We start from the raw sequence: 288,358 nt of genomic DNA on the forward strand, positions 1-288,358 counted from the left end.
CATTTACATTTAGTCCTTTATCCACTTTTGTCCAAAGCGACCTACAAATGAGGTCAATAGAATATTCTTTTATATATTCTATTGCCTTACACCAACCCTACACCTAAACCTACCCCTTATAGAAAACTTTATGCATTTTTACAAAAAAAAAAAAACCTTGTTGATTTTTATACCAGTTATACAAATGAGAATGTCCCCAAAGATAAGTTTTTTGGAGGTTTTGTCAGGTTTAGCTCTCTTTTGGGTTCAAATTGTCTCCAAAATATGTTTAAGTAGGCACACACACACACACACAGGAAAAAAGGAAAAACATGTAGATAGAATAGAATAAACAGAAAGCTACAGTTTTTTTTCTTTTCTTTTCTTTCTTTTTTTGTATATATAAAAGAAGATAAATAGATAAAGTAGAACTAAAATAGAATAGAAAGTGCTAGAATTAGAGGGTCAAATAAAGTTGGAACAGATATTTTTTAGTCGTTTTTTGAAGATGGCTAAAGGCTCATTCCACTAGGAGGGAACAGTTAATGAAAATGTGTGTGAAAGTGATTTTGTGCTTTTTTGAGATGGCACAATAATGCGTTGTTCACTTGCAGAATGCAAGTTTCTAGAGGGCACATAACTCTGAAGTAATGAATTTTGGTAAAAGGGTGCAGAGCCAGTGGTGGTTTTGTAGGCAAACATTAATGCCTTGCATTTTATGTGAGCAGCAACTGGTAGCCAGTGCAAACTGATGAACAGAGGTGGGAAGTGCATTATTTTCGGCTCATTAAAGATTAATCTTGCAGTGACATTTTGTATTAATTGTAGAGGTTTGATAGAAGTGCCTGGAAGACCTGACAAGAGAGCATTGCAACAGTCCAGCCTGGATAGAACAAGAGCTTAAACAAGGGGTTGCGTTGCATGTTCTGAAAGAAAGGGCCTGATCTCCTTCATATTGTATAAAGCAAATCTGCAGGACCGGGCAGTTTTATCAATTTGGTCTGAGAAATTCAGCCTATCATCAATCACAACTCCAAGGTTTCTAGCTGTTTTTGAAGGAGTTATGGTTGAGGAGCCTAAATGGATGGTGGAATTTTGATAAAGTGATGGGTTTGTTGAAATCACAAGCAGTTCTGTCTTAGCTAGGTTGAGCTGAAGGTGATGGTCCATCATCCAACAAGAAATGTCTGTTAGATATGCTGAGAAGTGAGCAGTTATTGTCAGATCATCAGGATGGAATGAGAGGTAGAGTTGAGTGTCATCAGCACAGCAGTGATACGAAAAGCCATGTTTCTGAATGACAGAACTTAGTGATTCCATGTAGACAGAGAAGAGAAGTAGTCCAAGACCTGAGCCCTGAGGCACCTCAGTAGCAAGATGTTGTAAATTGGACTCCTCACCTCTCCAAGATACCTTGAAGGACCTATCTGGGAGGTAAGACTTAAACCACTGGTGTGTCGTTCCTGAGATGCAATTTTCCAATATGGTTGAGAGGAGAATCTGGTGGCTCACCATATCAAAAGCAGCAAACGGATCCAGCAAGATAAGTATAGAAGATTTGGAAGGCACTCTTGCCAGTCTTAGGGCTTCAACAACTGAGTACAAGGGAGTCTCGGTCAAATGTCCACTTCTGAAGCCAGATTGGTAACTATCCAGGAGGTTGTTCAGTGTGAGAAAGGCAGAGGCTTGGTTGAACAACTTGTGTAAAAGTGTTTTTGCAATTAAAGGTATAAGGGAAACCGGTCTGTAGTTCTCTAAAAGAGTTGAGGTAAGAATGGTTTTCTTATGAATTGGGGTTACATGAACCTGTTTAAATGTTGAAGGAAAAACACAAGTGTGAAGGCATGTGTTAACGATGTGAGAGAGTGCAGGTACAACGGCATGGTACTAATGCTAGTCTTGTCAATATTCTGACAGCACACATACATATCCTAGACATGCATTTAATGTTTTCATCTGAGTGAATTTTGAATGTTTACTCAACCACAGTATGCCACTAAATCACTACCTGTCAGATGTTACAACAACATTCAGCTGTTAATGATGAGTCTTATGGAATAGGGTCACCTTAATGGTCAACAGCGGACATACTTTGTGTTTAAAAACAGTGAATCAAGGTTGCGATAAATTTATTTTTGTTATAAAACACATTGACTTAGGCTGTATTTGGTGGTCTTCTTGCCTAACCAGACATCTGTATTGATTAAAAACCGGCACATCCACCTCAGCCCCTCTGGGAGCATTTTACACGGTCATCCAATCAGAAACCCCCGGCCCATTACCACTGTAATGTAATTTGTCTGAGTGTGGTGTGAGAGAAATGTCCAGCTAGGGATAATGGCCACGTGAGAAGACAAACTGCAGCGCTGGGCTGTTTAAGCTCCATCGGTTACCTTGTTATGCAGCGAGTCTGAGTGTTCATTGATGGCAGGGTTTAAATTGCATCCCTAGATTAACCCCAACTTAGTGGAATGAATGTGTGGCCATTTTTCCCCTTGGGCTGACAGAGTAATGACAGGGTAACGTATACCACAGGGATATTTCTCAATGAGTCGAGCAGAACCACCATCTTTAACCAGTAAATTTTATTTATATATAACAACAGTACAAAGTGAATCCTTGGCTTGCAAAATAGGTGTGCTTCATATTTACAATAGGTACACAGTAATATAATATAACAAAACAAAAGCAATTAAAAAAACAAGACCAACTTTTTTTCTTTTTAAATATTTTAACTCTCTTACAATTTTCACAACACTTAAAAAACAACAAGAACAGACAACCATAAGTGTTATTATTATCATCATCATCAAGGTCATTATTATTTCTATGTACTATGTTACAGAACTCCAGTGTCTACAAAGAGAGATTCGTTTATAATTTTGCGTGATTGAAAATGGAAGGATATTCACCTCTTAGGTGATTAAACCAACTACAAAAGTCTTTCTTGCTCTCGTTTTTTGTTTCCTACGATCAGTAATATGAAGAGAATATGAACATTTCACTTGTTTGTAGCATGCTATTCCATCACAGAGCAAAACATGAGCTAAAAACAATAAAAAGTGCACAAAATTGATTCCAACACTGTCGATTCGTGCCAAATATATAAAATTTGCAGCAGTTGTGACTGCCACAGATGACTGCTGATATTTCAGAAAGCTGCCCAGTGCTGTCAAATTTTATTCTGCTCTGCAGAATAGCGCAATAAAAATTATAATTAACTTTTCTCTTTTTTTTTCTTTTTTCGAGGGATCAAATGTCTTCTAATAAACATTAATAAGCGTTGAGCTACTGAAATCTCTCTCAACAAAGTGCAATTTCCTGTGCCACATTATTTCAAACAAAACGTTAGGACCAGAATACATTTTGTTCTCTGCATTTTTTTTCAGAAACAAGAGAGTAGTCTCTCCCTGACTAATGTGGCAGCAAACAAGGTTCACATTAAAACTGAGCCGCATCCTAGGAAATCCTCAAGTGCTGTGGGGTCAACGGAAGGTCTCTTGCCCTTATAGAGCTGGGATGAGCTCTGCTGAATGGAAATCGGGGAAGACTGGATTACCAAAAGAAGCTTTTCATGTACCCTAATATCACTAACATGCAACATGGCTTGTAAATTCACATATGTTGACTATACAGTAAGCGTTTGTTAGAGGAATGTGTGGTTGTTCAGGAAGAGTAGAATTACTATAGGTCATCCTATAATAGTTCATCCCCAAAAAATCTTGTCATATTTTAATGACTTACTTTCTTCCAGTGAACACAAGAAGAGAACATCTAAACATACTTAAATCAATAAGTAGCCTAATTTATTTGACAAACAAAATTATCTAAGATAAGAAGTCTTGTTTTCTGAGAAATATATTTAAACTTGAGTTTTTGCCTAAAATAAAATAAAATATCTGCCAATGAGGTAAAATGAATAAAGGTTTTTATTTATTTATTTATTTTATAAAGCATGCTTTGATATTTATAGTGGACAAATATACTGAACAAGATCTTTTTTGTAGCCATTATTCCATTATAAAGCTTTCAACTTTCGAAAAGGACACAAAAGTGCCATAAGAAGTTCATACAAATAACAAAGCAGTGCAATAATTTTGTGTGAGAAACTGACATTATTTTCCTTAAACTTTTCCTTTTTTTTCATGTAATAGCTCTGAATAATTTTTTGGGATTCAGGGCTGCATTTCCTAAAAGCATCGTAAGCCTAAGTTGATCGTAGCTCTGTTGGTTTCATTGGGCCTCATTCCAACGCCGGAAAGAGTGCAGATCCGTGTGCACAAATTAACTTACGACAGAGTTCACGTGTGATTCATGAAACATCCATATACCACCAATCTCATTGTACGAATGATTGCATGTTGATAAATGTGGCAGCAGAAAACAATCCTCATTTGAATATCACACCCCTAAAAACATCCCGGTTTAGAAGCCTTTCCTCTAGAGTTTATGACACAGAGTAAACAAAACCCGGCCAAAAAGAGGAAGTAATCTCAAGAAAGAGACATTGATCTTACTCCAAAAACACCCATTAACCTTGTAAATGCAAACAATTAAGCTATATAAAAGTATATATTAAACTATAAAATAAAAATAATATAAAGATACAAAGAAAATAAATAAAATGCTTTAAAAGTGTCACAAAAATGAGCGTAGCCTTTATTTGTTGCAGTGTTTTTTTTCTCTCCAATTGTTAATCTGTTCATTATATTATAGCCTATTATATATTTTTCATTTGATAAAATTTATAGATTTAATTTTAGTTTTCTCCTTTCACAGAAGCACTGCAGGTGCTCGATGCGACGATTGAATCCTCATGTTTACACTGCTATTCACGCATATAAAGCTAAAAACATTTCAATCTTACTGTTTAACAAACGACTAATGAGCTTCGGTTGTCGGTCAGGAAAATAAAAAATGCTGTCATTCTACAATTCTCCATCATATTTACTATGCTGCGCACAAGTTAAGGTAACTCAAAAACTTTGCGTACAGATGTGAGATTTTGTCGTAGCCAACGCTCACGTCCATACTGATAAATTCCAAGTTTTGCGTTGAAATGAACGTACACCCAATTTTCTGTGGTATGTTCGTTTCGTAAATGAGGCCCAATGGGTCTATGATGTACATAAGCATACAATGCTTTTGGGAAATGCAGATCTTTTGAAAGAACTTACTGGATTAGTTCCCCAAACCAGTCTAAACTATTTATTCACAAATTTTGGTTTATAACTTTCCCACATCTATTGAATGATTTTAGAAGATAAACTTCTGTATAGCTGTATAGCACATATGGACTACTTCATGATGCTCTTTTCCATCCTTTGTGACAAATGAAAGTATCATTTGCTTTTCATAGCAATTGTATGTGAAAGATCGTCCAAAATATAGTTCCAAATGTCTCCTTTTGTGTTTCATGAAAGAAAGGAAGTCGAACAAGGTTTGAATGAGGACGAGTAAACACTGACAGAATTTTCTGGGTGATCTATTCCTTTAACAGATTCATTCATTGTCTTTCATGCAGCTCTTCATTTGTAATCTCTTGCACTGGAACCTATTTTTGATGTTTTTTTTTTTTTTAATCTCCTGATCACACTGTGCACAAACTAGTTGAGATCAAAGGCGAGCTTCAAAGCAGCAGGAGGAATCTGAAGCTAAAGGGGTCCGTCTCTCTCTCCATCTCATTCTTATGCTTCTCAAATACTCCAGCAGACACCACCCAGCACCCGTCTGGGCGAGGGCATGCCTCTTCCACCCTTCTCCATCATCACATTGGCTCTCTTTATCTGATTAGTCTCAAACACCGCTAACAAAGACGAAGAAAAATGACACGTTGCTGATTAAATGAACTAGAAACAACAGATTCAATGTTCTAAGGCCACAGGGGGAAAAACAACAAGCGCCATTTGAGCTTTTTCAGTCCGTTTCTTCACATCCGATACTGCATTTTTACCATATAAACTGAGCTGAGGAGAAGTTAAGAAGAACCTAAGATGACCTTGTCTATTTTGGTTTGGATGATCTTCAAAAACAGCTCTACCTGCCATCATGCATAATAAATGAAAACTATGTTGTCTTTTGTTCATGCGTTCTGTTGACATACTTCATGTCAGGCGGAGGAATAAAAGAGATTGGAAAGAACCCACTCAAGCAATCAAGATCCCAGACACCTAAAGTATTTTACAAATACTTTATATTTACCAATACCATTCCAAGCTCATGGTCTTCTCGTACCTGAATTTGCAAGTGAACCTTCTAAACCAGAGATTTTCTATTTTTTTTTTTTTACAGTATACAGGGTCCGTTCCCTTAATAAAGCATCAACCGACAAGTGGGTAAATAAGTGATCTTTTGGCACTTTATCCCGACGGGTGTGTACAGCAAGGAAGTGACATGGTATATTACATCATCGGCATTGCTCTGAGTCCTCCAGAACTAACGTGACCTCTTGGCACTTAAACATAGGAGTAAATGGGAAAGGAGACTATTTTTTTCTTTATATGAGGTACTGTATAATGCATGCAGACTACACACACATTGGACCATACATAATAATTAATACTCTCTGGTAAGATGATTTCAAGCGAGTCCATTTGTTTGAAAGGGAAGGTGGGGTTTCTCCATGTGTCATTTGAGCTGAAAGTGCTACTCGTCGCCACTTGCGTATTTGAATCTAAGCAGCGCTATTATGGAGAGGGATTTTCAGTTCTTTAGGACGTCGTGCTGAGGAGATCAGCTCAACTGACTCCTGTTTTAGAAAAGCAACAAAAATGCGAAGACAAAATAGAGTAATGTTTGTACATTCACATACGCTTACATTTAGAAACCAGGACATATGCACATAGAGAGACCATAGGGCGGAGTTCATCCAGTTTGATACTGGCTTCTGGTCAATCCAAGAGAATTAGGTACATGCTGGTCGAACTTTGGCCCCCTTTTTGTTGGCGTGTCATTATTTCCCAAACAATGTCGATGCCTTGTGGTCTCTCAGGCCAGTTGGAATCGAAAGTCTAAGTTTGTACTAGCATGTCGACATGCACACATGTGTTGGTAGCAGCCGCTGCTTTCCGAGGAAAGAAAGAGACTTAAACTTTTGCCACACCAACAATGAGGAATTATACTAGTTGACTCAATGAAACAAACTCAAAAAGCACTCATGTATAAAAATAAAATTTGGAAGTAAAAGCCATCAACTGGACGGTAATGGCGAGGCAGTAGATGTCCGTTTCCTTCAGTCAAATCCTCATGAAATGGTTTTAGCAAGCACATTTTTGAGGAAGTATCGATGTCTTGCATTCATCACGTAAATCAATGCAAGGCACATTGAACCAGAAGAACTAAAGGAAGAAAAAAACAACAATCCAGGTAAACAAAAAAGTTCCAGGAAGCTGCTCGTCCAAAATGAAAGACAACTGAAAACAGAACTCCATAGTTTCCACTCCAAAGCCTTGTGACTTGCTTTCATCAAATAGTTGTCCAATGGTCTTAAAGGTGACTTCTTCACAAAAGTGTAGAAAAAAAGCACAAGTACTGTTGGTGTCAAGTCTCTAGCCAGTGTTTCTCTCTTTTGTGTGAAGAGGCTTTGGATGATGGTTTGACTAATTGAAGGTCTTTCGTCCTTCGTTCCAGCTTTGTGTTTCTTTCAGCTCTCCAGTGACATGGCGGCAATGAGTTGTTCCACTTTGTAGGCCAATCGTTGTTTTTTCGCTGTTTCGTCCTGTTCCAGTGCAGCGGTGATCTAGGAAAAGGACACAGGAAGGCATTAATCACTGTAGAATTGGGTTCAATGTGAACAAAGGTGATGTTTCAACTAAAACATAAAACTGTTTCAGGCAACCATTAAACACCAGACACGTTCTTCAGACGGCATACTCCACATCTAATTATCACCTACCAGTTACTGCTCACTGTGACAGGAGACTTGGACTAATTTTCAGTCTCTGAGAGAAAAACTGCCAGAGACTTCATTTCATGAATATTTCATTAAAAAGGAAAGTATAACTTGAGTCTGACCCAAACTGCAGAGTGCCATCTCTCATTTCCATCTCTGTGTGTTTTTCTGAAAACAGAGCAGTCAAATATGTCGAGTCATATTGAGAGGGGGGCGGGCAGACGGGATCGACCCCTCTCTGTGCTCATGTCATAATCTCTGACTGCGGTGTCAGAGGACCATGGCAGGAAGTGGCATTGTGGCTTCTGTCTGCCATTCATTTGCACATCAAACAGTGAAAAACAGTGAAACTAGATCAATACTGGGATGTCTAGTGAGCCAAGATGATAGCTTTCAAAATTTAAAATGGTGGACATGAGAGCACTGGAGGGTCGTCTATGTGGAAATCTCCTCTTGTAACTGCAAAAGAATGACTGATTGTAAACGAAGACAATCTGGTTCACTGCTCTAAAGCTCACAGCGATCCAATACTTCCAGCTTTATAAATACTATGTTGCTCGACTGACATGTTTATCCGAACTATACAAGCACTTTAAAGGAGTTACTGAAAAGTCTGTGCTTCTGTTAAAATCCAAACATCTCCTTCTATGGAACACAGAAGGAAACATTTTGAAGAATTTTCACTCTGCATTTGATATCATACATCAAATTATAAAGAAAGTGACTACAGGAACTGTCAACTGGTCAAATGCCATGCAAGTCGTACTTTTTTGTAATATAAATAAAATGATCAAAAATTATATTTAGTAATGTGTAGTCAAGCTCATTTGGATGCCATCTATGCATATTCACAGCAAAATAACAATAATAATCCAAATTAACTGTTTAATGTCTCCCCTACTGAGGAAACCCAGTGAATCTTAACTATTTCCACCACTGCATGTTCTTGTGTGTATCATAACGAATGTTTTACTCTGCAACCTGAGGATCTTCAATACATGCTTTATCACCCCAGACAAAATCTAAACCAAGTTTGGCTTAGCCTGGCGAACTGTTATCCCACAGATAATAAGGAATCACATTAGTGTCACTTCACCATCAAACTGAGATGCATTCATGCATAAAAGTCAAATTTGAAAGCCATCAACTGGATTGAGATGCACTAGATGTCTTTTTCATCTTCTACTAGCATCCCAGTATTCCCAGTACGCTTGCCATCAGAGCCAAGTTGGGCCCACATCTGCTGGGTTCGTCTCCGCGGCTGTAGCTATGGGGCAGGTCAACACTCCTCCAGCCGCTGCGAGCATGTGTTCCAGGTTCACAGCGTGAGCATGTACTCGACGAGGAGCGCGTGCACTGAATTTTTCATGCATTTCAGCACAGCTGCAGGAGCACTCTCCACATCATTGTTTCTGATTCAGTCGCCTTCATTTTAAGAAGAGCGCATATTCTCTCTCTCTCGCTCTCCTTCTCTCATCAGGTTAAGTGCTCCAGAGCGCTGACAGAGGTAATTATTTTCAGTTGTCCTATTCGCATTGTATAATGAATCTGAATTACTGCATGCAGGTACAGAATGTCCCACCGCACACATTTGGCTGGGTGAACAAAAGAATGTTCTCCTCTTAGCATTGCGCTTGCTTATTCTTTTTTGGGAAAATAAACACAAGCAGGTGGCTTGATGGTCTACACTAGTGCTTCCAAACATTGTTTGCCTCCCACACGGCTCAATTCACTGATGCAAAGATGCAAAGAGCTGTGTCAGAGGAAACTTCAAATATAAAAGAACTTGAATTGCAGTTTAGTAATGATATTTACATTAATGTCTACAAGACATACTATACAACTCAAATCAACATTCAAAACTTGAATTGCGGATTAATAATAAATACAGAAATACAAATTAAATATGGAATAAAATACATTAATATCTACATGAAAGATGATACATTTTGTATTTTTACATTTACATACATTCTGTCCACATATTTTTGTATATATAGTATATTTACTATTATAAGTATATTACAAGTATATATAAATACACACACACACACACACATACACACACACACACACACACACACACTAACCTTTTAACTAATATTTATATTTCCTTTTCATTTATTTAGATAAATAGCTGTACATTCACACCAAATTTTGCACTATTATTGTGTCATCCACAGAAATTATATTAACTTACATTATAATCATTTTATATGATGTAATATTATATAATATTTAGTGTGTGTGTGTATGGACTTTAATATTTATTTAAATAATTATCTGTATATAAGCAACATAATATACAATCAGCCGCTGCGTCATCCACACAAATTGCCTAACCCAAACTCCTTAAAAAAAGGCAAAAATTAAAATGTTGACACCTCTAAAATTGGTTTTAAATTATTCAATGTAAATTTACTGATTTAATCTACATAGAAATTTTCCCAAGTACCCTCTGGAATCTGAAGTACCCCTGGTATAAACATACTCCTGCATTGGTAATCACTGCTCTATTTGTAGAAAGACAGACCCTGTGTACAAAAGAATGAAAAGGACACGCAAAAAAGAGAGATTGAGAGTATACGGGAATGTGAGGACAAGAGAAAACAGACCAGCAACCAACGAAAGGATATTTACATGAGAGCGAGAGGAGAGGTTGCAGCCGGAGCTGTGTCTCCGGGCTCTTGGCACTGTCCTAAATGCTGTGTAAAGTAAAGGTCAGACTAATGGGTCCCCTGAGTGGAGCTGCCATTACGGTTGGAACATCTCCATCGTGGGCCCTACTCTAACGCTCTTTGTGTCAGAGTGGCTGTCAGTGATCTAGCTGTGTGTAATCTTCCTCATCAGAAGCCCATTCATTCTCGCTCTCTGTCTGTCCCCACACTAAGCATAAGTGTGTGTGTGACTCTAAAACTTGCTGCTGCTGGCTTTAGACACTGGAGAAAGATGACATCATTCTGTGAAACTCTATTTCATGAGTACCTCTTGTTTCAAACGGCTAGTTATTTCACAAATATGGCTGTATTGATTTTGGACAAAGTGTTTATGATTGAGTAATTACACCAGTAAATATATATATATATATATAAGTACAGCCATCAACTTTTGGCTACTAAATCGTGGTTTAATAACCAATCACCAGTCAGCTAGACTTCAGTAAAATATTAAAGTACTCTAGATACAAGAAACATTTTCTGGCTTTGACGTAACGTTCCAGTGTATTTTTATTGTGACACTCTAAGCCTAGAACCATCAATCCATAAACACAGTTTTTTGTGGCTATATTCAGGCATTTTAGTTAGTGAAGCCAGTCGATTTCAGTACAGAGCAGATAAACTGAGCCAAGAAGTCGGTCTGCATTGATATAATGCAAGAAATCAATAAGGATGTTTAGAAAATGAGGGCTGACGGTTTGTTTTGATATTTCGCCTCACCTCTTCGCTGTACTTGCTAATGTAGGAGTAAATCTCGTTGAGGGCACTGAGCATGTTAAACTCATTGGAGTGCAGTCGTGCCTGTTCAGCCAAATACGCGTTCATGTCCTGATCGGAGATGGCTGGAAGCCTGCTGATGTCGGCATAGTACCTGTGGAGACCACCAGGGGGCAACAGTCAATACTACAAAATACTACAAAAATAAGAGAGAGAAAAAAAGACAGTTAAATTGTTTACCTTTCTACCCAGTTCTTGTAGTTGGGGATATCTTTAGCATAAAGCAACTTATTTGAGGGCGAGTCTTTGCCCAATCTGTGTTCAGATGTGGAGCACGAGTCCATGAAGGTTTGAGCAACCACAGACAGACACGCATCAGTGATGCTGCTTTTATGGATGTCAAAAACAAACTGGGGATTCTTGATCACATTCACCCAGAAACGCAGAGGAAGGCTGCGGAGGATAGACAGGCACACACATAGAAAGAGAAAAGTTACATTGGTTTGAATTGCAGATACCGGATAAAAACAACAGTCATTTTTTTGTCCTGTGGTTGGGTATAGTGTGTCCTCTCACCAGTTGCTTTTCCAGGTGTGGCGGACGTCAGTGTCATGAATGCTGTGCTTGTCCGCTTGTTCATCCAGGAAGTCAAACATGTATTTAATAGCTAATGGAAGCGCGCTGCCCCTGTGCACCGTACTGAAAAGAGTCTCGAACAGGTCATCCACGAATTTCTGCAGTGTACCCTAATTAAAAGAAAGACTGATTGTTAAACACTTTTCTAGAATTTCATTTGTTTTGTACTTGATGTCCACCCATAAAGTCAGTCAAGGTTTTTTGTACAGTTGTAATTTAGTACTCCATGACAATTTTCATTGTGAACATTAGAGTATGTCAGTCAAGTATATCAGACTCTTCAAAATATTAGTGACAAGTTTTCTAATTCGTTTTTTTTAAATCAAATATAAATTCATGTCCCAGTCACATTTTCTTAGTTAAATAAACATTACTTACACTATAAGTAAATGTAAAATTCTATTTAATATTTTTTACGTTAACAATGTAACAAATATTCTATTTGTAAACCCAAGTATGAAATTGAATGTTAGTGTTTTTAAGCATTCTACATTTATTACAAAACAATAAATCAAGGCAGTAAACATTTTATAAACAATATATTTTATTTGGGAACTTATGTTCAGCTATTCTTTTTAATAGGTAACTTTTAACTTTTTTTTTTTCAGATCATCAGTCTTCAAAGCTTGGTAAATACTGGTAACTGACAGAGATTAAAAATTTCTCCAAGCTGATCATTAAAACTCCCACAGATCCTGTTTTCATGCCATTTGCCATGTCTTATTTTGATGCAGCAAAGTGGTTATACAGTATCTCACTCTTTGGGTTGTTTACTTGCTTTTTTAAATTAGTCTTCCCATTAACACTGTTACACTGTTCATTCAGACAGATTTGTGAACACGCACGAACACAAGAGGTGGGATTGATCTCGTGAATCAATCACAACCAGACATATCCAATCATATCACAATGGAGACATTGTCTCCTCTTATGTGACGTCTCCCATTCATTCTCAAAAACCCTCCACCAAACTCACTGCAAGCTTTTGGGGAACTGTTAAAACTTTACAAATTTACCTGCTGGTGTCACTGTTGGACAATATTTATTTAGAAAAATTAGCGATTTATACACTTTTATGTGATTCATAGCGATTTATACACAAGTTATATTTTGTAATTTTGCAGATGTTTTATTTTTCCACTACGAATTTCTTTCTGATCCAATATTTTTGAAGAGGCACCACCTCAGAGGAAATGCTCCTGCACCACACCCATAATTTGTAAATTGATTTTGTTGACAAAAAATGGCAAGTCAAAATTAAAAAAATGTATTTGTGTTTGAAATTAACCGTTAAAAGCAGATGTGTTACCTTAGTGGCCAGCAGGCGAGTGAGGTAGATCTCAGACACCATCTTGCTGCCGCGGTCACCCTCCTTCTGGTCTCCGTGCTCATGGTTCTTCACCAGGTGCCATACTTTGACTCCACTCTCTAGATCCGGGGTGATCATAGGAGCACGGGAGCGCAGGCTGTCCGGACTGCCAGTGTACCGGAATGATGAGTCTGTGGGAACAGAGAGAGGGAGAAAAAGAAAGAGGATTATGATCTTCTCCATTCTTCCACGTTGCCATTCTTTGGGATGAACAGAAAGAGCGTGGCCCTCTCACATTTCATTTACTCTGTCTAACCATCTCGTTCCTCCTCTCTCTCTCTCTCCCTCTCTGTAGAGGATTCATCTCTGTATTGTTCAAGACCGAGCAAGATGAGTCAACGCTCTCTGGCCTCTTCTTCAAAGGCTTCATAATTGGCTCATCCTGATTCATTGTGCAGCAGACATGCTTTAAATGTCTGCATCGCAGGACCTAATCAATGCATCTAAAGATTTCTAATGAGTTAAGCTCCCTGCTCATCCATCTCATCTCCTTGTCCCCTCCATCTTTGTGTGTGAAGTAATCAGTCTCTTGCTCACTTCTCCAATTAGATGTGTGGCTTTTTTCACAGTGGTTGAGTGCTCTCTTGGGAGGTCGGATTGGCTTCTCACAATGGTGCGATATATTCTTTCACGTCCTTTCAAAGTCTCTCTCTCAGTTTCTGTCCTCATCACCTGGCTTCAAAGGGCATGTGAAAAGCCAAAGCAAGGCAAATATCCCTGGCTATTTCAAGGCAGAAGTGGAATTTTGAGCAGATCAGCTTCACAAGGGAGAGCCCCAAGAGAAATGGTGTTGTAAGCAGAGTGGGGTAAAGGAAGAAGTGGATTGCAGTTTCAATCCACCTTAAGCTACTGCCAACTTACAGTGCTTCTGGCCATTGCCACAGTATTGGCATTGAGGCATTACTGCTAGGATGTATATGTGTGTATACACTACAGAAAACTTGACTAACTTAACAAGACTAACTTGCCTTTACCATCACTTTTGTGGTGTTTTTCCTGCATTGTCAAATATAAAAAGTCACGAAATTTTCTGTTGCTTTTTCTTTGCTGGCATAAAATTTTTAAAAATAGTAGGGTTTATATATATATATATATATATATATATATATATATATATATATATATATATATATATATATATATATATATATATATGCAGTAAAAACCAATTATGGGATAAATGCTTGATCACATACAAATATAATCTTTCAATGTGAGTTTACAATGTTGCTCACTTCAGCCAGTCAAAGGTGTGTGAGCAGTGTGTTATTTTGGGCCGGGGGTGCTGGCATGCTAAATTGAGCCGAGCTGCTAAGTGTTGAGCATTAAATTGATATGAATCAATCAGCGGGTGCCTGTGCACAGCTGTGCCCGCTGTGCCATGGTGTGATTGATGGGCATCAGGGCTCTGCCAGATGAGATAGCTGCTTTTTTTACACCACAACCAAGAGCAGGTTGTAAAAACAGCCAAAAACAGCGTTGTTGTGCCATCTCATTCCTATTGAATGAGTTTCCTAAAATATACAATAAGCCTATTGCAATAAAATAGATCAAAGTGCCAAGCGTGACCCTAAAAACTCTTTACTACCAAATTTGGTTGGGGTTGGTTGGGGGGATACAAAAAGATTAAGGTTTGCTGGTTAACTAGAGCATGGCTGAGAAATAAAGATAGCTTTATAGAGTATTTCTCAGGTTGCTTGTTGCGTCTTTGGCCGTTTGAAGTGTTCCCTGAACTTTAAATGTCATTATGTTTACAAATGATAAGAGACGATAATTAAACTCTTTCATTATACCGCATATACGTGAGACACATCCTTGAGCTTTGATTAACAGAATCATGTAATACGTAGATATGGGCAGCTTTTCACGTGGATCTAGTGTATTGAAGCCAGGTGAGATGTTTCTGTGTGTCGTTTGGCAGGGTTGCTAGGTGACAACGCACAAGGGGATCCATTTCATCGCTGGCCCTGGAATTTGGCTGTGTGTCATTCGAGTTATTTTGCCCGTGTGAAGTATCATCGGTGGTGCATAATTAGCAATCAGAGAGTGGCCTGCAGCTCGGTGTGATGGAAAATGAGAACGGGCCAGATGGGGAGCCCTGTGGCACTCCCTCAAAGCAACGCTATGGGGAAGGAGCTAATGTGTCCATTACGGGTGGCATCCAAACTCAGCAGAGAAATCAGCATAACTGTGCTTCACACTAACTGCTAACATCTCTCTCTCTTCCTCTTATCCTTCCTGACATGGTCTCACACTTCTGCTCTCATTCTCTGGTGCTTAGAAGGCTCCCTTGAGGAATCATATGGCCTGCAAAGCCAAACTGAGGCACGTGGCTTGTGCGCACAGTTATAATTTAAAGCCAGTCTTCAGCTGTGTATTTACCTCAAAGACCTTTGTATTGTAGAACAATAAACAAACTTCTAACTTCTAATTAGCTATACAGACAATGCCACCATCATTATCATCTGACAAATATACTCACCATATCTACTGATAGAAGTTCGAGAGATGCTAGTTGTGGGTGGAATGTTGTAGGAGGACGTCTGCTTGGGCACCAAAGCAACCACACAGCGATCTGATACCTGCACAGGAAAAACAAAGTTTAAGTCAAGCTTCTATCTTTTCCCTGTAATCCTTATTTCACAGTTTTTGGTTTCACAGCCTCTTATTATCAAGAAACGTTCAAGATATTGGAGCACAACTAATGCTGTTTTATTACGCTTTTGAGGAGTTGTTATTACTTCAGAATTAAATCTATTTTTTGCAGAACAGATTCTCAGTACATATCTATTGCTTCTCAAAAAGGCTGTGAAATGGTTCTGTTTCTCCCCAGTGCTGAAATAAAGCAACGTTAAAGTGCTTCAAAAAGACCTGTTCTAGTTATAAATGTATAAGGGGTGTTCACGCTGTGTTCTCGGATCAAATGCGCATTAAAGCCTCTTCTTGGGTAAAAGCAGAGTTTCGTCTCTCATGTTTCACACAGAAGAAAGATTGTGATTAGACAAGAAACCCACATTTACATATGACAGCACATAAGATCTCCTTCACGGGGATGCACGTCACTCTACAGCACTCAAAGATGACTGATGGAGTAAAAGAGAGAGAGGAAGGCTCATTGAAATGTAATGGCATCATTCACTGCCTGTTGTGCCTTGTACACTCCAGAAAGGTGAGTACTGAGCTTAAAGACTACAAAATAAAGCTGTAAACTGCAATATGAATGGCCCAAGAAGAAGAGAAAGGAAAAAGGAAATTAAATACACATGCAACACCAAGATTTGGACATCATGAATGCAATTTTGCAGTAGCTCAAACTGACAAATGGGGCTGAGCTTGCATATTTTTATACCCCTGTTGCTAAGCAACTACTTATAATCCATCCCATAAATAAAATTATTAAATTAGAGGGGGGAAAAGTGTTGCAAAATGTTGCTACTTTTCACAATAGAGAAAATATGCTAAAAATAATAGTAATTTTTTAATAATAAATAATAATAATAAAAAAAAAGAATAACCTGAAGATGAGCTTTTTAATAATATGAAATAGCATAAATAAATAAATAAATAATCCAAACTATAATCAACAATAGCTGCAGCTGGATTCATGTACACAGATTGAAAAAGAGTAGCTAACACATAGAATGGAGGGTAATGGTAAAAATACAAACACAAAAGCAGGTCAACAGGAAGAGTTCGACAGGCGAGGGAATGTAGTGATTGAGTCATTTAGAGATGAGAAAGCAGAAACGGATGAGGAAAGACGAGGTTATGGAGTCCAGGACTTTTACACATTGGGGTGAAACTCTCCATTTTTCTCTGTCTGCTCTGTGAGTGCGCGCACTCCATCTGATCTTCTGTATTAATCTGAACTGTCAAGGGCTGCAGAGGAAATGAGGTCCACCCTCACAAACACAACTGACGAACCTCAATTCAGCACAAGAAAGCAACTTCAACTTTGAAACCAAGCTGGCAAAATCCTAGCCGATTCTCATACTATCTGATTTTGAGGTGCCTATCTTGGTCTTTGTGTTTAGCTGTAATACAGAGGATATAATAAATGTGTATCAGAGATTCAATAATTATTACTCTCAATATTGCAGCAATTACTCTTCCGAATCCTTCAGAAATGACTGTGATATGCTGATTTGCTGCTCAAGAAACAGTTCTTAATTATTAATAAAAACTTCAAGTTTGATTCATTCACCAACAGCTACTGAAAATAGGTCAACATCCTCATTTATAAGCCAAAGGTCTCTCAGATACTAGCGAACTAGGTCAGGTGCCACAGTCTTAAGATCTCCTGTCAACATAAAACATCACATTTCAAGTCCATTTCATTTCAGAAAACCTCTCTGTCCACTATAATGGAGACGATAAGCACCTCCTGAGCTCCTGTGAAGGCTGAGGGTAGTTAGGAGACTTCACTCACCTCCCTACACTCTCACGGCTGATGATGGTGTTACTTTAGCCCCTGTACACCCCCATAAGCTCGAACCCTATTAGTGCAGGTTTCTCGTCAGCCGACCCTCACTGCAGAGTGGCCTAATAGCCTGACTGGAGAGACACTTGAAAGAGTCCAGAACTGTGGACGAATCACCTCAGAGAGGCGGCCGAGTGGGATGACACTCACAAACGTCTTTTTTTTATAGCTCACTTTCTCCCTCCGTGGGTTGTGGAACTGGTATGGCTGGTAAGCATCAAATATTAGTCACTGGAGAACATTATTTTGGGCAATGGGGTTTGTGACTTATATTTTTGGCTCTACACCACCTACAGTAGCCTACCGTGTTGCCACATGCACAATCTAGTGGGTCTCTGTGGTGAAGGAGTCAGCCGTATGGAGCCAAAATGATGAAGGGGAGATGCATTCGCCCTTGAGGGATAATCCTCAGCCAGGCAGGCGGGCCGCCAGTGGGTGTGAGAATGATAAGGGGTGAGCTTTCCTCATAATAACGTTTGCATCAAGCAGACAGCTGACCCCTTTTCCCATGTATCTCTTATCCCCCTGCCTGCGCTCTATCTGATGACGATCCGCAAGCTAACGCGCCTTTAACTCAGACGCCGCATCCAGGCGGTGGGGAAGGATGAGGTGATGTGTCCGCCATTCTGTCTCTTCTTTGAAATACGGCAGGCTCGGTCACGCTAGCAAAAAGAGCATGAAACGCCTTTGTCATATGATAAACACAGCAGAATGAGGGGCGTTTAACAGCTGAAATGGATGAAAGCATCATAATACAGATGGCAAATGTGTTGAGATGTAAAATGTAAGAGGCCTATAAAGTGAAATCCAAGGGAATTTCTATGTATATATATAATGCACGTCTGCATTGTATGTCTAGTATAAGTGATGAGCAGTTGACAAACAGGCTTGTATGTCAGACTGTAAGTCCTTGAGCTTTGTCAGCACTGAAAAAGACAGCTTAACCCCTGACAGTGATCTATGCCAAGCATCTTACACAATGATATACAACAAGAGATGTTTATCTATTTTCTTTTGGAGCCAACAAAGCTTACTTACACTTACGAACATCAAGGGCTTGTGCTAAACGCACACACACTATCTGTTTCTGTGAAAGACTCAGTTACTAGATTTTTGTAATTATTAATGATAAATAAATTTAGATCCAAAACAAATTCATTCAGAAACAAAAAAAGAGACTGACGTTATGAGTTATTATGAGTCTGTGAATTACTCACTCAACTGAGTTCTAGTGACAGTAAAGACATTTATAATATTATGGAAGGTTTCTGTTTCAAATAAATGCTCTTCTTTTGAAGTATTCATCAAAGAAACCCGAAAAAAAACAATTTATTATGAATAATAAATATCTTCAATAAATATTTATTGATCAATGTTTCAAAATATTTGTTTCAAATATATACTGTTCTTTTGAACTTTGTATTTCATCAAAAACAAAAGTGTCATGTTTTCCACAAAAATATTAAGTGGCACAGCTGTTTTCCACATTAATAATATCACCAAATCAGCATAACAGAATGATTTCTAAAAGATCATGTGGCACTGAAGACTGGAGTAATGGCTGATGAAAATGTTGCTTTGAAATCACAGAATAAATGGCATTTGTAAATCTAATTTGAAATGATCATATTTCACAATATTACTGTATTTTTGATCAAATAAATTGCTGCCTAACATTCAAAAGAAAAAACAAATCTTGCCAACCCTTTCAACCCTTTTTTTTCTATGTTTTTCTGTGTAACTGTGTAAGACTAGTCAGTCTCAAGGAACTTGCACCAGTCTAAACAGGACTGCTGGTGTATCCAACCTTGTCTGTTTTGATCATTTTAGAAAGGTGTTGGGCACTTGTCAGCTGGTCAGGTTTCGGTAGACCGGCTGAACTCCACCTTAAACCAGTTCAGACTGCCAATCTAGTTTAGGTTTAGGTAACTAGTGGTTTGGAAATACATTGTTTTGCACACTCCTAGTTAAAAGTACTGTGCTATACAACTTCTGCTGCAACATTCTCTGTGAGGGATAATAACGCACACATTAACAGAGACCTGTTTATTTGCATTGTTAATGCCAGTGTCTCTCATGCTGCTCCGACTATTTAAATTGGAAATTTGAAGAGTACGGTGGCCCCTCAGGGACACGCTGCCAGTCCTCTGTAATGTCACTCAGCCTACGCAAGGTCAAGAGGCTCACTGATTTCAAGTTAGACTGGATGAGTGAGAAAGAGAAGAAAGAGAGCGAGCGAGTGGGAGAAGCAGCAGAGCTTAGAGAAAGATGTTTAAGCTAGCATTCAGACTGATGAAAACTTTTTTACACTAGTGCTCTAATCAGCCTTGTGCAATCAGCGAAGAACATGGTGACCACAGGTTTATGAAGCCACAGCACGAAATGTTAGAGATACACAGCTGCTGATTATACTGTCTGCTCTCTTAAAAATGCCCTTACTCTATTGAGGAACTTGACGAATGGCAGAGATTAGCATATTCGTAGTATTTCAGGAGAGGTGAGGGTGCTTGGTGGAGAGCTCAGGAGTCATGCATTTTAATGCAGTGTTCTCTACAGCTCCTTGCCTTCTGTTTTCTCTTTTCTTTCCCTAAACTCTCTATTTCAACAGTCTCTGTGGAGACAGCAAGAGTTAATATAGCAAATAGTGAGTATAGAGCTCCCTAGCAAGCTAGATCATGATTTACTTTGAATATGTCACACACTACTGCACCATATGAAAACAACGTACAAAGGCTGCGCTCTGATATACAGTATTGATGTTACATAAAACATAACGTGATGAGATTTTGCCCTCAGCCAAAACTATTTGCTCTGGAAAATTAGATAAAAACTCTTAAAACTACATTCAGTGACACAAAAACAGTATTATTTTTAAAACTATAGTGGATTTGGGTGTCCGCCCAAATTACAAGCGTAGTTCTGTTATCCCTAGAATATCATACTCTGAGGAAAAGAACTGAAAGAACTGTTGTATAAATATATAGGGAAAATGATAAAAGAATATAATTATATAATAAAAACATAATTTAACATATAATATGGAATATACCCAATGTATATTTATCTGTTTTATATTAAATATAATATATTATACATATACATTAATATTATATAATAATATAATATATTTTTCTATAAGAATAAAAAAAAAAAATTAGGAAAAAAGGAAGGAAAAAAGTAAAAGTGAAATAAATAAAAATTAAGGCTAAATTACAGTTATCACAGTTCCATTGTAGTAACTAAGTATTGTCTTTTGTAGGAATGTTTACCATGGTAAATTTTTGTAAAGGTAGTTCTCAACGCTATGACAAGACAATGATATTTCTTTATTCCTGTATGATTTCTTTTCATGTCTGCCTCTCCCTCAGATCACACTTATGACAGCACATATGATGAGCTCTTTCAGGAATAATTGTGAGAATATGTGTGCGCATGTCTTGTGGCATCTCCTCTGGACACAAAAAGAAGCAAAATGTGCACTCTCCCTCTCTCTCTCTCTCTCTCTCTCTCTCTCTCTCTCTCAATAAGTGCTGTTATCAGGTAGCTGCTCTGACGTGTGCTGTCTGAAGTGAAGACAAAGTAAAGGCTGTAATTAATCCACTGAAGGTAAAGGACAAATTCTCTCTCTCTCTCTCTCATACACACAAGCACTTTTCCAGCAACACACTTAAAATGTTCACTGGCCGAGCTCAATAATTGTCCTCTATTATATTGTCCTGTGCAGTGTGATCTGCTGTCTGTCTCCCTGGAGCCAAACACTCACAGCGAGACATTTTGGAGCACTGTGTCAGATAAAGGGCATTTTTTTGTTTGTTAAGCCTAATTATTGTTTCATGGCTGAGGAGTTAAATGGATATACAGGGGATTTCTTTTTGTAGCATGTTGTCCTTGTGGTTGTGTTTTTTAATGTCTTTAAGATGCTACAATATACAGTTTTGTAGCATAATGATTTTTTCATTCCATTTTAAGCTTTAAGGATATTTCTATATGTTCACTAGGAAGAAATCCTGATTAAGAGCATGAAGTTTTGCAGTTTTTTGCACTGGGGAGAGAGCTTTGCATTGAGAATAGATGAATATGTATGCAAAGTACAATAGATTATTTTTTTCTATCATTTGAGCAAAGACAATCCATGATACATCCCCTTTAATGTCTACCCACTTAGACAGAAGAGGGCACCATGAGATTATGTATGAGCGTGTGTGTCCTCTTTTATACCTGGTAGTGCATGAGTGTGTTGAGCCTCTTCCAATCATTTTCAATCTTAGTGGTGATGTCTTCATCCTGCAGGACTACTCGGGCCATTCGTCCCTGACGCCACTCTGAAAAATCAAACATTTGCCATTAAAACAGACACAGTGAACCTCCTCCAGCTCAAAGCAGGTTGATTTGATCCAAAGCTCTGAATGTGTCTTTTCACATGGGTTAGAAATGTGTGTGTATGCGCGGTAGGGTATAATTAAATGCTAAAGAGAGAGCTGATAGGATATAGACAGGCTCAGAGTGAGAGTGATCATTGATTTTCTCCTCTATTGAATGGGGTTTATTAGTTTACGTGGTTGCCAAATGCACAGATGATGCCTGCAGAAATCTACCCCCAACACACACACATAGACACACACAAAAGCAATGGCAGTTCTGCAGCTACAGAGACAGAACATCATCATGGAGGAGATTGCTCTGGCCAAGGTGCTGGAAGGATGATTTGCACCGCTGACAGGGGGCTTTTGTGTGGCGTGTGTGTGTGAGATGGGCGTTTGTGTGCCAGAAATGAAATGTGGAGTCAGTCTGTCAGCACCGTCTGTCAGCTTTTACCTGGGTCACACACTCACACAACACACCTTCTTGTGTGTGCGCAAAAAGTGTACATATCTATCACTGTTTATGCATTACAGACAATGTGGAATCAAATCAGAATAAGTTTACATTTCTTAAAAAAAAAAAAAAGTGAGGTCATTATACAGCATATTGAAATTCTGTGATTCTTCAGGTTACATGTCATGGCAGTGTCATGGCAGTAGTTTGACTAGTGACTTTTTTGTTATTAGTGTGTCATTGAATCATTCATTCAAACTTTTTGTTCAAAAACCTCAGATTCATTCAGAAATTAAACAAGTGAATCATTTATCCAACTGATTCTTTTAAAGCACTGAGTTAATAAGCAACAAAACATGATTGTCTTTAAGTATCTCAGTCACTTAATTAATTTGAAATCATTGTTCAATTATTTAAGAAATTCAACAATTGTTTTGTGTGAATAATTGAATCATTCAAGTTTGAACTGATTTGTTCAAAAGGATTATAATGCGATAAAGAATATATCACATCACTTATCTTTGTGAATGAGTCAAGTAAATAATTCACTAAAATGATCTTAACGAAAAATTTGTAATTCAGGAATGAAACAAACGACTCTATTGACTGAGTTACTGAATCATTCAGTAAACCAATTCCTTCAAAGCGTTGAACAAAAAGAGTCATTAAATCATTCACTCATACTATTCAATCAGAAACACTGATTGATTCAGGAATGATACGATATGAGGTGGCTCTTTATGAGTGAGTAACTGAATCATATAGTCAACTGGTTCCTTCAAACAAGTGCAGAAATTCTCTGAAAGAATCTGTTCAAAAACACTGATTCATTCACTAAATGATTCACTCAAATGATTCTTTCTGCTGCACCTTCATATTTTGAGTGAAGAAAATTGACCAAGTAACTAAATATTGTTTCTAAAATTTTAGTTACTTATTTTTAACTTAAAATTTGAAAGCAATATCACACTCGTGTGCACGTATTGAACTCACCCAGGTCCATGTCCACAGCTTTGGGTCTCTGTGAATACGGCATGTTCTTATAGACGGCATCCAGAATCTTCTCTTTGACCTGCGTGATGGTGTCGCAGTTCAGAACCTTGACTGGGATCTCCGGGCTGTTCTCGTTCTCTGGGTTGACGCAGTTTAAGATCTGGAAGGAAAAAAAGAGAATAAGGATGATGAGATGTTGGGCTGTGGTCGGTGAAGCCATAGGTGTGGAGAGTGGCTCTAGAAAAGCCCATTTCCTGGCTCGAGAAATCTAATTTCACACCCTCTGCAGGACCCCAATCTCAGCCTTAGCAGGGTATGAGAGACTAATGAACACTACCCTCCCTTGACAAGACTGTCTGATTTCAAACACACACACACAATAACAGCACTGAAATTCGTGAGAGTTTATTAGATACTATGTTTATTAGTGTGGCTATGAGAGTGTGTGATGCTGACCAGCGTCTTGTAGTCAATCTGTTGTCGGATGAGTTTGTCCTCGCTGAGGGAGTATCGGGCTTCTCCAGTGATGGCGTCTATTGGGCCTTTTTCCATCTGCTGTTTTATAGCACAGTACAGCATGAAGAGCGGCTCACCTGCACACTCCTGTAGACACAGACACCAACACACATTATTATTATTACTTTATCACTTATTATACTTTATTAATAGTAAAAGAAATGAATACTTCTATTCATTAAGGATGCATTGGATTGAATTGTAAAGACATTTGCAGTGCAACAGGATTTCTAATTTAATTTTATGAATCAATCAAGATCATGTGGCAACAACGTACATAACAGACTACCATTGTAAATGTTTATTATTGCATAATGTGTACGGTTAGCATGCAGTATGAATTGTATACTGCACATTCATGTTTACTTAGACCATTTTTGACCTACATAAAAAGGCCAAAAGCTTTCGCAAAAACAAATTTGTTTTAAACATTCCCAGGTTACTAACAGGTGTTTCTGCCGAGCTTCTCACTGACTTGATTCGCCCCATTCAGGGCAAGATATCAAATCTATTTTAGTTCGAGACAGTTAGCAGCAGCAGCGAGTAAACATAATAATCTCGAGCAAAGCTGAATGCTAAAACTCTAAAGTCCAACCATAAAGTCTAAATACGTGAATGTCTTTGATATTTCTCCTACGGCTGTTTGCAGAGACTCCAATTATTTGAATGAGCTCCTGCAAATATACAAATTGCAGATGATCATGAGATGACTTGCACTTCCAGTCTAATTGGGCGGCTCTGTTCCAGAAAAATCTGCAGAGACTTCATGCTGAGCGTCAAAAGCCTGTCTAGATGAGACTGGTACTATTAAAGCAAGCCAAAGAAGCAAGTTACCTTCAAGAACTTATGAAGCAGGAAAGCAAACCAGTTGGTTAGCATCTTCTCAGCAACAGACTCTGTCCTGAAACACACAAGTACACAAACATCAACAGATGACAACACTTATCGTCAAGAACACCAGCATATTTCCTTTTTATGTATAATGACGGCTGGGTTTTGATGGAGGGGGGAAAACAGAAAGTGTGAAAAACTCGAGTTGCCTTCCCTGTCAGTCACTCCAGACTCTCTTTGTGCATTTTATTTGTCTTTTGACCACCCCCGTCTCTTTCTTTCTTTGCTTTGAGGGAAGAGACAGATACACAGACACAAACCCACAAATGACAAACACACGACTCAAACCGGGATCTCTAGAGCTCTGGTCAATAATTTGGGAAGACAAAAAAAGAAAGAGCCAAAAGGTTTGTTGAAGACATAGCAGGTAGAAAACCGAAGAGAGAGAGAGGGGGAAAGATAAGGCAGACGGAGGAAGAGAGAACAAACAGTACCCCGACGGGAGTGGTTAACGAGCATGAAAAATACATGAAAGGGTTATTCCCTCGTTCTGACGGCTGAGCGCGCCTGTGGAATACCAATACCTCTCTTTCCCGGCAAAACATTTCTCCTTTCACCCCTGAAAAGACTTTTTCCTTCTCACTCTGTTTGTGGCAGTGAGTATTATGTTCACTTACGGACATTACAAATACACATGAGCATCACAGGACGATGTAATATCAGCTGCGTAATTGTCGTAGCGATGTTTGCGACGTTATGCACTCGCACACACTCTACTCGGCCGCCATGGGGACGGTGAGGCAGCACACCGGCAATTTACTCAACAGCGGTGAGAGAAAATGACTCTCTTAATGCATGTGGAAATAACTATGATTACACCGCTGAGACAGCCCGCAAACACAGAGTGTGCAGAGAGTGTGTGTGTGTGTGTCATTGAGTGTGTCCGCATGTGCGTATTGTGCTTGAGGGGGTCACGCTTCAGGGCCACATGTGAGAATGAGCGCTGATCGGCGAGACGAGATGAGGTGCGTTAATAGAGGTCAGGTCTGGATGGGGATAAACCCGTAATCGCTGCATATTCATATGACCAAGGTGAGATGACAGACCGGTTTTGAAACAAATCTCTCATGCTCAACTAGCTGCATTTATTTATTTAAAATTTTTTTTTGAACATAACTAGTTTCTATTCTAATATATTTTAAATGCCATTTATTCCTGTGACTGACAAACTTCTGCTGAAAAATCTACCTAAACCTAGTTTAAAGATATGTTCTTATGTCAAAAACAGACACATTGTCTTAAAAAGCCACAAAACCATGCAAAACAAAGATATGCTGCACAGGACAGCAGGAGCTAAAACATACAGTATCTACATAAAATAATCAACAACTTAAAAACAGTGAAGATAAAATTCAAGAAGGCATCCTTCCCCCTATATAGTTGGCTAGAACAGTTCAGTCACTGAGGCGAACTACCTGTGGGTGAAGACATGGTCTTTATAATTAGAATACCCATTTGGCATATTTCACTGGCATAACATACAGATTTGGGGATAGACAGAAGCTATGATAGAAAACAGTCATGATGGCCACTGAGTGGATGGGTTGCTTTAAAAAAAAACAAGTTATTAGCGCATTGAGGGGTTTCAGGTTTGTATATTCAGGAGTTAAGAGTCCATTAACATAAAGATGATGTGATTTGCATTATACTGCATTTGTTTTTTTGAGGTGTTCACCCATCTGGGTTAATGCATTAACCGATGACAAATGCTAATTTTACTGAAAGAACAACCATGGCTGTCGAATAACGAGGCTGTCAAATTATGCTTATTTAATAATGGTGCATTTTAGTGAATAAATCAATGGCAGTCTCGCACAGAGATGAAATAAGAGAGAGGCGAGAGGAGGGGAAATAGAAGGAGTGATGCAAGATGGAGTGAAATGAAGGAAAGTCATCATGCTTGTGACAAGAACGTCAGTTATTCTGTGGTTCTTCTTAAGGACAGTGTGTGTTTGCGTGTGGGCTATACAAAACATTGTCATGTTTATATATTCTCTTTTAAGCCTGTCAACTTTCCTTTGTATCCTACCTGTTTTATTCTGGGCCTGTGAGCTGAGGGACTTTGGATGCAGGAGCGAGAGGAACCAGTGTGTATTTGTGCACTGATGCGCGGATTCACGTGTGACACTCATTCAGTGAGTGTGTGTGTGAGTCTGAGTGAATTATGAGCTCTGACATACACATACACTACACTGACAGTGCGTTTGATGCTGGTTGCATCAGGTCTTGCCAGAGTGTTTCCTGTCTCTTTCCTGTCTCAGCCAATCAGTGATCTACTGTATGATGGACGATAACGGGCAAAAAAACCCCCTACAAACAGAGGCTGAATTAACAGTTACTGAACTAAATGTACTTCCTTTCAAAATGCAGTATCCATGTGAACCTAGTTTATTAGAAGCATCCGGTTCAGTGCCTCTCATAAACTAGTTTCACAAATGGTTGGAAATGAAGTGAAATTGGTTGGGAATTTTCAAATGCACTCGGGAATTGGGCACTCTCTTCTGGCGCAGCGACACATTTCATATTGCAGAGGCTAAGAGTCAATATCTGGCTTCAAAGTATAATTCAGACCCACAGAACTCAATCTTCATCTTCATCTTCAATCTTCATTGCTGATTTGATGCTTAAAAAAAAACTATGTCGCTACTGAATCACTATTTTCTTTCACCAGGAAGCTCAAACATATTGCCTGTTCATCCCCTGGTGAGAGAGTGAATGAACAGAAAGTTAATAGTAGCTAGGCTATTTAACCACCTAAATGAGTTTTTGCATCCTCTACAACTTCATCACACAAGGTTTAATTCTGCCTCCGTTTGATCAGAAAGAGTGTGCTTTTCCTTCTTCCTTCAGCATTTTTCTGTCTTTTTGCTTGCTTTTCTTTTTTAACAGAGTTTCAATAATGAACACAAGGGTTTTATTAGCTATCAGCGTAATTATGAGTCGTGCATGTGTGTGTGTGTGTTTGTCTTAAGGCGGGGAAAGGAATGCTTCACTGAAGGGGTAACACACAACACAATGTGGCTCACTAATAGTCCATTCTGAGGCTCTGTGTGCCGGCAAATCTCATTAGGTGAAAACATGTATACAAACACAAACAGCAGCAAGAGAGAGCCTGAGGCCATGGAGGCGTGCCATTTTTAGCCACAGTCCTCCAGAGATATTAACACGAGGGAGCGGAAGACAAATAAGCAAACTCACAAGTCCCATGGAGAAATTATTTGCTGTTGTGGCCTAGTGGCTACTAGCGCTGACAAATTGAGTCGTGGTGCTCATGTGGATGACAAAAAAGCTTGAGAAAAAGCCAAAAAAGAACTCAGCACAAATATTACCTGGACAACAAAAATAGCAACTTTAGACAAAAAATAAGAATACGATGCACTAAACCACAACAAAACACAAACAAAAACCATGCACTACACATGCAGAGCTGTGGCAGGCGATGCTGGTTCGAAAGCATCCCTTTTCTTTCTCCCATGTATTAGTCTGTCTTTTCTCTAACGTCTCTGTCAATAAAGAATGGCAAAAATCCACTGAAAGCTTTTTATGCATTGCGCGACTGCTATTTGATTCATTGTGGCTTTCCCACTGAAGTGATGAATCAGTCTGCACTGAAAACTAACATTCCCCTGCCGATCCACATGGAACCAGAAGCCCACAAGTCTGAGTCTTGTGTCTCCATATATTCCATAATTAAATAAAGATTAAAACATAATAAGACAAGCAAATATTAATGACAACTAAGCTTTAGGCGATTTGAAATGAAACGTACAGTCACTCTGATGACCACAGAGACCAGACAGGCCCTTGTTATTTTTCACAGTCGGTTATCATTAAATGCAAGTGGGTCACTTTATGAAAATAAATTAGTCTCTCTGTTGATATTGTCTGATTCTTAAAAGATGTCTCATTTGCAAGCAACTGCCCTACAGGCATCTTTGACATTCATTATTTTTCTTAACACACATGAACGTCCTTTGGTCCTACTTCAAAAACATGAAGAAGGATCGCACGCTATCAAAGTAGCTCACTCGGTTATGATTGTCAGCTCAAAGTGTGACGATGATTTTATGCTGCAATACTTGGGCTTCTTTACATGTTATTAAATTTGCAAAAGGCAGTTGGAGATGTGGCCAAGTGGCTGAATATTGAGTCTTGGTTCTCGAAAGCATGGTGTTTGGGAAAAAAATGCACTATGCATGATTTACTGTATTATATCACAAAGAAAAAAAAAAAAACTAAATGTTGCTTTTTACTTCAGAACAAGAATATAATCATTTACAATGTAAAAAATGATTGTGTTGTACATGATGTTAAACATTTGTCCATTGCAACAGAAGACATTTTTGTCAGCCATGTTAAATTAATGCTGTCATCAATCCAAAAACCCCTCAATGACACAGTAAGAGTACAGTGGAATTTGAGATAAGGGTCAAAGGGAAACATTCATGGTGTTTTGGATGTAAAATCTCACCCTGAATGCCTAAATATGGCTTTTAAAGATCAATTTGAGCCATAATTCTTCACTTATAATCATAATTCATCTGTAGAACAGGAAATAAGACCGGATTGATCCAGAAACACCAATGAATGCATCGCTCACTGATGTGGGACAAGCTCCAGATGTATTCCATTATCCGAGAAATGTTAAGATGAGGAGCAGATACAGAAAGAGGTCACAAGAAGGGCAGGGTTTGTTCACACAGATCAATTGAAATCAAAATGCTTGAGACGGAGAGAAAACGAGAGCGAGAGACACAGTATGCCTTTTATTAAAGGAACAGAGAAGAAAATTAGTGAGATGGAGCCCAATCGATGTGGAGGGAGTGGACACCAGCAGTAGTTGCAGAAACGACGGTGTTCGTTTAACCGTGACACCGACAGGAAACCATGTGGCCGAATGCGATAGTGAAAGAGGAAGGATACGATAAATGGAAACACAACAGATTCGTTGGGTTTCTAATACAGCCTTCTAGTTCTCCAGATGCTTCCTGGAAAAGTAAAGACACGGATCTGCAAACAAGACCAAAAGGAGCATGTCGAATCGATAATCTCCTAAATTCCCCCATAGAAAAAAAAGAAAAGAAAAAGTGTCATCTAAAACCACGGGCCCCTGATCCCCATGGCCCAGCCTGCCAGCACGGGGGGATTAGCGTTTTGTGTTCCTAATGACAGCAGATAATGAGAGAGACGCGGCGTCTGTCACATTAAATAACAGCGTAATCCACATTTCCCCTGCATCTATTTACTGTGACTACTAATGAGCTACGTAACGAAACACCAAAATCATTCAATAAGATCGAGAGAGAGAGAGCAAACAAGGAACGGGTGTGGTGTTTGTTTGGCCTGTCTGCTTTAAATATTCAAAGTGTAATGTATAGCTGATATAGCGCCACGGTCGGCAGGAACAGATCACCTCTAGCTAAAGACTGTGCTTAGCCTTTGGGCAACTCTTTGTTTAATCATTATTAGTCTAAATCTTCTGAAAGACTCATCCCATCCAGCACATCATCTGTTTGAACTATTACCCTCAGGTCGGCGGTACAGGCGGACAATAAAAGCCAAAAAATAAATAAATTAAAAAAAAAAAAACCCCGGCACATATCCCAGGACAGTTGCAATACTAAATGAACACTGAATGTAATGTCTCTTTTGTGTAATATTCCATCTGGTTTCAATCTGAACTCTGCAATTATTCACAGTAGTGTATTCAAAAACTGCTGCAACTTTGATGAATATGTAAATATTGGTGCTTAATTTTTATTCTTTTACACACACACGCACACGGATATATACTTTCAAAAAGTAATTAATTACTATTACCAATTAAATCATCAATATTGTATTTAAATTACTTTACTAATTACTCTTACTTAACTTACTTTGAGAAAAGTTAAGCCATACATTTCAGTTGGGCAAGATGTTCAGGAAAAGCCCAACTAGTAAAATCCGTACAGGTTTATGTAAAAATAACAAATTCCACATAGCACGACTTCTTTCAAAAACTATGAAAATTATACTAATTATATATCTATATATATATCTATATATATATATATCTATATATATATATACATATATACACACACACACATATTGGTCTTCTATTTATTTGTTTATTTTAGTAATTAGTTTTAAACCTTAGTTTTTGACTGAAATAGGATTGCACATACTGTACTGTAATTACATTGTACTTTTTGTATAATGACAATAAAGATTCAGATTCTAGTCAGATACTGTCCTTGCTTCGGACAGACTTACAAATACAAACCTATACAAATTTGGAGGGAAAGCATAAAGGACAGCCAAGAGCGAGAGAGAGGAAAAAACAAGTGGATTTGAGCTGCTCATGAATCTTTTATGAGAACCTAGTGCACAAATGATAAGTGACACTGACAATGGGGCCGTACTGAGGGACTGCAGAGTTATGGATCATGAATCAATATAGCTATTATGCCCGGCTAAGATAACGCAACAAAACTTTGAGTTCAGTTAGTGACGTATTCGTTCAAAGTAAATGGAGAAATTAAATGAAAGTGAATAGCAAACCTCCTGAGAAGCAGTTTGGGATGGTTCTTGCTCTCCAGGTTCTTGTCGATGAGGTCGGACAGCAGGTGTTTGAGCACATCCGTGGCATATTCCAGTCGACCCTGGAGAGCCGTCATTATTAGCGACGCCACATTGCCACGGTCACGCATGGAGAAGGAGCGCTGCATTTCTAGCGTACGGATGAATGTCAACAAAAACACCTTGTTGTTTATCAGCTGGGCAAACAGCTTCAGAGCTTTTTCAACGCACAGCTGCCCATTACCAGAGACCTGGAACACACAACAACAACTTTGCTGTTAAATACCAAAAAAAATGAATAAGCCAACTGCAACTGTCTAATATAAATAATGCATCATTTGAATACAAACTAGAGAACATGCAACAAGAAAAATGTCCTAACCAGGTTAAATATTTTTATGGTCATTTGCTCAAGCTGGGTAGGCTCACTGGTCTAAAATCCTGTTCCATATAATGGTATATTAAATATCCAGTATGATTGCATATGATTGACAAAAAATGTGTTGTTAGGACAACTTGTTAGAGATAAGGGTTCATGAAATAATCCTCTCAACATAGACTGCAGCCCACCTCCAGCTCTCTGAGCACAGGATGGTCCTCGATGCCGGGGAATAACACTCTCATGGCATATGTGCGGTAATCCAGATAGGGAATTCCGGCCCGGTCCAGATCACTCGTCAACTCATTAATGTCTGTCTGCAGTTCTGCAAAAGCTAAAAACAAAAAAGGGAGGAGAAAAAAGGAGAGGAACAATTTCAATACACAGTTCAATGTCCAGGTCACGTTTTGCCACAAAATCAAGAAGAAAAACAATTTAACAAACGATACAAATAACCATCTTATTTGACATAGAGAAAAAATTGGCACATTCTTATCAAATTTGAAATCTGTAAATGCAAAGTGCATCATGGTAGTATTTATTGTTGTACTAGTACATGCTGATGATATATTTTCATGAAGTCATGAAGCACATTCAAATATATGTAAAAAATATATATATTAATTAAAATAACTATCATATGAAAATCACAATTAATATAATAACAATAACATTAATATTACCAAGTAATATTTAACTCAAAGATCAACAAGAATTATGTAGTAACAAGAATTTAGAAAGGAAAATATATTATTTCTTATTTTAAATTATTTCAAATATATAATACTATGAACTGGAACAGAAACTTTTACTTGAAATATGTGGGGTTTTTAAGTTCACATTAAAGGTCCAAACACAACAAAAGCTGAACCGCTGAACTGCTAATCAGCATCTCTGAAGACTTAGTTTTGTCCAGTTTGAGGTTTATATGAAGTTCCTGAAGGGTGTTGGAGGCAGACGAAGAGAGCAAACCAAAATAACCTCTCAGCCTCTCTCTATTTATGGGTTTCTCACTCACACAAACACACACAGAGAGTAAATTGCAGGCTGCTGAAGTGCTTGTCCCCTGTTGCTGGAGACTGGAGGTGGGATGTCTTTAATTGGGTCCATTCTGACAGAGCCTGGGGCAGCACTCTTCCCTTAGGGAGTTATCTATCTCTCTTTCCCGCTCTCCTCACGTTTCCTTATTTCTCTTTTCTGGAACGTTCCTTCTGCCTTCACTCTATCGTCTCCTCTCACCTGGCCTCCTCTTCATCTCGGCCCAGCGTCTCTCTCTCTGTTCCTTTTCTCTCATCTTAAACTCTCTCTCTCACAAGCGTTCATGGAGTGCAGGACTCGATCTGCCCCTTTAATACTTCTGCATCTTAAATTCCTTGCGGCTCCCGAATCAGTCAACACAGAGCTCATCCTCTCAGACCAGCTAACCGTAGGTCAGAGACAGTCTCTCTACAGCATTGTCTGTAAGAAACGGTTTTATCTCTCAGCCATCCATAAATCCATCCTGTGATGTTTTGCAATACCCAAACACAATCATTTTCTCTAACTAAAAGAGTTGAATGCACTGTCATGTTGTGTGCTTGTAACGAAACATGAGATTATTTTCTCTCAAACGAACACAAATAATCAATAACACTACATAGTGAAAGGGTGATGTCCGTGTCTTTCCCACCTTCTTTGCACTCCAGCGCGACCCTGGACTCCAGGTTGTCCATTTGCATCTGGAGTCGTTTGAGTGTGAGGTCGTTCTCGCGGGATTTACGCTTGTAGGCAATAAGCACAAGGATGACGATGATGAGAAGGAGGCCGCCGCCGGCAGCGATGCTGACAATGGCAGGAAGAGTCAGGAGGCTGTCAGAGAGAATGTTTACTGAGCCAGGGGACACATGCAGACCACCGACCTGCACCTGAGAGAACAAACCCACACACACACACATATATATATACACACATGAGAATCAATCCAGAATAAATGCACACACATAAAGATGCACACACAGAGATACGGAGTGTAAAAATATACCTTACTCTCTGAATCAACAAAAATCTTAGAAAAACACATACACAAACAGCGTGCTGAGTTTTGGGCAGCACTAATGGTAATTGCTTTTCTGTTTCTAGGGAACCTGGTGACAGCAACAAGACTGTGGCATTGCTGAAGGTCTGGTCTGCGTCTCAACAAGCGGTACAACAATAGTAAATAATGAGTGTTTAAACAGAACATTTAACGCCCTCCTCAACAGCACAGGTCTCAGATCTAGTAAACAAGCACTAAAGGGATTTTCAAGAATGTAAAAAACAACACATGAGGTATTGTTCTCAGAAATCCGACTCATTTTTTAAATCAGATTATTAGACTATTTTGTTTTACAACAACAGCAGAAAGGAAAAAAAAAAGCTATGATCTACATTCAAATGTTTAGGGATGGTTTTTGACAAAAGTCAAGAAGGCTGATTTTATTGAATAAAATACAGTAGAAATGGCAATACTGTCAAATATCATTACAATTTACAATAGCTTTTTTGTACTATTTTAAAATATACTTTATTCCTGTGATGGCAAAGCTGAATTTTCAGACTTCTTGGTCACAGGGTCCTTCAGAAAACATTCTAATATATGATTTGCTGCTCAAGAACAATTTCTTCTAATGATCAGTGTTAAAAACAGTTGTGCTTCTTAATATTTTTGTTAAAACTGATGCATTTTGGGATTCTTTGATGAATGTTTAAAAGAACAGCATTTATTTGAAATAGCAATCTTCTGTAACATTCTAAATGTCTTTACTGTCTCTTTTGATCAATCGAATCTTGCCGAGTCCTTGCTGAATAATAATAATAATAATAATAATAAAAAACACTGATAGTTCACATGCAGTTCATACTGAGACATGTTTCTGAAATCAGATTTTGACAGTGGTTTAGGTCTGGGTTGAAAAATATTTAACAGATAACCTAGACAGATTTGACGTGGATGTGATACATTTGACATACACATATTTCTGCATACGTCTTACCATGATTTTGTACTGGCCGGTGAGGTTTGGTGGTTCGCACAGCAGTTGAGATTCAGATACTGTGACTGAACAGGGAGTCTCTCCTATCAGAACAGTGTAATTAAGCTTCACTCCTCCAGCGGCCGAAGGAACCAGATTTTTACCCTAATACACACACAGCAAACATGAATGATGTTTAGATACGTTTGAAAAGCTTACACTACTAAATATCTCTGTATACATATCAGATCTTTCAGGATACATTGCATATACTTGTTTAGTAACAGTCTGATTTGCAGCTCTAAGGTCAAAGGGTCAAGCGTGAGGATAAACATACCTTTAAAATGATAGGCGAGCCAGGTTTCTGTTCCAGTATGCCATTGGTGCTGAGAGGCTCAAAGTAAGGATTGGGATAGTACATGAAGTTAGTGTTGTTGTACACTAGAAGAGCTTGCACATTATTGAAGATGAAGCCAAACTCGTCTGCGTGCTTGACTGAATCCAAACCCGGCCTGTACTCGGCTGTCAGCGAGGGGGCCAAACAGCTCATAGTCGTGATGTTCAGAACCTTGCACACCTGGAAATGACAAAGCGACGGAGAGAAATATGCTTCATTTTCATCAGCATTTTTCGAGAGTAATTGTTATTCATTGTTTCATCTCACTTCAGTTCTTTCCCATTAAGATCCCTTTGATACCATCTGTTTTCAAGTGTTTTATTGAACTGAAAAGACTGCGTGATGTATTTCCTTTTGTTAGACAACAACGGAGCTGGAGAACAAAGGAAAGAGTGCCTTTTAAACTCAAAAATCGGGAATAAACATTAACATTACACTCTTCTTATTGACTCAGCGTATCACACATTATTATGAGACTTTGTTCTTCAAGATAGAAATGAGCTGCAGAAACAGCAAAACCTGTCAGGAACATGCCTGGGTCGTCTTATTTTGGGTAAAACAAATAAAAAAATAAAAAAAATATTGCAAAGCAAGGTTATTAATATACACTGAAAATGTTACTTGATATAAAATAAACATTAAAAACATGACCATGAAATAAAATATAAAAATCACAAATTAATTTTATTTCAACTAGTTGCCAAGGCATCATTTCTCTTTTTAGTTTAATTTAACTAAGTGCTAAAATAACTAAAACTGAAATAAAATATATAGTTTTATATGAAACAAAAACACATAAAAAGAGAGAAAAAAACTAATATATATATATATATATATATATATATATATATATATATATATATATATATATATATATATATATATATATATATATATACACACACATAAACTAATTCTAAATAGAAACAAAAATATAATAGTTTATCAATGATACTAAAATAACACTTAAATAAAAAACAAATTTAAGAAATACTGTACTACAATAATGAGAATCTAATGAGAAGCATGAAAATATTAACACAACGGAAAAAATAGAGGTTTCATTTTTTGTAATATACATATAAACGAAAGACCAAATATGGTCTAGAGTTTGACTGGAACCTGCAACACAAGCAGCAAAGCTCAATGTATCCCCGAATCCAATGTGATTACATTGTTAAGCTAAAATGATGCAAACTGCAGCCCTCTCATGCCTCAAGTGTGCAACAACTGTGATCTGTACCGCATAAACATCAGCAGTCACACTTGATGGATGCACTCAAGTCTACGTGCACGGGCACCGAACCGTTCCCTCGGAGTAGCAGAGGGCAGCACTGACGCTCAAACAACAAAATTGATTGCTGTGAAACTCTGACTGTGCCGGGAGGTTTTCATCTCATTTCTTTCTTCTCCCCGACGCTCAGGGGAGAAACTTAATTAGAGCTAAATATCTTCAAAGCACGGCAGGACCGGCGAGCACCACACCTCCTCCTCGCAGCCAGAGCCGCAATCGATACTAACTCATTTTGACCACACAAACTTGATTTGCGCAAGATTGAGGGTGCATCTCATTCCATAGCTTTTGGTTCCTCATTCCTTTGCTCTTCCTCTTCACTCGGCCCTTGAGGAGTGTATAATAAGTGATATTTGTCAATTCTGAAATTGAGATGGTTTTCTTGTCAGTGATTAACTGGTATTGGCTTATACTTGCTTTCTAAATCGGTGCAATAACACGTAAACACTACGGGGTTTATTACGAAAAAAATGCTTTTGTCCTCGAGGCCAGATTCCTGGAACGAACTGAGATCTTAAAAGAACAATAACGGACAAATGCAAGCAAAACACAGCCTCTGTAAGGATTTCGGTAACATTTTGTACCTCTGAAAGATTATTTTACATTAAATATTCATTAAAAACTCGAACTAGGGATTGAACCTGCAACCTTGTGGTTATACCAGTTGTGAACATCCCCAAATAGCACAAAATATCAAGCATCTATAGAAGAACTAACCTACTACATTTTTCTAAGAAAGTCAAACATAAAAAAGTTGCTTCTAAAATTACAACTCTCAGGCAGCTGACTGAACAGCATGTAGATTTGAACAACATTTGACATCGCAACCGTGGATCTCTTCTGTAGTTACTTTACATTACACATAGTGTTTCCATGATAACAGAAGCTCTCTTGTAGCTCAGAGGGGCTGAATCTGGTTAAAAATGAATGCGATTCAATAACTCTAAAGTCACACTGTCATCAAAACCTGTAATCCCATTACAGACTCCACAGACAGCACCCCATGTGATGTAACTGAGAGGGTGCGGAGGAAATACAGATCTAGTCAAATTGTGGAAAAATTGATTCTTAGAGGAGTTTCAATCAGTCACTGAATACAGAAAAATGACAAGATACTTCCGATATAAACATTAAAATGTGCATTTTATATCTGTGCATTTATTTTAATGGATTACTTTAAAGCATTTTTTATTTATCAACATTGTTATTGTTACATTGGATCTTTTTCAGAGTGTAATAGGTTTTAAAATTAATATTTGGAAGTTTTTGGTCAGTAACATTTTTTCATCTTTAAAAAATTAATAATTTAATTCAGTAGGGGGGCAGGAAAATATTTCTATTTCAAATAAATGTTGTTGAACTTTTATTAATCAAAGGATTATGAAACAAAAAGTATCAAAGTTTCCACAAAAATATTAAGCTGTTTTTCAACTTTGATTATTATAAACATTATAAAAAAAGTTTCTTAAGCACAGCGTTAATCGGCATGTTAGAATTATTTCTAAAGGATCATGTGACTCTAAATACTGAAGTAATGATGAAAATTCAGCTTTGCGTCACAGGAATAAATCACATTTTATAATATATAAAAAAAGTTCATTTAAGTAGCAATATTATTTCTCAACATTTACGTTTTTTTGCTGTATTTCTGATTAGAACAATTGAGCATTGATATATAAATGATGTAGGATTAAGTGATTGAAGGTTGCAGGTTTGAGCCCCACAAGCGCTGATCCATGAACTATCACCCCTGTGGGCAAGACACTTAAACCAGACTACTTCAGGGATATTGTTGCTGTAGTAAGTGTACTGTTAGTCAACCTTTGTGCTATTAAATTAAAAAGCCATTCTTAACACCAGCTTAGCAGGACAATATAAGGGTCTAATGTGATTGAACTGTATGTGTGTTTCTCTGTCCTTTCGTGGCAGTGCCATGTCAAGAGACAGATGCTGTGGCCACAACCAACCTGGCACGGCCTGGAAGAGCCTAGCGCTGCCTCTGCATGCCATCTGTTTCAAACTGGCTGGATGCACGCACTGGCTGTTGTCACATTTTGTCTTGCTGTACCAGTTTGTTTCCTCACTTCCGCCCACATCAAGCTATCAGTTTTCCAACAGTGGGGAAAAAATTTAGCTTTCCACATGGTTGGATTTAATTAGCAGGTTTTAATTGTATTTTAAATAACACCTGCTGTATGCAGAAGGAAATCCAGATACTGAGTGGGTCAAAACCAAATGTTTTTTCTTTTTTTTTTTTTTGCTGTACTTCAGGGCCTGCACCAGACTAATAATATCTGAGTTCCTCTCCTGTCCTTCCATGGCCAGGCTGCAGTAGCTGCAGGTATTTGGCTGTGGAAATAATTGGGATCCTTTTCTGTCTATCTGAAATAATTGGATTCAGGTTCTTCCATGGACTGACACATGACTCAGCACAAAGCAAAGTCTACCCACCTAAACTAATGAATCCAAGCATCTCTCTTCTGCTCTAGGACAAAGAGTTGCATAGAGCTGGTGCTCCCAGGCTAGAATCTGTCTCAAGTTACTCAATGAAAATTTTACTAATGTCTCAAAGGGATAGTTCAGCCAAAAATGAAAACTCTGTTATCAGTTACACATCCTATTTATCTTGTTATCGGTTACAGTCATTTGTTCCAAACCTGTATGACTTTCTTTACCTTTGTGGAACGCAAAAGAAGATATGTTGAATGTTTCAACTGTTTTTTTTTTGTTTTTTTTTCAAAAAAACAAAAGACAGGTTTTAAATGGTTGCTAAAAATAGGACTATGGCTCTGTAGTCAATGCTGTTAGGGTTAGGGTTTTGAGTTGCTGAAACAGGGTTGCCAGGCTTTCACAACAAAATGGAAAATGCTAACTTTAGCCTGATAGCACTAAAAAGTGAATGTCCCACCCTCTCTGCAATCGCCGTCCAAAGCCACGGCCCCTGAACGCACACACACAAACACACATCAGTTGACCAAAGACAGCATTTCTACAATACATGCATGTCACGTCACACACATCATCTGGCAGGAACGAAAGTCACAACATTGTGTGTAATGCTGAGACTGAGCATTTTGATTGGACGAACATTTCTTGGTCCTACACCTTCAACAGAATACATAAATACAGATAAATACATTTAGACCACTTTATGATTGCTATCGGGAGGTGAAGAGAATGTTTCTGAAGACAACCACCTATTGCACCTTTAATTAATATTACAAATTAAAAATTTGTCACTCACAGAAACCTTGCACACTGAGTCAGATGTGTTTTAATTAATCAGTTGTGAAAAAGTCTTCAGGATGATTTTATTGTCTCTAGAAATATCAAGTCCATCCAATCCTTTGCTAGTGATACTGGAGCCACTTAATAAAAAGAAATTTCTTGAACTAAGTGTGCATGGATTTTTACAGTGTGCAAATACCTTTAGACTAAATAACTGCAAACTGACATAGGAGATGGTAACGACGGAGCAGAGCTGCCCACCAGCTCTGAATTATGCCCTTCGTTTTTCAAGTACATGCGCATTTAACCATACAATGGCAAAAAATTAGACGGCTGGAAATAAGGGTGAATGTAGAACAACTATAAGCATCTGCATGACTGTAGAAAAATGCCTTTGGCTCTGTTAAATGCTAAGATGCTTTTATCATCCATAGTTCATGTTCTTCATGTTGTTTTTTTTGCAAGCGCACTCTTATCCGAGGTATCTGGGGAGGTCTTTGACACTGATTGGTGGGAGCGTCTGATCGCTTCGTTTTAGAAGGAAAAAACTGAAGTGCCTTTTTGATCGGGCTCAGATAGCGGCGCGCAATGCTTTAGAAATCCATCTCCAGACTTCATTACCGAATCTCTCCGCCGGTGCACGTGTCAAGCGTTTTTTTTCTTCTTCTTCTCCTCCTCGAGAGAAGACAAAGGTAGAAAAACTAATCTTTTAGCTATAATCAGGAAAATGATTAATGTCTCAATTGCGGGTTGGTGACAGGTACAGCAGGATGCACAAAGGCAATTGTCTGCTGGTCGTTCGGCTTCTGAGAACCCCGCCAGGTAACGGGAGGGGAGGAGAGGAGGAAGAGAAGCAATTTGGGGAGGAGGCAAATGACAGTTTGAAGGCTGCCTTGACAGGTGCTCGGCTCTGATTGCCAGACTCTGCGGCTGTTTTGTTCCCCATCTCCCTCCCCAAAAATACAGAGGAAAACGGGGGATGAAAAAATAAATATGTTATAAAAATGCAGGGAATTAAAGCCAGTTGAGTCTTTGGTGATCATGCCTAAAAGGCGAAAGCCAACCTTTCTCTGTCTACCTCTGTTTTTTTTTCAAAAAAAAAACAGAGGTTTGTAAAAAGTAAGAAAGTGAATGAAAGAAAGAGACAGCACTAGCACCTGACACATCAGACGGCGCCCACACAACATATTTCAGGAGTCCCTTTAAGAGCTCTGGGCTCTGTGAAGCGTGGAGGAATGCGGGGCTTCTGTCACTCCTCATTGCGCAGTCGGCATCTCTTTTACTAAAAGTGACTTCCAGGAGAACTACCCGCACACGGGTACATCTGTACAGCTGGGGACTGAAGTGCAGTTATGCTATTGGGAACAGAGAAAGGACGACTATAGCAGTTTGCTTTCACCTCGGTGAAGGCAGAGAATGTGTGATTAGTGCTTTTCTGAACACTTCCACACTTGAAAAAAGTTATACACATATATTGCTTGAAGATATGCAAACAGGCAGAGACCTTTTGTACATTTGTACTTTTTGGCTCTTAATTTAGTTTCATTATGGGCATTTTCCATCCTCTCTCGTTTACTTTAAAGGAATTGTTCACACAAAAATGTAAATCATGTGACCCACTTACTGTAGGTCTAGGGTGGGGTAAGTGTGTTAAATGCATATATATATATATATATATATATATATATATATATATACACGTGTACAAACATATACTTTAAATTTACAAAATAATACAAATGAATCAAAGCAGGATAATACAATACAATAGAAGATACGAGACGCCACTGGCTTTCTTTCTGTCTGACCACACCGACCAATCCTATTCCATTAATTAAACTTGGACCCCCTGCAGAGGCAAGTAAATTGAATTTGTACTGACTCCTCAGCCCTTGGGCCTTATTAATTTTGGAATGTCTTTATGCTGACCAAGCCGTTCTGTCTGCAGTTCATCTTCCTTTAAAACCCATTAACAAATACAACCCTTTTTAACTGGCCACAATTCACCAATAGCACATTGTATCAAGCTGATTTTATGCTGGATTCTGCAAATAATGCTCAAAAATTCTAGTTCAACAAAGGTGGTATGAGCAGAGTAAAATGCTCACATTAAATGCCTCATCCGCATCACTTTGCCAGACTGAATAATTCAGCAGGGTACTTAGTCGAAATTACAGATACACAGCTTGAAAAAGAGGTCACGCAGAGGCTTGTGGGTAGGAGACATATGAGATTTCTGGAGCTGTGGCATTGAGTCACGACGGATCCCACCTCCGTGGGTCAACAGAAAAGACAGAAATTAGTCTAATGCATCCCAAAAAAGGTAGCGCACAGATACTGTGATCCTCTCTCTTCTGAAAGTCACCGCTAATTAACTCAAACCTGCATACAAAGCATCCCACTTCCTAAGGTTGTGCATCCCCAACATCTCGCATCTCAAACTGAGATTATTTGGTTTCATCATGTTGGCTCCTGAGAGATATCAGCCCATACAAGAGAGCCGTTCTCCCAGAATCCCCTGAGCTCAGGTAACTAAGGTCATTTCAAAAGTGAGGGTGGATAATTGAGGAACCACCGATAACACAAATGAAGCTACTCACATTTACAGATTCCCGCCCGCCGTACTTGATCCGAATCCTCGGCTCCTGTATGGCATCCAAATTAGTCCCGGTCACCACCAGAGGTGTGTGTCCGCTAAAAAAAAAACACACAAGATGGCATGAATGGGAATAGGGTGAACGTAAAAACTTTGACACAGAAATAACTCATCTCCACTTGAATCAAACATTGCCCTTAAAACTTGCTTCTTTGTGATGCTTAGAAGATAATAAGCTTTTGAGAAGGTCCTGATTAAAGAAGCTTTTAACTGGCTTCAATTGATTTAATCAAACATACTAGATGCATCTTTGAAAACACTAAAGGAACAGGAGCAGCGGTGATTCTGCTTAGCATTCTGGGAATGTCCACGGCTTGATAAAGCACAACAAAAGAGCCGAACGTCTGGGAGTGGAATGGGTGAGGAGCTCTAGCTCTAGGTGTTTCAGTTGTTTACTCTTAAGCACTTCATTAGCCAGGCGCCGCTCGTATGCTGTTCTGTTTAGTGTGTGCAGCGCTCTGGTAAAACAGATACAGCATTGTGACCCCATCTACTGATGCCCTAGCATGGGGCACTTGCCCCAACTATCCCTTTACATCTTCAGAGCTATGAAAGAGCAACCTTTGCACAATACAATGTTTCTTTGGTGGGTATGATAATATGTTATGTATCTATGTGTTAGATCAGGTGAAAATACTTTCTTTCTGCTTTTCTCTATCTCTCTAACAGCTTGCAATGAACCTGTAACTCAGCACCACTTATATAACCATTCTCAGCACATTCTATTTCTGTCTCAGTTTGAATACTGAATACTTTGATATGAATATGTTAAAGCTCTGTATAATCAGTCCAGTTCTGTACAGTGAAATACACCAAGGGATAGTTCACCAAAATTATGATATCACATTCTTTTTTCTTTTTTTTGTCCATTAAATAGTTACAGTCAGAAATGAGACATACTCTACAGACTGTGCAAATGTATTTTAAGACTTCAGCAGCAAGAAACAGTTCTATTTGAGATCTCAGAAGTGACTTATAAAAGCTTTACTTTCATAAAGCCATCCACATGATCACCATGACATGGTGTTCATTTTTTATTTTTAAAGACGAAAGGATTTATCTGAATGCAAGTTAGCCATTTTTTTAATTTTCATGAATAACACAACAACCTACGGCCTTGAGCAAAGCTGCTGAACTCCATTCAGTGAATCAGATCAATTACTTTCAGGAATGTGTCTGATATCCATTCAAGTAGTGTGAGAATCAACAGCCTCAAAAGTCAAAAGTGTTTGCTAATAGTGATTTCAATGCAAGCTATATGGCCAAACTAGCTGATCTGCACAACCCAATACTAAAACACTGCATCATATATGTACATTTACCTCGCAATGCTCCATTCCGGTTCGATGCGTTGAACGGTGGGGTCGTCTATATACTCAAAAGTCAGGCTCTCTCGGACCTGGGCACGATCCACGCTCACGCTGATCTGAACCGGCCCCACACCCGTCAGAGAAGGGGCAGAGTAACACACGATCTCCATCATAGTCCGTCTGAGGACAAAGCAAACAGACACAAACCAATCAGATTCTGGAAAGAGACAAAGCACGACACAAAGTTTTAACTTAATAACAGATGGCTAGACATACTGTTCAGACACACTATATATGAATGGTGCTAGTGGGCGGCTCTCTGCTCTCTTTCAATTGCAGTCTTTTCTTACAGCTCTCACTGAAAGTGCTACCTGTGCAAAGTGAGCATTAGTCATTCCCTCTGCAGCCTATTAGAGAGCATTAAGCGATTACTTATTGCACCCTCGCACACACTTGCAACGCCGCCTTCCACAGGAACACAGGGCAAAATAACAATCTGCAATTAGCTGATATCGCATTAAAGTTGTCGCTCTCTCACGTCTTAAAGCACTACAATCAGCCTCATTTTTAAATACAGATCCTGGAGAGAGAATGAGAGGAAAATGAGGAGATATAGGAAGACACCTGACGGGGGTATGATATTTACATACAGAGTATGCTAGCAAAATTAGAGAGAGGAAGAGCAAACAGAGTTAAAAACTTGGGGGAAATCTAGAGGAAGTGTTTTTAAAGGAAGTTGAAATAATCAGAAACTCTCTTTGATTGATAGAAGGCATGTAGAAAGTGAAGAGTACAGTAAATGAAGGTATGGGACTTTTAACATTAGCTTCAATATGCACTGTTCACACTAACTGAACATATATATGAATAAAGCTATATTATTAATTATTATTATTGTATTATATTTTTAGTGTAGATTTATTTTTGAGAAGCTACATTTCTTAAAAAAGCTCTATAAGGCTGATTCTTACTCATAAAACTCGCAGGTCTGGTTCCCAAAAAGCACACTGACGCTGCTGCCTGCTCCCAGGTTTTCCCCCATTATGGTCACTTTAGTTCCTCCGGACTCTGGACCCCGACTGGGGGACAATCCTGTGACCGATGGCATCTGCAAAGACAGAAAGAGAAGATGGGTAGGAAACAAGCAAGCGATGGAGACAAAAATGTCTTCACTTCAAGTTCAAGAAGCAGGTTTTTTTTTATGTTAAATAATCTTCTTCCATCTTCTGTTCCAACCGTGTGGCTCAGTATTGAGTATTATATATCACGATTATTTAATTTTTATTTAAATACTCTACCAAAAATTTAGTTTCGGTATAATGTTTTAATTTTTTTGACAAAAAAAACTTTTATGCTCACCAAATCAAAATCAAAAAAATGATCAAAAATACAGTAAATAATATTTACTAATATTGTGAAATATTGTAATAATTTAAAAAGACAGTTTTCCAATTCAGTATATATTATAAAATGTAATTTATTTCTGTGATGGCAAAGATGAACTTAAGCAATCATTACTCCAGCCTACAGTGACACAAGAAACATTAATTTTTATTAACAACGTTAAAAACTGTTGTGCTGAAAAATCTTTTAAGTCTTCAAGCAAGTACCCCATTATGGATTATGAAAGGTGTATATTTAGGTTTTGGCTGTCCCCAACAATAGGTTGACATGCATGCAAGGTCATCCACTTCAACCCTCTCATTGTCTTATAATATGCATTTATTTTTACATTACATGCTCAAGGACTCCAAAATAATTTGCTCTTGTTTAAATGACTCAGAGTCGACTCTTTTTTTTTTTTTTTGCGAGACAATAACTTTATACATGGTGTACTTTAAAATGTACGACTTTGAGGATGTTTACATTCACTTTTTTATTGGGCTAAAAACACATCTTTTCCATCATTATTTGACTCTAGCACTCTCTATTCTAATTCTATTCTTAAAAAACTAAACAAAAAAACATGCCCCTTTAAGACTTACACACTATTTATTTCCTAACAGTTTTTTTTAAAGCTTGCTCTATTCTTTTACTATTCTATCATTTTTTCCATTTTCTTTTGAATTTATTATATGATTTAAAAATCCTTGCTACTTGTACTGCATTAAGCTAACTGAGACTTGTTATAGCACTTGTCTATCATTGCTCTCTTGTTGATTTTGACTGCTTCTATTGTCCTCATTTGTAAGTCACTTTGGATTAAAGCGTCTGCTAAATGACTAAACGTAATGCAAATGTAAATGCGTGAAGGGTAATTTTCAAAAATCCATAATAGGGCACTTTAAAATGTATATACTGTCCATTATAATCAACTGAATGCATCCTTTCTGAATAAAAGCATGAATTTCTTTTAGAAAAAAAACAAGCACGTACTGTAATATAAATATAATGAAACATTTATTAATCTAATTAATTTCGTAAAGTGTCTAGAAGCACAGACATGACAGCGCAGCATTCTGAACCAGCTGAAGACGTGCATGTTTTGAACCTGAAGCTGCCTAGATGTGTATGGCTGTTCTACAAAAGACAGCTACGTCTGTAAATAACAACTGTCCTTCATTAAACCTCAAACACTTTCTGCTCAGCTCACAAATGAAGAGCGAACGCTACAAAAGAAATGCCATTTCCAGTCTTGTCTAAGTAACGCGAGCTCATGAAAAACACGTCTGAGGATAAATAAAAGGCTTTTAAAAGGAGTTAAATAAACGTTCTAGTTCCCAATTCTCTTCCATTATTATACACAGGGACCGAAAACAGCAGATGGAGAAACCCCGAAACAGACAGCTCTGTGTCTAAACAAAGCTTGTGACCGACTTCAGATGTGCATCGACTAAAAATGAATTAACACCAATTTTGGTCTCGCCTCATATTGTTCTACAACTGGTGGGCCGCTCAGGGACACTGTGTTGTCCGACAACATTTGGCAGAGCTTTTGAGATAGCACACTGCTTTTATATTTGACTGTGATATGAAAGGCGTGCAAAAAAACAACACGCACGCTCACACAAACATGCATAAACGCATACAGGAAGGGACTGAAGTGCACACACAGCTCCCCTAATTAGCAGAGGCTGTTAATTGTGGTGGTATGGATAATTGTTTGCCTTAGTGTGCGTGTGAAGGCTGCTGTTGATTATCTATTAACCCCAGGCCGGCGGATGGGTGTTTCAGACAGGTGTGCAAGAGTTCCCACAGGTGCTCCTCTGCGACGAGACAACATGGCAACCATCCTTCCTTTGATTCGCTTAATGGCTTTTATTGTCTCCATGTTCAATGTGCGCTCCCGGTGGTGCTTCGTGTTCGCAATCACTCAATATTTTAATAACTGAAAACCAGTTCTATTAGGCTGATGAGAGCTTCGCTTCTTACCGGAGGAAGCAGGGCTGCTGTTTTACCAATAATAATGACAAACGCAGCGGCAGTCTGTAAATTAGCAAGTTTTTACGGCATATCTCAAGTCTTTTGTGCTTGAGAAGTGCATTTAGTTCAATAAACACGCTTTTCTTTTAATGTCTTGGCAAATACACGTGTAAATAATGCTATTAACCACTAATCCTCAACATCATTTAAGAATCTACTAAAAGAGCACAAACTACTTTAAAAAGGGCTAAATAGAAAACTAGCTGATAAAAATGCCATGCGAGCCATAAAAAGGTTAATTTATTGACCTTATTGCTTTTAATGACTCTAAATTTGCATGGAGAGACGGTTCCAACACATTAACGGAGAGATTTCTACATAGCTGTCTGGAGATTTCTACTGAAATGTAAATATATTATAGATATAGTACTGGTTTGCGTCAAATGTGCTTACACAATCTAAAAAAGTATGAAGAGTATTAGGTTGTATTTAGTCTACAGTCTAGGACATGTTCTATTACAGTTCACTGTTATTATTTGAGAAAAGGAGGAGTTTTCAAAAATTTGAAAAGGGAGAAAAAAATTACAATGTATTTTGAGTGCTGTCAAACTCGAATTCAGTAAAGTATGTGTAATGCAATCAATTTCTTAATGAATTTACTGAGTTTTTGACAATATTGCCATATTATTTTTTTATTCTGCTCTTAAAAATTATGAGATTAACTGCAAATCTGCAAATCTGCAAAAAGGGGAAGTCGTGGCCTAATGGTTAGAGGGTTGGACTCCCAATCGAAGGGTTGTGGGTTCTAGTCTCGGGCTGGACGGAATTGTGGGTGGGGGTAGTGCATGTACAGTTCTCTCTCCACCTTCAATACCACGACTTAGGTGCCCTTGAGCAAGGCATCGAACCCCCAACTGCTCCCCGGGCGCCGCAGCATAAATGGCTGCCCACTGCTCCGGGTGTGTGCTCACAGTGTGTGTGTGTTCACTGCTCTGTGTGGGTGCATTTCGGATGGGTTAAATGCAGAGCACAAATTCTGAGTATGGGTCACCATACTTGGCTGAATGTCACTTCACTTTTTTCACTTTTTTTTCACTTTATCAAATATATGTAAATATATACTTTTTTAAAGGATGATTAATGAAGTAAGGGACTTGATGCCATATGAATCAGTGCAGAAGGAAGTCTTTGTTCCTAAAGAGTAGCTATTTGAATGGTTGGAAGTGCAGTATGTTGAGCTTTGAGTCACTTCCTGTGATTTGACATTTTCGCTCGTAAAGCACTTCTGAGAACAAAGCAACCTCAGCAAGGTTCACCTGTCCAAAGGCATAACATCACAGTGACCCATAAGTTCTCTTCAATGGACCAAGTAAAGCTCAGTTTAATAAAACCAAAACAATGGCCAGGTTCACCACTACCTCACTGCATTATTCAGATGTAGAAGAGCTCAAGGTCTTACCACAAAGGAATAGAGTTGAGAAGAGCGCGTTTGGAGCTCCGGCTTACACTCCCCTACACACAAATGGACTGGGCCGGGTTTACTGTCAGTGGGAGCTGTATCCATCTCACACACAATCCTGAAAAAGAAGAAATGCACAATGATAAGTTTCATTTTTAAGCTTGGTATTAAATGAAAGTTGCCTAAATGGATGAATATCACCGCATCATAACTTCACTCAGTCCCCCTGATCTGGATTATAACGCATAATGTTTCTTGCCTGACTCCAGAGTGAGGAACCTAAGCATTGGAAATCATCTCCAGTCCTGCTGAGTGATCAGTATGCAACCCTTCCTCTTTCTCCATTGATTTCCTCTTGATCTCAATGTAGGTTTTGCTTTGGTTCCTTGATTGCTTTAGCGCACACATTCCATTAGCTGAATTGACAAGATCACCCTACGGGGAAGCCGATGCATAGACACGCCATGCTTTTAAAGCAACAAAACCATATGTTTCAGCAGGTTCTATACTGTGTATCAGTGTTCTTTTGGGAAATAACTTCTTTTAAAACACATTTTCAATATTTCCATTTTCCTCTATTTATTGATCACAGTTTTACACACACACACACACACACACACATGTACATCAAATATAAAAATACTTTCCAATATGAATTGGAAATATGAATGATGTTTTACTCACACACACACAATCCAATCAACCCCTGGGATATTTAAGTGCCTGAAGTTGAAGAAACATGCATATACTGCAAGCCAGTGACACCCAGCACAATCAATACAGCATGCACTCAGTGTTGTAAAAAAAATACTATCATGCATTCTGATCAGGGAATAGGTCGATGTTGCTACATCATACAGACTGGTCAGGTATCAGCTTCATGGACGGGTGGTCAGATTAAATGTCATAAAAACATCAAATGAAGTAAATATAAAACTGACAATCTGAGTTGAAAGCACGTGGGGGCGGATGCACTGCAATCGATGTTTGGTTGATATTGAGTGTTCGTATCTTCAGGGATAACTGTCGGAACGCATGTGGCGCAGACTACGTGATTGTGGGCGTGATGTGGCTTCCTGCGGTGTGTCTGACAGGCTCGGCAGACAGTGTTCACAGCTGTTCACAGCGCACATTATGCCCTCTCAATCACACTGAGTGGAGGACTTTCACTTCTAAGGCAATTAAAGTTGGGAAGCAAGTTTGGATGCTCAATCACAGCTGCTGCGTGGTGCAAGTTTGGCTGGTGGGCTTCGGAAATTAGCAGGCAGATGCTGTTATTACACCATTTTGCAGAAAAAAAGCACCTTTCTCCACTGATAGCCATTCAAAAGTAGCAATGTGAAGGTGCAGTCACTTCACTAATGTGACCTCAACCTAATACAAGTCTGTGCAACATACTTTGACATAAGCTATGATACTCATATATAAAATGGCAAAAGATAATCTACAGCAAGCCTGGGTGTCTTAATGTGTACAAATATTGTACAAAATGAAAAGAGAGAACTGTTAAAACAGATCCATGGCTTCCTGTTTCCGTTTGTGGGTTTGATGGGATCCAATGGCGCATTCTCCATTTCCTGATGACACCCCTTCGCTGCACCATACAAATGAATCCACTCCCACTTGACTCGGCTTCGTCCCGCTCGGATTAAACTGCTGTCAGAAGAGAGAAGGGCTGACAAATCTCCCTCCTACAGCCGACAGCAGACCGCGCATTTCAATTACCACACGTTTTCCCCCTCGCACCGTCTGTCCCCACCTCAGCGGCAAAGAGAGGCGCTGTGGAGATATACTCCACCTGAACGTAGCCACTATATGCTATTTATACACCCTTACAACACGATGGCATAAATGCTTGATAGCCAAATGGTCAGAATGCCTGTGTACAATAGGTCAGGGTGAGTATTAATGTAACATAGAATTGCATATCACATTCTGTTAAGCTGGACATGGTGGATGTTGATGTTTGTTACTCTCAAGAATAAAGATCTCCCAGTGCTCGCAGCAGGGTTATTATAGTCAACTTAAACTAAAACCATAAAAAAATAAATAAATAATAAAATATAATTGCTACTTAAACAGTAACTGAAATAAAATAAAATAAAATACAATTCAACTTGTTTTATTTCGTCTAGTTCTCATTTTCATATAGTTTAAATTAATTGTATAAAGCATTAAAAAAAAACTAAAACTTTAACTAAAATTTAAACTGGAAATAGAAACCAATTCAAAATATTAATACAAACTATTTTAATTGTAGGTTTAATTTTGTATGAAGAATAAAGAACACTAAATACATACTGGGTAATTTAAAGATTAAATTATTTTGATGTTAATATTCTTTCTTCTATTACAGTTTAATATGCAGAGACAACTATAACTTAACCTGTAGGCTGAATTCTTCAAAGCCTAAACACTGTGGAGATTTCAAAATATCTTTGTTTAAGAATTCTGACAAGCTTGACACAGCAACAGTTGAACCAATGACGTGAGTTTGGGGCTGTTTGTCTGGCCAATCAAAGATGAAGTGGGGTGTTTAAAGGAAACCTGTTTGAAAACAAACATTATTTTTGCAGTTCTGTAATGCTAGTGAGCAGAAATTACCAGTGTTAGGGGCAACACATTATAAGTAACGCGAGTTACATAATCAGATTCCTTTTTTTAAGTAATAAAGTACCACATTACTTTTTAATTTAGAAGGAAATATCTGAGTTACTTTTTCAAATAAGTAACACCAGTTACTTTGTTTCCCATGTCTTGACTGACAGCTCTTGTGTTGCCATGTTGACAGAAATGGGAGTAAGTGCAGAGAGGTCCTCTACTGTACAGATGTGAATTTACATTTCCTTCAGCCTGTTGTAAAAAGGGCTTTTACATTTATAAAAGAATAACTTTTTTTTTATATTAAAAACAAACAAGCAAGTCCTGTCCAGATTTAAACAGCAAAACAAAAAGTAACAACATATTCCTTTCCACGTGACACATTCCTTACAAAGTAATTAGTAACTTTTTTAGGGTGTAACACAATATTGTAATGCATTACTTTTAAAAGTCACTTTCCCCAACACTGGAAATGACACATTTAACCTTTTAACCCAATTTCGTTTTTTAATGGCTGGTCAAAAAACAATTAAGACAAAAAAGCTGAGTGCAGCCATTTTTCTGCATGTCCTAGCAGAAACTACTACTACAAATCATCACGTTTTAGCTCCTCAAACTCAATATTTGCCCCAGGAGGTTTAATATTAATGATGAAATCCTGGCTTAAGGATATTTACAGGCAGGGTTATGACACAATCACAGGGATAAACACAAACATATGCTGAAAAATGAGACCTAATGCAGACAGAGACCATCCTAGCTCTGACTGGACTCTAAATTGGGTTTGTTTCTGCTTCACAAGAGCCCTGGTCACTGCTGACAACCAGCCCTTCAGATAGAAATGTTCCCCTGTCATTGTTAAGATGTTTCTGTCAGATAAGACGGACTCAATAGAGCATAAAGGAGAAGGCCATGACCAACCCTGCCTTTCATACTTAGCCCTGATTGGTCGCTTTACGCTTGTGACATCAAAGTCGTGTTCATTGGATCCTGTGTGTTTTTAATGGACTCAATCCTGCTGTGCTTTAAAGTGAACTAGATGAAAACCTGAGGTGTTTTTTTTTTCCCATTGAAACAGCTTCTCAGTATGCGTATTGTAGGACATTATCTTTTCCAGCTCTTGCTATTTTGAGAAAGATTAAAGATAAAGTAAACCAGTTTTTTCCATTCTAATCTCAGACACACTTGCACAGCATGAATTCATCAGAGTTCTACATCTCTACAGTCACTCACTGTTCAGCAATAATGTAGCCATTCTCCTGTGGGGTGCACTGGACTCCTGCTATCTGCACGTTGTTGACCATGTCTGAGAAGGACAAGCCTAGATTCACACCACGGATGGTCACTCTGGTGCCCCCTTCTGGTGGTCCGGCCACTGGGGTCACCTGAAACAAGAGAGGAAGAGACATTGAGTAATTGATTCATTTAGTGAATCATTTAATTGGTCATTGTTTTGGAAAAACTTGAATATTTTGCAATAGAGTAAAGATATATTTCCACCATTCGCAAGTTTGGGGTTGATTTTTTTTTAAAGAAAATAGCAATACTGTGAAACATAAATTTAAAATAATGGTATCACTTTATTTTAAGGTGTCCTTGTTACACATGTTACATGTACTTACTATTATAATAACAATGAATTATGCATAATTACATGCAAGTAACTCTAAACCAAACCCTAATCCTAACCCTACCCATACATTTTGCACATGTAGTTAATTAATATCACACAGTACTTAAATGTATACTTACACTTTAACAAGGACACCTTAAAATGTAACCAAAATAATAATAATAATAATTCTGTAATAGCAAAGCACTCTAGTTTTCAGAATTGGTATTAAAAAAACGAATCAAAAATATTTTGCTGTATTATAAATGTATGTCTGTTACTTTTAATCAGTTTAATGCATCTGTGGTAAACAAAAGTATACATTTTCATACTTTCTGTTTTGAATGCTCGTGTACATATAACATGAGGTGGAGTAAATGATGGCAGAAGTTTAATTTTTGTGTAAACTATCCCTTTAAAGATTGAACACAACATGTTTTAACACACAAACATCAGGAAAGACACAAACATATATTTGCATAACACAGAGACATAATTAAGAAATTTAACACGCATAAGCCTTACCTAGTTAAAGGTCTCCAAATGGACCTTTTAAAAGGAAGCCTTTTAAAGATAATTGTCTCTTGTATTGTGCTTCACTTTAATAGCACCAAATTAGATATCAGTGAAACTCATTGTGGCAACTTCCTATCCTATTAAAGTTGCATAGTACACTGAAATTCAGATGCAGAATTTGCATGCTGTTGCCACAGGCAATAAATCTAACACCAGGCCATTTTAGCCCTCGGAGCAGCCCACCCTCTCATAAAATACAATATGGCCACTCAGCGTGACCTTGGCTCTGCATGCCAAAAAGCCTTCTGTGCTGTTAAAGCCCAAGAGAAGCTCAGCCCTGGACCCTCTCCAGATCCAAATACCACTGAGAGAGAGGGCAGAGAGAGAGAGAGAGATGGATAGAAGGCCACATGCACAGCACAGCCACTACATACAATCAATAAACCATTTGTGTGCAGTCATGTGGACGTAAAACCAACATGATTAAAGTAAGAGCATCTTCTAAGTGTGCCTGTTTACTGATCTAGAGCAGTGTGTTGCGGGAAGTGCCATTGCTCAATGGGAGGAGCGTATCGGTGAGAGTTTAGTGGACATTAATCGGTTTGGATGTAAACTAAGTGTGTCACTAGTGAACCTTAGGATGGAAGTATATGAATCTTTTATTGCTTCTTGGGAGCAGGACTAGAACAATAAAGGAAGAATGGAATGCTAAATATATCCATATCGGTACGAGTCAGGATCAGACTGACTATATCTAAAACAAACTAACAACAGAAAACTAAATAAACTGCTGAAATAATACAGACCTGAGGCCAGAACACAATGTGGGTATGATCAGAATGACTAACTAAAATAAAAGTCATATATGTATGCAATGTATAGTAAACCTATAGTATAGTTTTTTTATGCATGTGTACTGTATGCTGCATACTACTAAAAAAAAAACATATAAATATACATTTTACAAATTCATAATTTCATAGTAGAGCAAAATCATTTACTAAGATTTCAACAATTTGGTCAAATAAGTATGCATGAAAAAATTAAATCCAATTTATATTACTTCTGTTGCATACTGCACATTTGGCTTTTTCTTCTTCTTGAAATGCCTTTTTTTAATACATAAAAAATAAAATAATAAATATATATTTATTATATATATACAAATTATTATTACAAATATTATAAATATAATAAAATGATAATAACATGATAACAAAATGATAATATAATATACAATTTGTACAAATCATAAATAGGACATCATCTACATTGTGAGGTTATGTATTTGAAACATTTATACATACTGCATAGTATTAACATTTAAAACTAGTATGCAGTATATCATTTATATCACAAAAAGCAGTACTACCATTCAACTCCAAACATATTCACATCTTCTTTACAGATTACATAGATGTATCCATACAGAAGTATCCTTATTATTTATGCTCTAAATAATAAAACAATCAAGTAAATAAAAGAAAGAAAGCATGGTGGTGTATCCACTGGCTGCAGTGCTTTCATCTGTAGATTAAATCTCATCAGTTCATGTGATAATAGTCTAGGCATCAGATTCCAACTTCACCATGAGCCTGGTGCTGTTCTGACTAGCCATTACAGACATCAAATGGGCTTTATTCATAGAGCATAAATATCTCTCGCACTGACTCAATACTTCAAAGTCTCGTCCGCCCACTCAGAGGTGAAAGCGCTGCCTTGTTTGACCCAGCAGACGGCCTCCTCCGCCACACAGCTACTGGCTCCAGAGCTACAATTTGTGCCCAACTGCAATTTCACCATCATTACAAAAGTGTCTGTCTGGATCCCGACAGTTGAATGATAATGTGAGCTTTTTGAGAAGATCTTCAGAGTTCTCACGGGTTGTTTGGCTTTGAGTTATACGGACACATGCACACAGACACACTCCCAGCCATGGGCCAGTAGGGGTGGTGAAAAAAATCGATTATTGATTAATCGCGAGTATGTTATGGACGAGTATGAATCGATTATTACATTTTCAAAAATCGATTTTTTTTTTTTTTTTTTTTGCATTATTTTATTTTGTAAAAATAATTATACCGGGAGTTGAACGTCACGAACGCGCCCAGTTCCAGTTAGCAAGCAGCCAGAACAGGTGTGTAAAATGGAAAAACCAGGAGCGAGCCACCAACCGAACCACCCAGCTCCATCTGGGCTCAAAGCAAGCGTGTTGATTTATTTTGGTTTTCATGGCAGGAGCTCTAACCCTCTTGGCGCCATGGTCGAGTTTACTCGACAAGATGCGGCACTGAATAAAACGGCCGATTTTGTCAAATAGGGTGTCAAATTTCACGCGACCTCCCCTGCACCAGATAGCAGACATGTAATACTTAATCTCTGACTCAAAAAAACGTAATGCTCCTTAACAAAATCTTCGAGAGCGCATTGAATCAGTGCGAAAAAAAAGCGGAGCTAGTGTGAGAGTGAGCCATTTTATCTGACCAATGTTGTCAACGTCAGCGAGTATTGGCATTAGATTATTATTATTATCATTATTATTTTTATTATTATCTAATGGCATCAATAAAGCTTCAATAAACCCGCAATGAAGTGTTGGGACTTCTATTCGCGGACACTGATTCTGAAGGGGAATATCTGTATCCAGAAGATGACGGTGATATTGAAAGTGAAAGTACACCAAGCACAAACGGTGAATCCTTTGCCCAATGTAAATGGTCCTTTGCCAAATGTCAGAGGTGTGAACAATGTTTGCAGGGGTCGGAGTGTTCATTGCGAAATTAGCAGGCGTGTTAGTGTTGCGGGGACGAAGCGGGAGATTTTTTCCGCGCTAGACATGTATATTTGTCTTCTGACCGCACCTCTCCGCAATCGCGGTGACAGTATTGTAGTGAAACTTTGTCTAATGCCTCTGGGTATGTTAGACGAGGTCGAAGTATTCATAGGACAGTTAGGAGGCAAGGTGGGGAGTCGCAATGACCCTGACAGTAGTCCGAGCTGTGCACACTCGGCGCGTGCGCGAGGCAGATCTGGCCGCGCTGCTCACAGCAGAAGCAGAGGCGATGTGACACGGGGCATAGATTTTGAACTAAAAAGGTCTTGTCTACTTGTGTTTGTGTGTCATATGAATAATATATATGTGCCCCATACATGGAATCAGAGTGCCTGCTGCATGTAGTAAACTGAAAATCCCAACCGCTACATGCATTCGGTTTGTTTCTACCATTTATTAGTAATGATTTACACAGTTTGTTTACTATACTGTTGTGAAATGGAAAATCAATAATCGTTAATCGAGAATCGTTAATAATCGAAAATCGACTGTAATCGAATCGGGACTTCAATAATCGTAATCGAATCGAATCGGGAAATCAGACAGATTAACCACCCCTATGGGCCAGTGTCATGTCTTAAGAGTGGCTCAGGGACATGCAGGACGTCTCTTCATTCTTAATGCAGGCTATTTTAAAGCAGTAGCCCTGCCCGGATGCTCCTTACCCAGTGACCGTGATTTTGCCAAGTACAATATGTTCCTGGATCAACATCCTTGTTGATCCTGGAACAACCTTCCAATTAACCAATCAGAACTGAGGGATAACTTTTTCAGGTAATATCTGTTTTAGGCTTACGATCAGGGTTAGGGTTAGGGTTCATTCACACTGATTTTAGGAATTAATTATTGGTAGGCTTAGGTTTAGGGGTAGGGATTGGGTTTAGTCTATATTTTTGGACATTAATGTTGATTCAGTATCAACAAAAGATGCTGATCCAGGAACTTGTCTTACTTGGCAAAATCATGTCCTCTTATAGGTAAAAACTCTTAATGTAGTTCTTTCGTTATGGAATGCAGAAAACCTAATGCTTAACACCAGCATGTTTAAGTCTAAATGGGAATGTATTTCTTGTCCTCTGAGGGTTTTTATGCACTCAATTGCTGCGTATAATTAGGAAGCTGTAATGGAAGTGTGCTGCACGAGGACGGAAGGTGTGATTTGTTACCAGGATTGGAATCTTTTTAGCTGATTCAAGCACGTCCCAAATTCACACCGAGATGCAATTTATGGGCTTGATAAAACTCAGCTTATGACTTGTTTCTTGCTGCATAAACTGCACACTAAACACTTCATTTGCTCTTAAATGTCCCCATGGTTGGCTGCGATAAAGCCTGAAAAGAGGGGAAAAAAGAAAAGAGGGCTTTGGTTTTGAACTTCAGCCAAGCAAGCGAGTGTTTAAGCAAGGAAAGAAAGGAACGAGGGATTTGAAAGTGGTACATCCGGTTTAAAATTGGAGTTTGTGGTTGAGTGAGTCGAGGTGAATGCTCTTCTGTAAATAGACATGTGACTTTGTGGAAAGGCTGTGTCGTACTAGACAAGCGTTGTAGCTCTGATGGGAGAGAAGGCTCTATCTGGCTCAATATCATTTATTCATGACGATTTTCATCGTGGTCGGTCTCTCTCAGTGTGTTGGGGGGTGTGTACCTGTGTGTGTGTGTGTGTGTGTGTATAGGCCACATTTCCTGAAGCTTTGGTCCATGTTTTGAAACAAACTCATGGCTGGTTGCAACTGCATTTTTAAGTGGCCCATGACATTTGCCGACCCCAACCCAACCCCCCCCCCCAAAAATAAATAATGAAAAATAGTAAATATATAAAGAGTTATATAGTCTAATCTATAATATATATTGTATATGTAATTGTACATGCTGTATTTACAAAAATAAATAATCAGTAATAGTCAATTACTCAAAACATCAACACTGATATAAAAGTTGAAAAAGTTCTTCATGGCTGATCCGAGATCAGTTCTGTGAAGCACATCCTTTTCCGTGACTTAGCTACTAAGGAGAGGCTCAGAGAGCATCTAAAGCAAAGAGCCACGTCAAGACCAGCTTCAAGTGCCTGCCTTTCCTCCACATTCATTTGATGCCGAACCCATGGCTTTCACTGAGGACTTAAGCCTCATTAATATTAATAAGTCTTTAGAGGAGGGATAGAGTGCTGCTTAATAGAAGCGTTAATCATTCATGACTGTCATTTTCTTGTAGGCAGATCTCGCTAATGTCTATGTATTTGCACAAATCAGCTTACGAATGTCTATATTCAGACAAAAACACACAGAAAATAACATAAATAAATAAAGAACAAAAGACCATCGTGGAAACGACTGCTCTAAAGGACATTTTTACATTTATGTGCGTTAGTCAGACTGAGAGAAGAGAAAATGGAAATGAATAACTTGGAGAGAACAGATTAAAAATGGATGAATTCAAAATATTCATACTAATTTGCTTTGAAGGAACTGCTCCACTGCTTTGTAATGTGGTCTTGGCAATTGCATGTGTCTGAAACATGAAATGCAGGGCTCAATTTTCATTGGTGGGTGTAAAAAGGTTTTGGGTCTTCAACCTTTAATCAGAGACACTATATATTATATAAATACTACATATTTCATAAAATTGAGTGATGTGTTTTAAGACTGGCCTATAGGAGCATACACATAGTAGCATATTAATGTCTTCACATACTTTGTTATGATACTTGCATTGCAAAGCCATTCAAATAATCAATATTAATGTAGAGAGCCATATACTGTAACTGTAGTACTAGTATATTTTAATTTTGCATTTTTATGACAGAGGGATGATTAAACATTTAGCATTTACACTTAGCTAATTTCTTAACTTCAGCTTTAGTAAACAAAATCGAGTAGTTTTAGACATATAAAGACATTTTGAGTATTTAAAATAAAAAAAATAAACTTAAAAAATAAAATACAACACAAAACAGTGATATTTAATCAAAATAAATTACAAAGTTAGCATTAATTAAATAAAAGCCCTCAGTTAAAGGTATATGTAAAACTGTGCATTAAACTCAAATACACACACACACACACACACAAAGAACAGAATGTTTATGTTTCAATACACCAATAATGCTATTTTAACACTCTCTCTGTCAACAAAAAACAGAAGCTGTTCATAACCTTAATTTACCCATTCATCCTAAATGAAAACAGACAACAGGAAGTCATAACCCTAACTTTTTAATTGGTTGGAGTGCACATGGGGCAACAGCTTGTGATATGCAGACTGCAAACAGCCACATGAATCAATGAATTCCATGAATCAGGTAGTTTAAACACAGAGCACTGGTGCGTTACCTAAACTAATTAAACACCATGTCTTCCCTCAGTCTCCCAGCATACACACACACACACACCTCTCCCAGTATGCCACCAACGTTCCAACATTGTGTTAATTACAAGAAAACATGAGATATTGGCAGCTAGAATGAGTATGATTGACGATGAGAGTGGCAGAGAAGCTGAGAGAGAGAGACATACATTACTCGTGATACACATAGCTCACCTTTCTCTCAGAGTCAATAAAGAGCTCAGTCAGATTACAGAGCAGAAATATGAGCTGATGGAGACTTTTCCACACAACTCTTGTGTATGTGTGTGTTCATTTGTCGGAGTTATGAATGATGTTGAATACATATTTGTATTGTATACTTTTGGAAAAGCATTTTTAAATGAAATGTATAAAAAGTTTATAAGTATGCATTAAACAATTTGGGGTCAAAATAAAGCACTGTGTAAATAATATCTTTAAGAAAAATGTATGCAATGTAATTTGTTTTTGTATAAATACAAATACTTAAATTGGTCCCACTTTATATTAGGTGGCCTTAACTACTATGTACTTACATAAAAAAATAAGTACAATGTACTTATTGTGTTCATATTGTATTGTAAAACACTTTTGCTGCTATTGAGGTGGGATAGGGGTAAGGTTAGGGAGAGGGGGTCCAAATTTATACACATAGACACGCATGCATATAATTATACATATCCCTGGAAGGCTTCACTCTGATTGGCCAGTTGTGGCATTCAGCATTCAAATGTTTTTGAAAAATGGCCAGCGGACTGTGATCTTTTTTAGAGATACTTCCGCCTAAATGAAAACAAGTACCACAGGAGAACAGAACGAGTCCTGTATATAACACGTGACCCACCTCAGTGATGCGAGGGTTGGTGCACTTGACGTTTGTGCTGGCGAGGTGAAGCCAGCGGCTGGTGTAGGGGTTGGACATGGGACAGTGCTGGCGTAGGGTACAGCGGCCCTCCATACTGCACCAACCACACTGGAACTTCCTCTCTGCCTTCAAACACACGCCACAGCTGTCCCTCTGAGCACCACACTTATACAGGTGCACTGTGGGATACATGTGGAAATTAGTAAAGTGTTCTTACATCAATGCTGCAATAAGGATTTTATTTGGTGTAAAAGTTTTTATAAAGTTTTCTGACTTCGGTCGACCTATCTGACAGTTTAGTAGAGCTATTGATCATAAATGAATGAAGGCTGATGAAATCATGAAGCTCAGCACAACCGTGATGCTTCAGAGGTTTTGCTGAGCATGAGAAAAGTAGCTTCAGACTTTTTTTTTTTTATAAAAACATGAAATCAGTAATAATAAGTCCTATCAATCACCTCAAATTGTATATACGCAGAATGATTCTGGGAGGATTAGACAGGTTATAGAGTTAACACATTATTTTGGTTTAAAACCACATTATTACCTTTGATGTTCTCAGGATTGTCAATGATGAAGTTTCCATTCCACACCACTGAGAAATCCACCGGCAGCTCACTGATCCTCATCCCTTCATACAGATACTGCAGAGAGACGGAGAGATGGAAAGAGCTTGCAACATTTTCCTGACAGTGCAAATGCTGAGATAATGCAAAGTTTATGAATGTTTTTTTATTGGATTTAGTCTCTGCCTGTGTCAATTATTGATTGCAACATGCAGCCAAAAAGTGAACGAATAAACGGCAAAGTACACAAGCAAATAACATGAGAGAGAAAAAGAGAGCGAAAGAGAGGTAGTTTGACTGTATTAGTGCTCTTATTGAGTTACCCCAGACTTGCATCATCAGTCTGAGACTTTCAACACTCCTATTTTCTACAGCTTGGACACTGAGCTCTAATTGCCTTCATCTCTACTTACATTGTGTGTGTGTGTGTGTGTGTTAGTTTGGAAAATAATGACTGAAAGAGAGTGAAACGTGGAGGTAGAAATGCAAAATTTATCTTGGCTTTCCTCATTTCACAATTCTGTGCAATATAACATCACAAACAGGTAACTAGTGTTTAATAAGCTAAAAACTGGGTTAAAATCAAATTGAGGCATTAATTGCTCTCTTTTACAGCTTAGATTGTAGTCGAGACATTTAATGCACTGTAAGTATCCACTTTGTTTTTCCTTAGGAGAAACAAATGAGGCAACTGCTGCTGTACAGTAAGAGTAGAGTGTTTTAAAATAATGTAAATAGCGGCGCGCAGATTGTTTAGGTTTAGAAAGAATCCAATGTCTTAAAGCTGAAGTAGGTAACTTTTGTAAAAATGTATTTGTGAAACCTGTCATTATATCCTGACAGTAGAATATGAGATAGATAATCCATGAAAAAATCAAGCTCCTCTGGCTCCTCCCAGTGGTCCTATTGCCATTTGCAGAAATTCATCCGCTCCCGGTGAGAAACAACCAATCAGAGCTGTGGTCCGTAACTTTTTTTTGTGTTCAAGAGTTAAATGTATATAATAAGCGAGTACACCATGAATCCATTTTCCAAACCGTGTTTTTAGCTTGTCCTGAATCACAAGGGTGCACCTATAATAAGTGTTTATATTCAGACTATTTTTGATTGCTTCGGGGGTACCGCGGCGGAGTAACCCAGTACCTTTGTGATTCTTCATAGACATAAACAGAGAGAAGTAGTTCCGGCTACAATGTCCTTCCGCAAGACGCAAGCAGTTCTGTTTATTAACCGCTAGAGCGTCAAAAGTTACCGACTGCAGCTTTATTGTCTTGGCAAATATGAGTTCAATTTGAGATCTCTTCTGAAACTCAGGATTTTTTTTTTCTCACAGCATGTAGCTACAAAACCAATCGGGTAAGACTGAAGATTGGAGAATTTTAGGAGAAATGACTAATGTGATGCCGAGATCTTGAAGTTTCAATTAAAAACTAGATGCTGTATCCTAGCAAATCTGAGCACAGCTTGACACACAGTTGCGATCTCTTCTGAAACTCTGTACTCGTTCTCTGGACTCGTTAAAGATAAGTCTCAGCGTGTTTTCAATAAAATCTTATGGATGTCTAAGAGAAAAAAAAACTTGAGATTTCATTATGATCTTTGCCATGCAAACCCAAACACATACCGAGCTGTTCTGGCACTGCACACTGGAGCTGTTGAATCTGAGCGCCGTGACTCTGTGACTGACTCCTTGTATGTGTAACACACACTCGTAGCCGCGCTGACCCGACTGAGGTTGCGGAAGGTTCCGGGCTTTCAGTGTGATGGGCTTCACCTCCCCTGCCGGGATCAGGATCTCCTCAGAGCGGACCAGTTGAGGACAGTCCTAAAGGAGTGAGAGGTGAAAACAAACACATGCACACGCATAAAAATCCTAAACCATCCGAGTAGAGAGCATGAAATCTGATTTTATAGAGCCTTACAGAAACATACCGTGTATAATGAAATGCACACACTTCAGCTTCACACATGCTCCCCATGCTCACATAAGCACACAACGAAACCTTAGGTGCTCTTTAAAAGCACGTTGAAGTGTTACCCTTTAAAAGCTGTGTGTGATATATGCTAGTAGGTCAGCCTGTAAGAGGCATCCCTAAGTAAGACCAGAAACATGGAAACAACTCTCTCTCTCTCTCTCCCTATATATATATATACACACTGTATATATTTAGCTAACTTCTAGGACAGCAATTTTCTTCCTAAAGTATTAGGTTAAAAACACACAAACATACACTTATACACATGCAAGCCTGAATACATGAAAATGTAAATGAACATGCACACACACACACACTCACAAACACACACACACACACACACACACACACACACCATGAGTGATGGTGTATCGTAAGTATTTTTTGCCTGTGTAAGTGTGTGTGTTTATTTTGTGCATATGCCTGTGTGTGAATAACTGGGAAGTCTGTGTGTGCTGTGGGGGAGAATATTCCGGATATCGACTGCTAATTGCTCGCTGTGAGAGGGTGAGCAAGTGTGTTTACCACCTGACAGGGTGTAATGTAGCACATTGATCAGCTGAACACCTGCAAATGCACACACACACACACACACACACACACACGCTCTCTAGCGAGGTGACCGTCGACTTCACACACACTTTTCAGCAGCTATTATTGGAAGCTCTACCCCAGAGGTTTGTGATCCTGTAGATTTGCTGCTGAGAGACTCAAACCTCAGCACACAGTGTGTGTTTGTGGGTGTACCTCTGAGGCATTGACGCGTCCCTCCTGGAAAGAGCAGCTGGAGGGGTCGTGGGTGCAGAGGTTTCTGTACTTGCACCAGTGGCAGCGGAAGGAACTGGTCACACAGGAAAGACACCTAAACAGATGGAAAGAGTGTGAGCGTGCGGGAGAGAGATAGAATAAAGTATTACTACCACTCACATGAAGTCGCTGATTTATGATCCAAAGCCTTTTTTTGAGGGTACTGTGAAAGTAGTCAGCATAAAACGTAGCTCTGGGTTTTAGATTAGCAATGGGGAGCAGGTTGTGCCTTTGAGACCAGCACTGCTGTGTCCTTGACCTTTGCGGCTTAATGCTGAATAAATTAAAAGTGTGCTGCGGAAATTTGCATGTGCCATTGGATAGCACTGGGCCACTGAAACCCTCATACAACTGTACTGCGGCTCTGCAAAGGTTAGAACTCAGACGTACAATTATCAATCTAGGATTGAGACATACAGACTTTCATAAGACATAGTCATGCTGTGACATATGATTTGCATTAGGTCTATATTGTCTGCGGTTAAATAAACGGTTAAATAAAAAATATGGTTACACTATTTTAAGGTGTCCTTGTTAAAGTGTATTTATACATTTAAGTACTGATATTAATATTAATCAACTACATGCACTTACTATTTGTTTAGGGTTAGGATTAGAATTTGGTTTAGAGTTACTTGCATGTAATTATGCATAATTTATTGCTATTATAATAGTAAGTACATTTAACGTGTAACAAGGACACCTTAAAATAAAGAGTTACCAAAAATAAAATAAAATTAAAATATATATTTACAAAAAAGTATAGTATTATATAATAATTGTAATATTTACATCCTGCAAGTATAATGCTATATTTATATTATTCTGAATATTGGAAAAAGTTTAATATCTGAGACAACTGTTGAAGATTAATATATACATATATAAAAGTGTGCACCAAAAACACTTTGTATTATTTTACAGAACGTATGACTCTGATTTCAACAGCTGAATAACAACAGAAAACCAAGACAGTATAAAATACTCTAAAATGGGGTTTCACACCAAAACTGAAACCCCATTTTGGTATAGAACAATCAAATTAGTTTTTAATTAAACATGGATCATTAAAATGGTATTTCAGACTCATGTCAAGGTGCTAACAGTCATCTTAAGGGAAATTTTTTTTGGTTGTGATTTAACGATTCACCTTACATTAATTACGAGCACCTTCTCATGGCAGGAACATGAGGTTAAGTGTTTCATTTAAGGCCAACATTTTTATAAACCAGGGTTGTGATCCCTGTGTCGCTTCACTTCTTGTGCACCATCTCTATTTAGGTTTATAATCAGTATTTCAATATGCAGCGGGCAATTCACGAGAGAACACGGCCATACATTATGAGCATGTGTGTTTGCATGTATCTGTGTGTGCCTGCAGCGGAAAGCTTTCTTTTCATCATTTATATGCAGATGAGCACAGCTTATGAGAAAGAGCACGTCCGGAATCCATAATACCAACAAGTTCCAATAAAACACTTACATCGGTCCCTCCAGTTGAGAAGTAAAGCCAAGATAGAGCGAGCTGGCTTTGTTCTATTTGCAGAAGAACATATATTTGATGTTGAGGAATCTTGGAGATGTAAACCTCTACAGCACTTTGGCATCCAAGAGTTTGTGTTTCCTGCTTGATGGCTAAATTATGCAGGATTTATGCTAAAATATTCATCGGAGCCGGCTTGCCATTGGGCCACTGGGATCAGATGGGCCAACCTGATTGGACAGGTGAGATTCTTATATAAATCACGCGATATACCACGGTGTACTTAATCACTATATTGGGAACTCAAGATAAATTAGAGCATTTTACAGCATTTGAAGTGAAAGGGAGTGTGGGAGGAAGACCGTGCCAAAAACGGAGCCAGGTTGAACACACAAGGAGGGGCCATTCTGCATCAGACTACCCATAATCCCCGGTGGCACTGGCACAAAGGGCCAACGGAGATCGGTGTGAGGTCTTTCACATGCGAGGAGTGCGTGTTCAAAGGGATTGGATACAGAGAGTTTGTTTGATTAGTTCCAAATCTGTCAGATGCTCGGGTGACACGGCCGTGAGAGAGCGAGGAAGCCACGGGAACGGGGAGGGGGCGAGTCTTTCGACACCAGCCAATCAGTGTCCTCGGAAGCTACCTCTTCCTGAGCCTTTTAGAAAGCTTCCAGCTACGGGAGGGCTCTGTGATCTCCTGCACTGAGCAGCATCTGTTCTCAGCAGAAGGTACGCTTATGAGATGTGGTTACGAATATATGCTAAAACACACATAAACACGCACATGAGGGGAGTTTGGAGGTGCGACATGAAAAACAAAGACACAAAGCTTGCTCAGAAACAAGCGGTTGTTTATCAGCGGGCCTCCTGGAGAGTCGAGATGCAGTCAAACTCGCTCCTCTCTGATCTGCCATCACAGCAGATGAAGTGGAATCGAACTGTGACAGACAGCAATGCCTCCAGCCGGAGCGCCAAACCCACTGCACACTTAGATTCAGCAATTCAGACATCTCAGCCTCGACACTTGAGAAATGTCAAGCAATCAGCCGGCATTTGCCATAATGGATGCTTTTTATAGCCACGAGGCCCTCGCCAGTCACAGAAAAGTGCAGCCTGGGAGGGACGTGACACTGGCGTCCTGCAAAAAACGATTTAGAGAGTTCAAACTCTGGTGCAGCCTTGATAAACTCTTCGAATATTATCAAACGCCCGTGGGCCCGAAATATTCAGTTTTTCCGTGTTGTGTAACACTTTTGAAACATTCACAGCGTGCGGAGTGAGCTGGCTGAGTGCTGTGACACAACGCTGATACTCTACGACACAGGAAGTGAGAGAAATATCAGCAGGGTTGCGTTTGTGGGATGAATTCATCATAAAGACAAATATCACAGCAATACGCCCCCATATGGTATGACACATCATACGTCTCATGATTCATCAGAAAAAAGAATTCCAATTGAGTGAATGCTATTCCAAGAATATAAAAGTTTATCCTGAAAATCTTTGATAAAAATGAATATTAATCCTAATTAGAATTTTGAATTAAACAACTTGAAAAACATTCCCCTTCTGCTGATGTTACAGACTTTATAGTCTATGAGAAAATGTAGGTAGCTATTTAAGCAAAGTTTTAGCAAACTTGCATCTAGTGTTTTGTTCAAATGCCAATGCAAGATTTTTCCTATAATTCCTTAAATTTTCACTTAATTTAAAAATAAATAGCTATACTACCATTTAAAAGTTTGGGAAAGAAAATGAAATCCAGGACGCAGTAACTTAATATAAAATGACATTAGACACATTTACAATGTTACAAAATATTTTCTATTCTATTCTTTTGAACGTTGTATTCATGAAAGCATTGTGAAAAATATTTTATGACGTTTTTTTACTGTATTTGGATCAAACAAATGTAGTAGTGAGCATAAAACCAAAATCTTCGCAACCGTAAACTTTTGAAAATCTGAGCTTTATTAGAGACATGAGAGACTCCTGATGTATTTTCTCAAAAGGAAAACCTGTAAAGATGGACATTTGAGCCTTTTTTGCTCAATTTAACCCGTCAAGGGGTAATGATTGAGAAATTAACGAGTTCTCACATGCAATTTTTCTTAGCTCTGGAAATAGTTCAATGAAGTGTGCGTATACTCACAGCTGGTGCACGCTGCAGTTGTAGAACTTCACCTCTGTGCTAATTAGCATCTGACCCGTCTCCTTCGAGTTCAGTCTGAGCTCCACACCCGACCAGTCTGAAAAGAGAGCAAGAGAGTAAGAGATGAGAACATTTCTGTCACATCGCATCCTGTTGTGTTTGGTTTGCCACCCTTTTTTCAGCTTGCTTCATGCTCAAGCTGTCTTCTGATTAATACTTGGCATTCCTCGCATCATATTCTCACAGTCAAGCGGTGCCTCGAGCAGCTCTGCAGTGCGTGGCATCCAAACCGATATGAGAGTTTTTTTTTTTGGTGGAGACATGTTATTGTCACACAGAACACAGCTGAGCCCTGCTGTTAATGTGAAACAGGCCCGCGGGCGGCAGCGTCGATGTAATGGCGGAGGAGCGGCTGGCAGCGCCTCAGAACACCAGCCAGGCCAATCCCATTTGGCAGGGTGGCTGCGTGGAGAATGCCGATCGGCGTTCAGACCAAACGCTCGCGCTCGATAAGCGGCCAGCTCTTCATACTCAAATAAGCACGAGCTCTGTCCCAAACAGGCAGCGATTCAGCTAGCATACAGTGTGTGGGAGTCAGCCGTGACCCGAAAGCACCACTTCCTCTCCTCTTCCCTCCTTCGCACCTGTTTCCGCGCCTCATAACAGGGATGAACGGACTGAAGGGTAAAAGTTGGCTTTTAAAACATGTTTTTGGCTCATATGCCAAGGACAATAACTGGCATGCAATTCCCAAACGCCCGACCGTCTCATGCCTCGCAGCTATTGGAAATAAACTAGGAATAGAATTGGTCACACCTACCACTCAATGAGCGGGTATTTCCACACATGATCGATGCTCATATGTTCCTATCGAGCCCAATTCAGTCAAGAGAGACGCTGCAAATATGAGGCACCGGGGGATTAGATGACATTTACCTGAGGGAGGCCACTGATTGGATAACGCTCCCCCCCAACAAGAGCATGGGGTTGTGGGTAAACAGAGCTGTCATTTACAGTGAGCTAGGAGGGGATTATTGTGATTCAGATAATCACAACCAACTTCTGCCGCATATGCAGCCATCTGTTTCCCAACAGAGGTTAGACGGAAAGCACATGTAGGAATTTGCCCGCAGACGAATGTTAGCTTTTAAAATAATCAGTGTAATCTTGCTGTATAGGCGTCGCCAGCAAAGTGAATGCTTAAACGATACCTCTGTAGTTACATATACAGTTACACCATGCGGTTTTTCATGGAACTGGATCCTCTACTTTTGGTTTCCCACACTGTGAACCGATCCCCGATTAAATTCATAACCACAGATGACTCTATTCCTGATTGTTGATCAGCGTTCAGGAAGAACTCCCTCCCTGGAGCTATTATGGGTAGGGAGAGGGCAGAGGGTTTGTCACCTGTAATGGGCGTAAGTGTGTCTGAGAGCACGCCTGCAGTCCTGGGGCCGACCCGGGGCCGGTGTAGGCTCATTAGAGCCGTGGTTGTACGTGGCCGGTGGGATCGATGGTGCGGCTCGAGTGTGAGAGCATGAATGAAGCCCTCATTAGGAAGCGAGGCTGCTGGGTACGCTAGGGAGGGTCTATTAATAGAGCATCTATACAAAAGAATAGAGATCACCTCCCTGAGGGGAACAGGTAGAAAGATGGATAAAGAAAAACAAAAGAGATGCCAATTGATAGGGAAAGTTGAGTACATGGAGAGCAAGAGATATATGGAGTAAATCTATGGGGGTATAAAATAGTGTGGCAATACGGAGATTTAGTTTGAATATTCTGGTTTGAATAAATACCTTGATCTGTGGGGATGATGGGAACATCTTTAGCAGCGGGAGAAAGGCAGAGAATCTGATTCCCATCCACTCTGCCCTCAACCTCCGTCAGGTTCCCGAAGGAGCATGTGATTCCAGCGGAAAGATCCGGAACATCTGTCACTTTCACCAGCAGCTAGATGGAGGAAAGAGATCAGATTAGAACAGGAGTTTTCAAAACAAAACAAAACACAAAACAAAATAATCAGAATTACTTTGTGTTCGACTCCCAGGGGAACACGTTATGTAAAAAAAATAAAATAAAATGTTAACCTAAATACACTTTGGATAAAAGCGTCTGCTAAATGCATAAATGTAAATATAACATTTTTATTAGTATATTATTTTAATTAACTGACATTAATATTTTTTTTTATTATGTTAATATTATTAGTACTGGTATGCCTCTCTATTCATATTAAAATTACTTTGTACATTATTTTATACATTTATAAGAATTTATTTTATAATGCATATGTAGAAAAAATACATATATAAAAATATAGAGAGTGGGTGAGATGAGTACTCGAACGAGAACCACTGTCTACGTGTCTGAACCATGAGTGCTATCCACCAAGCTATGGCTCCGAAAGAAGCGATTTATTTCTGATCAAATAACCTCAGTCTTCTCACATGGGCAAAGTTCATTCTGCAGCACGCTCCAGATGGCCTCACACAGCATAAACTCCAGCCATCATTACAGACTTAACCTTATAAAGACTCCTGCTCAAAGAGGGCATTTAACAATCCATCCGTTCTTCCTCTACCTTTGAACTACATCTCCTCCATTTCACACGAATGCTCTCGCACATCTTCTCAAAGCACACATGGCCCTCTGAAGTCATTCTCTGGGGGACCAGTGACACACAGGATGGAGCTCACAGGCTATAAATACACACATTTCACATGCAGGCTGGTCTTCTCGCCACTGAAGAAGAGGACAATTAATGCGGTGACATTTGTTAAGATTGCATGGCTAACTTTTTTGCTTTTACCACATCGTTTTCAATAGTTCTGATGTTCCGTTCGGACCATCTCATTGACTTTTGCCCTTTCTTTTGAAATTTCCAGTGTCTATATGCCATCTAATTACTTCAAAACCACACGGATGCTCCTTTCTGCAGTCTTTAAGCTAGTGCGCTGAGAGCGATAGCTACAGAATTGCTAATTAGCTGTCTTGTTATTCGTTGTACATACACAGGCTGTACTCAAACACCGAGACAAGGCATTATTTTGCTATACAGCATTGTATGACCATAACAACACAGACGAGGCATGATTGGAGTCTCTATGTTTTGCCTTTGCTCCTTTCATTGCGCTTTTTTGAATTTCTCGTCACGGCTGGCGATGTGCAGGGAGGGCTAATTGTTGCAAGCATTTCTAATAAAGGTAATTTGATTGTTTTTGCTGTTTTTCATGCTCCTCCGGCGCCCGTGCGGATGGGTTTTGTTGTCATGGCGATGGTTTCCCTTCATCGTACGACGCGCCGAACAGCGGTGACCCTGTTGTCATGTTGTCGAGCGCTAAGGCATGACAGAAACATCTAATTTAGAGCCGGACGCCTCATTATCTTAATCAGGTAGCTGTGATACAGGGACTCGATCAATTATCAGGACATCACAATTTTTTTTCCCTGGCTTCCTAGAGAAGTTTAACCAAGGTGAATACCTACAAACTTCCTAGTATGCCTGTGATAGTATTTTTTTTTTTTTTTTTTTGCATGAGTAAGAAGTATCTAGTAGGGTAAAACTAAAAATAATGTCCAAAACAAGAGTCTTAGCCCTGAATCGATGTCTCTGTCTTCTTGAACGCAACTCCTACTCCGGCCCACATGCTTATTTGGCATCTCACCCACACATACACCTTTCCCAAAGGCCTCTTTTTCCAGATATCTCGCTCTTCAAGCCCTCCCACACAGCACACGCTTTCCAAAACCCAAAACTGTTTATCTAGACATTGCACTGAAAACTAATTCATGCTAATTTTTCTCGCTCCTGTATTTCAGTCAACATAACCTCGAGGTTGTTGAGGTGTGAGTGTTCTTCTTGTGGGTAAAGGTTATAAATGGTCTCACCGGTACGCTGGGTTCAGACACGGCGATACTGTCCGGGTACACCGTGGCTTTCACACACTGGTTCAGTGTAGCGGCGAAGCGGTACGGCTCGTTTGCCCGCTCGCAACGATCCCTTTGAGAACATCTAGAAAAGAAAGAGAGGGCTTAGTAGTTAATTGGAAAAATATTGGGACAACTAGAAAGATTGATGTTTATTAATTTGGCAGAAGCTCAGTAGAAGATAACCCTTTTCTGGGCACATATCAAGTTAATGAATGCTTTACAAACCAATAAACACAAATAAAATGAATTCATGAGGAATATTCACTAGATAAATCATTTTCTCACCCTCATGTCATATAAAAATAAGTAAAAAAAAAAAAACATGTTAATGCAAAATGCTGTACAATTACATAACACATTCTAAAATATATGCAATATAATAATAACTCCAAAAATAAAGAAAAATACATTTAAAGTGATAAAAAGAAGCCTGAAGGAATACAAAAAAAAAAAAAAAAAAACTGAAGCAAAACTTTGAATAATTGGCAGACATTTAAATTATTATTCTGTGAGTTTTCATTATAGGGTTTTCAAATCTTATTCAATTCGCAAATGTTGCATTAAAATGTGTCATACTAGATTTGATGTCTACGACAAGACACACCAATGCTGTTTAATACCATGAAGTGAAATCTGGCACAACAAATGAGCATAAATGAGATTTCAGAACTATAAAAGAGGGGAATATTTCTTGGGAATATTTTTGCGGTTTGACAGCCCTCATTATGAAAAAGAGAACACTGGACATTCTCCAGTATATCTTCATCTGTGTTCCTTGGAGGGGAAAAAAACATATGCATTTGGAACGACACAATGGTGAATTAATAATCTGTAATTTCCATAACTTTCTTTTCATTTTTTTTTTTTTATATCCCAAATGAACTACATTAAAAAGTGTGGGTTGGTAAGGTTTTTCAAATATCTTTGGAATACGTCTGTTTATTTGAGCAAATATGCACTGAAAACAAAATATTGTGAAATATCATTACAATTTAAAACAACTGTTTGTTTTTTTATGTCATGATGCAATGCTGAATTTTCAGTGGGCATTACTCTAGTCTTCAGTATTGAATATGGTAGTGTATCCCTTTGAAGTGTGGTTCACTTTCACACAGGCTGCTGTCCTTGGTGCTGAACAATTTCATACCATCACTCTCCCTGAAAGAGCAGTCAGTGACTTCCAATTCCAGACATCACATGCCGAAAGCTGTCATTACCGTCACAAGCCAACAATGTTCAGACCTTATACATGTATAATTCCAGAATGCGTCCACTTATTCCTCTTAAAGCGTTTTTTACTTAGCAAAAAGCACTGATGGACAGGAAAATGCCTTTTTTATGCACAATTATTATTATTTTTTTGTTGCATTTACACATAGACTAAGAGAAACTACTATGGCTGATCCATCCTACAGTAGTAAATCTCACTGTACTTCTGCAAACCTGAGGGTTGTTATTTTTACTTTTCACACCACACTCATTCAGCCTGTCACTTGGTTATAACTCAGCCTCCCTCTCTTTGCTCCTCTATCTTTGACAAAGAGCGTGTAGGCTTGCAATTTGCCATGTCTTTTTAACATGTCTAATGCACTGGGTCGGGGGGGTGGGGGGTTGACACTTAATGTGCTTTCAGATGTCCTGGATGGCTTGTGGATACTTCACTGTCTGAAAACGTGGGTGTGGGTTTGTCTGCGCGAGTGTTTGCATCTCTCCGAGCTGCCGAATCCAGGCGCCGGGTATGATTTTGGAGGAGGAGGTGGATGTACTCGGGATACTGCGTTGCCATGGCACCAGGAGACGGCCATTATAATGTGTGTGTACATGTATGTGTGTGTACTTAGTGGGCAACCTCTTCTCTCTCTTTCATTAAATAAAGAGTGTGTGCTTCCAGTACACATCGTTTTGTCTCCAGAGGGGTTTATTCTGCCTCTCGACAGCCCTGGTCCTCTAAAGACCTGAATGAAATGCTTAGAGAGCTGTATACACGTCAAAGAAAATACCTGAACACACAAGCACACTCATACAATATGATTCATATTCTCAAAGTTTGTTGCACCAAAATGTGTTTTTTTAGCTTGACTCCTCTCTGTGCTTTGGAATTAAACAGGTTGTTTTAGCTTTAATATCAGCAACCTTTAATATGCAAATGAGTCAACTCTTTGCACTGACATACTGAAAACCGAAAGCTATTGACATACTGCTGTTAATTATGAATAAGCGTTGATATTTTAAATGTGGGAGTAATATGTTACAGGTTGTGCATGTGACAAGTTTTAAGATTTATGAATGACCTGTTTTCAGAGTGCGTGTAAAATAGAGAGCGAGAGACAGAGACAGAGGAGGGTAATGGTAGTGGTGGGTTAACCTTTGGGTTTTTCTCTACTGTCTGCTTTTAGCCCCATGCACCAGACAGGCAATTACAGTGTCTTTTCTTCTCCTTTCACACACGACACACACATTCAACCCTGACGAGAGGAGACAGACGACAGGAGAAGAATTTCCCTTGTTTCTTTCCTTCGTTCTTACCGGCGTCCCCAAAACACCCTGTGAGGTGTGTGGCGAGACATCCGATTGAGCAAAGCTCTGAGGGAGGAGAAGACGGAACGTTTTATAGATGAAGAAATTTCTCTCTTTTAAAATAAAGCTGAGAAGAAAGCTGTGGGAGCGTTGGGAACTCCTCCCCAGGAGGGTTCAGATGAGATGGAGAAGAGAAGAGAAGAGTCACGACGAGATGAGTAAAGAGGAGAGGAAAGGGAGCGAGAGACAAAAAGAGAGGAGATGAGAGGGGGAGACAAAAATGAGATGTGAAAAACGAGATGAGAGGAGAAGGAGGAGACACGAAAAGTAAAGGAAGAGGAAAAATTAGAAAAGATATAGACAAAGCAAAAAGAAGAGGAGAGTCAAGAGGCAACACAAGCCAAAAAATTAGATGAGACACAAAGACAAAGATAATTGAAAATGAGTGAAGATGAGATGAGAAGAAAAGAAAAGAGATGAAAAGAGAAGGGTTGTGATGAGAAGACGAAAAAGAAGTAACGAGAAGTGAAGCTGAAATGAAAAGAGAAGAGTCAAAATGAGATGAGACAAAGAAAAGGGCTAAAATTAAACGAGACGCAAATAGAAAAAAAAATGATAAGATAAAAAGAGAAGGTTGAGATGAGTTGAAAAGAGAAGAGTTGGGATGGGATGAGACAAAAATGAGCGGGATCGAGATATAAGACAAATACAAACGAGAAGAGACGAGGACATGAGTAAAGATGAACAGAGAAGTGTCGAGAAGAGATGAAAACTGAAAACTGAAGATGAGAGGAAACGAAAAGCACAAAAAGAAAGAGTCAAGATTAAATAAGGTGAAAAAGAAGGGACGAGAAGCCGTGATAAGAGAAAAGTGAGATGGAACGAAAAGAGAAGAGTCAAGATGAGACAAAAACGAGAGGGATCCAGATGAGACAAATACAAACAAGAAGAGGAGGAGAACAGAAAAGTGTTGAGAAGAAATAACAATTGAAATCGAGCGAAGATGACACAAGAGAAGTAAAACAAACAGACAAGTTCAGAAGTTCAGTCAAGACTGGTCGAGTAAAGATGAGAGAAGAAGAAAAGAAGGGATGAGGTGAGATGTGAGGAGATGAGAAATGAAAAGAAACAAGGAGAGGAGGTGAGTGAGGCGAGACAACTAGAGAGATGAGATGAGACAATACAATACAATAAGAGTCCAAAACCCAGCACCAGTGTAAATCGATCTCTCATCTCCATACTGCCCCAGTATTTGTCCAACAGGTGAAATAATTCACTCTGAATCTTCTTCCATTCCTCCAGATCAATATGTAATTAGGAATTCATTTAGCTGAGCACCAGTCCCATATAACCTGAACACAGACCAGCACCATCTAAGTTCATTACAGAGACAGAGGAGTAAACGGTGAGGCCATGTAATGAGGAGCGTATGATTGTTATAACCATAATAGCCGTTTGAATCAACGTTTAAGCATCTATTCAGCAATCCTTCTGAACGCGTGCAGATATCAATGACATTTAACAGATGAGTTGTGTTGTTGATTGCCAAAGAATGTTCACGGACTATGTTGTGACTATACTTCAAATGTCAGTCTAAAGAAAAGTCACAATCAGGTCACATCGCTTTGTGAAATGAGACCATGATCACTCAGACTGCCACTTTATAAGGTTTTGATAGTAGTAAGAAAATTAAAAATTCAAGATAACAAAAGCCATAATGTTCAGTCATACCCAAGGTTGTTGCCATACCACCTATATTTAGCAAAAATGCCTATAGGCAATTTTATTTTGCCTATATATGGAATAGTATACTAGAGGATAGCAAAGTTCACTGAAGGAGGTAGAGCTTTTCACATTTGGCTCCCAAACTCTGGAAGAGCCTTCCTGATAATTGGGGTTCAGACACACGCTCTCTGTTTAAATCTAGATTAAAGACGCATCTCTTTAGCAAAGCATTCTGATAATATATCTCATAATCTTGATAATAAAATGCACATTTTCATTCTTTTGCTTGGGTTGAACACGCAAATTTTTGCTTAGTTGGAACAGCAGCTACCCTAATTTTTCTCTTTAACGTTCTCTGTTTTTGCTATCTCGTGATCGGCATCCTGTGGTAACCAGGAATTACACAAGCTTCAGTCTGGATCCAGCTCTTACAAAGACCTGAGATGAACGAACACCTGAGAAGAGATGATGCCAACCCCCCGGAGGACCTCAGATGATGCCAACCCTCAGTCAACATACAAAACTACCAAACTTTGCATTACAGAACATTAACTAACCGCTTGATATTTACCGTATGTTTCTCAAGTCAAGGTCAAGTCAAGGGCACTGCATTATGGGACACAAAATCTCACCCATTATGCTCTGTGCATTCAGTGCATAAGAAAATGGTCATACGGTGCACAGTATACAGTATACGTGGCAGAAAAAGTGTGCTACCCAACATATCAAGAACGTCCATGCGGGTACATCATAGAGAGAGAGAGAGAGTGAGTGAGCGAATGCTTCCTCACAGCACGGATCAAACGCTGAACCCTGCTGTGAAGATCGTCTCCCTCCTGGAACGGCCGCCACAGCCATGCAAACAAGACCCAAGCCGAGAGCTTACACACACACACACACACGCTTTCCGAACACTCATGCATTGCATAATGTTAAATGCGCTTACACACTGCCCTTAAGCACTGATCAGCACTCAGATTCCCCACCTCACTCTCTCTCTCTCTATAATGAGCTAAATCCAAAAAGCGATTATGGATCCGTTGGAATGATCTCTGCTGAGCAACTGCTGGATCACTTATATTAAACCAGCCTTTGACCTCAAAGGAGTTCAGCCAATCAGATCATCTCCAGGATTAGTGTTCTCCATGGGCCAAGGAGATTAGTCCTCCTAAATCTGACAGCAAACTTTAAGTTCTCCTCCTTTTTCTGTCTCCTCCCAGTTTCAGGGTCCCACCTAACTGGCCAATAAAAGATGTCATCTAATGCCAGACAGATTCCTAAACAGATGATGTTTGCCTTCATAGTCTAAACCTGCAGATTTAGTGCTGCTAAACAGACTAATGAAACCATTGAAGTAGGTGTTAGCAATCTCTCTCTCTCTCTCTCTGTCTGTCGCTCTAGTCTATCAGATGTGGAAGGACTGACTCCATAGGGGCCGTGAGGAGTGAGAAATGAGCAAATATGAGAGTGGAGCTGGAATTAGAACAAGTGAGAGATGTTAATTTCATTAAGACAACACTGACTGTGAAAAAGCACGCGCCATGGGGAGGGAGGAATACAAGCACACATGGAGAGAAAGAGAAAACGAGAGAATCTGATATATAGAATGATTACTATATTAATATACCATATGTATGGTATACGTTTCTTCAAAAAACATGCAGATTAAATATTAAAAAAGATATGCTGCAATACAATTATACAAATGAAATAAAATAAGTCTTTTAAATCATTTTAAAATATTGAATACATTTTTAAATAAAACATATTAATAAAAGAATGAATTTCAGAGAATACCATGTCGCTTGTTAAAAAACAATGTAATAGCATGGTACTTTTAGTTCTTTTTGCTAGTGAATTAATAAATACATAAGCTTGTCTGCACAGCTCAGCATGGTATGTTTGAGATTCGAATGGCATCTGTATTACATGAGCTTTAATTCAGCAGAAAGCCCCGGAGGACTGATGGAAGAATGTAATCCTGCCGCGCTAACGGCATGAAGACGAAAAAAAAACAGCCCCATGCTGAACAGAGACGCACAAATACCGCTTGCTTCGCCAATTATTTGTCCCTGTCCTGTCGGGAGTCATGTAAATTACTTTAAGTGCACTTTTCCAAGAGAGGTACGCCCGCCATTACTGTAATGATGGCAGCGAAGGGTTTACACACCCCTACAGAGTCAGGACGCGAGAGAGAAGACAAAAGCACAAAATCACCAAAGATGGTGAACACCGTAATGTCAGTTGCCCGTTGTTCTGGAAAAGTTAGATTCAATATTTAAAAGCATACATTCATTCTGTGAGATATTAACATCTGGATGCAGTTGCACTAGTCCACCACCAGAGGGCAAGCAACCTCTGTGCCATCCGAGCACCACTGGGCTTTAACATGTGATCATTCCTAGACTTTTCACTTCATGATTTAAGTTTTGGGGATTGTAGTCTTCAAATACATGACAAATTGTTTGTTATTTACTATTTACTCTGTGCATAAATATAAAGAAGGGACTTACATGTTATGCAGCACACACCAGCCACAGTGTGGATCTCCGGAGCTCAGACACTCTCCACACGTGCCATACTGCTCACAGGACTCGATCGGCACCCGTGTGACCTGCAGAACACAGAAACAACAGACTGAGCATATTCAATAAACACAAACTCTATTAATCTATTTGATGGTTACATGATACTTAAGAAGCATTTGAAAATCTAAGCCACTTCATTTTGAGATTATGATGGACCAGAAGGAGGAGAGAGAAAAGTGAACAGAAACGAGATGAATCCCAGTATTTAGTCAAAAGTAAAATGATGATTTCCATTTTTATATTTTATATAGTAAAAGAAAAAATGATGAGATTGCATGGCAAATGAGAGAACAGTTTGAGACACTGAGATCCATTTCTTCCTGAAAGCTTGATAATACACCCCAAAATGAAAATTCAGTCATCATTTACTTAAGAAGATAAGACTGTTTCAGTTCCCACTGACTTTGATCATCTGGATAAAAATACATTGGAAGTCAACTGGAACGGTTTAGTTACCAGCATTCCTCAGAATTCCTCTTTATTTTGCATTCCACTAAAAAAAACAACAACAACATGAGTATGTAACAACATGAGCGTGAATATATGAAAACAGAATTTCTATTTTTTGGGTGAACTGTCCTTAGTAGAAAAATGGAGACACAATGCCCTTGAGAAATAATTCCCATTATATTTAATCTCATTGCTGTCTCTAAGAAAGTTCAATCCTTTTAATCTATGGCTATCCAAATGTGTATGTGTATTGTGTATTGTATTGTATATATGAAGAACATTTGTGTGTTCATGTGAACTCGTGGTTCCTTTGAAATGCATAAGTCAAAGACAAACATGAGAGTGTTAAAACGTGTGTGTGTGTATGTGTGTGCTAATAGAAACAGACAGAACAGAGGTAACAGGACACAAGCAGCTGTGCTCCTGCCGCTAAGAGGAATAGCATCAACACAGTGCTCTTTTGTGTCACTCAGTGCACCTGTCCAACTAGGTATGAACACACACACACACACACACACACACACACACACACACCTGCTTAAACATACAGGAAATATGTATACAGTATATGTATCTGTATCTGACCTAAGATCTATATATATTTGTATAACACTGTATAAAATGCTTGAAATTTATATTTACAACACATTTACTTACATAAGCTATCTAAATAACAAAATATGGATACTCTATAGACATCTATAATGTTTTTAAAAACAGCTTATTTTGAATAATATAGATTAGCTCATACCCATATACTAATAGTAATATTTCTGCACTTGTACAATCATAATAATATATATTGTATACTGTAATAATATATCATAATGCATTAAATAATAATAATAATAATAATAGTAATAATAATTATAATAATTATAATAATGATTAATTTAGCATTATTATTATCACCATCAATTATTTAACAATAGCAATAATATTTACAACTAAACTACTACTATTATTGTTGTTGTTTTAAATATTGTTATTTGTTAAATAATTGAATAATTGTTGTAATTAAATTATTTAATAATACTAATATAAACAACAACACACTTATTATACAAAATCTAACACCTTTAACCATAATAATTGAATAAATAGTTTCTTAATTTATGTGTTCACAAATAAAGATTTCCCCAGATGTCCCCAAATTGAGGATTTGTTTGATTTACACTTTTATACTTCTAGTCAAAAATCTGACTTCAAAGTATAGCTAAGTAGGTACACACAAACACTCAGAGACAGACACATACTCAAATATTGGTGATTGAGACAAGTTTGTTTCCAGAGTGATACTCAATTCACTGACCATTATAAAAACCAAACATGTCACTCCTCAAAACTCAACAAGCAGCGTTTCTCTGGCAAACATATGCTCTCTCTCACACACACACATAGACAATCAAACACTACTGTAATACCTCAGAGATGAGTGTTAACAAGATACACACTCACAAAGGATCACTGCAACAGACTAGAACCTTGCTTTGCCTGCTGACCCACAAAGCCCCTATCCACTCCACTCACACAGCCTTCTGCTGCCCACTTGGCATGCTGGGATAGCGTCGCTGTGATGACCGGGCCACAGCTCTGTGATTTGTGCCTGCGCTTGTAATATCTCTTTTATCTATTCATGTATTTTCAGGGGTTTGCTTTCACTGCCAGCGCTGGAGTCTGTGATGTCTTCCCTTGTGGCTGAGGGGATTTTTTGGGTGCACCTGTATCCTATTAACACACACAAGCAGAACAGGATAATGTGAAGTCATTGAGGATTTGGGAAAAAAATTGTTTGAATTTGGTAAGGTGTGTTACAGAGAAATAACTGTGTGTGTTATGTACAATTAAATAAAATGCTACTTTATCTCAAGTACATATGAGTAAATGTTTTTTGAAAATGTATGGTTGGACTAATTTTATAATAAAGCATCTCAATATGTCATGTATTGCCATTAAAATGAATTGTGAAATATGTCTTGCAGTATTTAGGGTTATGTTCCTATCAGATACAAATAAAAGAACAAAATAGTAAGAAAGTTTGACCAACAGAACATAGCATCAAACGTTTTGACGGTTACCGGCATTGTGTTTTCTTTATTCTGACATTTGTGATGGGGTCAAAGGGTAGGATGATGTGAGAGACAGTTTTAAGATGGATGAGTGGGCACACAGTGTGCATTTAGTGAGAGGGGTGGAGAAACAAGCAGGGTTCCCACTGAGCATGTGTGTGTGCTGTATGGCCGTGTTAAATGTCATTAGTGTGTGAGCGGTGGAGTCTGACGGGGGTGGCCATCCACCTGTCCCTGCGACACACAGCCGCAGCAGCTCCAAAACAAGGAAATGCATTCAACCTCCCGCTACTAGTGTTGTTTCTACTGACACACGGCTGTGATCACAAAGGCATGCACAGTTGTGTTTATACATATGGTGTGACTTCATGGTAAAAACCGAGAGGTGTCCCACAAGGATCCGTCCTGTTCCCTTTTCATTTTCAACCAGCTCCCCTTCCCTCGTTTCTCTTTATTTTTCTCTAGCTCGTTGCCCCAGGACAAACAGGTGGTCAAAAGTAATGAGTCCAGCACATCAACGCTGCTGCCCAGCTTGATGACAAACAAGCCCACCAGGGGCTCCGCTCACAAAGCAACACCGGCCATACAATGCTGGTTCAACATGGCAATAAGTCTCAATGTTACACAACACTGACTTAGAGCCAAACCAACAATCCAACAACATTAGATTCACACATTAGCCAGATGATGCCATCTTGATGCCAACGGTCACCAAATGCTGGTTCTGGAGTAACTAAATTTGCTATATTTTATGAAGAAAATGTAAACCTGGACAAAATACAAGGGTGTTTTTATATTTACCAGGGTATTAGTTGATAAGGTGTTCTGAGTGGTCGCTGGGGCATTTTGGGTATTTTTAAGTATTGAAAAGAGCCAAGTCTCTTTGATATTCTGGCCCCTAGTTAAGTTTACAAACTTTTTTATTATTATTTATTATTATTTTTTTATTATTATTTCTCCTCTTCATTCAGTTGATCTCAATTTACTAAAATAACTAAACAACCCTATATAGACATTTACTATTTAATTTACTAAAACTGAAATTAAAATGTAAATATATATCTATTTTTTAAAATAAGAATTTATTCAAAATATTAATAAAAACTGTATTGTCTGACTATACTAAAGTAACACTGGCTTTTAACCTGTCAACTTTGTCCACCTTTTGAACCCAACCCCACCAAAATTGCAAACCAAACTAAAGTAGATACTGTTCATGAAGTGTAATTGTTGTCAAATTTGAAATAATAACCCTCCACACCACAATAACCCTAATGTAAGCAATAGTACTAGTGACACTAACTATATTATAAAGATCTGCAGCAGTGACAAACGCTGATGGAGCAGATCAGAGAGGGGACAGCTGCATTGCATGGTGACACAGCTGCTGCAGGTGCACTTCCACGCCTGCACACTTGGCAGGAAGATGTCAAAGGAGAAGATGGAGACAGAGAGCTTGATAAAGAGACTTCCAGAGAGAAAAAGTGAGATGGATAAAGGTGTTATGGGGGTTGAGGGCAGGCAACTGGAGCAGCTGTTGACCAGCACATGCTTTAGTCAGCCAACACAGTGGGAAGCACAATGAGGCCTGTTCTCCCACTGAGAGTAGCTTGTGATTGTGTGTGTGTGTGTGTGTGTGTGTGTTTGAATGCTTTCTCATTAAAATCTACATTTAACTGCAGAACAGAGAAACACGATTTTTCTTTTGAACCTTTTTGAATTTTTTTTTATTAGTTAACAATAGAACCAAATATAAAGCAATAAGCAATATCATACGCTACAGACTTTATCACAGTTGTTAGGCATGATGCAAGCTGCAGCAACAGCAATATGATAAAAGGCAGCAATGTTCAATAAATTATTACATTTATTAATATTAATAATCACAAATTATTTTTCTGTCATGTAAAACAGCTGTTTACAGCTACCAAGCATGGTAATGTACAAAGATCATTCTAGGTCCTTATAAACATTAACCATTTAAGTTGCCTCTTCTTTACATAATATTTTTTTTGGATAACTAAAAACCACCATACAAGTCAAAATTAAAATATGGTGTTTAATTTAAGTAGCAGTTTCTGGGTGTTTACTCAGAACTCTAAGTGACCCGTGGGCAAACTGTCTCATTGTACTGTAAATCTTAGCATTGAATTGTTTATATATTTATAAAGTTTATACATAGAAATAAGTGTCTACCAGTCACTAATGTTACCTATATATTGTCAAAAACAAAAATGTTTTTTTATAATTCTTTATATATATATAAAATAAATAATTATATGTTTAACTATATCACATGAAAGTCAACAACTACACTGATTAGTCAGTTTTGTGTGTTTGATTCACCAAAAAGAACCGGTTCCTAAGAGCCAACTGTTTGGGAATCATACTAACACTAGTCATACTGTCCGTTTTGTTTAGTTTTTTTTTTTTCTAGTAAACAAATATTGAAATAATTTTTCCTATAAGTGGTCTGACAGCCTAAAAAAACATTCCGCCAAAAAACATTCGAATGCACCACAAACGCCATTAATCTCCACTTGCACTTGTGAACTTAAAGTATTAATAACAGCCGATTGGCTTAAAAGACAACTGTAGTTAGATTAGCGAGGAAAGCTGGGTTCAGCCCAAACTCATGGTAGGACAGGGTGCTCGCCAACTCCTAATTTTCTCTTGAGCTCGGTAATTCTTCCACAGCTTAAAATGCTTCCAGGATGCTATCTGCTAATCTCTGTCTGGCTGGACTTTGATATTTTCCTCTCGCTCTTATGCTGGCCAAGAATCGCCTGGAGACAGGACATTTCGAAGAAAAGAAGACGGAGCTGGCACTGAATTCTTGTCTTATTCACAAACAACACTCCTCAAATGAAGCTTGTAACCTCCAAAGAACCTCTGCTGCTGTAATCCAGACCCAAGACGTTATAATTACAACTGAACAGATGATCTTAGACCTGTGCTTGCGATCTGCATGGAGAGTACAGTTTGCTAGGAGAGCTGGGAGCTGGACCACGAGAACAAATGCTCACAATTAGCTCTCTTTTCCATAGTCCTCAGAACACCCTCGCTGTCACATCCACCTGTCTGATGAATGGAGAACCATTCGAGAGAAAACAAGGGCGAGAATGAGAGCAAGAGTGATACAGAATGAAAGAAAGCTGCAGGTCTGAGGTAAACAATTAAGAGCAGAAACATGTGGAGAAAAAGAGAGCGATATATCCAAGGGGTTAGAAGGAGAATGAAAAATATGAGGGCAAACCGAGGGTAAGGGAAATCCTGTTCTTACGTCGCCAGACTTGACTATCAGCATACACAGTCTGATCAACATTACAGTTTGTTCTGGCCAAGAACTTCTTACTTAGACAGGAAAAACTGTCTGAACAATGTGCAAATTCACCAATTTTTGGCATTATGTTACAGTTTACAATATGATGGATTTCAGATTAAAAAACAGCAGTTATTTCATCAAAAATGTCTTGCAACTCAGACTAACATAGAAGGGAGAGTGTTTATTGTTGTTGAGGAACATCAGAAAATATAACGGATGTATCTAGGATATCTTATTTACTGGAAAATAAGTAGAATAACTGTCCCATAAACCTTCAAACTAGGCAAACTTTACAGCTGAACTCCAAAATCTCTGAACACTGAACAACACATTTTGTAAGCAATGGATAGACTAGACTGATCTGTTTTGTCCAAAATAAAACCATCTACACCGTTCAAACATTTGGGGTCAGATAATGTTTTTTTTTTTTAAGATGAAGCGATCAGAAATGACGTTACAAATATTTACAAATTTAAGCGTTAAAATTAAGCAAAAATATTAAGCGGCAAAAACTGTCATCAACATTGCCAGTCATAAGAGCCATTGCTAATAAGAGTAACAAATAATAACTGAACACAAATCTGAATTTTAGAATGATTTCTGAAGGATCATGTGACACTGAAGATTCGAGTGGCTGAAAATTCTGCTTAACTGTCAGAAATACCGTAAATTACATTTAAACACATTTTAAAAGAAAACTTTTTTATTGTAATTTTTCACAAAATTGCTGTTTTTATTGTACTTATTTATTGTATATATATATATATATATATATATATATATATATATATATATATATATATATATATATATATATATATATATATATATATAAAAAACATCCCACACTTCTGAACAGTGGTGAATACAGATAACGTCTCTGTGGAATATCTGTCAGTCCTACAACTGAAAAGTTCAGCAGTTTATTCCTCCTACAAAATTCCACATTCCTGCTGCCTTGGAAGTGTAAATATGTTTTAATCAAAATAAACACAGACTGATAAAATTCTGTGCAAACTGACTCCCTTTTTACACAACAGATAGTCCAATTAAGAGTGGGCTTATCGTCTGAGCTGAAACTCAAGAAATCCAGAAGCCTCTCATGTACAGATCCTGTATCCAGATGTACAACGCACACTCAAAACATTGACAAAATCCACATCGTGGTTGCTATAGCGACCAGTCCAGGCACTGACCCCCTACCCCTCTCGTGGAGTGAGCCGTAAACAGCTGGTACCTCTGGGACACGCTGCCACCTACACACAGACACACACACTCACACATTCATTTTTAATGTGAGATACTGAACGCTGCACCCACAGCAACGAGAGCCATCGATCACGTCCCTTCAGACACACACACACACACACACACACACACAAACACACACACACACACACACACACACACACAAACACACAAACACACACACACACACACAGTGGGCAATAATCTCAGTGACACATAAATCTATCTGTACTCATCGAAAAATCAAAGGAAGACAGCATTTTAAATCAAATAAACAAAGCCTTTTTGAACATAAGAGACTTCTGTTAGAAACATAAAAAAAATACAATAAAACATACTATATGATAAAAGTGAATTTTATTAATTTTGTTTAGGAGTACAGTAGCACATAGCAAGTTTTAAAGCGAACACACATAGAATAAAATCTATAAACTCTCATTTAGATTTCTTAATGGGGTCTTTTTTAGATTTAGACAGTCAATTTACACAAGTCAAGTCTCTCACACAAACACACCTCAGTCCTAAGGACAAATTCTCTGGTGATAAGTTCGTGCTTGGCCTAGCTGAGGGCAACAATTGACTGACTCTTATCCGTTCAGTGCAGTGTCTCTGTGGAGTCAAGCGGCCCACAAACTCTCAGACATGAGGCTAATCTGACCCCTCGAATTTACACACACACATCTGCACAGATATACACACTCCAATTAATGAAAAAAGATGCTTCTCACAGCCAGATTGTGCATACAGATGCTAACGTGGTCGTGCTAACCAGCCAAACCTTGACCCTTTGATTCCAAAGCATAGATCGCCTCTACTGTGGCTGCTCGCAGAAAACCACATTATGTATTCAGCAAACCCACTCAAACTGGAGCGCAATAAAACATTCACACATGTGAAGTGTAAGTTACTACACACACATACACAATTGCTCTGTTTGCACAACTCTCCCAGCCCTGTTCACCGGCATCTCGCTAACGCTCGCAAATGCATGAGTATGTGTGTGTGTGTGTGGGTTGAAAACTCAATCAAAGCATTCTTGATTGCGTGAGGAGGCCTCTCAGCAAGACTCCAACGTACTGTAGGAGAATGATGGCATGATAGAGCGAGCAAGAGAGTTGATGTGCTTCTCAAAGTACACGAAGACAACGGCTAAAGCAAGCATCACTATTTTGAGTAATTATTTTTAGCGTTAGCGATCTAAACAAACCCCTAATACTAAAATAATAAACTTCAATGTGTAACGCCCTGCACTGTGCTATGAGCATAAATTATACTCTACCTTAAATTGTATGGTTTATTAAAGAGACCCCATAAGAATCAACCCCATAATATTGACACTATGCACCACCAACTGAGCCACCAGCTAATTAACATTAATAGAGGGATCAAAGCCATATTAAAGCCATATTAAGGAACTAGTATATTATAAATAATACATTAGAATTTTTTTTTTTTTTTTTTTTTTACGGATACTAACACTTTTGCTTTGAGAGCATAAGGAAACTGACTGTGAATGGTGGATATTTATTTGTGGAATCATGATAAATGTAGGATTTTACCAAGAATTCTGCTGCCGAATATTATTATTTTAAAAATAAGTTTAAATAATCTGGATTGATGGCTTCAAAAAAGCCATCAGAAACATATACCATCAGTTAACAACCTCACAGCAGATCTTTATTTAAATGTATATTTTTAAAAGTTATTTGTCAAATTCAGTTCCCAGAAAATGCAACAAATGAATCAGATTTTTAATTCCGCAACAGTGTTGCACTATAGTCCTCTACCATCTAGCAATCACCTAAAAAACATGCTAAGAAACATTTAGATTATCACAGCAATGCGCTAACAAGCACCCTAGCATCTGCACAGAAGGACACTCTCATATTTTAATCAGAAAATGTGTTTTACGAATAAAATCTACACACAGCAGAATAGCACAACTGATTAGAAACTATATTAAAGGCAAAGGCGCAGCGAGTGTACTCATGATGTGACCTTTGAAATCCCTCTCCACTCCAAACATAAATGTCATATGGAGTTTTTACTGTCCGACAGAAAATTACACATAAATCAGAATGAGACAACCTCCTAGCTAGCTAGCTAACAATATTACATTGCAATAAAACAACTAACCGCCTGATCAAAGGAAGCATTAGCTTAGCCTTAGACTGTTTCCGGAACACAACAGATTTCAAAAAGCATTATATAGTTGTTAGACCCGAAAATCGATGGCCATTTCTGAGTGAGGCATCCTGTCTGATTGTGTTTTCGATGAAATGTGAGGGCTCTTAACCTTCGTGTTTGAACAGAGCTCTGAGGCTCCTAAGCGAACCGTTTCTTTCCCATCAGAGCTATTTGTATAAATGATTTGGCCTGAATGTGTAGACTTAGCTCGACTGAAGAATCTCGATGCTTTGGCACCAGAGGGGCTACGCAAGACTGCTATAAAAGGCTTCTGAAAGCTTCAACTAGAGTAAATCTCAGTCAACATATAGGCATGACTTCGGTGAGGGACTACGTTTCTAATTTCACATCGGAAAACCAACACACAGTAGGTCTCACAGCGTAGCTGCGTCATAGAACTCATGCTAAGTTGGAAACGTACACTATAGACAAACAGAAAAGTGGTCCTACCTCAATAACATGATTTAGTCAGCTTTACAACTCAGTTAACAAATGTTTTAATTGACCGTCTGTGAGGATGAGTAAATTTTCACTTCTGGTTGCAGTATCCCTTTTTAATGCATTTCGTTAACAGTTGTAGAAAGTCAGATTTCACACAAAAACTCCACACGCTTTCAGAGAACGGGGCAGAGTTTATAGAAAATGCACGTGGGCTATAAAAGGGTTAGCGAGACAAAGGAGGATTGGAATAATAGAGAGGTAGACTGGACCTGAGATACGAAGCTGGAAACTGCAGCCAGTCGATAGAGAGTGAGTACATCAATAATGTATGACTGAAATGCTCTCACAGAGGCCGATGAGGAGGGGGGCCGTATGAGTGTGTGTGTTTTTGCCACATTATTCAACCATATTTCATGGCTCGCATGGGCATATGTACAAAATCTCTGTCAGAGCTGACAAAATAGTGATTCACACTGGCTCACCTGACAACAGTGGTATCCGCACTATGACACTAATGAGAGAAAGATACACAGGCGGCCCACGTTTGCCTCTTCGTGGAGCGCGGCACCCGGGCGCAGCTGCCGGCCGTGCTCGGAGCCCCCTCGGGGAGACGCCAGTAAAGCCCTGTAACCTGTCTGTCCATCAGCCTGTCAATTAGCCCCTGACACCTCCTCTACAATGTGCCAGGCGGGCACAGGTCTTGAACTCCTTCTATTAGTATCTAGGTGGGGGGCTTTAGCTCATGGTCCCGGTCAAAACCCAACTGTCAGATAAGCTAACGGATGAGACCTACAAATGTGATTAGCAGCCATGTGCTGCCTCCTCCATCTAACACCATATTCACACACAGAACAATACTTTAGGAATCAAGTAGGATATTGTTAGTGCACACTGAAAAAAATTTAATAAAATCTATCTATCCATCCATCAATCCATCCAGACTTTATATAATGTTGTATTATATAAAGTAATACTTTAACTTACACACACACACACATTATTTAATCATACATAAAATTTTATATAACATCTATTTATATCCAGCAATAAGACACAAAACTATATTTTAAACATAATATTAGTGCATTTAATAATAGCTTTTTCTAGTATTTATTTACTTTTATTTAATTATTTTCTTATTTGTTTGTTTTAGTTTGTATGTTTTTTTTAATAGTAACCAAAAATTATATATTTGACCATACACGGTAAAATCCTCACTATTAAATTTGAATTACTTTACAAACATAAATAAAAAAATAATATCACAGAGATTAAAATAGAGAGAAATTGATTCAGAATCATATTTTTTTTTTCTTATTTTATTAAAAATCATTTTTAATATGTGTCTCACAAAAAAAAAAAAAAAAAATCAAAAACCATTTTCACCTGCATTTTTTGCTGATGAAATTCCCATTGATTGTGCTGGACAAAGATGGAGAGGTTTTAATACAACACAATAGCAGCTAGTATTAAAGCCAGATCCCAGAGCAGCAGTACGGTGGCCTCTAAACTGATAATTCAGTTCGACTGACAGCAGACAGAGGCTGAGCTACTGTCTGAGGAGTGAATAATTCAGCTGTCAAAGCTCAGAGCAACAGGCTGAGGGCTGTGTCTCCCTCCCTCCCTCACACACACACACACACATGTGCAAGCAGTGGTGTATATCAGCAGGGGAGATGATAGGGGCCTTATTGATTTCAAGAAAGCAGCCAGACAGTGAGTCGCTCTGACCCGGGGCTGCATAATAATCCAGGTTTGATTATGTGAAATTAGAGAGTGAGAATGTCAAAGTGAGAGCGCGACTGCATGAGGGCTTCTTTTGTTTGTGGAAGACAAAAGACATCAAAATTCCACTCCTGATTTCAGCACAAACCGTGTGTTTGTTGTGTGCGTGCCTTGGTTTATGCCCCTTCTCCTGGCTCTTTGTTTGCCAATCACCCCCTCCACATTTGTGTAAAATCTCTAGCATGTGTGTTTGTGTGTCGCATGCATGTGTATATACAGATGGCAGGTTTGGCTGCACCCCACTGCTCTCTTGGCTGCTCTGCAGGCGAACGCTCAGCGTGATTGGCTGGCCGAGGTTTGGGGAGAAGGGGGGAAACACCGTGATGGCTCAGGTGGCCCAGTCTGGTGCCAGTCGTATCATAAACAATCCTCTTCCACTCAGCCGTGAGCTCACTGCGGACCTGCGAAAAAACCAATTTAGCAGAACCGCATGGACGCAACTGATGCCCCATCCTCCGATACACTCAACAGATCATGAGATGGTGATATGATAGAGACATGTCCCAATTTCTTCCCCTCCTCCAGGACAGCTAAGGAGGAGGTAGATGAGCTCTAGCGAAGGAACCCTAAAACACCACCGCAAGAAATAATGGGCCCTCGCTTTGTAGAAAATCGTGAAAGCAAACACATGCCGTTCCATTCGCCTCATTTAATCCAGCCGCTCTGACAGAACCCTTCTGTGACGCTGTCGACGAGGAAGTCATGGAAATATTCCGGTAATGAGCCTCGGCTGTCTTTGGGTCTCATTTTGTACATCCAGTCTGCACAGCAAGAGGCCAATGTGGCTCATTTTTATTTGACTGGATGGATCTGCACCAATCACCTTAAGCTTATTTGAGCATCGGGCTTATAGCTAATACGAAACATCTTTCTTTTTTTATCTTATGGTTTTAGCATACAGTGTGCTTGTATTCGGTGCGTACTGCCTGTCATTCTCTGTGCCTGTTCCGTCAAAACAAACTTCAGAGACAAATCTCATTCAATTATTCCGGTGCTCATCAAAAATGACACTAAATATGCAAGATTTGGCAGAACTACAATAACTGGTATTTAAAAAGCACCAAATTGTGCTAGACTTGTGCTTAAAAAAATACAAAATAAAAATTGTAAATGAGGTGAAAACAAGTAAAAAAAAAAAGAAAAAGTTACTAACAAAAATACATATTCTAAATAAATAAACAAATAAATAATAATGTATTAATTAATTTTACTTAATTTAAAAAAGCCTTATTAATAATAATAATAATACATTATACTGACTAAGTACATCATAAATACATTAATACTAATATTAACAATAATAATAACATCATCAACAATTATTATTATTATTATTGTTGTTGTTTTTGCTGATGATTTTCTTTATTATTAATAATAATACATTATAAATAAATGAATTAATATTATTTATTCATTTAATTATCATTATTATTATTATTATTATTATTATTATTATTGCCAGAAATATTGAGGGCCCAGGGTCTTAAACACCATCCCAATATTTAAAATCATAAATTACTAACCACTCTAAACCAGTCTTGTATCTGGTGCACACCTGCAATGAAAAATAATACTTCATAAGCCTCAAAAATCCTTCCAGGTCTGGGGGCAATCTTCATTCAGTCCTTTATGATATTTCCTTCCAAACATTCATCACTGTCTCTGGCGCGTATCGCCCACCAGTGTGCCTCCTGCTCCCTGTTGAGTTCTGTCAGCATTGTGCCAGCGCACCACTCGAGACTGACATCCATCACCTGCTCGGTGGAGGCAACATATGCTTGCTGCATTAGTATTATAAGCGTGATGCTAATGCACGGCGCATCACACATACTAAACAGATATAATTGAAGATAGCGTTTCTGTCAATAACCTACACATCTATCTCTGGAATGCAGGTCATGGAGCGTAGATGGGAAACTTGATGATGCAAAACCCGGCCTTATTGAGTGAGTCCGAGAGCATAGGAGTATTATTAACATATCAAAGGCCGTTAACAGAAGGTGTTTGGTGGCATTAGCTCATAAGAAACCAAGCGTATGTCTCCCTCAAGACTAAATGAGACTAACACGAAGCGCGCAAGATGCATCCATCAGTTCGGCTAGTGCTGACAGCTCTCTCAAAACGATCTTCACAGGAGGACAGATGCAGGGTCACTAGATTGATTTTTTTCACTGTTGGCTGGCAACACCACAGTTGGACCGACAGCAGAGCCGCTCTTCCGACACATGCGGTACCCCGAAAAGGCAGAACCTGCCACTACAACTGTGTAACCCAGGAAAACAATCACCTCACGCCATGCAGGGTGTCTACGGTTGCATCTGAGCCATTAGCAACCCAGACAAAGAGCATATGCAGCTTTGGCAGGGACCGCGGTGGTGGGATGGCAGGCGGGGGTGGGCTTCACCCGGACTTGGCCGGGACTGCCAACTAAACCTGCAGAGGTGCTCGGAGGGAGGGGGCGCTCAATCGACAGGGGGTTTCATTTACAGCCTTCCGCCACAAAACAAGAGGAGGAGTGCTGGACCCACTGCAACATTCAGCAGGGATACATTGACAGGATCTGTCTGGAAGCACGCAGACACAGTGGGAGAGGTACACTCATCTCCATTATGGGCTGGCACAGCCTGAGACTCCACTCAAATTTGGGCAGATGTAATCGATAAAAGAAGGACAGGGGTTTTGTTATTCCGGTATCTGCAAAGCCAAGGCTTTAAAAAGCTTGGACTTGATTAATGAGAAGTATCTCGAAATCACTGCCAGGCACCAGAGCAAGCCAAAAGAGGATGGAAATACAAAGAACCTGTTTTGAAAGAGAGATGGAAATGGTGAAGTCAACAGCTTCTGTAATAGGACGAGTCCATTGTGAATTAGCCAAGATGCTAACAATCATATTATCTTGGTATTCGACAACAAATTTATTACACTCTATAAATATATATGTATAGATATAATAGACATGCGTTTGCAAAAAAGGGATGCACCAAAAAAAAAGACAAAAAAGATTATAATCTTTATATTGGGTCAGTTTTACTAACAGCTTGCGCCAGCGCAAACCGTCTTTTGGCTTTAAAATAGTACTGTCAGGCTTTACTAATTTACAAATTGGTGCTGAAAAGGCGTGGAAAGTTATTTTTGTGGGTGAGCTTACTGAAAATTAATTTCCTTTTCAGACGCAAAATATATGGGTGGAGAGTATTCATATGAATCACGCAATGAGATTTACTAACGTTTGCACTTGGCAACTTTTAATTGCATCATTATTTAACGCCCAAAAAAGTGAGTCTTAAACTATTTTGCGAATTAAATGGCTGCACTTGTTGTTGATGGGAGGAGGCAGCATAGAGAGAGAGCACATTGTATAAGGGAGATGATTTTTTACACATGTATTCATTTTTTTTGGAATGCCAGAAGAACACATTATCCGAACATATAATTTGCCAAGCCATGTTATTTTTAATTTGCTTCAGGAAATAAACCAAGAATCAAGCAAAGACCAGGTCTATCAAAACTTCTTGCATCCCTTAATTTTTTTGTCCTCCAGTTCTTTTCTTGGCTTCTTTATTTCTTAATTCTTTATTTGCAACTACACTGATTTGTGCTGCGCTTGGTATATTGAATTGGTCATTATGTAAATGAGATGTAATGCCTGTGTTCTTTCATTTGTCTGTTGTCAGTTAATCACCCGCAGAAATTTCCACGTCTATCGGGAATTTTTGGGAATTGTGCTCTCGCTCTAATTTGCTCAGAAAAACTGGCCCTAGATCTTCTTAAATTAGGCAATAGTTGTACACAAATCAACAATTAGCATATAGACACACAGTAATGTAAAACGTAAAACATAAAACGAAAATATATCGACCTGTAAATGTAAAATGAAAAAAAGTAAACAAAAAACTAAAACGTAAAACATGTATAAACATATAAACCTGTTTCTAATAAAAGAGATGCTGTAGTAAATGGCTACAATTATCAGTTAGTCAAGAAGCTAACAATCATATTAGCTCTGTAGCCGACAACAAATGTATTATACTCTATAAATATAGATGTACTACAATAGCATTAGCGAAACAAAGTGGGATTTACAAAGAAATCAGCCATAAACTATTTTTCTAAAATAAAGCATAAGTTGTAGACAAATCAAAAATTTGCATAGTGTAAAATGTAAACAATGACATTTTGCTGTTAGGTAAATCCCAACACAATATGGTGGCTCTAGAAACTGAGTCCATCCTTGAAGTAAAAAAAGTCCAATGAAGTCAAATAAGTAGGGAAATATTACAGCCTGTTTTTAAAGAGAGATGGAAATGTCATAGCAGATAGCTACAATTATCATTTAGCCAAGCTAACAATCATTTTATCTTGATATCCAACAACAGATTTATTATTCTCTCAGAGAGAAGTTTGGCTAAAAGTTAAATACTGTTGTGGCACTTGAAATGCATTAGCAAAACAAAGATGCAGACAAATAATAACCATAATATTGTTTATCACCTAATGTAACAGCAAGCAGACTTTGCAAACAGGTAAAAAAACTGGTTAGCAAAGAAGCTAACAACAATAGCCAACCACAATCTTATCTTCTCTAAGGGATGCTTAGAATGCATTAGCAAAACAAAGAGGAGCATACAGAGACATCTTCTAGAATAGCCATAAGTTGCATTCAAATAAACACTGGCAAAATAAACCCTCATAAAACCATACAAAAGTGCATCTAAAAACATAACTACCCCTAAAACCATCTACTAATGTTTATTGCCTTTAAGTTGCTTCAAATCTCTTGGTAAAAAAAGATGCCTTGAGATATTTAGAGAAAGATACAGTTGTAGTGTTCCGCCACGCCGACAGGGAACGAAGTCATTTTTGACAGAGACACACAACACTGCCTTCATCAATTAGACAGCTAGCGCTAATGATAACATGCTAGCAGCATTTCTTGACAGAACTGAGCCTGATTACTTGAACTGGAAGTCACTTCTCAATGAGACTCCTTTTTTTGTTTAATTAGGCTTGTAAATAATTATTGCAATTAAAGCCTGCAATTAGGAGACTGAAGCGGCACTATTAGTGATGTGACGGATGCCAGGGAGACCCCTTGGTGTGGTGGGGCGCGCACAAAAGCTAAGACATTATGCATTCATGGGATGACAGCTAGAATGACTGTTGATATGCTAGAACATTTTAATTGCAGATGGTATTATCTTGCCATCTTCACATCTGATGCCTGAGACAACAACACACTCGCTTGAAAGCCACATAAAAGTTCCTGTACACAATTGTGTAAGTTTCAGTGATTCTGGGGGAAAATAACAAGCTGGTCTCTCATAAAGTTCCTACAGAGTAATAAAAACAGACACAACTGACAAATCATGTCCTTCTGGGACATAAGCATTTAAAATTAAGAATTTTAATACATATGGAAGGTCTCTTTCTTGTCTTGCTTTAATTGCTCTTTCAAGCTCTGGAAACTTGAAAGTGATCGTCATGTTTAGTATAAGTAACTATAATAGCCTCAGATCTGAAGATCTCTAGAACTGAAGATGTGACAAAACCATACTATCAGTTTTCACTCCTTAAATCCGTGAAGCTTCATAGGTGTCATTTACATCCGTCTCAGATTTCATCTCTTAAAAACAGAAATAAATGAGACATTCCTGAAAAAGAGTCAAAACAGTTTTCTTTAATTTCAATTGATCACTGAGGTTGCTCTTTCATAGATCATTTGAACTTTTCCAGCACTCTTTCTGACCATGTTTTTCACAAAGCAGCAGGGGACGTGTTCAGCCACTCATCACCGCTAATGCTTGTCAAGCCGATTTACGCTATCGACATTTCTCATTGGGTGGTCCGACTCGAGATTGATGCACAACAGAAAGATTGCAAAGTCGAATGTACCCTCTTACCTCTGCCGCTCTCTGCTTATTAGCTGTGTTATCCTGCGCCCCCACAGAGCCACCGCTTTCTTAACAAGGCACCAAACGCCCTAAACAAGCCACGCAAGCAGATCTCAGGTATCCACCACCTCATTTGAGACTATTAAATCAACACCCCACTGAAAGCCCCCTAGAGGCCTGTGAGACAGTGACAAGCATTCAGCAGGTACAACCAGCGCCGCTAGCGCCAGACCTCGAATAATAGCACCCACCGTGACACTGGCTTGTCTCCGTACACTGTACTAAATCTAGCACTAGCTTGATGGGTCAGAGGCCGGTGTAGGGTGCAACCAGGTTGTTTACTAACAAGAACAAAGACCTTTCACCTAAAGAGCACATATTCTTGGCTGAACAACAGGCAGTGACAGTTCACCGTGCAGCGGAGCAAATTTTTTATAGACAGCACAGCTGCCTTTTTGGGGCAGAAAGGAGGAGGGACGGAGGGCAAGAGAAAACACCTTCAAGGGGATGCATATTTTAATTAAACACTTGATAGGGGCCGACAACAGTTTTGCTATCAAATAATGAGGTTAGGACTGGCAAATGATTCCTGCGCACCAAACCTGAATAGTGCAAATCCGCGCTTAAGTCAATTAGTGATGAATTAATGCGGGAGGGCAGGATGCATTTCGTGCTCCACCCCAAGGTTTTGTTCTATTCTCAGTTGACCTTTAGGTTGATCCTGGCAGTTTGATACACCACGCCAGGTCAGCTGCTGACCCGGAGACCGTAATATACGCAACATTCAAGCTTAAGGCCTTCAGGTGTCCAGAGAGAGTGTGAGATTGGAACCAGCTTTCGTTGAATGAGTCTGCTAAATAGCTTCATCAATAATGCTGGACGCAGGATGTATCGACAGGGGCATTTATCTTGATCTGTCCCTCTGTCAATAGCAAGTGAAGCCATCACGTTGACACTCAAACGTGCACCCTCTCATTGGAATTGATTCACTCTACCTGCATTTTCTCTCATGTGAGCAGTGACCCCTTTAAAAATATGAAATAACAAGCAACGTCGTATCAATCAGCTCTGCCATTGTGCTAGGAAGATAGTGTACTAGCAAGCCGTGATGGTTAATCAAGAAGAATGATTGACCAAAGCAAAATGCACATGCTAGCAGCTCATCACTGTTGGTTTAATGGCCTGCAGATGTCAGGCAGTTATAAAGGCCTTTGTGTGGCCTCAACAACCTTTTGTTATCACGTGTCACAGACTAGCATTATCCAAGCCTTGTTGTCCATATAAACACAAGGGCTGATTTCATGAAGTGGAAAGTGTAAATCACCTATAAAATATATTTTAGAGAGAGAGAATTTGATTTTGTATAAAAGTAATAACTATAAATATATATATATATATATATATATATATATATATATATATATATATATATATATATATATATATATATATATATATATATATAAACAGTGAGATCAGCAATCTTTAGATTTTTACTTAGAGGTGAATGTCTATCATGGCGAAACAACAGTTTGATTACAATATTAAAAGAAATAGATTTTGGTAACAATTAACAATTAACTAACGATAGACAACATTTTTACAGCATGAATTAATCTAGGCTAATGTATCATAATTCATATACATTGATAATTCAAAATGCTTCAATAAAGAGAAAGAAAACTACAAGACAGATAAAACATTTTAAAACCATTAAACAGAAAATAAAAAAGAAAATATACATTTTGGAAAATAAACGATTAATCGTGATTATTTGCGTCGAAAATAAAAGTTTGCATTTACTTAATATATCTGATTGTACTGTGTATATTTATTATGTATATAAATGCACACACATACATGTACATGTATTAATATTAAGTATTTATATTTCAATATTTCTATCTAATTTATAATATATGTAAATAAAATATTTTATGTATAAATACAACATATTTTTCTTAAGTATATACATGCATGTGTCTGCATTTATACATAATACATATACACAATATACAAATATATATTATGTAAACACAAACTTTTATTTTGGATGCGATTAATCATTTGCCAACACTAGAAAATGTACAAGTTTATGATTAATTCAGGTTTCTACATAATACATTGTTTATTTATATAACTTGACATGTTATTATATGTCTACTGTGATGTAAATAGAGATATGCAGAGATATACTTTGGATAAGCTGGACTGCTCCAATTTCTTATGAATACAATGGATCACATTTCTCATTCGTTATGCTTAAAAAAAGATTTTCATTCTTCCCTGTCAATTACCATGGCAGCTACAGTTAATCTAAGTCTTTGTGCAGGGCAGCATGACTGACAGTGATTGGTGGATAAAGGGGAGACGGAGGTCGCTGGTCAAGCCACTCTCCTTGTTCTCATATTTTCGCAAGAGCAGCTGCACTTTCACAGGGTGACCAGGGCTCATGAAAATGCTAGGGGGCATCTGAAGCCGACAAAAGGCACTTTTTTATTTTCAAATTTGCCTGAACTTTGGGCACAATTCCTCAGTTTAGCTCATTGTTAAGTCAAGCGTGTTGTACAGACTACAGAAAAACGGAATTCCAGGCTCCAGGTCTCTTCCTGTGCATTGTGTATGGGAATCAAAAGCTGAGTGTGCGCACTTCTGTTAAGTGAATATTAATGCTGCTTTGTTCTCATTAATCACATCCTCTGCTCTGCTGATTTCCTGTTAGCCCTTTCATCATATACACCCCCACCCCCCTAACCATGCTACAGTCACCCAAACACTGACATCCAGACACATGCGCACACATTTACAGAACTCCGCACACACAGAGAAACCAGTGGCTGACGGCCAACTCAATCTGCATGCGGTATGAGGGGCAGTTCAAACAAAACAAAGACAAACAAAAGACTCCGAAGGCACTGAGTGTAAATCACAGGATAGATATGATTTCTGGGGGGCACTATCTGTATAGACAGGACTTCAGTTAATTGACATTTGAACATTTGCATAAATTAAGCAAAATAAAAAATATTTAATAGTGATGGTTGATAAAATGTTTTTTTTTTATTTAATATAAAGTACTATATATATATAATGTGATGATGGAATTAATAACTGCTCATATTCCAGCATACAGCTTTTGCATTGATCAAGAGTGAATGGTTTGTCCAAGTGTTTTTTTTTTTTTGCCATATGTTAAACTGCTTTAACATAAGTTCCCAAAGCTGACACTTCAAAGTTTACTGTTCAAGAATCAGAATTACTCAGACGGTTATTATAATAAAGATATGTAAACTCAAACATAAAAATAAAAATATTAAAAACATATTTTTTAAATGTTTAAAAAAAAATTGTTGGATATGAGTTTAGAAACACAGTGTAGCTGTATCTATCAGTACTGCATTTGAAATTTCATAATATAATCTGTAAAACTGTGAATTTTATTAAATATATTAAGTGTTTTTAGAGAAGGCTAATCAAATTGATTTATGGCTCTTGTCATCTCCTGTAAGCTCTCATGTAAAGCTCTTATGTGTGCTCTGTCTTTATGTTTGGCTTTGAATACTCCCCCATTCATGATTCTATTGTTCTTACGAAACGAGCCTTTCACACCTCCACAAGGTATCACACATTATCCCCATTATTATTTTATTATATTCTTTTGTTTTTATTCCGCCATTTTTTAGCCTTTGTTCTGGTATTTCAAGGTTTACCAAGCCACAAAACTTTAATCTCAGTAAACTTTTAAGGGTGTACTCACACTGCCAGTTTGAACCGTGCCCGAGTGCGTTTGACCACCAAAGCGCGGTTCGTTTGACTAGTCTGAGTGCTCCGAATCGTGCCAGGGCAGGGTTCAGTTGGACTCGGGCGCGGTTCACATGCCGGGGCACGGAAAAGGACGCTTTGCATCACGGTTTTGCGACACTCCAAAACCAACATGGCAGGGAAAGGGTCGATTTGGTCTACGGCAGAGGTGCAAAACGCATAAAAAAACTAAAAACTGCAAAGTCCTTGCTGCACTTCAGCTGGTATCTTGCAAACATCCTCATACGAGCAGCACGATTACGTGAAAATGTTCGCGCCACTAAGGCGACACATCTGTTTAACAACAGGCTGTGGACCAAACAACACAAAATTATCCACAAAGAAAACAATAGGTTACTGTCGTAACCCCGGTTCTCTGAAACATCGAGTGGAGAGATCCACCTATGGGAAGGGCATCCGTACCTGACCTCTGCAGAAGCATCCAATTGCACCAAGTCTGGCTAGACAGACAGAAGCGCGCAGCCAATGCCAGGTAAGGGCCCGCCCCCTTACCTAGGGGTATAATAATGGCTGCAGCGCTGCTATTCTCCAGTAAGTATATTCGCTTCTCGTGTGGCAAGCGGGGCAACGCTGGTGGATCTCTCCACTCGATGTTTCAGAGAACCGGGGTTACGACAGTAACCTATTGTTCTCTTTCATCATCTCGTGTTCGAGATCCACCTATGGGAGAGACATGGACAGCTCCCCGATTGCCCAATACACTCACAGTGAGGTTCTGAAAGCCAGAGAAGGACGGTCGCCCCAGAGAGGCGGTGCCTGACACGTCCCATACTCATGAACCTGCAATACTGATGCACAGTCGTGACTGCTGTGCATATGCAGCACATGAAAAAATGTTAGCATCACACACATGATAACCAATGTGCATATAAATACACCCAGAAAAGGAATGTAAAAACATGCTAGTGACAGGGATGTGCATGGCCAGCCGGCCCATTCACTCCTTCTTCACCTCTTCCAGCGGGGTTGCAGGGAAGGGCTAAGAGGACCACACCCCTAAAACCGAATGTGCTACCGAGATGCTGGTGACAACCAGCCAGTAATAACGCACAAAGGTATAAGGAGAAGACCAAATGGCAGCGGAGCAGATGTCCTTTAGTGACGCTCCCTGGTGGCTGCATTCCCTTTGATTCATAAGCCAAAGTTATAGCATTCACAAGCCAATGTGAGAGGCGTTGCTTAGAAATAGGATTCCCTCCATGAGTGGATGCCCATGAAATAAAGAGCTGGTCGCTCTTCCGGAAAGCACTAGTCCTGTTCATATATGTCCGTTAAGCACGGACGGGACACAGAGCATTTAGCCTCTCATCCTCCGGGGAGGAAAAAGGTGAAGGGTCAAAAGCGGACAGCTCCAACACCTCTGAAGTGAACGCAGGGAAGCACTTCGGCATGAAGGCCGGATTAGGCTTAAGGGAAACCATATCTCCACTAAGAGAAAATTTAGTGCACAAGGGATGAACCGAAAGTGCATGTAGCTCACTGACACGTTTGGCTGATGCCAAGGCCAAGAGCAAAGCTGTCTTGAAGGACAGCAGCTTAAGGGAAATACTTCCAAGAGGTTTAAAAGGATACTGAGACAGAGCCTCCAACACCATGGAGAAGTCCCACTCAGGCACCCTTCATAAATCTGCGGATTAGATGATGTTGCCCGACTGTTGAGCCCTCAAAGCCCACATGAAAGGCCGAAATCGCAGCCAAGTAGACCTTAATTGTGGAAAAAGACCTGCCTTTTTCCAAGAGGTCTTGGAGGAAACACAAAATATCAGGAACTGAGCACTGATAAGATGTGAGACCACGCCCATCAAACCACCCTTCGAACACTTGCCACTTACTGCCATACAAGAATCGCATAGACACGGCCCTGGCATTCTGTATAGTAGCAATCACACACGGCGAAAGCCCCAGTGCGCTTAGGTTCGTCCTCTCACGGGCCACGCCCAAAGAGCCACCCTGTCCGGGTGTGGGTGATAAATCTCCCCGTTCGCTTGGGACAAAAGATCTGTGCGGGGGGGGAGGCGCCACGGCTCGGCATATAACAGAGGGATTATCTCCGCCAGCCATGGTGCTTTGGGCCACCTGGGTGCTATCAGAATGAGAGACAGGCCCTGCTCTCTCACCCTGGCCAGTGTAGGAATTATCAGGCACAGGGGAGGAAAGGCATACAGCAGCACTCTGGGCCACGGGTGGGCCAGTGCATCTACCCCGAGGGGTGCGTCCACGTCCTTTAGCGAGAAGAACATAGGACAATGGTAGTTTTCGCGCGAGGCGAATAGATCTACGGTTGCCTGTCCAAATCTCATCCATAACATATCCACTATCTGCGGGTGAAGGCGCCAATCTCCGTAGATTGGGTTTCCCCTTGATAGAAGATCCGCGCCTCTGTTTAGAAGGCCGGGAACATGAGTCGCGCGTAACGACAGGAAAACCTGTGCGCTCCACACTAGAAGCTTGTAAGCTAGAGCGTGAAGTTTCGACGAGCGCACGCCGCCCTGACGGTTGATATAAGCCACTGTCGTGGTATTGTCGCAGCGTACGAGCACATGATGTCCCTGCAGGCGAGGCAGAAAATAATTCAGAGCTTTCCATACGGCCATAAGCTCTAAATAATTTATGTGCGCTGAACGTAGTCTGCTCGGCCACAGACCGTTCACCGTTCTGCCCTCCTGGGTGGCGCCCCAGCCTGTTAAGGACGCATCTGTCGTCACAACTTTCCGCATCATAACTGTCCCCAGAGGGGTTCCATGTGCGTAAAAGTCTGCGCTCTTCCAGTGGCGCAAGGCTGCCGAGCAGGCGCGCGTCACTATTACAGAGCGGCAAAGATCGCGCGTCGGGCTGAAATGTAGTAACAAAACCCATTTCATGAACGCTCTCATTCTCAGGAGTCCCAGCGGTACAACCTGGATTGATGAAGCCATAAGACCCTGCAGCCTGAGGCATGTGCGATATTGTACTTTCGCCCCCTCTCTGAACTGCGACAGACAGTTCATTAGAGAGAGAACGCGCTCTTGAGAGAGACGCACTCGCATGGAGACTGAGTTCAACTCCAAACCCAGGAAAATGACATTCTGACTGGGTGTAAAATTGCTCTTGCCCACATTCACTCTGAACCCGAGAGATGTGATGTGCGTGAGCACACGGCAGGTGTCCTGCAACACTTTCTCTTTCGATTCGGCTATGATTAGCCAATCGTCTATGTATGTCAGAATCCTCAGACCTGACATTCTCATGGGTGCTAAACCCGCCTCCGCACACAGACAGAAACACCGGGGGCTTAGACTGAGCCCAAACGGCAGAACTGTGAATTCGTAACATGTGCCTTGGTAGGCGAAACGAAGAAACTTCCTGTGTGGCGGATAAATGCTTATATGGAAGAAAGCATCTTTCAGGTCGACCGATGTGAACCAGTCGTTCTGTTTTATGGCACGGGCGAGCGAGCCATGAGTCAGCATTCTGAAATTGTATTTCCTCAAATGTTTGTTTAACACACGAAGGTCCAGAATAGGGCGGAGAGCGCCGTCCTTTTTTGGGACCAGGAAATAACGAGAATAAAATCCCTGATTCATCAGAGTGGGGGGCACCATCTGAATCGCTCCCTTGTTTAGGAGGGAGGATATTTCCTCTTTCAGAATGTGTGAGGCGTTCTCTTCTGTGTGTGAAGAGAGAACGCCGTTGAAATGCGGGGGTTTCATTGAAAACTGCAGTCTGTATCCCTGCATTATAGTACGCATCACCCACTCGGGAGCCGAAACAGTTCGCCAAGCCCATTCGTGATTTGAAAGTGTTCCCACCCGAGCTGCAGCGGGGCTGTGTAAGCCCAGCTGGTTTATTTGTGATGCAATGGCGCCATCTAGTGGACACACCAGGGGCAACATGCAGGGGTTCAGACAGATTTCCTCTCTCTGCGGAGAGAGATCCTCTCTCCATAACGAATTCATTTGATTCGTTTGTTTTAATGTGTTTTTTGTTTTTCTGTGTGTTTTGTGTTGGGGAAACACTGGGGCCGAAGCCTTTATTGGTTGGGTGAGGGGAACAGAGTGTATGCGGTGTGGTGACACTGCTTTTGCACTTTTCCTCACAACAGACCCCCTGAACGTGAGGGGGGAACACACACCGTTCATTAAACACATGGGCTGGGCAGCCTCGAACGAAGAGGAATCGATCCATCCGCGGGAGACCCTGCGTCTTTTGAACGGGGGTCCTGGGACAGGGAGAGAGTCCGAAGGGCTCGTGGCCCATGAACGCGGACTCGATGCCTCCATCAATCGAACATCAGGCAGGCCGCTTACGTTTCGAGTCGATGGGGTTAGGGTTAGATGGTCCTCCAGCCGCGGCCGCGGCGGGAGTCGATTTTTCCCCTTAGGAAGACATAACTTGAATGCCTCGTCCTCCTTCTTTTTGTCGTCACACCGTTGTTGCATCAATGCGACGGCGGGGCCGAACAGAGCCCGATCGGGCTCCATCGACGCGCCCGCGATGCGCCGCTTCTCACTGTCAGGAAGGCCTGACAGGTTAAGCCAGAGCGCGCGCTCTCCCACCACAGAAAGCGCCATAGAGCGCCCGCAGGCTTGGACGGCCTGGCGAGCATTACGAAGGACGAGGTCGTTCACCGTGAGGATCTCCTTCCACAAGTGTAGAGAAGGAGTTCGCTTTTTTAGCTGTTGCCCTAATTCGTCCAAAATCTCCGCCTGGTAAGCGGAGAGGAGAGACGAGACGTTCAGGGCCCTGACTGCCAAGGCCGAGGACTTGTATGCGGCCTGGTGAACTGAGGCAGAAAAACGGTCCAGCTTGTTGGGCAAGACCGGCTTAGGGGGAGCGAGCAGCCCGCCCTGAGCGGGGTTAAGGTGCCTGGCGATGGAAGGCTCGATAGCGGGGGGGTCGCCCATACCATGAGCTGCCATATCCTTTACTTCAAGGCCCGAAAGGCCGTGTTTGAAGTCGAGCGGTTCGCTCCAGTTGTGCCTCATATGCTTAGCGCACGCTGGAAGGACGGGGAAGAGTTGTTTCCCCGGACCGGGAGGAGATCCCAACACTTTTCCGTCGTAAATATCCCTCTCCTGGTCGGTGGCGCTCTGTGGAGCCGGCCACTCAATGTTGAGGCGAGCGGCCGCTCGCTCACACACTTCCAGGAGGATGGACTGAGGCAGGGCTGCGTGGCCGCTAGCCTGGGGAACGCCGGAGGGCGGGATGGCATCCTCGTCCTCTGAGACCCCGAGAAGGGTTGCATCATCCTCATCGCCGGAACCGGCCGGTTCGTCGGCGAACATGAGGTTGCCCGCGAAGATGTCCTCTTCGGGGAATGCGGGATTGGGCTGGTCAGCCCAAACAAGTGAGGAGGCGCCCCGGGAGTCCCCCGGTAGCGCGTCGTCGTCACCGTGTCCCAGATCTGAGTCAGTAAAACCGAGCTCGGAGCACTGGGTCGCTGCAACCTTAAGACGGCGTCGTAAAACATTTTTGGGCAGCATAAGGCAATGACTGCAATTTTCCGCGTTCTCCAAGGCTTCTTGAGCGTGTTTAAGGCCCAAGCAAACCACGCAGAACGGGTGAAGGTCCTTGGCAGCGATGAGTGCTCCACACGCGGCCGGGCAGGCCCGTGATAGGCTATTCCCCGGAGAAGCGTTATGTATAGAAAGCGACATACCGGAGAAGAAATCGGAAAAATCCGTGGCGGGCAGCCGTGGGAGCAGGTGAAAACGACGAGAGCGCGGCGGCCCTGAATGCAGAACACAGCAGAAAGGCTGAGAAGACGACAGTCACGTCTGGCGGAGGCTGATCAATTGATATGTCCTCCTGAAGACACGAAGGTGAGCATCGTAATCCAACCGAACTGTGTCAATGCAGAGATCGCGAGAAGCGAATGTCAACTGGAGAATAGCAGCGCTGCAGCCATTATTATACCCCTAGGTAAGGGGGCGGGCCCTTACCTGGCATTGGCTGCGCGCTTCTGTCTGTCTAGCCAGACTTGGTGCAATTGGATGCTTCTGCAGAGGTCAGGTACGGATGCCCTTCCCATAGGTGGATCTCGAACACGAGATGATGAAAGAGAACAGAGCGATGCACTCCATTGTGTTCATAGAGCGCCGCTCTTCCTGTTTATCCCGAAACCGTCGCACCATAATGACGTAAGCGTGCTCCGGCACGAATGCTGAAACCCTATATGTGAGTGCAGGCCAGAGGGGGAGTGGGGAGGGGGGACAATCGTACTCGGGCCCGGTTCATGGCAACCGTGCCTAGTGTGAGTACACCCTAACCCTCTATTATTAAAAGCCTTAGTATAAAAATACAACAAAACGTTTTCTTACGCTCTTGCATTATAAATGCATTACAAAGAAGAAATGCACCTGCTATGTAGCATCATTAGAGCTAACGTTAGCATCAAGCTAAATCAGACTATTTATTAAATTATTAGTACACTTTTACTCAAAACTCACTTTAAACCCTGATCAAGTGTTTGTAATAACTTCTTTTTGTGATCACAGGTGGAATTTGGACGTTTAATGCTATTTATAGCCTTTTACATCGCTGCACAAGTTACCATTTCAGATGTACATTTTCTGTGTTGCTGTGGTCAGATATCAACACGGAAGTGTACAGGACATACATCAGAGGATCTGAGGGGGCAGGATATGATGCACAGTTATGATGGACAAGACAGACAAATTAGCACACGCACACGCACACGGCTCACTAAACACACAGAGACAGTGCTGGGAGCGGATCATTATCATCAGATCGTGTAAATCAGTGGAAAATGAATAGAAATTATGATTCTGTCTGAAGAAATATGAAGTAAACATCAGTAAATATATCCATATATCTCCGTAGATATGCAACTTTGGAATATAAACCCTTATTGACACTGTTCAGTGAATCTATGTGAACACAAATAAACCGCTGCAGATATGAATGCTTGGTGAATTTCTATTCTAAAAATGACTCATACATATTTATTATTTTGTACTCCTGACATAAATTACTAAATAACTGTCACTGCAACAATGTTTTATCAAAACATTGGTCAAATATCGAAGCTAGAGTCTTTAATCTTTCAACTGATTCAAAGTTTCTCCAGATCAAGTAAGAGAGTGATGTTTAACGTGCTGTGAAAGTAAAACAATAATAATCTGGAGCCGTTTTATATATATATATATATATATAGGTAAAAATTGATAGCCTGAATGCACTGTAAGTCGCTTTAAATAAAGGCGTCCGCTAAATGCACACATTTAATTTGAATTGAATTGAATTTGAATTGAATTGAATATATATATATATATATATATATATATATGAAGGGATTAAGCCTTATTGTGCTTTCGGTTTTAATTAGTTTGACAGATACTGTGCCAAAGCAAAACTCAACATTATGACAGAATAAGAAGTTTAAATATATTTAAAAATCTCTATACTTTTTCCTGAAATACCTATTGTTTCATATTGTCATGTGACAACGATAATATCTAAACGGTTTTGATATTGCGATACCACGATATTGATAATATCGCAACGTCTCTACTGGATATTGGAATTATCAGTGCTTCAAGATCAATACGCCATTCCTAAATGTCAAACTACATCTTTTTTTCTTTTTCTTTTTTTTTTAAGAAATAACATTTAATAACCATGTCTCTATTTGCGATCAGCCGCGGCGCTACCATTGGGCCCGGGTGGGCCTGGGCCCACCCATTTAAGGTCCGGGCCCACCCATTTTGGCCCAGGCCTATGAGTAGTGAGTGATTTTCATTCTAGCGGTTCATCCATTAAGCAGCCCGAGGAAAGCTTTGAGCGAAAGCTTCTCAGCCAATCAGCGACTTCTACCCCACCAGCAAGTGATCCAATGAAATGAATGACGTTGGCGGACGTCATTCATTCAAGACAGACACAGACAGTTGTTCCGATATGAAATGTAAAACAAAACAAAGCAGCTTATTTTATTTTAAATTCATCAAGAAATGAGCATCTCAAGAGATGCTGTTTTTTGTAAGTCTTGTCGTCATTTCGCTGAAGCAGCTTATGAAGATAGATTCATTAATACGGGCTTCAAAGACTGGAAACATTTTTCTGACGGTTGTGGCAAACATGAAGCCAGGGCACATGCTGCAGCGCTGGGGAAAATGGATCGTTTCAAACAAAGTCACCAGCCAGGACGTGAAAATATTATTAACCAGCTGAACAACGTAACAAATGAACAAATAAATGGAGAGAGAAACAGAACGATTTCAGAAAGATTTAATTCCGTTTCAGTCTTTTTGTGTATTGAACTTTCATAGGAGATAAATGAAGTTAGCTTACTGCCAAACATTAAGGTGTATTTATTTGTCCGCTTGCCTTCAGCACTGAGCTGAGGACAGCGATACAAGTGCCGCAGAAAAGCGCTGGACGGAGATGAAGGGAAACCCGGTTTTTTTTTTGGGGGGGGGGGGGGGGGTCATATTTTAACTGGCCCATCCAGTTTTCTGGAGGCCCACCTACAATAAAAATCCTGGCGCCGCTACTGTTTGCGATGACTCTAATTTTGGTTATGCTAGCGCCGAACGTGGAGATGATTTCTGTATCGAAAAATCTTCAGCTGGATAATGGATAAGGAGAGTGTTGTTTTAGGAGCCTGCTGGAATGGACTGTGGAAGAGAGAAGATAGTCTCTAAACAATCTCCCTCCGGGTGAAAAATCCCATTTCCCTATGTTTGATAACCACACAGTTCATTTCCTACATTTCCTGAACAAAGGTAGCACAGGCCTAGAATGTCCTTCTGTGCGTGCGTGTGAGTGAGAGATCAGAATGGTAAATACATGCATATGATTCGAGGTACAGTATGTGTGTGCGCCAAAAGAGGCTAAGGCTATGCAAAGACACAGAGCAAATAATCTGTTTCTTCAAGATGGGGAAAAGGGAAGCCATGCATGGATTTTAAATTTCACAGCTGAGCACTTGGGAGAGAAATTGCCAGGGAAGAAATACGGAGGCTCTTTTATTTGGTTGATGATCTCGGTTACGTTACTTTTACGAGCTGGGGTGGGGAGGCGAGAGAATGGGTCGAGGGGAAGAACAAAGCAGATCATGGATTCTCAAGTTCAGCCTAAATGTTTCTCACTATATGACTGACAGCAGCATATGCATAGAATCGGATTTGGTTGTAAAAGTCGACACTTCATTCATAGGCGTTAGTAATGCATACGGAAATTTCACGCCACTTTTAATAATTGGTATGAGATAGACAATGTCAAATCTTGAGCTGGGTTTTTAAGGCCAACTGATGAAATCAAACTACTGTGCAAAGCTTTACATCTCTTTTGGACACCACTGATGACTCGTAACTCACGTTTAGAAAAGAAAAATATTTCAACAGACATGTTCACATCATATTTCATCACATTATGTTTTTGAAGCGATGCTTTCAGTGCTATGAACAAGTGCTTGACGGTTTTGACCTATGGCATTAGCGGCACTGATAATTAAATGAATAAATGATTAATTGTGAATCGCTCGCCAGTAATATGGTGGGAGTTAATAACAATTTTATTGTGCAACTGATTAAACGACCAATCAAAACACTGCCAATCTGTTCTCAAGCCCTCTCCAGCCTGATTGAACAACAGCTCCCACATTACTGTGGCATTTTAATCATCAGATCTTTCAATTCAATTTAGAGCAAAATGTGCTATTTATAGATTTATAGTGAATATAAATAGAAAACAGAAAGTCTTTAACACCACATTAAAAAAAATATCTTACCACACCAAAAGTCTTGTTTTGGAGTTTTATGTGCTGATATGCAAAAAGGTGAGTTGAAAAACCTGCAAGGCAATATGTCTTTCCTCCTCACAGTTTGCATAAGGGTTTGGTGTACACGCTTCGATGAGAGGAAGCGGAGTTGGTTACATGTGCTGGATTTGCATATGGCAGCAGGTGTGGCTTTGCTTGTCCCAAGTGCTCAGGCCTCATTTGATTGTGTGAGATCGTACAGATGACACACAAGCGCTGTTCCAAATCTAAGTGAGCTCACACCACAAGTCGGGAATGTTTCACATGCATCATATTTTCTTCAATACTGAACAATATGAATAAAATGTACAACAATTTTACTAAATATATCTGTATAGCCTAATATGCACATAGTTATATTTATATGATATAATAGTTTTATATATAGTTCACTTTATGTATTATCTATTATAATGATAACTCAAAAAACAACACTAACTACACTGCACAAATAGTATACATCCATTCAGATAAAATCTCATTTTAATCTACTTTAAATCTAATCTAAATAAATATTATATTCTGTCAATAAGTGATTTTTGGTAGCATCAATAATTTTTAGGAATGCACCGAAATGAAAATTCTTGGTCAAAGCTGAAACCTAACAAAATGAATCACTGGGCTGAAGGCCGAACACCAGACATTTTGTCTTGCTTTTAATCGAAAAAATAAATAAATAATAATAATTACAAAACAACAATTTTGTACTAAAGATTTTAAACATTCTAACAGACAGTGTACCAACAAAGCTCAATTTAACCTTAAATTAATAAGTTATATATAATATTTAGCCATTAGACCCCCTTCTTGAACCAGTCATGTATTTTTACTGTACAATTAAAAGCAGCCTTGCTGAGAAGAGAAATCTTTTAAAACATTAGAAAATATTACAGATACTAATTTGAACACTTTTTGTGAATGTTATAATAAATGTATTAGCAGAGCCGTTGTAATGATTATTATCATCTTGCTTGTTATTTTATTTTACAGAACATGTCAAACAATCACAGTTTATTTCATTCAGCATCGCATTTGAGGCGTTAAAATGTCCCCATAATAACAGACCAGTGTGTAAAACTCTCAGATGCATTTTAAAGATTCTATCCCGCTAACTTTAAATATTTCACATACTTTTGATATAGTTGATATTGATAAGTGCTCGTCGTCACATTTGCAAATACTACAGCTTTCTTTTATCATGAGGAGGTTTTGCGGCACGTCATCTTTTTTCCAGGCAGAACATTACGAAACGCGACACACATGACACAACTTTTATTTTGGTGGAAATGCGCAGGAAATCCTCAATGCTTCTTTTTGTTGACAACAGCAGATTTATAAATGAGTCTCATTTTATTCTGTCTTTTCACTTATTCTTTTGCTAATTTCGACAGATAGATGGATGGATGGATGGATATAGAAAAACAGAGAGAACGATAGATATAAAAACAGAATGAGAGACAGATCAAACGATATAGATGGCCTACAGTATAATTGTAGCGGTTCAGTCCTTTATGAGCTTCTCTTCTGGATAGGATGCTGTCTATGCAGCTCACAGAGCGTCAGACTCCCACTCGTGTGCCATCAGTTTGGCAGAGAGGTGACAAGAGCTGTTTGCAGTCCGCTGGAATGTAAAACCTAGATGAGATATTTTTGAAGCGGTCTTTGACACACATTTTGCAAATGTGCATGACATCGCTATGTCTCTATTTCTCTTTCAACGACTCCCTTTTTGTATCCCTCGCTCGCCGCTCTCTCCCTCTGTCTCTCTAAAGCTGTTATCAGCTGAAACAGCTCTGACCTTTCGTAGCTGTTAGCCTCTGGCTCCCTTCCCCAGCCAAACAGCCAAAGCACTTTATCACAAGACTATGAATTACCACAGAAAGGACACCATCTCACACCGCCTGCGTGATCTAAGACGCTCCTGCTCTGCACTGAACGCTCTTTCTTTCAAGCCCTTCACAGACGTTTGGTAAACACGGCTGACATAACCTGTGTTTTTGACTGCTCTGGTTGTGGACACATCTTGTCTGGAGCTCATCTGTCTTTCAGTTCCACTGTGTTGCTCTAAGTAATAACTACGGACCATTAACATGGCATTCGCACATATAGACTGAGACAATGGGCCCCGAAGTCTAGGAATAAGCGTATGTGTGTATTTGCCTTTATGTCAGTGTAAGGCAATCGCTTTGAAATCTATTTGTGTTGTAGTGAGGGATGGCTATGCATTTTGGAATGAGCTGTATTTATGTGAGTCTTTGAGGAAACGCACAATATACGGCATCATAGAAAAGAATTATAGATGGCGAATGGGAAATTAGGTGGCGTGAAGCGTTTGTGGGTAAAAATGGAATGTGTTTGTGCGTGTCTCTCTGCATAAAGCAAGATTTCATGCTGGTTGGAGCATGCTTGAATGCTAAATGCAAATCCATCGTGTCTGATGCATGTGAGCATGTATGTAAATTTGTAATCTGTGTATCTGTACCCACACATCCATCTGTACAGTACTCTTCACATCAATCGCAAACAGATACACTCACTAATGGCAAATGACCACAGACCTAATAAACCTTGTTATGACAACATAAAACAACATTTGAGTTCTATATTACGATACATTTACATATTTCAAAATAGTTAGACAGAAATAACACAGACTTGATTTTATCTATTACCAATTAACTATTATTTATCTATATACAAATGATATAGGTGCAGCCAATCAAATAGATTTGCTTAAGCAGATACAGATTCGTTTTTTAAGCAAATTAAAAAAAAAATTATATAAATAATACATTTAAAAATTTCACTATACATTACAAAGTTGCGATTTCTAAATTCACTTCAGCATTTAAACATATAGTTTTTATTTTTACTTTTATTATATATATACTTTCATTTTATTTACTTATTTTACAAATTAATATAGTTTAATGGTTATTGGCCATAACATAAACAAAACTATTGGCTAACAAAATTGTTTTTCTTTCTTTTGCTAATTTTATTGTTCAGTTACATACTTGGGTTACATAAAATATGATGTTTTTACGTATTATGTCAAATGACTAATGACTAATAGTATACATCAAAGCATATACCATCTGAAACCATCACTAAATGGAACAATCTTTCTGAATGATAGCATAATCTGCTCATTTTGACTCCTCTTAGTCAGCGAACATACAGACAATATACCACACATCCCCATGGAACTGCAACAACTACCCTAGTTCAGCCATTTTGGCTCTGTTTTCATCACATTACACCTAATACGTGACCACTTCGCCATGACGGCTCTGTTTCCTGCTAGCATAAGAGCTTGTGCTGAAAGGTGAATGGTAATCCTGATGCTCTGTGAAGTGTGAAGCATGACTACGCCAACTGCCTCCTCAAACAGCGGTGTGCTGGGGTGACGGAGGCCGTGCAGTCTTTAGCACCATCTCTCAGCCCAACAAGTGAACGTCTCACACCTGCATCCTGAATATTAACACTACTCACAGAAAATATGGCGGGCGTTATGAAGAGAAATACCTCCGAGAGCAATTGAGCCCGAGTCAGACCGAAAGAGCTCATCGAACCCGGCGATGCCTCTCAACAAGGCCGTTTGATAAGCTGTAATATTGAATTAATCACCTGAAACTCTTAAAACGGGACAAAAGAGGGTGAAGAAATTATGTCTCCTTTTACGACGGAATCAGTGTGAATTACTGCGTGAGAGGGACGGATCTTTTGAGGTTTCAGTCAATACTGTTCCCTAAAGACTGATAAATGCAAGTGAAGAGATTTACAGTCATACACACGCACACACACAAATAAAGCTTCCAAAAAATGGTTTCACAGCCTAATGCCAAATAGCTATATTTATTTTCTACAGTGATATTAGAGAATAGGGGTTTTCAAACTTTTTGATGCCAAACACCCCCCAAATACGATAATTCCCATTCCAAAAACATAAAGGCACCAATAATTTTTCATATATATAAAGACCTGTTTACACTGTGCGAAACATACTTCGTGTTACAGTATATTAAACGAGATTATAAAAATGACCTTGCCATATATTTAAAACAAAACAAAATAAAGGTTTGTCCCATTGGACAATTAAATAGTTTTCCACAACAGTTTGCCCAATCAGAAACAAGTATCCTAAAAGGCTGCATAACTTACCATATTTTACTAGCTTTGCACTGCTTTGCTTTGAAAACAACTTACTTAAGAGAACGAACAAACGAATGAATAAATGAGTCTAAATAGTTTTTGATATTATCCATTAAGCAATTTGTTGAAACAATTCCTAAACATATTTAATAAATAAAATAACATGAACTTCACCACCAAATAAATATTATAGAAACATTTTATCTTTTTAAATCCCTGGGCACCAGTTTGAAAACTTCTGATCCATTTACTGTAACTACAAGAACAAGAACATTTGGACCTGTCCCTCAGTTTGTGAAGAAATGCATTTACAGTGAAAGTGCATGGGATAAGTAGAAATGCATAAACAGTATATTCAGTTTTTGTTTGCAGTGTTTGCAAACTGAAGTATGAGTCAAAAATATTGTTTTGTGAGAAATGACAGCATCCCACATATGCTGTCAGAGTTTAGCTTATTTAAATCAAACTTTTTTTTAACTTAAGTGTATGAGTGAGAAAGTAAGTGAAAAAGCAGAGTCTTTGTGAGTCTGTATCCCCGCTGTTAATTCATTGTCACCAGGTCTGGGTGACACAAGGGCCTGGGACTCAAGTCACAAAGTTGATAAAATGCTGGGCTTTCTTCTACATCCCTGGTGAGGGTGACAGGATGTGTGCGTACACACAATGTGCTGACTCAACAAGCCCCCTTTCTCTTTCTCCTCATTTTTCTCTCATCTGCCACTACACGTGCCGCCCAGTGGGACTGACCCAGCGGGCCGCGTGTGTAGCGATATGATGGGAACCTGTCAGCCCGCTGTGCATTAAACCACCGCTCTCATTACCGGCCCTTCCCTCCTGCCACACCCGACCCCATCCTGCTGCCCACGCGGCACCCAGAGGGGATATCAAACCTCTAGAACGGATGCTAAAAAAAGCCTGGAGCTGCAAGCAACCGGCCCGGTCATCCATCTCTGAACATTATTTTCTCCTTCTTTTCTCCTTTAGAGGTTCTCTCTCTCTATTTTTCTTCATTTCTTTCACTTTATTTCATAGTCTGAAATATGGTTGGGCAGTATGATAGTATATTGTTCAGAGCAAGAAGTCTGTCAACTGTAAGAGTTTCTGCTATGCTGTGCAGTATAGCCATGGTTGCTATTTAAAAAAGCAAAAAAAAAATAATAATAATTGTATTATTACATTAAACACATTTTGTATTTATAGATAGATAAAATACTATAACAAATAACTTCACTAATTATTATTCAAACAATTATACAGTATATTAAGCTATTTAACAAACTCAAAATAAACTATGTTAATGTTAACTTGGTGCATTAATAAAGAATTAAACTGGTTTACTTAAGTGAATATTTTCTTATTAATACTTGCTTTTTTTGTACAACAGCTTAAGCTTATCCAATATCACCTTTTGGGACTTTTAGACTATTTTGCTCCATAATGTGAAGCAACATTACTGCTTTATTATGTGAAATATGTTTGGTATGAATTTCCAGTAAAAAAGTAAATGAATAAATAAATAAATAAATAAAATCTTCTACTTGCTTTTTTTGTACAACAGCTTAAGCTTATCCAATATCAACATTTTGAGACTTTTAGACTCTTTTGCTCCATAATGTGAAGCAGCATTACTGCTTTATTATGTGAAATATGTTTGGTATGAATTTCCAGTAAAAAAGTAAATAAATAAATAAATGAACAAATAAATAAATAAATAAAATCTTCAGGAGCTACAACCTATCTTCATCTCAGAAAAAAAAATGGTGAGATCAAATTTAAAATAAGAAATAATGTCACACTCTGAGATACATAGCCGTATCGTGAGATAATAACTCAAACTGTCCTAAATTAAGTTCCACTGTGATATATAAAGCTGCAATTGTGAGAAATAGAGTTGCAAAAACAAGAACATTAGCCACAATCATGAAATTCAAGTCATGAGATTTAAAGCCACTATTATAACCAAAGTCGCCATTGAGAAATAGTCACAATTACCTTTTATACTCTGAGGCAAAAAGCGGGTTTTCCATAATACTGTGATGTATAGGGTTACTGTAATATAAAATGACTCATACTGCCCACCTCTGGTCTGTAGTGTGTCCCATGGGAAGTGTTGTGTGTATTGATATTATATGAGCAGGGTCTCTCTCCATCTCTCTCTTTCTCTCTTCATTATGCTGTCGAGAGGGAGTGACCTTGTTCTCTCTCCTTCAGCTGTCCCTCCATCACTCTCGCCTTCTCTGACACAGCTACTCTACTCTCTTCCCATTGCTCTCTTTCATTAGCGGATGCTGTCACGTTCTCTCCATCCTACAGCTGTTATGGATGGAAGAAAGACGACGGGAGGGGAAAGCATATACATGTATATATTCCGACCTGTCTCTCCGACATGACGTAGATGTAGCTGTTGTCCAGGGAAAAGGCCATGTCTCTGAGAATAGGGCTTCCGTCTTTGATGACCGGCAGAGTTTCATACTGGACGCCACCCTGAGGAGGACCGTCAACACGAATCTGAAAGAGAAAGAAGAAAACATTATACCATATCTTAAATATTATATTTTGTACTGACATGTATATTTTTAAGTAGTATAATACCATATATTACATTACTTATAGAAAATTATATTAAAATATTTTACTAAAAGATGTTCTATATCATATTTAATTAATGTAATTTTATATATGTACTATATAAAATATACTATATAAAATTGTACAATATATAATAAGTAATATATATATATATATATATATATATATATATATATATATATATATATATATATATATATATATATCACAACTTATATATTGTATAATATTTTGATCATATATTTTTTAAATATTTATATATTAATATTTGTATATTATACTATATACAAAAATATTATTGGTTATACAAAATATATTAGCACATTTTCTTACATAAAATAAGTAGATTTTATTTAATTGATACAATATATTATTTATATTATATTTTAATCATTTAGATTATTTTAAATATCTTTTTTAGACTTTAAACAATGACTAAAGGGGTTTTGATAAGGTCAAAGGATGAAATACTAATAGTCATCACAGGTTTCACATTAAACCGTCTCCACCCACTGTTTTCACCCACCCGAAAGACAATTAAAAGCCCAGGACACATTGTGGCTGTGTATGTCTGACTGAGGTCAGTCCTAGGTCATGTGTCTGTCTGGTAGTGCTTAACAACTTAACAATAGAGAACGAGGACGACTGAGGACGACCCTAACAGAGATCTGAAAGAGCAAATATCATTCAACTAAACTGACCAGAGTTCAAAGGCAAAAACAAATAACAACTTGTCATTCTCCACAATCTTTCTCAACACAATTCTGGCCCAAAGCACAGGAGCGGGAAAAAAATCATGACCATGCCACACTAAAGCTGTTTAAACATTAGTCCACTCCACAGAATGTAAAAAACATCTGTGAACGGCAGACTCCCAGTCCACTAAACGGACATTTACAGCGCACTGACGTCCTGCCGTAACGGTAAATGTGTTCATACATAAAACATGTCAGCCAGTCAACAAGACCCGCCTCCTCATGTTCGGCCGAGCGTGACCCTGATACGACCTGCCGTGCGCACCGCAGGGACCTTATGTCACGGAGAACTGTGGCCAGTCGTCCACAGAGGGCACTCTGAAGAACATACTTCATTTGCAGGCAGGAAGTGGGTCTGGCGTGCTGGTTGTTGAGTTAAATGTTGTGTTCACTGGTCCTACAGGGGACTATAAAGCAATCAGACAGTAGGTTCTTTGGAAAAAATAAAGGTGATAGAAGCATGCACAGATATAAAGGCCAAGGATGCCTTGGTGGATAAAGAAATAGAGCAGTGCCCCTCGATTAGAGACTGTATACTTTACACACTGAGCTATTGCAAAGCCATTATATACACCTACAGAAAGGTAGACAGTCATTAGTAGAAAGGTCATTAGAAGTCACTTATTTAATTATACAATTTTATTAATTTTCTATTAATTTAAATATATATATATATATATATATATATATATATATATATATATATATATATATATATATATATATATATATATATATATATATAAAAAACCTATAATAATTATTATATAAAAATAAAAAAATTATACACAAAATTATATAATGATTACATACAAAGTCATATACACACATATACACAAGTAATTTAATTTTTATTTGTAATTATTTTTATAACTTTTTAAAAATGTATTTAAACATTTTATTATGGGAAAACAATATATAGACACACTCCGACACTTTTCCCACAATTTTCTTTTTTAAATCAATAATAAGCAGACCACCTGCATGTATGTACCTGTGCAATGTCTTCGGCAACACTGATCCTTTCATTTACCATAATGCCTTAGAAAATGTATTATCTCTTATAGTTGATCTGTTGATCACCTGGCTTGAGTCTTGTCTTCTCCTTACAAGCTTCTGCAACATTTGCTCATTACTTTTTCATTATTGGCACATTCTCTCCCACGCTCTCCCTCGGTACTGTATGTTCATTATAGATGGCTGCCGTCCCTTTGGCTGCAGTGCAAGTGCAGCTGTCTTTCTCATTCAGAGATGCTCCGACACTCCACAATCACACAGCATTCTGTGTGCTTCGGCCATTTTAAATTGCACTCTACATGTGCTTGTGGTTTCTTGTCAATCAGCTCTGAGATCATGTCAGTATAATGCAATGCTATTTATTAATTTACAGTATATATATATGTAGAGTGCTTTTTGTATACATACATATATATGTATACATACATATATATGTATATATATATATATATATATATATATATATATATATATATATATATATATATATTGTGCATTTGTGTGTGTTTGTATTTGTATGAGGGACTTCTGAGACCGCCGGTCCCTTCCAGCTACACGCTCATGCCAAGAGGACGCTTTTGATGTGAGAATGTAAGCGTGCTACAAAAAAGTGCTTGAAGAGAAACCAGACTCCCATTGAAATTCTCTCGCTGTTTAACATGATAACATACTGCAAAACACTCTCTCCCACACTGTGCATGAGCACTTTATACGTGAAGCCGCGCACCCACATCTGAAAGAACCTTTAGGGTACCTCGCTTTGAATAGATCCCATTTCAGATTATTCATGTTAACTAACTCTTCTGGTACTAGAAACGTACTGAATACAAATCAAACATCTTGAATGCTCACATCCACATAACACTCCCACAACCAGAGGGATATGGAACTCTGTTTACCTCTAAAAGTATTATTAAAGCACAATTCAATTTTCCTTTAAAGTAATTACATGAAAGAGATGGCAGGCGTAAGAGAAGAACAGTAAGAGTGTAATTTAATTCTGACACAAAGCACTGAAACATAAACCTGCTCAAAGATATTCAGCAACAATATTTACTCCCTCGTCTATTTTAAGCCATAACCTCTAAACCACATTAAGCATGAACATTCAAAGCAGAAAGAGGACCAGGAAAAAATCTGAATGCGTTTCCCATATGTATTTGTCTTTCTTTTTTTTTTTCAGAATAGAAAAAAGGCTATGAAAAGCACAGACCTCAAGAATATCGTTTCCAGTCGCTGTGGGACTCGTACACAATGGATGTCCTTGTTTAAATGTGTGTGCATGGGAGCGCGAGGGAGTCAGAGACAGAACTCAGACTGACAGAGCAATCTGTCCCGTGGCCTATCTCAGATCTTCCCTAATCCATTTTAAATGTGTAGGCTCATGCAGTATGTCGAGAAACAGAAAGAGAACAGAAACTCTGCCACCTGAACACACTGAATCCAATTACACTAAAGGGGATTCCTCAAAATTGTCTGCTCTCACAGGTCAAATGTCAGCGCTTATCCAGTAAGCGAGATGGTAATGCTAACTGAAAGGGTTAACTGTCAAAAAAAGGCCAGCCTGACCCACAACTTTTTCCACATTCGACTCACTTGTAGCAGACGGAAGGATTCAAACACAATGGCTCTGCTCAATAATCTAGCGATCTTTCTTTTTATCTACCTATAAAAATCATTTATACAATATTTAATATAATAATTTATTTGTACAATTGCTTCTTATTATAAAGGTATCAATGAATATATGTACATTTATGTAAAGTTAGAATGACGGAACAATAGATAGATAGACAGACAGACAGACAGACAGACAGACAGACAGACAGACAGACAGACAGACAGACAGACAGACAGACAGACAGACAGACAGACAGACAGACAGACAGACAGACAGACAGACAGACAGACAGACAGACAGACAGACAGACAGACAGACAGACAGATAGATAGATAGATAGATAGATAGATAGATAGATAGATAGATAGATAGATAGATAGATAGATAGATAGATACAATGAACAAAAAAGAGAACGATACATAGAACGACAGAATTATTGGAATGATAGATAGAATAATAGAGTAATAGAATGAAAGAACGATAGACAGCACAATAGATAGATAGATAGATAGATAGATAGATAGATAGATAGATAGATAGATAGATAGATAGATAGATAGATAGATAGATAGATAGATAGATAGATAGATAGATAGATAGAAAAAACAATACATATAACAACAGAAGGATAGAATGATAGAATAACAGAATGATAGAACGAAAGACAGAAGACAATGATAGATAGATAGATAGATAGATAGATAGATAGATAGATAGATAGATAGATAGATAGATAGATAGATAGATAGTTGGTTGTTTTTCTTCCTGTATATGGGCTGAGATGTGGAGGGATATTTCTGGTCTGTTGGACGCAGCAGTATTTCTCTCTCTCTCTCTCTCTCTCTCTCTGCTCTTGGAGAGATTTTTCTGGGCCCCAGTCCGCCTGGATAACACATCTAATCCATCACCTGTGTCAGCTTGAAGAATTCTGGTGTCAGCAAACCCTCTCTCCCTCTCTCTCCCTCCTTCTCTCTCTCTCTCTCTCTCTCTCTCTTTCGCTGTCTTCTGATGGTTTCTATCAGTGAAAAACTGGCTCTTTTGTTCTTGCTGCTGTACTACAACACTATCTCCCATAACGCATGTGTTACAGCAACAAACTGCTCGGCCCGTGTGTCACTTTCCATCCAGATGCATTTGAGCACTTAAGCAGATCCCAGCCTCTCAGGGACAGAAAGAGAAAGCAAGAGAGCGGAATTGAGTGGACACTTTCATTCTGACTATGATGCATAAATATTTGCAGGGCTCAAAATTCATTTAATTTAAATTACTAATACATTTTTAATAATTTTTCTGTCGTCCAGTAAAACATCCCCTATGCGTTATGTGGAATTAAACACAAGGAACATTGGGGAAAGTTTCATTAGTCTGTTTAACATACTCTTGATCCTATGTGAAGTTTATTATGCAAATAAAGCAATACCATCATAAACTAAACATATGCACTTGTGTGATATGCTATATATACACACGCAAAACAAAATCAGCACCTAATCATGATGACTTACTAAAACTAGACTTTGCTTCACAATGTGCGAATATTTCTTTAACGAGTTCCAAGCCAACTTCCTGAGTCCCATTCCTTCTGTCACCAACTTCTAACTTATGGTTTTCATTAAAACACTTCAACAAAGCACAAAAAGGAAGTTATACTCAAATAAAAGAATGTTTCATAAAACCATAATATCTATCTAACCACTATTGTGAATATATATTTATTCTATGGTGGTTACAGCCCTGCTCATGTTTCCAATAATGATGATAGATCACGAAATAAAATATGAATTCCTCCAAAAAATAAATGATTGGCGTTTTCCTTTTCCTAATTCTGTCAGTTTTTATAGATAATCCAACCATAAGCAATTAAAGACTTCCAGTATCTAACAAGCTGAGGTCTAACTAGTCATGCATGTCATCATAAATCCCTCAGCAGTGACCTATGGTCACACGAGTACCAAAAAAATGACCAGGACAATCTAATTACACGAGTGTTTGCCATTGAGATGAAACAAAAGTGCCTTCCTGAGAATCTCCCTGCTTTTATATTACCTGACCTAACTTTAAAACCCACACAGCTTAGAGTCAGCTTTTTTCTTGCTGGTTACAGAAACCAGATCTGAAGAATGAGGGGTTGTGGTGAAACATGATCAAAAATATCCCTAATTGTCCAAAAATGGCAACCTACAGCCTCGCTGCTACGGCCAGCCGGCTATATTTATGGAAGTCTTAAAATGACAGAACCACCGCCAGACTGGTGGATTGTGTCCAAGTGAGCTCACTGAAAATGAGTTTGAGGTAAAACTAATGTTGAACCAGTGGTCATATGCTGTTTTTCTGCACTTAATTGGCCTGAATTGTTTTGCATTAGGATTTATTATGCAGCTGAATTCCTCGCTGAGGTTTCCTCTCTCTCACAGAGTTTCGTAGACACAGTGTTGTACCGTTCTAAATTCAGGCCTTTACGAGATTAACAATAATCTTTGCTTAGCTTAGAATAAGACTAATTTTGCTTTCAGCCTCTATTATGGATTTTGCGGTACCCTCAATAGCTTTGATTTTACTTTGAGTTTACCAGACCTGTAGAGAAGCTACCGTACTTTTTCAGATAAAACAAAAAGAGTTCTGGAGAGCTGGCAGAGTATTTACTGTAAGATTGGGCGTCCTATTAATTGTGTGCGGAGGAGCAAAATAATGTAAACATGAATTAAACAGCCCCTCTCATTTGCACCACGACAGCAAGACCCATTAAAGGAGTATCAAAGCAACATAAAAACTGCATGTTAAAACAAACCACAGACAAATTGGTATGCACCATTAAAATCCAGGACTCAACAGTAATTGTGAACATACTGTAACAAGCCTTTTTTTAAAGGTTAAAAGTATAGAGGTTATTTGAATATTAATAATATACAATGGCTTTTACAAGACAAGCATTAGGCATCAAAATGAGTGTGACAAACGAAAACCAAATCGACAAACAAAAACGAAATCTCAGTGGGGTGTTTTGGCATCAGAACTGATCAGAGGAACCAAAACGACGTTAAGAGACAACACAATTATTATTGACAGCCGAGCTGCTCAGAACCGGTGTGGTGAATTTAGAATCTATAGGTGTATAATTACACACACTCTATCAAAGCAACTTCAAAAAATTTTGTTGTATGGACAAATCATTTGCATGAGCATAATGTGTCTCTCTGTCTCGCTCTCTTATCATTTAAGTGCTGGAAGTGGAAGTGAATGAAATCTTAAGATGCAGTTTGAAAGGAAAACAGAAAAGGAAAGGCAATGGAAAACCATTCAGATTCCTCCCCTAGAGAACAATCATATTGTATTGCAAGTTAGCAGGCTGTAATTTGACAAAGTGAACAAAATGTACACTGAAACCGAACCGAGTGCATGCTCTAAAAAAAAAAAAAAAAAAGTATAATAATAATGATAAAGAAACACATGCCAGCCACTTGCGGAAACTGAGACGGGTGCCGGATTCATTCGGCTCAGTCAGAATCAAAGCCTCATTTATCCCTCTAGTAGTCTCAGCCTTAAATGACACGACCAACGCAATAGTCAGACGCTCTCTTCCTGTCTAAGTGGGCGGATCTTGGCCAGAATGAACTGCAATAAGGACGAGACTTTATGGCGTAAATCAAAAGTCTGGCCTTGTGAGACTATCATCCTAGTAATTAAGCATTTCTGCTTCTAGAGGCCAAAAATTTAACTTGCCTGAGGTTGTTAGATGATGCTTCTTCTGATGATGTAACTCCATTAACAGTGCATTAGAAAAATACTTACAATGCAACACCTTAATAACCAGAAAAATGCCTCATGTAGATCTTATTTACTCATTGCATTTCTAGGAATTGCTTTTTTTTCTTCTTCTTCCTTTTGTTTCTACACAAATGCAGTTCATTGTCTTACATCGTCTTGGGATTAATATTCTTTCAGTCCTTGTCCTTTGATAAGGTCAGTCTATTTTTCACTCTCTCTCTCTCTCTCGCTTTCGATACAATAAAAAGTATATCCAGGGACCTTATCGGTTCTTTCTTTTCTTCCTCATGATGTGTGGTTCACAATGGCCATCCATTTGTCTCTCTAGGGACCTCCAGATGATTACAGATGCCTGATTGTTGTCAGAACCCCGGAATGGACAGCAGTACGTCGGATTTTAGTTCAAAAGAATAGAAATCATCCATTTTATTTTTATTTTATTTTATCGTATTTCATTCATAATTTTCATTAAAAAAAATAAATAATAATAAATACATGTGATTTGAAGTGTCATCTGTATGCTTTTAATAAAATATTTTTTTAAATATAATTTAGTTTAATTTTAATTTTATATATATATATATATATATATATATATATATATATATATATATATATATATATATATATATATATATATATATATATATATATATATAGCAAAAAAAATCCTTTTCTAAAAATGAAAAAAAAAAGATCCTTGAAGTGTCATTTGTACATTTGTATGCATTTGATAAATAAAAAAGTTAATGAAATTAAAATAAATGGTTATTTATACAAAACCTAATCAGAATCAGGTATTGTTAATAGCTGTATGATGATTTACCATATTTAACTTATTTTGTACTGCTTTGGTAGTTTAATTAAAATGAATTCTAAATAATTCAACTGAGAGAGCGACTGCGGAAGAGAGAGAAACCTGTGATGATAATAAATCAGCTTCTGGTCCACCTGCGAGGCAATTGTATAAAGGGTTTTGATTAAAGCTCACAATAATCACTCGACAGCGCCATTCTACATCAATACACAGACAGAGAGAGCGCGAGAATAAAGCGTGTAAAGCAAGCAGGACAGAGGAAATGAGGATAGCAGAAAAAGAGAAAACGACTAACAAAGTGTTGAGAGACGGAGTGGAGCTTTGTTTTTGCTGGAAGCTGTGTATGTGTGTGAGAGAGACAGGGTTCCTCTTATCAGATGACCTGTTCAGCTTTCCCTATGGACCTGCTGTAGCTTATCTGCCCCCTCATGCCTCAAATACACTGTTTTCATTCAAAGCAATATCTGCTTTCTACTGTCCTACCAGGACTGACCACTCGTTCGATGGCCCTCCTGGGCGTAGAGAGAGCGATAAGGGTCACATGACCTGCTGTAGTCGGAGATGAGGGCCATGTGACCTGCTGAGCAGGCTTGTTTTCATGGCCGTAGCAAAGCAGGCCACAACCCTAATGTCCAGGATCAGCCGCCACCATCACGGTAACCACGGCAACACGTCCCGCGGGATGCAGGGGGTATTACAGCAGTAAGCCCTAACGCTGACCCGCTCAGAGAATACATACACACAACCTCTCAAATCATGCACAGTGTAGCACACATTCTCGTTTTGTGCAGTGCATACGTCCTGTGAACAGGTTTATAGTGAGTCTCGTGAGATGTGTGCTAATTGATCACACGTGCACATATGACAGCTTTCCATAACATATGCACACAAACACATGCACATATGTCTGACACACTTTTAGAAAAAAAAAAAAGGTTGGGGTGTGGGCATTTGTTAGAGGGACACTGGACTAATCTGCATAAACTGTATTGTTAAATTATATATTTTCAAAATGTAATATTCCGTCAGTTGTTTTAGTGTTATATGTGGACTTTGCTGCATCGCTTTTCAGCGCCAAACATATATTTTGTAAGATTCACAAACAAATGATGCTCTTTTTGGTAAATCAAAAACATACCACTGCCGGTGTAGTCTGATTCATGAGCAAACGACTCCTATGAACTGGCTCTTTTTAGTGAATCAAAAAATTTAAGCAGTTCAGTTTGATTCATAAGCAATTATTTTAAATTTAATTATGTCAATTTATGATCAAATGACTCATTAACTGGTTCCTTTAAATTAACTGTAGTTAAACATACAGTATTAAAAATATCAATGCTAAAGATGTTAAAATATGAAACCTAAAATATATTTTAAATAGTTAAAACAACCTCCCATAAAGTTTATTCCAAAAATTATATATAAAAATATATATAAAAGATACCCCTACACAAACATACAGTAGTTATAATTATAATATTAAGATATTAGTATTAAGAAATAAATAAATGTAATTTTCTTTTTTTTTTACATTTTTAAGATTTATTTAAAAAAATTGTATCAAAAACTTTATTGGAGGCGGTTTTTATTTTATTTTTTATTATTATTTTTTTTTATTTAATATATTTGCATCTTTAATCCATGTATACACACACACGCACACACACACACACACACACACACACACACACACACACAAATATATATGATATAAATGGTTAAAATGTAATTACTGTAATTAAACAGTTAGTGATCTTAAAATATTCACATAAATGTTAAAGCTGAAAAAAAAAAAAAAAAAAAAAAAAAAACTTGAACTGGTCCAATAATTCATTCATAATGTAAACACACACTTACACAAAACAGACAAAAGTGCACAAATAAGCTCGTAGAATCAATCAAAGAATCCCAATGTCCTGAACTGAGAAGAGAGAGCCACACTAAACTGACAGCACACACACATACACACACCTAATACCCCCTTAGAGGATCAATAATGGAACAAAACCTGGAGGTCTTGTTACAAAGACAAGATCACCACTAAATCAACCTCTATGCATTGTGGGTAAAGAGGAGGGGGTCATAACAGCAAAGCTCTCCTCTTCCATGGGTGACTGCAACTATAAATTCAGTTGAGGTCCTTCGATTCCTGCTGTCGTCAGTGTACACATCCACCAGCCCTTAATGACATGCTGCCCTCGTATACAGAAGACGCACACATATCGGGGGCTGGAGTAGCAGTGGACGACTATATGCCATGCCGGCTCTAAACACTCCCCGGATGCAGCAAATCACATTGACAGAACCATAAGGAGGTGGAAACCAGATGTGTGTTATTGTCCCGCCGTTCAATATATTATAAGAACAGAGGTTCAGCGAGGGCTGGAGGGGATTTTAGACTTGGCTTCCACAAATGACCCTCCCTAAGAAACACAGGAAAGCTGATATAAATTTCCACTTATTACTGATTCTTTCAGCACTTCTGTAAGGTCATTTGACAGAGATGGATCTAAAGGAAGGGTGAGAGGTGAAAAAGGAAGGAAATGCCTGAGCTATGATTGTTAAGCTCTTAGGCCAGAAACATAATGTATGCAAGTGGTCAGACACATATGCTTGTCTTGTAAAAATGTTGTGAAATACGATTACAACTTAAAATGTCTTCTATTTTAATGTTTTAAAATGCAATTTCATCCTGTGATGGCCATTACTTCAGTCTTCAGTGTCACATGATCCTTCAGAAATCATTTAATATGCTGCTAATATTCTTGTATACATATATTTCAAAATTATTTAAGAAGCTAACTAGCTATAGCTAACTTTAGCTAACTTTCTCATCAAGTTTTGTTTCAAACTATAGCTAGGACACGGCATTAATTCACCTGAAAGAGAGGAAAAGTCATCTTTTAGATATTCAGATATTTCTTATGATATCTCTTTTCGAGTTGAGGAAAATAAAAAGACTGGATATGAATATTTGTGTTTGTCTGAACAGACACAGAATTTCACACCGAATATCTTGATGTGGTCACACTAGCAAGTAGACTAATAAAATGAGCACTAAATATGTGTAAATTATGCTTCTTTCTCTAATTCATATTACACAAAAATGTCTTTTGATTTAACAGATAACTTCCTCTGAAACTAATTATAAAAACTTTGATTTTGCATCAGTCAAACGGTGTTTTCTATCCAAGTGGGAGCTTCTTGGCTGCAAGAAATGGCCAAATAGACAAGACTTCATAGTGATAGTCAAATGTCTGGCACTGTGTATAAAAAGTTATTTTAAACTAGGGCTGGGCAAGTTTTTTATTATTATGAAAATTTGTTGCTCATTTGCTCTGAATCCACATAATGGGTCACAGGTGGGGACGCTACCGGTCAAATTATTTAGGCTAAGCGTCAACATTCACAAACCACTGTTATTTTTAACAGAAAAGAATGCAACAAGCTCATAATCATGACTTTATAAATTGGAAATAAGGAGTTTACGATAGCACGTGAAGACAGCAGAGAAGCGCTCTCGCTCAACACAGTGGAACGAATAGTTTTGCTAACTTTGTAATTTATTATTTTGAGTCGTATGGGACGTGGTAACACATGTCCCTCTCACAATATATTGCTTTTACAGATCTATCGCTTTTGCCGCATGCAATCATGTAGCACGTATCAGAAGATCTGCACTACGCCGCAGTAAGCACTCACACTCACTGATCTATATATAACTGAACCGCGCTCTTGACCACCTCTTCCAACAGAGCCAGGGACTGCTAAACAGAATGATCACACTAGTCAGAAGAACCTGGCTTTGGGGGTCAAGCGCGCTCTGGCATGGTTAAGATTGCATAGTGTGAGCACACCCTAATTATTCTCCCGCAAAAAAAAATAAATAAATAAATTTAATCATTGCCCAGCACTATTTTAAACATTGTAGAACATCAGTATCATTGTTCAGCCGCCACATGTGTTGAGATTGGGTTCAGTTATTATGTATGCAAATCTAACCTTTCCTTCTCTGGTCTGGATTTGCGTCCTGTGCGCTCCACACACACAAGCCTGAAAGACACTGTATGTGGGCCAGAACCATTAACGCCATTATTGCCGGTCAGTGCCCAACCACTGTGTGTGTGTGTCTGTGTCTAATTTGAGTGTGCTAACTGTATGCGGAAACACGGCATGATAACGTTCATCTACAAGGAGGAAACCACTAACAGCAGGAGGAGAGTTGCGCTATAGACAATTGAGGAAAAGGGCCTCGGGTGAGTGTGTGTGTGACCCCCCCCCTAAATGTCCACTGCTAAGGCCCTAGGGTGTGCTCAGAGAGCCTCATTATGGAAAAGAATGACAGCTTGCTGTCCAATGTGGGTCAAATGTGAATCAAATTATTTCAAATGCTGACAGCCCATTCAGGTACAGCTGCTTAGACACTGGAATTTAATGTTCTAGCCGACAGAATGCACAAATATTAGACTATCTGTTTAAAATAGGACATCGTGCATGTGTCACATCCTCCAATTATAGTTTATTAGCGAGAGTAAGAGCTGAAGAGCAGGTCTAGTCCTGACTGGCACTGAGAAGGTACTGGATGTTTGTGTCTGCCTGTCCGTCTCTGTGGAGTGATGCTGCGCTGCATTACCTGCACCATAAAGCATTTCCTCACTCTAAACATGCCTCTGTGAGGTAACGTCTGGCTCTGGCATCCTGATCGAGACGCGTGTCCACCACTGAGTAAATGGCAAATCAAACACAGTTGCTGTTGATTTAATGCGCTCGATTGTTTTCGCAAGAGGCAGACGTTTGTTATAATGAGATGGAAAGCGAATGCTTTGCATTTTGTGTCAGCTGTTTAAGATTTAGTGAGCTGGACAGCATCTGCGTGTTGATAAATAACATATTCTAAAAGAACGAAAGCAGAAATCAATTTAAACATGGTTTGTTTGAATGAGATGGCCAGGAAAGGACAGACTCTCAGCCTCCATATGTCTTTTCTGTCTCTCTGTCTGCACCAGACAAATATATATTCTTAGATGTTTCTGTTCTAAAGGAGAAATTAATAAAAAGAAACAAATAAGATGATTGTTGAGGTACAGTATTATAAGGATTTCTTTGTCTAGATTTCTAGTAATATAAAAGTAAAATTACTACAAAACATTATTTTTGTTCTTATTTTAGTTATTTCATAAATGGGGAAATAAAAATGATTTCACATAATTTTGTGTCAATTTATATTTTTTAATTATGGTTATTATATTATGTAAAAAAACAAACAAACAAACAAACATACATTTTAGTACAACCAAATCATTGGAATAATTAATATGTGGAATGTTTGATTTCATTTTCATTAATTCTCGATATGAGAAACAATTCGGATACTTAAAGAGATTTGTCGTGTTTCTCTCCTCTATGAACAGGTAGAGTTACGTTCCCACTCTTTATTTGGAGACCTAAGAGCCAAAAATGAAAGAACACACCAGATTCCTTCCCTCGCTCATTCTTCCCCTCTTTTATCCTCTCACCACAGACTCCGTCCCGTCCGCTCTGTGTTTGTCCAGGTTCAGGCCAGAAACAATCGGGTTTCCTGTTGGTCAGTTTCAGTAACTGAACTTGTTTGCTTTCTAAAAATTTCAGCCCCTTTCTTCCTTTCTCTCTCTCTTATTTGGTGGATACAATGTGATGAAATAGGTCTTCACACCTTTGCAACTAAGTCTGCAAAACAATCTTGGTCCTTTCCAGTATTTCCAACCTCTCCTCGTCTCATTTCCTATTTTCCTTTCTCTCATTCCAAAGTTGTTTTGTTTATGACAGCGAGAAAAATGTTATGGTTAAAATAAACAACTTTGTCTTAAAAACAAAAATTAAACTGACTATTATATTCTACTACTTAAACCTGATTTAAACTGTGACATATGGGTCATATTGTAAAAGTCTTTCATTTTTATTATATCAAAATAGTAATATCAAAATCTGTTATTTTTATGATCTCAAACATTGACATTTTTTATTGACCAATATACTGATGACCAGAATAGTTCATAAAAAACATGCAATTTTAACAGAGAAAAAATAGTAAAATGACTACTTAAATAAAACGAAATATAGTAAATAATGAACATTTTTAATTGTAAATTGTAAGGTGATTACGTTTACATGCAAAAAACATGCAAGCTAAAAAAATTGTATCATAATTTTTTTTTTACTGCACATGCATTGTGTTGTTAAATATAGAATTTGACTCTAAATTATGAGGTAATTCATACTTTTTCCTTCCAAAAATCATGATATTTACATTATTTCACAAAATATTATAACACTGCCTGGAAAAACCTATAATTTTCACCATTTATGGTTAGATATGGTTTTCCGGTACCTTTCCTACATTCTTTTTTTCTGTTCAAATGACTAACATTCTGGACAGTGCACATAAACAGTCTGCACATCTTTCCCTTTGTTTATCTCTCAGTCTTTCCCTCACTTTATGGTTGGCCAGACCCCCACCTTTTGTGTGAATAAATAAAGCCTGAATAATTGGCTCCATGTGTAGGAGGCATTGGAAAAGGCCTCTGTCTTAGTGGGGATTCACAAAACTATGCTTTGATGAGGTAAATGAGTTGGTGTTTAGGAGAGTCAGAAAAAGTAAAAAATGTGTGCATGTGAACACACAGTCCCAAGGGCTCTTAAACAGGAAGTGTTGGTGCTGCTCAGTGGAACATAGGGCTCAAAAGGAGGCGTGAAGAACAACCAATGCATAAAACACGTTGTGTATTTGTGTGTGAGTTTGTCATTTGACCTCAGTCTTGTGCCTAAGCCATGGGACGTCCGAGCGGGGGATGTAGATGGATGTGGGGCCATTTAAGTGTGTTGTTTTTGCTACATTATATTTAAAACAAATACTGTGGCTCCTCAGATGGTAATGGACATGCAATACTTACAAAAATGCTTATAAATTCCAGAGGTCTGCTTAGCAAGCCCTGTATTTAACCGCCTAGCAGTTTTGGTTAGTGAGCAAGTGGTGCTTAACGTTGGCGAGATTCTTGCTGACTTCCGATGGTGCTCATGAAGGTCTGGAATTAAAGGGCCTTTTGCTGAAGTATGGAGGATGCCATGATACAGAGAGATCAAGGTGATGGGTTTAGTCAGTCATGTGCGCAGGCAGCCATGTGGAAAGACAGACATCTCCCCTGGCGTCTGCAAGGCTGCAAGCTTTGTCTCCTGCCCCTTTTCCATTTTGCTGTACTTCTCACATTATATTGGTTCCTACCTTCCACTCCTGAGCAGGTCCAGATAGAACTGACAACCTTTTTCTGCCTTGAATTGAAAGGAACGGAATACACCGAATGATGTGTTGAACGCAACAAGTAAATAAATAAATAAATAAATAATGTGCTAGATTTTATTAATAGACAGACTACTCAAGGCCTCCAATAATGTAAGTGACCACTATACAATAAATCAATTATTGTATTCTAGCATTCTATTTATCCTCTTTTTAAAATATTTCTTAAACTTTTATTAACATGGAAAAGTATTATACAACTATATAATTGTATTTTTTAAAAAAGATTCATAAAGTGATGTAGATTTTTTTTTTCTTCATCATTTCAGACATCCATCAGTGAGTCTCCATCGGTGGTAATTCAGTAACCATTCTGATTTATTCAAAGCCTGAGTCTTTTTGATTGATTTCTTAAACGAGGTTGCTCAAATTAGTCATTTGTTTGAAGAATGAATTCCAACGTGTTAAAAGCAGCAGGGAATACTATATTCTTAATGGTCGCTGAAATCCGGCATGAAACCAATATACATTAAAAGGGATGCAGTTCCCTGAAATGTCAACTGCCAATCAATATTGACCCATACTGGATTTTAAATCATACAATTTTACATTATCGATCTACATCTATCCCAAAAATGAATATTGTTTTAAAATTATTATAAATTAACGGGTGATTTATGTGTCAAACATTAAAGATGGAATCCAACGAATCCCCTGCATCTATCAAGTGAGCAGCTTGTCACTTCTTTGGTGCTCAATGGCACTCATCCCAGGTAGAGGAAGTCACGCTTCATGAGCCTGCACTTCCTCTCACCCTCAGCCGTGCGTCTGGGGCCTGACCCCCGGACAGACGCCCTCCCATGCGTAGCCCCTACAAAGACGGTAGGAGGGGGTAAAACTGTGATTTAGGGAGGGTGACAGGGCTGTAGCATAATTCAATAACAATAATCCCCAATGAATGGACAAAGAGGCTAGAAAAAAGGGGGGCAGATGAACTGAGCATACCCTGACAGACCTGGAGGCACGGGGATGCCTGGGGAATGGGTGCAGCTGACACATGCCTAAAAGGAGGGGTAAAGGGGTGGAAGGGGGGTCTGCTGTGCCCACCAACCTGTGGAGGAGAAAGGGGGAAGAGGGTGGGTAGTTTTGGGGTCCAGCTGGCTTGCAGTCAGCTTAGTGAATTATTGCCAATGACTGCTGAGTCTGTCTGCATGAATGTGCATCCATCTATCTGTGTGTGCAAGGCATTCGTATCAATTGATCATCGTTTGAACTGATCAATCTCCTATCCTCTAACTCATTGACCTTTGATCCCAGAGCCAGAACCAATATCATTATTGCCTGCGAAGTCCCTTCCTACTTCCTGCACACACATTTTGTATGGAAATGAAGGTATGACATATGTGCAAATGCACACAGCTGATAAACCCTCTCAATTCCTGTTTTGTTCATTTTGACTGATGTGAGATCAAAACAATGCATGGTTTACGCAGCCATTAAATCGGTCGGTCACACAAACATGGGCTGCAAACGTTCTGGCTTCGCTTGACTGCGCAGTGATTAATCAGAGCAGACAGTCTGACCGCTCAATCTAATCTGCACACAAATACACACAAAATCAACATAGGACACAAAAAAAGCTAAAACTCAGTGACCCACCTGTGAGCCATGACAGGAAAAAAAATGAATAATTTATTGAAAAGAAATACGCATTCAAATTAATCAGCAAGACAACCAAATTGAAAATATTTCACAGCTTTGCAGTTTCTATGTTAATTCATTAAAAAAGCAAGGGTAAATCAACACCCTTGGTACATATGTCATCCAATTAGATGAAACATGCTACAATATCTGTGGTAAAAACACACAGATCAGTAACAGGTAACTGTAACTCTACAGTACAGGTTCATCTCAATAAATTAGAATGTTGTGGAAAAGGTAATTTAATTCAGTAATTCAACTCAAAATGTGAAACCTGTGTATTAAATTAATTTAATGCACACAGACTGAAATTGTAGTTTTAATTTTTGGTTCTTTTAATTGTGATGATTTTGGCTCACATTTAACAAAAACCCACCAATTCACTATCTCAACAAATTAGAATACTTCAAAAGACCAATAAAAAAAACTACTTCTGGAAAGTGTGTTAATTTACTGGACATGCACTCAATACTTGGTAGGGGCTCCTTTTGCTGTAATTACTGCCTCAGTTCAGCGTGGCATGAAGGTGATCAGTTTGTGGCACTGCGGAGGTGGTATGGAAGCCCAGGTTTCTTTGACAGTGGCCTTCAGCTCATCTCCATTTTTTGGTCTCTTGTTTCTCATCTTCCTCTTGACAATACTCCATAGATTCTCTCTGGGGTTCAGGTCTGGTGAGTTTGCTGGCCAGTCAAGCACATTAACACCATGGTCATTTGACCAACTTTTGGTGCTTTTGGCAGTGTGGGCAGGTGCCAAATCCTGCTGGAAAATGAAGTCAGCATCTTCAAAAAGAAGGAAGCATGAAGTGCTCCAAAATTTCTGGGTAAACGGGTGCAGTGACTTTGGTTTTCAAAAAACACAATGGACCAACACCGGCAGATGACATTGCACCCCAAATCATCACAGACTGTGGATACTTAACACTGGACTTCAAGAAACTTGGACTATGAGCTCCTCCACCCTTCCTCCAGACTCTGGACCTTGGTTTCCAAATGAAATACAAAACTTGCTCTCATCTGAAAAGAGGACTTTGGATCACTGTGCTTTGAATTGATTAGCTGATTTGCATGTCACCATATTCTAATTTGTTGAGAGTGAATTGGTGGGTTTTTGTTAAATGTGAGCCAAAATCATCACAATTAAAAGAACTAAAGACTTAAACTACTATTTCAGTCTGTGTGCATTAAATTAATTTAATACACAAGCTTCACAATTTGAGTTGAATTACTGAAATAATCTAATTTATTGAGATGCACCTGTATGTCTATGATGAGAGCTAATAAGCTCATAGTCATAATATCTTTCTTTCATCCTAGAGAAAACAAAATGAATTTATCAGACTTCATCCACAGACAAGCTCCCCGGGGCTTCCACTGACATGGCTGATGTGATTATATGTGGAGTGTGTGTATGTGTGTCAATGTTTCCTGCAGTATTTTGTCCTAAACAAGTCATATTTTAGCACTTTCAAATAAAAAATCAGCCACTGTGTCAGATCTTAGTTAATTTACCTCTCTGACTCATTCAGACACAAATTAAGTTTTTGAGTCACGTTGATTGACTCTTTAACAAAACTGGCTCATAAGAGTCCTTACTGAATAAGACAAGTCTTTTTCGGCATTCTTATATCAATTTTTTTTTATTATTATACTATATTACATATAAAAAAATACATTCCTTTTGGTTTTGTACAGTGCAGGAAACACTAGTGTGTGTTAATGCACACTAGCAAAAAACTACAACTGCAAATATGTTTTCTGCGCCCCTGAGAGCGAACCGACTCATACACAGTAAGACTGTGCCATCTTTACATTTGAAATAAAATTGTGAAACAGTAAGCAATCCACAATTGATGCACCACAAAAATGCACACAGTGGACAGCAAAAGCTGTTATTAGCAGTGGAGACTGGAAGACGAACGGCATTGCGGCTTTACTCAGAAACACTGTGCCAGTGTGAAGTATGCGCAAAACACTGCTAATGCAATCACAACTCCATTTATAGCTTTGGTAAGTGATTAACGACATCTTTATTAAACAGTTTAATAAACAATTTATTAAACAGTGTACTGAAAATACCTAAAACATTCAACCTTACTGCTGAACTGTTTTCTTGTTTAGATCACTAAACAATACTTGCCCACTAGCGTGAGCATTATGCATATGGGGACAGGAAATAAAATCATATTTTAGAGGGCCGACAGCTGCAACATTTCAACGACAGCTCCTCTGGCTTCAGTAAGAGCTATGGAGTTGATATCGTATATGAGGGAGAGGGAGTCATGGACCCTGCTGCCGGCCAGACCTTACATACTTCAGCCATGAGAGAACTTCCTCTTTCAGAAAGAAAGCGCAATAGAGAGTGAAGAAACAAAGAGGGGTGGTTTACAAAAACAGCGCTTTACCACATAATTACAGCTGCAAGAACAATTCCATCCAGGAGGCCGTCTGACGGCTCTTTAGCTGAGCAAGCACTCTTTATAACCTTAGACACATCAGGGAGGAAAACTTTCGCAACTTTTGGGCTGTATTTAGTGTACAGTGTCAACCAATTCAGAATTAAGTGACTATTGTGTAGCCACTACTACAAAAATAAAAGATTACATGATCCAGAGTAAAAAAAAAAGAAGCTTTATCTTAAATGATTAAACCAAACGCACAAAAATAGATATCTGATCTGCGCATTGCAGGTATAAATACAGTCTTGGATGCTGCTTCTACTGAATTCCGTGTTTCACTAAAGCCTTCATAATACAGCACTAGTTTCTGAACAAGGTCATTTCAGGGACTCGTGGATCAAGAGAGCTCTTTAAACACATTCTCTTTGAGAGAACGCAGCCGTACAAGATTTCTCAGCCTAATCTCTGAGGCATGTCTGACTGATGCTTGAGCAGTCAGGTCTATTGCTTTAACACTGACAGCAGTCCAAATTGTTGCAGATGTTGACTTTGAGGGCTATGATATTCCGTAAGTAATCTCTTTCCTGTGGGAACCTGTAAGTCTGTCTGCGTCTTGTTAAAAGACAAAAAAACTCTCAGGTACACGCATCTATGTGAGTCATGGTTACGTGCACATACAAAGTCCTGACTGTCAAGAAGTCTACTTGTTACCTGCACCGTGAACAAACAGGTAAAGCCAAAGCATAGCCTCCGGGTCTGTCCTCATGGAAACCAGCAGTAATGAGTCAGTCTGAGGCTTACGGTGGAGCTGGGAAATGAGTCGTACCGTGACCCCACAAGGCCAGAAACCAGACAGTGGATCTGAAGATGGTCGGTTGAGAAAGTTGCCCGAGTCACAAAGAAGTGGGTAGGAAAAAAACAAAAACAAATTATCAGTTGTCTGGGTTTTCCTGCCTGTTCAAACATTCCCAGAATAATTGGCACTCATGGAAACATGGCCATGACTGTGCTTTTAGGTTTTACCAATCAAAAAGCATATCTGGAAGTGAAAAGACTATGAGACATGTGGAGGCAACAGAAATGCCTTCTAAACAAACACCCTCATGACTGGTACAACAGCTAAGCACGTCAGTCAAGACAAGACTTCAAAAGAACTACTGTGTGTCAGAAAAAAATCTAAATATAATATAATATAATATGACATGATATGTTATGATATAATATAATATAATATAATATAATATAGTATAATAAATAATGATGGATTATATTTTTAATATTAAATTTTAATATCAATTTTATTTAATATATTTAATTTCTATTGTTCATAATTGTAAACATTTATTTTAAGTTTGGTTGTGGCAGATATAATACCATTCTATTCTATTATATTCTATTCTATTCTATTATATATACCTGCATATATCTTCCTATATGCAATATTATATAACATATTAATGTTTTTTTTTATATAATTAGAACTACCGAGTATCAGAAAAAATATATAATATAATATAATATAATATAATATAATATAATATAATATAATATAATATAATGAAACATTATATTTTGTACATTTTATTTAATATATATATTTTTATAACTTTTTTCACATAATTATAATAACTTATTTTAGGTTTGGTGGTGCAGATATTATTATATTATATCATATTATAACAGTAAACCCTAACCCATTTTGGAAATGAAGTAATTAGCATTTGCATGTCAATGCAACAGCTATACTTTCTAAGCTAACACTTTCATGACGGGCAGCGAATATTTGCAATATATAATATATAATAATAATAATAATATAAAATATAAATGTTTTTTTTTTATAATTATAATAATGTATTCAATTAAAATTATATTTATGCATTTAGCAGACACTTTTATCCAAAGCAACTTACAGTGCATTCAGGCTGTCAATTTTTACCTATCATGTGTTCCCGGGTAATCGAACCCCCAACCGCTTGATAGTACAACTCTCTACCAATTGAGCTACAGGAACACTGGGTTACTAGGTGTGGTCAGCAGCAGAAATATAATATTATAGTCAAATAAATTAAAATACAATTTGCATCTGCATGTTAATGCAACTATGCTTTTAAAACAAACACCATCATGACTGGTACAACCACTTAGCACAAGTCAGTCATGAGAGGAGTTAAAGAGATTCGCTGTGATGTGTCTCGGAAAAAGTGTGCAATGCTCATAACCATTTCTGAATTGGTGTCTTAATTAGACCTTGACTGTTTGCCGCTCCTTTTTAATGAAGAGCAGCAAAATGTCAGGTGCCTGAAGAGGCCTCTCTCTCTCTCTCTCTCTCTCTCTCTCTCTCTCCATCCGCAAATCAACAGCCTCTTAACGGAGAAGATAATAAATTGTCATAATGAAACCCTAAGTGCCAAGCTATTCAATTGAAGTATGGAATAAAAATAGAATTACCTGAGAAACATAAAAAAAAAAAACTTGCATTGCAGAAACTACAAACTACAAAAACTTGCAGTAGAGACAATGAGACCAAGTGTAGGGCTGGGAATGCAGGAAGGGACTGGGCTATGGATTAAATGGTGAAGCTGAAAAACTGAGTTTGAGAAATACTTACTCAACAATCCTGAAGTAAAAAAAAAGCACTTTTCTATTGTTCCGTGCGGTGTGAGCCAAAAAAGATAAAAATGGGAAGGATGAAATTGCGCTACATGTGCAATATGAAATTCCCTTATGGATAGACGAATGGATGGATTCGCACTTGTTTGAGTCTAAATCAGGCTAATTAGTCCATTAATGAGGAGGCAAATGTCAAGCCCTGCTGGCTAGCCGGGTTATGAGTACAGTGCTGGAGGCCATTTTAGGAACTCAAACCTCAGCATTTTCTGTTTCAGCCTGTCAAGGGATTCCAAAGAAATCCAGCCTGCAAGTACCTAAAACACTTAACTACATTTCAACACAAGTCTCACAGAAAACAAACCAGAAACAAATGGAAGACAAAGCCTTTTCATACTTGTATAACTTGTAATTGGTAAAAAGGTTTTTTGGCTCCTCTCCACTGAAGACTTGAACATTTTAAATTACCTGAATGAATACACTAACATAAGAGTATCTGCTCTCATTTTTCCAAAATACGTTCATTTGTATTGGATTTTTAGCAGGATACTATACCCAGCACTTCTACAGTAGCAATCAAGGATCATCTAACACATCTAAAAGCTTCAGTTTCCCATTTATGAAGTCATAACTAGGATAGGGTTTCATGTCTTAGTTATAAAGAAAGCAAATAAGTTCAGTCCTTAAAGGGATCATAAGATGCTTTTTTAAAGATCATTATTTTGTGTATTTGGTGTAACAGAATATGTTGACATGCTTTTATGTTAATGTATTTTTCAAATACTGTACATTATTATAGCTCCTCTATGCCCCGCCCCTCTTGTTTTCAAAGAAGTCCCTCCTTCCGATAAGAGCAGTCTGCTCTGATTGGCCAACTGACCTAGTGCATTATGATTGGCCGAACACTGCAAGCACTCGCCGGAAATGTAACACCCCTTTCCATAACACACACGAGCTTCATCTTTCAAAATAAATGTAAATACAGTTAATAATGTCCTTAGTTTTACCATCAGTTCAAGACCGAACAGAACAGAGTGGTTTGACAGACACAGTGGTGAAGCTTGTATGTGTTTGCAGTACACAAGATAAATGTATGTTCCTAAATGTATCTACTTTTGGAAGGCCATGTAAAGTGCTTTTGCTTTCGCCTAGATACACACAGCATCTCCCTGACATTGCTTCAACACTAACTGTGGTTACTGAAACCACTCCTTCTACCTTTGTGTGAAGATTTGGCCAGCATTATGCAAATATTTCCACATAGTGATGTAGAGGTGGGGGCGTGTTTGAATGAGCCATTTTAGGGGGGCGTGGGAGAGTCTTAACTTTGCAACTTTACAGATCTTCTTCATGCACAAAGAGCTTGTAACACTCCAAAGAGAAAGGACACATTTAAATCACATCATATGACCCCTTCGAAAGTACGTATGGGCCCAAGAGACTGACAGAGAGGTTGACACTGGAACCTCAGCTTATTTGCATATTACAGGCCCTGTCAGGAGTCGCTGTTTTCCTGTCACCAATCTGAAGGCCAGCAGGTTTTCTTCAGCTGTTTGAGGCATTTTGAAGGGTCCAGCGACAGCTCGTCGACCCCCTTCACCTTTTACATAAATCTAACCCGCAATGACACCCAATCCTGACTCAATGCTTTTCTCAGTGGATTAGGCTCCTGCCAAGTTCAGACAAATAAACTTTCCACGACTTCAAAATAATGCATCGCAGACCCCCTCTGCATGGGGTCTGGCCGTCGTCCATATGGTCCCCCCCTCGTGGCTTACATTAAGAAGCTGAGCCGTATAATGTGATGGCTTGGAGAACCATTAATTGCAAAGTTGAAGCCTGCAGTGGAAACGGTATGCTAATATTTGAAAGTGTACAGAAGAACAGTTGGGGAGAGAAAAATTCAACAGGACAGTTGTTGGACAAAGAGACAGTATAGGAAAGAGGAGTAATAAAAGGACTGCAGAACTCGGCGAGTAGCCTCAGGACGCTGGGACACCACAGTGCTGAACAAACACACGCACACACTCAGTTGAAGAGAAAGATGCTTCAGGCATTAGGAAACAAAAGGATCAGTGTTGTGGAAAACATGGAGTCTGAAATTAAAGTGATTCTGCTTCAGCTCCATACCCATTCGCAACCGAAAATATGGGAAAAAAAGAGTAATATTTGTCATCGCCATTCTCTACATTGCACTTTCACGTCAACTTCTGATGCAGAACTCATGTTTGGTAGCAATTGAATCGAATGCAAAGCATTTATTTTTCCTGTTGGTAGGTTGTGCTTATCTAAAGTTTTCTCCATTTCAGAGGGGGCTCAGGACAAATCAAAGGGGCTAAGCTCAGGACAAGCAGCTTATCAAATGCAGCCTAACCAGGGATTTGCTTTTTACTGGCCATTATTACGCACGCATGCTCAGCACAGAAGGTGAAGCAAATCAGTCGGTGACTTAGACGCTCAGATGTACATGTGCCATTACATGTGCAGAAAACAAAAACAAAAAAAACTATCGGATCAGCTCAGAGACCATCAGCCATCAATTAAATGGCTTAGCAAACATGGGTTTGTGACGCATGATGGTGCAGTTAAACATTTTGCTCTGAATTCTGAATTCTGGCCATAAATCACAGAGAGAAGTAACCATTTCCTGATTTTGCACTGTCTGGGATGCTGACACAGTGGCGTAAAACAAAAACCTCAGCAGAGCTGCACTGGCATTAAGCAGTGAGGGCAATGCAATCTCTTTCGGGTCAAGTGCATTGTGGGACTTGTAGTCCCTATACAACTGGATCAGCAATGAGGATCCTTGTGGGCTGAAAGTTGTGTTTTTGTATGAATTTGATGGTAATGTAAATTCTATCATCATTTACTCAACCTCATGACTTAGTTTCTCCTTCAAAACACAAATGAATATATTTTGAAAAATGTTTGGAACAGCATAAAGAATGAGAAAAATGACAAGTCCTTGCACTCTCAAAACAAGGAGCCACGAAAAAGCATACTGTGTGAGGAAGAGGATGGAAAACAGACTATTCAAGACTCTTAAAAAGTTAATGGACCCGTTAGACCAAAAGCTGCTGCATTACCGTCTATTTTATGGTTTCTTTATTAGGTCTTTGTGGCTGGCGTGTATAAGCCGAATCAGTTGTTTTGTTCTCAGATATAGTGAAGCCGTTTCTGTTTAACTGTCTGCGGCTTGTGTGGAGGATGTTGAACGAAAGGAGAGGAGAAATATTTACAAATGCATCCTATAATGATCTCTTGAGGCCCATTTCAGTGTAAAAAAAAAAAAAAAAAAAAAAAGGACAAGAGAAACCAGAGAGGCATAGAGCAGAGAAAATGACTAAATTCCTCAGTTCATCCTTTAAATCCCACACTGTCTACTTTAAATCTGATATGAGATGACGGTACTGAAAAAAAAATCCAAATCCCTTCTAAAGCAGAGTAGAACAAGCACGCTGGAAATTCAGAAGAGCAAGAGAGGGAAGTAAAAACACAGGCAGACAACAGATGCCTGCAGAGTAAATATATTGTTTTCCTCCTCTGACAGTCGATGATGATTCTTTTATGTGGGAAGTCATTGTGGTCTGAAAGGAGAAACAATTTCCTCTACATCTCATGAGGCAACAATAGCAGCCTGTGTAACCACTCTACAGCTGAAGCCATCGCTGCCATTGTTGGTTACATGATCCTAGCGGTCTGCATTTTTTTCCTTTTAGACGGTATTGTTGGGCCTTGTCCCCTTTCATGGCATTGACTATAAAATAACTATCCATGGCCAACAGACGGTCCTCGATAAACGTTCCGCGAGCTTGAATAAAGATACAAAATTACAAAACAGAAGAGGATTTTTTTTTCTTCTAACAATTAAATCATCAGTATGTCTGAGCAATACATACTTTCAGCCGTACATAGTTCTGAAACGCATTTATATATTAGGATTTTTATATTCAGGATTAGCACTTTTAGATTTGGATTATACATTTATATCATAACATAACTTATTATACTACATTATATTTATTTGTCAAGTTATTTTCTTCATTTGTTTGGCCCACCATAATATACACAATATAATATTTAACAAATAAAAAAATAAACAACTAAAGAACAAAAAAAAATAAAAATAAAAAAAAAATATTAAATGAAATAGACTAAAAGTAGATCCAATTTTTTTTTTAAATAAACAAATCAATAAATAAATTCAGACTGTATTTATTTTAGTGCTGGGCAACGATTTATTAAAACCAAAATGTGTATGTACTGTGTATATTTATTATATATAGCCTAAATAAACACACACACACACACACACACACACACACATATATATATATATATATGAATATAAATACATGGAAAGTAAATACATTTAAATATTTTACTGTACTATAGTGTGTTAATAAAGTAGTATACATTATAAATATACACAGTACACACACATATATTATATATATATATATAAATCTTTATTTTGGATGCCAAGCACTAATTCCATTAATTAAAAAATGTATATTATGTTTTTTTATGTTTTCTTTGTTTAGCCCACAATAAGGTATATTAAATCCAATAAAATTCTTGTATTGGACTGCATGCGTCTTCAATGTTAAAATTATTTGACAGACATTATGAGATAGGAACAACTATTCAGAACAACTTATATACTCTACAAAGAGCTTTTAATGATTATCAGACAGCCAACATAAAGACAGCAGAAAGACAACTGGAAGAAGAAGAAGAAAAAAAAGAGAAAGTCAGCATTTGAGTGCTTGAAACCTGATCTTGTGCAACACAGTTAATCTTATCTCCGTCACGCCGCTCAGTGTGACCCTGTCTAAAGCAGACAGCGCTCTGGAGAGAGAGTAGCCCAAACATCAGACAGATCTCATTACACGGGGGCAACCCAGGAAGCCAAGACTGTCACCCGATTCACCACACACCTTTCAGCTCTCACACTCGGCGTCAAAACACAGCATACCTGTAGGGGAGAAGAGGACGGGACGGTTTCTGCCTCTAGTTAGACAAGTTATAGAATGCTGATTTGATGCTACTGCATAATCAAAGTATAGCTGAATTATGTTCTGTCTTAATTGGCTCTGTGGGGGAAATTGCACAGAGAAAACATCTCTAAAATCCCTCACAGAAGATCGGGGAGACACTGGGGCCAGTGCGGCTTCATTGACACCCAGGGAGTGTACAGACAGCGACTGAACTGATGATGGAGCGTTTTCTGGGTTTACTCAGCCCGAGGGGCAGCTGTTTACTAGCTCTCCGTGAGGGCGACAGAAAAACAAACTACAGGTCAGGGTCCAAATCTACACACACAGCCCGTGGGTCTGGACCCCCTGCAGGACTAGCAGCTGCTTCGAGCCGAGCCAAACGGTGTGTGCCAAACACACCAAAACACCGATCCAATAATCTTTGCATACACTTACACAAAAGTACAAAGGTGTTACCATGCTTTTGGTACATTCATAATTTGCTTTTCAGAGATAGAATCATGGTATACTTTGTAATATCATATTAATGCCACAGAACCAATCACAAGCATCATATCTTCTGCCTATGCTCTGAATACACATAGTCCACGCCTGACCGCATGGCTGCCCTTGTATGGCCTCTTGAGAAATCAATGTGATGCTGTTGCACCAGAGGTGATTATCGTTTAATGGATGACATCAATGCCAGCAATGTTAGCCATGTTAGTGAAGAAAACGTATCTAAAACCACCAAGCCTTACACTGGGATGGGACATTAAACCTCACATGTCACTCCTTATTAGACATTATACACCACACTCAAAAATACATACACTCTGGTTGTAGCCCAGCGCTTGACATTTCCTGTCTCTTTCTCTGATTATGTAATGGGATTACATGGCCCTGACCTTGCTCCGTGCACCGGCACTCCTGTTGCCCTCTGGACTGACTCACCAGTAAAACATAATGAAAAAGCCCAAAGCCGGCAGTGCCGAGAAAGAGCCACTAACACAGGATTCCAATTGAGAACCACAAAGAAAATATCTCATCTGGGCTCTGGCTGCCTGTAGTGGAAATCGCTCAGCATTCTGAGTGAGCTTAAACATGTGCTTTTTCCTTCAGTAATATACAGTATTTGCGAGTGAATAAAAACAGGATTGGACGTAATTTAAACCAACAGGTTTGTTAACATCTTCCTAGAAGGTTTAAGATTAAGTTCATCCTATCATTCAATAAAAATAATGTTGTAGATGCTGAGCAAGTTCTTTTTGCTAAAAAGTCAACCATTCTTATTAGTTATAAGTAAATAAATAAAAAGCGTGAAGCAACTATTATATTAAAATAAATGTAAAAGATTTATATTATTTTTAATTACAGTAATACAAACAGAATTACAATAAAAAAGTCTTAATGTATACCATTTAATGTTAACCAAGTAAGCAATTATCAAAAAAAAAATAATACAAATATATAAATATTCATTCACATTATTGATGTTATAATTATTATTTTATTTAATAATTATTGTTAATTAAGCAATTGTTGATAAATAAATAAATAAATAAATAAATATATATATATATATATATATATATATATATATATATATATATATATATATTAACTTACACAAAATTTGTTTAAGCTAGCTAAAATGTTAAGTTAAAGCAATTACTAATATACAAGTGAAACAATTATATAACTTAAATGTTAAACGAGTTAGTTAAGCAGTTATAACTTAATAAATAAAATCATTCAAACTTGGTTAAAAATGAAGTACTCAACAATCAACATTGTAGTGTCTTATTTTCATTTTGTTGGAATAACACATACTGATGAATCGTGCAGTCAGACCAGAAATGTGTATTAGGAAAGCAAACCAGGTCAATTTTCATGTTTCCATGTAACATTCCAGTTACCCTGAGTAAATAAAACAGGGGTTATTAAGTTGTGAAGCAGAGCATTATTAGGGAATTTGCAGGCAAGTAAGCATTTCCTTTTTCTGCTAGACTAAATGACTGGAAGTGCATTTGGGATGCATGAACGAGGTGAGGCTGTCAGTTCGCATTAGGCGCATGGAAGTGTGACGTCACAGGGAAGTCTGCCACGAGCCAGCCGGCTGAACAGGAGGATTGGGGGGGAGGTATGCGCTCTTTGCCAAGCAGGATGAAAGGTGGACGTGGAAAGGGGTGAGGGCCCGGTAATGACTTAGTGAAGGAGACATTATTACCTGACGTTTGAAACATTATCGCATGCTATTAGATAAGTATCAGAATTCATTAGAGATGATGGTGTCTGAATGCTGTCTCTTTCACAGCGATAAAGAGGTGGACAGGCCAAGAGAAGACAGGAAATTACCAATAACACTCTGATAGCAGCTAAAAAAAACCTTCCAAAACACCACAGAAATCTCTTAGAGAACGTATGTTTCATGTACAGGGCAGATGGGGCAGCTAAACTGAGCCTAGTAGTCACATGGTACTTCTTTTTAGATGTTTCAAGAAAGTGTTAATGATCTACGATGAAGTTCTCAGTAGAACACATCACCACACTTGCCTCTATAAACTCTTTTGAGTTTGCTAATAATGGCACCAACGAACACAATACATCCTGTCAGCTGAAATGAGTTCATAAGTAAGACGTGTAAAATACAAAGCTGTTTCGATTGTTGACATGGTCCAAACAAAGAGGAAAGTTTTTGAAGGTGTTATTTAAAGTGACAGGGAAAGAAAAGAAGGGAAAATGCTCTCACAAGCACAAACAATGTGTTTGTGTTAAAAAAAAAAAAGAGCCTCGCTTGAAAGCTACCTGATAAAGCCGGCTCTTCAGAGAAGCAACAGCACCAACAAATCACAGCACCACACAAACGACTGACGACGTGTGCTTTTGGTGTTGTTCACCAGTACCCATTAGGGTTTACTGTAGACGATAGTATCGCGTGTCGACGATAGTCAGAGATATCGACTATAGCAGATATCTCTGTCGATAGTCAAGAAGATATTACACTCATTCTCCTATTATTGTATTAAATAATAAAAATTATTATTATTACTATTTTTATTAGGCGGCCTATTATAATTTGGCTATCAAACTGTCCAGCTATTGCACTTCAGCACCGCGTTTCACACAAACACACACAAGCGTGCGTGTACGCAAATGAGGATTAGAATCAAACAGACGTACATCGTCTGCAGATATAAGATATTTCATTGTACTTTAACATGTAATCTGAACGACCTATATATGTACAATATTTTAAACGAGCCCTCACTAACTGAGTTTAATGCTACAGTTAGAACGCATCTCATTCTTGTTTCTGTGGCGGTGCGTCGGGCTCGTCATGAGGTGCGCCGTCCGGAGCGCTGTATGACTGATGCATCAGTTCAACTTAACTTTACCCCAAATATATGAACTTACCTGTTTTGAATACTTTATATTTAACGTGTTCGTTTATGTCCAACATTGGAGTTAAACTGTTGAATGACATCTACTGTACTCTTGATTTTCACTGTTGACTCATTTTGCAGAACATTTAGACTGATACCCATGCACAGTTCTCACAGCTACATGATATATGAACTAGCTGTTTTAAATACAGTATTTTTAGTTACTTATTAGTTTATCAGTATGTTTGAAAGTATATTCTTTAGATTATTTGTGATTCCATAGGCTCTCTTGTGCACCTGCATGGTTTAAAACACCAAATAGTTATGCTATGACAAGAACAAAGAGTCTCTGTCTTGCTCCACCCATGCACGATAATATTGTGCATCGTCGAACTCACGGGCTGAAGAAATGACAATTTGAAAATGACCATATTGCCCAACACTACTGTCCATGTATGCTTTAGAAAGTGAGAAGCTAGGGCATTCTAAAAATTTATTTATTTTTTTACTAAAGATGGATTTAGAAAGACATGAGGTTGAATAAACAATGACAGAATAATTTTTTTACTATCCCTTTAACAACAGTTATTTCTAATGAATTGCCCCAATTTTTAACAATGTAATGTTTGGTCAGGCTACAACTAGGGCCCATGGCGCACACCAGTGTTTGCTGTAGTGAAAGCCAAACAGGTTTTAATTGGTTTAAAGTGCACTCCACCTACCCAGACATGGACATGCAGGACAATTTGAGGTTTTCCCATCTCTAGGCTTAGCTTTAATCTAATTTCCTCTCCGCTCTAAGAAACTACACTAATGAATTGGGTAATCACAGATATCTGACCCATTCAAGTGCTTTGTAAAGTAAATCAATATGGTCTGGCAATGAGCCAGTTGTCCACTTTGATGGACAGTAGAAATCTATTTGTGGAACCACAGCCAAAAAAAATGCCAGTACTCTCTCTCTCTAAATCACATTATCTATTCCTCAGCCCTCCCCTCTTCATTCTCATGACCTCATTGCTTTCCATGCTAAAGGTGGGTTATAATTTTATGTAAGGAGCTTATGGAACTTTATTTCATTTCCGCAGCAGCGGATCAATAAGGCCAACACGATTGGCAGGGATTTCTATGAATTTCAAATGCTTTTCCCGCAGTGATTATGTGAGCCAGGCGCTCCAGCTGAATATCGATATGCTGATGACTAGCCACACTATGCTAATGCTCTGGGCTTCAACCAAACCACAGTGAACATCACAGCCCTGCTAATACAAAACGAATGTTTCTATGTCATTACAGAGGTTTCCCTGTTCTAAACATGTTGGAACGAGGTCCCGCAAGGACATCTGTTTGCAATGAGCACAACACTAATCTTTAGAATGCTTTAGTGGGAAGACTTTGAGATGGGAGTGCAGAGCTTCTCTTATGTGGTTTACCAGTTCTGATCACATTGTCAAACGTTAGTGGAAACCGCCACCCAAATCGCTAGTTCACACGATTACATTTGGACCTCAAGTGCTAGAGAGAGAGACTGGATTACAGCGACTTTGACGCTCTGTATTCAGTCAAACAAACAAACTGGAAGAACGTGTAGTATAATACAGCAGACGTGACAGATGACCAAAATGGAGGTGCTGAACATTACCCGATGTTAACCGCAGAACATAACGCTGTCAAATGCAATCAGATGCAATCTGTATTTGATGAAACAGCACCAGTTTCACTTCAGGAACTGGCTATGATAATACCGCCAACACAAACAATTATTTTCAGCCCAATTTGCCATATTACCTCAAAATTTACATGCTTTTCCAAGGAAAATTAATGCATGTATTCTCTGGGAATCAAACCCACGATTTAGGCGTCGAATTTCTCCTGAAATTCCGTTGTGAAAGGGGTTGTGGAAAACAGTTTGAAAACCTTTCACGGATGCACACTTTGAAAAAAACAAAACACCTAAAATTGTCAGTATACTATGACCTTGGAGGCTATGGGAAGTCAAATCTTGTATAGTACTGTATTTAGGACAGAAAGCATGTGGACTGGTACGCAAAGTCTGATTTATTCTAAACTTTTTCTACACACGTTCGTTCAAACTGTCCTCCTCTTACATACGTTTCAGGAAATACAGCTTATAACATGAACCGCATCTTGAATTTAGTCAAGAGGGAAATAAAATGGTAAGAACCTTAGATGCAGGTCTCTGGTGAGGACTGACACTAATCACAAGGTTAATTCACCAACCTCATGACGCTAAGACCAATTACGGCTGGCAGTCAACAGTGTAATGTACAGCTTTCCTGAAAAGCGATAAGAAGTATATTAAATGAAGAGGTAGAAGTTTATATTAAGGAGCTTAATAAAGTAGAAGAGTAGGAATAAACAGATGCTGTGCAAGAGTGCAGCACATGGGATCCTGAGAGAGCGCATTAGCATCAACTACCTAATTAACTCTCCTGATCTGAATGGAATCAGTCTACCAAACAAGACAATGGCTATGTTTAGAGAAGCATTCTGATATACAACATACATGAAAACACCAAAATTAGGATTTTGCAGAATATGCTGGTCAGTCTTTTCAACGCAATTACCCTGAATGGCGACTGAAGAATTAAAGATTCAAAAATAATTCAAATGCATGATGAAAGTATCATTAAAGTGTGTCCACTATATTCCAAGTCTTTGGATAAAAATGTTATTGATTTATTATTAATTGATACTTATTCTCTTCCAGTGAGCTAAGTGAGTTGAACTCAAGAATCATAAGTGAGATGAAATAAAGAATCAAATGAGTCTGATTCATGAACAAATTATTCATTGGTTTGGTGTTCTGGATCAACTGGTTCACTGAAAAGATTTGGGCTCCAAAAAAAATTACAAAAATAAATGAATAAATAAAAAATTGCCATTGCCACTTCTCTTACAAACATACCAGACAAGATTTTCAGCTAATAACTACTTTAGTTTTAAACTGTTCAACTTTTAAACTCTCATACGAATCTTTAAAAGGACTACTTTTAGCATAATTTTATTTCCTTTACTCGGCTTAAACAAAAGCCTTCATTTATTGCAGTTCAATGGAAAAGGCGACTAGTACAATTCTTTAAAACCTACTATTTAAGTTCCATGGACAAAAGAGTGTCATGCGTTTTTTGAAACAACACAAAGTTGAGCAAATGATGACAGTATTTCATTTTTGAGAAAAATATTACTTTAGGAGAGCACCCACAGAGATTTTAAAATGCCTCTTTAACAGCACAAAGTACAAAAACATGGTTTGAAAACAAACTTAAAAAGAGCGAATGGAGAAACAAAGGACCAAGCGACTACAAAAGAGCAATAATTCACAGAGAAAAAAGCAGAATCTCAGGAAAAAGAGCGAGGGAGAGAAACGAAAGACAGCTAGGAAGAAAAGGAGAGTGAGTGTGTGGGTGAGTGTGTGTGTGTGTAAGTAATGAGATCACTGCAGGGTGGGCTGTCTAATGGTAATGTAATGGACTAGCTAGAAAGACAGTGTGAGAGAGACAAAAACACAGAGACGCAGAAAAGAGAGAAGACGAAGTATTGAGCTCACAGAAGCACAAAAAGTGAAAGGAAGTCTGGCTGGTACTCAACTCTCAAACACATAAGGCTCGGACACACGAGTGTACATGGACAGAAGGTCGACTGAAGACCTTGCCAAGAAGATAAGTGGAAGAGGTCTGGGGCAGAAGTGTGTGTGTGTATGTGTCTTTGTGTGGACGTGTGTTTGATGAGTGAAAGGAACAGCAGGGTCCCTCTATCTCTCAGCCTTTGGCTCTTTAGCTGCGCTTCAGTCCTGAGCCAGCCCAAGAAAGCTTGAGATCCCTTGTAAAGAACAGTGAGGCTCGGTCTGAATAGCAGAATGAAGTCACTTGCTCTCTTTTTGACTTCGCTGCTTTAGTTGGATGGGTCAACCTGGGGTCAAGGCACCAAAAGATGTCTAAAGATGATCAAAGAGCACTGCTAGCCAAACAAACATATATCAAGCATCACTACTATCATGAGTTGAGATTATACATGACAGAATCTTCAACATTCAAATTCGAAAAGGTGATTCTATCATTGCAATAATTGAAATGCCAAACTCAACTGTCTATAAAGTGGTTGCAACTACTTGAAGAACTGGGTTCTTCCTTGTCAAATCCAAGAACAGACTCCCATTGGAAAATCAGGGCAAGCCAATCTTCAACATGTGCTCTCGCAGCTCCTAATTTCAAAAGACTCCCACTATTGGTAGGAGGCAAACTGAAGTTGAATTGCCCAGTATACAGTAACATGATTAGGAATATTGCTCGCGATCTCGCTGAGAGCCAGCAAGGTGGCACTGAGGGTGCAACACCATCTGCAATCACAGCAGACAATAATCATTACTGTAATCACCTGATCATACTATCAGGACACATCTGCTGATAAAACAGTACACTTGTACTCTACAATACATGTTAAAAATGTGATGTAACACAAATCACAAATAGGCTACAACACAGAAAAATTTGAATATATAATAAATAATATGTTATATTTTTATTGTGTGTGTGTGTATGTGAACAAATAACACTTTTTAAAGTAATGAAACATTAAACTGTATCATATTTGTGGAAAGTGGCTACAGTGACATGAGACACGAAAAAAGATTTTAGATTAAACAATTTACAGGCAGATTGATGCTAATTCAACATGAAATTGAAGAGTAGTGAGAAACTGTTATGATGATTGAAAAGCATGTTTTATTGTTTTGCTCATTTGTGTTCAATATAATTGAAGCTCCCTTACCATGCTGAAACCAAGAGAAACATTTAAACAGATGCATCTCCCGGCTGTTTGTATCTGGCAGCGGATACTGTATTGTCCTCAAAGGCTGACACTCTTTTTTTTAATCTAAAATACTCTGGATGCAGAAAATCAAGGATAATAACAGACCACACTAAATATGGACTTAAAACAAGAAAAGCTTGGCTTTTACAAAAATCCCTCAATTTAAGTAATTATGAAACTGCAGGCGGAAAGTATAGCCTCAGCCAACAACACTGCAGATACACCAATTTGTGTTGCCACACAACAGCAGAATTTGTTGTAGTGTTGCAGTATGTTGAGAAAATGCCACCAGTACGAAAACCGATGTGCCGGATGCTCCCCTGACCTTAAAAAAAAAAAAAATTAACACATAACTGCTGGGCAAGTTTTGCTTAGCAGGGCAAACTCTAGTGAGGGTTTTTGCAGCTGACAGCCTGTTTCTAAATGACTCATTAAGTTTCTGCTAAAGTAAAAATCATCTCTGCCGATCTCTGAGGAGAGAGCGGTACAGACATCTGGAGAGAGAAAAGGCTCTAAAAAAGATTTATGTGGCTTCAAGATAGTTGTGTGGCTTTTAGTCCATTTTCGTTAAGCTACAGCTACAATGGTAAAATTGTATTGAAACTATTTTATTGAAAGGTTGCCAATAGTGTAGAGAGATATGAAACACAGCTCACACAGACGTCACTTTCAAACCAAGCAGCTTTCTGTTGGTCAGAGTGACAAATTGGTGAGACCAACCTGAACCCAACAGTAAATGTAAATGCACCTTTAGTTTTGAGAAATCTACTGTATATGCTAGCGTCCTCCGAATGCTATCTACAGATACGCACAATTCAAAGCAACGGGAAGTAGCACGACTAAGGATTTAGATATGAAAACATGAAATATGTCAGCATAGAAAAAAAAATCTGTGTCAAGCCATTTCACGGGATCTTTAAAAATGCATACTGCCACATAGCAGTGAGCTTACGTGCATGTTTTGTGTGTATTCTCATGAGACAGAGATGGTTTTATTCTAAAGGTACTGTAAAGCTAAGCCACAGAAGTGCTGGAGAACATGTTACATGTTTAAGTATTTCTTCTCCCCCAACATTTCCTGCTGTGCAACCCAGACTATAAAGCTCGTCTTTGGCCACGGCTCATTACAGACCATATCCAAGGGACGACCTGGTGGAATCAGGAGGCTACAGACTGGGGATGCTAAACCCAGCTGTTTCCCAGCTCATCAAAGACAGCAGACACAATCTTACACCACAAGGGATGCTCAGGGATGACAGAAGCGATGGAGGTTGAGCTAACTTGTGGACACAGCTGCGTGTCAGTCCACTAAACTGCCATTGCTTTCATGTGCAGCAGTCAGCTGCAGATCACCGCTGCATCTCTGTTTCAGTCCTGAACACATCCACCATGTCAGCGATGATGTCAGTGTCGAGGAGAGTGGGATGGGTGCCCAGAAACTCACTTAACCAGTTCAATGAGACATTTGTCCAATTAGGGCCTCAATTGCCTGCCAAAAGGAAGCCACCTGAACCGTTCTTCCTAGCCCTGTCGGAACACAGTCCAAACCAAATACTGATTAACTAACGAAGCAAGATGACAGAAATCAGTTTGGTCATGTGTGCCCACTGTGCTGTTCACAACATAGAAAAATAGTATTGGGAAAAGGCTAACTAACTAACTACACTTCACAGGAGAATAACAGTAGTGCAGCTGTTTTCAAAATGGTATAGTAAGCTAGCGTTTCCACCAACTAGCAATATAACATGCTAATGCTAGATTACTGTTTTTTTGTTGTATTGTGAATAAAGCTTTATTGTCATGCAAACCACAAAAGTAATCAAAAGCAGTAAAAACTGTCCTGTTTTACTCATGTGAACATGGATCACAAAACCAGTCATAATAAAAAACATTTTGAAGTTGAGAATAAATGAGCCTTCCATTGATGTATGGTTTGCTAGGATAGGTCAATATTTGTCCGAGATACAACAATTTGAAAATCTGGAATCTGAGGGTGAACAGAACATCTAAATGTTGAGAAAATTGCCTTTAAAGTTGTAAAAATGAAGTTCTTAGCAATGCATATTACTAATCTGAAATTAAGTTTTTATATATTTAAGGCAGGGAATTTACAAAATATCTTCAATGCAACATGATCTTTACTTAATGTCCTAATGATTTTTGGCATGAAAAAAAAAATTGATAATTTTGACCCATTCAATATATTGTTGGCTCTTGCTTCAAAAATACCTGTGTGACTCATCAGATATTTAGTTAAATACTTAGCTTTATCTTATTTAACTATATTTTCTGTAATTTTCAAGAACAGACTGACTGTTGTTTATCTATTTTAAAGTATCAGTAGCTTGTGGCTTGGGAAACTAAGTTTTAAAGCAGCTTCCCCAACACTACATACTGTAACGCAGACGTACAATAGTTTCCCTTTGGGCTTTTTTACATGAGTGGAATTACCATGTAGGTCATGCAAACTACTCCTTGCATCACAGTACTTATTATACCACCAATTAGAAATAGAAGGATGTTTAATGGGGGCACGTATAATTAGCCCAGGTGCTCTTTTCAATTGCCTTTTTTTTTAGCAAACCTGAGTCACACGGTTTCCTGCAGTCCCACAGTTCACGATGCCTGTGCTCTGATTGGATTAATGTAGTACAGATCTTGTGACCATCTCAAATCAGCGCTAATCTCCCAGTGGGATAACTTTAAAGATCTAATTTTAGCATGCTGTCTTTTCCTCTCTAACAATATCAAAGAGAAAAGCAACCCTCTGGGGCCGATCGCTCCTAACGTATTCCCCCTCCTCTCAGGAAGCCCACACTCTCCCCTGAGATTTGCACTTAAAGCATGATATAAACTTAACTTCACGCCCTATAATTAATCTAACGCAATACTGCTAACAGAGGCTGTATTTTCAATAGCAAATATTGCCCGTCTTGTTCTGCTTACAAGTAAGATGTAATTTTAATATAAATGTTACGTTTTAGAACGATAGAACGGCATGTTTTCCCTCTGAATGTAAATTCACACGCTTACTAAAATAAGATGCTATCTTGACTTCTAAACAAAACGGCTGAATGGGATGTTGAATGCCACTGATTTTTTTATTCTGCTGTCCTTGCCACCCTTATCTGCCAAAATCTTGCTGAGGCGAACAGTATCAGCGCTCTGCCACCCATCAGCGCAGAGGGCAATGCCACCGGGGTAAGGTCAGGAGCCGGTAACACACACAACAATCTTATATTTTCTGACAGTGAAAGAACAACACATCAATATAGTGGTGAAAATCAAATAAAATACCAGTTGATATGACAGTAGATAATGTCATTTTGTTGTAGTATACATTTACAATATTGACCATCAAACTTTATCATTCATCAGTCATTACATTTAAATATTCAATGTTATCTGCATTGACCAAAATGCATATGCAGTTACATTCTTAGTACAAACAATTATGGTGATTTCAGAATCCTGCATGCTATTAATCAATCTCAGAGTCCAGTGCATGACTGTTAATGTTACTGACATTCAACACTCTCAACATTTCATTCACTCTAAAACAAGTACAGAAAAGGAGTGTGAAAATGACTAATGCTCGAACTGTTTAACCTACAGAAGCTTGATGAAATATGGACAATAGCACCCCCGGTCAGCTTTCATTCATTCATTCATTCAAAGGGCTTTTTCCTCAACTACAAGAGCCAATGCTGCAAGAGTCGCCATATCTGCTTTATCAGGATACAAAGAGAGAGAGAGAGAGCTCAACCAGCATGGAACTTCTGCTTGGAGGAAAGGAAGGGTACGGCAGGGGACTGTGTCGATTGAAAGGGGAATTGGTGTATGTGTGTGTGAGCGAGCAAGCAAGAGGGAGGGAGAGAGAGAAAAAGAGAAAGTGGCAATAGAGAGTGGTGGGTTTGCTCTTTGGGAAAAGAGCCAATCCAATTACAGGCAGCAGTGCAAGCCCGGTTTCTTCAGCTGAGCTAAATTTCACATTTCATCAGTCTCTTCCCTCCTCTTGCTGCCGCTGTGCTACACTTTCTCCCTCTTTCTCTCGTTCCCTTCCCCTCCTGTTGCAGGTGGAGGGCAGGAATAGGCAGATCATGCAACCGACTCCATTCTCACCCCTGTACAACAGTATATAACCTATAGAGCATCAAACTCCTGTAACGTCAACATGGCTGCAAATAGAGCTAGGTAATAGCGGAAATGATAATTTTCAAATTAATTTAAAGAGTGATATATTGATATTAGTGCTGTCATATCAAGTAAAAACTATTAATTGCAGCCAAAATAAAAGATTATGTGTACATATGCACAGAAACATGTATATTGTGTAACAATTAAAAAATAATTTATTTAATAATAATTACAATTATATAATAACATCTAAATTGCAGCATAAAGTAAAAATCTATTTATATATGATTTATATTAATTATAAATTATATATCTTAAATGTACATGTATGTGTGTATTTATATATAATAACCTAAATATACACAGTACAGAAACATATATGTAAAAAAAAAAAATCTATATATATATATATTTTTGGATCCGATTTATCGATTTGACAGCACTTTTCCATATTAAAATATGTGTTGCTATTAACATTAACTTGTTATATATATATATATATATATATATATATACAGTATATGTGTACACACACACACACACACACACACAGTATATTTACTAATACACATAGTAATTATATGTTTTAATATTTACTTGCATTAGATTAAAATTTACCTACACATATTTCAATTAGACATTTAATATATAAAAAATACCAAGCAAGCGAATCATTGAATCAGTTCTTTGTTTGATTAAATGGACAGTTGATTCATTGAAATGAACTGAACTAACAAGCTCCAGATAGAGTTTTGCTTCTGAAATCTGTATATTAAAACATCCCTCTAAAAATGTTCATACTGGCCAAGAGAGAGACTAGAGAGGATCACAAAACTACATGGTCATAAGGAAACGTCACGGCGAAAATAAAAACCGCATTTAAATCATCACAATATCCATGATACTACGTCATTTAATAACACTGCAGAACTCACAAGAATATATGGTAAATGTTCAATAAACATCCAAACTATCATCCAGCCCTAGCTGGAACACAGAAGCCAGATTCTCAGAGTTGCACAGCAGGGAAAAACGCTCATGGACACAAAACAAAGCATCTCACAAATCCCAGCTTCCTAAGCTCTCTAGGCTATTCTGTGTATTCTCCAAGAGACACACTTTCTGGGGCTGGGATAGGAACCTAACCTTTCCAAAACACACAAGCTCTCATAAGGCCGTCTCATCCTCTTCCTCGACACTGTTACGCCTTGTGCACATGTGACCGAATTCGCAGGGTTTACAGAGACACTCAGAATTTCCATCTAGGGTAATACCTCCCTAATTCCACCATAATGTTTCATTGCCCTTTCTGGCCACTAGGGCGGCGATATACACTAGCTGAGAATCTAAGCAAGCTTGAGGCAAGACAAACCTGCCACAGCAGCACTTCTAAGAGCATGACGCTGTTGGCCTAATTTAATTTCACCAACCGCGAGGAGAAAAATAACATTAATTAATAAGTCACAAAAACAGGAGGATTACAGAGAGCGAATGCCTCCGATGCCACTTCCTGATTGCGGTGCTGATTCAATTATAAATTAATTAATCAAGGCACAAAACACAATTTGGACGTTGCTGTGCTACCGGCATGAAACAAACACATGGTTTGACACTTTGACATTGTCCGTTCTCCCTTGCGTCTGGGAAGGCAGCTGTTATTTGTGTGTGTTTGTAGGGGGGCAGGTGGGAACGAGGGACAAAACCAACATTTGTAAAGCAGGTCTCTCTCTGTCTTCATCCCTTTGGTGTCTCCTGCAGCTGCTGTGGGGTGAGGACATGCCTGTTCCTGCTCGTCTAACAGGGTCTAGCCTGTCACTCAACGCTGTCGTGCCCCAACGGGGGTACGAGTCCCAAAAGCAGCTGACAGACCCCTTGTCATTTTCATAATTGCCTACTGCAGGTAGCTACGGACCACAGCAGTTCTATTAGCCACATGCTAAAATGTCAACACTTACTGAAATGGCTGCTCAATAAAGGGCAAACATTTTGAGCTGCACAAATAGATCTGTAAAGTCAACATGAAATCAAAATAGAGGCCAGTTATTTTCTCAAAACACTTATTGGATCAATCGTGCACATTTCAGTTCATGTTTATGTTGGTATTGTTACTGTTAAGTAATTATTATTTTTTTAATCAGTTTCAGTAATTGAGATAAAGATAATATATGTATGTATATATATATACAGTATTGTTCAAAATAATAGCAGTACAATGTGACTAACCAGATTAATCAAGGTTTTTAGTATATTTTTTATTGCTACGTGGCAAACAAGTTACCAGTAGGTTCAGTAGATTGTCAGAAAACAAACAAGACCCAGCATTCATGATATGCACGCTCTTAAGGCTGTGCAATTGGGCAATTAGTTGAAAGGGGTGTGTTCAAAAAAATAGCAGTGTCTACCTTTGACTGTACAAACTCAAAACTATTTTGTACAAACATTTTTTTTTTTCTGGGATTTAGCAATCCTGTGAATCACTAAACTAATATTTAGTTGTATGACCACAGTTTTTTAAAACTGCTTGACATCTGTGTGGCATGGAGTCAACCAACTTGTGGCACCTCTCAGCTGTTATTCCACTCCATGATTCTTTAACAACATTCCACAATTCATTCACATTTCTTGGTTTTGCTTCAGAAACAGCATTTTTGATATCACCCCACAAGTTCTCAATTGGATTAAGGTCTGGAGATTGGGCTGGCCACTCCATAACATTAATTTTGTTGGTTTGGAACCAAGACTTTGCCCGTTTACTAGTGTGTTTTGGGTCATTGTCTTGTTGAAACAACCATTTCAAGGGCATGTCCTCTTCAGCATAGGGCAACATGACCTCTTCAAGTATTTTAACATATGCAAACTGATCCATGATCCCTGGTATGCGATAAATAGGCCCAACACCATAGTAGGAGAAACATGCCCATATCATGATGCTTGCACCTCCATGCTTCACTGTCTTCACTGTGTACTGTGGCTTGAATTCAGAGTTTGGGGGTCGTCTCACAAACTGCCTGTGGCCCTTGGACCCAAAAAGAACAATTTTACTCTCATCAGTCCACAAAATGTTCCTCCATTTCTCTTTAGGCCAGTTGATGTGTTCTTTGGCAAATTGTAACCTCTTCTGCATAAGCCTTTTTTTTAACAGAGGGACTTTGCGGGGGATTCTTGAAAATAGATTAGCTTCACACAGACGTCTTCTAACTGTCACAGTACTTACAGGTAACTCCAGACTGTCTTTGATCATCCTGGAGGTGATCATTGGCTGAGCCTTTGCCATTCTGGTTATTCTTCTATCCATTTTGATGGTTGTCTTCCGTTTTCTTCCACGTCTCTCTGGTTTTGCTCTCCATTTTAAGGCATTGGAGATCATTTTAGCTGAACAGCCTATCATTTTTTGCACCTCTTTATAGGTTTTCCCCTCTCTAATCAACTTTTTAATCAAAGTACGCTGTTCTTCTGAACAATGTCTTGAACGACCCATTTTCCTCAGCTTTCAAATGCATGTTCAACAAGTGTTGGCTTCATCCTTAAATAGGGGCCACCTGATTTACACCTGTTTCTTCACAAAATTGATGACCTCAGTGATTGAATGCCACACTGCTATTTTTTTGAACACATCCCTTTCAACTAATTCAACTAATTGCCCAATTGCACAGCCTTAAGAGCGTGCATATCATGAATGCTGGGTCTCATTTTTTTTCTGAGAATCTACTGAACCTACTGGTAACTTGTTTGCCACGTAGCAATAAAAAAATATACGAAAAACCTTGATTATTCTGGTTAGTCACATTGCACTGCTATTATTTTGAACAATACTGTATATATATATATATATATATATATATATATATATTGCCAACGTGAAAAATTTATAGAATATTCAAATGAAAATATAAAAACAAAAGATCATAAACATTTTTTAATAAATACTCTAAAATATATAAAAAATACAAAAAATAAAACTGGTTTATGTAGGGAAAAAAAAAGTCTAATCTTTAATCAAAAAGGAGAAATTGTCTCTGCATCAAAAACTATTTTTCTTTTTGGCTGCCGACATCTAGAGCAGAAATTAATCTATCCAATTAGCTAAAAATTTATTTAGTTTTTGTTTTAGGGTTATGTCGTACCATAGGTAACAAAATTTTATCAAAAGTTTTAGATAAATAAAATTAAGACACAACTACATCTGTTTCTTGTTAAATATATTAAATCTAATGGGTAGTGAAAAGCATTTCATGTTTAATTAATGAATAAAAGTTGAGCAATGGTTTCTTGTCTATCACAGCTATTACCAACCAAAAACGTGTGTTTGCCATTTAACACCACATTTTTTCTTTATGCCCTTTATCTGAAAGATATTATAATTACACATATGATAACCCTAACAGTGTCTGGCCTCTTGTGTCTTACTGGTTTGACTGAGAAGACATTCTATTAAAATTAATATACTAGGGAGGCAGACAGGAACCCCTGAGGTCGCTTTAAGCTGCCCATTATGGTCGGGAAAGTGAACAGAACCAGAAGAATCCTACAAAAAGGTATTAAATATTTAGTCAAGAAGTTTCTGGTTCCCCCTTTTCCATCCATACTTTTAAATGAGGCCAGTAGAGCAGTTCAAGGCAGTGCTCCAGAAGACACCATTAATAACTAAAGTGACACACTGTTTGCGAACAAACACGTTTGCCTGTATCTGAGGTGAAAGGTCCACAACTTCTCCACTTAACTCAAACATGTCCAATACTGTACACATCTCAGCTTATCAGAGGCACAGCGTTCCAAAAAACAAGACCTGCACTCAAGACTCACCTTCTTCAGCCGTCCACTCTTGGTGCCGACGAAAGCCACACAGTAGCCATTATAGACGTAGGAGGTCACCGAGGTCATGCGATCACGGCTTTCCGTATAAAGCGTGTGTCCGGTCACCAGCTGAGAGCCGCCAAGGGGCTGGTTGATGTCCAAACCGCAGAAGGAGTCATCAATAGGGACGGGCTACAGGAGGAGAAAGGTCAACAGAGAGTCAGCAGTTTGCTTTGAATCAAAAAGTCAAGGTCAGTTCGGTTGTTTATACAGACATCAGTGGGAGGGTGAAAAGGTTGCACTGTTTTTAATACAGCGAAGCACTTTGTAAGCAAATCACATTAACCGATCCAATCAGCTGGTTGCTTTGTTGTCAAGTGAAGTGGAATTAGAGAACACTAAAGGTCGATGGGCATCATTTTTGGTACAAAAAAGTACAGTAAGACAAAACTGTACATTTTTACAAACTATCACAAAAAAATACTAAAATTCTATGCTGTGAAGTTCTGTCATTTTTTATTTAATTTTTTATTCACACTGTTTACTGTCTACAGGAAAATAAATAAATGTAGTTATGTAGAGTTATTGTTAGTATACATACACAAGCTTAAAAGGTTGTTTTTTTTTCAGCAAGGACGCATTTCTTTAGGATGATTTCTGAAGGATAGTGTTACACTAAGCGCGTTTCCATTACAGATTTGCGCAAGACTTTGGCGATATTTTATAAATGTCAATAAAAAAAAAAAAATATTGCGAAATGACGCGAATCCATTAACCAATATTATGCGACTAAAACTTAAACTTTTACCTCCCGCAATAAGTCATGGAAACGGATTTTGATGGATTTGGGCTATATTTATTCAAAGGAGGCGTATGCGTGTAACTTTGCAGAAGCAGCACAGAGAGCCGCTTCAGAAACGTGCACGGCGCAGCTGGAATAAACACAATTTATTATTGACTAGAGTGGCCGCGATCACCTTCAGTGACCGTAACAGAGCCACACTGCACCGCAGACGTATGCAATGTAAACTGTCTGAGCATTAATGGTAGGGAGAGCCCCAAGTGTTTCTTGGAAGGTTATAGTACAATGAAGAATGATTGTCTAGCTGTTTACATACACCATGTTACATTTAAATGAAATATTTTATTTGTATTTTTTTAATTACCTGAAAAACCACCTCATGCAAGCATAACATTTTTTGGAAATTCATATCTGCCATTACAGGAATAAATGTAATTTTTTTTTTTTTTTTATCAAATAATTTCAGCCTTAGTTAGCGTAAGATACTTTAAAAGCATTTAAAAACTCTTACTGAACCCAAACTTTTGTACAGTACTTTTCATTCACTATGAATTTTTCCAAGCATGAAAATCACTATTTAAAAATTCTCTGACATTTGCAGGTTTTACAGTTAGCCTGGGATTCAGTTTTACTAGTGTATCACACTATCAAGTGACACCCAACCAGCTGGAAGCTTGGGTTTGTAGAGCAGACCAGACCAGAAACTACTGACTCTCGTTCAGTTTCTGAGGGTAGACAGTAACCGGACCATTGAGTGTGGTTTCCCTAGCCAGACACTTGGTTTTCTGTTCAGCTGGGCAGACATGTTCCCGCTCTGCTCCGGCGAGTCCTGCCGTGCTCTCTGACTGTTTATTACCCTGTGCTATGAGAATAGTGTAGCTCAGCCCGGCTGGGGATGAAAGCACATTCACACACACTTACACACCACACCAGCCGAAAACAACACCTATACAGATGATTTATATGATCTAGTCATCTAGTGTTTTTATAAGTTCAGACACTTATGTTGCTGGGGTTTTTATTAATACTTGTAAACTATAACTGTTTTCTTTTTCTTAAATATTTATTTTTAACCTGATAACTGTCACTCACGTTTTTGAAGATAGACTTGAATGTGCATGATACAAACCTAAATTTTTATATTTCATGACTGAAAATATTATTAAAATATGATTTTGATGTGCCATTTACATGGTAATGCAATGTCTGATTTTAAAATGGGTTTTAAAGGATGAATTTTGAGATTTTATGTTTTCAAGTGATATATAGCTTCTGATGATTTCTAAAATGTGATAGAGAAAAAGGCAACAAGGAAGTCTTATTTTTAAACAAAGGTCAAAACTCCTTTTGTAATGTAGATTTCTGAGGGTGCACTCTTGTCATAAATTGATCTATTACTTTTCCTACATAATTTTTAACAAAATATATTGGTATAATATATATTTGGGAGTCTTAGACCTTTCGAACGATATATAGTTTGTCAAGATTAGATTAAATTTGATTGTAATATAGTATAGTCAACGTAGGCGTCCCGTATACGGGACGGGGTGACATTTAACAGGTTAATATATATATATATATATATATATATATTTTTTTTTTTTTTTTTTTTTATATTAAAAATATATATTTAAGAAAAAGAAAACAGTTATAGTTATATATTTATATATATATATATATATATATATATATATATATATATATATATATATATATATATATATATATATATATATATATATATATATCGTTTACAAAACCTTTTCTGCTGTGCTGCCTTTATTTCTGCTATGTTTTTTTTTTTATTGTCTCTCAGTTCTTGTGTCATTTCCAGTGATGTAGTTGTTTACACTAACAAGTTAATGTAAATATGATTATCGTAATATTTTATTGTGCAATTTCAATTGTTATATTTTTACAATTTAAACAACAGAGTAAAAATTATTATTTATTGTTTGTATGGGATACATACTGTATAATGATAGCTACTAGTCTTAGCATGATAAAGACTAAAGATTTGGAAATGGCATTACTGGAAATGACTGAAAATGCACAGAGATCTCTAGTTCTCCATATATATCAATTTTTACACTGTTAGTAGATATATAATAATAAACTTTATTTCCAGACCCAGAGGGATCCATAGTACAATACAAAAACACATACATAGAAAAAAAAAAAAAAAAAAAATTAAAAAAAAAAACACAATTAATAAATATACAAGAAGTAAAATTAACCCTCCACAGTGTTCAGTGTCTAGCATACAGACATGTACACCATTGGTTCCACAGTCTGGACGAAAATCTTACAGAACTTCGTCTAGGGTTAGCCAACACAGCAATTAGATAATTTTTTGACTCAGACACCCTACCCATAAATCTAAACATTAAGTTACGCAAGACTGCAGCACAGGTAGGTACCCCAGCACTAACAAACATATGGCTTGCACTGGAGTCTCTTGGGACTCTTAGCAGCAGCCTCATGCTGTCATTATAAGCCACTGTAAGCTTTCTAATGCTATCTTGCTTATAACGGCACCAAAGATAGGCAGTATACATCGGTGTACAGTATGTTCTAAAGAGTGAAATCTTCACAGGGACAGAGCACATACTAAACTTACGACACAACATGTTCGCTTGCACATACAGCTTACGACGCTGCCTATAAATATCCTTGTCATCAGACAGGTCATTTGCAATAATATGGCCAAGATATGTAATATCTGTGCATACATCAAGTACAGTACCAGATAGATAAAAATCAGGAAAATGAGAATGTTTATCATCTCTACTTCTTATAGTCATAATTTTACTCTTTTTTGGATTATACTTTATATCAAAATCTACCCCATACTGTGTGCATAGTCTCAAAAGCTGTTGTATACCAGCACTATATGGGCTAAAAATGAGCATCAGCGTACATAAGGTGATTAATTAGTGAGTCACCAACCCTACAACCTGTACCACAAGCATTTAAAATCATAGACAAATCATTCATATACACATTAAAAAGAAAAGGAGACAGAATTCCACCCTGTCGAACCCCATTGGTCACTTTAAAGGGAGCCGTTGTTACACTCCCCCATTTAACTCTCATTGTCTGATGAGAATACCAATAGACCAAGATTCTAATCAAAAAACCAGGGACCCCACTTTTAATCAATTTTAAAAACAATTTTTGATGATTAACACGGTCAAATGCTTTAGAGGCATCAATGAAGCACAAGAACATTGTGGAATTTTGTTTATTATATCTATCTAAAATTTCCTTTAGTGCAAAAATACATAAATCAGTACCATGCTTACGTTTAAAACCAAATTGATTATCCGTAGACAGGACGTACCTCTCAAGTCTAAACAGAACAACTGTCTCCAATACTTTTGACATAACACTGGCCAAAGCTATTGGCCTATAGTTATCTGAGCTATTCAGCTTCCCCACTTTATCCTTGATAACAGGTACCAGCTCAACAGACAGCATAGAATCAGGTAACTCCCCATGTACAAAAAACCCTGTGTAGCACATAGCCACCAGAGGACACAGTTTCTTACTGGCAAGTTTAAGATGTTCAGCTGTAATATGATCCGGACCACATGCCTTATTATCCCTTAGCTTCAATATTGCTTCATGGATTTCAGAAGAAGTAATAACAACATCATCATTATACTCCACATTATCCACCACAAACAGATTACTTTTTACAAAGTTTAGTAGTTCACAATAATGTTTCCGCCATAACTGTGAAATTTCATCAGGACCACTCACACCATCTATATTAGACGGAAGAGATATTTTGCAATTATTAATAGTTTTAATTTCTTTCCAGAAATCATTAACATTATTATTTTGCAGCTTCCATGCCAGTGAATCAGACCTCATAATGTTTTCATTTCTTTTAATATAGCGAAGTGCACATTTAAATCTGGCATTAGTGCTTTTTTTTGTTTCAAACAAAGGGCCATGCCTACTTTTGCCTGACTCAGCCCATTTTTTAAAAGCATTACGGGCCTCTACATGAAGCTCTTCTACGTATTCCTTCCACCCTGGCTTAACAATACACAAGTTTTTCCTAGGTTTATATAGAGGCCTACTCGAAATACTGAGAGACTCCACAATAGCTTCATACAGAGAACATAAAGCCTTACAGTGTTGGACATTCTTACAATTCATATCCCGACACAATAAGGCATCATTTGGGACCTCAATATTGGCCAACAAAGCATCTGAATGATCCACATATCTATTAAGATCCCGCTTAGAGATTTTTGACCAATTTATTTTCTCTACATCAATGCCATTGTCCACAGGCAACAACACCGGTATAGTGCCCGTGTTCAGCACCACGAAAAAAGGTATATGGTCCGTAGTAGCCAGATCATACTCAATCTTCATTATGTCAATGGAGTCATGGGCATCCACTGTACAAAGGCAGTGATCTAGCCAGGAAGTAGAGTGCCAGGCCTCACTGATATAAGTATAACTATCATTTGGCAATAGTACCTTACTAGATAAAATTAATCCACTGTCTGTACAAAACTGCAATAAATGATTACCAAATGTAGAGTTTGCATCAGTAATATCAGCATTCATGTCACCTAAAACATATATACAGGTGGATGAATTATCCTGAATAAAAGACATAATGAATGCCAATCTACTGAGGTACTCATCCTCATTAAATATGCACTCATATGGCATATAAACATTCAAAATTATTATCTTCCTGTCATTACAACACAGCTCAATACCAATGGCCCAATCAACTCCCAATCTTATAACACTGACCAACTGATCATATTTTTTATTCCACAACGTAGCAACCCCCCCAGGAATTCTCCCCCGGACAACTTTAGCACTTAAGTCTGTTGTTGATTCACCCGCTCCATGAAAGTTACTATGCAGGGAATTTAATCCATCCAGTTCTTGTTTAGCAAGGAACGTCTCCTGGACACACAAAATGTCACATCTCTCCATCAATTTGTCCACAACGACACGGCGTGATTTATCAGTATCACTGTGGCCAACACGCAGTCCGCGCGCATTATAAGACGCAACACTAATGTTCATATTGATTAATTAATTACATAGCAGCAACTGCAGACTTACTCCCGTGTGGAGCTACAAGTGTACCACCCCGCTCATTGCCCAAGACTTTGGAGCCACGGGCCTCATAATAGCGGCGAACATAAGTCCCGTCGGGCCAGAGTTTTGGATTGTATATATCAGCAACATTGTTACATTCAGCAGTAATGTGAAACGAGCCATACCTGCTATGGGCCGTCTCAATCTTCCGACACGTCACTATTCCATTCATATACACAGGTCAGATTGTAAAATGCTTTTTCAAAGGGCCCAAACAAACCCATATTTTCCCCCTCGTTGATCTCTATTGCTCTCCCACTGCATCTCATCCTCTCTCTCAGACGCACAGATACACACCAACTTAAAGCTTGTAAACATTTACAATGTAATGGGAGGGTCTATGGCCCATTTTTCTTGTCGCATGCATGCATGGGCCACTATCAATCCCCATTTGAGTTTGGGAGGCGAGTTACAACACTCGGCGGCGTTTAGATTCAGGTCATCGGAGTTTGTGACTGACACTGGCCTCAAAGTGCCATGTAGAGTAAGAGAGATGGATACTGTGCGCTCGGTCATGATGCTGAACGCAGCACTGCTCGTCCCCAACACTCCGTAGCCCTTTAATATCATCCTGCTCGACTACAGGCTCAAGCTATAAAATCTTTACTGCATCCCAGCCTTTCACAAGCTGGGGGATGGCAATAAAGCAAGGATGTAAATGCCTCGAACTCGGCAGTTCTCGTTCCAGCCCTTCTTCCTCGTGTTTTCTTTTATTTTCCAGTCCAAAAATAACTGCCTTGGAGATCTTCAGATCTATACCTCAAAAACAGTTGGCTTTTGACTACATTATTTTGATGTTTGTGTGCAAAGTCCTTTTTAAGTCTGTCCACTCTGCATTCATCTTGGAAATGCCCTAGGGCAGCTATGTTCTAGTCTTGCAAGTATTATGCTAATTTACAGAAAATGATTCATTCTACATTTATACATCAATGGGAAAAGACCAAAATTTAGAAAATTGTTTTCCGGTCCTATATTGTAATAGCAATCAATCACAAATGAAATCTGGCCAAGATGGCATCATAAATTTTGCAACTTTAAATATATCAGTTTGATTTGAGCTAATGTAGCAGAAGTTATAGGCCTATTTCTACATGCATAAAATTGAATAACCACTCAATATGATAAATGATTCATTTTTATCGATTACTACATTCTAAATTTTGTTCAGTTACAGAGGGAAAACAGTAATCGGAGCATGTAAAACAATAACAACACAACACAACGAAACAAAAACACAAAACAAACAAACAATAAAGCACAAAACAAACAAAACACAAACAAAAAATTCAAGACAATACACAAACAAAACAACAACAAAAAAAACACTGCTTTTGAACATTCAGCATATTTTTTATTTATTTTTTTATTTTTTTTATGTGCCTTTTGTTTAGAATCTATATAAAGTGTCTGATTCGATGTTCAAACGGCAACCATTATGCTTATCACTGGAACCCATTTCCCTTAACTGCTGTTTCAGGTAGGGGGTTATTTTCCCATACACAAATCAAAAAAGGGTCATCCCTTTGGAAGCCAGCTGATAAATAGAATGTCCTCCTTAGATCACTGTTGAAACTGGCACTGCGATAGGCTTGATCAGGCAGCCTGATGAAACGTAACACCGGCTGAATGAGTGAATAGCATCAAAGGGCTGGATCTGAAGCAGCAAGCAGGTTGGCCAGGCAGGAAGGCAGTTGCAAGCTGGGCTCTGTGATAAATCTTTCATTCGGAATTCTCAGCATATGACTTCTCTTCCTCCTTCGAGTCACCCTGTGTGTCTCTAAGTTTCACTTTCTCTGTAATTCATTGGACATTGGAGCCGAAGGAACTATACTGAAGCCTGCATAGAGGCCATGTTTCCAGTGATCAAAAATAGCCTAAAATAACTGACAGGAAATTAAACAAAAACATCTTGGTAGGGGATTTCTAGCAGTATTTCTTTTAGGTAAAATGAGCTTGAATAGCAAACGAAAAAGTCTGAGGAGGATTATTTCACTGTAAAAATATTTTCATGCTCCTACTGGTCATGAAAAGGGAGTAAAAAAAAAGCTTTGTGGCAGCAAGAGGGTGATGAGTTGTGGCGATTTGTGTGGGCTCACAGAATTCTTGCTAAAAAATAAAAATCTACCTGCATAAAACCTTAGATTTACTGAACGGCATCGACTGAGGAGTTTTAAAGAACATATATCTTCAGACCTCCTCCTAATACCAGGATTCCTCTAGTACCAGGAGAAAAGACGCAGGAGGTTTCTTGTGCAATGTTTTTAATGAGGCCTAGAAAAACATGGAGGAGGGCTGGCTGACATCATAAGCCACTGACAGCCCCCCTGGGGTCAGACAGGGGATGCTCTAGGGTCCTTAATGGGGCCAGAGTGGAGTCTGCTACTATGAAGACCACCCTGCTCAGACACTCAATAATGTTTTCCTCAGAGTGACAATCACCTCTGACATCATGCTAATGGCGAATTTACTGAAGCTAATAAAGGATGCCCTGGAGAAAACCACGTAGCAATAGTTTTTATTAAGACTCTCTCTTAAAATTCAAGCACACACATTGCAAAACAATCACCAACAGCCATAAAAACATACACACATTCATATATATTTATATTAGCATCGACACACCAGCTGTCAATGTGATAACCTGTAAATAAACATATGCACAGAGAATTTTTAGTGCCTCTAATTCAGTTTGTTTACACCCCCAGCTAAACAGTAAAAATTCAGAGGACTGTGGTCTTTTGGGAGCAAGACGAGTAAAGAACAACGAAAACACTTGAGTAATTTCATGTGGTCTTCTAAGTGACTTTCTGTCACATCCTCCTTTTTGGACGAATTTAGGAATGTTTAAAACTACATATTTTTTAAATGAATGGTAAGTAAGCCCTGAACAATTAATATGGTTCTAGATTTACTTGCATTTCATTACATTTTTAAGGAGTGTCTGCATAGGGTTAGAACACTGAAAAGATTGGACTAAAAATCATTTTATGGAATTTGTTGGGGTGTGCTTTCATACTTAACTAACTACTAACTCTAACCATGTCTGACATTCAATCCTGTAGGTTGAGGGGTCAACAGGATTGCTTGGATAATATCCTGTTACACTCATAAGAATGAAAAATGGATATGCAAGAACACTAACCAGCAACATAAACATTATGATGCAGATCCTATCTTCATTCCAAAGAAAACATAAAATTAGTAACAAATCCACATCTGACTTTATTGATTTACTGAGATTTTCTAGTGAGCAGAAGCAGGCATGGGAACTGTCAGTTTCATGGAGGGCAAAAATTTAAATTGCACCAAGAGAACAACATTCAAAGGCAGATAACTCGGAATAAAGCTCTTAAATTATACAAGCACACAACAAGCTCAATTAAAAAATAGTAGGCTACAATTTGGAAAGAGCTTCCTTGATTAGGGTTTCAGATACTACATCTAACAAGGCTTCACATTCAAAGCTGGTTTAACAAGCTAATTAGTAAGCAAGTTGTTGTGGCTAGTAATAGCAAAAAAAGGTTTCTTACTGCTTTGGTACAAGGTACATCCTTTCCCAACAGCCAGTTGAGCTCCAAGTTCCCCTCTCCTTGATAGCAGGACTGCATACGCTCCTTGATCTGTGCATTGATGTCCCGGATGCTGAAGACGCAGAGGGCCGAGTCGTCAGGTGGATGAAGGTACTGTTTTTGACCTTTGGAAAAGATAGCAAAGAGCACATCGTCTTGGGCACTTATGTTGAGGGATGCTGCAAGCACTCGTCCAGGTTTGCCCAAGTAGGCTGCTTGTAGAAGGCGGTACTCAATTCTGTTTCGGACACAACCAATAGGCAATGACACATAGGAGTGGAATTTGTGGTCATCTTTGCAAAGCCGGACGATTCGAGAGGTATAAAACAGGTCGTTTGAGGGCCCGCTGGAAGACATGCTGTTCTCAGGCGTCTCGGGTTGCACGGTCAGGAAGTAGACGAAGTTGCCACTGGCAAAACCATAGATGTAGTAGATGTCGAAATGAGAGACCAATGCCAAGGTATCGGAGGGAATCTTGATGAGTGATGAAACAAAGTCAGTGTGTAACTCATAGTCCAGCATAGCTGAAGACTCCGGGTCAAGAGGAAGCTTCCTACTTGAGATGGTTGGAAAGTAGTCTTGCTTCCCATCCACAGCTGTACCAATGAAGAGGGTCCCATCCTTACCCTGTGAGGGGACAATCACTCCATACATGGTGCCAGTCTGGTTGACACTGGAGAGGTAGTGCTCTTTTTTGTGAGAGGGCTCCACCAGGATGAAGAGGTCGTCCAACCGTAGCAGTTTGCAGACACCTTGGTAGAGGCTTCCGCAGGCAAGTAGTCGGTTCTGAGAGTAGTCGATGAGTAAGAGTTTGTTGATGTTGTTGGTAGAAACCAGAGGTTCAGTGCAAGGCTGAACGATAAGTGGAGGGTAGCAGGCCTTGTTGTCATCTTCTGGACCAGTATCATGGGATACTAGGAGTGTCAGGTTGCCTGCTAATTGGTAGACTCGGTTGACAGCACCAATGTAGAGTGCTCCTGTCTTCTTGTGAACCGTCATGTGGTTGAAGGCCCATTCTCGTCGCTCAGGGTGAAATGTTGTAAAGGACTGTTCACAGGACACTTCAGGCAAGATTAAGACTAACAACCACCACATAAAGGACAATTTGGAAAAACATCCAGGGTTTTGTTTCAAAGTCCTCTTTGAATCCCGCTGTCCCTCCATGGTCCTAGGGACCCGTCAGGTTAGAAAATTAAGAGTTTAAAGAAGTATCAGAAAGCTTAACAGTCGTCCTCGTAGTCTGTAGGCTAACTATGTGGTCCAGCGCCCCACCACAGTCTTCACATTTTTCTGAAAGAGAGAAGATCAAGAGTAATGAGTACATAAATCAGCATCAGAAAATCTAAACTTGCAAAAGGAAACAGACAATAGAAATTGCAGTTCATTCACTAAACCAAGGCCCTCCTTCAAAAAAATGTGTCTACTAACCCAAGAGGGGGGTGGCTTTTCTAAGTGACAATGGCAGGAAAAGTTTATCTTCACTTTCCAAAGGAGGTGTTGGGCAGGATTACACAAAGCAGGAAGGTGAAGCACATCGTAACAACGTAAATTAGCATTGACCAGAGTTGCTGGTTCTCTGAAACATCAGTTTGTAAGAACAGCATTCAGTCAGAGGTCTCTAGAGTAACATCTGTTTTGTCAATTACAAGATCTAACATCAAAAAAAAGAAAGATGTCTGAATAGGTCTGACAAATCGTTTTAGAAGCATTCTTCTTTTAGCTGCAGAACCATTTCATGTTTTGAGTAATGCATTTATGTCAACAACAAAAAACTTAAGAGCTTTCTTTTATGACAAATTTTAACATCACCCTTTCGTTTCTTGGCATTTGCGTCTATCTTATTATCTGCACTTCCCAACCTAGCTTGTCAGTGAGAAAAGTACACAGAGGGGAAAAAAAGCAATTTATGTAATATATAATATATAGTATAGTATAGCGTAATCTCCCCCATATAATAAATCAAAAGGGGGGCCCCCTTTCTTCTGCATTTATCCCAGGGAGTTAATTATCCAATCCCCTGCACCAGGGAGGCCTGGATCTTATTACTATAACAAAGTGTGAACAAATTGGGTGCCAGTTCCATGCAGCCTGTTTCTACTATCTACTCTATAAGGGGGCTGTTTAACAGGATCTGAATCCATTAATTATTCTTTCCAATTCTGTTCGTCTGTTTTTCTCTCTTTACTTTTTTGTATCCCTTTGACACCAGTAAGTCCTGGAGGGATTAATCATTGGCACCAGAGCAATCATCCCTAAACGAATAAGGCAGCCATTAGAGATATACAATCTACACTGTCTGAACACACTAACCATATTTCCTCTCCCATTTTTTCCTTCCAATTGATTTGGATGCATTATCAGTGATAGGTGGTCCAATAGGGCTAACAAATGTAGGCAATGCCAGCACATCAGAGAATAACATATGATTAAGCAAAGCAGTCCAACAATTGTAATTAGCTAAAACATGGTGATGAGTTTAGGTGAACAGGGCTTTGTTAGTGTGCTCGAACATGTCAAGATAGAGAAGCTATTGTTTGCCACTTCGTGACTTGAATGTAGAGGCTAAAGGGACAAAGTGATCAAAAGTAAATGGCATGTGCAGAATTTTAAACAATACTTCGCTTACATATAAAGGAGTGCTAAAATCCTAGCTTAGCTGTCCTCCTAGCTCAGTTCTGAGGTGCAGTATATTAGGACAGAGTTGAAAAACTCAGTCCCAGGGTTGGTTTTGTCCTTCACGCTGCTCTTTTGTGTGACTTTGCACACGCTGGAGGTGCAAAGCACATTCCCCTGGAGGTGTTATCTGGATTCTGCAGAGCAAGCAACTTTCTGCAGCCTTCTGGCTTTTAGGCCTCACCTTCACAAGCACAATCACCTCTTTTCTCCAACTGTAAAACCATCACCTGTCTTATCTTGTGTGATTTTGCACGCTTAACCCAACCCCAACCATTTTCATCCATTTCCCTAACCCCTTTTTCCCCTGTTTCCTGCTGACTGCTGGCTCGGAGCGAGTGCGCTTCTCTCTTTTTATGTCGTAGCGACAGCTGCACTGAAGAGGCGACCGAATGGTGTAAATAACGACTGTTCAAAGTTTAGCAGCAGTGCTGTCAGAAACAGAAGCAATAGGCGCTTTGTTTATAATGCTTTGTGTTTTTTCCCCTCTTTTCTGCAACGCCTGACAGGACTCTGCTTATTATGCAGCCTGGCCAAAGAACTGAATAGAGGAGACTGATTCGCCTCTTAGCTTCCTCTTATTGTTTGAAGTCAGTCCTTTACATTTGGCTCTCGGAAGAGATTACCATGTCAATGTTTGCACCTGTGAATCACAGGTCCGTCACACCAGAGCCTATAGTGATAATGGCGCAATTTAGGCAGGTTTGTCAGAACAGGCAACTGTATTGAGGAGACAACAGCCCGGCATTTTGGCAAGAGTTGTATTTCGCCATGACAGTGATTCACAACCGTACTGTGCACCAATCGAAAGGTAACAGTTGCCTCATTAGCATATCCATTATGACCTCACAACCACAAGAGACTGCTTTTATTCCAATGTCCTGCCTCTGTCTCTGGTTTGATTTGTAGCAGAGTTGCACCTGCATTAGTAAGTCCTATAAAAAGACAGTTACTGCACTCTAGGGAATACTATTTTAATAATTTAATTAAAATATGTAAAAAAAATATATATAAATACATTAAATGCAATAATAATTAATATATAAAAATTTAATCATTTTACCATGATTTGGCAGATTTTGCCTCCCAAAAAACAGCCAGAGCTTACTACAATTTGGAAATCGAGTATACTTTACCACAGGTACAATTTGGATTTAAAGCACTTGATTTCTAACAAAGAACCCATCACTGACTGTTATTTCAGTTCCATCTGACTGAGCATCAGCACATGGTTCCACGGAATGTCGTTTTATCATGTGAAAATCCATCCCTGGGTTATAATCCTCTCATCACATTTACATTAAACTGACCTCCGGGATACAATGCTGTTCAGATGGGATCCAAACTTAGCACCACTAATCTCTCATGAACCATGGCGAATTCGAGGCTATGCTTCTAAAAGATTCCTCTGCTGAAATGTGCACAGGCACAGAGCTGATTTTTCAGGCCACACTGGTATATTTTACACTGCGGTATCCAACTGGATAAAGCTCCAAAAAGGGGGTCATGGAATTTTCTTGTGCGTTATATCCGAATACACGGCCTTGGATTTCAATGCGGGGCTAAATGTGAGTGTACAGACTGAACGAACAGGAAAACCGCTGCATTCCAGTCAGCACTGAGGCTGTGATTACTGTACAGGAAAACTGTTGTTTTCCTTAACGAACACTAAGGCAAAACAAACCACATGTCAGTGCTGTATAAACACACAGTGGCCTTGACTAACTCTATGCAGTTTTCTCATCTATAGAGTATGTGCTAATATAATGATCAGATTCCTGCCAGGGACATTGCGGTAGCTTCCTAATCTATGGAAGTACGAGCCATACTTTATATTAGCGTTGGCATAAAGACATCAGAATTGGTTTGGGGATAAAAGAGTACTGCTAGGTTTTGATTCATTGGAGACTCTACCCACAAGTCAAAGCACAGGCGAACCGTTTCAGTGGACAGAAGGGTAATTTTAAGCTCTGAGGGCTGATCTCTGTATAGAGAACCCCGCTCATACGAGTGCAAAGCGAACCCCCTCCTGCCTCCCCGTGTGCCGTGACATATTTTCCCTCCTTTTATAAGCTACTTAACAATAAAACCAAAGTTGTTTGATCTTTTTAATTCATATTTACAGCTATTGTACTGCTTCAGATAAAGAACCTAAACCAGAATCCCGTTATGGCGGAAAATCCTATTAATTGTTGTGCAACAGGAAAAAAAAAATGACACTTTGGAATTTCATGCCTGGGATTAATCCATCATTCCTAATAACAACTAATCTTTGAGCATGTAATCTAGATGGTTAAATAAATACCAAAAATCATACTGGCACAGAAATGAAAGATATTAAGCAGACAAAATCAAGCAGCAAGGAAAAAGAAATCGAAGTTTGAAAAGTTGCTGCATTTGAAAAGGCTGATCCCTTGGCAGCGAAGAGTCTTATCTCTGTTGCCATTTTTTTAGCAGGTTAAAAATAGAAAGTCTAATTTTCCTTGAGGGAAGCAGCACTTTGTGAGAGTGCGTCTAAAAACGATTAGTAGGAGAGGTTAGTCCATTAGTCTTTATTTCTTCCCTGACATTCTCTGGTGGTGATAATGAGAGGCTTTGTGAGAGCAGGGTGTCGTGGCAGTGTAGTGATATTTATAATTTCTTTTGTCTCTGCGGGAGCTCCGGCTGCGGCAGTAATGGCTGCTTCTCGCTCTGTGCCAGCTCCCACTGCTGAGCGCATCCATTCTCCCATAGGGAAATGACACAGTGTGAAGTAGGGACAGATTACACTCTCACTGACCACATGGCTTCCTGTTGGTCTTCTCTCGCCTACTCAGGCACTTTTGTATTCTTCTTCCATGGAACTATTGGCCGGGTATTGGGAAAAAAAAAACAAGACTTTGAGTCCAAATTGCTAAATTACTAGCAGAAAAGCAAACAGCAAATGTATTCATTTACTTTTATTCAAAGTAAGCATGAAATCAAAATGGACCCTATTTATTTTCTAAACACACGTTTCTGGTCTTATTGTGAACGTTTTATTAGTGCATTTTATTATTAAATTATTATGAAGTTGTATTTTGCAACCTTTTATCCAAATGTAAATACTTGCTTTGCCTCTGAAGTAACCTCTGAAGAAGTTGTTCCCTCCAACTATCAAACTAAATAAAATAAAACAATAAACAAAACTAATAATAAAAAAAGCTAAATAAAATACAGAACAAAACAGAACAAACAAACCATTACACCCCCCTCCCCCCAAAACAAAACAAAAAGAAAGACAAATAAAATGTATTTAAATAAATTAAAAGTAAATAAAAAAGCAACAGAGATCACTTTGAACTATGTAATCTATTACTTGTGGAATAAAGTTTTTTTTTTTTTTTTTTTCGCAGGATGTTTTTTGTCACTTGTGAACAAAAACATTGAGTAATGCTCTCCTCAATTTTCTGATTCAACTGTACATGTCAATAAGCTTTTTGCTCGAGCTGAACTTTTTCAACATGCATCACGCATTCGCGGCAATCACATCACACAATTTGCGTCATTCGTATCACTCTACGCATCTTTGCATTGACCTCACGGGAATATTTAAGTTCGCTTTTGGTGTGTACACACGATAACTATCTTGTTAAATAGTAAAAAATGGTTTGTAAAAAAAAATGGTTTGGTTGTAAATCCCATATCATGTTGACTTTAAGAGGCTAGTAGGCTTTAAATCAATGATGTCACATTTTCTTGGCCAGCCTGTTTCTTATTACCATATATACTCAAAAAGTAGAAGAAGCCTATAATTCCAAGGCCAATTTTAAGGGAGGAATTGCATCAGGATGCCCATTAGTAAACCGTGTATTCATTATGTAAATGTCAAAACCACTAAAAGGCGCAGTCCTAATTAGCACGACTCTAGTGTTGAACTTTTGTACTGTACGGTCAGCTACACAATGTGCATGCTAGATGATTCGATCCTCAGGCAACTTTTTAGAGACCAGTTTCCCTGCTATTATCTCGGTCTGTCTCTCACCAGGACACTGAGTGATACAGTCTGACTGAAGCATATCAAAGTCTATTAAATCCCTCACACATTGTGATTTCCCACAGAAAACGACATGTCAACATGACATCAGAATTAGCAGCCGTCAGCAGGCGCTCTTATCCCCGAATGCAAACAAGGGTGTGCGGATCTAATCTCTGCCTTTCACCCACAACCTGCTGCGACATCCCAGCATCCTCCACACTTCCACTCTGTGAAAATAAACTCCCTCTTCTGCTCCCTACACAGTCCCGCGACTCCGCTGAGGGGAGATTATAATATTATTGTTATTCTAATGCATTTTGTTCTCCCTCCCACAGTCGCCTACTCCTCGGCTAACAAACACAGACATGCACACAAACAGTAGCTTGTTCTAAATCACACACTTCTTTACATGCACTCCAACAGTATCTCGGCCTCACACCTATTACCACGACTGGCAATCTGCTTAAGGATTTACACACACACACACACATACAGGAAGTACTTCTCATCAGAGCTGTCTGTCAAGCTTGGCACAGGTTTCTATTAAGGCTTATTTCCATAAATCTGAATTGTAAAGGGCGGCAGTGGGAGACGGGGAGCCCTCGGAAAGACACGAGACACAAACGGAAAATGTCACCAGAGGCCACGGGATTCAGATCTACCTCCCTTGGCTTTGCGGTTTTGAATTTAATTAAGCGCTTTGATTGACGCAACGCTCATTTATCAATCAGGAAGCTCAGTGTTCGCTTTTCAGTCTGTGAGTTTTGAAAGTCAACATTACAGTGAGGAGTTGCACATGAAAGAGCGAGTGAAATCTGATGCTGTCTTTTCAGAATTTTCTTCTTTCAGCTCAATTGTTTCCATCAGAAGATGTTTATTTGCAGGACGGTTGAAAACTGTAACCAGATTTATTCAAGATGTGACTGACACCAGATCCAAAAAAAAAAAAAAATCCACAAAAAAGAAACATTTCCCACATTAATCAGCCACGAACGCAACAAGCATTGAAAAGTTTCTTTGCTCACATGGTTTCTATTTCTGTCATGTCATATTTAGTTTCCCCGCCCACAGCGAAAGCTCATTGGTCCAAAATCCTGGATCAAATATTTCTAGGCTTTGAGATTTCACTGCACAACATTTTTGTTTTAAGGAAGGGGAAAAACATGGGCACATTACAGTCTACAGAACTGAAAAAAACAAAACAAAAACAGTCTACAAAACAAAAGTTCACAAACCATGTTTGACTCAAATAAACAAATGAACAAATACATCAAATAAGTATGAATGAATGAAAAAACATAATTGTAAAAATATTCATAAACTATACAATTAAAAATAGAATTTAAAATATGTATTAAAAGTGAATTAAAACAAACATAAATATTAAATGAATTAATAAATGATGTATAATTAAACATAAAAATAAATAAAACAAATATAATAACAAAAAAGTAAAACACAAAGAATGTCAAAGAATTAAAAAACATAAAATATTAATTCTAAAACAAACAAATAAATCAATCAATAAATACAAACAAACTTTCAGCTTTAAAGGTCCCGTTCTTCGTGATCACGTTTCATACTTTAGTTAGTGTGTAATGTTGATGTTAGAGTATAAATAATATCTGTAAAATTATAAAGCTCAAAGTTCAATGCCAAGCAAGATATTTTATTTAACAGAATTTGCCTACATCGAACGGCCCGTTTGGACTACATCCCTCTACTTCCTTCATTAATGACGTCACTAGAAAGTTTTTTGGACTAACCTCCATCCAGAAGAATACCTAAAGAATGGGGGCGTGGTCTTGTTGCGCTCCGACGGAGAAGAGGAAGAGTTGCGTTTGAAGAGTGTGTTTGTCGCCATGTCGTCGAAACGCTGTTATTTTCATCTCAGAGTCCAAATCACCTTTGTTTGGGCTTCCCAGGGACAGAGCAAGATTGCCAGGTTTTCAAAACAAATCCTGCCCACTTGCTTCTCAAAACTAGCCCAATTGCGTTTCCAGGAGGGCAACTTGTGCTAAGCTGCTGTCGAATCACGACACAGGAACCGCTGGCCCAATCAGAACTCGTTACGTATTTCTGAAGGAGCCCGTTTTTACGACAGTGAAAACAGAGGTATACAGATAAGTGAATTGTGTGAAAAATATTGGGGTTTTTTACACGCGAAACATGAACACATGTTATACTGCAAACTATAAACACAATCAAAGCTTCAAAAAAGCATGAAAAACAGGACCTTTAACATCCTTTAACTTTTATGGAGGTAGAGTCATTGCTGATTCAACATCACATTGTATTAATAATGAACAAAGCAACATAGTGTTTTAGTACTTTATAAACTACTGTGAAAGCATTAGTTTCTGATCTCTCCAAAGTAATCTCTAATCTTCAAAAATATATTTGCCCTGAAATTCTTTTGAAATCACTACAAACAAAGTCTCTCTATCCAACTGTTATTTGCCCCTTCATTTCCATCTCTCACATTCCAGGGTCAAGTCGCGGGTGTTAGGACAGAGCGAGAGCAGTATTAGGTGTCCTGCAGCTGAAAGGAGGACGGGAGAGATTTGCCGGGTGCTGGATTACGTAAACAGCAGCGCTCCCAGCTGTGAGAAGGGAACATTAAGCTCTCTCAGGCCCACATCCTAACACCCCAGACTGGGGTCAGTTTAAAACCAAAGCCTCACACTGCCAAAAGTCAGCCACAGATTTAGCCAATCAGCTAAATCACATCTGAACCCACAGCCAATCAGATCGCAGCACAGCGAAAGAGCGCTACTATCTAATAATCAGCCTAAATCATTCTCAAACGCCACTGAAGCTGGCTGCTTAACACAAATACACCCCTACTTATCTCCCATTTAGAAAACACAATGAAATCTGATCAAATCCTCAGAACAGACTCAAAGAAGTCGAAGAGCGAATTTAACCTTCATGTGGATTATGCCACAGAGTGGATTTCTCCCAAAGGAGTTCCTCAGCTTTGGATCAGTGTATAAATGTGCGTGTCTCTGGGTTTTGGCTGGCAGGGAGACGGGGCCGTATGAGGCTCTAGCACCCAAGAGAGAGGGAGAGGCAGCAGAGGCCCAGCTATTCATTACTCCAGCTGGGCAACAACCCGTTACAACAGCAGTCACAACTCCAAAAACTGGCACCCACACACAGACTATTATCTGGGGCAGATTTACACGGCCTGGCACGGAGAACTAAAAAAAAAGAAAGTCAGTGAGATTGAGAAAGAGGAAGCGAGGATGATTTACAGTGTTTGTGGAAAAAACGGCATAAATAGATGGACAGCAATGCTACAGAGAATACCAAACTGCATAATATTACTTCAATCTGCCGCCGTGATGCGCGGCTCTCAAATCCGACGCATTACATAAGATATTCAGGGAAATGAGAGGCAACCTGTCAGAATAATCCACTCCATTCTGCTCCAACTGTTTCAAATAAGAGCTCGCCAATGGGATCCAGCGTGCTAATCACACAGCGGCTGTATGCACAGCCACTCAGAGCTACCACCTGGCTACTCCACACACAGCAGGAAGCACAGCTAGCGCCGGCGAGGTTTAAGCACACACTCCCCCCGCAGTGATGGCAGGGCGACAGGGACGCCACATGCAGAAAATGACACTTGTGTATGTGTGTGCGCATTTCAAGCAAATGTGACAGTCTTGAATTAGTAGCGGTCAAGTGATGGCATTATCCATCTTATTGGAAATTATTCAACAAATAAATAAATGGGAATGAATTAACTGGTAGAGTGCCATGTGATTATTATGATGAGAAGTATCTATCTATCTATCTATCTATCTATCTATCTATCTATCTGTCTATCTATCTACCTATCCACTCCAGCCTAGATTCAAACCATTGTCCAGCCCACAACCTTGGAACTGAAGGTTCAACATAATCAACACAGGTACAAGAAGAGGTTTCAGTTATGAGGTCCAATGGCAGGTAGTAGACCAGTGTCCATTTTACCTACTCTGCTTTATGCACTACTGCCTAATCAATCAGATGCAAATCCAATTAATGCAGTTGATGTGCATTAGAGCATTCCATAATGGCCAGTAGTAAAGGGGGCCACGATGTTCCTGGTTAATCTGTGACAGCTGAGCAAAAGTATACTACTCTTTCATAACACTTTTTGAGATAACTCACTTCCACGTAGCTTAACAAAACAATAAGGACAGCAGACAGCCTTTCAAATGTCATTCAGAAATATATTACAGACTCCTCCAGTCTATGCAAAAGCACAATGTACTTCCTGACCGCCAATACATGCGTGGGACCATTAACTACAGAAGTTTACGGTACAGACAGGGAAAGATTTGCAGCAGTTGATGTATTTTACACCATCATTGTTGTCGAGCACTTGAATAAATCATGTAAATGCTGCTGAAATAACTGCTTTGGTGTCGTAAATCTGTCTGTTAATTATAGTCTTATAGGGCTGTTACTGTGTATTGCTTTCTGTGCTCAGGCATGGAATGTTAGGAAGCCACATTGAAATGCTTTACTGTCTACGCAGGGATTGACAACTGTATGCAGTGTCACGGCAGTCAGCACTGGCCGGATCATCCGTCACGCTCTCCCCAGGCGTATAGACATCCTCTCTGTTGAATGTATACTGTCACTGAGCAGCTTTATTAATAAACAGAGGGTGCTCTCGATCCAGCAGCCCACTGATGTCTCTCAGTCAATGTCCATCCAAGGCATATCAGCTGATTTATCGCATCGGAAGTACAGGCATGGAGATATGCAATGAATCCCCATGATAGTGACTTCTTATCCTGGCTCAGTAAGTCAGGGACACTCTTTAAATCACAAAGTCAATTGACGAACCAGTGTGTTGGTCGTGGGAAGGTTGGACAATAAAAAACCAGGTTATGAACAATGAAGGGTATTGCTTTATATTTGAATCCCATCAAAAAACATGTCAGAGCCAAATTTTAACCCAAAATCAAAAGAAGTAATTTTGCCCCGTTCTAAAAAGGCCTTAATTTTATAAACTCTCAATTCTGAAAAAAGAAGATAAAAAAGAAAAAACTTGTAATTTAAATATAAGGGATTAGCATAATCATCTTAAAAATACCATAAATGGCAAAAAATGCTAATGATCCTAAAGTGAAATAAGCATTCAACATGTTTTCTTGAGATTGGCCCTTAAACATATTTATATCAATGATGGCTGAGGGGAAAAAAGATCCTATCACAATGCATAAAATCTAGTTTTTCCTGTGCCAAAGATTGCAAACTGCAGCACTCAGGGGTGCAAGATTAAAAATAAATGTGATCAAGCTTACAGATTACAGCCTCAGCATTTATTTTTATAGGCGACGTTTGAACTTAAGCCCATTCAGCTCTTATTTGTTCACATTTACATGTAATTAAGAGTTTCTGCGTGACAATTACATCTGTGAAACAGGCACAAAATACATAATAAACACATTGCTGAGCTATTCATCAGTAAACAGAGCTCAAATCTTTATTGATCAAAACTCGGGCATTATTAGCCCTGCTGAGAGAGCGTCTGTAATACAGGGTCACATCATAAGAGTCCAGCTGCTTGTTTACGGTTTATTTATGCATTTATATGGATTTAATTCACCAGTCGACTCCAGGCCCTCTCCACACGCTTGCCGTGTTACACCAAGAAAGGAAGCTGCTGTGATTTAAGGGCCGATTTCTCCCAGAGCTCATAGAGTGAGTTTACACTACCGCAAATGCAATCAAACGTAAGTGAAAAGCTTCTCGTGCCACGAGCTACAATAAGCACGTAACTTTGAGGCAGAAAGATTGAAGGGCTTTGCAATGAGTGAAATGATACCTTTTCTCTCTGCCATCTCATCCACTTGATCTTGATACACACCGAATAAGTGTTAAATGCGTCTGAGATTCTATTTCACTGCTTTACGGTTACCATCCTGCACACAGACACCTTAAAATCTCATTTAGCACATACAGGACCCATTTCGTCAGTCTATTACATTAGGCAAGGCCTGAGCTTCTCCAAAGTGCTATTGCTCTCTCCGTCATCCTCTTGTACTCTTCCAGCAACCACAGTTTCCACAACAAAGGCCATAATTTCATCAGGGGTGATAAAAACTGAGCGAATCAAGACGGCGGCTTGTTACTTAGCTTAATATCTGCCTGCATCGTGGCAATAAGGGAACAGCACTGCCTGTATTAGCTAGTGAAGACTTACAGGCCTTTTACAGAAGCACTGAGAGTGTCTGGTGGGGCTTTATATCTCTCTAAATATATCTCCTTTTCCTCTTGCCCTTCAGACAGACATCCTTTCCGAGGATGTACACCGTGAAGCCCAGCCTGACGTGATCGCTTTTAGGTTGGCTGCAGAGACAGAGACGCTGCTGCTTCAAATGAATTCATTCAGATGACAGGCAGATGACTGGGACAGCTAGACTTCACATGGGTATGAATAAATGAAAGCAATTAGTAGACTGGTTAAGTACCACATGGCGGAAGCAGGTCAAAAGCTACCAGATCGGAAGGAAAATGCACTGTCTGAGCGACCATCGGGTCTTATATGAATCTTACTCGTTGCATTTAACGGCTATTGTTACTTACATCCAGGTGGGTTTTCAAATATCATGGAAAATGGGATTCTAAAATAGACGTAGTTCAAATTACATAAGGTGCATACCAAATTCATCAGCGATTATGAATGCAATATTGCGTAGCTTGTCAGCGAACTACAGCTCTGTCTATTAAGTGCCTCTCCATTTGAAAGCAGGTGATGGACATTTACGGCTAATCACAGAACCGGCTTTACTAACGAGACACGCGTGACAATCGCATGCGATTAATCGTGGAGCCCTAATGTGTTGTTTCCTTCTGTCAAAACAACTGCAAGAAATATACCTTTCCGAGTGCCGTAAATATTCTTTTTCCAAAGTTTGCGTGCCTATAACTCAAGAAGTAAAGATATCACAATAAGATTAGATTCTAGTTCGTAATAACTCTCAATCTCTCAATAACTTCATCACTCAGTTCCAGATATGGGACCTTAACGAGGCTCTATCCATTATTTTCTTTTTTATTATTACTTTAGAATAGGGATGTCTTCTACCCTTATGCATGATTGAGGTGTCCAAACTATTTCTAAAAGCAATTCGTGATTAGCCAAATCAAATTCCAATACTTGACAGCTTCATAGCTGGTGAGGCCAACAGCACAAGGAGCATGTCCATCTTCCGGCCCGAGAGAAAGGGAAAGATCAGTAATATTTTGAGTGCTTGGAAGTGCCAGCTTATTCATCCTGAACCCTGACAACCATGGTATCTAGCCAGCGGAAATGCTGAGTCACTGCTCTCCAGAACGCTCAGAGTTCAGTGCCCAGAGGAAGGCATGTGAAGTGGAAAATAAGAAGCCTGCTTCCTGTAGGCCAAACACCTCGTGAGTTCTGGCATCATGTGACCCTTGATCTTTGTAGAGGTCACTTCCTTTTGCACAGACTACCAGCAAGACCCATTCAATGTCAGAGTTTCAAGACAAATGAACATTTAAAATGTAGACTGCAACTTTTGTAGGCCACTAAATCCCCAAAAGATGAATTGTATATTTTAAGAAAAACACAAGTCAATTCTCTCAGGCGTTCTTTGGAGTGCTCAACGAGGGCAGCGGAGAACCATGCTGATATTCCATTCTTCACAAATGTGAAAATGAAAATCGAGCTGCAGAGGAGCTGCGGAGAGTAGTGAATGTCACACTGACCTACAACAACGGATGAAGAATTTTGTGTCACGATACTAACACCAAAGCACTTTTTCCACTGAGGCATGAATCTAGAACACCAGGCCAGGTGTGAGAGATCAGGCTTTATAACAAATGCACCAGATGAAACATGAATAGGCACGGCACTGAACAATGGAGGAGAGGAAGCCAGTACTGATGCCCAGAAAAGAGCAGGGAGAGATGCTAAAAGGCTAAAGCCACTTTGATTTCATGCCCTTGGTTTCAAAGGCACTGCCCATCACGCTAAGTGCCAAAAAGGAGTTGCTAGCTTCCATCTCATCCACTCTCTCTCATCTTTTATTAGCAATTCCTTTCTTCCTGTGCTTCTTTCTATGTGAGCATCTTGGACAGAGTGGGGGGGGGGGGGGTTGACTTGTGGTTGGGGGTTGATGGAATTCTACAGTATCAGTCCATGCATTCCCTGAGAATCAAGCCCATGACTTTGATGCTGCTAGCCAAAATGCTTTACTTTTTGAAGAACTACATGAATGCCATTGCATTGTACTTTTACATTTAGTCATTAAAAAGACTGTTTTATCACCACATACTGTAGTATCACCTAGTTTTACTTCTGTGTACAAATACATAACTGCTCACATAGAAAGAAGCACAGGAAGAAACAAGCTCGTAATCATGACTACATTATAAGTTGGAAATAGGATGTTTTTTTTTTAACTGCTACTATGTAAATGGAACACTGCTGTAAAATGCACCTAATTTGTTTTATTTGCAAATCAAATGTTATCTCACTTTTGTTCATATAGCAGTAGTCCTACTTTTAAATGAAAAGAAAGTGCACAATACACTACTTCTGAACGCATTATTAGTTTTAAGCATAACAATGCGATTAATTGCAATTAACTGCAATTAATCACAGACAATAATGCGATTAATCGTGATTTTAAAAAAATATCGTTGCCCAGCACTAAGACTAACAAATCCATACATACATGTATAAACAAACAAATATATAAAAATAGAGTATTTAATATTTTTAGGCAATTTGTACAACTTAAAATTTTAAGCAATTATTTAAATAAATGAGAAACTAAAATAGTCTTAAAAATCTAAAGCTAATTAGATAATTTTTTATATATTTTATTAACTCCTATTTGTTCTGTAGGAATGACCCCACCATAGCTCTACATGAATGAACATATGTTAATGAAACATACATACTGGCAGCATCACATGCTCATACACAGGCATACATCAGAAGAGCAGGCATTGACATTCAGAGCAGGGACTTTCTAGACCCAGCCCATGTGAACAGAATAGTAATAGAATTATACTACTAAGTAGACCATATGCAACACACACAAATCCTTTGGGACTAGCATTGAGGTGTGAGCCTCAGGGTCATGCTGTTTGTAAGCAGTTCAGGCACCAGTTCTGGACAATCCGTATTGGTCATGGTCTCAAACCTGAATGGCTACAGCCATCTAAAATACTTCATTTGCGCCTCTGACTCTATCCCTCTCAGAGTCGATTCGGAACAGATGAAAGGGTGTTTTTTTTTCTCCTCTCAAATGCAACAGACGCTCCTTGGGCATTAAGTTTCATCAAAGACTAATCTGTGTGTGAATGATGATTCAAATTAGCATCTGTTTCAGCTGGGCAAGAGGGAGCGGCTGAACCCAAAGCTATTTGAGGAAATAAGAAAAAAGAGAAAGAGAGAGAGAGTAAGCCAGAAAGAGATGGAAATATAGAAGGATCTGACACTAAATGGGACCAGAAACTTTTGCAAATCTGTAATGATTTATGATGTGCCATCCCTGCCAATCACACCAAGTTCAAACAGAGATACTGCAGAGCGATTTACATAGCTGAAGTTGAAGATGAATCTGAATTACAGGAAAAATAATTTAATGAATGGCGATGAATTCTGGGAAATTTAGTGCTCTTTCAACCTGGACAATAAAAGCTGTGCACCCATCTGTTCATCCATCCATCTATTCATCCATCTATTCATCCATCCATCCATCCATCCATCCATCCATCTATCTATCTATCTATCTATCTATCTATCTATCTATCTATCTATCTATCTATCTATCTATCTATCTATCTATCTATCTATCTATCCATATTTCTCTACCCATCCACTTATCCATCCATTTCTCTCTGTCTATACATTCATCCGTATATATACCCATACATCCACATACACATCCATCCATCATCCCTCTCTCTCAGTCTCTTCATCCATCCATCTATATACCCTTACGAAAGGAAAATATATTTACCAATATATTTCTTAAAATATATTGTGATATATTGTAATATATTATTTTCCCTTTTTATTTCTAATATTTTATATATTTGAATACATTTAATAATATATTGATGACACATATATTATATAATATATTGCAAAATATACAAATGATTGCCGCTTTCAATATATTGCAATATATTGGAAAAAAAAATAATATATATAAGAATATATGCCTAATATATTTCATGATATTTTCCAATATACTGCAATATATTTTTGTTTCATAAGGGTATCCATCCATCCATCCATCCATCTCTCTCTCTCTCTCTCTCTCTCTCTCTCTCTCTCTATCTGTCTATACTGTATTTCCATCCATATCTCTCTACACATCCACATCTCCATCCATCTCTTTCTCTCACTCTCTCTATAACCATCCATTCATCCACTATCCATTTCTCTCTGTCTATCCATCTATCCACATATCCAACGATCTATCCATCCTTTCATCTATCTGTAACTTCTTGGCTACGCAAGCCAATATTCAAATACTGTCTTGATAAACTTTTCTTGTTAAAGGTTTATAGTTACAGCAAATTCTTTGAATGTCACTCATTTAAATTAAACCAAATTAAATTTGCAACTTTAATTTAAATTCAATTCAAATTCAAATTGGAACTTAAGAGGCATTCCAACTCAATTCCAAATAGAATTCTCAATGAAGATTCTGAATGGACTTCTTCCTTGAAAGCTATTCTGTTGCAGGCTATGTGAGTCAGCAGACAGCTAATACATCCAACCACAATTTAACAAGTCACTTCATGGAGACAAGAGGCTTACAGATTTGTGTGTCATTAGCAAACACAAAAACAGGGCAAGAACTTCACCCATGGAATCTACTGTAGCTTTTGATGTGCAGTAGAGGGTGGAGGTTAAAGAAAAATGATGTTTGAAACTACATCAGGCAAAACAAAACAGGTCAATGTTAGAGCATGGGCAATGCATTCAAAAACCAAGGAAGTGACGGCTAATATCAAGCTACATTAATCAGGGAGGGAGACAAGGAAGTAAAATTGCTGATCATTGCTGTTTTTTTTACCAGGTGTTGACAGAAATTATTTGCGTTGACAATCGGAAATGACTTTTAGTACAAGAATATACTTGAGTTTCTGACTAGGCATCTCTCCAGAGAAGGTGACTTATCTAGCCTGATCTTAGCATGGCAGCGTGCCAGTCATACTCAGTGATTGGTATGTGAAACAGTAAGCCACTTCTTCCGTCCTGTGAGAACGGTCACGCCAATGCCATGCCCTGTCCGTCAAACTTCCCCTGAGCGTAACTAATATAATGCCCGTTTCCTTCTTGCTCCCTTCCTCTTCCCATCTGACTCACTTTTGGCAGGAACAATCAGAGAGGTCTTATTCACATTCCTTCTTTCTTGTTTCCCCTTTCAAGCCTTATTTTGTACTGCCAACGGATACTGTCAGTCAAAGAGTCACCACTGACTTGTAAAAAACATAGAAAGTAACCAGATCCCAGCTACTATGACCATCACTTATTACCTTGTGAAAGGGCTGAGGAATTTGCACAACTTTCACATTTCATCATTATAAACCTCACCAAGAATTCCCCCGGAGTAACTGGTATTAAGTGACTTACTAAATGACACAATAGTGAAGATGGCTCATTCTTGAAGAAGCCAGACCAGAAACCTTATAGTTATCAGTTCTGAGTTCTCATATCCAAAATAATGATATCTGCATGAGTAACACAGATGAGGTGTTGAAACTGAAATGCAATCAGAAAATCCAGAGAAAACTACAATCTGGAATGTTTTACCATTGCATGGCATCATTTTAAAGCAAAACAGTTTATGATTATATGGATAAATATAATTGTAATAAAAGAAATCAGCTTGTTGTTGCTTAATTTTACTAAACAAATTTAGTTAAAAATAGAATTGAGGTTCAGTAAAACTTTTTACTAAATGGAATTAATGCATGTGATGGCAAAGCTGAACTTTAGTCATTACTTCAGTCGTAAGTGTCACATGATCCTTCAGAAATCATTCTAATAAAATTATTTTGATGCTCAAACAACATTTCTTATTTTTGTTCAATGTAATGTGTCTTTGCCAAATAAAAGTATACAGGTGCATCTCAATAAATTAAAATGTTGTGGAAAAGTTCATTTAAGTAATTCAACTCAAATTGTCACCAGACACTGTTTTTCCTAATGAAAGTTGTTCAGTTGCTTTGACGCAATGTATTTTTTTTAAAGCGCTATATAAATAAAGGTGACTTGACTTGACTTGACTTGACTTGAACCCCATAAAGAATCTGAGAAAATGAGAAACAAGACACCAAACAATGCAGATGAGCTGAAGGCCACTGTCAAAGAACGATTTTCACAATTTGAGTTGATTACTGAAAGTAATGAACTTCTCCACAACATTCAAATTTATTGAGATGCAATTGTAAATTGCTTTCAAATTACATATATGCACTATTAACAAATTCATGCAATGCATATAGCAACATACATATTTCTAGCAAATGAAAAACCTTGTAGTATTCAATCCACATAGTTGCTTCACAGTAATATACATCCTACACACAAGATGAGACACAAAGACCTCACAATGAAGCACTGACTCAGAGGAAGATCTCCCACTCCGCACTGAGAAAGTACCCACGAAAGTGCAAAACAAATCAAAACTTTTAGCTGGTGAAAAATGTCACTGTTTCACGTAGGTGGACACGAAAGCATCAGAGAAGGATTTGAATGTGGAGCGATATCTTGAAGACTCGAGGGGGATTGATAGGCTGTTACCCGCAGTATGACGGGCAGTGTACATCACCACCGATCTTACAGTGATATCTACATTCATTTAATTCATCCACTTATCACAGCGTGCAACAGTGATGATGGACACAAACATGATCGGTTATCCCCACTAGATTCTCTTTAAACACTGTTAGAACATCAAGGAGTTTGAGGCCGATAGCCGGTCACGGTATACTGATGAGGTCATCAGACGGAGTTATGCCATATTCTGAGGTGTTTCTGCAAGGATCTTACCTAGGTGAAGATCTTTTATTCTGAGAGAGAGCAAAGCATAGTAGCCCTGTGATTTGAAGCAGACTGACTCGGTGTGGAAAGCCTTAGGCCAGTTGGCTAGACAGAAGCATGAATTCACAAGAACCCAGTGACGGCTGCACACTTGGACACCTTGGGCTTCATTTTACTGATCCAACATCAATGGAAAGACAATCAGAGACCTGCTTTTCATTCTAAGAAGGACAGGTGTGTGCGTCTCTGGTCATTAATGCAGACATGCTGGGCATCTGCCAAAGTCCTGCAAAGATCATTATGTGATGCAACCAGCCAGAAAAAGCTTGACAGCAGAGGGCATGGCTGTATCGACACCGCAGCACCAACATCCACACGCAACTCCACCCAACAACTCGTACGCATGAACACATAAGCTAGCTTGTAGCCACAAACACTTCATTCCTCCACCCCACTGAGCAAACAAAAGAAGGAACAGAGGAACGAAGGAGGGACAGTGTTTAGGAGGGGTGGAAAGCTGTCTGCTACAAGCTGTTAATTGTCAGGTAGAAACGAAATGAGTAAACAAACAAACAATATAAAGCGCATTCATTTTTAATTTGGGCTCTCTAAAACTGTACTGTGGCATGCTTGCTTTCGACAAAATTCTTCAACAAAGCCTTTAATTGACAGATTCGTTCTCTGATGCATAATAATGATAGGCAAAGATAATGAAATATTTATCGCCTCCAGGAACAGCAGCTCTGCCTTTTTCGAGTCTGTTGCATAACTGGAGTATTTCCAAAACAGTTGATGGGGGACCAATGCAATGAGCATATGAGGTGGGTGGTTGAGCTCAGTTCACCTCTGAACCCTTGCCCGTGGCAATGAGTGCCATCTTCAACTCAGCTGAAGGTTAGAAACTTCATCTCGAATGTGTTCGCGAGCAGTTAAGATGCCTCGGGTTACTGCCAAAAACATACTAAACAATTCAACCAAAAAGCCTCTAAAACGCCTGCGGTAATGGGAACGTTTCTGCAAAGTTGTATGTTTTCAGACTTCATCAGGCTGTTTTATCTGAAACGTTCATGGAAAATATGATTCCTCACTAGATGACCACCAGGGTTGTGCGCCCTGGTGAAAATTTGAACTGAATTTTAATTAACATCAACAAAACACCATGATTCAAATTTGAACGCATAGAAGTAAAATTTCTGGTGCCAATTTTCAGTGCTGTACTTTGACCAACGGCGTCTACCTATCAGCAAACACCTTAGCAACCCCCTAGCAACCACACAGAACACCCTAGCAACTGTTTGATGCCATGGGAACATCCTAGCAACAATAAAATCAATATGAATGACCCATTATGTGTCATTGGTGTATGCAAAATGACATATTGCAGTAAAGAGTACAAGGAAACAGGATAACCAATAAAAAAAAAACAGGACAGGATTTGGTTTTATTTATCAGGAATGGTTTATCTATCTGCATTTTTTTTTACAATGAAAGATAGTTAAAAACAGTTTATTACCTTATAAAACTGTAAATGGTTTATCATTGGATAATTGTTAGGGATGCATGATAAATCTCTATATGTGTGTGATTTCCCATGGAACAGCATTTACTACACAGAGCTGTTCACTGACAAACTGCGCCAAACCACAATCATATTTTCCTATTGTTTTGCGCAGCTTGTCAGCTTGTCTCTGTGTAGTAAATGCTGCTCCATGTAAAATCATGCACGTGTAGAGATTTACCACTGATTACAGAACCGGCATTACTGACAAGATGTGCATTAAATATAGGGTGATGTTTATCGTGCATCCCCTAATAATTGTATTATAAAATACAGTAAAATCTGTGTTTTTGAAGTGCAAACTAGGAATTACCATATAACTTATGGAGAAAAAATGCCAAAAGGACACTGACATAAGATTATATTTTATATGAATACTTTGTTTCTTTTCATTTTTATTATCAGTAAATGTGGAAGGTACTGCCGCTCCACAGTATAGAGTCCTTGTGATCACGAATCTCAAAACGTGAAAGTGAAAGCAAAATAAGAGCGCGCAAATGAAAGCAGTTTCAATACTGGCTCCCTGATCCCCGCAATTTGTATACAGTCGGCTATTCTTACCCAGTGATATAATTGCGAGAAAAAGTATTTAAATATAATTTTATTCTCATAGGCTATTTAAACCCTTTAAAATTTCCTTTGCACATTTCACATTTCAGCTTAACATTGTGATGTCTGTCAGCCTTCGGTTTTAGGCTTTTGTGTTTTACATTCTGTTCATGTTCATTGCATTATTTAAGGGACTAGAGTACTTGAGTCTCTCTGAGTACTAGCCCTGTCACTTGGTATATAATACAATTATTTAACTTGTTAAGTTGCAAAATATACAGCAACCACCATGTCATCCTGTAATCATTTTTACAGTGTAACTTCAGAGGCAGAGCAAATTTCCTGTGAATAACAAGCACCAATTAGCGGACAATCAGATCAAGAAGGTGTATTAAGAAAGTAAATAGTGTCCATTTTGGTTTATGTCGACTTCAAAGTTGAGGAAAGCCCCAGGAAATGGCCAACAGCTAGATAACCTGTGATCTGTTGAGCTTACACAAGTGCTGATATGAAGTGTTCATAAAAGCTGGACTCAGATCAGTATGAGAGCACCGCGCTGAGTAAACACCCAGCTGACACCATTACATCACAGTGACAGAGTGTCACAGATTCCACGCTTTCACTACTTGTGTGGCAGGCATTAAACAGCATTAACCCATAATCCTAAACTGCTACAGATGCAGACTTGAGCCGCTATTCATTCACAGCAGAGAACCTGCCCAGACCCCCCTTCCATTATCCCTCTCTTCCTCACTCCCCCAGTCCCTCCCCAACCCCCATCGGCAGGACAGTAGCTTCAGCGCAGTCATATTTAATCAACATCTCGGCGGACAACACAGGGATCTGCCATCCTCTGTTGAGACTCTCTTTGCTGTAACACTTGGGATAATTGTCTTAGATACACTAATTCGACAGTCGCTCCCCTTAAACGCTCAAGAAAAGAAGCGTGGCTGACCTACATTGCTGTAGATCGGTGAATTATACATGATATCAACATTTGATTATTTATTTCCTGTAGTGTAATGCAAAAGATGAGTGCTCGTAATCGTGCTGTCTCAAACACAGAAAGCTGAAACATTGGGAAGGTTTGACAAGGCGGGAATCGCACCATGACATCTCTGTTGTACATTAGCAAGCCAAAAAAGATAAGGAAACTGTTAACATGCTACAAGATATTTATGTGCTGTACGACACACAAACAAATGATTTATTTGACAGGAGAGCCGCCAAACTGAGAAAGGAAAACAGTGATTGTTCATTGTTATCATGATTCCGGACCGATTAGTACATGCTCAAACTTCCCCAAAGGTCAGATCTCTGGTCTAATCAATTGCTCGTGCACCCAGTGACCTTGAAATGACTCGATATTTTCCAGTTTCATCGTGACTATCACCTTTAAAGTACAAGCTATCTAACAAGATAGCTAACTGCTATAAAGAGGTTACCTGTAAGCATCCATCAAATATCCAAAATAAAGATAAAAAGGAACACTAAAATGCTGAGGAACAAATGGAACACTGCCCATAATGGGTGTTCCAATTCTGTGGAAATTCACTGTGCTTTCTGTGTGGGCCTTATCAATGTTTCTTCTCTATGTGAAGTAGACATTTGAAGTAACTAGCAAGAACTCAAGGAACCTTTGAATTCAATGTGGCTGCTACCGAAGCCAAAGATTTCAAACAGAATGCTGAGCATAAGGGAGAACTTCTCAGTCCAGAACACTTTTCCCACTCCGAGTCGCTCCTTCGGTATGACCCTCTGTTCTCGTTCTAAGTATGGATACTTCTTGTTTTCAAAGGAGCGTGTCCAATACTCCTGGCACCAGCCGGGCCTTCTGTGAATGTGCTTGCACAAACCAGTTATGATCATGGGTACACAAAGATGGCATGTGTCATATTTTTTTACTTTGGAAGTTGAGAGTTTCATCAACTTTCATCATCACTTTCAGTTTGTTTTGCTCTGTGCTGTGGAAAGTGTTTATCTTCTTGAGTTCCCTTCTCTCCTGCCTCTGTCTCTCTCTCTCACTCTTTCCGAGGAGCCTTGTTTGCTATCAGGCTCAGGAATGAATTTGGGAGGCTTATCGGTGCTCTTTTCCCAGCTGAGGCGGAGAGGATGTGTTAAGGCGTCTGCCTCCTGACAGGAAAGAGGAGCTATCTCTCCTGATAAGGCCATGGCTGACTTGAGAATTGTAACAAAGCAGACAGCATGGATGCAGGTGGGTACACGTCAGAGTACGTGCATAAGCCCGCAGCCAAAAATCCCAGACAGTTAAAAGGAGGTTAAAAGCAATTATATTCCCAAAGGAATTATTCCCACCAGTGCACCACTGAGAGGCTGGAAAAGGTGTGATTTGAATGCACACTGCTCTTGAATCAAGCAGAAAAAAATGAGAGATTTGGAAAGAAAAGTCAATGCAACACTGAATATGACAACTTCCGAGTAAATGACAAAACCAAGGACTAGAGCTTCCAGTCATCAGGGGGCAGTGTGCATATCCACAGCATATGAACCTTGGGTAACCCTTGTCTACCTGCCCGTGACCTTTACTTCTTTCTTCTGAGGGACATTAAAAAATGTCTCAGCATTTTCAGTTGGTTTGGACCCCAATGACTTTCATTCTTTATACAAAAACAGCTCTGCAGGGGAAAACATTTTTTTACTTTGGAACTTAAGGAAGATAAAAAGATTTTTGGCTGCACTGCCCTTTAAAAATTTAATTTTTATTATATTGTCATTTACCAGACATTAAAAAAGATTCACTGTATGGCAATTACACGGCTAGTGACCATTCCAATAAACAAGACCAGTACTGTAAGCAATTATTCCAATACTGATAGTCATCCATCCATTTACATTTAACAGACGTTGTTATCCAAAATCACTTACAGTGCATTCAGGCTATTTTATTTTTTTTACCAGTATGTGTGTTCCCTGGGAATTGACCCCACAACCTTTTGTGCTGCTAATGCAATGCTTCACCACTGAGCCACAGGAACATGATAGGATGAAGTTATATCTCACATACAAATTACGGACCCAACTTGTGTAGCGCATTTTTTATTTTTATTTTGTCTAGCACGTCTGTGGTGGAATCTCAAGTACCGGTTTAGCAAAGACAACATGAGGGGTTGTGGTTAAGGGAGGGAAATTATTAGCAGTTTGTGGAAGGCACAAAAGGCTTGCGTAAGCATACCGTGTCTCCTTTCAGACACCGTGTAGAAAATCAGCATTAGCATTTTCAAGGTTTAACATACTGATTTGATGTAACCATACAATCAGCCTACAATTCAGTGACAAAACAAACAGAAGCACTACAGTCCTTATATTATTACTGTTATTGCTGAAATGGGCGGTCTTCGCATGCTGTGAAATATGGCATGCATGTGGCGGGAAGGATTATATACACAGAAGAATTATAGAGTTTCAGAGTAGTACCACAAAGAGCGAACCTCAAATGTGCAAGGAACCTGTTGTGCATAAGCTGCTAATGTGTTCCACGCAGAAGACAGATTGAGGCTTTGAAACATGGCTGTCCTATAGAAGTGTGTCATGAAGGCAATTCCATTAACATCTTAATAAAAGCAGCCTGGGCCCAAGAGAGCCTGGAGGCTCTGACTAACGCTTTCAGTCAATGGCTTTGGATGAAAGAGTAACAGAGGGCCGCAGAGTGCAGGAACTTTGTGGCAGTATTTTTCAGGGACAGTTACTCTTCCCAAAGGACAGGCCTCTAAGTTTGTATGCTCCCCATCATGGTCCACTTGCTCCATTCCCTTTGCAATTTTCATTTACTGTCCTTCTTCCCATCTGCTGGATTGAAGATCTAAACAAAAGCTTTTGTTTTCCACAAGCTGGCGGCTACAGGGGGAGAGAAGGAGAAAGGGGAGTGCTGGGTTTAATTGGAGAACTCTTGCCTCTTATGACCAGGCACACAGCAACATGTGTCTTGCACTCTCGATCGTTCTCTATCCCTGTCCACACACACACACACACACAAAGTTTTTTCTCTGCCTTATTTAAGTAGTTTCTATCTGACCAAAGTCTCAAGAGGCAAAACTCCATCATGAAGACCAGATAAAACTTAGCACACACACGGCCCAAAAATACAAAAAGCCTCAGCCATCCCAAACCAAAGCATCTCACATAATAACAACTTTACATAAAACCACCTTCACCCCGTTACCCTCAAAAAGTTCTCTCTCTGAACAGCATGCATTTATCGGCCCCCTCATTAAAAGGCAGCTGAGGGTCTGAGTTTGTATTGGAGAGATGGGAGGCAATTGATTTTTGTTTCTGTGTTTTGATTTGCTCATACGAAAGCACTACTTCAGATAGTCGAAAGCAAAAATGGTTTTAACAAGCTACTAGTAGCAATACCAGTGTTTCAGATGATCAAAGTCCAAAAAAAGACAAACAAACAGATTAAAACAAATGCCTTAAGAACAGTTCACCCAAAAATGAAAATTCTATCATCATTTATTCACCCTCATGTTGTTCCAATTCTGTGGAAAACAAAAGCTGTTATTTCTGAATCATATATCTGTGCTTGTATTGGCCATTAAATGAGTCCCTATTGTTTTAGTCCTTACAGAAACAATGTTATACAGGTTTGTAATAACTCAAAGATGAATCATTTTGGAGTGAAAATGCCCCTTTTTACAGATTTTTCTGAGAACATGGGTTTCCATTCTTAAAATGTTTTGCATAAAACTGGCAGCATTCTCAGAATCTCCGTCACCTGTGCATGATTGACCCATCCTATTCTCTTTCCCACACTCTGGAGCTGTAAATGCATCAACACCCACAATTCTCTGTGACCAATCTGGACACTGGCACCTTCCAAGCGAGAGTCTGTCCACCAACTGTTCAAGGGTAATTAGCTGCAGCAGAAAACACAGGCCAAATTACAGTGTCTCCGAACGCCAGGTCACCGTATCAACCCCATGTATAATCCACCAATGCTGAAGACAAATCATCTCACCAGATTGTTTACATCCTCATAAAAGATGTACAGAGATAGACTACCTATTTGGTAGACCAGTGCACACCATTTTCTACGTACACTGAATCTGCATTCTGTTTCCAAATGTCAATGTCACAGGATAATTGTAATGGGTACTACATCTAGCTTCACTTTGTTCTCTTGGACACATTTACACATACACCTAAAACAGGCTTTAAGCAAGCAAGATGGGTCAAGAGTGATAGCGATCTTTGTTGTGACAGTTGGACAGTAGAGAGCCGTAGATAAACAGCCGAGCGGCAATGCTACAAAAGAGAATGCAAGATCAATGAGTGAAAGCAAACAAACGTTTGGATACACACGCTAATACATGAATCTAGCATAGAGGAAGCAGATGAACTCTCTCGACAAGAGCCCATCCTGCAGGGCATAAGCGTGTGAGAGTCTGTCTGTGTGCATGAGCAGTGGGGGGACGTTGGAATGCCTTGCATTGCAAACACAGCCCTCTGAATGCATTTGTACTGTTCACTCATTAAGAAATAGGTCAAGGATTCCGCCTGCATGCACCGCGACTTGTCAAAATCTCTTAAGCTAAACGGGGCAAGCCCGTATGCCACCATTGGAGAAGAAAAGAGGGGGTTCTCTCGAGGTGTAGTGCACGCTGGTGACACAGCATGCAACTAAAACGAGCATAGGCTTATGTATGACACACCAACCTCAAATGCCCCTCTGCCTCTGGTTAAACCACTTTGGAATCATGGGCAGGTTCAGATATTGTGGTTTGTTGCTACAATGTAGTCATCAATAGGTGGCACTACTGAGCTACATGGTCCTACTCAAAGGTTGCTTGGGGGGCGGGGGGGGGGGGGGGGGGGGGGTTGGGTTTGTTTGCGACTATCCATCAAGCACTCATCCCAACGTTCACTCAAAGCCAGAGACAGAAGAGGAGCTCTCCTGAAAACACTAGATGCCTGGTGGACAATGGGAGAGATGAGTGATGAGATAGCACATACTTTAGGATCTTTACATTGCCGTTTTTACAGCTGCAGAGTCTCCTCTGAATGGACTGATAAGGTAATCTCACTGACCTCAAAATCCGAGCCAAGAAGATACAAGCATGTATCCAAATCGGCCCCCAAACTAACCCACTCGAGCATAGCATTTAACTGGGACAAGGAGGATAAGCACTCAGCATGGGTCTCTTGTGGCCACAACATTCAGATTCGACCCACAGCTTTCCCTCAAACGTATACATCTCTCTGAGAGCCAATGGCTATAGAGAGAGGAACAAACCCCCTTTAAGCACATAATACCCTCCAATTATCCTTCAGGAAACGTTTAATGCACCTGACTGACATAATCAAATTAATAGTATGCGACCCTACGTAAGAATGCTAGAGGCTTTTTGACAATCAGTATGAACATTCACATCCAATTTAGGATGTTCACGCTGTGAGTAAGGGAAAAAGACGGCCCTATATTCACTTTATGACTCTGATCAAACCACATGGAACCGGCGAGGTAAGAAAAAATGAGGTAGCAGGTAAAGTTGATGGGTGTGCATGCAGTGGAGACTTGTCCTCTCGGCTTTGTGTAGTTAACCTTATTGATTAAAGAGCCTGTGATCTAGAGATGCTCTACAGCTTTCTCTGTCTCTCAGCACCTCAAAGAGAACAAACTACAAAGTCACATAGTGAACAGAATGCAGCATACAAAATGTAATCATACTCTGCCATGCATAGGGGAGACAAACCTACATAAGTGACATTTAATGCTTTGAGATGAGCAATGTTTAAACCATTAGCGTACGGGACGCTATGCCGAGGGCCCTTAATGGCAATTATAGAAAGGTTAAATATGCCAATAAAAACATTTTAAATCTGCATAGAGTCAGCACAAATGACACTGTAATCATATCACAGGAAAAATGTATCAAAACATTGCATAACGGACCAAATACACAATGCATGCTGATTAACATGAAGGAGCAGCACTGTCTTTTCGAAAAAATGACTAAATTGGCAGAAGTAACATAACTTGTGCGAGACCAAGGCTTGATGAAAGCCACTTAAATGTGAAATATAAAGTGAGATATGACTTTATGGGATTACAACTAAATTGGCCAATCAGGGAGCCAAATATGCAGTCCTACTGAAAGGGTCCTAAAACAAAAGCTGAGTGAAGAGTGATTTACTTCAAATATAAAACATAGAAGCGTTTTTACAATATATATATATATATATATATATATATATATATATATATATATATATATATATATATATATATTTATTTATATATTTATTTATTTTTTACTAACTTAAAAGCATAACCATAGAAAATGAATATTTATCAAAAATACTCTTTATCATGACAACTTTTCAGGACAAACAGACAAAAGTGTTGAAATGTAAAAGGTTAACCGGCAAGGTTTGTTTTATTTTATTTTTTGCAGATTTTTTGCCTTATATTTTAGTATAGTTATCCAATAGTCAGCTATGTAAAATATATTTTAAACAAAACTCTTGATAATTCCCGTTCTTATGTTTAGTCGACGTACCGTCCGATACTGATCTTAAAGAAATGCGCTCGAGCAGCCTACTGTTGCTATGGTTACATCCTCTGGCGAACGCAATTTCTGTGAGAGTCTATTTAACGCACTGACGAACTTGTAACCTAACTTTTGGGGTTAGTAAAAGGTTACTTGCAAACGCAGTCGAAACACTGAAAAATACAACTTTTAAGACTTTCCTCTAAACTTCATTAAATTTCGTTGTTGTCTACTAGCAGCGCGCTCTTTCAGCTCGTGAATGAACCGTTTTCACCCTGCCGCCACGGCACGCCGTCTCAGGTCAAACCGCTGTTTCGCTTCAAGACGGAGATAAAAACGATGGTGTGAAGAGGTCACGCTCGAGATGAATTCACCTCATCTTCCCCACTGAAAGCGCCGTTTGATTGTGTTAGTCAGACCGATTAATATCATCCCTGTCCTTCATAGCAGATGCCAGTGATTCTCATGCAAATGCAGTCCGATTTTCTACTTAAAGATACATTTATTTTCTTTAGAGACGATGTCAGAGCCGTGTGTGAGGGGAAATTAAGATTTGTGAGTGCATCTGCTTTCCCAGTCCAGATGAACGGAGCCGAGTTTGAGGTAAAAGAGATGAATTATGACCACTCGGCTACAAGCAGTTTCACATTCTGAACGTGTATCAATTTCTTTGACAGTCCCAGAAAACTGAATATATGACGGGTTTCGTCCACTGAAGTCAGAGTCTATTAAAACGGACAGCGAGGAAGATTCAGTAGACGAGAATTCAAGATAAGATCGCAAGGAGATCGCGCAAAGTGAGGAGCATGAAGCATTAACTTTAAATTATCGTAAATTAAATCGACGAAATAAGGTTAATGGGTTATGAACGCGCGTATACAAGAGGAAGATTCAAGACCAGCATTGTTATTTGCATGTTTTCTTGCTTACACAAGAGTAATTTACAAACATTTTAATTTCATTTCCTATTCTGGTCTCTTGTGTGGGGAAAATAAGGAACGCAAAATCAAAATTTTGTCAAAATAAAATAAATGCCCAATCATTAGGCTATCACTTACAGCTTGCCTATTAAATTAAAAAAAAAAGTTGAAACTGACACTGACGATCAGCTTATCCTGTTTCTAAAGTGAATACGATATTTGGATGGTCAGCATCATCAACAGCAAATATTTCTACATTAAACAAAACCACCTATTTAAATCCCTTTATCCTAATTAAACTGCTCATAAAGCGCAACTTCTTTGCGATTCATTAGCAATTTCATCCCGATAACATGAATGGGCTGATTTCTCAACGCTTTGCTCTAGCACACCGCACGGAACACATTAGTATTCGTGGCCACATCTCGCGCGTAAAAGCATCTCAGGGCTGAAATGAATTCATGAAGCACGTTTGTCCACTCACCTACAATCCAGAAGAGAGCTGAGGATGGTATCTAATGTTCAGTTTAAAGATGCCTCTGCGTTCAGCTCAGTTTTGACAGATAGATCCACATCCGACTGAACGCCGAAGCCTCAAAGGTAGCACCTTCAAAAAAAAAAAAAAACAATTCCTCGAAGATTTCTTGTATGCAAGAAAACGATGAATGAACGGTCGCCGAGCGGCTTCAGGTAACTGATCTATGCAGCAAAATTCAACGCGTCGTCTGTCGATGCCGGATGATGGTCATTCACAAGCGCATATGCCAAGTGCACGGCACATTCCCCCAGTCTTTTGACACTGACAGCGGCTTGACATCACGCCTTTTCATCAGCAGTTCTCCGTTAGACCGTCATGCACGCGCTCATTGCTGTTCTGTGAAGGTTTTACGCGAGACTGGCACAGGCATCGAAGCCCAGCAGCGTTACAGTAGCAGCGCGTTTAAACCCAGCCCCCTGTGTTAGCACTCACTTACTGCCGGCTCTATTTGCATGTCGCATGTTTTAACTATTTCATGCACTCATCGATGATGGTCATTTAACAAACGCAGACTTAGGTGGTTAGAATGTACATTTGAACATTTAGGTTTTGAATAATTAAATACCATTGTAACTGTGCTCCCTGAATAGTGCAATAATACATGTCTCAAGAGTCTGTGTAGACTATATCTGGAACTACAATCTTTTTAATCTAATCTTTAATCTATCTAGCCGCAACTGCACTAATGAGATTCATTATTTAATCAAAATAGCTGTTCATGATAAACATTCGCGCTTGTGTGCAATCACATTTGGTAGCTACTGTAAAAATAGTGCAAATGTCAAAGAAGGATTCTGTGGCTCAATTTCTTAAAAATGACATACAGATATTTTCCTAATAAAGCATTAAAGTATGTTCAAAAACAGCATGAATGCAAATCTCAGGATTACGTTTTTGAACGTAAAGAACTTATGCAAATAAATAGTTTTTTTTTTTCTTTTCTTTTTTCTTTTTTTACAAAATGTAAAATCCATACACCGTTTTACATCTGCAAGTGTGAGGGAAGTGCTACTCCAGTAGTAATTTTACTAGACAGTGCCCTCTTTGGACAGAAGTATGCAATTACCTCATCTAAACCTAATCAACAGAGACATTGTAGCCTTTCGAATAGGGTATAATTTCATTTTATTGGAACAATTATGTGTCCACAGAATATTAGTACCTTTCAAAGCAATGAAAAAAATATGCTGAGTATTAAATAAACAAATGTTTAAAAATGTAAGATTTCACAATATTGTATTGCTTATTAAAATGACACATAAATGTATTAAATATCTTAATGAATTTTAAAGTAAACAGTCAGAATCTGCATTTTTCTTCTTTCTAAAACGTAAAAAAAAACTAGTGATACTGTTAGATAGGTACAGTAATAATCTTTAGTATGGCCTTTTGCTGTTTTGCAGAAAAATTTTGCCATTCTGAATTTTACATGGATGTTTGTTTAATCACAATGATCATGCGAGTCCTTCATTTTGAGGATTATTTATGTTAAAAGAAAGTCTTTTCAACAGAATGCTATAATTAAAAATATATTTCTATGTAAAAGAACTGCATAGTTACAAATCACTGTTAGCTATTCCTGTCTGTGCTGATGCTCATTTCAGATACAGTGTGAATGAGGAGAATGTTTCATTCCATGAGCCAAATTTTGATTCATAATGATCAGTGCTGGTGCTTTCCATAAAGAAACCTCCCTCTATACATAATCACAAGAGTTGTCCTTCAGCATTACCTTACAGAGGAATTTAAAGCTGAAACTTGTGTTTCATCGAATATGAAATATTTTCCAGCATCACAGAACCATATAAACCCGACAAATGATATTAGGCTGCCATAAAGGATTAGTGGGCCATTAATGGCCTCTTTCTACCATAAATGAGATATTGCATCATAAATTCCTTTTTACAGGCTACATCAGTCTTTTCCTCATTCTTTTTAGTTATGGAGGGAAAAAATATTCTCAGATCTGACAGCTGGGAAAGTTGCTGGAGGTAATAGAATAACCACAGTGAGATGCTGCAGAATTTTGGCACATCTGTCGCCGACTCTTTTAAAGTGGCATTCTACAATCGATGGTTTGATTGGAAATGGATTACACGCTGGCTTGTCTTCTGCATCTTTGTACTTAAAAGGGGACATTGCAGGAGCACTTATTCCATGATCCATCAATTATTTAAAGAGGGAAAAGAACCGGTGGCAGCCATCAAAAGTATTGCAAAACTGCCAGAGGAGAAGAGCGCATCTACCTAGTCTTGTGTAAGCATAGGCTACTAAAAGCTGTGTGTACTCTTCAGAGAGGAACGGTCAATATCTGGAGGGCGTCCATATTGAAGTTCCACTACACTAACTCTCAAATGCATCTTAGTCATCCACTAGTAATCAAATACAGGTTTTTTTCAATACATTTTTCACTGTTCTGTTGAGAATAAATAGTATGTTTAAATAAAAGAGAATTGGATTTTAATTGAAAAGATAAAGCTCAATCCAGTCTGGATAAAATCAGAAAACTTTGTTTTATCTGTACGCCTGTAGTGATGCCAAAAAGTTCTCTGGAAACTTTATTATACAAATTGTATATTTATCAATGCATTTATCTGCCAGAGTCATTGTTTAGTGGTTAGTGCATAATAAATCTCTTTCTCTTGGCATAATTATATGCATTCTCTCAACTAATGACAAATATATAAATAATCGGGTCTGTAAATGGGTATGTAAACATGGTATTTAAACATGCACCAGTTATCAAGCCAGATTCTCTCACATTCCTGAGGTTGCAATTACTCAAACCCAAGCCGATGAAAAGGAAACATTTGACTTTGGCCATTTGAAGTCAGCGGTGACAGATGGGTGTGAATGGAGACTGCAGCTGTGTACCGGAGAACACATGTCCCGTGTTAAAACCACTGCGCCGCTTGACTCAAGGTTGAGCTCAAGTGCCAGCCGTGGAACGAATGCTATAATTGGTACAATCCTTGAAACATTATCCCTGTCTGACCTTGGCCATGGTCTTACATCTGAGCCTAATTACTGATGATTGCTGGACTCCGAGGGGCAGTGAACGCGCCCAAACTGGGTCCAAATTCCAGATGGTCAAAAAGTGAAATAGATCTGAAATGTTACAGAGGACTCACTTCAGATATGTCAATTATGTTTCCTAGAGATCATTAGGGTAATGACAAGTGGAAGTAATTAAAAAAAGATCAATGCTTATTATTAATATAAGTCACTTCTCATGTCATCTGCTATGTAACAAAATAATCTGATCATTAAAAAAAAAAAACATATACATTTCAGGTTCTCTCTAAATGCAAATATTTACACCCTACATACACATTTCCTTAAAAGCTTAGGGTCAGTAATTTTTTAAAAATTATTTTATTTCACATGAGTGCATTAAATTGATCATATGTGACAGCATACTATGGAGCCAGAAGAGTCTCAATAAAGATAAATGCACACACTACAGTCACATATGCACACACAGGATTCATGCACACACATGATTCATAAATACACACACAAGATGCACAAATGCGCACAAAATTCACAAATGCACACACAAAATTTAAAAAGCACAGAAGATTCACAAATGCATACAAAATTCAGAAATGCACACAAAAATCAGAAATACACACACAATTCAGAAATGCAAACAACATTTACAAATGCACTCAAGATTCACAAATGCACAGGACAAGATTCACAAATGCACAGGACAAGATTCAGAAATGTATTTCTGATGCACACACACATATATCTTGATTCACAAACTGCTTGCGGTCTGTGAACTTCACTGCATTTGTGTGTGAATTTTGAGACTCCCCTGACTTGGCTAGACACACAAATGCTTTTTTTTAAACAGGGAATGATCAGCAACCAATCAGATATCTCCCTTCTTTTAGCCAATCACAAGAATGCACCCCATGTGGGGGGATTGTTTACTTATAAGCCAATCACATGAACGTGTTCACACAGCAATTGTATTAAATTGTATGAAAATACAGATGTTTAGATTACAATTCTGGTTTATTTTTTATTATTTTTTACTAAATAAAAATTTAAAAATGTCTCAATACATATAGCCCAGTGACTGCAGAAAAAAAGTTAACCATGGATTCATAAATTTGCAATAGGCAATTATTTCATTTTATTGAAATATTTTAATGAAAGTAAAAAAAAAAAATTTTTAAACCTTTTTGAATATTTAAATATATCTAAATATTATTTTGGATGCAATATAGAAGTCACTTTAATTATAATATTCAGTCCCTACATGAAGAGAGAGTCAGTGGTCCGCTGCGAGAGGAAAGTGGCTCTCTGGCTGCGAAAAGTGGGTCTCCGGCTGTCGTTCGCTTAGGAAAGTGAGTTGATCGCTGCGTGAGGAAAGTGAATCGTTCGCTCAACTTCGCTGCTTGAGGAAAGTGAATCGTTCGCTGAGGAAAGTGAGTCGCTCGCTGGGTGAGGAAAGTGAGTCGTTCGCTGCGTGACTCGTGAGGAAAGTGAATCGTTCGCTGAGGAAAGTGAGTCGCTCGCTGGGTGAGGAAAGTGAGTCGTTCGCTGCGTGACTCGTGAGGAAAGTGAGTCGCTCGCTGGGTGAGGAAAGTGAGTCGCTCGCTGGGTGAGGAAAGTGAATCGTTCGCTGAGGAAAGTGAGTCGCTCGCTGGGTGAGGAAAGTGAGTCGTTCGCTGCGTGACTCGTGAGGAAAGTGAGTCGTTCGCTGCGCAAAGTGGGTCGCTGGCTGCGCAAAGTGAGTCGCCGGCTGTGTGAGGAAAGTGAGTCGTTCGCTGATTGGCTTATAAGTAAACAATCCCCACGTGGGGTGCATTCTTGTGATTGGCTAAAACAAGGGATTTGATCTGATTGGTTGCAGATCATTCCCTGTTTAAAAAAAGGCATTTGTGTGTCGAGCCAAGTCAAGGGAGTCTCAAAATTCACACACAAATGCAGTGAAGTTCACAGACCGCAAGCAGTTTGTGAATCAAGATATATGTGTGTGTGCATCAGAAATACATTTCTGAATCTTGTCCTGTGCATTTGTGAATCTTGAGTGCATTTGTAAATGTTGTTTGCATTTCTAAATTGTGTGTGTATTTCTGAATTTTGTGTGCATTTCTGAATTTTGTATGCATTTGTGAATCTTCTGTGCTTTTTAAATTTTGTGTGTGCATTTGTGAATTTTGTGTGCATTTGTGTATCCTGTGTGTGTATTTATGAATTATGTGTGTGCATGTATGAATCCTATGTGTGCATATGTGACTGTAGTGTGTGCATTTATCTTTATTGAGACTCTTCTGGCTCCATAGCATACAGACAACTGTAGAAGATCTAGAAAAAAAAAATGTATTTTAAAGCAGCACAAGAGTTTTCGATATTGATAGCAGGGCCGTAGCTAGTGGGGTGAAAGGTGGTGATGATTATAGGGGCCCCTGGCGATCTCAACTGTCTGGCTGAGGCAGGACTAAAAAGACGATCAGGAGAGTTGACAGGCCACTGCTGCGTGTCATGATGAAAGCTTATCAGTTTCAAATGTTTTTAAGCCTGACCACTTGCCAATTTAAACATTCAAAAGAGTTTAAAGCATTCAAACACTAGACACGGAAAAGCTCTACTGTGTAGCTGGTTACTCACACGCAGAGAGCCGCGTCTCAAAGACAGCAACATTGAACAAAGCTCTCCTTTGCGAGGTTCTCCTTGAAGTTCCTTTTAAACCTGAAGGAACAAATACAAATCACAGTTTAAACAAACAGAAAAGGAGAGCCACCACGGTGTTCTGGTGTTTAGGGCTCATGCAGAGAGGGTCTCAAAATGCTTGAAAACCGAATTTGCCTCTTTTTATTCTTGTATACAATATATTGTATACATACAAGATATGTCAAAATTCCCATAATTAATGCAGAGTCAAACAAACAATTATTCAAACACCAGATATAATTTTTTGTTGTTATTGTTGTTTACTAGTAGGTGCAGGACACTATAATTCATTTATATATGTGAGTATAGCAAAATAAATCTAACTGTGACATATTATACCCAAAAAGTCTTCATACAGTGAACTACTTGTGAAATTGATTAAATAAAAAGAAAAATAAGGAGAAAATTATTATTCAGACACTTTGACCTCACCATGTTTTGCTTATGTGTTTTATCCTGAATTGCTAATGCAACCTTTACACACCACAGACTGAACAAAATTAAGCAGTTCTTGGTAACTGGTCAACAAAGTATTGATAGCTGTGTAAATATTGTCACACTAACAGTTGTCTGAAGTTTTGGTTGACTGTAATCCATTATATAAATTTATCAAAGTTATCTGACATTATCAAGATTCATTTTTTCTGACAGTTTAACTCTTGTCTTGTCATATTTTATTACCATTTTCTAAACTATAGCAAATAAACTGTGATAATGTGAGAAAAGTTGAAGGTGTCTGAATAAATTTTGGTTTGACTGTATATTTAATTTTTACAGTGCTATTTTACATTTAATTATTCCGTTTCTGTACCTGGACACCTACAAACTTGAAAAAACGTGAACATTGTGTAAATAGCACAAATAAATAAATAGAACAAACATGCAAATTAAACAAATTTAAACAGGGCCCACTGATACAACCTGCATGGGGGCCCTGCAAACCCCAGCTACAGTATGACCCTGTTTGATAGTAAGAAAAATCTTTCTTGAGCACCAAAGCATTATATTAGAATGATTTCATGTGGCACTTAAGACTGAAAATTATTTTAAAAAAAATTAAAAAAATGAAATAATAAACTACATTTAAATTTTTTTATTATTAATGTTTTTAATTTCGAATAATATTTCACAATAATTTATCATATAAATGCAGCCTTGATGAGATGACAAATTCTTCCAAAAACATAAAAAATCTATATATTCAAGCTAAAATATGAACATGTATATTTTAATAGTAGACAATATACATTTTCTAAATTAAATTACACAATTAAATGATCCTATAATCAGTACTTATACATTAAGAAATGTAAATATCAATAACCAATATGGTACAAAAATATTGTGCCTCTTCAGTATTATATTACTGTACATCAAGGATTAATGGATTATGGTTAAAAAAAAATTATTATGTGCAACAAATTTACACAAAAGCTCTGTTTTTGCATTGTGGGTTTCTATAAAGATGGATAGTGCTTCCTGTACTTGATGTTGGTATCTAAATGCTGCTCCTCCACAGCAATGTCCACCGAACCCTCCTTCTATCCTCCCTTTCCTCTTTATCCTCTCTGGCCATTTAATCCTATGCGGTGGATGTAAATCGATCAGCCCATAACTCACACACACCTCTCCAGTCAAGGATCTCCATTAAACCCCAAGGATTCTGCCACATTTGTTTGATTTTGTATATGTACGGGCACACAGCTTCACTCCAGCTGCCCGGCTCGACATGCTCAGCACCACACAGAACAAGCAAACAAAAGTATGAGTCATTGCTCACTCGGGAGACAGCTTTCCACTGCCATGATGTGCCGCCGCGTCTCGCCAGCCATCCGCCAAGGAGAAAGCTGACAGACCGGGCCCAAAATGAGCCTCCCTCCACCTTAATGTCAGTCTGTGTAATGTATTTGAAATCCAAATGCATTTTCAGGCCAAGACCAAGAAACTAATTGCAGGAATTAGATGGCGTAAAGAAACTATTGTAATGTTTATCCGTCAGAATGGATGTGGCAAGACAACAGCAGGGGTTTTGGGGTTTAAACTGCATTGTATTAATGCAGGATTTGTCGGGTGATCAGCTCAGTGGGTGTGTCAGACGCAGGGGCGAGCAGAAGGCGTGCTGAGAGTAATGCAGGGCGATGGCCCGCTGTAAGACCACTGCTCATCCTATTGTGGATCAAAGTGCTCATATGCCATAATTTTGTAGCGAGCTGAAAGGTTTCTAGCTTTGACGCTCCATGGCATCTCATCTCCCCCTTCTCTTAAGGCATCTGAAAGCGTCACAAGGGCAAGCATGACTCCGTCAGCTCAGCGGGAGACCCATTCCTCCTATCAGCTCAGCCATGGCACTAAGCTCACACAACACACACCAGCCATAACAACAGCTGATTCTTATACACACACAGAGCACTTTAGAACATTGGCTCAATCTGTGATTATGACTGCGTGCTATTGATGCGAAAAGTAGTGCTGAGATTCTGGCCTCTTTTGGAGTGAACATGCTCGCATTCGGTTGACACACTTCAGGAGATACTGAGCATTTTCACCTGCATGACATAACACACAACTCTCACGGGTTTAGGAAATTCTTATGACAAAATGAAGCAGTAAGCCACAAGAGTATGTGTGAAGCTCAGTGTTTAAACCTCTAAAACCACTGCAATATCGCATTGTAACATTGATGTAATGCACATTCGATTTACTTATTGCTTTAATAGAAAAGTGCCAGCAGCACTGTGGTATTTAATTTACAGTGAAATTAATATGAATTAAGCATAAACCAACTAATATTGTTCAACATCCCAAATGGCAAAATAGCAGCATGGTGCATTGATATAAAATGAGGCATCAGTGTATGTTTAAATAGTAATTTTCCACCAGTTTCAAACACAGCTTTTCCAATGATAATGAATTGGAAACAGAGTAATTAGGCTTAATAAAATACTTACAAGAATATATACATAATGTTTCAAAAGTTTGCAGTCATCAAACATTTTTTAAATAAGAAAGCACTGCTATTCAGCAAGGATGCATTGAACTGATAAAACACTACAAAAGTTTTCTATATTGATAGAAACGGATCATAAGAAAAGTTTCTTCAGCACCATTTTAGCATTTTAGAGCATAAGAGACACTAAACTTTGGAACTGTAATGTTTGTATAACTTAAACAGAATAGTTCACCTCAAAAAAAAAAAAATCTACATTTACTCACCTTATCTTGTCCAAACTCATACATCTTCATTTATTTTGTTCATGCTCTCAAATGTTTAAACTTGGTTCATTAAGATTAGTCATCTAGGAACCAATGGCCTTCACTGTCACTTCTTTGAGATTTAATAGCTTCAGTGACTTTCGGTCTGAACCTTACACATAGCTATTCTGAAGACACGAGTCATAGACTACTTTTATAATGACTGTTTCGTCATTTTTTCCCTTAATCACACTCAAAACAGTCTTTGGAAATAAAGCCATGCAGGTTTGGAATGACATGAGAGTAAATGCCAGAATTGTTCATTTTGGGGTGAACTATCCCTTCATAGATGTCATTGTGTCTGGGTGGTATTGGGTTTCTCGGTTACACTGTCTCTTTTGACAGAGAAGAAAACTGCCATGTCCTAACACATGCACGCACAGACTATGATCTGTGTGTGTGGCAAAGTGGCTGGGGCAGAACCTCTGCTCACTGAATGGATCATCTTTGTGTAGCGACAGTTGTTTTTTGTGGTAGCATGGATGCACGGACACACACAGGCCTGTCAGAGCAGTCAGTGGCTGCAGGGCTGACATACATTTACTACAAACCTCCCCACACAAACACACAAGTGTTTGTCCCCCTCTAATGGCCCACTCAAGGAGGAAGCCTGTGGGTAGCTTCATTATATACTACACTAACAACTAACTTTCTGTTAGTCTTGTCAGTCTGTACAGGTAGAGAGAAAGAATGGGTCTATCTAAGAAATACCTAAAGGCATCATTTCTCCATTTGTTAAAAAAGTATGCTGGAATCTGAATTAAAAGGAATAATTCACACAGAAATTAGTTTTATTTTCAAGCGTAGAGCATTCAATAAGTTGTATAGTTGTATATAAAGGTCCTATGACACATCTACATTTCTTGATCCAACAGCTGAACAATCAACACAAGGACAATCCAACAACAATAAAATCCACTGAATCGATTATACTTCTATCTCTTACAAACTTATTTTCATTTCCATTAATTAAAATATTGTGTTAACCCTGAATCTGCGAATAAAATTCTTTATTCCATTAAATACCCATAAATGTAAATTCTGCAATCGTTTAATCACCCTCAGTTCCTTCTAAACCTGCATTTCTCAGTTTCTTTTAAGGAACACAAAAGAACAGGTATTTTAAAGAAAGCTGGAAACTAAACAACATTAGAGCCCATTGATTTCTATTGCATGGATAAAAAAGAAAGTCATTCATACAAGTTTAGAACTAGGCTACATCTGTAAATTGACAGAATTTAAGCGAACTGTGCTTTTAAGAGGTGGGAGGAGTTTGAACTTCATATACCCTGGTTACTTCTGCTAGAAAAGAGCACCTTGAACATTCTTCAGAATTTCTCCACCTGTATCAATAAAAGAAAGTCACAAGTATTTGCAACAACATGACAGTGAGTAACAGCATTTCAGAATTTATATGTCAACTCTTCATTTTAGTGTACATTTAGCATTGATCAATGTTTTGAAGAAACGCTTATGTCTACTCAGTCTCCATTCTGCAACTGTCAGGGGCCCGTCTGAACCGTTCACCTCTCCTTTATCATTTCTGAGCCTCTAACTTGTTTCCATTGCTAAATCATCTTTTTCTACCCATCTGATAAGGAATGAAAGACCCTCACGCTCAACAGAGAACAAACATGAAAATGCTTCGATGTGATGCCCTCTGGAGACCTTCAGTTACTTCTTCAGAAAACAAAATGCAGTTCTCAGTCTCTGTTGTGTTCTCACAAACACAAAAGAGTCTGTAATTGCCAGCAGGGTGTGAGTTCATGCGCGCCTTTGCGTGTGTACGTCGTGATACATATCGCTCTGAAGTGTTTATTATTGTTTTTGCCCTTGCTTGAAGGCGTCTGACTGACAGGGGCGGAGGGAACTCGCAGCAGCGCCGCGTTCTCGCACATCCAGTGCGTGGGAGAGAGTGGCAGGCCTCGTCAGCTAGCGGTGCTAGCAGAAACAACGACAACAACGGAAAGACTGAACCACACAGATGGCCGAGCCTTCAACACAGTGCTGCCATCCCTATCACATAAACATCATCCACACTCCTACCAGAGAAGATCATGATGGAAAAAAAAACAATTAAAGCACGCCACTTTCGTAGCAGTCGTTTACACATTTCAGCGATTACGATGACTCATTTTCACAAAAGATTCCTAGGGTTCCAGGCAAAGATGAAACATTTAGGAGTCAAATTACTTTTTTACTTAACAAATTAGAGAATTAACTCAACTGTTCAGAATTACTATAGTTAATCAAGTAGCCTACATAGCGTTTTACTTTAGCTCTTAATAAGTACCAGTAGTCAAACAGTAAATAGACTATATGTATATCAAGAACCTTAAAAGCCACAGTAGCTTAATAGATGTGAATCGCAAATAACTGATCAAGGACTGGGGGTTCACGAAGGAAATCAGTTTTGAACTCTTTACTCACTTTGTTTTATGTAAACTGTGTATATGTTTGTTGTCTGTATTGTCACTTAATGTTGAATTATTGCAAGACCGGTAAAGTTATAGAAACCGTTTTCTCTCAGAAATCACAAAATTTTATGCAAAACTTTAACACATTAAAAATCAATTTTTTCTGTCTAGGTTGAACTCCAACTTAAAGACTCATTCAAACCAATTAAAAAAGATTGATCTCATTCATAAGAGTCATTTTTCATGAATTATCAGATGTGATGACTTGCTGCGTTCACTGTTTACAACAGGGTTCCTCAAATCTTGCCCTGAAGGGCCAATGCGCTGCAGAGGCTTAAGGCTGATTTATACTTCTGTGCCGGGCCTAATAAGACCGCAAGCGCTGTGATTGGTCTGATAGAATCCCTCCCTCCACATATGCTTGAGTTTTGTGTGCGTTTATGTGCACTTTAATATACAGGTGCATATCAATAAATTAGAATGTTGTGGAAAAGTTCATTTATTTGAGTAATTCAAAATAAATTCAATGCACACAGACTGAAATAGTAGTTTAAGTCTTTGGTTCTTTTAATTGTAATGATTTTTCATATCACCCTGGAGCCCAAGAGGAGTCCAAGGTTCTGGTGCAATATGGCTGATGTTGCATCTTCCAGGTGGATGCTGCACACTGGTGTTGGATGAGGAGATACCCCCTGACAATGTAAATTGCTTTGAGTGCCTAGAAAAGCGCTATATAAATGTAATGAATTATACTATATAGCATTATACATCGTAGTTGTCTGTGACAAACAATGTTGATCTAACATGGTACAAGTCCTTGTGGAGATGGAAAGAATGCCATCTTCTGTTCCGTTGTTGTCCCTTTTTGTAGTTTTAAATAATGATTTGATTTGAGTCTCTTTTTCTTTGGCTTTGTGGTCTGCGAATTACACAAGCAACATGTCCGTGGACACTGCAGACTAGTGGTTTGCATGTTTACTGCATGTCGATGTGGACAACGATGCAGAAGTATAAATGAAAACTGATGCATAGCCCAGGGCGGAAAGGGTACAACGTAGGTCCAACGCAGAAGTATAAATCAGCCTTTAGGGTTAGAGCTAAACTCTGCGGTAAAGTGTATCTCGTGGGCCAGATTTGAGGATCCCTGGTTTACATCATGAAACCATGGTACACACAGGCCAGTGTTTGACAAAATTGCATTTAAGTTCACAAATGTTTTTAAATATCTAGATTGTCGCAATTTTATTATTATTATTTTTTGTTGTTGTTGAATTTAAGGCTCACAAACATGCCTACATACACACATTCATATATTGAGAGATATGATCTCTAAAGACAATAGATAAACTTGCCTCACCAAGTCTGATAAACACGCAACACAAGCGCTTGCAAAAATTACACGCACGATAAATTGGCCTCCATTTGAATAAGATGCTTATCAGAATGTGAGTCTCTGGAAAATGACTATGTGTTTGCCTGGCTCTGTCATTGTCATGGATTTTGATAATGTATTTGATTTTAATTATTTGTATTTCCACACCCTGCTATGCAAAACACCTCTCAATAGAGCAGCGTCTTGTGTAGCGGGCAGAAACAGGCGTGGGCATGTCCCGGCGATTCTGCATGGCTCCGGCCAAATCAGATGCATGGCTATTAAGCAGAACCACAACGCTTAATAGGGTAATCTCCTGTTGATTTTGTCATTATGTCCCCTACAATCAGTAATGAGGCGCAGTGTGCATGCTAATATCTACTTTGCATATTAGTGAGGAGATGTGAATTTCTGCCATGTTCAAAAAGGCTTATATATATATTTATGTATATATATTCCTCTATAAAAAAGAACTTCATTGACACACAGGTTACATCTGAAACATCTCTAGAAGGGCACAAAGTCATCCCTTGACTGGTACTTTTTCTGCTAAGTCACTTAAAAAAACATCTGCCGAGAACATGAATGTAAATGTACATGACATCCAGGCCTCCGTCTACAAACATTGCCATCTTCTTGTTTTGCCTGGGGTTCAGTTGTTGATTTCCATTTCCCAGATGGACTAACTGAAGAACAAAATTTGTTTTCTTGGAAGCTTAGAAGGAATAAGAAAACATACAGAGCATGCAGACACAGTCTTGCCATCTCTCCACTAAAGATATAAAGAAGTGTGTGTGTGTGTGTGTGTGTGTGTGTAGGGGGTGTGAGGGTTGGGATGGGTCTCTTTCAGGGATAATTCTGCAAAAAAAAACAAAAAAAAAAAAAACAACAACAGCACTCTTGTCATCACTCAAACTCATTTGTTCAAAACCTAGATATTAGAACTTAGATATTGAAATGATTAGTAAATAGACCAGCAACAGAAAGTTAATTGCACATGCTCATTTAAATTAACTCAGTGAGCATTAAACTGTAGCAAAAGTAATGTTTAAATACACTTATCTTAAAAAATAGGCATCTGTTAACTATACAATATAATAATCTATTGATGCTCATGTAGGCAAGATAAGTTCAAACCCCATCATCTTACTATAATTTCCTGTCTGTATACCATCTATCAAAATAGTGGCCAAAAAAAAAAGACAGGTTATATTTCAGGTTTTCCCCATTAGACAATGATTGTCAGTTTTTAATTAAGCATGTCAATGTTTGCAGTGCCCTCCACAACCCAAGTGACACCGGGCTCAATTAATCTTAAATAATTCCATCTCTCATGAGCGGAGCCAAAGGACACCAGACACACCCCATCACAAATTCATCCCATTACCTTTTCGTTAAACCCCCCAAAATGCCAACAGACATGAATTACTCATTTCATCTGGCTAATATCCCCCACCAAGGGATGCGGAACGCACAAAGGACGAGACAATTGCGTTCAGCATTACGTGTCACTGCTCTCCATCGCCAGGGGAACAGATGGAGTGATGCAGAGAACGAGAGTGAGACTGATGAAGGTTTACTCGCTCACACCGTCTCTCAAGACAGGGATTTAGACCTCTCTTCCGCCTGTCCCGAAGACACCACAGACAGCTGCTGATACTTTAATCCCACCTGGCCTTTCATTCCCGACCCGGACCAAAGCCTATGCAGATAGGAGGATGTAAATAGAGGGTGGAGGGATAAAGAAAGGAAGGATGGTGGGGATCAGGACGTGACAGAGTCATTAGAGCCAGCCTCATCCGTCACGGTGCCGGAGAGGTAGATGATAAGGCATGGGTCAAGGTTAGACATGTGACAGGTAGAATGTCAGAGGGCCTTGCAGGAATCTAAACAGCAAGGAAATGTGGCAAATTGTGACCTCTTGGCGACAAGATGGGATTTATTTGCCAAATACGAGTAGTATTAGTACTGATTTAAACATTAAAGCAAAACTGTGAAATAATATTATGGCTCCATAATTTGAACATTTATCAGTAAGTCATAGTTAACAGTGCATAAAAATCCTTGCATTAAAATATTCAATTTAATTTATTTTTAGGAATGATTGCCTATTAAATACTTTTTTGAGACCAATCATGTATAAGAAATTTGCAAGAAATAAAGATGTGATGTGTTATATTAATTGTTTAAAGAGAAAGTTCAACTAAACAATTTAATTCTGTCAATCTACATCACCCACACAGTGTGGTACTCTCGTGAACACATGTCGAAGACTGACATGAAAGTGAAGAAATTGTATAATAAAGTCATCATTTTTTTTTCTTTGCACTCAAAACATATTCCTGTATCTTCATAAAATTAAGGTTGGGGGAAATTTAAGGACAATGTTTAAGAGTCCTTACTACCTTTCTGGGCCTTGAACGGGATAGTTCTGTTACTGTTTATTTAGGGTCAGAAAGCTCTCAGATTTCAATATCATGATTTGTGTTCTGTAAATGAAGGAAGGTGTTTGGAATGACATGAGGATGAGTAATTAATGACAGAAGTTTTGGGTGAACTATCCCTTTAATATGCCATCTGAGAGAAAACACAGTTGAAGTGCACGGCAACTACAAAAATAAAAAAAAATAATTGTGATAACCTTAGATTCAGAGACCACATTCATTCAAGATCCACCTTCATGAATCACAGGAATGTGTGGTGTAAGGGAGGCAACAGCAAAATACAGATGTTGATGTTCTCAACTGAACAAACTGACAGACAAACTTTTGGTCAAATCAAAAAGCAAAATAATATTGAACTTAAAAACACTCAAAAAAAAAAAAGAGAGAGAGAGAGAGGACCATGACATGCCACTGATGTGCTTTTCTGCTGTGTTCGTCTTCCTCTGGGTCTTTCTAAAGTCTTCCTGCAGCACATTTAAATTTAAATTAGATTCATTCCAAGTTTCATTTTTTAATCATGTATTATTCAAAATAAAATCATTCCAAAGCTCCACTAATGTATCCTGTAGGATGGCTTTCTGGACTATCATTATCTATAAAAACAACATTAAAAATGTACTCCACGCCTTAGGAACTAGCTCCCAAATCTCTCTTTTCCTGACCACGAGAGAGCAAATACGATTTAACACATTTTAACTTTCATCAAAGTTCTCATGAGCAGAACTGTAATATGACTCCTTTGGGAAAACAAAGCAAGTTTCTAGATCTGCTGTTTCTTCAATGATGAACGGCATTAGTGCTAAGATCAATATTTATGCTTGATTTCAGTTGCCAAATAGAAGTCTACGGACTCATAAATGCAGAATGACTGTGTTTAAAACGTAATAAAGACTTCTGAGGTGACAAAGCACTAAGAAAATGATTTCATAAGAAAAGACAAGAAAGCAAGCAAGCAGAAAAAAAGAAAACAGCCAGAGCCAACAACACCAACTATCATTTTTGATCACTCAGCCTTTGCTGAAGTCCCGTACATCATAAAATATCACTAAAATATAACCCCAACCCCTCGTAATGTCCAGAGACAAGCCTTAGATAGTTTTGATGGCTCTCCTCACCCATCAAAGCCTTTTAAGCACCTACAACGTCAGCACTCCTCCGTACACGTCTAACATGCCCTTGTGGGTCGCTGTGGTCACGGGATATGTCAGGTAAGATGTATTTAAAACTCTGATTCAAGTCTTTTCCAAAGTAAACACTCAAGTCCACAGAAAGTTAGGATCTGGATTCTCAGAGCATGACTATTTAGTCTGATATTCTCTCTACTTGTGGGAGGACTGTGAACATGTGTGTCACAAAATAACTGCACTGTTATATCTGCCTACCTCAGTGTTTCCTCTCTGAACCTCAACGCTCTTGTATAATAGAAACCAAGTATGGCATCTGTATATAAAATATATATATATATATATATAATTTTTTTTTTGTGGTAATTTTCTGGCAAGGTATAATCCCTAAATTTGTCATACTAGTTTTGACTGTTTAAATTGTACAACAGAACGCAATGTGCAAAACTGCATTATAGATAAATGTCATTATATTACTAAAAACTAGATGCTAGGAATGCATCAGAAAGTTTGAAATATAATTCAATAAAAATCTCAGCAAAGTCTATTCAGAAGAAACACTCAGGGAGAGATTTTCAGGCTGAAGCCAGCTATTCATTCCTTTTATTTCTTTACAAAACACCAGAGTATCATTCTAAAAGCCTAATGTATGTAGACATGTGAGGCTGAGCAACAGTGAGAAAGGAGAAAGGAAAAGTTATGAATCCTCTGTAACACAGTGTGGTGAAGTAGCATTAATCTCTGGACTCACAGTATCTGCCAATTTGAGGAATGGACCAGAGGCCCAAAAAACTAAATCACTAGCACCAATGTGATCACCATTATTACACTGAGATCTGAAAATGCTAATGATCTACACCAAAGGCACATTACACCAGATAAGCTTCCCTGGACCATAAAGTTGTCATGAAAAACCTAGAAAGCTTATTTCTATGCAAACACAAAACTTAAATCGTTTTTCTAATGTCCAGGTTGGAAGCATGTGTGAGTTTGGGGGACTGTTCTAAGTTGAGTCAAATTTTCTTAACAGTAAATTTTTTGTCTTCTATTAAAAAAATAAAATAAAATAAAATAAAATAAAATAAAAAAATTGGTTTGTGGAGTGCCTCAGGGTTCTATTTTAGCACCACGTTTCAATATGCTTCCCTGGGTTCCGTGGCATTTCCATCCATTGCTACGCTGATGATACGCAAATTCATCTGCCTGTGGCGTGAAACAATCAGACTACTTTAAAATCTCTGCTAGTGGGTTTAGAAAAAATTATTTTATAAAAACATTCTCTTTTTCAGTGCAGATAAGACAGAAGTTATTGATTTTGGCCAATCTGATATTATGGGTAGAAAAAAAGATTGAGCTTGAATATATGAATTCTTTTGATTTTCCTCATGTGTGGAACTTGGGTGTGGAGTTTGATAGTTGTCTAAATTTTGACATATTAACTCTGTAATAGGTTCAAATTTTTTTCATCTTCATTTACTTCATTCATAGGAGGTTACAGTCCATACTGTCATTACATTTTGGCTGGATTACTGCAACTCTTTTAGATATACTATTAAGGTATATCTAAGTCTCAGATTTCTTGGATTTAAAAACAGTGAGAATTGTAAAGGAATGTAAGAAATTTGCTCATGTCACTATCTTGTGAAATCCTTACACTGGCTGCCAGTTCATTACAGATTTTACAATTAATTAATTTATTTTCATTTTGCTGCTTGTACACAAATCATTAAATAATCAAGCACCTAGCTACCTGACTAACTTACTCAATCTCTGTAATCCCTTGAGAAGCTTAAGGTCTTAGTATAAATACTTCTTCAGAACTCCAAATTCCTACTACTCATTTAAAAAGCTGAGGAAATCGAGCTTTTGCAGTGGCAGGAAGCGCATTATTGAACAGCCTGCCAAACTATTCCTACCTATATATATATATATATATATATATATATATTAGGGGTGTAACGATACGCGTATTCGTATTGAACCGTTCGGTACGACGCTTTCGGTTCGGTACGCGGTACGCATTATGTATACCGAACGGTTCGTTGGAGTAATTAATTATATTTGAAAAAAAAAAAAAAAAGAGAGAGAGAGAGAAATATAATGATATGCGTTCAACAAGGTAGCCCAATAACCCAAACAACGTAACAGGCAACGCCCCTGACACTCCCGAAGAAGAAAAAAACACCATCTTATATGTTTATGTTAGGCTACTCAGCAGGCGCTCGCTCACTCAGTACGCGCTGAAGGCTCGTTGCAAAATGGCCAATGCGTTTAACAGACTAGAAAAAGAAGATCCTCCAGTAACCAACAGGTCTGGTGTTTGGGTGCACTTTGGATTCCCTTTAAGCTATAATGGTGATGGCAAGAGAGTGGTGGATAAAAAAACAACGGTATGTCGCATCTGCAACATGACAGGGTACACCAGCGGGAATAAAAAAAAAAAAAAAAAAAAACACCAGCGGGAATATCTGGGATATATGCGTCAGTACTATCTGGGAAAAGACGAAAAAAAGGAGAAACATGCACGCAGCAAACTATCCCTGCAGCATTTAGAAACTATAGCTTACAGGGAATCCAACCCAAACACCAGACCTGTTGGTTATTTTAGGATCTTATATTTCTGGTCTGTTAAAGGCATTCGACATTTTGCAACGAGCCTTCAGCGCGTGCTGAGTGAGCGAGCGCCTTAGGGGCCGTTCACATATCGTGCCTAAAAACGCATGGAAAACGCTAAGCGCGTCTTTCTCCTCCTTTCCAAAGCGCTTGGGCAGAAGCGCTCATGAGGCGTCTGTCTTTGCTAAGCAACAATGACGTGCTCTCTCCATGAGACGCGGAAATTTCAGCGAAGGATAAATGGATTTGCAGCTCTAAAAATCGCTTGCAGTAGCTCTGCTACTAAATTTATTTCAAAATTGCAATCCATATACAACTATGATCAGCTGATCCTTCATCTTGGCTGAGCTCTCAACGTTGTTACGGGAAAGGATGAAGCTGATTGGTTAGTTCTTGTCACATGACCCGCGGTGCGCTTGCGGCATTCTGAAAAGTTGAGATGTTTTTACATTTTGCTGTATCTAAAACGTATCGAACCGAACCGAACCGAACCGTGACATCAGTGTATCGTATCGAACCGAACCGTGAATTTTGTGAACCGTTACACCCCTAATATATATATATAAATATTCCTATATATATATATAAAAACCCATTTGAAAAATATATATTTGCCCCTTGAATTAATTGAATTTACTCCAATACGGTGGTTATGCCTAAAAACACCCCTTACCCATCACAAAAACATCCAGAAGGGTGGCCTGCTCAATAACAAATTTTGCAATAATCCAAAATAGCCATCCAGCAATGATAATCTTACTGTCATCACATTTGTCCCACTATTACTTTAATTTTTGATTTATTGGCCATTGCTGCTTAAACACGGGTTCAGTCCTATTCCCAAGACTCTCATCTAGTTCTACTGCAACAGAAAGTGTGTCCCATCTGAACCTGGTTCAACTTTACTGACCTGTTAAACATTTATGGAGCTGTCAGGCGCAAAAAGGGCAATGTAGAGAAAAGTCAGGCTCAGCTGGGCGTCAAGGAGGACATACACCTCCAGAGCATCTCTAGCAGTTATCACTTTACAGCCATTAACAGGAAACAGGGGAAAAATGGCCTTTAATTGGCCAGTTAATTGCAGCATAAATTTGAGTGGTGAGAGGCCCAATCAGATGGAAATTGTACCCTCTGATGGAGCCTCTCAGCTGGGTTGGCATAGCAAGCAGTTTTCTGCAGATGGACATCAACAACCAAATGCACAATTAAAATGACAACAGGTGCTCAAACAACAACAAAGGGCTCAATTCAATGCCATTTAAAAGTTTTATGAAGTTTTGCAGCACATATACATATATAAAAAAAAACAAAAAAAAAACATAAACGTACAAAACACTAATATACAAACTGCATCACAATTCAATGACTATAGACAAACCACACAGACTCAGAATGTCTTGATGCTCTCATATGACAGCAATAAAGATGTCAATAAAGTACAGTAATACTTTATATTCTTGCTATATGTACAGTATTTACCGTGTACTTCAAAGAAATGTACTATCTTTCAGGCTACAATCATGGTACTGTACAGTATAACTGATGACACGCTTTGGTACTTCAGTGGTTTGACTGTTTTGATACGTTGTTAGGAAAATGTTTACTTAAAGTTGAGTCGTGAGCTGCCACGTGCAGGTTGAGATCCTAAAGATCTTCTTTGGATTGGCAGGTTTGGTCACAGCGGATGGTTTGTAAATGTCCAGTATCCACATAATCCAGCTCATTTTGTTCGTTATATTCCACTATATAGCATTACTGTATCACAGAGTGAGAACGTGCTCCAATCAATTCGGTGCTCAGTGTTCGAACCATTAACAAATCTCAGAAAAGAATCATTAATGAAACGAACTGTACATCGATTCGCGAAGTCTTATTCTAAACAAATATCGGATGTAGCATACTCTTTCATTTAGCTCAAAGTTTTACACGAAGCAACTGCCAATTCATAAACTATATTTATTTATGCTCAAGTGTTATTAGAATTTTTAATCACATTTAGAGTATTACAAAAGATTAAACAGTGAAGATAATTTTTATAAAGTCAACTAAAAATATTAGTCTGGTAGACTTATAGTTAGCTACAACCATAAAACACATTTTTTGTCACTTGAAATTATATATATATATATATATATATATATATATATATATATATATATATATATATATATATAAAGATTATTTTACTTTAAGAAGAGGCAACATTTTTTATTTTCATCAATAAATGAATAAATAATAAATAAATAAAAAACATGCAAATGACCTAAAACTAAAATTTAAATGGAAAATACATATATTCAAATAAATAGTAAAACTAGAATAGCATCTCAATGATACTAAAATAACACTAGAAACCAGATGAAATCCCATAGACTTTCATTGTAGAAGTCATATAGAATATCATAAAGACTTGGAGGTCTACGTTTTGGACTTGGGTCAGACTGCAATCAAGCAGAACACCCTAGCAACAACCTAACAACCACTCAAAACACTGTAATAGCTGCAAAGGAACACCATATTGCAATAGCAGTGAATTTGTGAAGACAAGCACCAATTATAATTACCAATTATATATATATTTTTTTTTTCAGTACTCACTGAAATGCATACATCTTGCCCAGCTGTGATTGCACTATGAGAAAATCTAAGTTGGACACAGATGACTTGGCTGGGTTTACTCTCAGTAACATAAAAAACACTCAGCATTACTGAACACCCATTAGCAAGGCCTTACATTTGCAACCCCACCTCCATTGAGTGGAAAGTCACATTCTATGGGCAATTCCGCTAAAAGTGTGGGGTTTGCACTTGTAAATCAACCAATCCTGTTTAGGTGGAGAGGGGGTTCTAATTTAGTTACAACCGAGCGGCTCTATAAATGGCAACACTGATCTTTCCCAATCCGCCCCCGTAAAAAAAAAAACTGTGGCAACTGGCAAGTGCCTCGAGGGAAAGCATGGAAGAGAGAACCCATCTAATGTAAATATTGAGACAAACACCTCCCCATCCCATCACTCATGCATTTTCAACAGCTGACATTTCGCTGACATTTCAGGCCCGGGACAAACTAAACAAAATGGTTGCCACACACCACGTTAAATGGTGGAAAAGACTAAACCGTGGCAGTATGTACGGGTGCGTTCCTCTTATATGTCTCTGTCTTTTCGGTTGAGTATATAAACAGCGAACACCTGGAAATGTCAGATTTTCCGCTTTGGAAGGTGACTGGATAAATGGAAGACATTCATTGCGTTGTGCTCTCTCATGGGGCTGCTTATTTAGTGCTTGATGGCTTGTTGTGCCAGACAGTTTGATCAAAGAGACCTTGAGTTAAAACATGGTTTTATGTAAATTCACCATGGAATAAAATTTCACTTTTGTGCCGAAATGATTTTACGCAGGAGTCAGTTCCCAGCGGGAGTGCTCTGCCCATGTTTGCTCACAGCTTATCTCTTAGGTTGATTGTTGATTCAGCTTGCATTAAAGCAAATTCAAGAGTATTAAACTCAATGTGTTGTCTAAGTCCTGATTTGTGTGGTTTATTGTGTTAGGCTTTACAGTCAAGGTTTAAGAGGCTTTTTGAGACTAAAAACAGCTCTCCAGATGTACAATCCCCGTCTCTGGGAGCACATTTCTATGTGAGTGTGTTTGTCTGTCAGTACCCTGCAGATTTGACACATTTATTTATTTGTTCTGGTCTGTGACTGTCATTTTGGTGACACCAGCACCTCTAAAGCTAATGTGTTGTGAAACTAAATCCCATAATTATTCTAGTGAGTGACCGCCCCCCCCACCACCCCACCCTTTTCTGCCATTAAACCAATTATAGTATTACCCCCTCAGGGGTCTCTGACCCGCTAATGGGGGTGAGCAGCCTGAACCCCGAATCTGCGGTTGGGGTTTCACAACATGATCCTGTACACAGCACACAAGGGAGTCTAATACATACACACTTACAAAACGAAATGCAATCCAAAAAATTCAATCCAAAAACACTGTCCAAGGGCCCAGACAGTCATTTAACATTCATTTTCACCTTTCACCTTCTCATATTGTTAATAACTGCAAATGGACAGCGCGGGCCATTTCAGAATGCTAATTATTAACACAGGAAATAGAAATGTGTCATAAGAGGAATCTAAAATTAATACTGGACATGAGCCATATCCAGGGAGGAGATATCATAAAAACTTGGGGGTGGGCTGTTTTAACTTGCCATAGCAACAGCCTAGCAAACCAGCATCATGGTAAGTTTTATACTGGATAGCACCACTTATATTTAAAAGAAAAATATATGTACACTACCAGTCAAAATCCTATTTATTTACAGTAATCAATGATTCATTTATTTGATAATGACGATGATAATATTAATAATGTCAAACATTCTATTATAATATATTTTCAAAAATATCATTTATTTCTGTGATGTAGAGCTGAATTTTCAGCAGCCTCCTGTCTTCAGTGTCACATGATCCTTCAAAACATTTCTATATCTGATTTATGTTGAAAATATATTTCTGTGTAATACACTCTTCCATTTTATGTGAGTTTGTGTGTGTATATAGATAGATAGATAGATAGATAGATCGATAGATCGATAGATTTTAAGTAACTGAGTACCAATAATAATATAATTATAATAATAATATTTCACAATATTACAGTTTTTACTGCGTTTTTGTAGAAATTAATGTAGCCTTTAAAAAATGTATTTTAAAAACAGAACAAAATCTTAACATTTCCACATTTCTGATTGGAAGTGTAGATTATTTCACTATTTTTATCCCGAGACCACCATTAAAGAAGGAATAAGAGTTCTGCAGTGTGGGCACATGGTCAGCTGTGACCCCCATTTTACAAGCCCTGGAATAGTCTCACCACACTTTTCCTCTCCACCTGACAGAAAATGTAAGACATGTAAGATCTCTCGAAGCACTTGCACCCTTGAACAAGCAAAAAGAAAAACTCCCGGTTTGGTTCATGAGACACAACTCATGCTTGCTGGGGAACGCTTAAGGCATTCTGTGTGGTCCACTGCCCTTGAGTCTCCATGTCGTGGTTTCTTGAAGCAGTCAGTCAGCACACTTGGTGGGTTAAAAGCCCACCAATGTTTTAGAGCACTAAAGGATTTCTCAGTTTGCCATATTTTCTCTTGGCCATTAAAGTGCTATGCTCCATTAATTATATACGTATGTATATAAAGAATACATATTTATACAAACATATGCCTTGTGAAAGTATTCATACCCCTTCATTTTTAAATGTTTTATCTTGCTGCCTTATGTTAAATTTCTTTAAAATTAATCCCCCCCCCCCCAAATTATTTACACACTATACACCTTAAATGACAAAGGAAAAAAATTAAATTAAATTACTTTGCAAATGTATTAAAAATAAAACACTATTCCATTGCATTATGTGAAATAAATATCTGAAATATTTAAATATCAGAGAAATAAATAAACATTTTCATCTATGAAAACACAAGAATATATCATGTTTTAAAATATATTTAAATAGAAAACTTATTTTAAATTGTATAATGTGTATACTTTTAGATATTGTACAGTGTATACTCAAAATAATGTGTATATGTGTGTGTGTGTGTGTGTGTGTATATATATATATAGCAAGCATTTTTAACGAATATATGTATTATTTTATATCATTTTAATATAGTTTTTATATTATATTCACGTTTTTATATATTAATTTTCTTAAATTAAATTCATTATTTTGTCTTATTGCCTAATACCAATTTAACCATTTGTTCCTTAAAAATTTGATTTAGAAATTGTAGGTATTCCTTTTAAGGGGCAAAAAAAAAAAAAATTATGAAAATGACACACCCACACAAAATGACTACTTAAGTGCTTGCAGCTTAGAAACCTTTTTAGAGAGAAAACATATAGAGGGAAAAGAGAGGGGAAAAAAAAGAGAAGAAAAGATAGACAAAAATAAATCTGAGCGCTCTCTCTCACTTGGTCTCTTTCTCTCTCCATCACAAAGAGCGACTGAATTGAACACTGTGATGCAGTGGATATGTACGAGGCAGAGAAAAGATGCAGTGCAGGCATGTGGAGGGTCCTGGGGTCCAAAGGGCACACCAAGGAGAAGTGTGCCGCCTGGCAGAGCTAATAAGTGCCCACCCTGGCCAAATTCTTCTGAAAGGCTCATTTAACCCCGCTCCAGCCTCCAGAGTACGGTAATTTGATTTGCTCGCTGGGTAATGTACTAGAGGAGCCCTTAATGAAATTTGCGGGTGCGCTTTAGAAAGAAAGCAGGGGAGAGATGGAAGGACGAAGTGCGACGAGCAAACGGAAATTGCTGCTTTGCACCGAAACCCCTGAGGAGAATGGGGGTATTCAATTTAGGTGACTGGGGCATCTGGGGACCTATCAGAAGGAGCCTCCAATGGAAGTCTAACAAAAGGCAACGCTCTTGGCCTTTATCTGGCCGGGCAGGAGGAGTTTGTTAGCAGCTCTATTATAAAGTGAATGGTGGACATACCGCCGGGTCCTAATTGAATCGCCTCCACCAGTCTTCCTTTGACCCGCTTTCATTGTTAGGGTACAGGTCCCATCAGTTCCTCCTGCACACCATGTACTTAAGAACCTGATAAAGCCTGTGCTCTGCTTTTCACAGGGACAGAGAGACGGAGAGACCTGCTAAAGAGTGAAAATGCAGTGGGAATGAAAAAAGAGAGGGAACAGGAAGGAATCAAGGGAAATAAGGTGAGAGTATGGCTGTCAGGAACACCCTGTCATTTACAGAGTGCAGAAAGACAGACAAAGGTAAGCTGACAGATGGTCCAGGTGAGACAGCAAGAAAAAGAGAGATAAGAAGATAATGAGAGAGAGAGAGAGAGAGAGAGTTTTCTCAACAACAAAAAAAGAAAGCTTTAGAGACTTCTAATACAGTGTATTAGGTCATGTCTACATAACATTTAGCCGTCCGTCCACACAAAGATGAGCTTTTTGAAGATGTCCCAATTGTGGACAACAGAATTCAATTCATCTTCATAGTGTTGTTAAAAATAAATGTTACTTTGTACAATCTTCGTATTACAATCCTGCAAATGATGACAGAAAATTCACCCAGAAATGACATCCTGCAAAGATGAGAGAAAATTGCAGTCCTGCAGTGAATCATGAGGGCAATTGTGTTACATGGAATTTAAATTCTGAGTGCAACCTGGACGCATCGGCAAATGGTGGGATAGATCGTTCCAGAACATTATTACGTCTGGTCTCTCTGTATCATTTCAGTGAGTTTTTATGACAGTTTATGTGCGTAAACCACTTGAAAATGATAGTGTGGATCGACAGACTATTGAAACGAAAATGCTGTTTTCAAATGTATATGGATTAACTTAGTTGTAGCCTGAGAAAGATAGACCACTTTATGGTGATTTTATGGTGTTTGACAGCCACTTCATTCTGCTAAATTTCTCATGTGTTCCACAGAAGAAATAATTCCATATAGGTTGGGATCAACAAAAAGCTGAGTAATTGATGACAGAATTTTCATTTTAAGGTGAACTGGCCCTTTAAACTAGGAGTGAAGACCTCATGAAACCCCAGAATTTATTTTTCACAAATGCTGAACCCGTGACCTTTCTGCCTAAAAGACTAAAAACATACATATGTGTGCTTTAGCATACATTGAAGCTCATGCTATGGAGGCGACAGTGAAGACTGGGGCTCGACCTTCTCTGAGTCAAGGTCACACTCCCCAGCACAGCTGGTGTGGGAGGAAGGCATTTGCCTCTGGAATTAATGGTATGAATCAAGGTCACATGCATGCTGATTGTGCTGCTTACAGCATGCAGAATCCCCCCCCCCCCCCCCCCCCCCCCCAAAAAAAAAATGTAATGCAAGTTTACATATGAGTTTTATGGCTCGAAAACACTTAAAAAAAAATGCCTTCTTAAAGGGAAACGCACCCAAAATTACACGGATGTGATCAAAATAAGAAAGGTAATCAGTACATCTCACAGACAGTTTTATATTTTTGTCTCAGAATATGGCTGTATTTTCTTATTTTAAACTTTATCTCACAATAACATCAACATTTTTATCTCTGGTTTCCATACCACTCTTTCCATTCAGGTCAATAAAATTGAAAGTTTTTTATGGCTATGTTCTCAATCTAAAGGTGGATAAATGCTGACAAAATCAGATTTTTGAGTAAACTATCCCTTTAACATCATTGAATTAGCCTGTCAGCTTTCTGCTCTTTGAAATGCAGTGAGTGCTTTGAATGACATGGCCCCCACCCTTAAATAAGCTCTGACAATCAACAAAGACCAAGAATATGACACGTAAAGGGTATTATCCATCTCGAACATGCTTATCAATATCACAGAGCAAAACTGAGAGACAGAAAGAGAAGCACTGCCACAGGGATATCATCCAAACTCAGCTGGCATTGTGTTTCAATAGCGAAAGGTGCCAGGCCAACATTATCACACGCTCACACACATCAAAAGTAACCTTTCAGTTTCTGCCCACATAAGGACATTAAAGGGGAATTTCTTTCCCATCTGTAGTCTTATTATTGTAAAAAAAATAAGACAAAAACAAACCAAAAGGAACAGCTCAGTAACACTTTTCTTAGACTGCTTAGGACTTTGAAACATAGAGGTTTGACACACTGCCCCCTTGAGGTGAATTTAATGAATAAAGACTTATTTGATGTATTTATATGTAAATTGTTTTGGAGATTTGAGTGGTTAAGAAAAGATTCAGACCAAGATAAACTGCACTGATATAGTCACTGAATCTCAATATAACCATGGAAAGCAAAAATGCTGAAAAGGAAAGAAGAGGTTTACTGTGCTGAGACAAATAGAAACAGTCAGTTTATGCTTTTGATGCATTCAAAGCCATTTCTATATCTCAGTTGGGTATCTTGTCTATTTACTAGACTTCAGTTTGATGTCAAGGTGACACAGCCGATTTGTTTAGCAGTATCAAACCATGATTTTGAGAGAAATGCTGTTTTTCAAAATGAGTCAGCCATTAACCATTCAACTCTCTGGGGAAACATTGATGTGTTTAATTGGATGTGCAGTGTATCATCCATGCAATTGAAAAAACAAGGCCATGTCTTTTTCATAAAGACAAATACCAACCAATCAGCTTCATTCAGAGTTAAAATTGGAAGGAGACGACGTAGAATAAACCTCCAACTAGACAACAAAGAACAGGCAGAAATAATTCACCCGATTCAATGATTGCGAAACCATCAACCGAACATGTACATGAAGTGTGTGTGAGAGAAGTAAAAATCGATTTATTAGACTGAGAAAAATTGTGGAGGAAAAGCTTTCTGTTTGTAACTAACAGAGGGCAAAATCAAATATACAGGCCAATGCTTTTTTTAGCTAGAGTAATATTATGAGGTTTATTACGAGGTGGGCAGAGCAAGAAAGAAATGGAGAGAAAGCAATTAAAGAGTTTGCTTACAGGTCTATGTAAAAGTGTTTTTTGAGGGGCCTATTTTATTTTCCGATATGCTGAAATCTTAAAGGCATAATTCACCCCAAAATTTACATTGTCATAAATTACAAACCTGTAAACTTACTTTATTCTGTGGAACAAACATATTATTATTTTTTTTATATAGAATGAAAAACATTACATGTTGTACCACATTACATGTACAAAAACAGTATATTTTTGTGTTCAACAAAATAATAAATATACAGATATGTACTGTAGTTACATAGAGATGAGTTAATGATGACAGAATTGTTATTTTAGGGTGAACTATAAATTTAAAGGTACAGGTTGTAGGACCTGCCACTAGAGGGCGCATTACCAAAACAATAACAATCGCGTGGTTTGATGATGATAAGAAGGAGCGTGTATGATGGAATTTGTTGGCTTCTACCCAACTGCTGACTGCCATCAATCAGACGTAAAGATAAATAATGGATTTAACGGATGAGGTAAAGTTTTATAAATGTTGTGTTTGATGACAATTGGGCATAAATAGCAAACGCGAGTTCAATGATTTGCGCGAGCAGATTACATAAAGTCAATGCAAAGACACGATCAGACTATGGATCAGATGCGTCCTCACACGGGTCTAGAGAAGCGATGCCCCGCATTAGATGTGTATGCCCCATAATACTAATCTTGTTGATCGTTATAATAGCATACAAATCTGTAAAAATACGAATAAAAAAAACTCACCTGTCGAGTAAAACAAGGGAGATCGGCATCTCTTTCTAGTTGAAGTTTGTAGCGAAGTTTCCATCTAGAAAATGCAACACCGATATTGATACTCGCTCTTTCTCTCCTCTTGTCCCAAACTCTTCTTGGGTCCCTAGGCTTACGCTTACGGGAGCTGTCCTTGTCAACAAAACCAGCGGCAGACGGTAAATGGTAATTATGTTCCATAAATAAGTAACACAATCCACCATAAAACGTGCATGAAGAAATAAAAAAGGAACTGCTTGAAGCAAGCTAGTGGTTTGCTGGACACTAGACACTACTTCTGCATTTGTCCACGACACTGTTGTCATGTGCTTTCTAAAGGTGAACTTAAAGGCTTTCTAAAAAAATATAATCATGAGATGGTGCAGACTAAAAAGAAAAGCATAAATACAAGAGAAAGGAGAAACCTGAGTATCTCCTCACCAAGGGATGTTATTTTACATTTACATTTAATCATTTATCAAACGCTTTTATCCATAGCGACTTACAAATGAGAACAATAGAAGCAGTCTGGTCAACAAGAGAACAACAACAGTATACAAGTGCCATGACAAGTCTCAGTTAGTCTAGTATAGAATGCATAGCCAGGTTTTATAGTCAACTTTAGATGACTACAGCCCACACATCTGGGATGATATCTCAGAGGAAAATCACACCATGCATCTCTCATTTACACTAAACACAGGTATATATAGGTCTGTAATAGAAGACAGCACATCTGTGGCTTCCTTGCAGCTTTAGAAATACTAGTTTTAGAAAAACTTTGAACAACATTTATATCCCATCTTCTCTGTGCTCATGTGGCATTAGACATTGCACTGATGTCATGTCTTTAGCTCTGCCACAGAATTGAACGAAACCTGTTAAATGTAACTTTATTGTGCAAGTAAGAACTTTTTGAATTATAATACCATTATTAGGCATGTCTAAAATTAAAATGAACTTGAAGTGACTTAAAACCCGCAGAATTTAATCAGCATTTGAAACCAACTATGTCCGTAATGGACAACCACCTGACATTAAACTCTCTACAAATCTATTAATAGTTGAGATGCACAACACAGACTAGAGTTAATAACTCATCACCGTCTTAATGCTTAGTAGTCTATTAGCAACGAAACTGCCTTTGTTTCATCAAACAACTAATGCTTCATTTTTGCTGCAGGGGAGTTTTAACGGCCCTTAATTTAAGGGACAGTTTCACTTGTGACCTCAATCTTCTCTCACTACAACGGAGATGGGATGAGAACTCCATAATGCCATAATGCACCCTAATGTGTGCCTTTGTCGCGGCACAGACGACACTCAAAGCATGCAAACTACCCACAGGAGCACAGAACAATGTGTGTGAGAAAATGACTCTAATTGCAGCATATGCCTCCGACGTGAAAGATAAATTAGCCACTGTCAGCATGCTGAGTTGAGAATTCAGTTCTGCTTTATGCCAAATGCTCTCCTTTTGGCACTTTACGCTCGTGGAAAATCGAGTCGATGTCATGTGTGCCGAGAAAGCATATAGGTGTCAGCCGAAACCGTGAGCCCTTTTGTTTCAAATGGGCGTTTTTTCTTCTGTTTCATGAATGATCAAGGCTAAAAGTTGCGCATTTGGAGAGATACAAGCTTCCGTGATGTTTTAACGTGACATTCCAGAGAACGCGCATTCTAGCTTTCACTCAAAGGCACAATGATGTCTGGAAATGCCTTGTGTCGTCTTTTGTTTTCTGCACAAACAGATGGCCATAAATATGTATATGTGACTCACTCTCAAACAGCTGGGTTCAAACTGTCTTCACACAGCCAAGGAGGAAATAAACAAAACAAAGGGTCCCCATCTTTCGCCAGCCATGTTGAAAAAGGCGCAGCTGGGTTCTGTGCTGGTTATGGCACCTTTGGATCTCCAGGAGGTGCTATAAGAGCCAAGGCCGTTCCTATTGTTTTATACACATGAAAATTAGGGTCCAAATGAGAAGCTATCGTTGAGAGAAGCAGTCACAGTTAGCATACAGTATATAGACAGTTAAACAGTATATAACAGTTAAAGATGAACATGTTTAGCTATAAACAGCAGGGGTTACTTTCTGAATGCATTAGCATTTTTTGAACGATTCAATGACTCGCTGACCAAGACAGTCACTTGTTTCACTCCTTGACATATCAGAATGAATAATTCAATGATTTGCACAGAAGACTGTAACCTGTTTAATAAATCCATTAGGATTTTGAACGAATCGATTGAGTGAATGATTCACTGACTCACTCAAAGACAGTAACATGTTTCATTTCTGAATGAATCAGTTGAATCAATCATTTAATGACGCACACACACATATATACTTTCACTTATTTGATTATTGAATGATTGATTTGATAATTTGATAAACAATACTGCTGTAATGATGTAACCTGCAGAAAGAGTGACTCAAAAATGGCTAGGATATAAATTAACATATTTTGACATCAAAAACATATACAAAAATTGAATATTGTTTACTTGTATTAAATCGAGGGATAAATAACATTGGGTCAAGGTGTTGGGCCAATGTAGCCAGCAAATGCTGAACGCCTGGATGTGTAAATATGCTAATAACACTAGAGCGAACCCAAAATAGAGTTGACTGATGAGTCCGGCAATTAAGACTGCAATCCAACAAAGACCCTTACTTGGCCTGCTCTTTGGAAAACGCTTCACAGTTGGACCGATCCCCATGCGCCATTATGGATGTGCGTCTGGCTCTTCTTAATAGCGCTTGCTGTAATTATGGGATGTCAGGAGCAGGTAGTGGGTAATCACTTTCAACTGATTGAAAAAGAACATTTGCATTTGTACAAGTGTCAGAATGAGGAGAGGCTGATGTGCTTGTAATTCTGACAAGTTTAGACACATTAAATAGCTGTTGTTGTTCAATGCAATGAAAATTCTTCACCTATTATATACTGTATGTACTAATTGCTAAAAATATGTATAGTCTGTTTAAAATTCACCTGAAGTACCTGATATGTCCCGCTTCAACTTCCTGTTTCTACATGAGTATGAGTTTTTGACATTACTTTTGTTTTTAATGTTCTTTTTATGGCCCTAAGGACACATTTGCCATAGGTGCTTAGACATTATTTTAGAAGTAAACATGTATTTTCCTGTCAATCTCAAAGTTAGCTCAGCGATCCATTGCTAATTTTTTGCAAACTTTTTCCATGAATGAACGTGATGAATGCTTGCAATTTGTAAAACTGATGGATCAACCTCTTCTAAACCTGCAGAAATCCAAATGAAATGCTTGGCGAAGATAGATGGGGAGATATTTAAGCATGAGGCGAGGATTAATATAGAATGGGATTATTTAGCGAATTAATAGAAGTGCTTGACTAATCACGGAAATCTGAATTTCTAATGAATTTTGAGCATCAACATGATGCAGGTGCTAATCAGCCTCTTTCAGAATGACTCTTGTAACTATAAATGTCTCTGTACCTAGCTAATCAGAAAATGTACAACAAAAATGCATAAATACTGTCTTAAATATATTTTAATTCACACTGGAGAGGACAGTTTGGCTAACACACAAGCTTTGACTATGAACACAAATCCACTGAATAAAGTGACCTGCCTGTTCTCTTTTCAGAAAGTGAACAAAATCTACTGCACACAAATTTGCAAGAATATAAACATGCTAAATTCTGGAGTGAAGTGCGAACCTGCACATCATTCATTGTGGCATATGTAATGCTCTAATTACAGTATAGTCTATTGGCTTACCTTGAGCGGTGTATAGAGTCAACCATGAGGCATCTGATGTCATTTCATTGCAGCACCTGCATAAGGTCAGCAGCAGCGTAGCGATAATAGGAGATTATGAACTCAAATAAAGGTCACAAGATCATGTTTCCAGAGAGTGTAAAGACTTCTGCTGTCTGATTGCTGAGCATGAGTTCTGTACTTGATACTATGAATTTGTTATGAAGTCGTAAGGATTATTTTACATTGCTCAGAGAGGGAAATGGAAAGCAGTGCCAAATTTGATTGTAATTGAAGCTTGTGTTTAATGGTAGAGAACCTAATGTTAAGCTGCTTGAGTTTTCCCTAAAGAGTTTAAATTGGAAATCGAGATAAAACTAGTTCATGCTCACAAAATCTGAATTGGAATGACAGGAAGAGGAATTTTTAGAATTCCAATCTGAAAAAAAAGCAATGCATTCTGGGAAATAAAGTTTCATACACCCTGAGCCAAATATATCATATATAATATCTATCCATCATTTGATTCATTTATTCATCCACCATCATATTCATCCATCTATCCACGTATCTTTCAATTAATCCATTGATCCTTCAATTAATTAATTTATTCGCACATCCATTTATCCATCCTCCGTTCATTTATTCATTCATCCATCCATCCAGACAGAGAGACAAAGCAGGTTTTTTGGTATGAAACAAATGGCCAGATTTACTAACTGCTTGTGTTGGCATTAAAATAGTACTGTCAGGATTTACTAAAGACAAGCCGTGAAGAAATAGAACTGAAAACTTTCTAAGCTTTCAAATTTTGTGATAAAAAAAAAAAAAAATCACTAATATATATGTATATATATATATATATATATATATATATATATATATATATATATATATATATATATATATATATATATATATATATATATAACATGGCGGCAACAACAATACTACAGAAAGAAAAAAAAAGTTACGCCTTCTTTCTTTGCGTGAACATTTGGACATTGTTATGGAAATCTTCCAACACAGTGATGTAGACATGTGGAGGCGTGTTAGAATGAGCCATTTTAGGAGGGCGTGGACAAGTCAACTTTCATAAAGAATATCTATTTGGATTTGAGACTTTAGTCTTTGCAACTTTACAGATACAACTTTTTCTTAATTCACATTGGAGCTTGTAACACTCCAAAGAGTAAGGAAAAATTTAAATCACATCATTATGAACCCTTTAAAATGTCAATGTCAAATTTTAAGGACATTTTTTGTGCTAAACAATTGTGATTCTAAATCTGTAATGTTCTGTCTGGCATGACACTGGCTCTGTTCAGGAGCGGTTGAGAGTATGAAGGTGGGTGGGTTGTTGCAGACTGTACCGTGTTATATGGATGGGGGGTGAACAATGTATGTCATTTGTGGTGGCTGGTCTCTCCCAGTGACAGCTCCATCTCTTCATTAGCCTCATGCTGAGAGCTGCAGCACTGACACCAGGATTCTATTACTGATGAGGAGAAAGCCACAAGGACCCAGAGAGAAAGAGACAGGAGAGCAAGAAAGAGTGCAAACGAGGACTCTCACACTGAATATTTTAAAGGCTCTATCAAGGGAAACAGAATATTCCCTTATCATTCCCTAATGGCCTCTGGGGAGCATGTCATCAGGAGGCATGTGCTCTGGGGCAGACCTCTCCCCCCTGCTAGTCTTGTTTTCCTCCAGGTGAACGATTGTGGGGATTTACACAGAAATTAGTACAATATGATCATGTATTAATGAGGAAAACTCCCTAGTGCATGAAGAACAATGCCTTTTTAGATCACAGAGATGAACTATTTTTATTTTCGATTTAGAGGCTTGTTCAAAGTCATGTTTTTTTTTCTACCATCTGCTATGTTGTAGCGATGTTAAAAACTGCTAGAAATCAGCCTCACAGTCTGCTTGTATAGAATATTATTTCCTTTATTTATACATTAGTTCTAGTTTATTTAGTTATTACATTACATTTTTTTCTTCCAAGTAATAAAATGTCAGTTTTTAGTCTCAGATGTAACTATAAATAATAGCCCTGCCACAAGAATAACTGACATGGAATGATCTTTTAAAAAGTAGTTTTTGTTGTTGTTGTTTTTATATAGAAATGCAATCTAACATTGTCTTTTAAACAAAATATCTTAGGAGGCATAATATATTATTATATTATAACATAGATATTTTAGACCAGGCTTCACATACTGTATGTGATGCCTTATACTGCTGCATCCTTAGGCAACTCTCTAACATGTGGCTAAACAAAAAAGACAGAAGGAAAGGGGGATTACAGGAAGACAGCGAGGAGGAAAATGGAAGGAGACAAGGGAAGGGAAGAAAAAGCAATTTTAATGAAGAGAGCATGGAAAATTGCTTTCATGTCAGTCTTCATTCTCCACTGAATCTCTAAAATCAAGCCTGCCGTGGATCTTGAACATAATTAAAAACAGATTGGAGCATGCTGCAATCTGTCATTTTTGGCAGTCCAAGGTGATTTGCAGATATTTGTGAGAAATTGACAACATGTAACAACTGTAATCAGTTTATCATTCCCTGTATCGGTGTTTTAAACACATTCTGCTCCCGTTCACCTGCGGTGCTTTGTAAAATCCAGCTTTAATGGTGGGAATCTTTAGACACTTCCTGTGTAATGCAAGCAAAGGCCCACTTGAAGCTCCAGGATGTGTCTTTGGTCTTACGGAGTCTTGCGATGTCACACTTTGATTTCTATCTGGAGAGAGCCATGTTCCTTTCCAGGAATGATCGATAGCGATCTTTAAAAAAATGAGCATCCAAATGCACTTACACGCTCCTTCAACAAGACAAACACAGCACGCAGGAAGGGATGTACTCTAAAACTTCAGCATTCACTGATGAATGCCAGACATTATGTGCTGGTTTTGACCCAAATTGAAAATATTGTTTTCCTGCTGTTGTTTCTATACTATAAGATCAAAAATGAGCTATGACGCAATTCCGATTTTATATAAACCATGCCACTCTGGACATAAATACCCGTATAAAAATGTCAATAAATCCCACATGATCTACCACTGTGGTTCACAGGCTTTGACTCTAGAAATTTTAATTAGAAAAAAAAAAAGTATTTCAGTGTTTTCATTTAGTTTTATTTCATTGAAAAATTTATATGGATACTATTATTGTTATATTGTAATCATATAAAAGTAATATTAATAATAAAATATTTATTTTAGTTTTTCACTGAGAGATCATTGTTTCTGAGCAAAATTTTCAAATGAATAAATCGTTCTAGTCTTTTCCATTCAATGGCTCCTTCTGGAAGCATGTGTCTATCTACTGGCCTTTAAAGACTGACTGTCACCCTGAACCAATAGCATTCAAGTGTGGTTGTGAAGGTGCATTTCATTAGCCAGAACTGAATGAATACGCCTCCTCATGAAATGTGTAGCGAGTCCTTACAAGAAACATTTTATACATACGGCAACAAGCGCCAATAGACGATTTATTGAATTAATTTAAGCAAATATTTGTGGTGAACATAATCAGAAAGTTTCATTTTCTGAGGTTAATCAAGCCACTATTAATTCCTAAAGGAGGTACAAAATTCTGCGAAAAAGGGTGGATTGCTTTACAACAGCAACAAATGCATATCTACTGTAATTACAACATGTATTAGTGTATTCAGCACAATTTACTACAAAAATACACAAAACTGCATACAGTTGCATTAACTTACACTCTCCCTCACAATTAGAATCAATTCATTATGAACACTAATTAAGATGTTTACTCATGTACAATCTACAACAGGAAAAAAAGACAATCACAACTTCCATTTCATTGCGACTTTCAGGAGTATGAAAAAATGCCTTAGTATAAACTTAAAGGGTACATAACATACACAGTTTTACCTAATCTCATTATAATCTTGAATAGAGTAGAACTGCATCCTCCATATATCCAAAAATTCTTTAGTTTTATCATATGTAGGTATTAAAGAAATATACAGCTTTCCGATTCTTTCCGGAAAAAGCTGAGCTTTTGGAGGCGTGCTGTGAGCGGAACTATAATACTGATGTTTCGTGTTGTTTCGATTAACATATATTTGCTTATGTGCTGATTTCCAACAAAATACAGAAATCTGATGCAGTTGTACTTACATGAATGGGGTCTTTTATCACAGGGATGGCTCCATATTTTAATAGCAAAAGATGTGCAAATCCAGCGTCGACTTGGGCCTTGTTTATAAAACATTCGTCACTCAAATGACCAGAATACACAAACGCACTTGATACACTCCGTTGCTGCCGCGGAAAAACAAACTGCATCCACTGTTCATGTAACGCTGTTTTCTTGGGGAAGCTGAACACAGTAAACTTTCCCTCACATCCAAAAATGCAGTTATTTGGAGGCATTCTCGAACAAATCCAAGCACGTTACAAATTTGAAGCACGTTAATGTGCGCGGTCTCGCTCTCCTCTGGTCAATGTGTGTGCGCATGCGCGCTTTTCCGGGAGAAATGCTCATATAAGGACTTCCGTTCTCGTCTACGTTATCAGATCCACGATCGAAAAAAAACAGCCGAAACTTGTACCTACCCGGAAGTAAGATTTTCGGACAGAAATTCTCAGTCATTCTTCTAAATTATTATTTTCAACTTTGGCCATGTTTAGCATGAGAATCCATCTCTTTAACACTGCAAACAACTCTGAATACACGAAACACCATTGTACCGCCCCATTTAAGTTTAGAATAGCAGCCATGGAATACATTTTTTGGAAACAGCAATAGTAGTTTTTTTATTTTCAGTATAAATATGAATTTCTTTTTGTCTCTATTGCAGGCTCTCTAGTGGTGACACATCATCAGTCTTTAACCTTGAACCTTGAAAAATGATTTGAACCCCGGGAGATGGTGAAACACACAGAGATGTGGAAGTTAAACACTTTCACTGCACGCAGACCCAGAAAGACAAGGTCAAACAGGCACGGAAACTGTTAGGAATAAGTCTCTGAGTCATACTGTCATACACCAAAGAGTGGAGCTCAGTGGAGCACAGCAGAAGTACAGGGGGCTTCGGTCTTTTGTGATGAGACCCTTTCCTTACTAACTGTCCTCCACAGAAGCTGAGATGAATTGAGACAGAAGGGAGATTTACTGCCAGTGAGGTTAATGAGGAAGAGAGAAGACAGAGGAAAGTGTTGTCACAATAGTGAAGTGCTGGCCTGACAGAGAGCTGTATCATTATGTCACATCTGCTTCTCATATTCTGATGGATCCAGGAGTTCATTTGAAAGGGCAGATTATTATGATGACGAACATGTGATAGGAAAGAGAATAAAGAGGGAAAAGAGATAGGCAACATGCCACATCCAGCTCTAATCACAAGAAATTATATTCAAACTTTAACAGGGTCGTTTTATGCTTTTTTAAAAATAAAATGTCCAATTATAATCTAAAAATGGCTTGCACTGGAAAACATATTATAAAACAAACATGAAGTATACTTTTATTAAACACTGGCATGTTAAATTGATCAAAACCAACAGTAAAAATATTCACAGTGTTTCAAAATATATATATTTAAAATAATTTATATAGCATGAAAGAACCTGTAAAAATGAAATCAAACTTTCAATAAAAATATTAGGCAGCACAACTGTTTTTAACATTGATAATAATAAGAAATACTTCTTGAGTACCAAATCAGCATATTAAAATGATTTCTGAAGGACACTGACACCGGTTGAAACTAATTACATTTAAAAAAACATATATATATATATATATATATACATATATATATATATATATATATATATATATATATATATATATATATATATATTGAAAGCCATTATTTTCAACTGTAGTAATATTAAACAATAAAAACTGCATTGCTGACGACTTCTTTCAACAACAACAAAAAAAAAAACACGTATAAATTGTGCAACCCCAGACTTATGAATGGTAGCGTACAATAAACAAAATATATTATATAATTTAAACTATTATACTACTTTCTCTCTGACAATTTTGTTGTTGTTGTTGTTTTGTGGCTGTGCCTTTAAGAAACCCACTTCCACATGGGATCAGCATCAGACATTATTCTGATATTTCAGCAAAACCAAAAACATTTATTAAGAAAGTAAATGGGGTCCATTTGATTCCGTGTTGTTTTACAAAGACAAGAAAAATATACAGAGCATAAAAAGAGAGATAATAAAGAGCGATAGAGCTAGAGGAGAAACAGAAGCACTGAGAGGGAAGAATATGAGGCATGTTTGCAGAGGTGTGTAATGGCTGTCGATCAGCTGCCTGCTGTGTGAGTGTAGAGCAGAGCTGAGACTGGTGACTGTAGAGCATCTGTGTGTATACAGTCACAGTGTGTCTGTCACTTCATCACTTCCCTCCGCAGTACAGCCTGAGAATTTGCTCTGTTGACACTGAGTTTTACCTACTTTCTAGTTTTTACTCACTCAGTAGATTTACTGAGGGAAATTATTATTATTTTTTTTTAGTTTCAGATTCTTGCTGCTTATGGCATATTGTGCTGTGGTTCTGATTTGGACATTCTGGCTTCAAACCTGCTTCCTTTCCACTTTTTCATACTGTGTACCTCAAACTGCCATACATAAATAAGGAAACAATGTACCGAAATAATTGACAGAGCTGTCAGTGACCTTTTGATCCATGTACACTTTGTTGAATACGCTTCATTTAGCTTGTAGTTGATAACATCAGCTCTAGGGATTAGCATGATTAATGGAAAATCAATATAGTGGAATGAATGGATACACGGTTAGCGACAGAAACGCTAGTGCAGTGGTGATTCAGGAACACCTGGTGGATTTATGTTTTTCCTTGAAGTTCAGTCTCTTAGAATGTCTCACACAGCATTTCCTCTAATGCTAAAGTCCCTCGGTGAGAGATTAGGGGAAGATGAATCACAACACAACTCTTCATCAGCAGTTTTCCAGGACAAACAAAGGTCACAGGATAAGTCATTTGTTTTTGTTTTTTCAATAGCGTAGAGAAAATAAGTATCTATGCAGTGTTTGTTTTATGTATCCAATTTAAATGTTCTCCAGTACTGTTTATTGCTAAAACGATTGTAAAGACTCAAAAATGAAAAATAAAAATGTAATGGCTATTAACTTTGAGGCAGCTTCTATTGTATTAATCAAAAGTATTGATTTATTTTTGTTATAATTAAAAAAAAAATATATATATATATATATATATATATATATATATATATATATATATATATATATATATATATATATATATATATATATATATATATATATATATATAAGGACAGCCATCTGGATCTCGCGGCTCAGGACCCGCCGTTGAACTACGGGAGGAAGATGCTTTGCCATTAACCCCTTCTGACACTGAAGTTAGTGCTCTGCTGGGTTCTACCCAGAAAGAGCAGGAGATGTCTGAGAGTGGCGTAGAAGCTGAGGCTGAGCCTTCTCAATCCTCCTGCCCTGCGTATGAGGAGCTGTTAGAGGTTATGGATCGCGCCACAGCAAAATTAGACTTGCCATGGAAGCGTGCCAGAAAGGTAACGTCACGAGGTCGCCTCGATGAGCGTTATTTGTCTGACCATAGCCCTCCAGCCCACGTGAGCCTTCCATTCTTGCCTGACTTGCATGCAGAATTAAAAAAGGAATGGAAGAGGCCGTTTTCCTCTCGCATCGGTTCAGCATACGAGTTATGCTAATATCGAGGGCATGCACGAAAACGGCTATGAGAGGATAGCCCCTGTAGAAGAGACGCTGGCTAGCTATCTCTCTGTGGGTGAAACATTCTCTCTTAAATCTCCCTCTTTGCCATCTAAGCCCCTCCAGGATACATCCTGCTTAAATGGCAAATCATACGCGGCAGCAGGCCAGGGTGTGGCTTCGTTACACACGATGGCAGTGCTTCAGGCTTACCAGGCTGACCTGCTGAAGGACCTGGATACAGGCGAGGGTCTTTCACCTGACCAGGTAGCCGAGCTGCGCCGCACCACAGACCTCTCTCTCCGGGCTACCAAGCAGGCCGCCTCTGCCATGGGGGTAACTGAGAGACATCTGTAGGTGAACCTGGCAGACATCGGGAGGGAAGAAAGGGGGTTTCTTCTCGATGCTCCGGTCTCGCCTTCTGAGCTTTTCGGTATCTCCGTCGAGGCGGTGGTCGAAAAGTTCAGGGAGGCAAGGGCGCGCTCCGCTGCCTTTAAATCCTTCATTCCACGAAGGTCCAGGTCTGATCCCGAACAACAAAGGGGTCCTGGCCCTTGATCTGAGGATCGCAGACGGGTGCAGAAGGCTAGTGTCGCGGCTTGCACTCCTCCCCCACCTAGGAGCAGGGGCAAGAGGAACCGCGGGTCACTGAGAGGTAAGGAGGGTCTGAGGGATGTGATTCAGAAGAGGCAGCGTCCTCGCCCGGATCAGAGCGATACCTATTAGCTCCAGATGTTTTTTACCTCTGTTTTAACTTCTGTTTTTATCCTCCCCTGCCTAATTCCCCTGTAGCCACCAGCTCTCCACCTGATCGAGGTTAGGTGGAAAGTTTCTCACATAACAGTCTCCTTTCCTGGACCTATGATGTTTTGGTTGGTTCTATGTTCATAGTAACCCCCTTACTGACGGTCCGGACCAGAAGGGGGCGCCCCGCAAGCGGGACTCCAGTACAGAAGGGTGGGTGAGTACATAACCCTTGCTTTACCTGCTTATGGGTGTTATGTTGCTGTGGTTATATGTCTACTAACAACTCTGTGAGTTTCCTTTACAGAGCCTGGCTGATCATCAGAGTTGGCACAACACTGCAGGGAATTTCATGGATGTCCAGCCAGGTCACCCTGAGGGGCCGCCTGGCCGCTTGGCACATCTGGGGAGGTAGTTACGGAGTCCTTCTGTATGTACTGCCTCAGGTGATGCTCCCCTCGCTTAAAGGTTGGAGCTCGCCTCTCCTGTGCGATCCAGCGCCTCTGCGATGCTTTTCTGTACACACGCTAAGCTTGTGTACTTTCTCAAAACCACATGTTGGTCAGTGTGCACGTGAACACTTTGCGCACTGTCTCAAATCCATGTAAGTGGTAAGTGTGCACACAAGACTCTGCGCACTTTCTGAAATCCTGTACGGTAAGGGTTACGCGCTCCGCTTCGTTCCCTTTCTTAAGATGATTAGCCCCGAGGATCCTTGGGCTTCATTCAACCAGTGTGTATTTGTTATCACCTCAACATGGGGGGCTGTGTGGGTTATTCTCCAGGTAGTTAGCAGTGCTCCCCTTTTCTGAAAGGGTCGCCTATGAGCATGCTGCTCAGAGCTCGGACTCCTCCTCTCATGGGAGACTGAATTCTCGGTTTTTTCTTCAGAGCGCTCCAGTACTACATACTGTTTTGAGACGCACTGTGAAAGCAGACATCCTGCTGTTGAAGGTGTTGAAGCAGAGTTGGGAAGGTTGGCCAGATTTGGGTGGATCGTTTTTACGGCTCGAGAGAACATCACACTATCCCCTCTGGCTTCCTCTGACTCATCCAGCTCCATTGGGGCTGGACGCCATGGTACAGGTGTATACATTCATCTGTACATTCCGTCCTCCAATTGCTCTGCTCCCGGGCCATTCCATTTACGAGCTGCTCTATCAGAGTGCCACGAGAGCCCCTCCTTTGTGACAGGCAAGACTTGGTAATAGACAGTGCTAGGTTCTTAGCCGTATCCCTTTAAAGGAATCTTTTTGTGATTCCAAGCCTTCAGCTCTACCGCGGGTCAAGGCCCCACAGGTAAGTTGGGTATGTAGCTTAGGCCTTTGGCCTGTACAACAACAGAAAAACATGTTGTTAGTGAAGGTTTCATTTACTCAGGCTGCAGTGTTGTTGTTTTTTAACTAAAACTATTAAAAATTGTTTACATTAATTGAAATAAAGCTGAAATAAAATATTAAGCTTAAAGTAAAAAAAATAGAGAGATAAATGTTTTAACTGAAGTTCCTAATAGAAATAAAAAATAACTTAACTTAACAAAACTGAAAATACAAAAAGGAAAGGTAATTTAAAATAGAATATAAAATATATAATATGTTATATATTATATTATATATATATATAAAATAACAAAATTACACTTCAGGCTATTGCAAAGTATTTAGTGGTATTTAATCAAAGCCTCTGATTTTGGTTTATCTATAATTCAAGATGGTGGTCGACTCAGTTGGAACTTAACAAGCCATTAAACTAACCTATTCAGACTAAACTCTACCAGACAGAATAGAAAAGAACCCAGTCACCCAAATTCAGGTGGCTTTTTCGCACTGTACACCTACCAAAAGAACATGCCCTTCAGTTCTTCCCAGAGAGCCACAGGAAGTGGGGCAAGCAGTGAGAGAAAGAGGAAATGAAGACTGCCAAGAAGTCCGATGACACAAAAATGCTTTTTTGTCACCTTTAATAGCATTCTCTGAATAGCCTGCGAAAAAGGCAACAGTCCAAGTGACCTCCTCTCTGCCCCTCTGCCCCACGGCCAGAAACTAAAAGAACAACAGCAAGTGCAGGAGATGTAAAACACAGAAGGAAAGAAGCCGTCAGGCCTTGGGGCGACACTCTCTTCCTCCATCAAGAGTAGTGACCTGAGGAAGATGAGGAAGAAGAGAATAAAAGAGCACAACATAAGTGTTGAAAAAAGAGCAGCCAGAGGAAGTCATGATCCAGGCCAATGAGGCCAGCACTTTGTGGTGGTAAGTGCTGAGGGTTTGCACAGCATTGTGGGAATGACAGCCCTCAAGGGCAGTCTGAAACACATGCAAGAGAGAATAAAAAGCATACCTATATGAGCAGTAGACCACAAAGAGCAGACCCATACACTATATATACACACACACAAGGTCTGGCCAAAAAAGTTGCCGTCTGGATTTAAATAAGGAAATATGAAAGATTTTAAGACTGAATAAACTGGCCACCACAGAGTCCTGACCTAAACCTTTTCTATGATTCTATGGCCAGACTTACAGATATCATCAAAGTGATGCAAAGAAATGCTAAGTATTATTTTCATTAGATGTTTTTATAATTTATCCTATAATGCTGTTCTTGTTTGCAACGTTCACAGTGCCTAAAGTAGTCACTAAATGAATGATCACACACTGGGGTTTCCATAACTGTGATTCCATAGTCTGAAAGATTTTAAGAGAGAGAAAGTGTAAAACCATAGTAACATATGTTGCTCATCTAACACTGTTTATTCAAGGAGCTTCATTAACTACAATGTAGTGTCCAAAAAAAAAAAAAAAAAACCCTGAGCGATTTGTTCTGACAGTTTTAGAGTCATTAATAGCTCCTAATGCTCTGAAGAATTTATACACTATACATTTTTTTATATACACGTATTCATCTATGTAATATAATGTGTGTGTGTGTGTGTGTGTTATATAATTATATATTAGAATTTTAAATACAATTGTTTTAAACATGGATTTTATAATTGCTTATATAAGGCATTGTGTTATACACATCACAGCCATTCAAAGTAAATATGCACACTGTGAGAGATATTTGGTTAAAAACTAAAATTCTATGGCCACATATTAGGAAAGATGTAGTCTGGTGTTTGTTTTCAGTGACTTATGCTCTGTTTCTGCTCTACCTTAGATTTGCATGATTAGATTTCTGAGTGCCACATGTTTGTGCCCTCAACTCAGCAGAGTACCAGTAAACACAAAGATTAGATTGACCCACTTCTATAAACCATTCAAGGTCTTCTGCCAATTGAATTTGTGGAATTCTGCTGGATACGAGTCCAAGCCCAGACAGCAGCTGATGTAAGATTATCATCCCTCCCATCATTATTAAACAGGCTTCTACTTTCAGTCGGGTCAGACAAACAGGTAGCGAATCCATTTTGTTCATAAAAATAATACAAACACAGAAATAACTTAGTTCAGCCAGAACTAAACGAAAGCCATAGGGGTATTATATATATATATATATATATATATATATATATATAAATGTATTTAACAGTGTGTTGACATGGCTATGAACCCAAACATTACCAGCTGTCTGTGACTATGTTTCTTAATTAGTGTATCGTCTCTTCTGGCCTTTGCTGGTATTGCAGAGTACCAAAGTGTGACAGTCACAGCTGTAACTGCAGAATTAGGCTAGTGTGTTTGTGCGTGTGTGTGTGTGTGTGTGTGTGTGTGTGTGAGAGAGAGAGAGAGAGAGGCTGACACCCCCCAGCTCTCATCCGCTCTGATTAATGATTCTGGTCAGGTAGCGGACGTTGCCATTCACACCAATTAAGACATTAGTTTATACACATGGCTCCCTGCTCATACACAAACAGCATGGCTGCTGGCTGCTTTTTTCTATCCGTCTGCCACATCCACACATTTTTAATTTACAATTATTATAGGTTGTTCATCTTAATTTCTTCCTATTTGTCTTTCTCTTATTTCTGTTTGAACTTATTCTTGCTGGATCTACAGTATGTTTTTCTTCAGTGCTGCTCTTTATAGCCTCAGAGACTTTTATTGGAATCTAAAGTTATTCTTTGTTATAAATTTGCATTTGAATGTAGTCATTATATTTAAATCTCTGATTCTGAATTGCATGGCAAATCTGAGCACTGATCTTAAACTACAGATATAATATGAGATTATGGAGGTCTTCTTAAAAGCAGAGAACAAAGCAAAAATCTCCATTACTGTCTAAACAGTTATTAAAGATGAAAAGTATTTGTGATATTTCTGTCCCTCTACTTTCTTATCAACTTTACTGAGTAGTTCAGATTTTAGTTATGTTGTTGTCTTTATCATGACACCTATCTTGAACATAAAGTCACCTTTAAGTACCTTAATCACATGCACAATAAAAGTGCACAGTAGATCTGAGCTCAGAAAAGACAATTTAATTAGTTAAGATGAACCTGAACGTTTAACAAGTACCCATAAACACTGATTAACAATGACCCTGGAGAAGCTACATGGGTCATTTACAAACGAGGTTAAAGACTTAATGATACTACTGAGATGGCTGAATATAATTAAAGCAGATAAAAAAAGGAATTCAAATGAGGTCCTGTAAGAGTAAATATATCTGAAGGTACTGTATAATACACCAATATTTTGAGCCAATAAAATAGATAAAAGAGAATATTTATACACCATCAATACTTCTTCCAAAAAAAAAATAAAAAAAGAACAAAAAAAGCTTAATAGGTAGAAATGGAAAATGGAAAAATTATTGTAGTTAAAATAATAAATACAAATTTATATTTGTTAACTGCATGTCCAGAATGAATACATTAAACACAGTCCACACACAAAAAGTGAATGTTTTAGCAGTAGTTTTTATATTATTGAATGACTATTATAAAATATTCAAGTACATTATTATTAAATATTATTTATTAGCTGTACAATTTTATTTAACAGCAACAATACATTGACAAAAATAACCTTTTTTTTCAGAATAACAAAATGATTTTGTTTTTATTATTTAATGGAAAGTGTTTTTTGAAATTTAATACAATTTTAATTAAATATGATTTTAATAACTGCATGTCCAGGACAAATACATACAATGCATAACACACATACACACAATTGAGTAAATACATTCATATATAAATTTCCTTACTCTTCAATTAATCATGATTAATTGTCTCCAAAATAAAAGTTTTTGTTTACATATGTGTGTGTACTATGCATATTTATTATCTATATATAATTATACATGGGCCTGGGGGTAAAACCAGCACTGATTACCAGGGCCCCAAAGGAAGAGAGGAATATACATTTTAAAGGGGGGGGGGGGGGTGGGTTAGGACTGCCCGGGATCTTGTGCACCGCCCCTGCACACATATATATTATGTAAACAAAGATATATAATTATGGGGATGCGCTAATCATTTGATACCACTATTTATTATATATCATTTGTTGTGCATGCACATGCCTTGGCATCTAACTAAGTTGCACAACCTGGATGTGACCTAATGTTACACATAGAGTGGGTTCGGATGTGTCTCCGTGTCTTGCTACCTTTATCTTAGTTTCACACTCAGCCAGAGCTTAACATCACCACTGAAGGAAACAGAAAACGTCACACATGCCAAAGCGAACCGTCTTTAGTGACTCATAATAATGAAGCAGTGTGGTTGTACATTTATAAACGGTCCCTGACAGAGCTGCAGAGACTCGCGTCACTCACACTAATGATTTGAGCTACAGAGACGACAGCTAATCATGGTCAGTGATTAGGGGTTTATATGCGTGTGTCAGGGGTGGAGGCTTACGCCTCTGCTCTTCTGCTCTCGATGTCGCCTCATCGCTGCCTTCACCTCCTGTTAGCAGGCCTGTCAATCAACTCGACAGGCTATCTTTCATCAAGTCACTTTGCATGATTGCCAACGCAAGTGTGTGTAGGACTTCATACCTCCCTGGAGAGTGTATTGTGTGTGTGATGGACCTCATCTGTCACCTGCTCTGGTCTCATGATGAGCCCTGACAGATGTGCTCAATGACACATGGGTGGCCGCGCACCTCTTTATAGGCATGTTTGCATGGATGAATGTGTTTATATTAGACCACAAGCAGACACGGAGGTGCATCAAACTAGACATCTCAGACCGGATTCATTTACAAAGGTGAAACTGCTGCTCTCCTTCATAGGGACCTATGATTTCCACATCGCAGAGTTTTTTATTTATTTTTTTTTTTTTGGAAAATATCATCATATCATACAATCAGAAACTTTAAGGTCTAATCAGCAACCCATCAAAGTAAAAGTTCAGTTTAACTTGAAGAAACCATGACAGAAATAGTACTTAAAGGTGCTGTATGTAGAATTGACTAATGTAGTTCAACCTAGTGGTTGAACTAAATATTGCAGTCCAAATTCAAAATATTGGAGAGGGTTTTCTTAACCCGGTCACTCCTCCTCAGACTTGACAGCGCACAAGCAGGTAGCCAGATTGACAACACCCAAAACTTTCCTTTGCCGGCTACTATGACTGGCAATGGGCGGGATTCATAAACCTAAAACACAGACCAACATTCTGGCCTGGAACGCAAATTTTCAAAGGAGGCATTATTTTCCATATAAACAAATATGTTAACTTAGCATGTTTCTTAAATATCTGCAAACATATTATGGTATTTTTATGCTTAAGTATAAACAAACTTGGTGCAAGAGTGTTTAAGGACAATACTTCTTCTCCCTTCGTCATCCTTCAGCAGAGTGTGTCAATCCATTCAGCACACACACACCGGGTCCGAGTCATCATGTGGTTGACATATCCCACAAGGACACTGATAACACCACGCAGCCAAAACAAGCACTGCTGATAGACACTATCCCTGCTGAGCCCTGCCAACAGAGCTCCTCACAGACAGACTGTGATGTATCAAAACAGCTACAAGATTCACCACCCAAGTACGACTTTCTGGAAAACAGCCAAGGAAGCCAGGACAACACATCACAGCCACCGGAAACACCAGAGACACAGCCCATCTCACCAGACACATTATCCCTCTTTCCAGCATCTCCACTTCTGTGCTTCTCACAGAAAATGGAGGAATTGGTGTATGTTGGGACTAAACTCTCCCACTTATTCGCTGCCCGCAGATATCAACTAAAAAACGGCGGGCCCCCCAACCACCAAAGCCTGTGGGCCCTGTTCCTATGAGAGCTCTCCGACCGCTGCCACAACGCCAGGGCCCAAACCCTCTATCTGCTGAAGGTGAACCAAAAACAACTGATAGCAGCTCTCAGTGATATGTGTCGGGTCCCCGCTGTAAAAGCAGCAACATTGACAAATACATACTGAACAAGCGGGAACCCAGTGTGCCTGTAGCTTTTTCTATTTCAGTTTTATCACGTGATAGAAAGTCTAAGGCCTTCTCAAGCCGAAGGGCAAACTCATCTAATCTGCGGCCTATTATGCATCAAACTAAGATTGATGTAAAGACACAAAGCACTGCCATCAAGCTAGCACTTTTAAACATTCGCTCACTAAAAAATAAATCATTTCTAATCAATGACTTTATAACCACAAACAATCTGGATTTTATGTTTCTAAATGAAACATGGCTAGAAGACAGCTGCAGTGCAACAATCCTAAATGAAGCAGCCCCCCCCTAACTTCACTTACATGAGTGTTTGCAGGACTGTTAGGAGAGGTGGGGGTGTAGCTGCTCTATTTAAAGATGTCTATCAATGCAAGCAAGTGTCATTTGGTCAGTACTTGTCTTTCAAATATCTAGGGATTGTGCTGAAAGGTGCTCCACGCATTCTGTTTATTATTATTTACAGGCCTCCAAAATACTCTCCAGCCTTTGTTGAAGAGGTCACAGAAATGTTATCAATAATTAATTTCCTCAGAGTTTGACTGTTTTGCAATTGCAGGGGATTTTAATATTCACATAGATAATGCAGAAAACAAAACTACAAAAGAAATGATAACGGTTCTAAACACCTTTGACCTGATTCAGCATGTGCATGGACCCACACACAAAGGTGGACACACTCTGGATCTAATCATCAGTAGGGGTCTAAACATTTCATCCATTGTTATTAAGGACGTAGCACTATCTGATCACTTCTGTATTTTCTTTGATATATTGATCTCTGCTGCCACTGAATCTAGATCTGTCTCTGTCAGTAGGAGATGCATAAATGAGAACACAAGTGTACTATTTATGGAGGCTATATCTTTAACACAAAGCATTTCTGCAGACTCTGTTGATATTCTCCTTGATTCCTTCAACTCAAAAGTTAAGAATGTTATTGACGATATTGCACCAATAATAGTCAGAAAACAAACAGACAGAAATAAGTTTGGAGAAGATCAACAGCAGTTCAGACTATGAAAAGACAATGCAGAAAAGCCGAGCGGATGTGGAGGAAGATGAAACTTGAAATTCACTATAGCATCTATAAAGACATCCTTCATGCTTTTAATGTGAAACTAGCCACAGCTAGACAGAACTTCTTCTCTAACCTTATAAACAGTAACTTAAATAACACTCGTACTCTTTTTGCCACTGTTGAGAGACTGACAAACCCCCCAAGTCAGATTCCCACTGATATGCTATCAGACAGCAAATGCAATGAGTTTGCTTCTTTCTTTTCTGAGAAGATCATAAATATCAGGAAGGCGATTAGCACATCCTCAAGTAATGCAGAGGTCAGACAGATTCGGCCAAAATATCAAAAAGATACTATGTCTATTTTTGAAAAAATTGATAGCAAAATTCTGGAAGACATAGTGCAGCAACTAAAATCATCAACCTGTTGTCTTGACACACTTCCCACATCTTTTTTCAAAAGTGTGCTTGACTGCTTAAAAGAAGATCTCTTAGAAGTGGTGAATGCCTCACTTCTTTCTGGGACATTTCCAAACTCCCTAAAAACTGCAGTTGTAAAGCCCCCCCTGAAAAAGACCAATCTTGATAACACAATTTTGAGCAATTTTAGACCAATATCTAATCTTCTTTTTATAGGCAAAATTATAGAAAAGGTAGTTTTTAATCAGCTGAACAAATACTTAAACTCAAATGGATACCTGGACAATTTTCAATCTGGTTTCCGACCACATCACAGCACAGAGACAGCACTCATTAAGATAATAAATGATATTCGCTTAAATTGTGACTCTGGCAAAATATCGGTGCTGGTATTGCTAGATCTCAGTGCTGCGTTTAACACTGTCGATCATAACATACTACTAGAAAGACTGGAAAACTGGGTCGGGCTTTCTGGGATGGTACTCAAATGGTTCAGATCATACTTAGAAGGGAGAGGCTATTATGTGAGTCTAGGAGAGCATAAGTCTAAGTGGACGTCCATGACATGCGGAGTCCCACAAGGGTCAATTCTTGCACCGCTCTTGTTTAGCCTGTATATGCTTCCACTAAGTCAAATAATGAGAAAGAACCAAATTGCCTATCACAGCTATGCTGATGATACCCAGATTTACCTAGCCTTATCTCCAAATGACTACAGCCCCATTGACTCCCTCTGCCAATGCATTGATGAAATTAATAATTGGATGTGCCAGAACTTTCTTCAGTTAAACAAGGAAAAAACTGAAGTCATTGCATTTGGAAACAAAGATGAAGTGTTCAAGGTGAATGCATATCTTGACTCTAGGGGTCAAACAACTAAAAATCAAGTCAGGAATCTTGGTGTGATTCTGGAGACATACCTTAGTTTCAGTAGTCATGTCAAAGCAGTAACTAAATCAGCATACTATCATTTAAAAAACATCGCAAGAATTAGATGTTTTGTTTCCAGTCAAGACTTGGAGAAACTCGTTCATGCCTTTATCACCAGCAGGGTGGACTATTGTAATGGGCTCCTCACTGCCCTTCCCAAAAAGACCATTAGACAGCTGCAGCTCATCCAGAACACTGCTGCCAGGATTCTGACTAGAACCAGAAAATCTGAGCATATCACACCAGTCCTCAGGTCCTTACACTGGCTTCCAGTTACATTTAGGATTGATTTTAAAGTACTTTTACTCGTATATAAGTCACTAAATGACCTAGGACCGAAATATATTGCAGATATGTTCACTGAATATAAACCTAACAGAGCACTCAGATCATTAGGATCAAGTCAGTTAGAAATACCAAGGGTTCACACAAAACAAGGGGAGTCTGCCTTTAGTTACTATGCTGCCCGCAGTTGGAATCAGCTTCCAGAAGAGATCAGATGTGCTAAAACACTAGTCACATTTAAATCTAGACTCAAAACGCATCTTTTTAGCTGTGCATTTGTTGAATGAGCACTGTGCAATGTCCGAACTGATTGCACTATATTTTCACTGTTTTGTGTTTTATTATTGTTTTATTATTATTATTATTATGTAAAATCATTTTCTAACTGTTTTTAAATGTTTTAATCATTTTAAAAGTTTTAAAATTACTTGTTTTATTTTTGTTATTATTTTTCTTCATGATTATTTTACTTTCTTTTATGTAAAGCACTTTGAATTACCATTGTGTACGAAATGTGCTATATAAATAAACTTGCCTTGCCTTGCCTTGCCTTACTTCTATATTATACTGCTTTTCCTATAAAACATATAACTGGCCATATATCTCTTATTGTTTTAATCAGTAATACATTTGATTATATATAGGCCTTCTAAGATTTGTGTCAAAGAAATGTTAGTGTAATAAACTGTGCCAAGTCATATGATTGTTTAAAGGACATCAGTGTGTGTGAAGGAGGGGAGGCAGATTTCATTTCAAATGCAATTTATTTTTGTATAATTTTTTTTTTCCAATAAACAAATTTAAAGCAGATTTAAGGAAAAAAGAGAATCATAAGAGAAACAGCAATGGTATTGCTAAAGAAAAGGATATGCTGCTTCTGCTCTTCCAGGCCGTTTCCTCATCGACTGATGTAAATCATGCTCTGTGACATTGAGACAGAAGACAAGCATTGCAGCATTTTAGATTTTTATTGAGATCTCTGAGTGAAATAATACAATGAACCAACTTTATCAAGGTGTTGAAAATCAATCAAACCTCTTAGAGAAAATAATTGTCATAACGTATCAAAACTGTTTTTGTGTTTAATAGAATTCCCACTACTAAAATTTGTAAGTAGAAAAATAACTGAACATCAACAATAAGAATAGTTTTTTTACTCACATTCTAATTTGCAGTAGTATGTCACTTCCAGGTACTTCCTGATACCGTAACACAGATCAGAGAACACTGAATTTGAAGCAGTTAGAAGACAAGACCTTTTTCCATTGCACCTTACAAAGAAAAAAACAAGTATTGCATTCATTTTTATTAATTTTACATTGTTACTTACTGTAAGTGATTCTAATCTAGATGATATTTCTGCTGTACCTGGAACTTAAACTGGCAGTCTGAGGATAATAACAATCTGCTGATTTATCAAGGCAGGGTGCCACATCCCGGCGTCCATAATTGGCGTGATGAATAGCAATAACACCTCTATCTGATTAAGAAAAACTGACGTTAATGATCATAATTTCATGCCAAAGCATCACAGGTAAAATATGTTTTACGAGAAAATACATTGTCTGTGTATTTATAAATATCACATTTCATTAAATGTGTTACTTGCTGTTTCTTTGTAATTATTTGTGAACTTTATTAGCTCTTTCCTAGTGAAAATTAGCTAAACATATGGGTAAAAAAGACCTTTAAGATGATTCTTACCACAGACAATGACAGTTTGGCTGCTTTCACAATGTGTTCTAGGATTATTTAGGTGGAAAAAAGGAACAAGGGTCATTAATATTAGCAAAAGGATATGAATGTTAAAGGGTTAGTTCACACCAAAATTCTTGCATTAATTACTCACCCTCATGTTGTTCAAAACCCGTAAGAACATTGTTCATCTTTGGAACAAAAATTATGATTTATTTTTATTTTTTATTATTAAAACTGAGAGCTCTCCGACCCTCCATAGACAGCAATGCAACTGAAATCTTCCCAGACACAGAAACGTAGTAAAGAAATCTGTAAAACCATCCATGTGACATACAGAGAATACTTTTTATGCACAAAGAAAACAAAATAACAATTTATTTAACAATTCTTTTCCCGCGAGTTAATATTGTTTACACTTAGGGTGAAGCATTCAAATGCATTGTGATTGGTGGAAAATTGTAACTCGCAGGAGAAGAGTTGTTGAATAAAGTCGTCATTTTTGTTTTGCCATGTATGTCGCATGGAATGTTTTACCGATGTTTTTGCTACATTTCAGCGTCTGGGAAAATTTTATTTGCTTTTCTGTCTATGGGAGGAAAATATCTTAATATGTGTTCCGAAGATGAACAAAGGTCTTATGGATTTTGAACGACATGAGGATGAGTAATTATTAACCAAATTTTCATTTTGGGGTAACACTAAGCCTTTAAGATTATCAACTTCAAATTTTAGGTTGGAAATTATATGTGTATAATTATTGACTTACTAAGAGGGCGACACTGATAAGACACATGCAGGTATTTATAGGTCCCATAACAAGGATCAGAGAAAACTGAGTTCAATGCTTGAACAGAACAGCTTTTTTTCCATTACACCTGATTCATGGACAGACAATGTCAAGTATTTAAAAATGAAGATTTGAAAGGGTAACGGTTTTGCAAAGTAATAAAATGTTCTCTATTATCAGTTAATCCTACCTTGTGGTCATCGTTTGGAGGGATGTTTTTTGGAAGCAGTGAACATTTGTGAGCCACTCACGTCGTTGTCCAGCAGAGCATAAACTGCCATCATTGCTTCCATAGTTGGCATCACTGACATGTATGAATCCCGTGTCTAACACGTAAGAAGACCACGAGAATCATTGTTAAGTTTAAACACACTGCTTTCGAGTCTTGATTACTCACCACAACTGAGGGATGCAGTTTGTCCTTCACAGGCCACTGTTTGTTTTATTGGATTACTTGCAGAGAGGAAACATGCTGTTTAGGTGAGAAAAGTAAAATTATTTGAAATAAATAATTAAGTTTTGTCCTGTATTAAAAAGTGTGACTTCTAACAGCTTTGCACATTAACTGGACATCTTACCATGTTGACACAGCAACAGCAGCACTGTAAAATCAAACAGAAACAAATACTGTATTGAAAATACTGAATCTAACAAATTGAATAAAAATATAAATTTAAAAAACCAATACATACAGGTAATCCCACTTCGTTTTTCCATCAGGATGGTATATTGGTACATGTGAACGAAAAGAAAACCTTGTCTTCATATGAAATGTTACATTCATGAGCATACTGTATTTATAAAAAATGCAGCAGACGTATCGCCACCTGTTGGCAATAGATAACAAAAGAGGAAATTACAGTTACACTTCATAATCTTTTAAATTTAAATGCTGAAATCATAACAGGTTTGTTGAAGGTACCTGTAGCTGGTATTCTTCAAAGTGAGGTAACGAAGTGTGATTGTGAAAGGAAGGTTCCCTGAGCTGTCATCTTGGTGTTAAAATATGATATATCATTTATCTGCATAAGAAATTTTAAGATTGCCTGCATTTTTCTCTGAAAGTTTGATGTGATCTTTAACATTCATACTTATGAAATAGATGTTTCTTCTTGTTTTTCAGACAAAGTTACTTCAGGTTTTAGCATTTCATAATCTGAATTTTTAACCTATTTTAGATATAAGTGATTACACTTGTCTGTACAGACTGTTCCCATTTTGCAATATTTTTTTTCTTTATGAGTAGAAGAACATATGCAAATTTGTATCATTGGTTGTGTATTTACAGACACCCTTAAAAATGTTAAAAACAAAATTGCCACAATTTCACATGTTAATAATAAAGTACCTAAACCCACTGTTGCTATATGTTACATATGATGTTGATCTCTAACAGAAGCTTCACTCTAAAAAAAGATGGCTCATTACTGATATTCTGGATCTCCTCCATCCAGCTACACAGACTGTAAACACATTCTTAACAGGTAGATGATTTCTTTCTTAAAATGTCTATTATAACTTTCAAATTGTCACTGGTTTCCTACCAATCATGTCTCTTTCTCTTTTTAGTTAAGAGAACATGTAAGTGTGTCCAGCCATTTTAAGTATACTTATCTCCTCTTCACCACTAAGTAACAAAAATATAAACATTTTGGTCCATATTGTTAGATTTTTTTTTTTTTTTTTTTTTTTTTTTTACATTTTTATTATTTGGGTCTATGCATAAACATACACAATCACAGCTGCATGACTTTATATGCTTTTTACAAAAACAAATGGAAAGAGATACATTGTAACTCCAAAGTTAATTGTGCATTTCAGATGCTGTCACATCCCACAACCATAATCTGCAGAGAGAAAATGCCACTTAATCACATACGCCATTTAATAAAAATACAGTGTTTCTCCATATTTTTTAATTACGCTCTGCATTGTGGATACAGGAAACTCAGTAGACAATCGGCGCGAAACCAGTGCTTTAACAGGCGCCATTATTCACAGATATTGTCTCGGTCAAAATCTCATTTTAAAGTCGGATTTAGGATTTTGAGAACGGCTCTTACTCTTCCTTTGTAAATTATGTTTTGTAAAATGTAACAAACTGTAACGTTAACTTAGTTGCCGCCTGGCTTGTTTGGCAAATGGATGTCGGAGCCGTCTCATTCAATGTGTTCAGCATAACGTTACCGTCTCATCTTACACTTCTAACATTATACAATGTGAAGATACGTGTTACAGTACTCACTTTCAGTTATATAAATAAAGGTTTATTAAGAGAATTATTGCTTTTTATTGTTGTTAATGCAGTCTAACGTTTTTTGTAAATGAGCGTGTTGTAAAGCATCCGCATATTAATGTTAAGTTACTGAGGTGATATTGAGCAGCTGTGATAACGTTAAATCTGAAGTATGGTAACTTACAACTATTTTTAGAGCGTTTTATGCCTTGAAGTAATGGGCAAGAGGAGAAGACACCATTAAGGTTACGACTTTTTATTTAAAAGATATTATATGACCAGGAGAAGATCTGACATCACGGAGTTCTTCAAGGATAACACACCTTTTCTGCCAAATGAGGTAGGTTTAGACATTTTATCGGCTTGTTATTGTTAAACACACATACACACACAGACACTCGATAAGTTAATTCTGTAACTTTACTTACACACTGTCCGTGAACACGCAGAGAATTCCACTTTAGAGAGTGCGCCAGGAGCGCATCGAGTTCTCTCTCACTTACACAGACAAAAGCACGCAAAATTGTCAAAATGAGGACACTTGATTGCATTTTCATCATAATACAGTGTGATAATTGTAGCAAAATACAATGAGAATTTCAGAATGCATTCTGAGCCAAAGGTGCCGCAAAGTGGTGTTTTAAATTTCCATTATTATTAGTCCCTGACAGCAAGCAGTTTCAGTCCAGATCCGGCCCACATCTGGCCAGCATTAAATCCATGCGGGCCAGATGTGTGCTGGATCTGGACTGAAACTGCTTGCTGTCAGGGGTGCATTGAAGAAGTGGATTGACACTTACATACACGATGTGTCAATTGCATTTTCACTTAATACCTCGCGATGGATAAAAAGTCAGTGTGGATTGAAATGCATTTGAAAATGGAAGACTCCCCTGACCTGTCAATCGTTAGGATACATCAAGGTGGGGCTCGGCAACAGGACACACAACAAGTCAATATTCAGTCAACCAAATGCCATTGAAACGTCTTATATGTAAGAGTCAATGCATTTAAGAAAAATAAAAGATTTAAATCACCATTTTGCTGCACATTTGGCTCAGAATGCATTCTGAAATTCTCACAGCATTTTTGCTACAATTATTATGAGGTATTATGATTAAAATGTGTTCTACCCTCAAGCCTAAATACATTTAGGAAAAAGGGCAATAAATAATAATTTTGCTACGGTTTTTGCTTGGACATTTTAAACATATCTAATCAATTTGGGTAATACATTTTCATTTTAATCTTGCAACTTATAAAGTGTTTAAATGTTTTTAATTTGCATATTAAAACAAGTGTAGATATGTAAATCATATAATAGAATTTCCATTTTGAACAAAATTTTGGATACATGTATGGTAAAATGTAAATTAAAACACAGAACTACATTACCATTTTACAAAAAAATTCTGTCATTAATCACTCACCCTCATGTTGTTCCGAACCTGTAAGACCTTCGTTCATCTTCAGAACACAAATTAAGATATTTTTGATGGAATCTGAAAGCTTTCTGACCCTGCTTAGACAGCAAGGGCCCTACCACGATCAATGTACAGAAACATAGTATAAGGACATTGTTAAAATGGTCCATGTAACATCAGTGATTCAAATGTAATTTTACAAAAATAATACTTTATATAAAATGCTGTAAAAAATAAAGTTTTTTTATTTTTTATTTTTTTGATGTCAATTGTAGATGCAGATAATTTAGCATGAAAAAGAGGTTAGTAATCTAACTAGGGTTAGTTAGTGAAAAATCTAATTCCAATCCTGTTAGACTTCTGTTAATTTTTGGAACATTAGTGAAGATCCTAAAAAGGATTAAAAAATGAAATCTGACAGCTGTACTGTATTGGACGTTGAAATGGTAGTTGCATAGGGTGTCAATTGAGGGACAGAAAGCACAGAGATTTCATCAAAAATAATCTTCATTTGTGTTTCAAAAATGAATGGAAATCGTATGGATTTTGAATGGTATGAGAATAACTGATGTCAAAATTCACATTTTGTGCTTTTTAAATAATGGGAAATCTATGGGAAAATGGTGTCACTTCACTTGACTTGACTATTGACTATAAGTCTGTATAATTGTTAAGAATGACAGCCCTGTCTTTGTATTAATATGAAAATGTTAATTTCTGTGACCACTATTTGGTACAACACCAATATTGTACAAGTACCTGTTCGTGATTTTGTTTTTTTCTGCATGCTGCTGTTTAAACTAAAAATTGTTCTATAATACAAGCCTTTCAATGGTGGTTTTCACATTGTTAAATTGATGTCAAAATATTTTTGTCTTCACCTGTTTAAGGCAAAAAAAAAAAAAAAAAAAAAGATATTTTTCAGAATGTTCTCTTGAGGTAAAAATAAACCATGTCAAATTTGAACATATTGTACTGGATTTTTTTTGCTACAGAAGAGGCCTATGCTATATGTATTTTTAAATCTGCATAACAGATTTTCTGTTCATGGTACGGAAGAAAATTTTAATTAATCTACAGAATTTTCCATTTTAATGTTGAAGGAAGTGTCCGTAAATTTAACAGAAAATGTCCTGGTAATTTTCTGCCAGTACATTATCTGTTTTTTTTTTTATGGATTTTTTTTTTTTTTTTACAGTCTGGAGCACATGTATAATAATATATATATATATATTTTAAATATGCTACTGAATTCCATGTAAAATTCATGACATATTTGAATTGACCGGACTTGAAAGTTTGATTGTGATCTTACACATTCATACTTATGAAATAGATGTTTCTTCTTGTTTTTCAAACAAAGTTACTTCAGGTTTTAGCATTTCATAATCTGAATTTTTAACCTATTTTAGATATAAGTGATTACACTTGTCTGTACAGACTGTTCCCATTTTGCAATATTTTTTTTTTCTTTATGAGTAGAAGAACATATGCAAATTTGTATCATTGGTTGGTTGTGAATCTGCAGACACCCTAAAAAAAATGTAAAAAATACAAAATTGCCACAATTTCACATGTTAATAATAAAGTACCTAAACCCACTGTTGCTATATGTTACATATGATGTTGATCTCTAACAGAAGCTTCACTCTAAAAAGAGATGGCTCATTACTGATATTCTGGATCTCCTCCATCCAGCTACACAGACTGTAAACACATTCTTAACAGGTAGATGATTTCTTTCTTAAAATGTCTATTATAACTTTCAGATTGTCACTGGTTTCCTACCAATCATGTCTCTTTCTCTTTTTAGTTTAAGAGAACATGTAAGTGTGTCCAGCCATTTTAAGGATACTTATCTCCTCTTCACCACTTTTTTTTTTTTACATTTTTATTATTTGGGTCTATGCATAAGCATACACAGTCACAGCTGCATGACCTTATATGCTCATATCTTTTAGGATGTCATAAACAATTGGTTTTACAAAAACAAATGGAAAGAGATACATTGTAACTCTAAAGTTAATGCTTTTCAGATGCTGTCACATCCCACAACCATAATCTGCAGAAATGCCACTTAATCACACCGAAATACACATGATGATGTTTTTGCAGGCATCATAGAGGATTTTGAAAATACAGTTTTTCACTTGAAATTGGTATTCGTTTCATTTTCTGTTTCTATTTTGTTTTACTTCTTTAAGTATTTATTTATGTTCAATGTCAATTTAACACAATCTCCTGTCACAAGTCCAATCACTTTCCTCAGTCACCATCCCAGCCTACTTGGAACTACATTTCCCAGCCTCCCTTCTGTTTCACACCTGCACACAGTCAGCCACGTCAGCATACCTGCCACAGATGATTTATTCTGGCATAAAAGCAGTCATTCTGTCTCTCTGTTTGATAAATCTGTTAGACACACCTTTTATTCTGTATAAATGTATGTAACTATAATATTGTTGAACATCAAACTGTATAAAAATTAGTGTTGGGCAGAGCAAGGCTTCATGAAACACTGAAACAGTCAAAGCAAATATACTGAAACAATTCGACACCCGTCTCTATATTTTTAATGATGTTCTCGTAACAAGGTTCGGGAGTAGCACGTCAGATCCTTAGCCTAATCAACACAGGTGGACCACAATCTAGTAATCAATCCCACAGTATAAATATCGCTGACTTACCTCTATCCATTGATGATTAATCAGCATTCGGTTCGCTGTTATGTCATAGCTGTCTGTCATCTTATTACAGACCCAATTTTCCTTCCCACGAAGAGATCTGTACTGGGGATTTTTTCAGATCTGCCAATATTTGCCGGACCCATGACCACTCCTACCTTGCCCAAACATGGCCGCCAAACACCATTGAGCGCTATCGTGACAGCTGCTCTTCTCGCCAAGCCACACGTTGTGGCCAATAGACCATGCAAAGCCCCGAGCTTGTCTTGCTCAACACCACAGTCGTCCCACTCTAGACCGGGCTCTCCTCAAGCACTGGAATCGCAGCAGCAGCAGGCTTTAAATCAGTCTAGGCCGCACCCCAGTTCTCAAAGCTTACCAATTCGATGCGGGTGCTCCCATCGGACGTTGGTGAGAGCCTCCAGGCTAGGTAACCTTACCTTTTCCTTCCTAAGGCCGGCGAGACTTACCCATTCGATGTGTGTGCTCCCATCGAACGCCGGCGAGACCCTCCCGGTCACACAACTTACCTTTCCTTCTACACCCGAAGAGGTTTACCCATTCGATGCCGTGAGTAGGAAGCTCCCATCGGATGTCGGTGAGAACCTTCCGGCTAGACAATCTTACCTTTTCCATCCTTCTGCTAGCAAGGCTTACCCATTCGATGCTCCCATTCAATTATTACATTTTTTAATGCCGGCGAGAGCCTCCTTGCCAGACAACCTTTGCTTTCCATCTGTATAGTATGTTCATAGTACACCTATCTGTATATCGTGCTTATAGTATTTAATATCTGTAAATTATGTCCATAATACTTACATGTATAGTTATTGTACATATTATAGACCTTTATTCTGTACTTACTGCTTATTGCACTTCTGGTTAGATGCTAACTGCATTTCTTTGCCTTGTACCTACATGTGCAGTGACAATAAAGTTGAATCTAATCTAATCTAATCTAATCTACAGCCGCCAAGCCGTAATTTCGATCATGCACTATCCAGCTCCCACAGGAGGCTGGCAAGAACCTCCTTTTCCATTCTACGGTCAACGAGCCTTTCCCGTCTGATGCTGTGAGCACAAGCTCCCATCAGATGTTGGCGAGAGCCTCACAGCCACCAAAACTTACCTCTTCCATCCTACGGCCAGCGACACTGACCCAGCCAATACAGCGGGCATGAAGTTCCTGTTGAATGCTGGTGAGAACCTCCTGGGCACACTACTTTACCTTTCCATCTTCATCTGGAAAGTGCTTACCCATTTGATGCCGTGAGTAAAAGCTCCCGTCGGACGTCGGCGAGAGTCTCCCGGCTAGACAAACTCACCTTTTCCTTTCCTATGGCCAGAGAGGCTTACCCGTTCGATCGTGTGTGTGCTCCCATCGGACGTCGGCGAGAACTTCCTGGACAGACAACCTTACTTTTCCAATCTATGGTCAGCGCGACTTACCCGTTCGATCGTGTGTGCTCTCGTTGGACATCGGTGAGAGTCTTCAGGCCACATAACTTTACCTTTCCATTTCCAACTTTACCTCTCCACAAGCGAGTCTCATCCATCCGATGCCATGAGTATCGACCACCTATCGGATGTTGCAAGAGTCTCCTTGTCGGTCAGCCCAAAAAAACTTTTTATCTGCCAAACCGAGATGACTCAGACGTCCTGAGTCCTGAGTCTTAATCTCCAGTTGGAAGCTTCATGGACCCTCTCGGTCAGCCATTTGCCATTTCACCCTCTGAATAGCAGTGGCTTATCAGCCAGTAGGGCCATATGCCGACACGTGACCTATTCCAGTTGAGGCAACACGGGCCCTCCCGTTCGGGCTATACAACCACGCTGCTCCTCCTCATCAGTCGGTAGGACTCACCGTTCCAATGCTGTGAGCTCCCGTTAAGCATCGGCTCGAGCCCTACTGACCAGGTGCCTCTAACCACATAGTCCAGTATCTGCAGCCGGTAGGGCCTACCCTTCCAACGCTTAAGTCGCTCCCACTGGAGTAAGTAGGCTCTTCCGGCCCGCCAACGAGATGACTTCTCAGAAAATAAAATCAGCCCCCGCCAGTACTCAATGCTTTTTCGGGGGGCATTCTTAATCTGGCGACTGTCCTCTTGTCCATTTGCTTTTTGGGGGCTCAAGTTCACTTTATAAATAGTCGGGGAAGGGAGGGGGGGGGGGGGTAATCAAGGTTAGGGCTATTTCCGAGCTTGGAGCCCTTCCCCGTACAACACGCCAAATACGCTGTAAGAATGAACTCATGAAAGTATTGCTCTAAAATAGCACTGACAATGAATCAGTTAAGTGAATATAGTTTATATGTTGTGCTTTTCAAACCAACATGTGGGTTGGGGTAGTGGTTAGTGTGCATGACTGGCATTTTGCTAGAGCCTGTCTCTTTGGTTTCAAATTTCAGATGAAGCATGTATATAAAAATAATACAAATTTAACCCAAATATAAAAGCCCACTGGAGCACATATATAATGTGAAAAAACAATGAGAAAAAACAAACAAAACAAAAATATATATAAATAGGCTATATTTTCAAGAGTTGAATAAACATATTTGGAATTTGGCATTCAAACCAACTACAGCCAATTGGCAAACAAAAAGTAATGGAAGTTTGACTCCTAACCCTAGGATTGTGGGTTTGAGTCTCGGGCCAGCAATACCATGACTGAGGTGCCATTGAGCAAGGCACCGAACCCCCAACTGCTCCCCTGGTGCTGCAGCATAAATGGCTGCCCGCTGCTCTGGGTGTGTGTTCATGGTTTGTGTGTGTTCACTGCACTTTGGATAAGTTAAATACAGAGCACGAATTCTGAGTATGGGTCACCATACTTTCCTGAATGTCATGTCACTTTTACTTTTCACTTTCATATTAATTTGTCTAAACAAGAAAAAGCATAGGTCTACTGTGCTTTATTGTGTCTAAATGTTTGCTTTTATTTTTACGGGAAGTCTGGCAGCTGCACCAAAGAAAGCTGTGGAAATTATAGTTTAGAAGCTGTAGATTTGGTTTAAACTAGCGGATTACACTTACACACACTACTACATGGGCGCGATCATCGCAACATATTCTATCAAAGCACACAGATCCTGAATATAATCAGTTAAAGGGTTCAAATGATGTGATTTACATTTTTCCTTTCTCTTTGGAGTGTTACATGCACTTTGTACATGAAGAAGATCTGTAAAGTTGCAAAGACTAAAGTCTCAAATCCAAAGAGATATTCTTTATAAAAGTTAAGACTCTGCCACGCCCTCCTAAAAATGCTCGTTGTAACATGCCCACACATTTCTTTCACAATGTGGAAAGATTTTCATAATACCACTCAAATGTTCAAGCAAAGAAAGAAGGCATAACTTTTATTCACGCTGTTGTCGTTGTCGCCATGTTGTGGAGACGTTGTTTTATTTTGAAAGCAAAACTACTTACATTGGCCTTGCAAAAGAGGACACAACTAGTAATCAGTGGTTAAGCTGTATTTCAACACTGCTCCAGAACAGTTCAACCCAAATATTCAGATCTGTGCAGTGCATTTTACAGAGGATGAGGACTGTTTCCTGAACCACAGCCTACAATGCTTCTGTGCACAAAGGCTGCTTCTATAAATTGGGCCAGTTCCAACTTTATAAGGAGAGTTTGCTTCTGACTCAAATATAAGTATGTTTTCGTATTTAAAGAATTTGCCACCGATGATTCAAATGCGAGTTTTGAGCAGTGTAGAGTAGCAATTTTTGTATCTTGGTTTTCTCGTCAAGCCACGACACATGGCATCACAGTATGGTAAGGGGCGTAACATTTTCATCACACATTTGAGGCATTCAGCCAATCACAAAGCACTGGATAGCTGACCAATCACCGTACACCTCGCTTTTCAGAATGATAATAAACAAGTTACTAAACTACCGACAAGTTAACAAACGGATATAGAAAGTGTGCTTTGATGCGTTCTAGTGTAGAGATGGTGTTGGGATGTGGCAGGCCACTTTCCTTTACAAGTTTCAGCTCATACATCTTTGGTGTAAACTCACCTAAACCAAATGCTTTGAGAGCATCAGCGAACCCCTTTCAAAAATATTGCTTCCATTGACCCCCTATGATCTTCGAATGCCCCTGTTGAGAAACTCTAATCTATAACAACATAGCATCAAGTCAGCAACTTTTTTCAAGCACAGTCACCTCTCACATTATAAAATCTATATATGTAAATAAGGTACAAATGATTAAACCGTTTTAAAAAGTTCAGACCTGACACATAAAAAGCCTTTTTTATAGAAATCTTGGAAATCACATTCAAGATATTAATTCTTTATGAAGTGCAATTAAGACTGAACAACACATATTGTAAAGTCACTGAATGTCTTGATGTAAAGCTTAAAATGTTCTTTTTTGAAGTTTTTTTTTCAGAGGCTGAGACGTAGCCTATCAGTGAAATGCAAATGTATTCAAGAACCGGAACGGTTTTCTCCCAAAGGAGACCGGCCCACCATTTAATGGACCATCACAATGAAAACGTGATGACTGAAAGGTTGCTAACATAAAAAAAAAAAGTATAATATTAAAGTCAAGAGTGAATCAGAATCAGTCATACCTTTTCTTTCCTTATTTAACTCCAGCACATCTTGCCATTTCTCCCTCACTATCTCATACACACCGGAGGCAATGTCAGAGTCTGACTGGAGAGAGAAGCAGACAGATTTCACCTGATTAATCGCAAGTGTGTGGCCTTGTGGAGTGAAAGAGAGAGAAAAGTCAGGGGAAGGTGAGGGATGAGGATGTTTGATGGACTGCTAGACTCTACTGTTTTATTTCAGCTGCACTGACATTTTTCTCTCCCTGTTTCCACAAGGAGCACTTTAAAGGACCAGTTCACCCAAAAATGATACTATAATTTACTTTACCCTAAATTTACCCTCAAGTCAAACCAATGATAGTTCTAGAAGTTCTAAAATTTACCAAACCTAAATAAGCTACGTTGAAATATATATATATATATATATTTAATTTTATGGTCCACAATGAACAATATTACAGAAAATTTCAGAATGTTAATGATATAGCAAAATATTGTAAAAAATAAAAATAAAAAAAAAATTGTACAAAAACATCTTTACTAAACCAGTGTTTTATAATTAATTACGGAACTTCTAAAATGTACCAGACCTAAATACTTACAAAAAAACTGTTGCTAAAAGAAAATAAATAGTACATGTCACCCAAACAACTCACTTCTGTTCACAATTCACTTAAAAATTTTTCAAAATGATTACAAAGCACATTTACTTAATATAACTAATTATATTAACATAATTTAATATAACTCTAATTGTGTTCATCTGAAAGAAAAAAGGCATATACATTTAGGCTGGCTTGAGGGCAATAAATTATGAGATAATTTCATTTTGCGTGAACTATTCCTTTAAACAAGAGCAATGCTGATTCAAGCTTATTAAAAGATTATGAAGTGTGCATTGTTATTATTTTTAATCAGGAGGGAAAAAATAATAATAATTTGGACTTAGAAGGATTTAGATATGCAGGTGAAAACTCGTGCATGTGTTGGATTGGAGGGTGAGTCCCTACTGGGGGGCCTATAAAGACCCCTGGTGAAAATTCTGCCCTGGCAAGATTTATATATAAATATATATATAAAAAAGTGCTGGCTCAAATCTTTTAAAGCTGCCATAGCAGCCAAACCAGCAGAACAATATTGCCATTTTTGTAAATTAACGCATGAATACAGAAATGCATGGGAATAATCCTCTAATCTTGTTCATTTTAGAGCACTGTGAGGCACTGAGTTTGCCGTTGCCCACCACTGCGGATTACTGGAGCTCATTAAACACACAGATGAATTATTGAAATGGTCAGGGGCCTTTTGCTTCTATCCAAATTGAAGACAAAGGGGACTGGGAAATGAATGCTTTATCAGGGCCGGACAGCTCTCCCACATGCGGCAACTCCTGGGCACAACATCGGTGCGATCGACCCCTCCAAAGCTCCAAGATTAAATGCTTTATTGACTGTTGGAGGGGCATCAAAGCGAACAGGCTCACACATGAACTCACCTTCAAATGTCGCAGTCTCTGTCCTAGTCTGCACGCTATTGATGGGAGGTCCTGTATTTGGTTGTGGCTTTGTGGATTTTAAATTCGGGTTTTGTAGGATTTAAAAAAAGACAATGAATAGGTAATGCCAAAGGATGTTAGACTTATAGAACTTAAATCTCTTTCTTTTTTGTTAGGCACATAGAAACACCCTGGCACCCAGAACACACAAGAAAATGCATAGCAATGTACAGAAAAAGAAAAAAAAAAACTTAGATAACATAGGAAAAAAATGCTAAATTCCACTTGGAACACTTTAGCAACTACTTAGTAACACCCAGCTACTTTTTCATACTCACTATCCAACAATGAGACCAAATGAGAATACAAGACTATAAAGTTACATTTTTCAAAACATTAATGTTACATTTTAGATATTGTGCAGCTGCCATAGAAGCCAACAAATTAACTGGGGGAAAGATTGCAGATTCTACCCAAACTATAAGGCTTCAGCATCCATCTAAATAGCTCTTTAACAAGAGGCATATTCAAGCTCTGACTTGTCACCTTCCATTGCCAATGCACTTGTTCCTGTAGCGTGTCCTCAATCTGGCAACCCGTGTGAGGATTGAATCTGAAGTGAAGTGGGCTGGGGAAAAAACTCCCTCCAATATTTTGAAAATAGACTTCTGTACCTATTTCAGCCACTATCTATCAATATTACATACTGCACCTTTAATAATAAAATCAACAACAATAGAGTCAACAGACAGTAAAACACTATAACAACTGCATAGCATAAGATTTGAAATGTAAAAAACACTAATGAACAGTTCATGCTAAAATTCGCTAGTCTTGAACGTCGGCAGCTAGTTGTGTCTTTCTCTGCGTGGGTGCGAGGCGTTCATGCAGGCGTGCGGTAAAGGGCAGAGTCTGATTGAGCTGAAGCGAAGGCAAAGGCCAGGCTATCTAAAGAGCAATTGTAGGTGGGCTTATTGGCTTTTCCAAATTACTGGTATTATTTGTGGAGTTGAAGTCCTCTACATTTTATAAGAGTCCATACACTTTCAATATTTTGGAAAGAGCCAGAGGTATTGATGCTCAGAGAGACTAGATTTTCACTTTATCTGGTACCTGCACCTGTGGGCTGCCTTCCCACCGCCCCTTTCCTTCTGAGGTACATTCAAGCCCTCGTCAACATTCCTACTCCACATTGCCTGTGACATTAAATTAAATAGGTTATTGACTGACCAATAAGTTGGCAATGAGTCACTGATCCAAAAGGCTCCGGGTCACTGCACCAGAAATCAAAGCATAATGGATGTTGAGCACCTGAACTACTTCCATGTACATGTATTATTTTTGTCTAATTTGTATCGATGGTAATCCCATTGCTTTTGATGGATAGCCACTGGCAGGTACAACAACACCTGCAGACAACATACTGTAGTCTATCTTGCTGTCTGTGGATCCCTTAAATGTACAGTGATTTTCTCTTATTTCATTGCTATTGCATTCTTGGTACTTTTTTTTTTTTTTTTTTTTTTTACCCAGTACTATTTTTTTTGTTACCCAGTGTAAACTTTATTTCTTCAGTGGAAAACAATGTTTTGTTTGTGTGTGTGTGTGTGTGTTGGTCTACACAAAGTCAATGGGGTGCAATTTTATTTTAAGGTTAAGTAAATATGAGGGTGAGTATATATGACATAATTGTCATATTTGGTGAACTATACTGTGATGAACATCAATTCATTTAAAAAAAAAAAAAAACTGATCTTAAATTAAACCAATACAGCCAGTGCAGCATTTTTGTTAACAATTTTGTAAAAAAATAAAAAAATAAATAAATAAAAGAGAGAGAGAGAGAGAGAGAGAGAGAGAGAGAGAGAGAGAGAGAGAGAGAGAGGGAGATATCATCTTGCATAACTAAGATATTTAGGTAATATTTTGCATATGGTATCTGTACTAATCAATAATGTTTAATAATAATCAGGGTTGCCAGGTCTGCAAAACAATGCTATTCAGAATTAGCCTAAAACACTGTCATGTTTTTCAAAATGTTTGTCAAAAATAGTGTTTCAGTTTAGTTTCTTTAACTCGTGACCTAGTATACTTAGGGCCCCTTCAAGTTGACCACACCTAATTTGCTTGAATGCATGCTGGGAATTTACAAACCTTTATAGTTAATTAAAAATAAATCAATTAACATATTAATAAATTTGAGACTGGACTGGAGACTTTGGACTGGAAAATCGTGAGCACTATTAAACATTGTAGCGGTTTGCTATATTCTTCCCATTAAATAGGGAGTTGAGCCTACTTCCACCTATCCCATCATGCACACTCTGCACCTTAAAAGTGTTGATGCAAAGCCAGAGCACCTCCATGATCAATTGCACTTGCAGGGTGATGCAAGTCAGCTGCAGTAGGAGTTCCTCTGTGTTCCTCCTGCTGAATCTCCAGTTGTGGGGTGAAGAGCTGAGTGTAAACGCAAGGTTTTTTTTTTTTCTGCTGTGAAAATGTATCTTAAAAAATCTTAAGTCACTGAAGACCATGGAGTTGTGATTGATGTGATACCACCTGCCATGATTTAATGTATGCTGAGATACCAAAGAAAATGACAATAAATCTCTCTGTGTGGTTCCCTCAAACAGAAATGTGTTAGGGCATCCAGCAGGCAAAAGAAGCTCTGCAGACATCATTATTCTGAACACTGCTACAATGACCCAAACAAAAGATGGCAATGGGATGATACTAACAAAACCTAACATCCATTTTAGATGACCTATTTGACTTTTTTTTAGATGAATCCAGGGAGTTTTATACAAATTTGAACTAAATATGTTCATGGTTGTTGTTGTTGTTGTTGTTTTAAGAAAAGCTGTTCTTTGAACCTTTAACCATCAAAGAATCTTGAAATGTATCATGGTTTCCATAAAAGTATCAAGTTGTATAATTGTATTCAACATTGGCATTATTAATAATAATAATAAAAATGAATTGACATTAATAATAATAATAAAAATGTTTCCTGAACACCAAATCAGCATGTTAGAATGTGACACTGAAGACTGGAGGAGTTTTGAAATCAAAGGAATAAATTACATTTGACAGATTTAATTTACAATATATTAAATTAGAATCAGTTTAAAATATTTTTGTTGTCATGTATTTTTATATTACTGTCTGTTAACTTTTGAATGATAGTGTGTAGTATATATAGCATATGCAGGTGATTGTTTAGCACTAAATTTTATATTTAGTAATAATATGTATTACAGTATTAAACTGGAACATACTCAAATACTGTTAATATTAATTAAGTATTGATCAGTATTAATTTAGGAAATGAGGAATATATTGTTATCTAATAAGGATCATTTGACAGATTAAGGCTAAAACCCTATAAAATGTTTTAGCATCACAGGGAGCTGAGCAGCATTAAGTTCATTTCTTTTAAATAATGTGAAAATGTGTTCAGATTTGGGATGCACTGAAGGTCACTTCTACTTCTTCCAACTTTGATTCTCTGTACTTTTCAATCCCTCCATTTCGTTCAACCTTCAAACAAACAATGTTCAGTCCGAGAGTGGCAAGCAGCAGCCAATGGCTTTCTGAACCTTTTAGTGTTCTTCTCTCGGCGGCGGTTTTGTATTTGCTTTTAATTTGTATCGATCTTTTTCACGGGCTTCCATTTTACTGATGTCAAAGGGCTGAGAGAGCATTACAATATACAATGTTTTCTCTCTGCTCTTATCGGGCGGGAAATGAAAAGCAAATGGCACCTTTCTGCCGGGACGTGTGGCCGCGTGGATGGACAGGGCTTTGAAGCGAAGGCCGAAATTGAAAAGGTCATGAGTTCACCTCCCTGGACAATGACAAGCGTCCCCTTCCTCCTCTGGCCAAGTCCGTGAGGAGATTAAACGTATCAGCAAGATAAGCCAAGGAATCAGCTGCCATGGTTTTCGGTGGCAGCCGACTGCCTGATCGAAAGAGGTAGAAGAGCTGGCGTTTGCCAAAAAGACTGACACAGGGCTTGGGACGGACCGAATCACTCACCGCTGACCTTGGAATGATCTTTACCCACCAGACACTTTCATCTCTTGTTTTGAGGGAGGGAATCCTACAGCAGACAAAACAAATCAATAGTCGAGCAACAAAAGGATCAGTCAATTTGATTAGCTGCGATATGATAACAGACTTCACTCTGCAATGAACTAGCTTTCTTCCTCAGATTGAGTTCCAGTTTGCATCCATTTAATAAAAGCAGTAGCCAGTTGGAAAACCATTTGGGATTTAAAGCAAAAGTAGTGTTACAGTAGATGGGTAACAGATCTTTTTTTTTTTTACAAAATATGAGTTTAGACTGGAATACAGACTAATTGCATCCAGTCAATGGATTTCATATGTTTGATATTTTAAGACTTTAGAGCACATATTGTTTTCATTTGTAAATTAAAGAACAATTTGGAACTAGCCCCTAAGGCTACCTCTACAAAAAAATTGCTTTCACCTTTACAGGAGTGTGATATGAAGAGTGTACAAAGTAACGCATATACACTTTAACTCTAACGCATTATAGCGCTTATATATCATTGCTCTTTTTGTTGTTTTTGATTGCTTCCACTGTCTACATCAGTTAGTCACTTTGGATAAAAGCGTTTGCTAAATGAATAAATGTAAATGTAACGCATCTATAGCAAAAGCGTGAAAGTGCGTAGCACATAACATGCACAATACTAGTATAAACACGGATATCTATTGGTATAATATGCGTCACATGACTAAAATTGTCATAGTTTTCAAAAGCCTCCATTTTCATAGTCCACACTACAACGCGAAAACTGCGTTTTCAAATTTATTCACTTTGGAGAGCGTTTTCAAAAGGCTCAGTTTTCCTTGAATAAAAATGGTCTCTCAGTGTGGACGGAAGGCCAAAATTTAGAGAAAAATATGGGTTCTCAAATTAAAACATATTAGTGCGGACAAGGCCTAAGATGAACCAATGACAGCCAACTAATAAGCTAAAGCAGTGTCCAAGTGTTCAAGTGGTATCCAACATTTATCCAGGAGGGCCAGTGTCCTGCAGAGATTAGTTTTCACCTGCCTGCAAGTTTCTAAAGACCACGATTAGCTGGTTCAGGTGTGTTTCATTGGATTTGGGTACCAACCTCCACAGGACACTAAACTCTGGCCCTCCAAAGAGCAGGATTAGACAACTCAGATTTAATAAAAAATATACTGATGTTAATTAAGAAAGAAGTGGGGTTTATGTGAATCTCAACAGAAAGAAGCATGGCATCTAACCAGAAGATTAAAAGATGAAATGTGATCAAAAATGACAAGCTCACAAAAAGATACAAATAAATAAAAATGCATGGGCAAATTATTTATAATAAGATCAATAAGATGCATTTAAAAAAATAGATGCATTTGAAAAATAGGTGAATTTTCACTTCATCTGACTTTAAATAGATTGGAATCAAACATAGCACTAGTGATGCCAAAATCCCTGGTTTGAACAGATCAATAACTACCTCTAACAATGATCAGATGGTATACGATCAAAAAGAAAAGAATACAAATATAGAATAAAATGCTATATAATGATATATTAAATCTGACAAATAATAACATTCAAGAATACACACAGTAAACAAATCCCTGCTTATAACAACAGCAGCAGCTGCAGCATTAACATCTTATCTGCAAACTAAATTCCATCCCATATCTGATTAATATTTGACATTTTAAATATTCATGAGAAAAAAAAAATCGTTGGAGCATTGTTATTCATAAACCATCAAATTCCACAACCGCCAAGTTGTTAATCTTGTCCCTGGGTTTTCAATTACGTCTTTTGAAAAGGATTTTAATACATTTCCCAGAAATGAAGGCGATGTCCACCTGTGTACAGAACCTGGCTAAGCTTCAATCATACAGGTTATTATTTATTAAAGACTCTGTCTGCTTAAACTCCCATATGATATCAACCTTCCTTATTGACCTAATCGCTTCACACACACACACACAAACACACACATAGTTCGTGCTGTGCAGGGCAGACAGATCCAGACTGGCGCTACCAGACAGGCCAGCACAGATGGAGAAACCAGGCACACAAAAGCGTCTCACACCGCAAGGGGCAGTTGAATCCACACACACGATATGATAAACGCGCGACCACCTCAGGAGAGATGCCCACGTTTAAACCCAAAGCGATGGCTGGAAAGTGAAAGAAGAGGAACATGAAAAAGAGAAAACAAATCCCTCAGCATTTAGATCCCTCAAAAAATAATTTTTAACAAATTCAACCCCCGTCGAGTTCCATACCTCGCCTGTGCTGACGGGACAGTCAGCCGCCGAGTCCTCTGGCCCTTTTCTGCCCCCCGATGCTGGAATTAGCCAGTTCAAATGACAGGGCTGCCTCGAAGGCCTACAGAAGGCGGCCCAGCGCTCCTGAGGTTTCAAAGGGCCGATGAGCGGCCAGCCAGACGCTGTCAGGGGGAGACGTGGGTGTGTGGTGAGGAGATAACCTGCTCTGGACGGGCTCTCCCTGGCCTCTCTGACAGGCTTATTAACGGAACCTGCTGAGGGAGAGCTTTCTATCACCAGAAGAGATCTAAAGGAAGGAGAGAGAGCGAAAAAAACAACCTTATCACTGGGACACCGAGGATTAGAGTCTGGTCTCCTCTGATAAATTAATTATTCCCTCTTATCTGTCACTCTCCAAGGCTGTCAGACGAAGCTACCTAAAGCCAAATCAACAGAGCCCAGGTAGAGGCACCAATGATGGAATAGTGTTTAATAAAAATAAAAAAACTACTACAAACTATACTGTATTGTCATATGAATCAGTAATTCTCATAGTCAGATTAAAGCTATATTTGATTCTCTAAAAAGAACCAGGGATTAGGAATAGGCAATTCGATTACACTAGTATTTGTTGCATTTTGTGTATTCCATTTATTGGAAGAATCATCTCCTAAGAGTCATTTGTTGGGGCATCTGATTACACTTGTAGCCGAAAGTTTTTGATTCACTAAAAAGACCCATCTCAAGAGAGTAATTTATTCAGGAATCTGATTAGATTGATTACACTGTGTGTTTTACATTCAATTAAAATATCTGACTCAAGGGATTCATTTGTTTAGGATTCAGACTACACTGGTTGCGCTGAATATTCACTGAAAAATGATCAGTTCAAAACAGTCACTAGTTCAGGAATCATACTACATACTGGTTGTGCTGTATGTGTTTAATTCACACACACACACACACACACACACACACACACACACACACACACACACACACACACACACACACACGCAAAAAGGTTCGAGAGTCATTTGTTTGAAAATTGGTCTACACTGCATGCTCTGTGTTTTAGTTTCATTTAAAATAATAAGAACAAATTGTTGAGAAATTATTGCTGTCATCAAATAAATTTTAGATCTTTAAAAGTACATTAACATTATGTTATTATGGTCTTGGAAGCCTGAACTTTCCTTCAGGAAACTTTCCCAGAAAAAAGGTAGCTACAGTATAATTTAAAGTGGCAATTTCATATGAAACTGAAATTGTGTGAAAACATACTTTATTGTGTTTTATTTTATTTATCCTTTTTTAAAGCCTGAATGTCCACCCCTTCAATGTTACTGCTGTGCAAACAGATACAAAAACGTATGAAACATATCAAACGTACAAATGAGATCATACCAATTCTCCAACCTTAAAAGAGTTTGTTGACAAAAACACTGCCTGATAAGTCATCGACTGCCTTTCAGACGCAGCCAGTCTATACTTACATTACACTATGCCCATAGGAAGTGACTGTGTCAGGAGACTCGTTTTAGATGATTCACCTTGCTGCTGAATTTTTTAGATGCTTTGGTGCAAGCATTTTCGTCTGAGAAGTCTGAACTTGGCCGTAAACAAGCACGACAGGAGGTTAAATATATATATATATATATTCAAATTGCCTCACTCCAATGAAGACTCAATCACAAAAAGCCAGAAATGTTTGTGATCCCCAGAGCTTTGCCAGTGTATGCTGAGTGAGAGGCAGCGAGCCATTCACTCCTGTGAACAATAACTCTTCAGATAGAGCCAAGATAGCCTTCTGTTTAATTCACACAAATGGCAATTTGAATTATTAAACAGACCCTTTCTTTTGGGCAATTAATTGTGTGCTATTGACTATTGCAGTGACTGAAGATAATGTTCCCAGCTGGATTGTACTAAGAGAATCAAACCCCAGAGATCCCGTCAACATAATTGCAAAAATTACAGTGTATTTTACAATATAAGTCTTATTTTCCATCATTATGTTGTTTTTTTTGCGTTGTATAATGCAGCTCTTCTTAATTACCCATTTTCCAAGATATTTCCAAGTCCAATGCGAAAAAAATTTTTCCCTCCATAAAAGCAAAATAAAAAAGATAATTTAAAAAAAAATTATATATTTTCCCTTGAGGTCAATATACAAATTACCTGGTTCTAGACAATTATAATTGCACTTTTTTATGATTTTAATCCCACTGACTTGCATTGTATAAGGGAAACAAATACATTTTTCTAAATATATTTTTAAAATAAGGTTTATGTCACTATCGCTTTAAATTTAGTGTAAAATAGACTCTTTGAGGATTCATTGCACCTGCATATCACAGAAAAGTACTTAAGATCACAACCCTTGGCACTAGCTAATGAATATGTCAATACCCAGAAAGGAAAAAAAAAAAAGTCTATTTGCATCAAAAGCAAGTGACGATTCCTATGTGAACAATTTGGTCGCTCACATGTGAGTTTATATGTTGATGAGCTACAAAGGCCTTATGTGGAAGCAGATCTTGTTCCTGTTCCCTCCAATTCCCAGCCCACCGCTGAAGCATTTGGCACTGGAACATCTGAGGGATGGCAGGAGAGGAAAGATGCCACATTGGACTTGCTGTAGCGGGAAGTATGAGGTGAATACTAATGTTCCTCATGTTTTATTAACCCTCCATCCATCCGGTCTCAATCTAGACGCTCATGAAACAAAATCATCAATCCCTGAGCTGTAATGAGAGGAAGATGCCGATCAGGGCCGGAGGGAGGGGAGGCTGCTGGAGTTGGGGAAAACTAATATTTGACAGTGCTCCTCTGAGACGACATTATGAAAATGCTCAGCTGCAGGGAGGGTGCGGGGCACGAGCGCTGTGCTGTCACCGTGCCAACTCTGAATCTGTTTGAGACTGTTTGTTTGAAACCCCTTCACTTTATATGTTTGTGAGAGGCGGAAGGATCACTTCTCATCCCCTGCCATGGCTTGTGAAGAACTACGACACTCAGAGTAAAAGACATCAGGCTACATAAGCTTGCGTGGAAAAGAAAATGCAAGGTCAATGTTCAACCAATGAAAGCCCTTTCTCTTGCATCTTCCTCGTGTTGTTATGTCGTTTTGACCCATTCTTTGAAAACACATTTTCAAAGCTCCCTGACAAACACTATTCCTTTACTTCACCAGCATTTTACAACAACTATTGTCTTACGTATCCGCACCGGCCCTTCAGTAAGAATCAAATATTGAAAAAACACACTTTATCGACATCTCATAGCAAACTGGTTATCATTTAGCACCAACAGCAATATTTTTGAAGGATCCAAAAAAAATACTATGGGGGAACAACAGCACTACTGGTAATTTTCATTAAATATGATGCAAATTAGGGCCTAAAAAAACACTTAAATTGACAATTGAATATCATTCATGTTTAGAAAATGCTGTTTTTTACCTCAGGAGGTCGAACTAAATGATGAATCCCTACAGCTTTTATTAATTTTTTATGGGATTTAAAATGTTTCAGCAATTAACATTTAAATACATTAAAACTAAACAGAAAAAATAAAAGAGAAAACAAAATGACCTTATTCACATAATAATAATAATAATAATAATAATAAAACACTGGTAATGTGGACAAATTAAAATGAAGACTAAATTTAATTATTAAAAATTACATTTAAGTTAACATTTTATTTTGATGATCCCATTTGAGCATTCTGTTGATTAAAATTAAACCATATTTAATTTATGGATAGAAATGTATACAGTATAATTAATCTATAAGGGTAGAAATATGTATATAAGTAAGTGTAACTAAATGTAAGTAAAATATCATTACATTTAGTTGCTAGCTGTATATTTTGGTGGCATCACTCCACGTAACTATATTTTAAATAAAATACTTTCTGATTGGCTGTCAGCCTTCATTCCAATTTCTGTTGTCTGTGTAGACAAACAAATGATTAGCTAAATCATTAGAAACTTATCACATCATGCCCACACAGGTTTCATTTTGCCACTGTAATCATGACTTGTGATTATGACATGGCACTACAGTGGCTCCCTGCTCAGTCAGTGTAAAAATACTGAAATAAACAAGGGACTTGGATTTGGCTCTTAGGGATGCTGTTTACTCTTCTATAAAACAACTGTAACCCTCCCATGTCATTACGGTTAGATTTTATGACACTTCTAAAACATGCTGTTTTTTGAAACCTAATTGGTCATTCCCAGAAGCACACTCTTGTAACGTCCTGTTTTATTAGTATCACCAGACCGGTAAATAGGATCAGAGACATACATAGCGAGAGTTAGATGCTTGTTTTGCTGATATTCGTTAATTCCCTGCTTTTCTCCCAAACAGATGTGAAACTGCTTACACTTTAAGATTTATTCACATCTTAATGACTTTTTAGTGCCTACCTCATCACGCTGGTAAAAGCTCAAGGTGTTCTTTGCAAGGAAACATTTTGACAGAGTTCTCCTTGGTCCCCCCCTTAAATCTGCAGATGGGATCCACCCCGGTGTGCGGTTTGACAGAGCAACAGTCTGAAGGCCGTTTCCTCGGATAAGGTTCCCACCCCCCACTGCATGGCCTGGCCGGAGAGACATGATTTAAATAAATTTAATGAGTGCTGGAATCCATTAATGTCAGGGACCTGACCTGGGCCAGATGGAGGTCTGGGCATTAGGAGCTCTATTACATTTAACAAGTCCTGAACCACGAGCTGGAAAGGCCACGTCTGGCAGAGCAGCAAGATGCTTGAAGAAGAGAGTCGAGTGTGGAAGATGGCCTTCTTGCAGCCTAGCCGTAATTCTTCTAAAGGTCAGGGTGATACACGTACTGAAGCGCTGTTCCATGTTAACCAAAGTCTCTGGCAGAAACACATCCACCGGCTAATTTGATTCTCTGGGCTGCACTTCGCCCTCCCTGCTGCTGCTGTCACTTTAAAACAAGACTACATGGGAGATCTGTTCCAAAACAAAGTCAGCCGCCTTCTGAGACAACATCCCAACTGTCATGCAGCTCAATAAGTGAGAAATTTGGAACATTCTACATGAACAGCAATGCAACTCTGCACAGCCTCACAATTGTTTCCAATGTATTTATTTTCTCCAGGGAAACTGATTTTTTTTGATAGTTTTTAAAGAAAGACCTGTTGTGAGCTCTGATGTAGTTAATCGATGGAATATGCTTTTTTGTCAAAATACCTAAATACCTGTATATGCATATGCTTATTTATTTATTTATTTATTTATTTTTTGCTTCAAATATATACACTTGTGATGTTGTGATTCATCTGGTAGCTGTTTTGCTTGGTTCATGGCTTGAAATACTTCAAACACCTTTTAAATCCCTATGGGAAAAAATGAATGAAAAACAATACTTCTGGAACCACCACGCTGAGAAAAAAAAGTGGACAAGCACTAATGCACTCACAGATGAATAGGGTAAAAAGGCACTTAATCACAGTAAAACAACAAAACAATTTTGTATTACAATTTAGTTTTTTAAAGGTTATGTTCAAATATGCAAATGAGGCATTTCTAATTGAACTAATCCACTTATCTGCATGCATTTCCTAAACAACAATCAACAATCTTTTTCATTTTGTTGAACACCCTCTGTAAAAACCGTCAGAATATAGATAGGAGTTAGATAAAACGGAACATTTTTGAGTGAGTTACCTTTAAAGATATGAATAATAATTTAAATCTACATATGCAAGTAGATAAAGAGCAATAAAATAAACACTTTTAAATCATAAACACTGAATTACATTTGCTAACATTATAGAATATATTAAAGCTGAGCATGTTGAAACACCTGCGCAACTGGGATTTAAGCCCGACTAGTGACTCATTAACAACGTATTAAAGAATTATCAAATCTGTGAAGTAACAGATTGCAGATTAAAATAATGGCAAATTTGACTCAGTTTAAATAAATACTAAAAACTTAGAAATAAATAATCTCCAGTAAGAAATTCACTTTTGATATTGTTAAAGATTCATCTATCTTCCAAAGATTTTTTTTTTTAATTTCTCTATAAAGTGTTGATATGGCAACAAGTATAATAATAGCATATTGGTAAAACGCATCTGGCAAATGTCCCAGTGCATATTTGTGTTGCAGAGCATCAGAGGTTTTTGTATACAACATGCATGTTTTTACAGCATTGCAGACTATCACAGACATATCTGTTCATTTGTTGAACTCAATGACCAATCAGATATGATTAAGTCAGAATTCATTCAGTATGACTTTTTGTTCCATGTGAAGTTTTGCACACTGCTTGCACTATAACAAAGTGTAGACCGAATATAAGTGATTCATTGTGCAGTGTAGAGAGAAGAGAGCTGTGTGAGATCGTTATGGACTAAGATGAGTGACAGATTGTAGTGACTATAAAGGGTGCCCTCTTTGTGTGCTTTCTAGTCTATATTATCCATACAGAATTTAAATAAATTCCAAGAAGACCAGCTACCATATGCTGCAAATTAATCCACATATAAATGTGGGATTCACTTTCAAAATTGCAATTGCTGACGTAATTATAACCATAGCAATAGACAGGACAAAAATATTATTTACAGGTGCTGGTAATATAATTAGAATATCATCAAAAAGTTGATTTATTTCAATAATTCCATTCAAAAAGTGAAACTTGTGTATTATATTAATTTGTTACACACAGACTGATATATTTAAAATGTTTTTTTTTTCTTTTAATTTTGATGATTATAACTGACAACTAAGGAAACTCCCAAATTCAGTATCTCAGAAAATTTGAAATCTAGAAATCTTGACATGGAATCCTGAAAACTCCTGAAATCTTGAGTATGAACATGAAAAGTATGAGCGTGTATAGCACTCAATACTTAGTTGGGGCTCCTTTTGCCTGAATTAGTGCAGCAATGCGACGTAGCATGGAGTCGATCAGTCTGTGGCACTGCTCAGGTGTTATGAGAGCCCAGGTTGCTCTGATAGTGGCTCTTCTCTTCAGCTCTTCTGCTTTGTTGGGTCTGGCATATCACATCTTCCTCTTCACAATACCCCATAGATTTTCTATGGGGTTAAAGGCCATTGCAGGTGTTTTGAGTTAACTAGCTGAGTGTGGCACCAGGTGTCTTCAATATTGAACCTTTTCACAATATTCTAATTTTCTGAGATACTGAATTTGGGAGTTTCCTTAGTTGTCAGTTATAATCATCAAAATTAAAAGAAATAAACATTTGAAATATATCAGTCTGTGTGTAATGAATGAATATAATATAAAAATTTCACTTTTTGAATGGAATTAGTGAAATAAATTAACGTTTTGATGATATTCTAATTATATGACCAGTACCTGTATGAAAGTAGATTATTAAGGCTAGAACAACAACAATAATTTCAGAAGCACTCTTAGTGACTTGATTCTGGAATATTCCTTGCTTGCTACCACAAGTTTTAATAAGGCACATGTGGTCCGATTTTACTAACAACACTGTGACTGCACAGAAGTTTATGTTAGGCTAAATTATGTTATATATATATATATATATATATATATATATATATATATATATATATATATATATATATATATATATATTTATATATTTATATATTTATATATATATATATATATATATATATATATATATATATATATATATATATATAAAGTATTTATTTATTTTTTCAATTTTAAAATGATCTCACTTTGTGCGACCACCCTTGAACTTATTTTTCTGTATCTTGAAACCAACATTAATATTCTGTTAATATTCCATATTTTTTAACAATGTGGAGCGCATGTCAAAACCTTGTCTCAAGAGGTGGAATTAAATGTCAATTTGACACAACAAAAACAAAGGTATATTAGAAGGCACAGTTTATCCAAAAATTAACATTCTGACATCATTTACTTCATTACTGATCAAATCTTGCATAACTGCATCAAATTAACCTTAAAGGTAGCGGCAGTGCATGGCTTTTTAAGCTGTGACATTCTGCAGATATAATTCATTGCTTTGACTAGCAGCTAACCAGCTTTCAGTATCATCAGCTGTCCGTTGTAATTGAATCAGAAACTGTCCATATACCAATACAAAATTATGCCCCACTTTCCAATCAGACTGCCAGCATTTGGGAACAGTTGTAAAAATGGATATGCACTCAAGGGAAAAGGACAAGCCACCTTCTTCTGATATATTCTGGAAAAGGACTGAGACTCACTCCACACTGAGGAATAGGTCAAAGGGGCTAAACTACATGGTGAATAATTTAAGATTCTATTAACATTTAAATTTGACATTGATCTGACATGGCGGTGCTGGAGAGAAGTGACAGGGAGCATGGAGGTGGCGACTCTGGCGAGTATGCTAATTGTGCAGATGGATGCTTATGTTGCATGCCATATTGCACTGTGAAGCCGAATAATGCACTTGTTTTCAGGATTCAGTTAGTCTACATTTACACGTATGTTGAACTACAAGCACTTTTATGTCATCAGAGTTGTTTAGTCAACTGTGTTTGCTTGTAACATGAAGGTCAAGAAACACACACACAAAAAAAAGAAAACATGCATTATATACCAGAGCAATGTTTTATGCTTTTTACAGGAGCTTCTTATGCTCATCTGCAAGGCTTTATTTGATTAAAAAAAATACAGGAAAAAAATTAATAGTGTAATTTTATGTAAAATAAAGTTTTTCTATTTTAATATACATTAAAATCAAATTTATCCCTGTGATGTAAAGCTGAATTTTCAGCATCAATACTCCAGTCTTCAGTGTCACATGATCCTTCAGAAATCATTCTAATATGCTGATTTATTATCAGTGCTGGAAACTGTTGACCCATGTAACGAGGGAGGCGTGACAACAGAGTTGAGGATCCAATTGCAGCTTTTATTCACACAAGTAGTTAAAACAGGCAGGGTCTAACACTAGCAAACCGGAACAATCCACGGCGAGACAAGAGTAATCCGATAAATAGTCCAGGGTCAGAAAACAAGAAGGCAAGGCAAAGCAAGTCAAGGAAACATGGAGACTAGGAACAGGATACAGGCTAAACAATAATCAGCGATGTGTGTGTGGATGATTGAAATATATATAGTGTCACTGACAGGAAACAGGTGTGGTGCAATAATGAGTTCCTAGGCAGGGGTTTGTGGGCAATGGAGTCCAGAGAGAACCAAATCCATTAATGCTTAAGCTGCTTAATATTTTTTTGGAACCTGTGATACTTTTTTCAGGATTCATTGATGAATACAAAGTTAGAAAGAAGAGAATTTACTTAAAATAAAAATATTTTCTAACAATATACACTACAGTTCAAAAGTTTCAGGTCAGTAGATTTTTATTCTTTGTTTCTATTTTTGTTCTTTTTTTAAAGAAATGTAATCGTTTTTTAGCAAGGACTTGTTAAATTGTTAAGAAGTAATAGCAAAGATTTATATTGTTAGAAAATATTTATATTTTAAACAGATGTTGTTCTTTTTAACTTTTTATTAATCAATAAATCCTGAAAAAATGTATCACAGTTTAAAAAAAACCCCATTTGGCAGCACAACTGTTGCCAACATTAATAATTTTAATAATACATCAGCATATTAGAATGATTTCTTAAGGATCATGTGACACTCTATACTGGAGTAATGGCTGATGGAAATTCAGCTTTGCATGACAGAAATAAATTGTATTTTAAAGGATATTAAAATAGAAACCATTGTTTTATATTGTAATGACATTTTGTAAGATTACTGGGTTTTTTTCTGTATTTTTGATCAAATAAATGTAGCCTTGATGAGTGTAAGACACTTCTTTAAAAAAAAGTCTCACTGATCCCAAACTTTTGACTAATATATTAAATAATGTAAACCCACTGAATTCACAAAACAAAAGTGAAGCATAACAAATAATAGACCAAGGTGATTGCATTGACTACTACAGTCCCGTCTGTCCCTGTTACCTGGTCTGTGCGGTGCTGACATTAACCTTTAGGATCCTGACAGGTGGGCGGACCTCCTGCCAAATAAAGAGGGTTATCCTGTTGGGGAGAGCAGGGTTCACGGATCAATTACCCCCGGGCATTCACTGACCAACAGGATGTCAAAGATAAGAAACGCGGAGCGGGGCTCCCGGTCAGCCTTTGCACATCCATCCACAGCTGTGTCAGAACCTTTAATCACGGGACCTGCCGCAGCACAGGGGTCATCCACCTACAGAGGTGAAAAGTTCATGCCACATGCTGGAGATACAGTATTTAGCAAGGCCATATTATTGCTTTAATATCCTAGACAGGCCCTTTGTTGAGAATGTGGCATAATGTCAATAAACAAAATGTATGTGTATATGTACGATATGAGTAATGGCTTTTTATTGGGCGTAACGTGCAATAAACCAATCAGAGTCTCATCTTCCATATATTTAGCCTACAAAAAAATTGTATGCATTGCAACATTCTATTCATCAAATAATCCTGCAAATGAGTTCCATATATTAAGCAGCAAAAACATAATACATAATATACATAATAAACATATAAGAACGATTTCTAAATATAATAATAATATAATATAATATAACACAATGTGTGTACGTGTGGGTAGATCTGCGATGCCAGGCTAGATGTACTAAAATAACCCTGACACTCAAAAAGGAAGACCCAGAAGTAGAAGCCATTACCAGAAAGCTCCACTGACAGAAACTACGAAGTGAAAATGTCTTGCTGGCGGTCATGTTTACAGCGAGCTGCTCTGCTCAGCTGTCTCCACTCTTCAGGGTGGAAAAGTTTGAGCTAAGCCCCAGTTCTGTTCAAACTCAGAGGACACACTGCAGGCGCAGTCTTACACACACACACACACACACACAGCTAATGCCAGGTGGCATCCTGCTACTTCAGCACTGCCCAGAGACACACATGAGCAGGTGGCATTTAATGTCTGAGCACAGGAAAGAGCAGGAGAACCTTGCAGGGGTGAGAAAGAAAAGGAGAAATGTAAGCAAAAGGCCACTGGAACTATGTTCAATAACACCGCTGCTCTAAAGCAATGTTCCTTCCTCTTTTTTTGCCAGCTCAACCCCTTTGACCAATTATTTACTCGAAACACATCTTAAGGTCTTAACTAATGCTACTAACCTTTCAAAATATCTTATGCATGCTCACACATGAAAATGTTTCATCATTACTGTTAAATACTTCTACATACAAAATAATTTTTTTTTAAATTATGCATTATTCATTTTTTTATGTTTTAGTTTAATATTAATGTTTTTCTTGATAATGTTTGATATTTAAATTTAATAATGTTTCATATTAAATTTGTGTTTACTATTGTCCTTCTGCATTGTTGACACACTATTTTCCTATTTAATACTATAAAGATGCTTTGACACAAAGCGCTAAATTCTCATTAAAACGGTCAAAAATTATATAAATGATTTTTTTTTCTAAAATAATAATACAAATATAAATATGACCTGAAATGACCTTAAATGAGCTTGAATAAGACAATTCTTGTTCAACTCAAATCACACCACACAGACTGACATTTAATCATGCAGTATTATAATGTCTCATCATTCTGCATTTTGTCAAGGATATTTATGACAGTCTTATTACACAAATTAAAATCTGATCAGGAATGTGGACGATTTTGAAAGAGTCGAATATAACCTACGTTGATAGAATCTAAAGGCCATTTTTCCACTCCGATGACCATTTGAGCAATATACCTCTATTGTCCTCCCTGAATAAATGACAAGAGTCAATCTACTGTTCCTCGATGTTCCATACCATTCAACAGAAACAGATTTAGACTTTAATCTGTTCTGCACGAGAAATAAAAAGACATGGAGAAATATATGGGTCCTGCCCTCATTTGCTGTATCAATACCATTTAACTAAAAAGGCAACCTTGTTTATTTTCCTCAAGCGAAATGAAAAAATCTGGGTATATTTCAGCCTCTGTGAAATTACAAAGCCAAAAAACATATTTTCCAATTGTGTTCTCTAGATTTTTCACCTATAAATTATATGCATCTTCTTAAATACAAATGAGACTGAGATGAAAGATCAACTTAAATAAATTCCATCTCCTTTGATATATGACATCCATTGCTCATAGAAGAGAGACTCACTTTCTTATAGATTTGAATTATTTCTTTCACAGAACAGGAAACAATAAAAGCAAAAGCATTATATATTTAATAATAGTGTGTTGTAAAAACCATTTTTGATGTCTATTTCTTCCTGAAAGCAAAGCGTTTTTGCACAGTGAATCATGGGAACTAGGTTGTAGTAAAGCATTAATAATTCAGGCAGACTGCGTGTGTGCTGTACGCAGAAAGGTGACAGCTTTACTCTGGGAATGAAGAACTGCCGGCTTACATTCCAGATTGGATGTCAAATGATTTTGAAATCATAGAGGTCGGGAGGTCCTGTAGAAGAGCTGTCAGTTTCGAAAGTTTAGTTCTGCAACTGTGCTGGCATCGTGAAACACTTTCGCTGTACTGTTATGTAAATCTATTCTAAATATAAAATAAATTGGATTTACTGGACATGCTGTCTGGTCTGAGAGAGAGCTTTGGCATCTAAGTGCATTAGACACTCGAGTGAAGGGTGGCTGTCCCTGCCAGGATGAACAGCCATCCATTTATTTGATTAACCACTCAAGTTCATTCACAGCACCGAACTGTACAGCATACTAAAATAAAGAAAACAAAGAGCCAATGGAAGCATAAACAGGCTACAGTAACTCAGTTAATTAGTGGTACTTGATAAGACATCAGTACTATTGCTCATGCTTAGGGTCAAGGATTTGAGCAAATACTTAACCTAGCTTGCACTGTTTGCACTGCAGACATGCATTATGCATTAATCATGAGGTTTGTTGAGAAGAGGTGTGCTATTACTTGATTTACTTTTTTAAACTGCCAGATGATAAAATAGATGAAAACAAATTGAGAAACCTGAGCCACATCCATTACATTTATGCATATGGCAGACACTTTGATATAAGTAACTACTACACTGAGTGTACAGTACACGTTTAGAAGTTCATGCATTGCCTACAAACTCAGACTAATGACCCTGGTATTGCTAGCACCTTCTGTATAAGAGATTTCTTTCAAAACAAGTCCTAAAATCACCACTTCTTATTTTACAAATTCTTGTCAGTTCTGTGGATTAGTCATTTATGTTTTGTTGTCCTTTTTTCTCTGCTTTTTCTCTTAATTGTTCTTCATAACATTCAACTTGCATAACATTCAACATTCAACATGCAACTCAAAGGAGAAGGCAGAATATCATGTCATACTGCAAACAAAACCAGAAGAAACTCAGACCACAGCTGCATGATTCTGTGCATTAGGTCAGGCTTATGCAATCACATCAGAGTGACGATGCAGTCAAAGTAAGATAGCAGACCTGAGAAACTTTCCCCTTGTTTCACTGGCTTTGGAACAGGGCAGGTAATTCCACAGATGCAGGACCACCTGTCTCTTGAGGAGCTCTGGTTGGATGCTCATTATTCGGCACACAATACACACTCCACTATGTGTGACACAAACTTCGGTTCTTTTATACAAAACCCCTGTGGGACAGATGTCCCTGGCTGTCAGTCAGTCACATGACCACGGCCTTCTAGAGATCAAGAGCATTTCAGGAACATAAACATAAACTGTTGACTACCTAGACAGCACTTCTAAATATCATAGCAAAATTCTCAGTACTGTAGGTACCAAAATTATGCTGTCATATAATATGATACAAAAGAACTCCATAATATAACCATAAATATAAAACCATTTACAGCAAATGTGTTCACTTGTTGCCTTTTTTCATGTTTCTATTTTATAAACATGTTTTACATTAATAATAATATATAAAAACAATTGTTCACATTGTTCTCACTCATCCACACATCACATTTTTAAATCTTGAATTTACATGATATATTAAGAGTATAAATTAAATTAAATACTTTTTTATATTCAATTAATAGTTTATTAAAATATGATTGAATTTTATAATGCAATTTAGAAAAAAAATATATAGAAATAAATACTTTTTAACCTCAAAATGTGTTTGTATCAACTGTAGATATTAAATAAGAGCAATTTGACTTGGCAAAGCCTGGCTACCATATGGTAGCACATTAAAGATGCTGCCTTTTAAGGTGTCTATGTGGATTATATATCACTACGGTTTGGGACACAGCCAGTGAATCTGATCACCTCAGATTTGTCTGGGACATGTGATTTAAGCAAGTAAAGCAACTCTTTAGCAAATAAAATGTACAAAAAAAGCTGCTGACTAAGCAAACCTCTCAGATAAAGCTATTAAGGAACAAAGAGCCCAAGATAGGGCAATTACATTTTAAGGAGCCACTTGGGGACAAAAATCTTGCAGATAGGTTTGAAAAACTCTGGAGGAAAAATGACATGCCCTTCCCTCATTGTCTTTTCAGACAGCACATTCTGTCTGACAGCCCTCAGACTGGCCCCCAATTGTGCTCCTTATCAGTGAGTCACGCTTTTCAATTTCTGTACTGCCACAGAGAAACTGTTACCAAAGAGCCAAAAAGAGAGAAAGTGAGAGAGAGTCCAAGTACTAAAAGTCAAAAAGTGAATAACTGCACACGCTGACCTCTCCTGCTCCTGAGTGCGATAAAATGTCTTTGTCTCGGTGCTTTTCATCCATCAAAGTTATATATATATATATATATATATATATATATATATATATAAAGCTGGAATCTGTACTAGCTGTTCTGTACATTGTGGTTTGCCTCTCTAACTTACAGTATACTGTATAAAACTGACTTTCTAAAAGATATTATAGCTTTACAGGACACAAAATAAATTCCATTCACTGTGCACGTCACTCTAGATGCAACCATTATTTTCTGAGAGAATGATGTCTAAATACATTTATGTAATACTGTAGTGATGTGTAAATTTAGCATGTGACCCCTGTCAGATTTTTTGATGCCGCTTCTTTCAATGCTTTTGTTCGACTGTGTGCAGAAATTCTGATCTCTGCCTCTCACTGCTAAAAATACTGCATTATCCGGTCACAGAAGACAAGCGTGTGATATTGTTAGCACACAATGGCATGTAAAAACAAACGATTTCAAATCAAACTGACAAGCCAGAGCAAAATCAGGTATTGGGCTTAATAAATTACGCTTGACAAATCGCTAATCACATGCAACTCTTTCTATGACAGATAGAATGGAAACTAATGGTTGAATAGTTACTGCAGGGGTGGTGAGAAACATTTGTACACTACCTTTCAAGAAGTTTGGGTTCAGAATGTTTTATGTTTTTGAAAGTCTCCCTGTTCAGCAATACTTTTTGATCAAAAATGCAGTGAAAACTATAATGTTGTGGAATATCTTTACAATTTAAAATTACTTTTCTAATTGAATATATTTCCAAATGTTATTTATTGCGGTGAGGGCATAGCTGAATAATTATTAATATAAACTGTTACTGAAGGGTT

General features: G+C 38.3%; 1 protein-coding gene and 1 long non-coding RNA gene across 2 annotated transcripts; both read right to left on the reverse strand.

Moving 5' to 3' along the window:
• Window positions 1–2,549: 2,549 nt before the first annotated feature.
• LOC128011457 (plexin-A2) lies at window positions 2,550–200,719 on the reverse strand. Its single transcript, XM_052593893.1, has 32 exons — window positions 200,226–200,719; window positions 169,450–170,778; window positions 159,985–160,167; window positions 115,673–115,807; window positions 78,092–78,192; window positions 71,295–71,418; window positions 69,203–69,356; window positions 67,401–67,497; window positions 63,703–63,817; window positions 62,604–62,804; window positions 60,961–61,057; window positions 60,393–60,592; window positions 52,479–52,630; window positions 48,645–48,762; window positions 44,794–44,930; window positions 43,835–44,002; window positions 42,457–42,550; window positions 35,275–35,514; window positions 34,959–35,102; window positions 33,617–33,851; window positions 32,139–32,281; window positions 31,551–31,819; window positions 24,948–25,014; window positions 24,054–24,200; window positions 23,598–23,757; window positions 22,008–22,111; window positions 15,792–15,891; window positions 13,250–13,440; window positions 11,881–12,050; window positions 11,545–11,757; window positions 11,308–11,458; window positions 2,550–7,717 (listed from the first exon to the last, which is right to left on the reverse strand). Exons 2-32 carry the CDS (start codon window positions 170,650–170,652, stop codon window positions 7,622–7,624), a joined length of 5,709 nt encoding a protein of 1,902 aa, XP_052449853.1. The 5' UTR covers window positions 170,653–170,778; window positions 200,226–200,719; the 3' UTR covers window positions 2,550–7,621.
• Window positions 200,720–252,446: 51,727 nt separating this feature from the next.
• On the reverse strand, window positions 252,447–254,962 carry LOC128012182 (uncharacterized). Its single transcript, XR_008182717.1, has 7 exons — window positions 254,831–254,962; window positions 254,717–254,740; window positions 254,536–254,610; window positions 254,329–254,464; window positions 253,022–253,133; window positions 252,815–252,924; window positions 252,447–252,575 (listed from the first exon to the last, which is right to left on the reverse strand). It is a non-coding gene; the product is annotated as an uncharacterized LOC128012182 (long non-coding RNA).
• Between the last annotated feature and the right edge of the window lie 33,396 nt (window positions 254,963–288,358).

This window comes from Carassius gibelio, chromosome B23 (assembly GCF_023724105.1).
Source record: "Carassius gibelio isolate Cgi1373 ecotype wild population from Czech Republic chromosome B23, carGib1.2-hapl.c, whole genome shotgun sequence".
In the NCBI taxonomy this organism is placed as follows: Eukaryota; Metazoa; Chordata; class Actinopteri; order Cypriniformes; family Cyprinidae; genus Carassius; species Carassius gibelio.

Excerpts from the sequence above, each read along its gene's own strand:
- LOC128011457 (XM_052593893.1), bottom strand. The coding sequence starts at position 170,652 with ATGGAGGGACAGCGGGATTCAAAGAGGACTTTGAAACAAAACCCTGGA. Across the intron at positions 115,808-159,984 it reads AGAGTGGACGGCTGAAGAAG|ATTCGTGTTGACGGTCCTCC; the intron begins GTGAGTCTTGAG and ends TTTCTCTTTCAG. Across the intron at positions 15,892-22,007 it reads ACACACTCATGCACTACCAG|GTATCAGATCGCTGTGTGGT; the intron begins GTATAAAAGAGG and ends TTTCCTGTGCAG.